Source organism: Columba livia, chromosome 2 (assembly GCF_036013475.1).
Source record: "Columba livia isolate bColLiv1 breed racing homer chromosome 2, bColLiv1.pat.W.v2, whole genome shotgun sequence".
Lineage (NCBI taxonomy): Eukaryota > Metazoa > Chordata > Aves > Columbiformes > Columbidae > Columba > Columba livia.
In genome coordinates this window covers 117,950,063-118,213,394 of record NC_088603.1, presented here as the reverse complement: position 1 = coordinate 118,213,394, position 263,332 = coordinate 117,950,063, and the positions used below count along the sequence as shown (strand labels likewise).

Genomic DNA, 263,332 nt, shown 5'->3' with positions numbered 1-263,332 from the left:
TTGTGGTGGAAGAGAGATGACAGTGCCGTGCCACTGGCACCTTTCTGCACTGCTGATGTGATGGCGCTAAAACTGTAAAACCAGGCCTGCAGGTCAAGTATGCTCCTGAGCCCTGCTGCTTTCCACAGGTCACAGACACCTCTTGAGGGGGAAAAGATCCCAAATATAAGTGCTCTTTGGTAATGCAGAGTGGATAGCCCCTCAAAAACCTGCCACTCAAAGCCAAAGGAATTTTCTGGCTTTTTTGGTAGTCTGAAAACTGCTGAATTTCTTCCTCACCCTTGTGTGTCATAGTGACAAGAAAACTATTTTTGTGACCACAGAACAATTTGAGGATTTCACTGCATCTGCAGGCTGCATTTAACCGAGTTTGAAGATCAAAAGATATGCTATTTTTGTATGGCCTTCTCTGGAACTCCGCACAGCAGTGTTTGAGGTGCTGGTGGATGATTTTGTCATCAGCGTCTGCCTGAGTGTTGCAGGAATTGTTATCTTCGTTGTACAGAAGGAAGGCTGCAGAGCAAAGAGACGGAATCAAGCTAAAAAACATCCCTTCATTTTCAGGCACGTCCAGTCTAAATGTCCACCAGGAGACCTACTGACTCAGGAGACCTGTGGTCTGGAGATTTAGTTGCAGGTCACAACTGGCTGGTCTCTGACTCCTGCTTGAGGCTGCCAGCATTGCAGGTGAGAGCTGTGTTGGGTCTCAGCTATGGTCAGGTGCTCCCGTGTCCCGTCTCCACCAGTCACGATGGTCAGCGTGGGTCACCCTCCACATCTGTGATTTCCTAAGCTGAAACAGCCCAATCTGACGGCCATCATCTCCCAGAGCCTTCAGGTACTGAATGTCCAGAAATAAGGACTCCTAAAACTGGAGAGACTCACACTGAGCTCCATGGAAGGTCTGGGCTGGGGATTTATCAATCATCCACATGAACATGGAAGCTGTCCTCTCTGTAGATATCCTGACATGTATTTCCCTCCCTCAAATGCTTCCCATGGTTCCATTCTACCCCAAGGCCAGCACTGTCATAAGGATCACTGCTGCAGAAAGAGACACATTTTGCTAATTGTCCCCCTGCAGTAGATTTTGTTTCCCCTAGCGGAGAGGACTTGGGTCATGCACATTCCTTTGCATCACGAGGTGCCTCGATCAGGCTAATGAAACATTTGCGGCCAGTTTGGTTTTGTGTAGCTGATTTACTACCAACAATGCTGGAAGTGGCAGCTAGTGGTGGGGTGGGCTGGCAAACTGGCTTTACCCACCAAAAATGTTTTAAAAATGAACATTTGTCTCATCTCTAAAACTAGATGCTTGCTGGTAATTTCTTAACAAAACTCACTCTGCAGCTCGTGTACAGAATCCTGTTTAGCAGGTGAAAAACAGAAGATGACTCCAAGTTGACAAAGGGAAGGGCGAAGCAACATACTTGGGTCCTAAGTTTCCCTCATCACAGTAAGAGAAGCACCTACAGATCCAGCTGTGACCTAGTCAGGGCTGATGTGGTACAGAAAAGGCTGTTAAATAATCAGCCTTGCAGAGCCTTGGGGAAGCACATCCATCTTCAGCCACACTTTCTTCAACTTTTGTTTTTTTAAGAGCTCTTTACGCATGATCTTTAGTTGCTGATGGAAGAGTTGCAGTTAGATTACAAGACATAATCTCAGTATAATTTATTACCAAAGGCTTTTTCCTGAACTTCTTTGACCCCACAACCTGCTTGATATTAATCCAGCGCGGAGTCATGGTTGAGGAGTGAGTGTGGTCCTTTTGCTTTCATTCTTCTTAGCCATAATTAATTATCTGCATCATCTTCATCAGTGAGTCCAGTTAAAGAAAGGAGGAACAAAAGAGACATCAATCTCTCTAATGCATAACTGATTTAGATGCTCTTCTGTCAGCATTTGGATCTTATCCATTACACAGACCCACAGGAAAAGCAAACGTGTGGCTGATTCTTCTAGCAAAGACATACATTAAAGCTTCCTTGTAAATACAACTATCTGAAGAGAAAACGTAGCATTCCCTTGTGCAGATGCTTCCCTATTTCTTCATTTATTACTTCATTAACTACAAGAGGGGATTCCTGACTAGTGACTTCTCTTTATATTTACCAAAATTGTGCAATGTATTTCCCATTAAAACAAATGGAAAGATCTTATTATAATATATAGCAGCAGCCTTTGTTTACAGAACATATAAATCCCAAATTTTTCTCAAAGTAACAGCAATTCCTAAATGTCACAATTAGCCTGGTTAAATTGTTGTTTTGTAGAACCTGTTGGAATAAAGTGATTTTTTTATTTTTTTTTTGTTTTTTGTTTTTTTTTTCTGCCTCTGACAAACGTCATCCCAAAACCACAGATTCTCCACAAAATATTACATTTGGTCAAAACTTACAATCCAGAAACATCTGAGGAAATCCTCAGGAAATCATACTCTCTTACTATTATTAATTTTTCTACCTGCTTTGTTGATACATTTCTTTATTTTTAGCTTTTAATCTAAGTCCCCCAATGTGCCTGGAGCTTCATCCTCAGATCCCTTCTGACCCAGGAGCCACTATGCAGTCAACAGGAGGTGAGTATGCCCTGCACCTGCAAAAGTTACTCTAGAACCAAATAATAAAGTAAATTACCACCTCCAGCTTAACACAGAGCCCACCATCACGCTATGATAGTGCAGCCTTATACGTTGCAGGACACAGTATGTTGAAGCCCATGTGGTCTCATTTGCAGACAGTGCCTCTGTCGCCTCTCTCATACACGAGCTGCAGCGAGCAGAGCAGAGTGTGGGGGGGAAGGAGGCTGAGAAAGCTGGACTTTGTACAGTGTTAACATGATAATCTGATAAATACATTGTATGGTATTTTTACAGAAGGACACTTCCCCGCTGAAACCTTGAGAAAACAACCCCCAAATACATTAGTAGTACATTAAACTGTTTGGATGGATACACACAGGCTACTTTACATTATGTGTGTGGAACAGAAGTGATATAATATATCAGCTGTCACTCTTAATATTTTATAGTGAAGTATATAAATCATCAGGAGGGTAAGTCTGAAAAGTCTTACTCAAGGGCATCACCTTCTGTGTTCTGTTGCTCAGAGGCAGGCTCAAATAGAACAATTCCTGCCTCATACAGGATATAACCATTTACATCTTTCACTGTCCTACAGCACTATTTCTGGTAGGCCAAGGCAAGACTTGTTGGCACAGTCCTCCCTTCGCTCATTTTAACTAACTTGCTTGCCTCAGGGAAGGACAGTGTTAAGTGGTAATTGCCTCAGCCCAGTCCCGGAATTAAAAATTAGGTTCTTAGCTCTATCTACATATTTGCCCACTCTATCAGCATCCCTGGAGAGCAATCCCTCTTCTCTAACCTCACTGTGGCCCTGATAAACCTATTACGGGAATGAATGAATGACTTTTAAGCGTGCATGTAATTTAAGGTGTACTATCGTGAGGTTAGACCCAAGTACGGCCTTTTAAAATGGTTCTCTCCAGGGAACGGAGTTTTTCAAACTCTGAAATGGTCAGATAGTGGTGGGAAATCTATTTGTTTAAAGGGAATCTGCACAATTTGAAAAAAAATAGATGCTACACCCAAGTTCTTCACCAGGGTTATGCAGTGTTACCCATTAACCACAATCCTTTTCAGAAAAGCTCCTAAGTGTGCACTTCATATCAGGCCCACATTGAAATATATTTTTTACTAGGATGCCTTACTGAATGTATGCCAAATCCCTCATTTCAAAAGGGATGCCCAAGTCCATCTTGGGCAGTCTCTTCTGATTCATCTTTGACTGTAAAATTTCAGGATTTGAGAGTATCCTCTTTCATTAGATTAAAGAAGTTCTCATCAGTGAAAGCCTGGCTAATTAAGTTGCTTTTCTGCTGAAATTGTGATATTAAGTCTTTCAGGATCTGTGAAGTGTGAAAGCTCTTTGTGAGGCCGGTGGCTGCTTTCCCCATGCCAGGGGGATTTCTGGATTGGATTGTCATTACACAAGTTGGGAAAGAAGAAACCCCCTCAAGATTAATTTAATCTCTGTCAGCAACAGCAGAAGAATATTAGCCAGCAGTCCAAATGGGCTGAAAACAGACTGTTGTTCAGAAGGTGGCTATAGTGTAAAAAGGAGGTATATCTGCTTTTTTTAGTGAAAGGAGACTACAGCCCCGCTGAAGATGGGGACAATCCCCAGCTGCTGGCACCTGCCAGATGATAATCAGGGGAAATACACTGAGAAAATGATGAGCAGTGAGGCTGAAGATCTTTCCCTGGAAACTTCACCTACCCGGAGGTGGGATTGTAGTGATGTCTGCGGGACAGAAGCAGACGGCTGAGCAGACACCATCTGTGACACCTAGCAAAGGAGACAGATAGTACCTAACCGAGTGTGAAGCTTGTCCCTGTACCCCTACGGCACCGTGGGAAGCATCGGTCCTGAATAGTCTCAGGGAAAGCAGCAGAGGTTTGACAAAATGGTTGCTAATGGCAATGTGCCGTCATACAAGATCTCCTCACCCTCTACAGGTGGCCCCCAAACTGTGTAAAATCCAGGAAATCTGCTTTGAAGGGCCAGACTTATCCTGATTACAACTGGAAGAAATTCTGCTCCCTGAGGGAATAATTAGGAAGCTGAGCTGAAACTCATGTGAAACACACTTTCCCTTTACAGTGGTTTTCCTTTGCAACTTGCAAGGTAGTTCTTTGAAAATATTGTTCACAACTCACTGTAGCAGATGCTGAAGAGATCTGTGCCATTCTTCCTGTGACTGTTAAGAATGGAAACAATGAAATGAGGGGTAAAGTGGGGAATCATCTCATCCGAATTAAAAAAAAAAACAGAAAAAGAAAACCAAACAATTTTTTAGTTCTTGTAAAGCCGAGGTCACCTCAGGTAATCATAGCCGCAAGAAGCATTGCCAGACTTTGATGCAAAGTAATGCACTTACTTACCTAGTGTCATTGGTTAAAATGGTTCAGTTTATGGCATCTGACTTTGTGTTTTTTTCTAAATAAGGAAGCATGAGTAATTAGAAATCTCCTGGTTTAGTATTACCATAGAAACAAGCCATGTAAGAAGCAAACCAACTGTGTGCACAGAGCTGGATCAGTTCTTTTCAAACCTATAGGAATAAAACTATCAATGGTGGAAGAGCCCAGGAATATCCCAGTCAGCAGAGCATTGAAAACCTCTATCATTGTTCACTCTGCCATCATGTGTTTCTTTGTTCTCGATTAAATTAATTCTGCACACTATTCATGTACGCACATTTGGCTTTGTCTCGTAATAGTGACTAACAGTAAGAGAACAAAAGCTAAAACATCTTTCCTGTCAGGCTGCAGATTTTCTATGAGTGGTTCACAAATTATTTTGCTGTATAAAAGGTGAGTTTTTACTACATATTGCTTTTGAAAATATATATATATTAAAACCAGTAACTGTTCATCCATTACAGTGGGTAATAAGGAAACTAATGACAAGTGACTAAACCTTCTCCCAGAGGATGGAACAATTTACATAAGCAATGCCTACCTCCACAAGCCACTTTCTCCCCCACAAAGACAGTAAATTTTTAAGTTAAATGTCATATATGAGGAACATTCATAAGAGAAAACAAAGAAGTACCAGACCCCTGAGCAAATACAGTCATTGTTGAACTTAAAAAGCTCCCTGGTTGTCATTTACACAAAAATATAAATATTCATACCAGCTTCATAGTACAAGAAATAAGTGAAATAGGGGTCTATATCATGACTGCTAATCAGAGTTACAGCTTCAGTGTTTGATTGAAAACCCAGGCATGCTGCTAATACAGGGTGAAAACTTGTATAGAAGTAAGGACAACACACCAGTGTAGTTAAAGTCTTTTCAGATAGGAAGCAATCGTATTTAACCAGGTAATAGAGAGCTTTGAAGAAAGATGGATTAGTATAAGCTGGTAAATACAGTTCAGCTTTTATGGGATGTAAAGGATTTATTTTGAAATGCAGTCACAAATGCAGAAAAGTGCAAGTCTGGACAGGTAAAAAGGATGTATTCTAGTGGTTCTGGCCTTGTGGTGCCCCACTGGTGCTAAAAGACCAGCTTCTCCTATCAGCCACGATTGGAAAATCTATCCTGTATCCTTGCCTTGCCCCACTGCCTCCTTTCTTTTCTGCACACCATGTGCACTTCGCTCTAAGTGCTGAGGGTAGCACAGCACTTCAGTAACTCTGGCAACAACATATTTAAATTGTCATGGACTGTATTTTGCAATGAGCTGAATATTTTGGCAGCAGTTTAGCAAAGGACGTTATCCTTGGTGTGGGGCTGGCTCTGCTTACAGGAGCAGCCAGTGGCTCTGCAGAGGGGAGTGCTGGTGAACCTGAGGGCCATGTTTTGTGTGTGCCAAAGAGGGGTCACACTGGATGAGCTTTGGGCTGCTCCTGTGGACTGAAGGGCTTCAGCACCTGATATTCGTTAAATGCATTTGTGTTTGTAGATGCACTGCATCGGTCTGGTTTGGCTTCTTCCACAATTAATCTATTTTATGACTTCTGCACCTGCTGCACAGTGTGAAACAAAGCCTAGTGGGAACAACCAGGTGAATCCCTGTAAAAAAACCTCTTCTGTTGTGAACTAAAACCTTCATGTCAACATGTATTGTACTGACTGGGGCTGGAGTTCCCAGCTTCTATTGACAGCGAAAGATGAGCAGAGGTTTTCAAATGAGATGAGGTGAATCACCATGCCTCACACCTGTAGAGCTGCTATAAGAACCAGTTTCCCAGAACTAAGAACTCAATTCTCAAAATCTTGCTTAAGATTACTTCAAAAATAATTGGTTGTCTACCATCCTGAAATAAAAAAAACTCACCTAAATAACTCCAGAATTTTGTTAGCATTTGGCACACAGAAAGATATTGGCCTGTGTTCTCAAACAGCTTCCAATTTCTGATGATGATAATAAGGAAAGGCAGATTATTCTTGTCTCTTAGTACAATCATTCTGGTTTTAATTATTTATTCACAGGCAAAGAAATATGACTCTTTTTGAGGTATTGCTTGTTGGGCTGGAAGTTTGAAAGCAAGCATTGCTGTAGCAGGCACAAAATATACATCGTAGACTCAAACTAAGAAGGAACAACAAAAACCCCATAGCAAACATTTTTAAAATATTGGGATATGTTGCTTTTAACTTGTAATAAGGGACATTTTCTGCATTGAAAAGTAGAGTTGCCTGGGAGCAAAGCCAGAAGTAGCAGTGGTAGGAGGAAGAAAGAAAATAACTTCAGAGATATTTTTGTTACAATTTGTCCAGAAAGTGGCTACTTGTAACGATTTACTTAAACAAGTAGTATTCACAATTCTTTGCACTTCAGGTGCCTTGATACTAACGTGGCTCTATGGAAAGATACGCAATAACTATAGCTATTTACTGTTCCATGTGCTTTGGGAGAAGTAAATATATATATAGAAAACAAAACCAAAACCAATTAAAACCAAACACCAAGGTAAAATTCTCTTAAATACTACTCCCTGTCCAACACTATAATGTTTTAAAAATTAGCTGTCCACTAAAGTAAGCTTCTTTCAGCCTCATGAGTTGCAGAGTGAATATTGTGAAGAAGATAAGATTTGTCCTGGCTGTAGTCCCTGTGCTTGGGCAGGGGCAGGATATCTCTCCTTCGCACACACACAGTCATGCTCCCTTTGCCCTCCAGCTCTCTACATGTTTCAAACAGACAACAACCAAAGAGAGAAGTGTATTGGTCATGTCTATGCTTGTCATTGTCAGGCTGCTTAGTGCACCTTGTGATTAGGAGGTGTCGCTCACACAGCAGCAAGGGTCCGAAGGCAAACGTGGGCTGGGATTGCATTGCAGGGCTGGGGTCCTCCCCTCTGCACCCCCAATGGCCCCATGTCCTAAAGACAGTCACTTGCCAGTCTTGCCAGTGCCCTGACTTGCTGCCTTTGTGGTCCAATGGGGACATACAGGAGCAATGTGAGCTTGCAGCACATCACACTCTGCAACACTGAGCTCTGGGTGAATGCAACACCGTTCTCCATCCACCCCATGAATGCCCAGGAGAACTGGAAACCAGCCAAAGGGAAGCTGGCACCTATTCCAACATGAGCTGATGAGGAAGAAGAAGGAAATATTGTGTGCAATTTCAGGGGTTTGCAGCTTGCTTTCCATGGGGACCACCTCTGGCATAGTGACCTGGGGACTGATTGCTGCTACTGAGTACGTGAAGCAAAACTCATGGAGTGTGTGTCCCACACCAGTCATGAGTTACAAAGCAGGTAGTGACTCTGGATAACACCTGCATGCATTTGACCTGTGGGCACCCAAACAACGATTTCTGCAGGGATCTCTCCTGCATAGCTTCAATAGATGGGGAATTAGCTCAAATGGTAGAGCGCTCGCTTAGCATGCGAGAGGTAGCGGGATCGATGCCCGCATTCTCCAGTGTTTTGAGGGAGGCAGTAATGGCCCCAAGCCTGACAGTGTTCAAGAAGAGACTGGACAAATGCCCTCAGACACATGGTGTGAACTGTGGGGTTGTCATATGCAGGAACAGGAGTTGGAGTCGATGATCTTTGTGGGTCCCTTCCATTTCAGCATATTTTACGATTCTGTGGCTCCTCTGTGGTGCTAAACTGGCCCTGACTTTGCCACCACTTGTACAAAATGAGAACTCTTGTGCAGTGATAGGTCTCTAGGTTGGTTTAAATCACTCATACAATCAATTCCACCAAAACACTCAAAGCCGTTTTCAGTAACTGGAGCTATTCTGTATTAAATTTCAGTCTTTGGCATGGAAGATCTTCAGCTTTACAGATATACTGAAAAGTTATTAAAAACAAAAAAAAGGTGTCTATATTTATCCATTTTCCCTAGTTCTTACATTTGAATTGAAATGATCTACACCAAGGCAGAACCAGAAATACTTCATTTAGAAGCCTGAAAGTATTGCCAGAGTTTGAAGAGTTGAAAGCAAAAATTGAGCCTGAAACCCTAGCTGAGTGATGAGTACAGGTTGACCTAAAACTGACATGTCAGATTAGATTTTATAACATTTTCATCATTGCCATAAGACTTGAAATTTCTAAAACAGGTGTAACAATTCAATAACAAGGGAAACGTTTTTAATTCGTGAAAGTGAAGTTGAAAATGTGATTAAAATGCTTGTACAGCACCAGCTAAACTAGATTTTATGTGGTTTTCTCTATTGCTAAGGGGTCAGCAGTGCTACTTTCACTATCAATGTTGCTGACTCTTGCAATTTTATTGTGTTTCACATTATTATGTTATTTATCATTATGCCATAATATGTATACGGTGTGTCTGGATCTGGCTTCTCTCCCCCACTAGCAGAGGAAGAGCTACACAGAAAGGCAACCAGCCAGACCAAACATGTGGCACCACTCTTGTTCAAGCAACAAATAGATGCTATACAGACAGGAGAAAGGGCGAGTGGGGAGATGTGATAGAGACCTCTGTGGAGTCCTGAGCAGACCTGAAAAAGTCACTTGTGAGTAACTGTTTAGTCTTTCTTTGAACAAAAGAATTTGCGGTAAAACATACAGGTTCAAGGCGTCAGATTGAGAAGAGATGTTCTTCACACAACAGGTATCTAAGTTGCGGATCCCATTGCCATAGGATGTTCTGGATCTAAAAGGTCTAATAGGGTTAAAATTTCTTGAATACATTAATGAAAGAAAAATCCTCAGGGGCTGTTGAACACCAAGATGCCATCTCTGGTGCGGACATTCCTCAGCTGCAGGCACAGAAGGCTGGTAACTATATTAAGAGAATGTCACTGCATTACTGCCTATTTTTATATTATTCCCAAAGTAGGTAATATTTGTTACTGTCAGAGACAGGATCCTGTGCTAGCTGGACCTTGAATCTGATCCAATGTGTCTGTTCTTGTGATCCTATATTAATTTTCAGTAAGAGAAAAAAAGAGGGACATTTTAGTACTCAGGACTTTTAAAGTTTGGATCCTCTATGTTCAGTTCCCAGAGTTGAGTAAAAAGAACTTACATCTTAAGGATATCAAATCAATATAATGCTTTTTGAGTGATTTGGGATTCATGAGTATATGGGCTATACAGCACAGTAAACCAGAACTTCGATATGCCAGAAGAGTCCAAAATAGAGCATAAATATTAAACATATTCACAGCTGTTTTCTGATAATCTTGAACTACAATAGACTGCACCATTGTTTTGGAGCGATCTCTGATTTTGAGATAAGCCTCTGGCAGGATTATAAAACAGTAGTTCTTTCTCCACACTTTTTTTTTTTAAATGCCAAGAATTAACTGAAGATCCCTGGCAGTTTTTTAGAAATTGTTCAGGACCTCCCCCTGCTAAGTGTCACATTTGTGGTTTTATATTATCAAGTGTAACTTCACATGACTCAAATTAAAAAATTCTAATTAAAAGATTAAGACCGTGGTTTGTTCTACTGCAATCCTGAAGAGAGAATCACTGAATGAAGTTGTTAATTTGAGCTGCAGTATGGTACTGTATGTAGTTTTATTATTCCCCTCCTCTTTCATTTGAAGCTCTGATTAATATGCCATATTCACACGGGTCAGAAGGAAGAGAAAGAGAGAGAAAAAATAGATTATTGCTCAGAATTATCAGACTGTATAGGAAGCAGATTTAACCATCTCTTTGATTATCTCCCCTGGCCAGGATGAGATATGGTCTGTAGTTCATGGCTCATTCCTCACAACCAGTGAGGCAGAAATGCAATGTAATGAAAATTGATCTATAGAACATATTCAATTAGTGAAATATGAGCAAAGAAATTACTTCTGAAAGAAGTGAAAATTAAGAGCGTGTACCAGCTCAAGCAGACATATAGTCAGACAGACACATGGGCATAATTTTTTTCCTCCAGGAAAGAAGATGGGGCAAGCACTGGATGCATTTACCAGGCAAAGAATTCATTGCTTTGCCTCCCTCTAAATCTCACTGTAGAGATTCAACTATAGAAATACAGAAATGAAAATGAAAATCCATAGTTTATGATTGTGCCCTTTCACTGTTTGTCAGAAGACACATTTAGGAAAAACAAAGAGTGGTTTCACTCCTAAAAAAGAACTTGTTGCAGCATAATGTGTCTTCAGTTCTTTGGTTTTCCTTCAACTTCTGTCTGTGTAAGGCAAGGCACATCACTGATGTCCTCTTTCCTCCATGTTTTTTATTTGTAAAATGTGGGTAGCAGTACCCTACAACTCTGAGAGAACTAACTCAATACAGGGAGTGCTTTGATTTCCTTGGGCAACAGGTTTATAACAGCATGAAAATATGTTGGGGAAATAAATGCATTCCCTCTTATCTGACATGTGGATCTCTTACGTGGTCACTTGTGTGTTCTCAGCGAAGTAATAACAAACGATCTTCCCATCTGTGCAGGCTCACTGGTATAGTACAGAAGAAAAATAACTTCTGTTGTTTAGATGAGCAATGAGAGAGCATGGAACAAATCGGGATAAGCAAACCCTCAAGGCTAAAGCCATCATGAGCGTTCATAAACTGAAACATGTTCATATAAAACATTTATGGGCTACTTTAAGAAGGGAAATCATAAACAATTGAGTCTAGTTGTAGAGAAATTATGGAGAGAAAAGGGGTTAAATGTTTCAAATAAATTTTTCATTGCAAATACCTCAAGGTATTCCTATACTTTATTTTATAAGGAAAATATTGTTCCCTTTGGGTCTGCTAAGCCATCTCCAAAGACTTCTGTTTTCCATGCCACCCCCTGTTTCAGCACCTACATATACTTACAGATTTTTGCTACAGTTGTTTTCTATGACTGTATTTTTCTGACAGACTTCTAATTGAAAGCAGCATGATAAACTGTAGGAATCCTTATCTTCATAGATCTTCTATTGCTGCTGCAGAAGGTCAGTCTGTTTGCACAGCCTATTTTTGTGCTGTCCCTGGGCCGCAAATGTGTCCTGCACAATCGTAAATCATAGAATGGTTTGGGTTGGAAAGGACCTTCGAAAGTCATCTAGTCCAACCCCCTGCAATGAGCAGGGACATCTTCAACTAGATCAGGTTGCTCAAAGACCCCTCCAGCCTGGCCTGGAATGTCTCCAGGAATGGGGCATCACCCGCCTCTCTGGGCAACCTGTGCCAGTGTTTCACCACCCTCAGTGTAAAATTTTCTTCCTCATGTCTAGTCTCAATCTTCTCTCTTTTAGTTCAAAACCATCACCCCTTGTCCTATTTTAACAGGCCCTGCCAAATAGTCTGTCCCCATCTTTCTTATAGTCCCCTTTTAAGTACCGGAAGGCCTCAATAAGGTCTCCTCAGAGCCTTCTCTTCGCCAGGCTGAACAACCCCAACTCCCTCAGCCTGTCCTCGTAGGAGAGATGTTCCAGCCATCTGATCATCTTGGTGGCCTCCTATGGCCCCTCTCCAACAGGTCCATGTCTGCCAAGAAGAAACTGGCAGTGTCTCTGCCATCCACACCACGCAGCATCGGTACCATGGCTGCTCCCCCATGGCATGGTCTGTGGCACAGCTCCACCAGCCTCAGCACTGGAGACTGCTGGGCATAAGAGACACTGCCCAGAGGAGACACAGACATAGGGAAGGTGATACCATCTTCACCCCTTCCTGTGGCTTGCAGGCATACATCTGTTCATTTTGCTCCTTTGTACTGAAGATCAGAAGATTTCATGTTCCATGATCCCAAAAGTGGTGCCAAAAGAGCAGAAAAGCGGCACACAACAAAACGTGTGAACTAATTCTCCAGGACAAGAACGTTCCAGACAAGGAGTAGGCAGGTACAGCTCCTGAAGGGAGCTGCTCCTGCTTTGTGCCAAGGTGAATTTGGTCCAAAGATCTCAGCCTTGGGCTGATCCTTCCCTTTGTTTTCATGTTCATGTCCAATGAAAGTCAGCTAGCAGCCAGAAGACTCTAAAAAGCAGCTTTAGCCTCTTCATTTTTGTGTTGTGTTTCTCCCCCTCTCTCTAAAGAACAGAAATGCCTGCCAACAGCACACAGCAAGCATGATTGTCTGTAGCCGTGCCTGTGCTGGGATGGACTCACACATGATCTTGCGGTCACTTTGCACCTATAAGACCAGGCAACCGGTGATTTCTGTTTTCTGGCAGCGAGATGACAGTTTCTCTTGATGTGCAATTTGGTGGGAGACAGTAAAGAGCTAAAAGTGCTGCAGTGGAAGAGATCCACTCAAAACCAGGTGTAAAATTGTGCACATTTTTAGTTCCAGGATGCTGCAGGAGCATCTAAGGACATATTTTTTAAACCAAAGCACAGACTTGGGTTAATCCAACACCTGCCTGTACAGAGCTAATGAAATCTGGTTGACACTTCTGTTACCTCTCTGCTTTTGAGGTGACAGATGCTTGTTGTTTCATGGCCACGTGCCTATAGGTCTTGAGCTAACGTTTATGGAAGTCAGTGGAGGACCTTCCTCTGTCTTCAGTCATCCATGAACCAGATCTGGAGAGACACTAGGGCTGAAATTACCTCATGGCATCTCGCCTGGGAAACATATGTATCTCAGGGAGGCTGTAATTTCTCCTTGCTGAAACAGCAATGTCTGTAAGTATGCCAATATATTAACATACTTTATTATTTACAGACTTGCATGCTGGGCCAAGGTAAACACTCAGCAACTGAGTCACCTCCATCTGAACTTTTCTCTCTTGCTTGGAAATTTCACTTTACTTTCTCACGGTATCTACCACCACTGCTGTGTTTATTCAGTTTGCTGTGTGCCTCAGATTAACCTACAGTTCTGATTTTTCACAGTCAATGCAGCCTTACTGACAAATGGGAGCTTCCACACCCAGCATTACTCATGCTGGGAAGAATGACTAGAAGAGCGCTTCGAGGCCAAAGGAAGAGATGCCAGGCCTATTTTCTGATCTGCTTTTATTCAAAGCACTTCCATTGATTCTCTTCTGCTTACAGAGCTATTGTTGTCTGGAAATTTTGCATGAACTAAAAATAAAAGCAGCAGAAGCATCTCGAGTTTCTGAAGGAAAGATGCTCTAGGTAAGATCTTAGCACAAAGCCATATTCAAAGTGCAGTGATATGTTCTCCTTTGCCACCAGTGGGGTGTGGAGGGCAAGTGGGCACAGCCTGGCTTTCTCATCAAATTCCCCAAATTCACATTGTGATTCAAACCCAATTTTCATTCAGGCTTAGATTCCCACTGTAACAGATACCTTGGAAGTATGCATGCAGGGATCTTCTGTTTTACCCACTCCCTGTTGGAGTTATTTAGCTGTATTTCTGTTGCAGAACCTAGAACCACTCTTAAAAGTGTGCAAACAGATGTCAGAGTGGCCAAGTGCAAAAATCATGTCTGTTTTGAGTTAGTTTCTAAAACCCAGTCTGAGCACCATGACATAAAGAATAAAGTATAGGATGATTGCCAAAGGGACAGGGAACAAGAGATTAAAAGATGAAAGGAGGAAAAGAAAGATGTCAGAGGCTCTTTAGATATTACACTGTATTCATTATACTTGAATTACATTGTATAAGGAGAAAACAAAGCAAAATGCTCCGTCCCATTGATGCGCAGTTAGTGCAAACGGAGATTTGCTGACATACCCATAGCCACGCAGACACCCTGCAGAAAATGTAGAAATAAACGTTGCCTGTAAGTATCTTGACTGTTCAAATGCTTTTAACTTGCTTAATACACCTTTTCAATCCTCCAGGTATATGACTGTGGGTGAGAACCCACCCTGCCATGGCTGTAAAGTCCATTGGGATGGCTGAGCCTCTGAAAACTGTAATATTAAAAAGAGGATATCGTTGAGGATCTTGGCTAACTTAGTGGTGGAAGGGAGAGTAAGCAAAGAGGACTGGCTGTGCTAGTCTATGTGTTAAGTGTTTGAGCCTAAATGTCCTTGCAGACGTCTGACAAGGCAGAGCTAAATACTTAGGCAGCCCCTATGACCTGGCCCATGTCTCCTGACCAGTTTGTCTCAGGGTGCCCTGTCACCAGCAGCAGGACCAGTAGCGCAGCCTTGGGCAAGCTGGCAAATGCCTTGTCTTGTGCAAGTTGATAGCAAAACTCATTTGGCAGAGCTAAAATTTTTCCCAGGATGTTTTCTCAATGCTTTTCTTGAGTACATTACTTTCACAGGTGTATGTTTCTTCTGCCTTCAGTCTGGTACACAACTGGGGTAGAAGAGTAAAGTTTTAGCTTCAAAGACTTTTACCTATTTCTATCACCAGTAGATCTCTGTCACCAAGTAGAAGGAATACTCTGTACTGTATGACCTGGATATATTTTTCCTTACTGCTTATGTTCTAATGTAGTACTTGGAAAAAAAGAAGCATTCCAAAACTAGCACACTGTTTTTTAAAAGTACAGAAAAAGAAAATGGCATTAGCAAGATCTTTCAAAAGAAGATATATATTTGTCTGTCAACCTTATGTACCAAAATTTCATTTTTTTAACCAAAACCTTACACCTCCTACAAGCTCATAATGTTGTCAGACCTAGAAATGTGTAATGAAGCCTTCCTCCTCACCACAGATGACTTTGTTCTCTGCATCATATGCAACTCTCAGGCCTGTCTATTGAAGACCAGTACAGTAACCTGAAAAAAAAAATAATTGAAGTTGAAATGAGTAAAAGTGAGAAGTTGAGGATCAGAGAGATAATACCGTCTCTGAAAATCAGGGCCACAATTCTCTTGAACTGAATAGCTAGAATCAATGAGAGTTTTGCATCTCTACTTCTTCACCTGTGGGAAAGAGCTAAAGCTGTTGACTCATTCACCTCCATAGAACACACAGTGCAATAACAAGTGCCAAGGATTAGCTCAGATATAACAACTCTTAAAGACCGATCTACGCATTCATTTAAGGACATACGAGCCTTTCCAGAGGCATCTGCTGGTGTGAGAAGTGCTTTTACTAGGAAACTAAACTAATAATGAAAACAACCACAAAAACCACCCCCCAAAAAGGGAAAACCTTTCTTAGTTTATGAATTAATAGTGTTTTGTTGAATCATTTGAGTGTAAAGCTGCCAATGCTCAGGGAACATGATGTCAAAAACAAAAGGAAGAAGTAACTCCCACATTTTGCCAAACCCACTTCTCACAAAAGGCAGGATACGAGGGCCAGGAGAAAATATCTTTAAAAAAAAAAATCACTATTCCCAAACATTATCCTCACTGATTTGCCTTTTGTTTCTCCAGGAATGTATCTAGAAAGTTAATGGCTGCCTGGCAGTAAGGAAAACCTCTGCTCTGTTTCCTTCTCCTGCTTGTTGAAAGTCCCATTTACACACAGTTCAGACTAACGCTGGGGGAGGGGGTGGCTGGTTTTCTTTGCTAATTTTGCTCCCTAGGGTGGGAAATGATTTCTCAGAGCTAATGCGTCCTGACAGATGCAGTCATACTGGTGCTCACACTCTGCATCTTTGTTGGCCAATTGGGGTCATGGTTTGGAAAGCTGATCTCTTAATCATTTTATCTGATGGATGTCATCTACTATAAATCGACAGTTGTTTGAGGTACCGATATTGACTTGTTCTCATTGACATGGGAGACAGACTTTCTGTGGGGCTCAGTCAGGGTGTATGAGGCAGCATCGCTGTTTGCCAGCTGTCTTATCGATATAAAACTGCATTTGAATTTTTTTGGTGCCTTTGTAATTGGCAGGCACTGAAGCTCTGCATAGCACAAGTGTCATGTAGTACTGTACGTCACACCTTTTGTAGGACTTTGAACTTGATGAACTGCAAATCATAGACAAGGGTTTACAATTCAATACTCTCAGCGAACATTGAATTGTGATAGATCAGAGTGGCTAACAAGCAGTAAAAAGTCAATATTTTCCCAGAATTCAAGTCTTCCCTTTAAGTGAAATTATTCCCTATAGTTATGAACTACATTAGTCTTTACATTTATTTACTAATGTTATTAAAAAAATCTAGAGCGTGTTCAAGGTGCAAGTCTAGGAAAAAAGCTAGAAAAATTATCTCTTCACTCTTGTCCTATTCCATACCATGTTTAGTTTGCAAATTGACTATTCAAAACTGATTATATTTGCTAACGAAAAGACAGAGGCAAAAGAAGGGGCATGACCAGAATGTAAAAGCACCTTTTCCTTCATGTCAGAAACCGGCAGATGTCAAAATGCCCTTTGTACTCTGCAGAAATCATATCTTGCCTTCTTTCCTCCTTGCCAGCTCAGTTTTACTACAAGATTCTTGTCCTGAACTAAGATTGGACAGGGTGACATACGTGTGGCCTTAAAGTTAGTTTGCCTGGTAGGTAGTGGAGCTGTGATAATGTGGTGTCACAGGGGGCTGTGCTCATCGGTCCCACCTCCAGGAGATGTTGCAGCAGGGTGCGTGGGGCAGCTTCAGAGTGTCTGGGTGATGCCTCCAGAAATGCCTTCACTCAGAGCATTGATAAAGCTTGTCCCCAGTGCTCCCTCCATCTGGGAGGTCCTTCCTGCTGCTGAGGGCACAGTGGAGCTCCCTTGTTCTCTGGGATGCTGGCGTGTGGCAGGGCCAGGAGCTATTCAATAGCTTCGAAAGTAAAATTGTCCTGGTGGAGGATGTGCAACAGGGCTGCGCTTGTTTTCTTCATTATCTCACTGTGGCACAAGTAGCCATAGAAAAAAGATCCACTGAGAAGGAGGATCTAAAAAGATGTTGTAGATGTGACAGGATTTTTATTACATATTAGCCTGAACGGCTCCACGATGTGGAATTTTACCTGGTATTAGTGGAGTTTTATATAAAAATTAAAGTAGTATTTAGTGAAGATAGAAAAGAATAAGAGCCCAGCTTTGAGCTGTACCAGTGAGATCAATGATGTAGCAGGAGCTCATAGCCTAAACCCGGACTGTTTGTTGCACTGTAGGCTCCCTTTTTAGAAGTGTGAAAATACTGGAAACAGTGAGAAGACAAGCCAGAAATACATAATTTACATTACTGAAGCAAATTAATACCAGGAAGTATTTTCCCCTTACAAATAGGCCTCAAGAGATAGATCTAATTAATTAGCTTTTTGTTGTACAAACCTGACCCTTCTGCCTTCAAGTCACCACAGCAGAGAGACGACTGAGTGCAAAGGGCGAAATAAATAGAGCTGTATCAAGAGACCAAAGCTGGAGTATGCTCCAAGCCTGGGATTCGGGCCCAGGGCATCTCCTAGGACCCATAATGATGGGTTGCAGGTGGCAGCCAGGCTCCCTTGGGAGTCCTTGGGGGAATGAAGCCTTAAAATTGTCCTAAGAGCAGCTGATACAGCAAGGTGGGGCATGGTGCTCTTGTTTGATGAGAATTACTGTTCAAAGCACGCAAGTGGCTACGGCATTTCTACCATAATTCTACAAGAAACATAGAAATCATTGCTTTGAATAGTTATAATTGTAGGGTATTTGAGGAAACAACTAACCCTTAAAACAGTCAAAAGTGAGTGGCTGCCCTTTGCTGCAATGGCTTAGTCTGTTACTCCTTATTCTGGGGAAAGATCTGAGGATCTGAGGTGGTGACAAATGGCTAGTAGGTGCAGGGTGACCACATTACTCTTGTTAAAAATACACTGGGAGCACGACTCAAGAGACTGTAGAGAGGACAGAAACATCAGACTTTGGGGTTGTTTGGCTAAACTCAATTTGATGTGAGATTTGAAGGGGAAAAAATGTGGCTTTTCTGCTCGTCTTATCCGCAGAAAGCCCTGGGACTGCAGTGGCAAAGGGAGAGGTCTCGCAGCAGGGCTGGTGCGTGCCTGGCTACGGATACCCTAAGCAGTGATGTTTGACCCTGTAGATGAATGAAGTATCTCTTAATCATTCTACTAAAGAGTAAGGATGAACTTAGTTTGTGTATTATGAAAGATTATCATGACCCCCCAGGAAAAGGGCTGTGCACAGTGGGGCAGAAGTCTGGTTTCATGGTATGGGGATAATGCATGTTAATTTTGATATTACTGGATACTCCATGAATTTACACCTATTACTAAGCAATTTCAATATTTTCCATCATTGGTACAAAGCACGATCTAACTGCTATAAAAAACAATTACTTATACTAGACATGTCACCATCTTTGTTTCATTCATCAAGCCTCAGTGAGAGCAGTATTATCTATGGTTCCTGGGGCTCTTAATCCACTAATGAACAAGAAATTTCCTTAATATGGCCTTCCCACCCCATTAATCAAGTTTTGCTTGTTGTTATGAATTGTTGTTATTAAAAAGCTTCTTTATTCCTCCTGGAGGTATCAGGGCCAGAGTCCTTAATTCATCAACAAGTTTTATGGCTCTTTCTGCTAGGAAACATTGCACAAGGATGTTGCACAGGGGAGGGGATGAGGAATGGCTTTGGCAAAGGACTAAGCAAAGAGTGCAACGGGATTTAGCTGTTGGGGCTGTGAAGTATCCTGGCTTCTGACTGCACAGGCAGAGCCAGGAGGTACATGGATAATTTGGGCATGTTCTCTGCAGCAGAGAAGAATACAGACGTTATCGACTGAACCAATTTTGGGAAACTGAATTTGGATTCAAGAGAGATTTATTGGGATTTCTTTATGAGCTAAGCAAGGAGAAATGTGACCAGAGCAGATGTGTAAGAGCAGTTTTTCCTGGTAAGTCAGAGGATGGCATAGCTGCCCAGGAAGTTGCACTGTGATCTTTGGCTCAGCATTGCAAAGGGTGACGGCAGCACATTACACCCTGCTCAGACGAACCACGGCAGAAATGAAACTATTTCCTTATGCATAACTTAAGGTTTTGCCCGCTTACTCACCAACTACTATGCTATTCCAAAGCAGTAGGTAACTTTGAAAGTCCCGAACAAAATAAGCAGGTTTAGCAAGTACACTGCAACAGCTTACCCAGTGCTAGTATAACTACTAACAGGCTGGAAGAATGCTGTCAGCATGTTACCTCACATCTGTTAACATCCTCCAGCACTGCTCAGTCTCTTGAAATCCCTCTCTCAATCCAGCAGCGACCTATTTGTACAACAACACTGAACAGTTCAGCATTTGCTTGGCTTGGGCAGACCCCTGGGGATTAGGAAATCCCTGCAACAACTTTGCTCCATGTCACAGTGCACAGAATGTGTGCAGCTCCACACCTCGCTTTCCAGGCCATGGAAAGCCAGAGGAGGATGGATGTAAGTGCAGAGGGAGGAGGCATCTGCCTTCTGACATGGCTTCTTCAGTGCAGCAACCAGAGCTGCTGGAGTCAATGTATTTTGACGGTTATATTGTGCAATCTGTGTTTCAGCTTAATTTCTGTCCTGTGGTAATTATAAATAGAAACTGACAGAAAATAACACATTTGATGGCAACTCGATTCTGTTAATTAGAGTTTCCTCTTTAAAACTGAAATAAATCTGGAATGCGGAAGGCACATGAGTGTCCCTTCGTTGTTCCCCCAGCCATGTGCGCACATGTACATGCACCCTCTCCCCCTCCCCTGTCTGAGTTTGACGCTTGTGGAGTTTTGGACTGATTGCACGTATACAAGTGGCGTTTATCAAAAAAATGTAATATATATTGTAATTGTAAAGCTCTCACTTCAGAACTAGTTAATGCTACTTCCTTCAACATTGTGCGTGTTCTTTCCTATTTATCCATGTCAATGTCTTTCTGAAAAGGAAATTTTCTCTTACAACTGTTTTTCATCTGAACCCACTTTTAATATATAAAGTAATTAAATATTTTTTTCTTTTAAAGCTATGTTATTTTCCTACTAAAACGATATACAAAATCGGACAGTGTTGACATATGTGTCATTCAAATAGATTTTAGTGATGACCATCCAGGACAAATATTTTGAAGTTGTGTTGTGGCTCTTCGTAATCCTTCCTTCTGGTGCATCTTAGAAGCTCAAATGTGATTTTTTTAAGAAGAAAAATCTGTCTGCCATTTTTTTTTCCTGTGACCTCAAACAGTGGTGAAGCCAGATTTGTTCTCCTCTGCTTTTGCAGATTCTGGTTGGCTGGGAACTTCAGTTTTCACACATGATAATAAGTGCTGTTGTCTATAAACTTACACAGAGGCGCCATGAAACATCAATTTATCCCTGCATTAAATCAGACATTTGAGAAAATAAATGAACAAATGACTTTTTCACATTTGCACCTATGCTCTTCTACTCCCGATTCGTGCTGGAGGGGACTGTAAGCTTGGACAAGTTTACATTCTCAGCCCCAAGAATTTACAGGCTGCCTGGAAGCTCCTTTCCTTCTTCATTGCTCAGTCTTGAGGCTCCTCTGAAGCTATAATTTCTCCAGCTTTCCAGACACTCAAATTTTCGAGACTCAACAAGAGGTTAACATCTCATGCAGAAAACAAAGACACTCCTGAGGAAGAAAAGTTTCAAAGCCATGGAAGTCAATGCCTTCACTGAACCACAGAAAGAGCAAAAGGCATGGGGAAAAAACAATTAATCTTTTGTCTTTCAGAGGTCACAGCCTATGTCTTGTGAGTCCTGCTGAACTTCACCATCAAGTTATACTTGGGGATGGAGAAGGCAGTAGACATGGCTGTGTGGAGGAAGGTTGTGATTCAGGATGAGATTTCCTGCAGCTATGGTGGAGAATGTCCTCCTGGGGAGCTCATCAGGGTGCACTTAAGGCAGATATTTAGCCTCAAGCTGAAGACAGCACATGGATATGAGTACATCAAGCCTCCTGGTTCCTGAAAGGAAGCAGGATCAGCCACACAGGACCAGGGTTGCTGTCCCAGGGGTGTGAGAAGGCAGTTCTGACCCTACCATGTCCCACCGGTGAGGTGAGACAGGTCAAAATGCAAGTGGTGTGGATTAAGTGGGACCTGGAGGAGGACATAATGGAGAAAGAATGGACCTGTACTTGGAGATGTTCGAAAGAAAAAGCTCACTAGGTTAGGAAGATGAAGGAGAAGAAATGCAGCAATGACAGCAATAATGATACTTTTTGGCCATAGACTGAAAAGATAAGCCAACAGTCAGGTTTTAGGTATGATTTCGTGCTTAAGGACAATGCTTTAAATATCCCTGATGTCTTCGTTTTCACTTTGCCAACAAAAAACTCAGGGAAATGCTTCAAAATAATTCCAAAGTGATTTTATTCTTTCCTGCTCTCATTCACCACTGCTCATTAGTTCCCCTGTTTCCACCAAAGACCTGGAAGGACACAGAGCAAATCACGGGACCAAGATTTCACACCAAGCTGCACAGTAGCTGGGGCTGCAGGGTGGAAGGAGAGGACGGCTGAAAATGGTGCTGCGTGCCAGGGGCTTGGCTCACATCGCACCAGGATTATTGTCTCTACATGCAGTGAAAAGGGCTGTTCAAAAATTTCAAGCCTAATGTCATGCCAAGAATCTGTGCTTGCTGGGTTTTTGTTTGTCACGAAAAATGCGACGCAACTCTTCCATTCCTAAAATTATTTTCTATGGGAAAGCCCTTATCTGCAATAAATAAACCCCAGTCTTTTGAGTTTACTTCACTGCATGTTTGTTTTTTTTCTTGAATTCTTCCAGTTTTACAACTTTGCTACTTAATTTCTGCTTTACTAGGTGAAAAAGCCAGGATACAGCTGTTAGTGGAAATGCAACAGGCTTTTTTTGAAGACAGATGGGCTGATGGCTACTGTAAAGAAAGACATACAAGATCACGTCTTTCTGCATTTTCTATTGTTATTTGAATGGGGTTTGCATTTGCCCTCTCTAACTTCCATAGCTGCAGATTTCACCTTTTAAAAATCAATTATTTTTTTTTTCCTTTTTCACTTCTGTTGGATGCTACTTTTTAGATTCTCTAGAAAAGTAAGGAAAAGCTGAAAATTTCCCCATACTCTATGGCCCAACAGCCTATCATATTTGGTTTGATCCCATGCTTCCAAAAATAAGAGCTTTATCTTTTAGATCAGTGGATAATGGATCAGACCAATATTCTTCTATGAAGACTGGACTTGTATTGATTAATTTTTCCAAGACATGTTATGTCACATGTAAATAAGTATAAATAATATCAGTAGGGTATAGATAGTGTTAATTTCAACTAAGACAGAAAGTTTAAACCCTGTTGATACACACAACAACTAATATAAAGAAGACTTAGATCTTCAGTAGGTCCTTGCCCTGGTTTCTACAACATGTATCTATCCTCCTATAGTTTGAAAATGTGAAAGATACGCACACAAATTAAGTCTCAGCTATGAGAGAGATTACTTCTTGCATGGCAGGTTGTAGCACCCCTATTTAGTAGCAGATCTTCATGGATTGTAGATTTTATGAGATTTCAGACCTTGCCTGACTTTGAGTTCAGGCAGCAAATATAAAAGGAACTTCACTGAAGGGAGAAAGATACGGGCTATGACTGGCCAGGGTGGGTATCTTTAATTTTCACAGTGTGACTTCATTTATGAACATTGCCAACTTTCTGCTGAAAACAAGTGCTTCCAGAACAACAATTTTGCAGCTTTACAGAGGGGAAAAAAAATCACACTTTCAAACAAGACCAGATTTTTAAGAATATTTAAGACCTCTTTCAGGATTGCATTGTATGAGAAAGACCTAATCTTCAAAAACATGTGTACTCTACCAAAAATACTTAATATACCTGCAATGTACTTATGCTAATGTAACCAGAAACATATTGTAATTATAAAAAGGTGGAATCCCTTTAAAAAATAAAAGGATTCTGCTCTATGGCATTGCTCTTGCTAATCATTTCCAAATTAAATTTACATAACAATATTTCTTTTCAGACTGCTGGTCCAACAAATCAAGCTGCAACATTTCTGGTTAAGCTTTGATCTGCAAGTATTCTGGCACAGTAATTTAGCTGTCAGTTTTGGGGCTGTGGGAGCATAATTAGGTTTATGCAGCTAAAGACACGTCCACATGCTTCTGTGGGAAATTTAGATGAAGGGAAGTGCTGGGTTGGGCTAAACTTGCCGGAATTCAGCCCAGAAATTCTGGAGCAGGCTTGGATATCTCCGTAGCCATACAGTACATTGAAAATAGGTTTTCCTGGAGTTACAGATTTGGTAGTGCTAAATGGTAATGAAATATATTCATAGGTCATAAAGAATCAACATTTTCATTGCTGCCGCGACCTTCAGGAAAAGTTCTTTCTCAATCAGTGGATCTGTACTAGTGCTACTTCAGTCAAGAAAGCATATCTTGCTGATACTCCAAATCTGTTTACATCTTAGAAGTAAACTGGCCTGAAGAACCACCAGTTATGTTTACTGATACTTCATGTCAGCAGGTGAATATCCCTGTCACTTTGTCTTTTTATGTGTTATTTATGTGTTTTTCCTCTTAGTCTGGAGCATTCCACATCCACAGGAGGAGAGATACCCACTCATGTTTGGTGTGGCGGGGACCTGACTTCCACTGCAGCAGCTATGCACTCTGGAGATGCAAAACCAAGGCCAGAAGGTTTGGTGGCCACTGCGTGGTAAAATCAGGACCCTCAAACCAGTGGGATATTACAGCTACCGTGCCACAAAAGCAGCGCTGGTGCCTGAGCTGTGAACCAAGGAAAGGCAATTCCTGGGGTGCAGAGGGCTTCCACCTCAGGGGGTACAGCTGGCGTTGTCTTGTGGGGCTGGCAGGAGGCATGTGCAGCGCAGCTCTCACCTTTGCCTGGTGAGGAAGCGTTCATCCCCTTGTATGGTGAACATGAGAAAAATCCAACACGCACAAGCTGGATAGGATAACCTTTTACTGTGTCTGACTCACCCTGTGCAGTCTGGAATGTCGCGGTTTATTTAACATAAAAAGAACAAACTCATTGGTGTACCTGTGCCCTCTGTCCGTGCTAGGGATTGTGCAGAACCAGGCACGTAAAGCTGGCTGAAGTGAGTAGGGGAAATGCATCCGCAGGGGATCTGTGTTTCTAGGCCATTGTTAGACAATGAATGTCCAAATCAGCACAATGGTGTAAATACAACAAACCAAATTTGAGTCGTCTTCACTCCTCCATCCTTAAACAGGCTTGTTTATTTCTCTAGCTCATAACTCTTGGAAACAAGACCCTGAATTTTAAATGCAGATACCTAGGCAACAGGCATGATGCAGATGCTCAACAAAATTCAAGCCTTTCTTTTCCCAGCTTTGTTTCAAGCATGTTGGCTTAAGTTTCATTGGTCAAGTTCTACATTCAGAAGTGAGAGAATAAGTATTATCACTGTACAGACAGTCTATGGTAAAGGACGTGGAAAGGAACTGCTATAAGGGTTCTTCCTCTTTGAATTATCACACAGCCTGTTGTGAAACCTCACCCCAGACTAAGGCTGGCTCATGCTTTCTGGAGAAGGCCAGTAGCTTTTTTCTGTCTCATCTGTTAGGTGGCTGAAGACATGAACACCATTTCCATCTTGGAGAAGGTTTCAGCTGCCAGCGAAAACATGCTGTATTTATTCATCAGGTTTTATTAACTGATTGACCAGATACGGTCCTGCTATCACCTGGAGAGAGCTATTGGGGCAAACTTCTGCCTGCTGTCCCTCAGCAGTACCCCATGGCCCAGCCATGGCAGCAGCACCTGCTGCTCAGCAACACTCACCGAGGAGATGAGATGTGTCGCCACTGGCAGTGCAACATGTAAGGAATAACAAATTGCTTCCCAAGCAAGCAGTAGCTGGCCACTAAATAGCTACGAAACCAGGGAACTGGTTTTCATTTTATTTTAGTCCTCTGGTTTTGCTCCTGTTAGGTTAAGTGATAGATCCCCAGCTAAACATAAGACGGTTTAAGTTTTCTGCTTCCAGATGCCATCAGTCTTGGTAAACCCCACTTGCAGCCAAACCCAGTTAGTTTTTCTGTTGATGATCACTTTGCCAGACAAATAACCATTGCTAGAGCTGTGCGGACTTTGTATAACCTCTATAAAACCAGTTTTTAATTGGCTAACAGATGTCTTTCTGCACACTTTTCTCACAATTGCGACCTTAGGAGGGTGTTCTGCATTCCTCCTTCTTGCATTTATACATGAACTCAATTAATTTGTGAGAGCTTAGATTCAAAACATAGCAGAAAATGTGTTTCTGGTGAAGTGTTCTCCAATAAGCGTGTGACTCAAAGCGAGTGATGAGAGGATTCCCTGGAAGCAGTGCTCCCTCGAGTACTAATTACCATCTGCAGTAGCTCCAATATCGGCCTTTCAGCTGAAACAAACAGGGCTCGAGCCCTCCGTCTGCTGGGCCACTCAGAACTGCGAGGGGCTCTGGGCAAATGAGCTGAGAGCAAGTGTACATTGATGGATAGCAAACGTAAAATCGGCATGTAATGACATTTAAAAATACTAGAGTACTACTTTGCTATTTTGTAGAGAAGGCAATAGGGTGGCTTTTCAGAGCTGAGGTCTGTCAGCAGAGTTCTGAGTTTAGTTGTGCCTACATCATATATAATAGATGGTGATGAAAGCTGCTTCTTACAGCGCAAGTGCCTGCCTTTTCACATGGAGATAGACCTAAAGAAGTGCGGAGAAAAAAGTGTAGATCTTCAAGGCTTTTTAAGTACCTGATTCCTACTGATAGCAGCAGTGTTATGTGCATAACATCGCTGGGGATTTAAGGCTACTGTCAGTGGCATTAAAAACAACAAAGCAAAAAACGAAAAAACTTGAGTGTAATTGGACTAGGAAACAGTGAGGGGTTCAGGGGAGAGGTAAATCTGTGGGGCAGGGGAGGAACAAACACTTTCAGTGAAACTGGTGAAGAGATATGGATTGACAAAAGAAACTTTGTGACCTGAGCGAGGGATCCCACCCATGAGACACTCCAGTCTGGGCCCTATGGCGGCCCTGGTGGGAATTGGGACAGGAGGGCAGAGAGAGATGCTCGCTGAGGGTGAGAAACCTGCTTCCCAGGGAGCTGCTCTGTGAGGAGGTACCTAATGGCTCCCTGCTTTTGGGGAGGTTTCAGGCAAACCTTGTTTCACGCTGGAATGAGCCTGGAATGACAACAGAAGCATGAGGACAGGTGTTTGCGCAGGTGAGGTCCTGCAGTCACACTGAGGTTCCCATGGCGGAGGGAGAAGGAGAAGGGGGAAGAAAAGGAGAAGGAGAAAGAGGAGGAGAAGGAGTAGAGAGGCTCTGTGCCGCAGGCTGGGGTGAGGGGAGACTTTCAGGGATCTGGGGGATGCGAAGACCAGAGGCTGAGAAACGTAGGTACGCACGCTTACACCCCTCAGATTGGGAAAAGCTTTGACCGATATTTTTTTTACACAGGAGTACAACGAGAGGGGGCAAAAACAAACTCAGCAGTAGTAAGAAAACCCCTCAAAACACGTACACACAGGGTGTACCAGCCTCTTTTCCTAGAGGCCACGTGAGCTGCATGCAGTGCTGGGCTGTAACAAGAAGATGAGAGAAAGTTAAGGGAGGCCTTTATGGCTGACAATTTGCATAACAAGCAGCAGGCCTCACACATCTGCCATCTGGCCGCTGCTGAGCATTATGTAAAAAACATTAAGTCATAAGGAAATTAATTGGCTGGTGGTAAATTATGTTGTATGAAACAGCAAACTACACTCTGCAGTGTCGCACACTGATGACAAAATGCGCCGTGGCCTCCTGCATTTCCTTCCAAGTCATAGAAAAGCAACTACTCTTTCACATTGCCTGTGGTTTTAGTCTTTATTATCTTCAAGCTGCATTAACCATCCTGTCTCAAAGCTCGTGTGATGTGACCACACAATTCCTCTGCTACCCTGTGCACATCCCCCAGCCTTATCCTGGGAGGTTGCTCCCCCAAAACAGCCATTTCTAGGAACCTCCAGACTTGTGGGCCATCAGGAAAGCCTATTCCAGTCTGGGACCTGTTCACCATGGGCTTGTACCTCTCTCAGGGGAACTGGAAGGTAGTGGGAGCCACAGCCTAATTCTGCTGCTTTGCCTTTTGCAGCCCAAGGCATGTTATTGCTGTGCTGGCCATGTGAGACGGCTATCCTAATCCTCAGACAACTCAACTGGTGGCAATCACCCAGGAGAAAGCAAAGGGGAATCCTTAATCTGCGGATTATCTGCGGTATTAGACAGGATGATCCCGAAGCATATGAAATTCTTCAGTGCATTTTTTTCTTTGTGGAACAATAGAGGAGATTTCTCTTCCCACACCACTTCGCCTATTTCTGCAATAGACTCGGCTTCGTATTCCTGTGATGTTCTCTTAAAAGGTTTCAACTGAAACTAAGGGCTGCGTGAAAGGGAATGCGCAGCTGTTGAGCAACAGGCCTGCCACACAAACATTGGAAGAGCAGCCATAGATCCACGTGCTGCTGCATGAAACTCCCAGGCGCTTTTAGAAAGTTCCGGATGTTTTCAGTCACCCAGTTCGGCACTGATGCAGCCAAGGTGACAACTTCCCAGATCCACTTACTTTTTTCATTATTATTTTTATATTTAATTTTATTATTATTTTTGTTTCTTTTGCAAATGAAACTGACTTGGTTCTTCCCATATACGTTTATTTGCCTTCTAGGGAGCAAAAGGTACCTACATAACCAAGAGTTAAAGAGGAAAACAGCCTTTGCCTACGAATTAGCTTTCACTGGCTCCTTTGTTCCCCAAAGGCCATAGGTTGACTGTGGGTTAGGAGGAAACACAGCAATTTGGGATTATGCATGGATAAAACAGAGTTATCCTCAGGAGCTGATGACATGTCATCATATATTACAAGCCTCTGGATATGAATTTGGACTGGGATTGTGGAGGCAAAGTTCAGCAGATCCAGCAAATAATTTACAGTGAAAAATCATCATCTTTATTGAAGAATGTCAGCATGCAGACAGGGGAATTAGGGCAAATAAACCCTGGTGATTTATAGGTTACCACAGCAGCCAGCGTTGAAGGAGGAGGCAGTAGACTGGGTTTTATCTGCTTCCCAAGATCCTGGGATATGTGGTAAGTAGACAGAGGATATTTTTGGTGTGTCACTACTGCTTTCCCTCGAAGTGACCCCATGCTTGGGATCCATGGAACAGGACTTCCGAAGCCAAAATAAGCCACAAACACGATGCTCCATAGATTACTTTTAAAAATCTTTTTAATGAAGAAATAATTCCATTCCAAAATATAGACACACAATTAAATAGTTTAATCACTTCAAAATATAACATGTCCCCAGTAGGTTCCAACACACACACACAAAACAATACTTAACAGCAATACAAAAACCCCATACAATAGCAGTTCTGTTACAATACCAATGAATATCGTGACATCTTTAGTGTCTCTGTATCTGTCTCAAGTGGTGTCAAGTACAGTAGTTTTAAAAATGTCTTACAGTTAGTAGCCTCAGGATGTAACTCTTCATACAGGTTTTTTTTTGGTTCAAAGGTAAAAATGCCCTTTTGTCTTCAGGACACAGTGGAGTGCTTGTTGTTCACAGCTCCGTCTGCTGAATTGAACCAACGTGATTACAGCAACCCAAGGTTGCAATATTTACAAGGTCTATCTACAATAATTGCCAAGAACCAATAAGGATGGGAGAAGATGACTAAAAGTAAAGGTGGACACACTTATGATAAATTATGATGCAACAATTTGGCTCATGCATATAAGAAAATACATATTATATCACAACAAAGGCCACACACCTTTTTATGCAATTTAGTTAACATTACTACTTACAGACAACCCATTCTCCACCTTCGCTTTGGACATTCGAGGACCCTATACATCTTCACATCCCTGTCTCCTGATTCCAAACCACTGGTTTCCCTCCAGTGACAGTAAAACCACCCAGAGTTTTGACTGCTGTGGTGGGTCATTGGCAGCTAAGAAAAGGCCCACGCCAGGGACCTCTTCTGTAACTCATTTAATGACCACAAACCACAACCAAAATAATATTCGACAAGCAGACAAAGACCAGCTGGGCAAAAATGCAGCCAGCTTAACAGTTGGAAAATGCTTAAAACAGATATTTGGAGAACCAAGTAAGAGGTGCTTCAACTCAGAGCTCCAGGGTGTAGGGGACCCAGAGCTCTGCTGGGGATCACCTTATTGACACCAGCCTGAGAGAAAGGCGCTTGATCCATCAATTTTTTTCCCTACTCCTAGTCTGGGAGCCCTTCCGATGGATGTATTCTATTGCATCTATTTTAAGCACAGCGATAACGAGCACGCAGACACTGAGGTGATGGGAGGGATCTATTACTCTGGGTACAGTTAAACATGACATGGGTTGGATTAGTCAGCCATTGCATGTAGCTGTGTTCTAGCTTGTTTTCTCTCTGTTCAGGAAATGCTTGCCTGGAATCCTGAGCTGACAGCAACATCTACAGCTTCACTGGAGTAGCTTTAAACATGGAGTGCTAGGCACTAGTGGAGGCTCACCCATTCCTGAGAGGAGGCTGGAGGAGGGGGCATGGGAGGGTACGGTGCCTGCCTTGCCAGGTTGGCACATACCCCAGGAGCAAAGACCAGTGATTGCAAAAATGAAAAGCTTACACAGAGATATCTAGATGCCTTACTATGCATTTAGATCTCTGAGACCAAGCCCAGATATACAAGGAGATGCGGATGAAAGATCTATTATTATATTATACAATATGTAAGTGAAAAATGGCAGCAGCTCTTTCATACAGATACTCATACCCTGACACACAGCGCCCAGGGAAACAGCCACGAGCTGAGAGCGTGCATGCAAACAAGTGGACTTACTGGGTCAATCTCATGTCAATACGGCAGTGCACATCCACGTCACCACAAAAGCAAGGACAGCAAAACCATGTTAACCTGCTTCAGATGGGTATCTCATCACTTGCTGTAGGTGTACTGTGCTGGTGTGAAATATCTGTATGAAACACTGCTGTTTTCAGGGCTGTTAGACAGTGTCACTTCAGGTCAGCCAGATACTGGAAGCTGTAAAATTAGGGCAGTAAAATGACATTAGCGCAGAGGTGGCCCCGAGCTATCACACTGCGCTTCTCAGGGGGGATGTGCGGCCAGCACGTAACGTTGCCCCTGCTCCTGCCCAGCTTCTGGTCTGGCTGCTCCTGACCCAGCTCTGATGTCTCTGCATGGCAGGGCTTTGTGCCAGACAGGTGTCACCTTTATTTCCAAGCAATATGCTGTGGGGAGGACATTCCAGCTGGTTAGTGTCAATCCCTGCTTATGAGTATCTGTGGGTTTGCAGTCACAGCCGAGCAAATGCTCTTTAGCTAGCAGTGCCACTGCCTCGTCCAAAACAGCCAGGTAAGTCCCCATTCTCCCGAAATAACGTTATACTTGAGAAGTACTAAACTAGACAAAACTCCAATTGCCTGTCCTTTTGAAAAAATCCACTGCTTCTCTTGTGCTTTTCCCTGACGGCTATTTCTCCATCCAGCTCCGCAAGAGTCTCACTACACATTTCCAAGAGTGCATGCAGAACATCTGGTGGCTGGCTAAGGCAATACACATTCGGAAAGAAAAAGAAAACAGTCGCAAGCGCACTTTAAGCCTGTACATTTAAAGCTGAAGGCCTCGAAAATAACATAATGGGGGGGAAAGGGAGGAGGAGAAGGGGCAGAGAGATGGAAAGAGTCAGTTTGTTGAACACATGCTTACCAAAGCTAAAACATCGATGAAACAATACCATGGAGGATTATACATAACATCAGTCAGTTCAGGGATCTTATGGCACCTGTGGTTTATAAACAGCTTTAGCAACGAGTATTTCAAAACATAGTTCACAGTTTTAAGAAGATCTGTGCTGATTTAAAAACTAGATTCTATATCATTTGAATGTCACCTTTTGTATATGATATCTATTTGGAAAAAAAAATATTTACACTAACTTCTATGGCTGATTTGTTAGATTATTTTGAAAGAAACATTCCTAAGTTACACATTAGCCCTAAATTAGAGACGTTTTAAATTATTATTATTATTAATTATATTATCATTATTATTTTAGTACATTTTGTATAAGTCTTAATTTAAAGACTTGCAAACAAATTGCAAATATAGTCTGGTAGTTTGTTTTTTGGGCTACTAGATATATACACTCAGGAGTATAATCATTCAGTGTTAAATGCATAATTGTAGCTTTTTATTTCTTCTGTGGAAAAAATGTACAGTGTATAGTAAACTGATCTACTCAAATCTCAAAGTATTCAGAAATCAAATTTCTATCTATAAACAGTATTGTCATTGTAAACTGAACAGCTTCAATATCATGTGCAAAGGGTTTACGTGTGTTATTAACACTGCCATCCTTTGTAATAGCAGTAGGTACGTACGTCAGTCTGTTTTCTTCACTGGTGATGAGCCATGTTACAGAAGATGTAGCTAATATAAGTTAGCTTTAAACAAAAGTCTTGTTGTCAAAAACACACATCTACAAACTACAACTCTTAGAACAAAAGTACTGTGCTACAGTCCTCAGAACTTAGTTATGTGATTTTTTTGTCAAGAGACGCTGCACCTCTTGGTTCCACTCTTCCGTGAAGTTTGCAGCTGAGTTTTCTTCGTCGTCCGTCCGAAAGCAGCTCTCCTCATCATCAGTTCTCACGTAGCTCTCGTTGTCTGTCTGACTGCAGCTTGCCTGCCGAGAAATGTTTAGGGAGAGGTTTTAAAGAGTGCTGGTTTCAGATGCTGCACCCACGCAGGCAGAGCAAGTAAAGCCTCTCTGCCAGCTGCTTTACTGAGAGAAAAAAGGAGGAGCCGGCCAATTCCTGTGGTTATCTCTGAAAAAGTTAAAACTGTGAAAAAGCCATTGCACCCAGGGGAGCCACAGGTACTGGAGCTGTAAACAGAGACTGATGGGGCACATGGAAGTTGGAAACTCTTCTTACCCTGGGTGAGAAGGCAGCTGCCAGCTCTGCTGTGGGACCCTGGGCTAACTCTGCACTGACACAGATGTGCAGATGTTCCCATTTTCCCCTTACATGTTGCTCCATAAACAGGTTATTGGTAGCAAGCCCATGAATTATTCCCCTTGTGCACAGTGTTCAGCCACTCAGTGAAGAGTCACCATCATGAGCCTCCCCTCACGTTTAAATGTCTCACCCTTGATTTACCTGCCTGGGTATGTTTTACTGTGACTAAAAAGAAATGTAGTTACTTAAAAGGATGATTCTGGGTGCTACAGCACATAAACAGCCTAATCTGCTGATGCACCACTTTCTCCTTGGTTCTCCTCTGTACCCTGAAGCATCAGTCAGTATCTTAAGTTCTTACACCAGAGGCATCAAAGTTTTAGTTGGCAATGGAAAATGCTTGATAGGTGGCTGCTGCTCTTTCTCAGAACTATGTCAGGATCTACAGCCGGGTAATATTGTAAACTTCTGCTTTGGGCATATTTATCGTAAAGGCACTGTTGACAAACTTGATTCTTTCAAAGTTAAGGAGCTCATCCTTTTTCTCTTGAACTACCTCCGACAGAAAACCAATTGGCATTGCATGTGATGTGATAATAACTGCATAAAAGATCAAACCCTAATGACAAGAATTCTTCTGTACTCATTTCAGGCATAAAGCTGGTCTACAAGATGAGAGATGAAATGCAAATTACTTCACTAAAAAAGAGTTAAATTAAAGTTGATGAATGAAGAAAGGTCAGGTAGTTTAGCGTGCTTCTTCTCCTTCCTGACACCATCTGATTGTATTAATTATTCAAACACAAATGCTTCCATCTGATTCCTTAATACCTAAGTATGTCAAATGGTATGATGATCTTAATTTAGTATCTCCTTCTATCAAGCAGTTACAAAAGACCTGGCATTAACATTTTATTGATAAATGGAAACGAAACCCACACTGCAAGGCTAATGAGAGGTTCAAGAAAAAAAATCTGAGGTACATTTTAAATGAGTATTTTTAAAAAATCAGCCATGCATCTTCACCACTTAAGTCTGCAAACTAATTTGAAAATCTTAGTAAAGGAACATTTTGCTCTTCACTGTTCAGCCAAAAAATGCAAAGAAAAGGTGTGCAAGAGGTCAGTTCTCAGCCCTCTGATTTTTATTGAACCAGTTTCAGGGTTATGTAAATATAGGTACATCTTGCATTTCTTGATGGTATCATTATAAACCACGAGAGCAACATAAGAGTGGCTTGCGAAATACTGGATGCATTAAGATGCATTTACAGTTCTGCTAAGTACTTGCGTTTGTTTCAAATTTTTTGGATAAATCACTTCTCTTTGGTGGAGTGTGGAGAGGTTATTCTACATTTTCTCAAGGCTTCTCATTGCTCCTCAGCCAGCACTGGGATAGAGAGATTTTCATGCAAGAAATAATGAGTTCTAATGAACCTCAGAGCTATAAATTCATTGCAGCATTTTGGAAATGCCAGAACTAATTCCAAGTTAAGACTCATATGTTTTGTCATGCTACAACACTTTTTCTTGACCTTTTACATAACTTAATCCATGGGTTATTTTCTGCTACTTATCATTCAGTGATTTTCAAAAACCATCCCTATCACTTATGTAATTTGAGAATTAAATTCACAAAACTAAAGCTGCTTCTTCCCAGTTAGCTCAGTCACAGTTCTTTTACAGCTTTTTTTACGCCTACATGCTAAGAAGAGGAGGACTTAAGGAGAAAAATAAAGATGAAACCCAAAATAGAGCTGAGTGAATGTAGCAGACATTTTTGAAAATTACTGTGCTGTCAGTCTGCTGTTATTTTCAAACAGAATAGTCCACATCATGCTGGTTTTCATGTATTTGTTCAGAAGAAAAACCAAACCAAACCAAACCAACCAACCAAAAACACAAAACCAAAAACAAACCAAAAAGAGATGCTGAATCATTTGATTGTGCTATGGATGTAAGCAGCTCATCTAGTGCCTCCATCCTCCTGGTTCACCACCACATCACGGACTTAGGAGGAAGAGGCTGAAGAACTGGGCTTGCTGAGGCAGAGGTGGCAAGGGAGGGTCACTTAGTGGTTATGTGGGGGGTAGTTACAATGGTAACAAAGCCAAAATCTTCTTGGTAGTGCTGGAGCACAAAAAAAGGACAAAAAAGACGAGCTTCTTTTTGGGAGGTTCAGGATGGACATTAAGAAAAAAAACCCACATGAGAAGGGTGGCACTGCAGAAGAGGGGGATGCCCAAAGAGGTGGTGAAATCTCCATCCGTGGAGGTTTTCAGCCTTTGCTAGACAAAGCCATGGCTGACATGGTCCTGTGTTGGAGCTAGACCTGCGTCAGGTGGGAGAATGGACCAGATGACCAACCCATGCACCTACACCTCCGTGACCTCCCCATCTCCTGGCATGAAACCCCACGCTAGGAATGAACCATGGTATACGAGCTTTAAATGCAGCCAGTCAACTCTGACTAGCAGTTTGGGGTCCTACGGCTGAAGGGAGGCCAGGGCATGGCTGGAAAGGGGACCTCAGGCAGCGGGCACAGCAAACCTGAAACCCAGACACGCACTCACTGTGGGCTCATAACCTGACTTGGACCCTGGGCTACAGACACTGCACCCCATCTTTCCCAAATGGTAAATGGTCAGGTTCATGTCACAAAGGGCTGAGAATGTCAAGTGGCCAGTGAAGCGCGCACTAGCTCTAAAATCTTATTTTCTTCCCAGAAAAAACAGCGATGCAGGACAGATGCATCTTCACAGCACTCAAAGGAAGCATCTGTGCCCTTCGGCTTAACCAACAGCCCTTCACACAGCGGCACACCAGCCAGACTGGGCTGGTCACACCATCTCTGGCCCACAGGTTTTACCACCTGACATTTAGCTGGTAAATATGAAATATCTCTGCTGGTAAATATGAAAACAGAATTTGGAGAAAAAGGAAAAAGGTGAGAAAAACATGAAAGTTTGCTGGAAAAACAGCAAAGTTGAATAAATAATAATTTAAGAATGCATTCATGTAAAAAAGTTGAAGGAATTTGTGGTTTCTGTGTTTGCAAAATTTCCACTTGTTTCAATACAAAGCATTCAGTCACTTTTGCAATGGAAATGTCACCCCTGGCCACCCAAAGCTCCCAACCCCACAATTTGTGTGTTAAGGTTTAGAGCAAGTGAAAGGGTTTGAAGTGGGAATGGAACTGAGTCTTCAATTTAAATTATTACATATTTTTGTCAACACAGAGAAAACATGATCACAGTTAAAAAACAGAGAACGAATCCTCTAATAAAGATTCCTCCCTGTACTCCCTCTCAAGTGGATGTTTCAGGTCTGATTTCTACCAGCTTTTCACACCCCCTTTTCTGTTATAATAATGTATATAAATGAATTAGACATGATCAGCTAAGATGTTGCTGTGCCAGCACTGAGAAAACATTGCTTTAGAAAATCTAGGATATTGTAGGTGTCATGGGAACAAGTTCACTGCACAAGTCAACCGCTCTTCACTGAAAAGGACAACTTTTAAACCACTTTCAGAGATGGAGGCTTTCTGCTCCCACTGGCCATCCTTGGCAAGAAAGCAGCTGCATCAGGGGGATAAAGGTAAAATAACATCCAAGTTGCACACTCACCAAATTTCAAGATCTGTCTAGAGCCTGCTGAAAACAAGCTCAGACTCACTCTGTTACTCTATTAAAAGTGAAACAAGTGGTATTTAAATACATTTAATATAAAAACTGAAAACATGACTATATGATTTTTTTATACCAGTAGAATCACTCGGTGTCTTGGGAATTTGTTATACTAGATGTTATTTCAAGATCAATTCTAGAGAATTGTACATAGCACTTTTAAAAATACAAGTGCAAATAGAATGCAAAACGCCTTACCCAAATGACATCAACACCACCTGTCCATAACTGATAAATGAGGAAATAAACAAAACCCTGTGGCTAGCCCTCAGTGGCAATATCACTCATAAGAAGCTATAATAAACTGATTCTACTTTTCCCACCTTTTTTTAAACAAGCACAAATATAATACTGTTGTGAGATAAGAATGTCTGTTGGCTTTCTACCTCATATGGCCACCTAGACAATATAATACTGACTGTATTTGTATCATCATTGATTGAATAATATTATCTTCGATGCAGAAGTCTTGATGCAACTACCAAGCTTCAAGCAAGAACCCAACGTAAACAGCAAAACCATTTTAGACATTGCGACTGGAATGATTGATTTTGGATTTAATTTTCCAAGGCTATGAAATATTAGTACCAAATAAAATGCACAAGATACTTTAATCTTCCATATTCACAAAAAAGTGAATCTTAAGAAGACTAAGCCACGCTTATCATGTGCAGAGGTATTTATCACAATGTACCATAACGGAGTTTGTTCTTGTTGATATAGGTGAAGTGTCAAGTTCACTGATTTATGCTGCTAATTTTTATAGGGCTGGTCTTTTACAACTGGTGGGAATGTTTCAGTATTTGGTACTGGCTGAAGGGCTCCCCTGGGAGCTAAAAAGAGTTCCACTATGGAATTAACCAGAGCACAGTGCTTAAAAAATTTATCTTTGACAGGGTTTTAAAATGTTTCAAAGGTGTCTAGGAGATCAGGTAGCAGCTCAGTCTCAGATCTCTGCTAATTTGAGACAGGATATGTATTTTCTAGAAAGTCAGGCTGTATAGCAGTATGCCTTTCCCCACATCACTAGGTTAAAGCTGCTTCCTTAAATAAGATTGACTGAGCTCTATAATTCCAATGAATAGGATTTTTTCCCACTTAATATTGGAAATGGTTTGTCTGAATGCTACTATCCTTTGAAGTCATAGTTATCCATAACTGTAATTAAATTCAGTTACTTATAACATTTCCACTATATACATAGTTATACACACATACATTATTGTTGAAAGAACTTTTTTTTTCATGTGACCTTATCTATAAGTGACAACTGCAACTAAAAAGAAGAACACTTGTTTTTCTGGCTGTCAGTGTTTAAGAATCTCTTTATGGCTCAAGTTTTTAACAAGGCTATTGAGAAAACGAATGTAACCTGAGGGGCAATGTTAGGAGAATTTTTATGAGCAGCTATTTGGTGTTTATAGTACTCTGGGTATTGCTGTTTATTTGCTTTTCACATCCATTTATTCTGCTTTAGCTGCTAGAGACACTGGGACAGATGCTTCAGAAACACCTAACAGCTTTTAACCCTGAACACTGGCAGCTGCTTTCACAAGGTCCACACTTTTAACATCCAAATTCTACTGTCATTACAAGTTGCAAAGCCCTTCAATCAGGGTCAAATTTCACCATTAAAACTGACATATAAATAAGGCGGTCTAGCATAAAACATGGCATACAAAATTCAGCAACACCAGTTCCCGCTAAAGCTGGCGCAGGCTAGTTCACTGGTTTTGCTTATGTGACCAGGACCCTGCTCCCAGCTTGAAGTGCCCATTTGATAGTAGACCTCTGGCTGCCTTTAGTTCTGGCTTTGAGGAAGAGACTCAGTTTGCAGAGAAGAGTCAGACCCCTATTTTGATTTCTTCTCCCTGGCCCTGTTGCCCCACGGTTCAGTGTCACTGTGGGACAGACAGTATGGTCTCCCTGCCGCCTTCGCAGCAGGGCACTGCACTCTCCCAGAAGTCAGAAATGTAGATTCTGCAGCTTCAGATGAGAAAGAAGGGAGAAGGAAACCTGTGGTCTGTCATTTCCTGGGCAAATGTTCAGAATAACAGGCTACTTCATAAAAATAGCTGCTGTCTGTGCTCCTGAAGAAAAACACAATTGCTGAACTTGGCATTAAACTCACTGCTGCAACTGTGAGGTTGGCATGTGTGAGGAACAACCTGAACACAGGCCAGCAGGGAGTTTACAGACCTTCTTGCCTTATCTCTGAATTGCCAGATTCCAGCTAGCGGCTGAGTACCTTCCATTTCGGATTGGGGCATTTTAAACTTCCATGACACATCTGAGGACACCTCTCTGGTTAAGCAGCTGGTGGATTGCTTTCTTTGATGTTTGCCTGATTCCCGCTTCACACACTAGAGTACATGTTCCAGTCTCAGCAGGAATGATTGACTTCTGTTATCCTCAGAAGACTCAAGCATTCTCAGGAATTGAACTCAAGTCTCCTGAAATGTAATCTGATTCCTTATCTACTGGATAAGGTTTCTCTGTACTGGCTAATACATTTGTCATCATCTCCAGGGATGTAAAGCCAATATCCTCACTCTTACGGTCAACAAAGGAAGAAGATAAAAAGAGGTGGTGGCTTAATAGGAACCGTCAGGACTAGGACCATATTTGAAACAGAGTATTAGAAATGATTTAGAGACATTCCTAGGCATCCTAACACAGGTTAAAAGAAGAAACAGCATCTTGACATACAGTCAGGCAGCACAAGGTGCACTGCAACTGAAATACACATTGTAAGGATTTATTCCCAAATGCTTCTAAATTATAATGATACTTACTTGAGAGGAGAGAGAGAAGGATATTGCACTCAACTTTGCAAACTGACCTGTAGATAACAAAGGATAGAAAACAAGAAGATGACAAATTAAGCCAGTGAGCAGCCAGTGGATTATTCTGAAGAAAGCCATGCATGAGCCTAGAAACAAAGGGAGCAATTAGAGACTCAGAAAACAAACCCAGTGAAAAGTGCCTTACACAACACATCTAGAAAAGGACTGTAACAAGAACACAACCAGTAGCAGATGTGGGAGGACAAGCACTGTTAGCATTTACACTTGTGTATTAGGTGTGTTTTTTTTCTGGTACAGATATTTGTTATTTACAACATGCTGGCAAAAAAAAAAAAAAAGGAGAGAGAGAGAAAGAAGCCTCCTTTGAGTTCCCTGTCCCACATTTCCTTGTGTATCTTGCGTTTTCTGCTCATAGTTTAATACTAATTTAGAATTTAGTTTCAAAATCTCGCTTGGAGACAAGGTGACACAAAATAACGAGAGTGGGTTTTGACCAACCGTCTTCCATGCTACACTATATCTACATGTTTTTCTAGATGTGCTGCTTTTACACAAAGTGAGACATTTATTAACAGAAAAATGATTACCATACTGTGACTGAGGTTACCATTCTGTAACTTCAGTAGGAGTTCCTCCTCGCGGATTTTTTCAGCTGACAATTGCATTATGATAGCTGCAGCCACCAGATTTTTTTTTGGCTATCCAGATGAATGCAGCGTACGTGTGAGTACAAATAGTAAAATAGCCTGTAATAAATCCCAGTGGTTGGGTGGAAAATTATAATAGCTGATCTGGCCACTGTTCAGTTGGATATCCTAAACAGAAATTTCCCTATTTCCCTCTGTTGTTGCAGGTAGAAAGTTGTATCTTTATCTTTTGAGACTAGTCAGTGATACTAGTAGAAGAAGGAATAGAATAGCAAACCACCAAAAATTAACTACAAAGCGCAGAGAACCAGCCACAGCCAAAGCATATGTCTCAGGATCAATATGTGACACTATCCAACCAACTCCTAATTATCCTAGTGGTGTCTTCTAACTTATACCTACTCTTGGTTGCTTTAAACCCATTCCATAATAGAAAGGGCATCAGCCATACTGGGAAGGACTTATCACACGTTGCATGCCTTGGGTATGTGGTTATCAGCTAAAAATAGTTTCCACTTACAAGTCACTACTGTAAAATCATTCCCTGATAGGAGCTGACAATCTCAGAGACAGTGAAGTACATAAGGAAATTTCTTCTGGAAAAATGCTAATGCTGATAAACAAAATTTGTCTAGAATGTGGACTTTCTGTTTCCTCAGTGAATACATTTTTGAAAGAAAAAAGCCTTTCTCTCTTTCTGGTGTGTTTTTGTTTTTTTTCCCAATGGAAACCAGTCACGTAAAACAATGGGGAACAAAGTTCACCTGGGTGTCATCTTGGCTGACCTAAATTCAAAGGAGTTTTACTCTGACATCAATAGGGAGATTTCCTCCCCTTCCTCTGGGAATGCTGTCAGAAGACAGTAGAAAAGCTCTATTTTGACTGAAGCAAGAGTAAAACTCAGTTCTACTGAGCGACTTGCACAACTTCTACTGCATGAATGCCCTCATTTTGCAGTGCACACACATACTCAGTTCTGTGCATGTAAAAAATCCTATTGTAACTTGTGAAACTCATGTAACACTGTTGCCACATATTGTACTTCCATAGTGTAAACAAAGTACAGTCAAATTTGTCTATCATTCTTTCTGGACAAAATGGAATTCTTACTAGCAATAATAACAAATATTATTTGATGCTTGACAGCTGTCACTATTGAGGTACTTCTTCTTTATATCTGACAATTACTCTCCATTACCTCAGCAGTAGCTGCTCATCCTGTTCAAAAGTTTAAAGGCTGTCATTTTTGCCATCTCCTATCTTGGATGAAAAATTGTGACCAAGAAACCCTTGTCGCCCACTGTTGCCTTAGTAGACAGCCCAGAACAATTCTGTTCCTGCCATCATATCCTTAAAGACCTTTGCAATGTAATGACTTTTGGCAGGCTACCAGGGGCATGAAGCAGACATAGGTAAACAAGAAAAAAAGATACATCAACCTCAAAACCACCTGCAATTTTTATATGAGTCAATTAACTTTCACAAGACTAATTTATCTTAGCAGCTTTACAGAAAAGAAGACCAAAAGAGCAGCCATTCTTCATTAGATCACAAGCCTGTCAGTCCCAGATTCTTGGCTCCAAAGTGACTGGCAGCGAACACACAGGAAAACTATCAGAAAAAAAGGCCAGATTTTGTTAGCTCCCAGCAATCAGCAGTTTAAAGAATTCCTGCCCAGAAGGTGCTTTTAAACCTTATTTCCATACACCTGACCTCTCGGTACATGTGTAATCCTTCTTTTTTAGCCCATTCACACTTTTGGTCTCTGTTATATTCTGTAGCGATGAGTTCCAAATTTTATTTGATCACCATGTGAGAAAATAGTTATTTTTGCTTGCTTCAGCTCTGCTCCCAAATAACTGAACTGGTTGTGCCCTCCTATTGACATTACTACCAACATCGTAAGAAGTAATTAATTTTATACGAGGATGATCCAAGTCAGAATAACTTAAAATACTGGTGATAGTCCATTACACCAGATAGAAGTGGAGACCGTTACATAGACAGGACAGGGTATCTACAGAATTCCAGCTTTACTAAGGCTCTTAAACAAATGCCCTTTGAAAGCTTCTGAGGGTGTTTAATGACATCTCCTATACCAGGTGCTTGTTGAATACTTAGTCTTCTGGGACACAATTCATTTCAGACCTTTTCCTCCCCTTCCAGATTCCGATAATGACAATAACACACAGACTGCACCTGAGCTTCAGTTCACACTGGAAAAAACATTCTGAATGTTTTTCACTACTGGAGGAAAAAAAAAAATTCTAAATATTGCAGGAACTCAGCTTGACACCCCCAGCCAGTCTCTGTGGTGTGGGGGAATGAGGTCTGAGTGACTTGTTAGGCTCTGGCAGAGGACAAGAAACTCAGGGCCAATTCTGTCCCACCTCCTGCCCTGGTAAAATTATGTGTTGTGTGCCTCAGGCAGTGTGGTCTTTCTGGATACACACAAAGGCATGAGTGTCTGTGGAAGAGAACAACAGCAGGTTTTGGAATGTGGCTGCTCTAGTAACTGAGAAGAGATCACACCCCAGAGCTCAGCAGAGGTTAAGAAGGGCACTGGGCAGCAATGGTGCATTATTGTTTCTCACTCATGGAGATTTATGGGCAGCTGGTGTCCTTCTCCCACCTGGTATGCCTCATCCTGCAGCTTCTGCTTCAGGTACTCCTCCATTTTCAGTTCGTTCTCCAGCTGTCGGACAGAGTCGTTCTCATAATTTTCATCATCTGCTCTGACATAGGGGTCTCCATCTTCTGTAACCCTAAAGACAATTATTAATAAATAGCCTCCTGAGATGAATGACATTCAGAGTCAATAAAACTTCTCTTCTTTGTAAGCTATGAGGAGAGTGGGATACTTTTAGTCACACCACATGCTCCATTGGTTAGTGTTTTCCTGGCAGTGGAAAACACTTCTGCTATTTCCCCTCTCCACTGGTCTGGTATTCACGATGTAGACCAAAGAGCATATTCTGCTGAAGGCATTTTGGGAGTACAGTCCTAAAGAAATGAGTAAGAAAAGTTCTCAACAGCTTGATACAAAGGGGTTGAACTAAAAATAACTGTAAATATGCCTACTGTCTTTGATAGGAAGATTCAGGTTCTAAAAATAAATTAGTTTGTTGATCAACTGAGTTGATCAATAAAAAGCATTGTCTTTTCCATTTAAAAACCTCTCTTTTTCCAGCGGCCTTCGACAGGCCCCTCTGTCTGGATAAGCAGGGAACAGGACTGCAGGGCACATGAGGGAGCACAGCTGTCCCACAGCCTCCTGCTGCCCGAGTGTGCCAGGCTGGATGTGACACCTGGTTCCTGAGGGCAACGCTAGTTCTGGCCATTATTGTTTACAGTGCTCACTACCATCTAACCATGACGCTGTCCTCGCTTGGATTTACACATTTTCTTTGGTAATCAAATATAGTTGAGAGGAAGAAAAAATACTACACGCTGCATATTGTTTTCAATGAAAATAATGAGGTTAAGGCGGCGAATTGAGCAGGTACCCACATGTCACTGCGGAGGGAGCCGGTGGCAGCAGCGCTGTGGACATACCCTGGCTTCCGGGCATGGATCTGTGCCAGGAAAGCCTTCTCAGACGTGGGGGATGGAACGAGGTCATCAAAGTGAGTCCGACCAAATTCAGAATCCACATTGCTTTCTGTCTCGCTGCCCACTTCTGTGAAACAAAAGGAAACACATGGTTCCATTTAACTTTCACGAGAGTAAGTATACTTGCCTATTTGCCGCCTCCTCATAGTGAGTAACTGTACGTTATTCTACATATATGTGCAGAGCTGACAGTTTTCTTCTTGTGCTAAGCCAGAATAGCGAAGTTTTTGCTTGTCTGGGCTACTAGGTAGGATGTTTTTATGAGAAGACTACAGACTGCACGTTACAATAGGTCCTATATGTTCTATACTGAACAAAATTTCTAAAGAGTGAAATCTCACTCCACGTAGAATCACAAGCTTCTCAAAGCTTTTCAATGTATCCCACTGCACCTCTACATCCATGGCTTTCAGAACTGCTGTATTCCTGAAGCTGTTATTTAGGCTTTTTTTTTTTTTTCTTCTAAAAGGATAAAAAGCTTTGAAGATACATTACACTATTTTTTTGTTGGTTCGTATTTTCCTACCTCCCATTTTTCAAATATGTGGGAAATGTCAATGTGGTGACTACCCACCCTCATTAGCCATACTCACCAGAATTGAGTTCTTTTACCAAAGAAGACATGGTGTTGGTGATTGAATCTGCTGCCACCAGCAAATCATTTCTCAAGTTTCGTCTTGCACCTGAAGCAAGAGACAGACAAAACACAGTGTTAATATTCTTCACCAGACACATGTTCTCCTGTTGAAAACAGTTCTAACCCTGCTGAAAGCTGCCATTGTGATACTTCAGGGTATCAAAGTCCTCACGAGGGACACGTGCAGAGGAGTCCTCTGCAGAATGGCCTCATTTACTTTTGCTGCATGCAGGAGCAGAAGCCTACTCTCATGCTTCATTTAATCACAATGCCAGATATGTGGAGATTATTCATTGCCATCCAGCTTGCATTTGTGTGGTGACACCAGCAGACCAGGCCTGGAAGATTAAATCCAGCGTGAACTCATTTAATATGCCTGTGGGGGAGGAGAGGAGAAATGAAGTGTTTTCTCTAAGTTCCCACAGCTCTGTTTAATGACACCATTATTGCCAGGTATTTGCCAGATAATTATGGCAAGTGTTGAAGAAACATACTTGACCTCAGCAAGAATGATATGGATTTTTCTTCTCTACTCCCTCTCAGCCTCTCCTGTAGATCAAGGACTTTCTTGTATATTCCGTAATTCACTTTCTCTTTTTTTTTGTTGTTGTTGTTAATAAAAGAAACACTATTGCCTCTCTAAACAGCCCCAGGCAGCTTTTAGACTCTTTCTAATAATGGATATAGAAGTGCTTCCCTGCTGAACGTGGCAATATTCCCTTAACCATCAATCATGAAATATTCTTGGGAGCTGCATGAAACACTCCTTCCCCAGGAGCAGGCTGTGGGCAACGTGCTTAACTCCTCCAAATCCCAAACATAGCTCCTATTGTAGCTGAATAATCAATATATCCCACAGAATCTCTGATCTTCCAGACTGGATTATTCAGAGGATTTGGCAGGATTTGACTGCTGTAGATTCTTTAAAACTACCTGAATGTAAAACAATATATTTAAAAACATTTCTCAAGTTTAACAGTTTTGTGTTTTGTTTTTTTTTTTTTAATACATCCATTAGCAAATTGTTACTGGAATGCAAATTGAAGTAGTTAATCTCTCTCTTACATACACACACAAAGACTCAGACAACCACTCCCTCTCTAAAGTTGTCTCAATTTTGTATCTCTGAACTATTGCAAACATTATGAAAGATGAAAAAAAACCCAAACCAAAGACATGAGAAACAGTGCTTTAACCACAACTTGTCTGCATTAGGCAGATCTCTGTTGGTGCAGCACAGAACTGAGACACAACCTCTCAGCCCACCCCGCCTCACAAATTTGTATGTCACGATGTGACAGAGCGTCTGGCTTCAAGTTCTTTGGGTTTGACCTTCCCATCTAGAGAATATGGTAAATAATGACATAAAGCTAGATATTTATCAAATGCATCCATTTTAAAATGTGATCACTTGCCCTTTTATATTGCTTTTTCTTTTGAATAGAACACATTTATATACTTAAAAAGCATTTGCCTGAGGCAGCCTGAGTATTATTTATGGTTATTTTATTGTAGTCACTACATTATTTCTTATTCTTAGCTCTGGAAGAAACTGTCTTGTAACAGCATAGGGTTTAGTGGTCAATATTTTTTGCCTGTCTCAATTTTTTTCATGGTATAAAGGAAAAGATATCTGGTTTGTTTGCCACAGAAAATGAGCAGCAACCTGGTATGTTTGGACTAGGAATTATGCCTTACTAAGACATGTTCAATACATGAATTAACTAGCATTTTAGTAGAAAGTTCTTGATTGCATTATAGATACAACCTCCCCATGCAAATCAAGGGGAAGGGTGCATGAGATTGAACTGGGCTTTTGAGAACAAACACTTCCACTGTGGCAGAGGAGCTTCAGAGCTCCACTTACATTTGGTTTATACTTCTGAAGCAGGCAAACATTTATTAAAATGAAAGAATTGCAGTGATGTTAATACTTTAGGACAGAGCAGATTAGAAAAAGGAGGAGTATTTTTTCATTCAGATCACAGAGACTATTTACTGAGTATTCAACATAATTGTTTAATCTGTGGCCTTAGAAATTCAAAACAGTCTAAAATTTGTTGTTACTTGAGAAGACAGTGGAAAGAGGAATGCGCAACACGGTGCAGCCGACGGCAGTTTTCTGGCAAAGCAAAGGAAGGGTTCACCTAGACTTCTTGCCTCAATTCCTGTCTAGCCTAGCTGGATCCTTCCCAGAGGCCCAAAGCAAAAGGACAATGGACAACAGTTGCAAGATGCATCAAGGGATGTTCCAGTCAGATACACGGACAAAAAATTTACACAATACGCATGGTCAAACACTGGAACAGAGGCTGTGGAAATTGCACACTGGGAGCCAACCACAGCTCAACTGGCTAATGTCCTGAATGTTCTGATCTCACCTTGAAGCTGGCTTTCTTGGAGCAGGAGGACATGATGACTCACAAGAGCCCTTTCCACCCGAACTAATTCTGTGATTGTATCATCTATTCCTAGCGAAGTCTTTATTTAAAACCAAACACACTGACAACGTCTTGCTGAAGCAATAGCAATTCTTCTTCTCAGTAACAGAGTACTGATAACTGGTCTGACCATCTTGCATCAAAATTCCCTCTTATCACAACATCCATTAATTGGCATAATGGTCCAGTTTCTGCTTACCTGCTCACTTTGACAGCAAAATCTGGTGGCTAACAAAGTTGATTTTCAACAGTCAAACACATTTTCGCAGGTTTTTTTTTGGTTTGTTTTGTTTCATTGCACGCAGCTCAGAAGGCTCAAGGTCATTTAGTCATTAACCACAAGAAATAACGATTCTTCAAACAGTTTCCGAGTACCTCAGACAAGCTACTAATGAGACTTACTCTGTGCAAAGGCTTCCTGCACATCTCCTCCAACCCCAGTCAGGGAGTCCTGGGGTGCGTGGGTTGGGGTGGAGCAGGCAGAGGCAGACCTGATGGGCATTGGAATCGGTCGACTGATAGTGTGGCTGGGTGAGGAACGTGGAGAACCTGCTCCTTGGGTCTGCAAAACAATCACAAAGAGTTAAACAGGTCTTTGCAAAAGCCCTTGCCTGCAGTCCTTGTTGCCCATCCCTCAGCTTAAAGGCATCATGCTGTTTGTAGATCAGTTGGGTAATGTTAATTTTGCTAAAAGAAATATACTGAAGTCGGTTGTTAGTGGACAGCAAGGCTTCTGTGTAACAAAGTAGTAAGTAGGAAAATATGAGTCAAGATCTGACTTCCTTTAAGCATGGGAAAATGTCAGGCAGCTAAATTAAAAAAAAAAAAAAGTCCAAGTTAATAAGCATCAAAGTATAGACCTTCTCTCTTCCCTCTTTTCTCTCGTACCCCCCCCCCTCCCCGCCTAGTTCGCATGCATGTTTGATAAAACATAACCCATTCAGGCTGCGAGAAGGGGAAAGATACTGGCACTGAGGTTGCTTTTGGTGGGGGCACAGGACTAAAACAGCCCCTTTCATCCGAGCGCTGCTGTGACAGCCGGTCACAGCCCTGCCCTCCGCCTCCCTGCAGGAGAAGTTCACAGCACATGCAACCTCTCAGTCACATAAAGGCTGACACTCGCAATAAATAAAATAGCTTTACGCTTTTTTATTCAGAGCTGGAGAACTATTTTGAGCCGCTATTAAATCACACGCTATAAAATTGTTCGTTCTACAGGATACACTCGGGCACTCCCAAAACATGGTGGGGACAGGGCAATATAAATTCCTGCTACGGGTTCAGCTGTTGGAAGTGAAAATGTTTTAACACCAGTCATATAAAATGTCATGCTGTTAGCACCTCACAGTTAGTATCACTTAGCTGAAAATTCAAGCAGACTTTACAAAATAGTAATTTTTACAAAAGCAGCTGGGTGAGCAACACCAAAAGACACGGGGCACTTTTCCTTGACTATTTCAAACCCTCTGGAATGTGCATTCACATAAGGAAAAACGAATGCTGGAGCCCACACTAAACTGCATGGGGCTTTTGACTGAAAACCTGTGTTTGGTAGATGCCAAGGATGGATGGAGCTGGCTTGAGTGCTGTTAAAGGGGAACAGCAACACACACACCTGGTTTTTTATAGTGAAAAGTAACCTGAAGATTGGTGTTTCCCTCATCCTGTCTTTATATCGAGAATTCAGGAGGATTTCTTAACTCACCCTATGGTATTTATTTTGATTCCTGCAGTGGCTGCCACTGAAGCCCTGATACAGTTTGGCAAATATGCACTAAAAAAGACAATAGCAGACCACTGCAGGAGGAGTGCAGCATTGCCCTTGAGATTTTTATACATTCCTGCTCTGAACCACAAATACAGCTTAGAATACTAAGCTATTTGTTCTTCTCTCCTATCACCCCTTTCTAAGAGACATTATCACCAGAGAGACATCAAGGGCAAATTAAGTTTATGAGGAACAAGCACATTACTGATGGGAGAATGGAGGATTTAATACTCATCATTTCTTTAATGATTGGGTTTAGAACATTTAAATGATGGATGAAAGGGAAGTCGAATATGTAAAGGGCAGATGCTCTCCTGTTTCTGGAATTGTCTATCTATACTCCAGCAGAAATGCAGATCTCTGGTCCTCTAGAGGCACAGAGCAACCTGGAGATGCTCCAAGGTCCTTGGAGGTCACACCTCCGCACATGAGGCAGAGAATCTGGGATCTACAGCTATCTCCTTTCACACCCTGATGGAGCAAGTTTCATCCTCTGTGAAAAAAATTTGCAAAAGAACTTCTGGTTCCCAGCTCCTTTTTTCACTTGCCCTTTTTCCTCAGCTCCCCTTCACCTCTGATCTTGGTTTGGGGGAACACCAACAACAGTGGGAACTTCCAGAGAAGATGAGAACAAAATGGACAAAATTTGCTTCCTATAGTCAAGTCACATTCAAGGAATGAACTTCAGAATAGACATTCGATTTACTAAAAATAACAGATGCCTGCCAGTACTCCTTTGCTGAATTTTCCCACAGAGAAATGTAAAAGCCGCTGTGCACCAGCGCTTAACCTTGTGTCTGCTTTGTAGCTATGACTGAGATCTTGTGTTTATGACAAATAGTGCTCTCTTATCTGTAGCTTTCAGTGCTAGAAGAAACTGTTTGGGAAGCACAAGGAGATGAAGCATTTGGAGACTTCGGTCCAGCAAGAACTCCTCTCTTTTTCATACTATCAGAGCAATATCAGACAGAACTAATGAAAGAGCAAGTTGAAATAGGAGGATATTAGAGAATGACTGATCTCAGAGAGGCGAACACTTCATTATACAGGGTGTTTCAAAAAGATGGACCCAATTTCAATTCCAATTTTGTTGAAATTGGGTCCATCTTTTTGAAAGACTCTGTATTTTATTCATCCAGATCCACCTCAGCCCAAGTTTGTGGGAATGGAGTGCTATTAGGATTGCATTCCTGCTTGGTGGTTATCAGGAGGAATGTGGTTTTCACAGGCTAGTGCTAATGGCCTGAAACCTGCTAAGATTATCAGTAGCGACTTCTTGGTAATCTCAGCAAAGAAATGGAGCACCGAACTGCTCCCAAACTTTGGCAGCCCCACTGGTTGAGGACAGGGGAGCTACAGCAACCACCATGGACACGTGCGGGGCTTCGGCTTTTATACTGTATTTGGTTGCAGCTACCAATGTTCTCATGCCTCTTAGGAAAACTTCCATGTATTTTCTTTCATGCACTGTCCCTAGCCAACCCGTTATGAGTTTTAAGTTAACCCTTTCTAGGCAAGAAAAAACTTCCCACTGTCAACGGTCATGCATACTTAAAATAAAATGCTTGAAATGAACGCTGGCTTTAGAAGAGCTTTAGCCCGCTGCTCCCTCTGCCGAACTCAGCTGGGATGGCAATACAGGAAAGTCTCAGCCTCATCAAACCACACGGATGTGAAGAACTCATTATCTTTTCCCAAGCAAGGGCAGGAGAGAAATAGAGAGTTCATAAGCATTAAATGAATTGCCAGGCTGCTCATTCCAACTGAATTCGTCCAGAAATTAATTTAACCCTGTTTCTCTCAACAGATGATGAAATGGCACAGCGTAATGGAGATCATTTCATGGAAATTGTGAGAGTAATTCCTGAGCGTCACCACCTGGTATTCAGCGAGGCTACTACTCTCAGAAGAAAAAAATAATATCTCGTAATAACCTGAAAATGTGCTTTCACTTACACTGTCCAGTTAACATTTTATACGGTAGGGAAACCCTTTATCACATTGGAAACTTCTCTATTGTGAATGGAAGATCTTTTAATACAGTGATGCAGAATCATAAAGATGGCCCTTATACAGAGGCAATGTTTGGTCAGATTTTTTTTTTTTTTTTTGGTACAACAGATTGATTACACTGAAATTAGCCAGAATGTTAGTTTTATGAAGGTGAGCATTACCCACAAACTCTGCATGCTCTACCATAGACAGAACACATCAGACTTGTGGTGGTACTTCTGCCGAGGAAAGCAAGATGAAGTGTATTTTGTTAAAATGAAACATTTTTATTGGACTCATAAATCAGACTGCTGTGTGAAAAGCGCTTTTTTTTAGCCCAATATCTTTCAAAGATCCATTTCAATCCTAAAAAGCTCTAAGCCAATTAAACCTTCTAAAATTAATCATTAGTAATATAAACACTTGCCCTTTAATTCTAGGTTGCAGAAAGCATTTAGAAACGACATTATTTTCCTGAAGATTCATGGGACAGTTAGTATCAGTGCCAACTTTAGAAGATGTGCACAATGCCCTGACTTTTTCTGGATAAAGTGGGCTTTCAAACTCATTGTTCTGGTCTGACTAAAACTCAGTTATATTTTTCTTAAAGTTTTCCAAAATTCTCATTACATTTTCAAAATGTTATCTATGGTAGAAATGTTATTTAATTCTTATTCTAGGTTGGTTTCACTGCATTTGGGTGGTGGTTTCCATATCTTACGTGTTCTTATTTAGAGGAGTACGAAAAAAGATAAAGACTCCCTGTAGACAGGACTCACTTTCTAGAGGGCTAAGATGTTTAGTTTAGAAAATTACCCCAAGATACTTCAAAACAATGTGTGAAAGAATTGAAAAATGTTATTTTGGTCAAAAGAAAATGCATACATTTCAAGCAAGGGAATTAAAATAAATCACAGGAATACAATCACATTCAGGAGTTAGTGAGGCCTCCAATAGGACATAACTTACTACCTGTTTCAATTCTTCTTCCTAAAGAAAGAGAGGATCAGCACAAGAGATTAGCCAGGATGTAAGTGAAGAACAGAAAACAAAGCCACATTTGGACTACAAGGTTAAAGCTATAGTTGAGATAGTTGAAGATATGTGAATATGTTATGCACCCTTTGAAACACCAGAACAGCACAAAGAGTGCAGAAAGCTACCGTCATTTCCTACCCTAAATTCTCTTTGTCCAGCCAGTGCAATGCGAGCAGGCTGCCCTGACTGCTACTTGTAGCACTGCAGCACTTCATAGGTAGAGTGAAAAGTATCCTGTCTACTCCCTGCCCCCCAAAATCTGCTGGCTACTCCCTGGGCTCTGCTCCTCAAATGCCACCAATTCCTGCACTGTGGCTGCAGAAGCCTATGCCTCAGAAGTTGCAAATGACATAAGGGGTCAAACTCATCCTTTGATGCAAATACATGTTGCTAAACGGATTTCAGCAAAATTCTTTCTGCTTTTATCAGAGCCAGATTTGACTCAAGTTGTGCTGAATTTCCATGCACTCATTTTATCTGGCATGGCCAACAAAAAACCAAACTCTTATGCTATTCAGAGCACTTTCTCCCAATGTGAATTTCTGGCATCACCTGTCCTGAGGCACATCAGGTTGAAACAGGGCTGGATTCTGCAAATAAAACACATTTTCCATCTTACCCTAGTCTGTCTTAAAAATGCACATGATACCTTCATTTTTGACCGAGATCCTTTGTTGAGGCATATTTCCTCTGTTTAAAAAGGGATTATTTATGTATTTTTGAAAATGACCACGTGCTGTTGGGAAAGCATCTCGAAGATCACAGAGTTAGACGTGGTTGTCAAATGGCACGTATGACAGAACTAGCAACTGAACAGGCAAAGTTAAAGGAACTAGTAAAAACAATTTTGTATACTGTCAGCTACAGCAGATAACAGTATACAGTGCTGAGTTCTTTTTCTCACAGTTATTAGTTATCCGGTTTTACATGTCATCTTGCTTCTTTTCTTGTTCTTTTGTTCTGTATTTGATGTTCTCAACAGAGAAAACTCCAAAACCAGCTGAAACTGGACTACAAAAATGTTTTCTGTTTGGACATTGTTGAATGGCCAATGCAGAGATTGCTAGCTTGAAATCCAGAGATGTGGCCGAATCCTTCTGCAAGAGCAAAGCAGGACTGTACTGCATCATGCTGCAATATTATTGAAAGGATTGTATTAATTCTTCAGTAGTTAAAATCATAGAATGGTTTGGGTTGGAAGGGACCTTCAAAGGTCAGCTAGTCCAACCCCCTGCAATGAGCAGGGACATCTGCAACTAGATCAGGTTGCTCAGAGCCCCGTCCAGCCCGGCCTGGAATGTCTTCAGGGATGGCGCATCTACCACTTCTCTGGGCAAACTATCTTTGGCCAACGTGTTACAAGCCTGCCTCTAACATTCCATCCACTTAGCAGTAGGTGGCAATGATGATGCAGTGTCACTGCAGGAACAACATCATCTGAGCAACACTTGAAACCCCCGAATCAAAAGACCAAGGCAAAAAAATAGAAAGGGAACGAAACAACGTCAAATTTTATGGGTGGAAGTAGTCAAGTTCTGAAGAATTCTCTGGTCATATCTCCTTCCTCTCCTCTCTTGCTTCACTCTGCCTGTTCTCCTCTGTAGTATCAGGTGGAGCTCCTTACCTTCAGCAGTTTCATGAGGCCTTCTAACTGAACCATAAGCTCCCTCCGGCTTTCCTGGAGAGCAGACATTCTCTGTTCCAGCTCATCCTTCCGCTGTCTGAGAAACAAGCAGATCTGATCAGAGCTTACCCCTCACAGCATCATCAGCTTTTAACTGCATCATTTCCCCAGCCCAGCTATGAGGTGTATGACTCTAGAGTGCAGGAAAGCAAACACACAGTATGAATTCAGTATAGTGCTTAGAAACGGGTATATGAAAGCCAGGGAGCTCCCTGTGAGAATATTCACGGGGTTGAATACAGTGATTAGGAAAAAGACAGACCCTGACACAGACCCTCCTCCAAAGAGCAAATGAGGTTTAAACAAATTTGTGTTATATTCCCTTGTGGGAATGCCTGGCAGTTTTTTTCTTTGGATCTCTCTCATCAATAACCTCCCTAGCTGTCAGGAGAAATTAAAGCCACGGCCTAAAGGACAGGAAATTACAGTAGAGGCACTGAACAGAGCAAGATATGAGAGGAGCTAAGAGAGTTCAGAAATTCAGCCAGAAAACCACAGCGATCTGCTTTTGCTTCTATTTTTTTGTCTGAAGGCAAGAGTGAGACTATCCCATAGTGGAGACAAAATTGCTTGAAAATAGCTCTTTGGATCTGGAGTCCAGTGCTGGTCCTATGACAGTGTGAATACTGAGCCACCCCAAGTGTGACAGCCAGTGTGTGCCCACATAAATGGGAACAGCTTTGATTCTGCACAGCTCCACTGTGCACTTGCACATGTTCAATCACTAAATTGTTGCATCCTGGAAGCTATGATGTAATTAACAACATTATTGTTGAAAAATACACATATTAGGTATATTTTACATATTCCTATGTTGCAAATAACATAAAACCATTATGTTGTTAGACTTGTACTACCTGTAAAACATAACAATTTAATCCTAAACGAAAAAGCACCACTGTCAACAAGACTAAATGCATTTCCCATATTTAGGAAATATGAAACCCCAATTTTGAGCCCTCTCTGTAAGTGGCCAGTTACTAATAAAAAAACCAGTGATTTATACAGGATTGCTCATGTGTGCTATCTCTCACCTCTATCTCTCAATAGGATCATATAGTAACACTGCTGGGTTGTATTTACTCTTCTGGAGGATTTCTCTATTTTCTGCTACAAATTGCCTGTCCTAGCTTTTCTTTTCCAGGCATGTAATGGCTGGAAATGCCATGAACTGTACAAAGGCAACTGAGTTTAAGAAAACTGCTAATAAAAACAAGATACCCTATCCATGTAATTCAATATGGCAGGTCCTAGCACAGACCTCTGCTGGGGTTTAGATTAATTTTACCAGGAGAGAGGACCTAAGCAGTGTGCAATGTACAGACAGCTCTCCTGACTTGTTTCTCCAGTTACACTCCAGAGTAAGTTATTGGAAATAATGGGCTTTCCAACCTGTCTCCAAGACAGCACTGGTAATGTAAAGGAAGGTTGTGGTCAGAACCTCATTTCAGTGAGTCTGCACTGCTACAGTAGCTAGTGAGAGATGCTCGGACAGGCACCCACAACATAAAGATTCCAGCATTTCTTATACAAACTAAACTGCTCTAGTACCCTAAATGCTCCAGGCTCCAAGAATCTATGGGGTAACAGCTGTAAATCAGTTGCTGTTCTGAGTCCTGTGGAGTCCTGCTGTTCTACACATGATAAGAATAGCTTCATGTCACCTTAAGTGTTCAGGAATTTGAGGTGGTGTCAAAATTCTGCAGTAAATCAAAAGCCAATCTTTTGCCTTTTAAATGGTGAATGTTTTAGAAGCTATGCAAAGCAGTACAGAACCACATATTTGAAGTTATTTGCTGACTCTGACACTGCATATTAAATCAGAAAAGATATCATAATTGAGGAACTCAGCATCACTGCCCTGAGGACATCCCATGTCAGGAAATTCAAATAAGGTTATTATGCTTTTAATATGTGTAGCGAAATTGAAAAGAGCAAAAAATTAAGTACTCAGTCCTCTAACACTGTCCATTAATTGGAGTTTTTAAAAGTTTTTCAACTACGTACAAACCTAATCTCCTAAACCTGCTTAAAATAGACTTCAGGGTTGATGCACAGGAGCTACATTATTGGTATATTTTATGTAGTGTACACATCTTCATCACAGCCAGTGGCACTCTCACAGAATGCCACTTGCCTGTAGATATCTAGGAGTAATTACATACTAAAATCACTTATAGAACTGAAGAGGCTGATTTGTCTTCAGATTGGAAAGCAAATGTAATTATTTGCGAAACAGAAAGGTATTTTAGTGTGGAAAATTCAATAATAAATCTACACAGCGATTGTAAAAAAAAACTTACCACAATTTCTTATGGTAATTTCCTTTGGTTATGAGTCACATCACTAAAACATTACTTGTGTGAGGAGTGGCTAAGTGGTCAAAAATGTTCTTTCGTCTTCTTGTGAGAGAACTGCTCTATGGTAGGGGGATAAAAGTGAATCTAGCATTGTTTCACTAGAAAGAAAGTGCTTACACTCTGTTCTCTATTCACATGAAGTGTTTTGAATAGTTCTTATTGGATTCTCTGTCTGGCTCTCACAAGATGAACTTCAGGAGTTGCAGGGAGCCTACGGATCTGGGCCAATGATAATTGTTCTTCTTCAATGTGATATACATGGCAATTAGTATATCCATGCAGAGTACCCTAATTAACATGCAGACACATCCATATTAATGTTTTTAACTTGGTGGGATAATTGGAGAAATGATCCTCTAAATCTTCAGCTGCTGCAGATGACATTACTCCTCGCTTCCCACGTGACAAGGAGGATCATTCTGCAGCCTGGTGTTGCACCATGAAGAGAACTGACCTCTCCTTAGAGTTCAACACATGGGGGAAATTTCCAAAAATTAGCTTCTAATTCTGGCTGTATTTTCACATAGCTCTGTATTTACTTTAGCATAAACGAGATGTCTTTGTAGAAGCATTTGTTCCGACAGAACATTTTTCTCCATATAATTAATGGTATTTGGACTGGGCTGTGGGAACCTATTCCAAATGACCTAAGGGCCTAACTGCAAACACTAATGCACTTATTTAATTTAATGCAAGTGACTAATATGTGAGATTCCTCATGCATGCTGTTTAAAGCATAACCTTAATTACTTTTAAGACTACAGTCTGCACTGAAATGGAGAAAAAAAATTCACATTGTGTTATTTACTTTTACAAAGCCCCCAAAGCCATAAGCTAGGCTCATCTCTTATTTCTTCTCTTATTGAGAACAACTGGCTGTCCCCAGTCATGGCTGGAGGTTTCACTACTGTGGACTTACCTCAGGAGACGGAGCTCTGCAAGGAGAGTGGGGTTTTGTTGTGCCTTCTCTGGTGTGGGCTGAGATGCTTGCTCATGTTCAAGTCGCAGCCTCTGGATCTCCTGTAGGATTTCTCTTAGGGAGGAGAACAGGGAGAAGACTACAAGTCAGTAATTTTCCACAAAACCAGCTCAACGGACATCGCAAGAGGAGAAAAAGTATGACTGTATGTAGCTCTTCATCAACACGGATTTAATGACTGGGCTCCAACAAACAAAAGAAGCCCTTGGCACTGGGACAGGTCTCTGTAGACTTTTAAAATAAACTTCTAGGATTTCACCATGAGATGAAATATTTCTTCAAGACCCCTAAAAATCAGAGGTAGAAGCGAAGCAGCAACATGCTTAAATTGCTCCCTCTACTTCTTCCCCATGAACATTTCAAGGATCACATGAACTTCACAAAAACTAAAATAATATCTGGCACCTCTTGATTATCGGAGAAAATATTCTGCACTTAAAAATATACTTTTAGTGTATCCAGAGAACTGAGAGCAGTCAACAATTCACAGAGGAGCCCTTTAACAGGACTTGTCTGACGACTGGCTTGCCAGCCCAGCAGTGCTGTCAAAAGGCTAATAAAAAGCTTTGCAGCAGCAGGTTTCAACCTTTGTGTATTTTTTCTCTTCTTCAGAGCGTGCCGGATAGCAGACGGCCAGGAGGCAGCCTCGAACTATGAAAGACAAATGGAGGCTGGAGCTGGTGGCTCATTACACGGTGACAGAAGGCAGAGCAGAGTTTGGAGCGGGAAACCATCTGGTCTGGGCTGGCCTCTGTTTCACAGTCCGGCAGTAAAAGCAGAGCTCTGCTGCCACACGTTTCATGGCATCAGGCAGTCTGATACCCTGGGCAGATCCTCTGCTGCTGACAAACAAGCGTCACTCCTTTTTGGGGCAGGCTGGCCTATTTTCCTGGACACTCTCCCTCAGTCTCGGTCACATTTATACCTAGTGTATCATTTGATCAGCAGCCTAACTTGCTGCTAACCTTTCTGCAAACCCTTCCCAGACAGACTGTGTTCTGGAGAGCTTTAATCATCTTTTTCACAAATAAAAGCAGGGCAGCATAACATTACCAGTGTGACTGATCCTTTTATCATTTAATGTTATAGAGCTACAGAGGCTTTAATTCAAAGTTAATCTGGTTTTTGAAACAGGACAGGGTTTTTTTTTTTAACTCTTAACAAGCAGCTGCAAACAGTAAAGTATCAATGGTTGTATCACACCATTGAGCAGTACACTCATTAAAACACCGGGTGGCTGTGGATTTCAAAGCCTTTGTCATATTCTGTGGGCCTTTTTGTGCCCTGTGCTTTTTGCAGCAGGAAGTATATGTACATGCATTAGCACATAGCACAGAAGTAGGTGGTAAAAATGTAGGTGGTAAAACAAATATATACAATAGATGGGACTGAACAAAACCAGGTGCTTTACGGATGCTTACCGGTTTTTATTTTCAAGCTCCGCAATCAGCTGCCTCTGTTGCTTGTTTGCATCAATGGTGAAGGAGATATCTGACGCCCCTCTCTGCTGACCCTGCTGCTGTTGTAAAAGAAAAGGCTGCATTGAAGGAGGAAAAGCCAATGTGCACCCATGAGTTCAACACAGATCTGGTCTGTGAAACCTCCTTACATGCAGAAAACACAGTACCAGGCTTGCCCACGCTAAAAAAAGAGCACCCATGTTGTGCTCATATAAGTACGGCTCCATTGCTAGTAAAAGCAGGGTAAGTGCGAGAGTAAACACGACTCAGTGTTTACCATCCTGTCATTCATTGCTTCAAGGAGCTTCCTCTGAACCAACTGTAAAAGGCAATGCCACTGCTGCAGGCAGCTGCTGTAATATGGCTCTTCATTTTGATTGTACAGTCAAGAGGAATATCATGAAGCAAAAAACAGTGTTCCTCTCCAAAAAGAAGAGGATGTGTTTCCAGTGCAGTGATGCTTCCTTCTCTTGAAAGTTCTACTTTCCATCTGAAAGCTGGACTCAGTTTTGAGTCTGGCTGGGTGGCCCATTAGGCCAAGTTTTCCTACACGCTCTGGTGATACCTCAGGAAAGCTCGTTCCCCAGTCCTCCAGGTAGAGCAGAACCCTTTTCCTCACAATAAAATTCAGTGTTAATCAAACTATTACCAAACTAGGTAGTGTTTACTACATTTTCATTGGACTATGCTCTTTTTTCATGTTCATCAGCAACAACCAAATATTGGTTGGTTTGTTCACACTCCTGTATTTCAGTATTGTATCAATGACAATGCAGAGCAAGACATTTACATTTTCACAGCTATCAAAGATATCCATTTATTTCTAACTCCAATCTGAAAGAATCAGACATTGAAAAGTACTTTGCTGAGTTACTGCTGTGATTGATCCCAGTGTTTCTCACCATAATTGCCCTGTGAAGTGTAACTCTGGAGCCCAATTTTATGTGATGCCAGGGACCTCCTCCTCCAGGAGGTGGGACCTTGCAAGAAGGAACCCTGAGAAAGGATGAAGATACATCTCAGTGCTAACCTGTGTTACCACTGTCTGTGGGGAAAGGACAGCACATTACGCCTGTAACCACTGACTATTTTTTCTGCTACAGGTACATCTTCCCATTAGCACTCCAACCCTAGGGAAGCAAAGCAGTGCATAACGAAAAACTGATACACTCTGGTGGATGTAATGACCGATAACAGAGGGAATCGGGACCTTTATCCTGAATGGTCAGGGTTATTAGTACATTTTGTTCCTTAAAAAACAGAATGACCATCAGAGAAGCTTTACAAATTTCCACTGTGCTCCTAATGTAGTGTCACTCGTGATCTGAAAGATTCTGTATACAGAAACATTCTCTTTACCTTCTGTCTCCTTTGCTTAAATAGTACAGATGGATGGCAATGAGAAATTCAGTATATTCCTTCAAACCAGCTCTAATTAAAAGTTACTTAAATGTTGTTTCCTAAGTTTTCCCCCATATTACAGACACGTTATATACAACTGTTTTCTACTAGTTTCTACCCAGAGACATTATTAATGGGATAACTTGTTCCCATAACGAATTATTGCCCTTCAGAAACGGGACTTTCACCTGCAGGTTGCCTTAAATTTGAGCCACTGTGTCACACCTCTGGAAAGGACTGATTTGGGCTGGGCTGGCCCCTCTCTTCCCCTGCAGCCACAGGCAATGTGAAATCCTCCACAGCCGATGGATGCATGGGGCCACAGATTTATCCTCGCCACCTTCCCTTGGGATGAACGTGACTCAGTGCTTTTACACGAAGAGCAGTGCCTGATTTTGCCCTTTCAACTGACCCTGCAGTGTAAATCTCAGTGTGAAAATATGCTTCTTGGCACTCTGGACCTGCTGCTTTTCACTTAACCATCATTTATGGTCCCTTGTTCTACCAAATCTGCTGAGACAGGAAAAAAGTAACTAGGCTGACCTTATTTATGCCATTTAAGATTTTATATACTTCGATTGGGTCCCTGCTTCATTCTCTCTTATTCCTGAATATAGTTAGTGAGGTTTTAGTCTGTCATCACCTTTTATCTTGGGATACATAGAGTAGAATAATCATTGCTCTGAAATAAAAATGGGAGCCAGGGCTAATGCAGGGGGTCATTACAGTCATCTTGCTGGAGATCATTCTTCAAAATCCTCAGCACTTAGGGCCCCAGCGGCCGTGATATTTGAACTAAAGAGTAAAATGGATTCACCACCCCATTTTTCCACTCCAGTAAATCATTAATTTTTAACCAAAGCTAGTCCAGACAATATTTTCTAGTCTTTCCTGAGTTCAAGATGTCAGATTCCCTTTGCTGTAATTGTTTAAATACTATTGCATTAGCACATAGATTATATGCATTAGTAAGTGGATGCTTTGGTTTAAATGGACTGCATAAAAGTATTACTACTAAAGCATAACAGCATCTGTTGAAAAGGATAGGGAAAAATAATCCATTAATCATTAAGACTGTCAGATGTAATTTCCCAGATCTTGCCAAGCCCCTGGAACACGACAGAAGGAAAGTTCCTTCCTTTAATTAAAACACTTACTGATGAAGAAGTTTCTGCTGCCAGCCTTGCTGCATACCTGGCGATCAGCTTATGTTCTTCATCCAGGCGACTTGCGCTGTCAAGCACACTGCTCAGGGTTGGAGGGGAAGGAGGGAAGACGTTAACATGACATAAAAATGACCATTGCTCTGTCACACTGCCTGCTCACACTCCCCCCCATTACAGAATTCTCTAGCAAAATTTCACCAAATTAACAATGGCAGGTGTTAATTGAGCAAAGGGGAGAAGTGAGATGGCAATTTCCCTGGATGGGGCCAGGCGGCACCTGCCCTTGGAGGCAACAGCTGTGGCCTGCAATACCTGGCCAAGGCCATGCAAGAGGCAACTCGCAGACTACTCTGTCCAAAGAGGGGTGGTAGGTGGTGAGGAACACCAGTCGGCATCTGGTTTTACTTCTTATATCATCTAGAAGAATGATTACTTTTTGGATAGCAGATTAGCAGGAACCTCAGCATTTGTTGAAAAACAACTTCAGAAACTTTGTCAGATTTGCAACAGAAAATAATATTTAGGACAGTTTTGCAGTGCGCTTACCAAGGCCTCATAGACCATAGTTCGGAACCACTGATCTAGGAACTTACAATCAGACTTTCTCTTTTATTCTCGGTTTCTTGATATTTGGGAGTAAGATTTCAGAGAATCACATAATGTTGATCAGAAAGTGTAAGAACTAAACAGCAAATATGCCAAATTCCTTTAAAATATTGCAGCTTATTACTTATACATCACCACTGATCCCGGGCTTGGACTCACTTTAACTTGGAGCCAAGTCCTGCTGCCAGGATGCAGGAGTCCACTAGCACCAACTATGAAGAGCTTTAGTCACATGCACAGAATCTCCATAAAAATTACTAAGAAACTACAAGAACAGCAAATACACTAAATTCCTTTAAAATATTGAATCTTATTATGTTGTTTTCCCCCTCAGAATATCAAAGGCAAGTATTTCTCTCAGGTTAATTCCTTGCCAGCTGTCCTTATTTTAAATGGAGGCTATTATTTAGTCAGATGAGCAGTAAAAAGGTAATACAGTGAGAATCTTTACTATTTCTAAACATTTAGAAGTTTGCAGAGAACCATCAAAACTGATAGACCGACAAAAAATAAAATTTGATGAGGACTCTGTTGACCCTGGATGATCTGGGGATTTAGAATCCTATATTGCATTGCTTTCAGTATATATAAGAGAAAAAAAAAAAGAAGATCCTAAGAAGAAGTGAGAAGAATGCTTTGCTGTGTGGAATACAAGGCAGCCTGCAGACCACCCCAGACTGAGGGAAGTCTGGCCTCTTTTCTTATCCCTTGGCAATGTCCTGTGTTTTGGCTGAAGGGAGACAGGGACACACCTGCCCCTGTCCCTTCCCCATCCCTGTCTCTGCCCATGGGCTCTTCAGGGCACACAACTGGCTGCTGGAGAATGAGCTTCACATTTCAAAAGAATGCACAAAACAAGGTTTATTTTGGTCATGGGCATGTCATTCTGATGTTTGTCAGAAATTGTGTCTTGAACTTGAAAAGCCTTCTAGACAAAAATGGCACTTGTGGTAAAAAGTTCTGCTTTTGAAGAATCGGCATCTTTCTCATTGAGTTCATATCCCCAGATACCTCAGGGAATTACAACGTGCATCTTGCGGCTGGGTTGATGAAGTCCACTGGGGCTTAGAAGTTATGATGTTTGAAAGATGAGTAGTGGTTGATATTCATTGATCATTAAACTAAAGCTGGGAGTCATGTGGATTTGTTATGCCTTGCTGAGGTAAGGGAAAAGAGACAAACACCATCTTTCATTCTGACAATAACCTGTAAGCCCACAAACATGTAGTTTAGAGAAATAGTAAAACCATGAAAACTTAGGCCCAGGGGGGTTGTGTATAAGCTGGGCTTGTGCGGCAGACCGAACATAAGACTTCTGGTTGCAGATGAATACTGACTTTTTGGTTTTGGCTATGTTTAATTTATTTTGCCACATATTTTCTATGTTACATACATTCTATGCTTACTCAGATTCTTGTGGGATAACTGATTTACTTTCTGAAAAGACCCAAGCTAAAGGTATTTTTCTAAATTTATGCAGTTCTGCTTCTTACATATTCATGCTTACTGTCCTGATATGTCATTCAGAGAAAGAAAGGGGCAAGCAGCTCTTGCAGACACATAAAATATGCAAACCAGGTAATAAGGGTTACTTTCATGACAATACAATTAATTTTTAATTTTGCCATGACTAGAACATCACATCCTAACAGATGGTTGTGAAAACAGCAAGGATTCAGCATCAATTCTCCTTTTTGCAGCAATGTGCAACCATATCATCCATCCTGGAAAAATAATAACTATGGTTCAACTTGTTGGCATAACATAATCTGCAACATAGTTCTGAGATGTGAGTTAACCCCCGAGACAATGACTTTACTGAATGACCTAAATCACTGCAGCTTTTTGATTTTTACTTGCTATTTAATGTCTTTCATATATATACTTACGTGTAGGTGCATGTCATAAAAGAGATGTAGCAGCATGTCAAATTTGGTCTATGAATGCCACAAATCACTGGCCCCAAAGCTTTGTAAATTAAATTTCAGTGTCTGAGATAAATTTAGTTCTGGAATGTACCTATGCTATGTGATCATTAAGCAGAGAGCTATGCACAGCAGCATTAGCCTCGACTGCCAAGACTTTTATGTCTCAGAGTTCTGATTTGTCATAATTCACTTCTGTTTTACTTCAGCAACTTTGTGAACAATGATACGGTGAAATACACACACGCATTAAAATATAATGAATATGTGTGCAGAATTTGGGGCCCTCAAGAGAATGATTCAGGCATCCATTTCAAAGAAAATGAAGATTTTGCATACAAATATCCTGCTGCTGATCCTTCTTTTCTAAAAAAGTTAAACAACACTTTTAATACTGCTTTTCCATTAGTGAGGATTTTTGTAAAGACTTTAAAATTATGAGCAATAATTGGCAGAATTATTATAATCATTCAGATGTAGAGCGAACATCCAGTCTTACTGTCTGCACAATATGACTTCTTCTTCAGGCTTTAGTTGATCTGTATAATATTCCACAGTCTACAGGGGATCCATAAGAAAAGGGTCTCAAACCTCCAGGCAAAGGATGAAAAATATGATAGCCTGTGAGCAGAGGAAAGATACTCAAGGATCTCTGCAATTTCTCAGGCTTCTGCAGCAGGCACCCTGCAATAGGTGATACAGATGTCCCCCGATGGCCTTAAATTTGTGTCACCAGTGGTTAGAGAAGTCTTGGAAATGCCAGTCTCCCATGAAATTTTTGCAATAGAGACATCAGTGTGGTCTTCATGACATGCTTATTCTACAAACCTTCACTTCGTAAGTAATTTACTAGAGAAAATACTGACAAGTTAAGGGCTAGGTTTCTAAGCCTTAGGGCTTATCAGAACAATGTCCTAACAGTAAACCACCAAATGTATTCTGAGGATGGTTTATCTGTGACTCTTTCAAAATTATCCTGGTTTTAAGGCACTTTAAACTGAGACACATCACCTGAGCCCTCTGCTATTGTTAATTTGCCATTTACTTTAGGATCACCAAGATTTTACCACCAAAATGTTAATAACACTCAGGTATATGAGTATAATCATAAAAACTAACTCCGTTCAAGTGAGTGAGTGTTTCCTCTACAATCAGTGGGTCTCTAAATGCTTTTCCTCTTTCCAGGGAAGATTAGACCAGCCTTCCTAGCTAGTTAGTTGTTGTGCACACCCCCTTGATAAACATTTTTCAAAATACCATAGAATAGCATGGCACTTTTACAGTACAGAAGTATGACTCATCACTACTACATGGCATAGCATAAAAAAAAATCAGCAAATAACTTTATTTGGAACAAAAATAACCTACTTCTTATAATATATTTTATCTTATTTTTTTCTGTACCTGAAAGGAAAAAGACTGAAATATGTGGAATTAATATTAAAAATTACGTAAAGTTTCTAACTTCTAAGAACAAAAAGGAAAACTATTCGCAGTTAAAAGTTCGTTTTTAGAATCAGACACTATGGATGAATTAAATTAAATATCAAGTATTGGTTTTACATGCTAAAGTACCCATTACAATTAAACTAACTAAAACACCTGGCTAAGGGATACTTTTTCTACTCATACAGTTACTATAAATAATGAATTAAGTACTTCTCTTGTTTCTTAAATTGCCCTGGAGCACTGGATTCTAAAAAAACCCCAAATAGCTTATTAGCCTGTGAGAGCTGGAAAGGACAACTTGTACTTCTACTTGCAGTATCAAATAACTGCAGATGAAAAATAAACAGTGAAAATTAATTAAAAAAAACCCAAATAGAAATACTAGCTATGCTTCAAACAAAAAAAAAAAAGTATACTGGGCTATACTGGACTGATCATTAGCCAGTATAAATCAGCCTGACTCCATATCTAAAAAAAACCCCCAATTTGTTTTGTTTTGAGATGCTACTATATAGCTCTTAAGATAATTTTATGCATTATGCTCACACAGTATTTCTGTAGGTTTTTCTTGCAGATGAAGATCCAGCTACAATCATTCCTCTTTTCATCTTTGGCTGCCAGTAGCACTCGAAACAATGTGATGGCACATATGGGTATGTGCCACATGGTATTTTGCAGGCAGATCCAACAGTTGAGCTGGCTACCTGCAGCCTCCTCTAAATCAGAAGCCACCCAGTTATGCGTTAACTACACGCTTTAGTCAAGTTACTGAATCTCGTTAAGCTGCAGGGTGGAACAGCTTGAACTTGGCACCATCCTAACACAGCTGCGTGGGGCGTGAGCAAACTGCATCTGGCTGCTTTGGGGCACGGGCAGAAGGAGTTCACCTTTGCCTGAAGATGCCACCCCAGCCAATATGAGATGCAGCGGCTGAGCCTCCTGCAGAGGCCTCACCTACCTCTCCTGAAATCGGGCTTCACACAGGAGCTTCAGGATGGCAACACTTTCTTCTTCTTGTCTTTACCAAAATACCCATTCTCAGCTTGCAGTCTCATTGCAACGAAGCGGAAAATGGCAATGCAGCGCCTCTCAGTTATGTTCCTGTCAAAACCTAATTGGTATCATACAAATAACTGAGATCGTTCCTCATTGAGGACGCTGTGACTGCACTGATTTAACATCAGTAACCAGATGTTATGTACTACGCTTTGCATTGGTTATTTAAATAATTAAGGCCATTATCAGCCACTCTCCATTCATCCCTCAAAAACATTAAATCTGAAGGATGTTATGGTTCATACGTGTGTATTTGGATACAAATGTACTACGACTTGGTGAGGCTAGCTCAAAAGCTTGAAGGAACAGCTTGGAATGAAATTTAGAGGATGAAGATAGTAAAGATAAGGCTAGGCACTCACAAGGAGATCTCAGTGGTGGTTTTCTGTTCTGGGCCACATTTTCTAGAGCTACCTACTACACCGCTAACCACCTGGCTGGTACAGGGCTGCAAAGTCTCGAGTATTGTTGCACTTGGAGAGGTGAGCCAGTGTTCACCCTCCCCGGGATGGCCAGCTGCGATGTCACCATCTGCAAGTGCTGGGACAGCGGACGGGTTTAGTAGATAAAGCTCCGTATTCCTTCCAGCAGAAATAATGTACTGTGCTCAAGACACGCACTTAAAAACCTGTCATACTTGAGTCTAAATGAAAGATAAGGGAAAATTCATATACAAGATGCAAACAAAGCAGAAATCAGGCAGATTTTAAAACAATGCCTAATGTAAGTAAAAGCTGAAATGAACTATTTCCTTCACTAGGCTAATAAGCAAATTCCTATTATTATCATTGTTTACATACTATTACCACTTCATACTTTCAAGATAATGTGAAGCTACAAATTATATATCACCTCAAAAATTATTACTTTGAAAACATGGACTCGTTAGTCACCATTGTGTGAAGATTTCTGTACCACCACCAAGTCCTGCACTGACTAGAGCTCAGTATCTCAAATCAACTTGTACAGCCGTTCTTAACTAAGCAACTATTTGCAATACCTTGCTCCTTAATATTGCTAGAGAGAACAACAGCAATCGCCACAATCCACCAACTTTGGGAGGACATACCCCATGTTCATACACACTCCCTCTAGGTTAGCGCTCAATAAAGAGCTGCTTCAGCTTGTAGCCAGGAGGAAACAGTGAGAGCATTTGGCCGACCAACGTCCCTTTCCTGGGTTCCCCAAAGGTGCCAAACCTGCACTAACCGTGCGGGGTTGCTCTGCAGCATGTTGACATACAACCCGATGAGTACATGTTCATCGGCCAGCCTGTCTGCAACATCGAGGCTGTACTGTAACCTGGAACGGGGACGGGGGGAGAGAGGGGGCAGTCCGGACAGACAGAGGGAAATAAACAGAGAAAGCAGGAGCAAGTGAGATTGTGAAATGGGAATTTAGGAACGAATACTTAAGTGTTCTTAGAAAAAAAAAAGAAGAAAAAAAGTGCAGAAATTATTTTCTTATTACTGTAATTTATATGTTAAGTATTTAGTGGCTTAGGATGATAGAATCTCACTTGATTACAGAGCCAGCCTCAGAAATCAGCGACATGCCAGATCAGGCCAGGGACTGGAGCTGTACAGAACCATTTATTTCAAAATACAGCATATTGTGAGGTCAGCACTCTTCATTTTAATATACTATATATTGTATATATAAATTAAATACACATTTGTTACACACATAACTAACACATTGAATTCACAAGTTAGATTTGTTTGGAAGTGTCTGCTCAAGACCTCACTCATCCAGGCACAGACAAATGTATTTAAACATGCCCTGCTTAGCTCACTGTGTTAATTGGTTATAATTTTCTCGGGAAATATGTTTACAGAACACACTAAAAGTGGGAGGAATGGAGGAAAAGGTTTTGGTTTAGCTGTGTTAGTGCAAGCTACGAACATACTCTCTCTTCAACTTACCCTTTGCCTTTCAAGAAAGCTGGAGCAGCCCTAGCCAGCAGTTTGCTCTGCTCTACTTCAGTATTCTTGGAAGGAGAGCTAGTTAATAAGACAGGAAAACTAAGAAGAGGGTAAACAGTGATGCCTGATATTCATTACAGAACAGTGTGTGGAGAAACTCATTCAAGTGCCCTGAACTGGATAAAAATAACAAAAGAATCTTCAAAGAAATTTTAGAAAACTTTGGGACATGCAGAGTCAGGAATCAGAGTTTTCCTTCCTATTCTCCAAAAGCAAACTATAAAGCCTTCACTACAGAAAAGACCAACAAAACGTGCTTCTCTTACAAGCTGAGGACTTGTGTAGCTTCCAGGTGGAGTCTGAGGTAAACATCTTCTGAAATACAGCTTTCAAGCTGGGAAAGCTTCACCATAACACATAAATTGCCTTTGTCCACATTTGCTATAAAATAGTTTCAATAATCTACAAAAATGTTCTTTACTTACATCCAGTAATGGGGGACACACTAATTTAATTTTCAGAAGTACTGTTGTTCTGATGATTTTTAAAAAGATACAGTTCATTGAACCCACTTCTTTGTCTAATTACAGTATTTGATGGATTGCAGTAACCGCAACTTTTCCAATGCTAAAATATCCGTTAATCATTTCTTAAGATAACACTGGCTCAAAATGGAGAGATTTAAATGTTAGTTTTTCTTTCATGCTGCAGCACTTCTGTTTAAGAAACAACAAATCAAAGCAAAAATGTATTTTACTGTCTTCTTTTAAAAAAATTATTCACCTTTATTTTTTGGTTTGGCTATTGATATTGTAAACGTCTGTTCAAAAGACCAGTGTGTGAGCTTGCGGGCACCTCTGCATTCGTGTGTGTGTGTGTGTGTACAGGCACATGATGTAACACAAATGTGTAACATCTGAGCAGATGCGGCTCTGCTGGACTGAAGATCAAAAACTTTACTATTAGGACAAAGAAGGAATTCAGTAAGATGAGGTGTGTGCCATTCCTCTTCCTTTGGGAGGTCGAGGCTGGCAGTGGGATTCTGAAAAGGATGGTATCGCAGTGTGTCCCAAGAACCCAAGCCCTATTGATTTATAATAAATCTGGAAGATAGCTGAATGAAATGCAGTACAGCACAGCGAGAAAAAAATGCTTGCTTCACATTCCTATGCCCAGCAGCATGCTGTTTTGTGTTTCCACAGAAGCGATTTCCACACAGATAAACATGCTCCATGCCGTCTATAAGGATAGGTATTTCACCATGTTTTTTTCCCAGATGCAGAAGGAAAATGCATTTGAAGGTTACAGGGTGTGCCATATCAGACAAAAATACAGTGATTTCTTCTTAAATAAAGATAAATATTAATATGTTGCCACAAAGGGAGACCAGAGACCCCAGGGCAGATTTTGTGCTTTCCTTTCTAACAGTGCAGTGTGACATGGCCCCCAGCAACCATAAATTCTCCCCTCCCATGCTCCAGAAGCAACACAGTTCGGGTGGAGGGACAGGCAAGCAAAATTCCCTCACTGAGCAATTGATATCATGACTATCAACATTCATTTCCTTCTTAGCTGATTAAGTAAACTTTTATCTTCCAACATCTTGTTATGAGTTAAGTTTTCTAAGCTTGTTTGATTTTTAGGTGTCTCTGGACTGTCTCATGCTGGTTGGCAAATCTGTCCCTGTGCTGTTGCCCTACACTGAGTGCAAACCGCCAGGCAGATGTCTCCTCTTCCAGGGAATGAGTTTTAATGGCTTTCCACATGATGTCCCAGGGTCAGATGCAATCTAACAATCGTATTGCTGACTCCAGTCAGTCTGTGGTTCACTGCAACTGCTAGGTCCTCTGTTAAAATATTTCTGTCCATCCAGTTATGCTCCATCTTTTATTTGATTATTTGCTTCCTTGCTACAGCATTTTTCCCTTATAATTACTGAGTTTCATCTGATTTCAGATCATTTGGACATCAATTACTACCATTGCAACTGAGCTAATATTTTAATTTAGAAACTGCTCTCCAAGCACTCCTTCCCGGAACTGTTTCAACCTTTGTAACACCTACAAATTGTATACACTCACTCTATTGCTCACGTTATTACAAGAAATAGTCCAGAGTGCCTCACTTAGGATAGTTTTCAAGAATGCCAGCTGATATGTCCCCCTCCACTCTTACACTAATTTTCCCTAGTCCATATTTCCTTTAGGTACTTCTGTGTCACATGGGTCTGTGTCAAAAGTACTTTTAAGGACTTGTATCATCAGCTTGTATCATATCTGCTGCTTCTTTTTTACCCACTGGAGCAGTTATTCTGTCAATGAAATAAATTAGTTTGGTTTGACATAATTTCTTCTTGACAAATGCATACTGGCTGTTTCTCATTGGTTTATTATCCTCCTGGTGCTCACTAATTCTTTCGTAATTTCAGTATCTTTGGATACCAAGGTTAGGCTGTCTCTCACATAATGCCTTCAATCTCTATCCCTGTTATGGCCTTGAACCTTCCTTCTTTTAGAAGAGCTGACATTTGTCCTTCTTCTACATCTTTCTGCATCCTCCACGTATTCCCCAAAACACAGCTAATACCTCAGAGATTGTTTTGGTCACAGTGAATTTCTCTGGGTCCTACCAACTCAAACATACATTCTAAAGATACATCCCTGTTACCACGAAACATTTTTTAAGATGCCAAAGAACACTTCCCCATGTAAACTGAGAGGCAAAACCTCCAACTCTGAGCAGATCTAACAGTACTGGTGTAAATATTATATCCTCTTTAGTGTTTACCTGGCTACCAAAACAATCAGACATATAAACCTTTCCTTTAGCAGGTAGAATATTGCTAATGAAATAAGGAGGATTTTCATCGTGTTCTGAAAACATAAGCAGGCAACATGCAGTTTAAGTCTATCACACTCCTTAGAGAGAGAAACATGGACAGGAGCAGCAACCAGTATGTTTTGCCCAAAGTTAGCTGTTGTGGAGAAACTGGCCCAACTGCTCGCTATGCCCACATAGAATATCCAATTCTTTTCAGCTTTTATGTGGAGATCAAAAAAAGGCATCAGCTACTCTGACTCAACATTAAGTAAGACTCAGTTTCTCCTTGGCTATGGGAATTTGGTACCATAGTGCATTCTTTCCATCTACCACAGAATTGCCAAGTAATTTCAAGTTCATCAGAATGTGCTGCATCACTCCATTTATTCCAATTTATTACTCCTTTAGAAGAACTAAATGTATTAGCTGTGAGGGGGGAGGCTGAGAAAAAATGAGAGAAAAACCATTCTGTTTCACCTTATCCCACCATAGCCCTATAATTCAATAGCTTAAAGAAGACTTTTATTAAGAAAGAGATCGCATCCATTACTATGGTAGCTATGTTCCTTAAGGCAGCACTGACAGACTGCAGCTGGGGAACAACAGAATCCAAATAAGGAAGAAAACATTAATTCAGGGTATAGAGCTATTCCTCTTGCCTGGACAGAACTTTCCATAATGCTCAATTTACCTGCTTTGATATAACATATCCAATTCATTGGGTTTGCAAGGGTATTACCTCCTCTGCAACAACATTCCCTTGTTCTGCTGCCCTCTAGGCAATCGGTGATGACCAAAAAAAAAAAGTGAGATTAAAAACTGAATATTAGCTACAGTAAAAAATTACAGACCTTGCAGTTTTAATCACATATTAGCTGGTAGTACCGCAAATGACTGATTTGGTATTTAGGAGAAGATAATGGATTTTTTGTCTCATCTTTTCTAATATAAGTGCTTTAAAGTTGTTCTTGGGCTGTACAGAGAATCTTGTTGATATCAATTTGCATGCTACCTATACTTAGAAGAAAGGTGCTTGTAATTTTTATGCCAAACTCCTCATGACAGCTCTCTTGTGGATATAGTGGCTCAAACTAAGCAAGGCAAGCAGAGAAATTTTAAAGGGATTTTGATTCTGAAGTGGATTGAAGAAACTAAGAAGCTCCTCAGGGAAAGTGCGAATCCAACCTCCTTTGAGCTTTGGAGTAATCATGCAGCCACCCAAAATCGGTGCTTCAGATGCAATTAAATGGCAAAGAACATATAATGTTGTATTTTCAGCTGTTCCCCACAATTTGTCATTGTATTTACTAGTTAGCAAAGATCATTTTTCTAATAAAATTCTTCTTCTTGCCAGTTCATTTCCCCTTTTCACCCATGAATCCAGAAATGAAGATGATTTTGTGCCAAACATATGATACCCATTTCCAGCAGTACAATGAGTCGGTGTGCTGAATTCAGCATTTGCTGTTACAAGGAGAAATTGTTTGTGAATCGTTATGTTCTTATGTGAACACAAGTAGCCAAAACAAATACCATGGGAATGCTACAAATGACAGTCTGTGCATACACATTCTAATTACATAAAAACTTTTTTTTTAAAAGCTATCTAAAACCTCTGGACTAGATTGCAACACAAATTGAAGTAACCATAAGTTGTCTGCAGTGGCAACCCAGCTAGCCGAGCTTTTAGCTTTGATTATGTTCAGCTAGAAATTTTACCCTGAGTATGTACAATTTTTATTACAATATGAATCATGGAGCATTTAATATAAAATCAGCACAACTGCAAACACAGCTGTCAAAGTCTGTTTCTCTGATGTATGAGAGGATGAGCTTCCACTAATGAGGCCAGATTTTCCCAGGGCAATAATAATAGTAAAACCTAAAAGAATGAATGAAGATACTGTTATTAGTCTAATGCAGACCGAAGGACTCGGCATTTAGCAGAAAAATACCTTGGGTCTCAGTACTTTCTTCCTGAATTATAACTAATGGTCATGGACTAATCAAAAACGAAAAAAATGAAAGGTCATTACACTCCACAGTAAAAAAAATGAGGAAACTGTTCTTATCTAACTGCATATTTCTTTTATGCAGAATGAAATAGGCTCTTCCTTTAGGCCACTAACATGAGAGAGAATGCTAGAAAACAGGTGCAGCAGCCAGAGGCATCCATCCAAATCCAGCGCTTGCTACATAAATGGGAAATCTTCATTAGCTTCAGTAGGATTTAGATTGGCATTTTCTGTGGTCGTTTTGAAACGCAAAGCAAAGGGCTCTGGGCAGGTTATTGCAGGACAGTAACCCCAGCAGTGAGAGCCACGGCGGAAGAAGAGGAGGCTAGATGTGAGACCTGGAGTAGTTTCCAGGCTCCCGTGCAAGCCTCTTCTGTTCTTCAGTCAAGAACACAACAGGCAAGCCTGATGATGAAACCATAAAGGTGTAGTTTTTTCAGTCTTCAAAACCAATGTTTCAGATTTCCCCTAGATACATTAATATTAATCCCGTGTGAACGGGTAAAATGGAAGATTTGTGCTGTGCAGAAGCGAGAGAAGTTGGCAAAGCCCAGAGCCAGCAGGAAGTCTGTTCAAAAGACTAATTAGAGCCACAGAAACCCTCTAGCCCATCACAGCCTTCCTTAAAGAATATCTTTAGTAGTTTAGCAGAATCACTAATGATTTAGTGCATGAGCTACAGAACTATGGCAATTAGTGGGTTAGTGCTCTCATACTGACCGTGAGTTGTTGTGAAGCTGATTTACATACAGCTTTATAAGAGAATGCTCATCAGCCACAGGACTGGCTGCATTTATACCCCCAAGTAACCTGAATGATTCAAACAATGAAACTTTGTTAATACCCCCCAAAATATACACAGAAAGCAGTGTGTTCAGAGTGGGTTCATTACAATCAATGCAATTTGCAACCATTTAGAAATAATACTGACTTGACAGTTTGCAGCGTGCTGTGTCTTTTGAATAAAAAGACACGAGTTAAATTTATAAGATATGAAAATAAAAATAATAAGTTATCAAGCACTCAAAATCCTGCCAGGTCAATGAAACAAAAGTAACAAAACTTTTAATATACAAGCAATAGAATTGCTTTATATATCATGGTACTGTTAACCCTAAAAAAGCCAGAACTGACTGCTGCATCATGGAGACTTTTTGCTGCATAAGGTTGTCATACCATCCACTTATAAGGAAGTACCTATGGTAGGGTGGGTTTTATTGTCTCCTGCTTTTGGGGGATTCTCCATCAAGGAGTTCTTCTGCTGGGAGACAAGGAATTCTAATGGCTCAGGAATCATGTACGTTTAATCCTGACAGTTAAAGACAGACAGTTGAATAAATAAAGAACATGGAAGTAAAATAATCAGGAGTTTTTCATACATAAAGAAAAACAAGCAGCACAGTGATAGTGCTGTGATTATTACTGCAGGTCCCTGGTCTAAATGGCAAAGCATACTTTTGTTGAATGAACACAGGGACTTCTTGGGGATAAACAAAAGCAACAGCTACATTCTTAAACACATTGCTCTTAATGGCCTGCCCTATAGAGGCCAAAATAGATTATCCTGCCTTGCCTTGGCACATAAAATCCCATATACCCTAACAACAGAAATCAATTTGCATTTGCAGGCTCACTGTCTGTACAGGCAGCAGATCTGGTCATGGGGGCTGCTTTGGGACTGGCTTTCAAAAAGCATTTCAGTCGCATCCAGCAGCTACTTGCACTAAGATAACAATAAACTGAAGTAATAGTAAAACCTCCTGACTCTGACATTGCAGTGTGGTACACTGCAGGTTTGAACCTGGTGTTAAAGAATGCAGCCATGCATACCCCAAGATTGTGTTTGGTTATTTGGGAAGGTTGAAGCACTGACATGTGCAGCAGGAACCAAGCAATAAAATGCACTCAAGGAAAACTTATCGCTCGTCTTCCCCAATACAGCAGGATGTTATTTTTCTGCCACCTTCTCATCTATATGCATTAGTAGGTTTACATAGATGGGGTGAAACAGCTAGTAAATGTTACACAAATATTTTGGCCGTATAACCCAAAATACTGAGCCAAAATGTACACACTCAGTTGCAAGCACCTTTTATTTGGGATTAATGTTTTTGACCACTCCTCTTTGGTTTGTTTGTCAAAGGGTCACCAAATGGCAAAATCAGCTCCTTCTCTCTTGTAATCTTTAATGAAAATCTGAGTGGTTTAACAGGAGTAAGGGTGTCTTGCTCTATTTTGAAAGGATGAAGGCATTTTTCCCTGTATTCCTATCATATCTTGCAGTACGATGCAGGCATTCCCAGTAGGCAACGGCGCGTCCCAGTTTCTGTTCCCACAGTGCTGCTACAAAACGGCTTCTCATCAACAGCCCATTCTCAGCCCCTAGGGGAGGCTGCCTGGGTTGCATGTGAACACATCTAGTGGGATGTAATGGATCAATGAGAACTGAAATTCAGTTCTCTGTTGTGAGGAGTCTGGGGTGCCCTCATGCCAGTTCTCCTTCTACATATCATTAGTCCAAACTAACCAAGGCATTTTCTGCTCATGTCATTCAATTTTATTTTGGTTGTGTGCTGTTTGATTTTTTTTTTCCTGGGGGGTTGGAATTGAAAACTGAAACCTCCATCACCCTCATATAATGGTTTAATTTAAATTACAGTAAGAACTCACCTTCTGTTTGCAAAAGGGCTTCCTGAGGGAACGGAGTGGGAGAAGAGTGTGTCGTTCATGCTGGTTACAGGTCGGGGGGGCCTAGAAGAAGGCAAAATATCCAGTTGCATTCATGTTGAACAAAAGAAAACTCATCAGCAACATTTACAGAGAATGAAATCAGCTTCTTGCTTAAAGTAGAACTACTACTGGCATCTTCTGCTTTAAGTAGCAATAGCTCTGAATTAAAGATGCTGTGTTTCTAAGCAGAAGTTAATAAAAACACGCTGAAAGGAAAAAACACTTTTGTGTGTTTTGAGGGGAGTTTTAAGCATTTTGATTCATTTTTTCCCCTGCTTTAGCAAAACAACCACGATGCCATTTTTCCTTTCCAGTGCCTGTAGTCCAGGGTGTAGCTGCTGCTTCCAGCCAGCGAGGCTGAGTGCTGCGGCAGCAAGGAGTTCTGCAGGGGGTCACCGCCTATAAGTTACACAGCTTTTCATGAGGTTATCCCCAGTGGGAGCTCCAGGCTACCACATCCACATAGTGACCAAAGTGTCCCATAAAATACACGTACTACTAAACTGGTTTAACCGCAAAGCTTTTCAACCCCCAAATCAAAATTTAAAGTAAGTATCTAGTTTAAGAGGACCCATTAATAATGATGGTTTTATTATTACATTCTTTATTTCCTGCTCTTAGTAAAAATGAAACGAGATGGAATATTTCCTCTGCTTTTTTCTATTGTCTACTCCTAAAAAATATTTCGTGCATAATTTTTTCTTCTGTATCCATTAAGTAGACATTTCCCCTTCTTAATGGACGTCTTATGCAACATTGGGCAAAAGATATAGACGCTCTGGAAAAACTAAAAAATATGTTATTAAAAATCACAGGGTTTTCAATCAGATAAGAGCAGAACCTGAAGCCATATATAATTCACATTTCAAATTGCCTAGATTTCAAGTTGGCTAATATCCCTTTTAAGGTCTGTGAAAGATCTGTGTTGCCTTCTGAATTCTGCAAATGTGCAAATCAAAATACAGTAGTCATCTGCAAAATATTCAGTGGGCTCTAATTGTGCAAGACAACCGGTCATTCAAACCATTTGTAACAAATGAAGAAAGCCGGTTCTGCACAGAAGTGAACAATTAAGATAAGTTTTCTTTATTTTGTAACTGTAAGAAAACAACATAAATGTGGTCTTTGACAAGTCCAAATAGATTCCTCAGCATGAAAATACACCAGTTATAAGAAGTTTAAAACTTGGAATGGAAAGATCTAGGATTTGGCATGTTATTTCTTTATATGAAAATATGGTTTTAGCCTAACAATGTGCCTGTAGACCACATGAAAAACTTCATTTCTGGTCAGTCACAAATCTGAGAAGCAGCACCTTGTGCTCTATGTACTTATGGAGAAGTGTTTAATATTATTTTTCATTGACTCCTTCATCAGAGGCAGGAAGAGCCTGGATGAGGCCGTGATCAGAGCCAATCCTCTGGAAAGGTCAGTGTGGCATGAGTCTTGAAATATAAAGATTTGAAAATAAACTTCCAGAGAATACTTAGAAACTAGTTTTATTTCATGGGTAAGCAACTGGTATTTTGTTGCCTGGGAACTGTAAGCTGGTAATTGATGCAGGAGAAACAGTTCATACCAACTACATGTGACTACTGTATTTTTCCTTTTCTCAATGCAATCACTGGCCCGTGAACACATTCAAAAACAAACCGGGCACATGCCGTGGTTTCTGAAAGATGGGTCCAACCCTGGGCTGTGGAGTCCTAAACAAAGGAGGCAAAGGGAGGAGCGGCTGGTTCTCAACGCTGTCCCAGGGAAGGAGGCAGGAGGAGCGATCCCGTGGCAGAGCTCGGGCTCTGCTCTGCCTTGCAGCCATCCCACCTCTGCTGAGGGAGGAGGAAGTGGGTACGTGGCACTCACGGATTTCAGCAGATCACCACAGACACACTGCAGGTTGTCTTCTCTAAGCTTTACCTCATAATAAGGGTGTGAGGGAAAGTCTGTAACCCCCAAAAGAGGTCTTCCCTTTCACCATCTCTGTACACAAAGACAATTATTTATTTGGTTCTGGACTCTGATAAAAAGTCGAGGATTGGTAATATTAAGATTAACACATTTTTTTTCCAAGCTATTTTCTTCCAATAAGTGTACTAAAGAAGAAAAATACTCACCAAGTATCTCTTATGCAGCCAAAATGAAATGGAAAAGAGATCATTAATTAAATTGTCAGTTTAATATGTATATGGTCTAAGTAGTGCACTGGCCATACTCCATTCTTATGACCCTGATTCTGCAAAAAGCCTGAGAGCCTGTATGTATAAAAGGTGATTGATGCTGTTTAAATATGCAAAGTTACTCTTGTGTACAAACGTCTGCAAACTCCAAGGCTTTGCGAAGGTTTGTGATTAGCATTAGTTCGCCAATTCTTCTTATATGAAGAAAGCTACTATTAAACTAATCTGAGCTTTCCCAAGGTAACTTCCTTAAAGGCTGATGCCCATGGTCATATTTCTCAGGTTCAGCTTGAATATCAAAGAGATGTCCAAACATACATATACAGTTGTGTGATAAGACAAGAACAGCAGATTTGATGGTAAAGCAAAGGAAAACTTAGCTATTGACTATAAATGTATATTTTCTGAGGTTATTTCTAAACTTCAGAGCTGATGATACTCAAATCAACTTTTGTGAAGGAGGCAGAAAACATTCAATACTATTGAAATACGCTACATAATAAATGCACGTTATGGCATAACACATACCCACAGTAATAAACCAAATTACACAAGGGGAATTTTCCAAAGTGCTCCATGCTGGTCTAACCTCTTCACACTTCAAAAATAATGGTCCCATAGGCTTAGAAGGAAATGAAGTCAGACCAGTGCAGAACGCCTCTAAAAATCCCTCCATGATGTACTGGCCATGGCATTTGTCATCTCTGCAGTCTGGTGTTTCTTTTTTTTGATAATCTTAAGTGTAGAAAGGAAAAATGACTTCTTCATTGGGGGAGGGGAGGAGTTCCTCCATCAGGTTAATGACACCTTGATAACTACTTCACTAGATGACCCTTAGATGTGTTTCTGACTTAGGTGAAAAAACAAGGCAGTCTTTCTGTCTGGTACTACTCAGAGGTGGAAGAATGATGAAAAGGAAAGGCTGTATAATAATGCAGAGAATACTTGTTCCCACTTAAGCTGGAAGCTAATAAAAGGATATTGTTTTGTTGCCAAAATTCTTCCCTTAAATGCACATATAAACCCCCTTTTGCCTGGATTCCTGCCCATAGCTGTTTCCCTCAACTTCTATTATGTTTAAAAATAAAAATCAGATCAGTGAGAAGACATTCCCGAGGAGGTACTGTAGCATACCTCTCCCCTCAGTTAATTTATGTGAATTATGCTTTAGATCATGCTACCTCCACAACTTCCAGGTTTTTCACTCACGTATCATTATAGCCAATGTACATTGCCAAGTTATATTGCCTTTAATCTATTAATAAAGAGAAACTGTATCATAACACAAAATAGATGGTCGGTCATTCTCACATCCAATCACTCTAAATTCTGCCTGTACAGTTAGGAAGAAGGGAAGGTGTTAATTTCACAAAGCTTTGGAACAGATCCTACTCAATTACGATACCTTCCCCTTGCCTTGCCTAAATGCATTTAATCCATACACAGTAGCCCAGTTTTTAACTACCCGTTATCCTCTGCCATACCCCCAGGCCTTCGAGGGCCTCCAGCCAACAGGGAACAGAGGCTTCTCTTTCAGTTTCATGCTCTCTGTCTCTTCCCATTTCTCTTAAGGATGGCCAAACTCTGCCCTGGGAAATGATGGCTGCCTCACCAGCAGAGCCAGGCTTTTACCCCACACACTGCAGCAGGGCAGCTCAGCAGATCCAACTCTGGATGATTCATTCCAAAGAACATCATCCTTCCCATGACACCTCCACAAAGAGGTTTTAACTGACAGTCAAGCGTAACAGGGATTTGGCTCTATATATCTGTCAGAGACACCACGTGTCTGAAGAGCAAAGCACTCTTTTATGCCTTGAAAAAGTTTTCTGCTGTATTTGTACTTGTGATGCATTGAGCTTGATATGCCACAGCTGCCTCTCGTTTTGTTCAGAGATATAGCATCTACACTCGGTGTAAGCAACTCCTACAATGAAGCTTACTTTTGCTACAGCACACAGATACTTACACAATATGAGCCAGGTTTAGAGGTTTTTCAGGCTGGTCAGGGAACATTGGGTGCAAAGGTTCACGGCTGGAAGCACAGCTTAAAGACTTGCTAAGTGCATTAGTTAGCTTCTTAGCAGGTGATTTCTGGGAGGAACAAGGAAGGTAGAGGTCATCTGGACAAAGTAAGGTGCATACTGTTTCTGCTATAGGAAGCACAAAACAACAGGAAGCTCTACAGCTTACATACGTATTGACTGACACGCCCCTTACCCCCCTCCCACCCTGAGAGTCTGGTAAGGCAAAGACAGCTCAGTTTGGAGGAAAGATTACCCTCATCTTTGGAGGCCTTTAGACTGGGCTCGGGGGGTACACATACATGGACAGATGCAGTTGGCAGCGTATATCTATATGGACAGGTGCAGTTGTCACGGCTAGGATCCTGGCAATGCTGCACTTGGGCAGTATGGAATGAAGGACAGCACAAAATCAGCGTGGCCTCGACTGGAGCTGGCTTGTACCTCTCCAGCTGGGAGTGCAAGCAGAACAAATCTGTGTATGCCTGTTCGTATAGATATACCATATGGGACACCATCTCCTTCCTAAGTTGTGGGCAAGACAGAAGATTGCTGTATTCTTTCTCCTTGCTAGAATTTCCTTCCTCAGCATCAGCACCCTGCACTGCTTAGCTGCTGTTACAAAGCTTCTCTTCCACCTCCCAAGGCCGCTGCAGCCCCTGACGCACCAGGGAGCAGGAAATTTCAGAAACACGCATGGTAGGAATTGCCCCATCATGGTGACAGTGCACCAGAAGAGGTTGACACCAAAAGATGTCACTGTCACCAAAAGATGGAGAGGCTCTGTGAAAGAAGCACGCTTTTCACTCTGAGATCCCATCAATAAGTCTAAAAAAAAAAAAAAGATCAGCATTTTCTGCTTCTGTTTGGACACTTTTTGTAGTTGAACACTTTTCTAAGGAGAGGCTCAGAGATCCTGGGTGTCTTTTAGGCGGTGTGAGAGATTCTAAGGGAATCCAACCCACCGCTCTGTGATTCAGCTTCTCTGCCAGTTAACAGGGGTAGTGATCCTTACACTTGTCTCCTCCTCTGAAACACAGCTCAACACGCTGAAATTTAAAAATCTTTTTGGAACTTAACAGGAGTAGCAGTATATATGTGCACAAACATCGAATTATGACTGTAATCAAGATAATAATGAAATATTTATATTACAGAATTGCAGCCTAAATATGTAAAGTTCAGGCTTTTTCTCTTTCATTATGAATGCGATTTCACTCTGAATTCAGATGAGTTGAGTTCCGCTGTGCCCATGAACAACTTTAATCTGCATGTGGAGCTCAATACAGATGCATAATAGAGAGTGCTAACCTGGTTTGAACAAATGCTAATGAATGCTACTGAAAGGCAATTGCAAACTTGAAAGAAAACGTTTGTTTCTGACAAGGAAACATTTAAAACCACCAGGCATGTAGTCACGTTTTGTCTTCTGCTAAGCAGAATTCTTAAATTTTCCAATTACTTCCTACCTACAATTACAGCTCACTGGCTACAGCAAAAAAATTATTTTATAGCACAAATTGCTATTAGGAATGGAGTCAGAGCTACATAGTGGGCACTCTCCTATTCAGAGACTAAACTCAAGCCGTTTCTGTCTAAGCAACAAGCAGCAATTAGGACCCACAAAAACAATTACAGACCCAGATCTGCTGGGAGGCACGGCAGGGCCCTGTGACTGGCATACAGAGCAAACTACATCAAATTTAACCCTTGCCTGCTCCATCCATAGAAAACCAGATATTTAAAAAGTGTTAAGCTTCAGAACTTTGTTAAAAATACACACAAAGTGCTGTACAAACACGAGCCATTGCTATAAGAATAATTCTGTTTTCTTTTATTTTTATAGTAATATGCTTTTGCAATATTTGAGAGCAGTTAGCATTTTTCTGCTGATGTCTGGATTTGACCCCTGGAAGATGGGGATGCTCTGTGACCAAGCACTTCAGTTGGGGCTTTGCTCCAGTTCACGGAGAGCCTAGTCCCCAGGTCTGATGCCCTTTAGAGAAGGTTCATGTAGCTGTTGATACTTCTCTTCCAGCTTAGAAAAGGCATCGAATCATTTTGCTTAACAATTAAAAGGGTGAAGTGTGTTTTTCTCTACAGTAAACGCTACTGTGGATCTAAGCCTGTGACCACGCTCAAACTTACAGTGCCAGGACCATCCCAAATGCTACACATATGCTGCAGCCACTCGACTGAATATACTGATGAATGAGCATTAAGTATTCTCCATTTCATTTGCACGTAGTCAACAGTGTGTCAAACAGAGCAAGCCCATGACAATTTTACCATGAGTCCTGTGGGGATGGGAGAAGCTGCCCTGTGCCTGGCGCCCTGCTGCCAGCCTCCGGCACTGCCCCCCACCCCGGCACGCACTGCCACAGGCACCCCAGAACCTCACCCCGAAAAGACCATTCCCACCTCTGCGCTGTCCTGATGGCTCCCAGGGCTTGAGACCCCCTGACAGAGTCGCTGATCCGAACCAGCAGCCCGGCTTCCCGGCCTCCCCACGCCAGACGGCTGCACGGAGCCGTGGCCAGGGGCTTCTCCCTCGGCTGGAGGGTGAAGCAGTCTGCAGAGAGGCACAAGCCTTCCCTTACCCATGACGTGTACTCTTTCATTTGGTGCTGGTTGCTGTGGGAACCGCTGGCATGGCCCCTCCAGAAGCAGTCCTGACAGAGCTGGTAATTGTGACACTGCTGGCAGCGGTAGCGAAACCCCATCATGCTCTCGCTGTGGCAGTAGGAACACTCGACGGGGTGGAAGACTGTGCAAGAGAGAGAAACGCCGAACGGTAAACCAAAGCAGAGAAACCCCCAGCAAAAGTTTAAGGACAAAGACTCAAACTGAAGGGCAAGTCCCTTCCTTGTTTCTGGCGATCTGCAGCATTTGATGCTGCCCACAGCTTTGGCCCATGAAAAGTTGAGTTTCAACCTGCGCGAAGTCACGGGCAACGCTTCCTATGCTGGGCCCCAAAGCCTTCATCACCGCTGAGCTGACGCCTGCACCTCCTGCTCGTGTTCAGTGTCTAACAGAACACCTGGCAGAGGAAATTCATGTGTGGGCAAATCCACGGCACCCTTCAGCTGCGTTACTGGGGGAAGCTGGATGTTCTGCTGTGCTATGAGGAGCTAAAGCTGTGTGCCTCAGAGGAAAAGTCAAACTCGGCTGTCTGATTACTGGAAGCACAAAAATGTCCTTAGGCATGTCGTTGTCGCTTAATTACTGCTGTCACATCTGTACAACCGGCATCATTTAAGCATCTATATGTGGAATTGAACACTTAGCTTTGGATGCCCGGATTTGGAAAGCTGGCCATTGAAGGCCTCTGTGTGGTCCTGTTCTCCGTTCCATGCAGAAGCAGGTAGTAACGAGGATTCAAGTCACCGAGCACACATTTTGAAGCCCCTTCCTGGCAACAGCGTTATTTCTGTTCTTTTTTCCTCTCTACAGCACGTATCCAGTTTACCACGGGGTACTGAACATCTCCTTGTTCCCAGACACCTTCTGCTTTTCTGTCACAAGGTTCAGTCTGGGAGGATTTGGATCAGTGCTAAATGCATCAAGGCTTTAATCCTTGCCAGAACTTCACAGCAGGAAGGCTTAGTGCTCTAGGCTGGGAAACGATGTGAAGCTCATAAGGAATGGGGATGGATGACAAGAGCTTGAGAAAGGTGGGGCAGATACGTGGTTCTGTAGCCAAGAAGGACTTGGGAACATCACCTTACCCATCTTGGTGCCTTTCAGTGGAAGAGGGATTTATTAGTTACAAGAACACATACAACATCCTTCTCCTTTTATCACCAAAATGGCTACATACCTTCCCTTCCGCCAGCCCCATTTTCTTGTTGGATATATGGTATAAATACATTTATTGCCCAACAGGGTGAGTATATATGATCTTTTCTTCCTGTCCCCCTCAATTCTTTTTCTGTGCAGTGTCCCAAAGCTTCAGTTATGCTAAAGGCAAACCTTCAAGGCAGCAACAACACAGGAATGTTCAACAAGCCTCTTACACAACAATCTCTGAGGCAAAATACTGGGCTGGAAAACTGTTTACAAAAATCTATTTATCTCGCTAAATTAATTTTTTTTTTTTTTGGTATAAACTTCCTCCCTTTTTAAATCTTCCTTTTTTCTAGATTTAAAGTGTTGGAATAACGACTGTCAGCATCATTGCCTCCTGATGATCATGAACAAAAAATGCCCCATTAGGAACAAGTACATGCAGATAAACAAGGCAGTAAAAAGGCCTTTCTTGTCTCATGGTTTTTTTTTTTATTTTTTTTATTTCTGTTTAATACTGGTAGTGCTGAATCTTCTGGATCGCAGAAGCTGGCTGCATTGGAGCTGAAGAACTCCTCCAGAACTACATGAGAAACTGTACAGAGTTTGTAGGCCACAATTTGGTGGTGCTCACAGTGAGATGATGATGCACAAGCCACTGCACTTTCAGTGTGGCAGCACCTTCTACAAAAAGAGAACATGAAGAGTTTGGCTGGAGGACTACATCTGTGAGTCTGTGAACTCTCCCCCAGGTGCTCAAGAAGTTTGGAAAGCTGAGGAAGATGTTACTGTTCAGGGACAGGCAACATGCACTGTGTGACAATCAAATGAGTTGATCTTCATGATTTCTTCCTGTCTTAAAATATGTGATCTGATAATTTTGGGGAAAGGCAACCCTTGAAGAGAAAGAAGCATCTCACAGTTAAATCCTCATCTTCCACACAAGCAAAGGATAAGGATGAACCTGGAACTTCGTTTTCAGAGTATATTGTCTGGCAGTGTAGGCTTAGGAGGACATCCTCCATAAGGACCTTTTGGCTGGTATTTTGCACTGCACAGGACATCTTATGCCAAGAATATTGCATGAACAGAAACTGCCAAGCTGTTCCTTCTCTGATGCCGTATGTCATACCTAATAAAAGTTGTGGCCTCAATAGTTTACCAAATATAAGTGTGTGAATGGATCAAGTCCTGTCACTCTTTGCTTATTCGAAGCACAGGAGGAGAGGACATGATCAGGATAATTTCCTGAGCATAGCAAAAATTAAGCTACATTCCTGGCCGAATCACCAACAGTATTCTTTAAATATTCTACCAGCAACTGTAAAAATAGCACATGTAGTCAATGAACCCAGAACAATAGCTCCTACAAAACCATCCACAGAGTGAGAAAATCACCAGGCAAAAGTTTACTCTTGTAACTCTTTTTGTAACATCTCTTACTTACCATTTTCAACATTCGCCAGTCGATGCAGAAGTGGCAACCACACTAGACACTGTGGTGGTGGATCAGACATAAGAGTATCCAAGAAAGTGTTTAATGTGACTTTCTTCTGCTCAAACAAGCAAACAAACATGCACAAAGAATCAGTAATTAGACATATCAAAATCATTTTTATCTTGCCCTTATAGAAACACTTGGAAAAAGTTTCAGACACTGTCTACTCGTACCCCTGGTTTACTAAAAAGAACAAGCACTACTAGCAAAGATTTTTCCAGACTATTTTTAGTGTTACAGTGTAAACTCTGGATGACTAGCAGTCCTTTTCACAAGGCTGGGTTGGAGACACCCATCTCCTGTTCACTTCAAGACTCTCTTCTAAAGTCTCTGCCTGAAGATGCTTTGTGAGTAAGACTGGCATTCAACTCTTCACGTTCTCATGTGTTTTGAGTACCCTGTAACAAGGATGAATGCATGCAGGGTATCGCTATGTCTTACGAATTTTCACATGAAAAGTCACTGAAAGTACCCCAACAAAGAAACTGAAAGAAAATAATGACAAGGGAGTATAATTTCAAAACAAATACAGGGTAAGAAGAGACCATCACAGGCAACTGTGTTACTATAATCTAAGAAATTATGCTTGTCTGTTGTTGAGTGATGGCAACTAGTTATGGGTGAGCTCTGACTGTGGGATGTTGTGTCTGCACACACTCAGGGACTGTTACTGTTCCTAAACTCTCCACACATGTAAGAACTTAAAGATCTACGCTCCCTTATCTTTCAAAGAGATTTAAACTCTAAAATATCCCTGTTGATTTTAAAACAGTAATACAGGGCCTTAAGTTTCTTAGGTGTTTGGAAAAAGTCACCACAAATCTTAGTTCATTTATTTTTTTCAGACCTATAGGTGACATGTCAGTTTGAGATATCTCCACCATAAATACTTGTTCTTTCCTATGTCATATACTGGCTATATAGCGTGTATCAGAGTACGCACCTACTGGGTAGTCAAGGACAGAATCAGAGAATGTTTAGGGTTGGAAGAGACCTGTGGAGATCATCTAGTCCAACCCACGAGACAGACAGTACTTAAGAAATCAGCAAATTAAGATGCAATAATATTGAGCCCTGTTGAGAATGTATGCAGACTTAATTCATAGACATACATATTTAAGTAGCATCCCCATATCCAAAGGGATTGCTAAATTTTCATATCTGATTGCATAAGCTACTGCTTTAACTTGCTAAAGAACTGTGGTTACCCCATGAGGAGGCAGAACAGCAGCTATGCAATGACGTGAATCATCTCTGCATGTTGTGGAGTGCTTTTAACAGTTGAGGTTTCCAAATGGAGTGCTTGCGCTGCATGTACATACAATTGCCACCAAATGTAAAGAAACCCATTATTTCTCTTCTACATTGAGTGATCAGTGGAAAATAGCTCAGTCTTTAACAGTCTCAGGGGTGAAATATTGCCAGATATTGGGAAATATATAAAAGCATTTGTCCCTAGGAGAAAAGACTTTAAGCTAGTTGTGAAAATGGTCTTGATTCTCTAACAAATGGAAACAGACGGAATATGAGCTCTAAATCTCACTGAAATACCACCTTTTCCCACAATATCTACAGTATGAAGGTCCAATCAAACAGCTGCCACCTACTAGTTGTACGAATGATCTTCCCAGCCATGGAGAGTGCATAACCGCTTCCCAAACAGGCATCCTATGCTACAAGCATCAGCTCATAGAACAGCATCTTTCTTTTGGAGACCTGCTGTGGATGTTTGGTGTGGCTTTGCTGACCAGCACTGCCAGCAAATGTCTGTGCTGTCTGCAGCAGAACCGAGGGGAAAAGGCAGAACTCAGTCTAGGAAAAGAAGGGTCCTCCAGTGCCCTGTACTGCAAAGCTGAGCAGCCTTAAGTCTTCCCTCTGATCTCAAAGCAGATAAGTTGGCAGCATACACACAACCCCTCTAAGGCAGCAAACAGACGGGGAGACAAGAAGCTCTTCCAAAAAGGAACAGGCTCTTGAATGCAGCTATAATTTAAAACCTGAGTTGCACAAACTAAAGCAACTTAGCTTCACTGACAGCTTTATGGCTGAACTCTGCCAGGGGTCACTGATTTTATGGATTAGAGAGAGCGGTGTCCCTTAAAAGGACACCTGCAGAACAATTTCCATACATTTTAAAATGCACATTTTCCTCCTGCAGGTCTTTTTTTTTTTTTTTTTCAGCTACTGGGAAAGTTGAAACTGAAATCTGCTTTCTAAATATATGCTACATGCATATGGAGTCTAGGTTTGTGGAGTAACACTTAGAAAAGTGCTAAGAAAACGAAGTTACTGTCTGTCTTTTTAGTTTGGGATAAAAAAAAGAGAAATAAAAGGTGTTTTTTATAATAATAACAACACTTTTTAGTACAAATACAGAATAACTTCACATTAATCCTACCTATGGTGGAAAGCAGTGGCGATAAAACTCCTTTCTGATCCACAGATTTGTATTCTGAAACAGTAAGTCATTTGTTCTGGCATTTCTGTCCATAAATTTGCTGATGAGGAAGCACTGTTGTTTCTATTTTGAATAGCTATTCAATCTACCACTGGTTCACAGATGGAGGAAAATACATGGTTTGATCAAGGAAACCAATACAATGGGGAATAATATAACATTTCTGCAATAGGAGAAATCCTTTCAGATGCAAACTGAAACAGATTTGACACTGTGAGCAGAAGATGATTCCCAGAAATTTTTCTTTCCATGAAATTGAAGAATCCATGTATCGGGAAGGAATGGCTTCTGGTAAGCAAAAGTGATCCACAGTCAGAACAACAGAGAGAGTGCCAAACTTATCCCAAAGCAGCAACTTTTGATAACACTAAGAGTAATATGAGAGAGTGAAAGAATGACCAACGGTGTAACTAAGACTGTAAACACCATTTATCATAGTGTCACAGGGATATGTTGTTTTGAGTCTCATTACAAAACTTCGGTTCATCCCTAGTGAGGACGTAATGGGAACGACATAGAGTAAATTTAAGTGAAATATCAGACTAGACTTACAAGAGCACTTGGCTGCCTACAGATGCAAAACAGCAGCTTTGTAAATCTGCTGTGCACCTACACCAGCCAGACACCAAACTCTTGACCAGTTTTAATTGGCTGTGAACTAAACGATCCAATGCCTGTTTGGAGACTTTGTTTCTTAAAGCACCTTGGTCCACTGATTTGGATGCAAAGTCAATGGAAGTGCCATTTTTGATGGCTGCTTAGATAGAAAATGAGGCCTGAATGACATTTTTTCAATACGTTTGTTTTTTTTTTTAAAAAATCTTTAATATAGCACGTCCAACATGCAAAGCTTGAATGCTCTGTTGCCATACAAGAGCACTCTTTTATTATTTTAACACAAAACTACAAAAAGTCACTTTACTATGTAAATTCTTCAATAGAAGATGAAGTGCTGTCTTAAGTCTCCCTGTGTGAAACAAGACTAGTTTCACATACTGCACACATGACGATTTAAAATTATTTGGGAGATGACTCCATAAATGAATTTTAAATATGCCTTTCAACTGACTGGAGTGACCATTGATTAGTGATCAAAGTGAGGGAAAACAAAAAATAAGACTCTGTTTTTCATGCAAATAACACTATTCCTGCTCCATTCAGCATTATTTGTTGAACAATATTCAGTTAGTGAATGGAAGGATAAAGAGAAGGAAAATACTATTTTATTTCTAACATTTTCCCAGTTTCAGCATCTTCCCTTACTTTATATTTATGGAATTATACAGTGTGATGTGCAGCAAGAGTTAGAGGGATTCTCTCATTCCCCACTGGAGATGTGGACAACCAGCCCTGATTACAAGAACTTTGGAAGTGCAGGTATTATCTGCAGGCAACGTAACTGAACTCAGTGCACCATTAGAGCCTAGTGAGTTGAGAAAAAATCTCATATTTTCTTCAGGATAAATTCATTGCCTTCCTGACCCTATCTCACTGATGTTATCTGTAAGAGACTAGGGATTTTCTAATATGTACTGACTCCCATTTTCAATAAAGGTGTAAGGCAATTTTCTCCTCACTCGTAATCTTCTTGGGTGTGTATGTCAACACTCGGAAAACATGTAGTTTGATTTTTTCAGTGGGACTTGAGCTTTGTGTAGAAAAGCTGAAGTCTCACATACACTTATAGTAACAACTAACTGGAGTGGAGAATTGCATGTCTTGGATATTTATATTACCTAAATGTAAGAATCTAACTTAGATGTTTAAATTAGGATGTTGGTCTCCTCAGGATCCCTAATTTAGGAACATGTAGGCTAAGATCCTGCTCTGAATTACTTTTTGAGTAATTACTCTTCTCTGTGGCTAGATGGGGAAGCTATAGAGACTCGCTTCCTAATGAAGTCACTTAACCTATATGCCCGAAATCAGCAAAGTGGACCTTCCTTCCATCCAGCCAGGTGTTTTCTGGGCAAATATGCACAGATGCGTAAGAATGGAATAATGTCTTGGCCTGCTCTGAAGGGTGATTGAGATCCCATGTCTAGGATGCTCACTCTTCAGTTACCTGTTGCGAGAAGCAGGATTTTGCTGACTGTTCAGTATAACCAAACGAAGGCCCTTCGAAAACAGCTGTGGGCAGCTTGAGAACCTCCCGCAGAAACATGTCATATCTGCCATAAACCATCACGCCACTGGAGTCGGAAATCATTGAGAAAATATCTGAAGGGGGAAAAGACAAGGACACAGCAACTTCAGAGAGAGCTACAGGTGTGCTCTGAATTCAGTATCATCTGACTTCAATGAGAAGTGCTAAACAAGATGTTCTGCTTATGGAATCCCCCACTACTACTGCATCTTTAATTATAATCCCTCTCAATAGAAAACAAAGAGAATGATTTACATATGTAAAAAGTAGCTGATTTTGACATTAAAATATTCCTGCTCTTTTTTTTCATTGCGTGTGGTCGTTTTTTATGCAAAGTCTGATGCATGGCATGAGGCAGTAATTTAATCAGATAAGAAGGATCTAATTTGACAAGATGCACAACATCAGCTTTTTGCTTACTGCCAGCCTACCATGTCAAATTGAAATCTCGACAATGAGTTCATTAAGTCAGTTATTATTATTTTGGACACACAAAGAACTGAAAGTCTTTCAAACGCATTGCTTTTCACTCTCCTACATTTTTTTCTTTTTCTGTTCATGTATAAAAATATCATAGTTTTATTATTCCAGAGATGCATTTTTCTCAGCCTTTACTTTTCCCCTTGTTTAAAATGATCCAAAGCTTATCAGGGGATCACAGACTAAGGAACATTTATCAATTTTCAGGCTGTCATGTCAGCTGCTTCATTTCCATGAACCTAGAGGGGAAATTCTGACAACAGGACTCTGGGACTGCTGATCCAAAAAAACAGCATCATTCTCCAGCCTTCCGCTGGATGGCCCCTGCTCCTATTCTTAAAGCAGACTAAGGAACAAACAGTGTTCAATTTATTATTTATGATTTATAATTTAATTCAGTCTGTATGTGAGTTTCTATGTAGAAAAAAATATATTAAAAATGGCACTAAATTTAGAAGACTGAGTTAGCACCTGGGATTTCTACATATCTACTCTAATCAACAACAATTTGTAAACTCAGTTATCTTTGGCTGTGGTAGAAGGCTCAGAGGAAACTGAAGGCTGACATTAATCCTTTGGTCAAAAAGTCTGAAAAGGTGTGCTCTGGACCTGAGCTGCAGACATCATAGCACTGAACAGAAAGTTTTTCACTACAGCTACAAGTAAACTATGCTTTGGCTATTGGGGAACTGCGAATAGATCCTGTGAAATGGGAATCAGTTCTCTAAAGCAGATGAAATTAGTATATGGCCTATGGGAAGAAATATAAATAGTGCATAAATATATTGTACTTCTAAGTGTGAAATGAGAGAGATGTTATTAAAAACAGTCTAATGAAATTGCTAAGTGATACCTCATGATGTTGAACATTTGAGGCACTTACCTATACTCTGAATTCAACCATCCCATCCCACCAAGAAAATAAAATCCATCAATCAGAACCTCAACATATGCAATTTGGCCTAAAAAGTATGAAGTCAGCTGTGAAGTTCAGCTAAGCATTTAGTGGGATTTACTTGGAGATATAGACAGAGCAAATCCCAAACCCAGCCACAAAACTATAACTTATCCTACTTCTGTCTTTTCCTACCAGTACTGTTATCTCTCCAAGTACAAAAATGATTAACAGGTAAGAAATGTCACACAAGAGACTTACATCTTAATTTGTCCATGATCTTTCCTCCACAAAGAGTTGCCAAGGCCATTTTGACAGCAAAAACGGAAATTTTACCATGTCCTTCCCTGTTCAGGAGTAGAAAGTAGACATATGATATACTATGAACCTCTTTCCATTTCAAATTTGTATCATTGACATGACATACTATAATGTACACTGTAAGTGGATTCCCATACAAAGAAATAAGACTTTTAAAATCAAAGTTTATTTTGTGGGAAGACACACCAGTACATTGTTCTGTAAAGATCTTGGAACAGATTTATTATGTATAAGAAGCTCAGTATTAAACTGTTTATCTCATAATACACTAAGGTGATGATTATTACTGCTATTAGTGCTACAGCAGCACTGGAGGCATCTATCACACGCAGGGTCTCCCTGTCCTAAGTGCACTATGTATCTTCTGTCTCTAGAAGAGTGCAAATAAATGCAAAAATCAACACTGGGAATTAAAAGTGAAAAAACACAAAAGGCTCACACAATTGCACAGGCTGCGTATTGTACCTGTTAATAAGTTCCAACAATTGCCTTTTAAGTGATACACCTGACCGCCATGAACCTTTAAGAAGGACTTTGCTGAAAAATGGGGAATATACCTTCATCCAGAATGAACAAAGGAGATTTGCTGTGATATATAGAAAAGTCTTGTCCCCTGGTTTGTTCAAGCTGAGGCTATGCCTGGCTCTCTATTTCCAACTTACAATGCATAATACTATTAAATCTCAAATGCACACAGGAATATGCCTTGGGGCAAAAAGACATATTTTTTTCTGTAAATCCAGCCACTTTCAGGTAAAAATAAAAGACTTTTTTTTTTCTTTTTTTTTTTTTTTTTTCTCCCTGGAAGGATCAGACCATACACTGCACTCTCAGGATGCTGTGTTCACCTTTGGTATGTTGCCAACTCTTCCTTCTACTGTCTTGAAGCACGGGATGCCTTAACTGTAATGCTCCTCGTGCTGTCCCCTTTATCCCTCTGCAGTCTTGATGGTCCCTACTGATTACCCACCACTATGGAAACCTTGCTGTATTCGAGCTGCATGAGTACCACACAGCTTCACACACTGCAACACACTCTGAGCTCCTAAAAGACTAATCTAAGTCCAATGTTGACAGGAATGGCAGCACAAATATGCTGTGATGTTCGGTCCCTTTCCTACGATGAGAATGACCACGCTCTCTTAAGTTCATTTGCTTTTTAATGGGGTTTTTTGGAATCCAAACAGTGACATGTGGTTTTTCTTGGAATTCTCAGAGTCTTACTGTAAGGCATTAAGAGTCCACAATTGTACTGAAGCAACTTTTATCTGTCATCCAAAATCCTTAGCATTACTTAACAGTAATACTGTTTAATGACATCAGTGAGAACATGCTGCCATTATGCTTCAAAAAGAGACAGTCAGCCAATATTTATGAGATTAGCAAAGTGGTACCCACATCTCCTGCTAAATTCTACTGATAGGACTAATGATGAAACCAGATAATAAAGTTTTGAGTCATTTTTTGGAGGTGGAGCTTCTGTGACCTTCAGTCTTTATCAGGGAACATTACATTTAGAAGAGATTTCCTGTTAAAATATATAAAATTATGTCTTGCATAAGATAGTCTAACCACATTGGCAATAGCAATATATAGAAATTCAGGTCTTCATGAATATTTCTGAAATTGCTGATTGTCACTCATAATTCTACTGAAGAAGATTGTGTCTCATCAGAACTAAAAGATAAACTGATTCTGGAAAGACACAGAGTCTGTGACTGTGTCTGTCTTTCTGCTAACTCCAAACCAGACTAATAACATATTTGTAACATATACAAATGTAGTAGACACGAATGGTATACTCATGTCAGTACATTAACACGTGCTACGTGCTTCACTGCTATGTTCATTAAGTCAGTCAGGTTTTAGAAAATGAGTCAGTTCCCTAAGTTTGGCTGGCTAATAATCTTTAAAGTTTGATGAACTGGATTTAGTTTATATCAGTGTAACCCATGATTCTAAATATTAATTCTAAATATTCTTTAGACTCATTTAAAATTATACTTTTTGTCAGAAAATCAACCAGATATTCAGACAAAAAGAACTAAAATCACTGCTTCAATAATTAAGAAATAAATCTTTACTATATTCTTTAATGCTGGCTTTCATGCACATTTTCATTACATTGTGTTCTCTTTCACTGGCTTCATAAGATTAAAATAATAGTATAGGAATTTCCAGACTTTTGTATTTCCATCCTTTGTTGACTGGATTCCAATTTGTGTAAACCAGGACCTAGCACTGTTATGGCTGAGAAATTGGTAATTTCATATTCTTTTTGTGTTTTGTCTTTAGACCTTTCAGACTTTTTCTACACTGTTTCATCATGAGGTTTTCACCTGCCTTTAAAAGACTTGTTATACTTAAGAAAAAAAATGCTAAGTGGAAGCAGTTGTGTTATTAAGAAGCAATGGAAGAATTGGAGGAAAAAATAAAACCCATGTGGAGGTGCTTCAGATTTAGATTATTTTTCCTGGTAGGTTTAGTTACATTTACTAATAGGATTATATTCTTGAATGGCAGACACATATCAACTTGCCTTCAGTTTTCCATCCCAGAGCCATCGGCTTTTCCCCTACTCAAATGGTTATGAAACAGAGGAACAGAAAAAGAAAATATTTCATTTATCTCTTAAATCTCTCGTTTGAGTTGATTAGTTTTGACACTGTATTTTGCATCAGTCATTTTTATTCATAAAAGCAGCACTAGAGCCAGTATAAATTCAATTTACCCTCCAAATATATATGTGTGTGTGTGTGTGTGCATAAATATACGCACATGCATGTATAAATAAATATGACTGAATAATGGACAGGATAATTGGCCTAAGACTCGCCAATATCATTTGGATCCAGAAGTGCCCTAAGCTATGTCTAAGCACTACAGACACCCTTGACGGGCAGCGCTGGGGCTTCAGTGTTCACTGTGTAAAAGCAAATGCTGAAGCAGTCTCTCACAGGAGCACAGAGATCTCTACTGAAATTGGGGCTCCCTGAAAGAAGCTTTAGGCTGGCTAATGCAAAGAGATATAAATTTTACTAGCAGAAATAGGAGAGGATAGAGAATATTTTTATTTTATATAGCATCTCTCTTACTGAGGTTATTCTTCAGGTCCCTAAAGAAAAGCACTAGAAGCATAAATGATGGCAAAGGCAAACCTTAAAGCTGATGTGGACTTGATAACAACACAGGATGGAGTATTTAGGAAAGGGAATGATGGCAAGGGCTTAAGGTTGTCTCCTGCTGCTTGGGGAAAAAAGGGCAAAAAATCATAGAATCATAGAATGGTTTGGGTTGGAAGGGATGTTCAAAGGTCATTTAGTCCAACCCCCTGCAATGAGCAGGGACATCTTCAGTTAGATCACGTTGCTCAGAACCCCGTCCTGGAATGTCTTCAGGAATGGGGCATCTACCACCTCTCTGGGCAACCTGTGCCAGGTGTTTCACCACCCTCACTGTAAAACATTTCTTCCTTGAATCTAGTCTGAATCTCCTCTCCTTTAGTTTAAAAACATTACCTCTTGTCCTACTGCAACAGGACCTGCTAAAAATTCTGTTCCCATCTTTCCTATAAGGCCCTTTTAAGTACTGAAAGGCTGCAATAAGGTCTCCCTGGAGCCTCCTCTTCTCCAGGTTGAACAACCCTAACTCTCTCAGCCTGTCCTCACAGGAGAGGTGTTCCAGCCCTCTGATCATCTTGGTGGCCTCCTCTGGATCCTCTCAAACAGGTCCATGTCTTCCCTGTGCTGAGAACTCCAGAGCTGGACGTAGGGGTGGGGTCTCACCAGAGCAGAACAGACGGGCAGAATCACCTCACTTGCAGGTGACATGCTTTTAGACACCAGAGCAGAAGGTTTCTTCTTCAAACATGTGGCTGCACAGAGAGAGAGCCTCTCCCCAGTGCAAGGGCCGCCTGACAACACCCACAGACCATACAAGGCCAAGTCCAGCTCCAGGGCCTGAATTTGCCTTTTGCGTCAGCAAGGAGCATGGTACCAATTGGATGACAGTGACATTTGTCAGGATGTCTCTAGCAATATTCCTACTGAGATAGCCATATGCTGGTGAAAGCTGTGAAGAAGTAACACCACATCTTTAGAAACAGCGAATGTGTCCCGTGAAATGGACACTGAGAAAATACAATTATGTTCATTAACTAGGCATGAAGTGATGCCTCCCCAAAGCTTTAACATTTCTTTTTAAAATGTAACAAAATTTCTTTTTTTTTTTTTTTTTACTTGTAACCACTTTAATCAGGGCAGCCAATGTCAGAGATTACAATAACGAATTCCCATTTTCACAAACAGGTTTCAGAGAAGAAATTTTCTTGGAATCAAGCTAAATTATTTCATTTAAGAGGGCAAAATTCATAACGACCAAATCTATGAAATGCATTTTTTGCTGGACTTCCCTCATACATGCTAGCTGGCCTGTACAGCTTTCAGTGATTAGCAAAGAGGGAAAAGAGAAGGAATTAAACACTTCACAGCTCTGAATAGATGGATGAGCAAGAATTTATACTTTCAAAAAAGATACTGAACATCTTTATGTATTGAACTCAGTATGATTCAAATGTGCATTTGATTAAGCAAGGGCATGAATATTTCAAGCTCCTCTGGGTAGACTGGGTCTGTTCCAATAGCCCAGAGCTCACAGCTCCATTCGTAGGACAGGTACGTCAAGGGACAGAGGAAAATCATCTATGATCTTGTCAGTTAAGCTCTGCAGCCGGAATATCTGCATTGCAATCCTGAATCAGTGCTGAAGATGATCTAGCACAGAATATTTTACAGTCTGTTTAAAAGGAGTCTTTTTGGGAACGGCTCGATTGAATGAGGCTGACGTTCCACCTGGCTGCCTGCGCAGGCTTTGGTGCTGGCCTGGGATGAATTTTTCAGAGAGGTTTGAATTTGTCATCTTTTTATAAAGCACTGTGTGCCAGTGTAGGAAGTATGCTTTTATTTCATAAAGCCAGTTAATCACTGTAGACCTTGAAGTAAAAGCTATTGCCCAATTTTCATGTGCGCTTAAAAACACAAATTAGGCATGTTTTTGTCTTAGTTCTTTAAGGTCCAACTGCCCCATTCTGCTCACTGGTTTTGGTCTGCTGGGGTCCACTACCACACGATGCTGACTTTCACACACTAACAGCCAATTAAACTGAATTCTATTTCTACTCATGAATTCTGAATTTGTTAACTTGTAGTTTTATAAGTTTGCACTTTGGTTTTGGCTTAGCATGAAGAAGCACTGGAGTCAGTGTCACATGAAATCTTACACATGATAATTTTTCCCCACTTTTTTTCCATTCAGGGTTGAGCAGTAGGAAAATATAATTATCTGTAGGCCTAACAAATCCCCAAGGGAGTGAAAAAATCATCAAAAAATTGGGATGAATGTTCAGCACAGGCAGTGGGCAAGCTGGCCCACATGCCACAGCATTGCACCATGGTTCCTTTTAAGTTTCTAGCTCCCAAGAAGACATCTGTATTGCAGGTCTAGAGAAATACTCCCTGCCAGAAGGCAGAGAAACATGCCAGGTTTTCAACAACTATAAACGAAAGAAGCAGCTCCGTTTAAAGCTTGCAGGATCTTCAGGCAGCACAGCAGACACAGGGCAGTATATATTAACTAGAACTAAATAAATGAGACAGTGGTAGGCCTACTAGATTTTAAATCACACATTAACTTGTCCCTTGTGGTCCTTGCATATATGTTGAATTGCAGAGTCCACTTCTGCACTCTCTTTCTTTGCATTTCAAATGGGGCCTGAGAAACTGCACAACCTTTTCTGCATCCACAATACAGCAGGAGTAGCCATTGCCTTCTGTAGCCACAAATACCAAAATTATCTACGATCAGTTAAAACAGCCTACTCATTTATACCAAAGAGCTATTTGGTCTTGGTCTACTGTTGTGGTCTTAGAAAGCTATTGTGGGGTTTTTAGGGTTTGGGGGGGTTTTTTGGTTGTTGTCTGTGTTCATAGAATCAAATGTGATCACATTAACATTAATCAATGAACATAAAAAAACAATTTATCACTAGCCATCTACAAGTCTGGACAGCATTTCTGCAGGTCAACTGTTTCCTTAAAACAAGGCTAAGAAACAGAGGAGTAAACCCAGCTCAAAGATAACAGGATTATTTTATGGGTGACTGTTGTGAGTTCAGTACGATTCATGCACCTAGTGAGACTCATTTTTTTCATTGGAGAAGACTGCAGGCAATTCAGTTTAATAGTCCAGTTTCTACAAATGCGGAGAGAGTGAGATAAATACCTCCTCTTGCCTCACGGTTCCCCTCCTGTTCCCCCTACATGCAGTGTATTGCATCTCTGTGACCATGAGACCATGAACAAAGACTTTGCTCCTCCTTCCACGAACCTGTAGCCTTCAGCAGAGAAGGACCTTTCCACTGCCCAAAACTTCAATAATCTGAACCACACTAAAGGGTAGGGCACATTTTGAGAATCAAACGCTTAACTTGTATGTCTGTATCTGTGACAGGCGACCAAACTTCCACCACAGTAAAGAGAGATCTAGTTGACACACATCCCCATGAAGCCTGAACTTCAATAATGCAGACTGCACCTGAACATCATCCCTGATATGTGATGCATTTAAAACGGGGTTATAGGCAGCCAGTCCCTATCTCAGACCCTAGAGCTGGAAGCCTCATCCTGCGGGCCCTTTGGGTGTCTCTGTCCTTCTGGGAAGCACATCCTGGGCAACCTGCTTGGAGGCAGCATGACAGACTGAGTTGCTGCTTGGCAAAGGGAATGTGGGTCACAGCCTCCTCACCCCTGGGAGGTCCTCACAGGAGCCCAGAAACAGGTCGTGATCCACAGCCTGTGGGATGTTTTCAGGGAAAGCGAAACCTTGCCCCTTTAAGCACATTCCGTTTCCCTACTGGGGAGTAAAATCCTCTCCTCGTGTATTCCTGAAGGCTATGGTTTCACAATGGATTGGCTTCTGTTTCTTCCTCTCGGAGGGACCAGAGAAGAGGTTGTGTGCAGCCTTGTCATGTGGAACATCTACTTTTTCCTCCCTGTCGCCATGGTGACTGAGCCGCTGGCTGGTCTGGCTCCAAAAGGTGCACGGTACCCAACACCAGGACCTTCAAGCAGGAGGATGAGAAAGAGGGAGGGAGATGGAAGCAGCATCCTTATTTTAATGTGCCACGGCCAGTGTTTTCAACTGGTGAATTTTCAAAATATAATGCATAAAGAGGCAATAGATTATCTGCATCTGACAGACTTAACCACTGTTCTTGAATAATCCAGGTTTGAGTATTGCAAATATTGTGGTATAGGTTGACAACTATGTATTCAGAAACCGTAATATGTATACACAGTATACTCATTAAGGTAAGTGGCTCGCTCTGTCTCCAACTTGTCCTTTTTGTAAATCAGGCTCCATGCAGCAATAAGCAACACGAATTTCAGCATCACTTCCAGGTCTTTATCCTATTTCTGTCATGGTCGCAAAATCATACTGCGCTGGCATAAGCCAGAGAAAAAAAATTGCTTACAGCTGCAAGAACTTGCAGGAAAATGAGCTCTTTCAAAATAATGAGCTATTAACCCATGTCACTGCTGCAGAGGCATTGCAGTGGTGACAGCCACTGGCGTGTCAATAAATAACAAGGCAAATTAAAAGTGGATGTAAATTTGTTTCAGTAGATAATTCTTCTTTGATATAAACTGGAACGAGTCTGAGTATGGGATGAAAACATAGCTGTGCTGATTTTGGCTCGACAGAAACAAAAGCAGAAGTGCTTAATTTAGGTTCTTTCCCTAGTTAGCACTATTCAAATGCTCATTATTTGAGTCAGAATTTAGCTTGTTCGATTGTTTTCCGAAGATATTTCCGGACCAAGCAAAGCCCTTTCACCAGTCGGGATGGGCGGAAGAAAGGCAGACTTACGGATCAAAGGCTGCTAGCAAGAAGTTGAGCAGCAAGCTGATGGATTGCTCCACGTTGATCTGGTGGGTCGTCGGCATCCGTTTGTTGAGCTGGTAGAAGATGGTGGAGATCACAGCTTCCAGGCGAGCCACGTTCAGTTCGATGTTGGGGTCCAGGTTGTTCAGTGCATTTTCCCGCAAGGCTTCTATCACGTTCCAGATGTCCACCAGGTGCACTAGGGCACAGGACAGAAAGAGTTAATGAGGACACGCGCTCCTGAAAGCAACTGAGAATGAAACGTCACCTCATCCCACGGGGTGGGGAATACCACAATCACACGGGACACGCGTCACGAATAATTAAACAAATGTATTTTCCATCACTGAGAAACGAACTTGGTAGCGGAAAGAGCAAATAAAATTCAAATCTGTTAATAAGCAAGCAGTATATTGATATTATTAGTTGTAATGAGTACAACCTCAGCTCTGGAAATCATTCCTCATTGTATAAAGTATTCGAGTCAAAATCTGTATTTTATGGAAATCACTGGAAGGTAAACATATGCTAAGTGTTTTTCTGAACCATTCCTCTATGAATCCCCATTCAGAAATTACTCTTAGATATTAATTTGCATAGCAGATGGGCTTTTCAGAAGATCCTGTGAGTACTAAGTGCTTAACACATAGTGACATTTTGAAAAGTCTTTTCAGCAATTTGTATGGAAAGCAAAATATTTTACAAAAACAGAATTGCAATTGAGTCAGGGTAGACAAGTTACATTTAAACACAGAACATGTAATGAAGTGATCCCAAAGTTGTATTTTGCGTCTTTTAAATATATTTGCCTAATGATGTGATAAATCTCCCTCTTTGCTAAAGTCCCAGTCTAAGCTGAATTTCATGGGGGCTGTTTTTACCTACAAGGACAGCTTAACGGACAACCTCTGCTCACCCTCCGTATTATACCCAGACAGAAATTTTGTTTGCATAGCACTGTTACTGTGGCAGTATGATCAGCTTGCAGCAGATTGGCATATCCAGAAGTGGTGGACCATGCCAAAAATTTAAACCCCCCCTACATTCCTTCAAAATTTGGCTTTAGTTCAGACCTGAACTCAAAGAATCATCCTTTTTTTAATCTTAGGCATTACCTACTGTCTTATTAAACCATCAGTAAGGTATAAATAATGAGGTTCACAGTACAAATGATCTTTTTTTTTTTTTAACCAGAGAAACTACTGTATAGTTCTCATTACTTAGCATGGCGATATCTCTTACGACATATCAAGAGCCATCTGTATATGGAAGGAAATGCTTTTTTTTTTTTTGTGGATAGAGAAATGTAATTCTAAACCTCATCATTATATTTTTACTTGCTTGGTTTGCAGGTGCTGTCTCAGATTGCAATGTGACATGATGGTCTGATGGCAGGGAAACGTAAACTAATACTAGATAGATAAATGAAACCAGATATACTGTCATTTTACTTAGTCTAGAATTTTTCCCTAGGATTGAGTTTCTTTTCCTTCTGCCTCAGGAAAAAAATAATCTCTAATGCCCTGCTACTGCATCTGTAAACCCAAGCAGGTGAGCAGCCACAGCAGCGACTACTTCAGGCACCAGGTAAGACACTTTTCCACTTCTTGCTGTTTCATAGCAAATAATTGGGAAAAACTGAAAAATGCAGTTCCATTGCAACACCTAAATATTTATTTGGCCTTTGTATTAAAAGGAAACATCTACAGGTGAACTTGTATGCTGGCAGGTTGTTCTCACACTGTCATTCTGAATTAAGGCAGATGGGTGGAGCACACAACCTCTCTGAGCTCTTCCTTTTTGTCTTCTAGCTGAGCAAAGAGCATCTTGCCCATAAAGATCTGGTTTAGAGGCCAGACCAAGCAGAGAAAGGAAGAAGTCACAGGAAAGCAAGCCATGTCTGGTTCAGGACAGAAGGGTTAATGAGCATTTCCCACTCTGGCTCATCACTGTCAGGCAGCTAAGGAAGAAATACAGAGCAATACACCAGAAGATGCAGCAACAGCCTGGACCATGTGCATGTATTATGTGGCATTATTAAGAAGGGAAGGGCAGGCAGAAAGCAGAACGTTAAGTGTGATGGCTGTCACCGGCCATGAGGTCTGTCCCTAGTAATTCAAACTGAGTAGATGAAGGAGAAGGTGCTTCCACCAGCAGTTTCACCAGTCTGGTTTCTAGGTGAGAGGGCATGTGTGCACACTGATGAACCTGAACTGCAGCTACACTAATAAGGTAAAAACATGAGAAATCACCGTGATAACAAACAGCAGAAAGGGAGTTGTGCATACGCAGATTGCTAACCTTAACTTGAGGCTACACTAACAACTAGCAACCCAAGGAACAGCACAAAAACGGGTACTGGCTTGACAGCACTGCTGGCCAAGGCAGAAGTTACTAGGGCGACTGAATAAGGATGTAAAATCAGCCATATGGAAGCTAGTGGGAAAAGAATAAACAGGGGAAGGCTGATTATTTGGGAGTGCATGGGCATGGTGGGGGAAAAAGCATGGGGGTGGAAAAGGGAATATAAGGGGCAACAGATCCTGTCAGCTGTGTGTGGCTACCGCTGAAGCAGTCTGTACCTGATAAGCACAGAGGAACGAACACAGCAATAAGCCCTTTGTTTTGACCATACATCTATCTAGTGTACTTCTGCAGTTGTGGGGAACCACAAAGGTTTCCCTAGCATTGAGAAAAGGACGTCCAAAGAGGATGAACCAGACATCTGGACTCCCTAACAGTGCAAATTTCACACAGCAATTTAACTTCAATTGCTATAGGCTAGTAGTGGAAAACTCTTGAGAAAGAGAGCACGGAGGAAAACAGCTGGCACAAGGAATGAGGCTGAAATGGGGCCTGGTCTCTCTATTTACCACATGATCCAGTACTGATACTATAATATGTAGTTGTCAGATTTTCATGGTGGGTTCCCCCCCAAACCACACTATATTTTCCATAACATAGTCATATCCAGAGTTAGTTTTGATTATGGTTCTGGGAAAGGAAATATCCAGAGGCTAGCAGACTTAGGACTAATAATATCAGTACACTAAGACGTGTGAGAGAAAAGTATTTGGTTTAGTGTTAATTCTAACCTGAAGGCCTCATAAGCTATCCTGATATTCATTGATATGCCAGAAACATAGGGCACAAGACTAAGAAAATGACTTACTAGAAATTACACAGCAGTAACAGTCTCCCACCCACCATAAAATATTAGTCTTAAGGAACTGCTGTGCATTTGTACTATAAATAATTTTACTTGGGCTTTTTTTTTCCAGAGACGCTTTGGTTCCACTTGAAGCTGAATAAACAGCAATCCTACTGCACCATTTTATTTTGCATTTTATTCATGAATTTCAAAGCTCTCTACAGAGGCTGGAAAGTAATACTTCCTGGAGGAGGAAATGGAAGATGGACAAGAGCCAGTCTTTTTAACAAGATCTGCTAATTTTGAAAATATTTGTCGAAATGTCTGGCTCAAAATCACAAGGAGAGTTTGCTAGAGTGTTGTACAGAGGACTGAAGCCTCTGGCCATTACTCAAGTCAGTTGTTATGGACAACAATTCACCCACCTAAATTTCAATGTCAAAAATTAGGTGTCTACTGTCAGCTGGTGATCGAAGCTCCCTCTAACGTCAGTGGAAGAAAAAGGCACCTCAAAGTAGCCGTCTGGAGGCAGGTGGGATGAACAGTGCTTTGAAGGTGCAGTCGGAAAAGTCACAGCGCAAACTGTCGCCATTCACAACAGGTCTCCCTCCAACGCTGATGGAGTAGCAGTATTAAACACCAGCCAGGCAGGCTGGTAGCAGTGTCTTGTGGCTTTTTTCTTTCTTTTTTTTAAATTAGTTGGAAACAAGTGCTGAGGTACTAACAGACTGAACTCCTGTTCTCACCTCTACCGTCAGAGTGGTTACAAACAGTGTTTAGCGATAGGCGCTAGGCGCTTTATAAACATAAACACAAACATAAACATAAATATATGTACATATGTGTATATACATATATACATACATATATATATTCTTCACTGACTACAGACAAAGTCTAAAGCAGCAAGTTTACATGAGATATGTAACCTCAGAATGGGTAACGTTAACTGAGATGAATCCCACACCTTGCTCTTTAAACATTAAGATATATTCTCTGTTCTGACTACTACATGGCCTAGATTAATTCAGGTTTTATATAAAATATGAACAATATATATTTTAATCTGTATGAACAGCTACCAGACCCTGACATAGTCACAGCCTCTTACACTGCATTGCTTAACATTGCGCAATTAGATCTGTGTGTACTGCCCTCTGATCACTTTGAATCCTGTTTTTTTTTAAGCTTACTCACATAGTAAGCAGACTCTCACATATTATATCATGCTGCTAACTCAACCTATCAATACTGGGAAACAGCAGAGAAAAACACAGGCCTCTGCAAGCTCCATTCTATTCATTTGTACTATTAGAAATTACTTTTCAATGTAATAACAGAAGGTCAACCTTGCAAACTGCATAAACTTAGATTTCTCTCATTTTCATTTTAATTCTCTCTGCTACCCATTTTCTATAATACCTGCTATGCCCATTTATTTATTTATCCATCCATGAGATCGTTTTAATCTCACTGAAGAAAGCATGTCTCCTTACTTTGTACAACACGTCAGTGCCATAAAACCTGAATCTGATTTCTACATACTACAGTGATGCTAACAAGAAGAGTTCACAGTGTAACGAACCAGTTACAGATGCAGGACAGCTTTCTCTCTCCTAAAATCTGCCTTAAATTCGCTCAACAAAGTCAAACTCCGCAAGCTTGCTTTTAACGTCTTATTGCCGTTGCTGCTTTTGTTGCCTTAGCCATGTTTCCCTCTGAAAACAGAATTATCCCTCAACATGAGAAAGATGCCCTTTCTGAAACGGACCTTTAAAGCTACAGAAATCTGCCAGTTGTTTCTTCAGTGTCAGCAGATGATCACCAGGCAGGAGTAAAAGCTGCTTGTATCTAGCACCTGTGTGGTATTAAGCAATCCAAACTCGTGCAGCCCAGCCAACCTTCACAGACCCTTCAAATGCCTCGCAGTCTGTAAACAGGACAGCTATCCAGGTGCAGAACCTCTCCCTCATTTGCCTGATGTCTGAAAAAAATGTAACGATGTCCAAGAGCAATTGTTAAACTATACATTTCCCCTCAGATTTCCTGTTAAGTGATTTCTGAAGTCGCAGGTAAGCTAAACATCTGCATTATTAGACCTTCTACAGCAAACAATGTCTGCTAATTTAACTTTCATGAGAACAAGTAATATTTACACACTGTCATAAAGGGTTTAATATTTGAGCATGTTCTCTAATGGATAGCAATTAGTCACTGTAAATAACGTTCAGTACTTGGACAGAAGAGGGAGGACGCAGATGAGCAGCATTACAGATGGCTGCCATTCACTCCCCAGCAAATGCACACTTTGAGGAGACCCTGGCTGAACTGCAGAGACATAAGATTAATGCACAAAAACATACTCCAAATAACAGATGTTATTTCCTTCAGTGGACTCCTCTACCTGTTAAAACAACATTTGGAGACTGCCTGTTGCCAGCACACTGTAACTGAACTGATCAGTCCCTCCCCACAGAGCGTGAGGGTGAATGAAAGGCGGCTGCCTCCGTTTGAAAGGAGTTTTTCATTTTCCTCAAACTAAAAAGTTTTCAGACACCCTTGAAGTTTTACATCCTGCCCTTCTGCCTTTATCTGTGTTCAGAACATCTTTTCCTACTTTGATGATCAAAAAGAGTAATTAGTAGTTACAGTGCAGAATTCCATCACCTACAATGTTGTCAACAGGTTGATCTGTGGAAGAGGTGTACTCTGGATACACTTGGAGAATACAGAATTTAGGATAAAATTATTTTGCTTTCTATAAATGCATATGTCAATTTTATTGATCTTGATCCTCCTTCTTTTCTTCAATTGTTTTCTAGTCTCTTCATCACCAGGCAATCAGTGTATTTTTTATTTATTGTAATTAGTAACTTTACTTGCAAATAGTAATTTTCTGTTCAGTACATAAAGGTATTTTAACAGCCAAAATGGAAGAGATGTACTACACTTATTTTTTTTCAACTCAAAGCAAATAAATTAACATTTATTTATGCAGTGAAAAATGAAATATTCTTTTTATCATGCAGTTTATTTAGAATTAGGGAAAGGCTGTGAGATACAGATAATCTTGGATATATCACTAATCTCAAAGGAGGCAGATTGCTTCAAATATCAGTTGTCAAGAAATGATGTTGCCCTAAGCAAGTATAAAAAAAGAAAACTGTAGTGCAAGTTTATCTTCTAAGTAGTAAAAAAAATAAATTAAAATGTCTGTGTCGTTAAGCTTTCTTACCATTAAACAGATCTACTTATGCAAAAATCCTTATCTGTTCTACTGCATTTTTTGTATTCCACCTGAACCATGAACTCTACAATGTTATCTTTCCATTTATTACTAAATGAACATGGAAGGGGAGATCACAATTAATCAAACAAGGAAAGCGACTAAACTAGGGCTTTAATCATCGATGCAAATTTACTTAACATACAGTAGGTCTAACTAAATCTAGGTTAAATATGTCCAGTTGATAGTTAGGACAGACTTCCTCCTTGAAAGATTTTCCTTTGTTGGTGAATACAGGAAAAACTCTTAAAGAAGTATTCATTTAAATTATTTCCAAACTTTTAGTATACACTTGATGGGCCTGGACGCCTTCCTGTGTAACCTAGAGTGTTCCTGTTCTGGCGGGGGGATTGGACTAGAGGATCTTTCCAGGTCCCTTCCAAACCCGAATGTTCTGTGATTCTATGAAGCGTTTAGTCCAGCAAAGTTCTTACAGACGCGCTTGAGTTTAAACATACTAGTACCATCATCAGAAATCAATGGCACTTGAATGTATGTCAGGTATGTCAGGTGGATTTCATTAAAAGGGAAAGATTTATGCTTGTCTAACAAATCCTAAAAATATCATAAAATATGTTAGACGATTCTTTTTTCATTGGAATGAACCCATCACACATCAGGGTATTGGAGCAATCTGTCATCATCCTTGCTAGGAAGCCCTGGGAAGTCACTCACTCTTTCTGTTTGGCTCCCTCTCACCTGCTGCCAGGAGGGTAAGGGAGGACTCAGGGAAGCATTTTCCTGCTAAACTACATCAGCTTGGGGCCAAGCTGCCCCTCAAATCAGCCAGCTGTAGCATGATCACCAAAAGCTTTACCTGCGCGTCTGGTACTATGCAGAGCGATGTGTCAGCTATGATTTGCAATCTTTTACACTGTCTGATGCCAAATTACATGACAGAGAAAATGTACCAGGGTGTTGCTTCTGCTCAGGGCTCAAATGAGGTATTTGGCTGAGGGGAGACCTTATCGCTGTCTACAGCTACCTGATAGGAGGTTGTAGCATGGAGGGGGTTGGTCTCTTCTACCAAGTAGCAAGTGATAGGACAAGAGGAAATGGCCTCAAGTTGCGCCAGGGGAGGTTCAGATTGGATACTAGGAAAAAATTCTTCACAGAAAGAGTTCTCAAGCACTGGAACAGGCTGCCCAGGGAAGTGGTGGAGTCACTATCCCTGGAGGGGTTTAGAAGGTGTTTTAGATGAGGTTCTTAGGGACATGGCTTAGTGCCAGAGTTAGGTTAGGTTAGGTTATGGTTGGACTTGATGATCCTGAGAGTCTCTTTCAACTGAAATGATTCTATGATTCTAATGCCTCTTTGGCTGGGTATATCTGGTGACAGCTGTCACCCTACATGGCCTGGCACACCCAGGCTATGCATTGCCCAGATATCTGAACCTCCACTCAGACTGTACTTGGACATGTCCTGTATATTCCTATTCCTGCTCCCAGGTGTCTCAGGCTTCTTATCTACCTCCCCACCTAACCGCTGCTCATACAGCCCATTGATCTCCAGCACAGCTGGGCACCTGCTAGCCAGCTGATCCAATAAGCCTGGTGTGTGTTGGGCCACTCCCGAATGCTCTGCAGGCCATCAACAGCTCTTGGGCTGGTCATCACTGTTTTCCGAAAGTGAGAGTAATGGACTTCTAGCTTGTCAGCACACATTTGAATGTGTTGATGTCAAAATGTATTTTGTTGCATCTTCTTGTTATTTCACTTGATTCCTAGGTTTTGTAGATGCAGTGGTTGGTGAGTAAATACTACTGGCTTCAAGAAAAAATTAATGAAGTATTCAGAATATTTACTGCCATGTTATTCTTACCCCAAATGCTTTAATTTTCAGAGATGTGTGTATTAGACCCATACAATAGCATGCAAACTTGTAAGAGAACGATATATTGATAACCAAGAGTAACCATAAACAACATTTACTTCTTTCTTCAGAAAAACTGGAGTCTTGCCAAAGCCTGCCCACCGGGGATGGAATTTGATAAGGCTTACCAGTAAGCCCCTGAAACAAGTGGAACAGTCTGGAGCAAGGAAGACAACATAGGTGGGGGAAGATCCAGTTAGGGGATGTGTAAACAGACTGCCACAATCAACTCCACAGGACCTGGTGGGGAAGCACCCACAAGTGCTGAGGGAGCTGGCTGGTGTCAATGTGAGGCCACTCGACTGTCTTAAAATGCTTGTGGTAATCAGGGGAGGTTCCTGAGGGCTGTGAGAAAGCCACTGTCACTGCTATTTCCAAGAAGAGCAAGAAGAAGGTTCCAATGAACTAAAACCTCACCTCAGTCCCTGGAAAGGGCAAGGAGTGAATCCTCCTGGAATTTCCAAGCACATTAAAGAAAAGAAGGTGACTGGGAGCAGTCAGCATGGAATTATGACAGGAAAATCATGCTTGATCAACCTCTTTGCCATCCACAATGAAATGACTAGCTTACGAGACAAGAAAGTGTGGTGGATATTCCTTATTCTGACTTTAGCAAGGCTTTCAACACTGTGACATATAATATCATCACTGGCAAACTAGTAAGTACGGGTTGGATAAGTGGCCAGTGAGGTGGACTAAAAGAGATGAGCTGAAGAACTTGTGATCAGTGGCACTGAGTCCAGCTGGAGGCCAGTCACTAGTGGTGTACAACCAAGCTTGATACTGGGGCCAGCACTGTTAAACATATTCATTAATGGCCTGGATGACGGGACAGAGCGCACCCTCAGCAAGTTTTCAGCTGATACAAAATGAGAAACAGTGGCTGATACACCAGAGGGCCATGCTGCCATTCAGAGGAACCTCAACAGACTGGAGAAACGGGCTGACAGGAACCTCATAAAGTGCAACTAAGGGAAACGCGAAGTCTTGAACATTAAAAGAAACAACCTCATGTACCAGCACAGGCTGGTTGCTGACCAGCGATGAGCTTTTTCGGCAAAAGTAGCTGGCATCCTGCTGGGCTGCATTGGGCAGTGTGTTGCCAGCAGGAGGAGGGAGGTGACCTTTCCCCTCTACGCAGCCCTGGTGACACATCTGGAGTGCTGGGTCCAAAGTCCAGCAAAAGGTCACAAAGATGACAAAGGGACTGGAGCAACTGTCATAAGTGTGGATAAACATCTGATTCGAGGGAGTAAAGAAGATGGAGCCAGACTCTTCGCAGGGAAAGGATAGTGAAAGGACAGAAGGAAATGGGCACAATTTAAAATACAGAAAAGCATTTAAACATAAGAAAAATAATTTCGCTTTGAGGGCTGTCGAACACTGTGACAGGTTGCCCAGAGAGGCTGTGGAGTCTCCATCCTTGAAGGTATGCAGACCTGAACTGGACACAGCCCTGAGCAATCTGCTCTAGCTGACCCTATTCTCTCCAGAGGTCCCTGCTAACCTCAGTGGTTCTGTGATTCTGTGATGTCCTTGTCGAATCACAAATTTATACTGCAAGAACATATAATAATTCTTACTGGAGAGGAATCAGTGTTGCCCCACTGATTTTTCTCTAAAGCCATTGCTCAGGTAAGCTGTGCTCCAAGTGCCTTCTTTGACATACACAATAAAAAAAAGACACAGAGCCCGCCCTGAGGCCCCTTGAATGCCTGGGAGAGTCTTCCACATCCTCAAGAGGTTTTGTGTGAGGTGTACAAAAGGCCTTTACAGCACCCTGAGTGCTCCAACATTCCCTCAAGCTTTCCCTTGAATGCCCAGGTATCTCGGAGGGAGGTCATGGTTTCATTTAACCCCCTCTCAGCCGCACGCATCCCTGCTCCTCCTCCTCCTCACCTCTTTGCCTGTGCTGTGAGAGTGCGCAGGTGTGCGGTACGCATTGGCTCAGCTGAAAGCTGGAGTGAGGTTGCATGCTTCTACCTGCCCACCCCAAGGATGGACACCCAGAGTGAAGAATGCCTGGACATGACACTAAATGTTCAGACCAGCAAGCATCTTTGTTCTGAATTGCTGTGTGCATGGAGTCAGTCGGCTGCATTTGGACTCACTGAATTCATGCAGATCACCTGTCCGTGTGGTACCCCATGGGACAAGCGATGTCCCAGCCATCAGGAGCTGGGTTCTCTGGGCACATGCCGGCCAGCTGCACGTTGTGTGCACAGGAGACATTTCTGAGCGGCTGTCAAACCTGTCTGCTGGTTGTCTGGAAATCTTCAGGATGTGAAGTGTACGACTGAGGCACTGAAAATTTTGGGGAAAAGTTTTAAAGGTCCTCCTGTCTGTGCACCCAGGCATGCATCCTTGTATCCTCACCTACTGTTCTGCTCAGAAGGAAAAATGAATTATTCTAAAACCTTCTGAGATTTGGATCACTACAGCACATTAAACAAATGTGGCCTGTTGGGATTGTCTGTCAACTTGGTCAAGTGCTACTAATGAGGAATAACAATAAGGATAATGATACATGGTCTTTTTATTTTTGATATGGTACCTGACAAATCCACCAAGGTGTAAGAGTATGTAAAGATCTCCAGTAAAATTCTTCTCTTTCATATTAATTTAATTTATAATAAAGGTTCCTTCTCCTCCTGTTGTCAGTTCCTGCCCATTTAGTCTCACCTATATTTAACTGAAGCCTGAAGGGCTCTCTGTGGGTGGCAGAAGAGGCCATCAGGCTCCCCAAGGAGCAGCACTAATGACAGTCAATCCTGCAACAGGGAACGGTGGGTGATGCACCCTGCAGTGCTGGGCTGGGAAACTGTTGTCATCTACTTGTCACTCAGATGCTGGGAAAGTGTTTCCTTTTCTTAAACATGCTTTGCAATCATTTATCTGAAATGTCAAATGAAGTATGACATGTATAAAATAAAATAATGAAAAAATCTTACTCTAAGCTTCTTAATATTTTGATGATAACCAGGAAAGACCACTCAATTAAATCTCTGCACTGTTGCTAACAAGTTACATAGCTTAAATCCACTGATTATACACATTATTCCTGTTTTAAGACCTAAATATATTTATTAATTAAAGATCCAGATTTAAATAGCAGACCCTTTGCTATATGTATTCTATAGCCAGAAACTTTACAAATCTCGCCCTCCCCCAAACAGGCAATGGTACTCCTAGATTACGCATCTCTACTATTCTTGCTATCCCACCATAATAATATTTTAATGAGAAAGGCTTTATTCGAGGTACTATGTGATCAGGCCTCCGTCTCACTAAATAGTTCCTTCAAAGGGGTTTTGCAAGTGTCAGCTCTAAATTAGCCAAAGAATACATGGGGTAACAAAACTTGACGAGTGAATATGTATGATCCACAACAAATTTTCTTAAAATAAGGTTAATTTACCATACATCTGAGTGCCTATTTCAATTGGTAAAAATACAGCATTTCAAGATTTTAATCAAATATAACACTTCTGTACTATACTACAGCAAACAATATAGTAGGAAAAAGCTCCTGCACTCCCAATAGGTGGCAAAAAAGTCTCCAAGGTTGTATATGGAGTTGATTTTCAAAGTGCCATCTCTGCTGTAAACCTGGTGACAGAAACTGAATTATGGAGACTTACAAAAAAAAACTTGCAGAGAAAATAAAAAGCCACTTTCCAGCCCTTCCATGTAGGAGATTAAACCAGAAGTTCAGAAATGACTGAACATATGAGAAGAAAACCATAGTTTTAGAGCCTGGCACAACTCGGATTGTGTGTAGCAATCCAAGAGAAAACAGGTTTTAGGCAACAGGCAGGACACGGTGCACAAGCTTTCTGGTAGCTGTGATCCTGACCACAGGATGGCACTACTGGGTGTATTTTAGTCAAGGCAGCACACGTTCGCTGTTGTATTTTAACTCTCTACTGGCACAATGTCAGGCGAGCTAATACAAATCAAAGGGTGTGCATCCCCACCACTGTCTCCAGAAAGGGGCCATGGTTAATGTATTTGATGTAATAAAGATTATCTGCTGGGAGATGTGATGTCCTATACAGGTGATCACACATGACAGGCAAATGATAATAAAGCCATGAGTAGGAAACAGCAGAACATTTTCCTGTTGCATGTCATTATTTCAGTGATAAAATCTCCGCTAGAAGTGTGTTTCTTTGAATGCCAAGTCTAATACTACATACTTTTCTTAAATAACTTCATTTTTTTTTTTCCTTTGATGCAACCACTGCCAGTTCCCCTAATCCCCACTGAAAACTTGCTGTGCCACAAAAGGACTATGGCTTGCTTTGGCACTGTTTCCAGCAAAAAGCAAGCATAAAGTTAATGTAAATGTTAACAAATGGGGTTATTTATATTTTAAATTCATGTGAAGTAGTTAGCATGTGTTACCAGCTCAAAAGATATAGGGTGTTATCCCCATTCTCACGTTAACTGCTGTGTTCTTTGAAATCCCTGATACTGGAGGCTTGTGACGATGCGAATATAGAATTTAACCGTTCTTTGTAACAATTTCTTCCTTCATGGCTATAGAAAAAAGGTTGAGATTGCAACCTCAGCCTTTAAGGTTCAGTCATATCACAAAGGTCAATGAAAAAGAATGATCACCTATTTCAAACTGCTTGAAGACAAAACGCTCCTTGGCCCATCTCCTGTTTTTCACAGTCTGACCCATGGTTATTTTTTCTACTGTGATTTTTAAAAATCATTTAGGGTTGGCAAGACTGTAATCAGCAACACAAGGTACAGAATACTAATGAAATAGGAACTGTGTATTTCCTTTTACATAAAAATTAATATTTTACATATATGCATATTCTTAAGCCGATCTTTATTCTATTAACTTAAATAATTTCTTAAGCAATGTGGATTGAATTTGGCCCATAACATTTTCATCTATTAAAAATAATTAGAAAAATACTTAAGCTTAACTTAACACTTGGGTAAACTGCCTGATACCAGTATTCCACTTCTCAGTCCCAGAACCCAAGAGAGACGCTAAAGAGTGATGACATATGCTCCTCCCTTCTGAAGAGTTTGGGTCAATCCAGAGCATTTCTGGGACAAAATCTTAATATCAACTTCAGCTGTTGAGAGAGTGACAGCATTACCATGAAGTAAGACATTCATGTGACACCTAGGACTTTGGTGAAAAAGCATCTTATGCCTGAAGTCATAAGGACAGTTCAGAGTCTAATATTACTTAACATTTTGCTGAGATTGGTAATGGAGGAGCTAATTACTGCCAGATTCAAACTTTCACACAGGTATTTAAACACCTATTACATTTGAAAACAACAGGATTTATTTGCCAAAAAATCTTTTGGGATCTGAACTACAATCAGCTTTGAGATAGGAAGAGATGGATCCTGGCACCTGGAAGATCCATTTTTTTTTTCATACCAAATTCATTTGAGTAGAGAGTATCTCACTGTGGCAGGATGCAAACCCCCCTCTCTCCCCCTCCCTCCTTCGATATGGAAGGAGTAGACACATCTCCCCCTTTCTCTCTGCTACTTGAGGCCAACAGCTTCTTTTGTTTGGCCCCAGAGCACCCTGGCCAGGGCCTAGGAGAAGGGAGTGCTGAGGCTCCAGGGAGTGTGGGGGATGTCTGGAAGCTTCAGGGGCACCCCACAGTCAGTGTGAGGGTGCAGAGAAGATTCTAGAATGCCTACAGTCAGATCTGATCAGCCAATAAAAAAACGGGACTCTCGTCGAGACTCAGCCCATTATCGCGGGTCTCTCGGAGCACGAGGTTACCCACTGCCGCCAGGGGCCATGGCTCCCGTCCCGCTCCCCGGGACTGAGACTCCGCTTGCCTTGCCGCCACATGTGTAAGTAAAATAACCCTCGCAGGATTGCGAGTGCATCTACTTTCCGTGCACATTTTGCACGTGTATTTATACTTTCCATGCACATTTGCAGGTGTATTTTCCGTGCTCAATACGAGCATGTGTATAAATTAATCCTCGCAGAATCGCGAGTGTATTTTCCTCCCGTGCTTCCACATAAGCATGTGTACTATTCCGTGCTCATTTGCACGTGTATTTCTCCTTGCAGGACTGCGAGTGTATTATAAATCTACCCTCACAGAATCACGAGTGTACACTTCCTGTACTCAATACCAGTACATGTATCCCTTTAAAAAATAATCCCACACCGTGTTTAGGCAAGTGTGTACTCCTCCCAGACTCAGGGGTGGCTCCAGCATTGTTTCGGGTGAAGCCACGTGCATGCACACTGTGGACCTCCTGTTGTATTTGTTGCTGCCCCTTAATAATTTACTCAACTGATATCCGAACCTGTATTCAAGTCACTTTGGAGTGCTAAAACCCTGTTTCTCATCGGTTTACCTTCTTGTCCCTTAAACTAACCTCGGGGCGCCTCCGTGACACTCACTCAGACAAACTGTAGAAAATATTTGACTAAAGTCTGGCTTTGTGTTGACACAATCGTTCCACATGCGCCCTCCTGCCATGACTCACATTCAAAGCAATGTCTTGTGCAAGAGCTGCTCAGGGCTTCAGTTCCCGGCTGATTTGCCCAGTACCCAGAACACCAGTACCAGGAGGCAGCTGGAGTGGCTCCCATGGCAGCAACCTGCAATACCACGCACTAAAACATCACCTCTCCTGAGGAAACAGGTACGAGGAACAGGTCAAGAAAAGGAGAAAAGCTCCAGCTGACACAAACATAGCTCGACAATCAGCAACAATGAGAAAGGAAACAAGAGTGAAGAATGTGAAATGACAGATAAATGGGATTTAGGTGAAGTCCCACACATCTGTCCTTCCTCTGTGCGACAGAAGCTCTTTAATGATGTTGTCAGGGTCCCTAGATGGAGTAAGAGTCTCAATATACACGGCCACTTATCTGTCATCCTTTATTTTACACATACAATCCTTAGAGATATCCTGCAAATCCAAGACAAAATAAGAGTTTCAGGGCAAAATATAGATGAATGAAAGGTGGAAAATTAAACTCAGGGAAGATCAGCACCTTTACAAGAGATGTGGCATGATACTAGTGTCGGCTTCATTTGTCAGAAATTGAGTTCAACCTCCTCAAACAATATACATTGACACTGATTCATTCCTTCCTCCATGCCATAGTAATGTCACTGAGTTCAACAGAGTTACTTTCAATTTACTTTCTGTCAGGAAAGGAGACATCCATCTATCCATCCATGTGGACTGAAGAAAAGGCTGAGCATACACAGAACTTCTCCTGGAATTACCCCACACTTTGTACAATAAAGGGCCAAACACTGCTTGCAAATATCCTGCTAGAAATCCATTGCAGCCAACAACCATATCACAGATATAATTCAGCTTGAATTCAGCCTACCAATTCCTTAATTCAGCACACAGAAAACTGCATCTGTAAAGCCACTGTATATCACAAACATTAACACCAAGAAGCTGAATGTTCCTTGTATAGAGTCCCAGAACTATATTAATAACAATGCACACTGAGGACATTATATTGTGCAGTTTCTTCACACTCATAAAAGCAGGAAATTATTTTTATGGCCAATGTCTTCTGTTCTCACAATTTGTCCTAGCACACCAGATACAAACCTTATGATATCTTTCACCAAGACTTACAGAAAATGACCCCGGGTGCAGCTGGTGGGTAAAAATATGACACAACAGTTAAGCTTCTCTTTGAATATTCGGGGTGTTATGAAGTTCACCTGTACTGTTAGAGGTACACAGACTGACTTTTGATATAAAACTGAAAACAAATGAACATGGGAAAAAAACCCCACTCTTTGGAAATTACAGGAGGAGAGAATTATAGAAGGAGAGAATTACAGTAAAAATTATGTCTGACTGTCCTTCTGTGGACTACTTGCTGTCTTCAACCTGAAGAAGCCCACCCTTGCTGGGAACGTGGACAGCCAGCACCCTTGCAGTTTTATTTGTAAAAGTTACTGGAAATGGATACTGAAAGGGGACAAGGAAAGGCTGAGAGAGCTGGGATCATCTGTCTCTGGGAGGCTCCAGCAGAGATCACTGTTTCAGCAGGAAGATGCTGCAGACTGGGCAGTTACGGTGGAGGAAATCTGCATCATGCCTGCTCGTTGTCCAGAGCTGAGTGACAGCATCAAAACCAGGAAAAAGGAAAAAATCCTCAGCAAAAATTCCAACTCAGCAGATGCACTGGAGAAGGACGTTTTGAATGCATGCTGCAGCACACAGATAGGGCAAAATGCTGCAGCTTATCTTCTCAGGAAAACAATTTTCTGCAAGGACATCAAAACAGTCCTTTACTTTCTACAGAAATCACGTATGGACTGAACTTATGTATAACTCCTCAAGATTTATTGCATTGAGTCCAAGATAGAGGCCGGGTTGGTTCAAGACAATTGACTAAAGCTCCCTAGGAACAAAGGACCATGATCACCAAGCTCACTGACACGTGCTCCAAGGATGACTTCTTGATTTTTTTTTTCCCTCATTTTCACATAAATACATTGCTATACGGCCAAAAACTAGAGAATGACCAACATGGGACAGGCATGCAAGTGTTGTCATTTATGTGAGTGCAACATGCTTAATGCTCTGGCGTATTATGGTGGTGCTTACGTGACACCCAGCAAAACACCTGAACGGGACAGACCAGAACAGCCCAGGGAAAGGGAAGAAAGACTCAAATGTAAGAGAGGGTTTGCCTGAAGAAAGGTGCTTGGAGCCAAGAGGATAACAGGAGACAGCAGCCAAGAGAATGAGGGTTGCAGAGAAGTCAACGATAATGCAAATGCTACAGATGATGACATGAAGCTGAAGAAGGGAGAGGGAAATGATGAAAGAGGCTTAAAAACACAGCTATAGTTTGTGGGGAAAAACAAGAGGGTAAAAGAAGAAAAAGCTCCCATGTGAAGCAGCAGCATCTCTCAGAAGATATGGTGATCCTGTTATCACCGAGGTATCAGTTTGTTTGTATGAGACTGCATATATTTTGCAATTTTTAGACAGTCTAGAAGAGTACTGAGCTAGTAATGATTTATTTTATTTTGTCTGAAGTGTTCATTAGGAGGACCAACGTGAAATAAGATGCACAAATCATGACAGTTTTGGGTAACTAATCAAAAGCATGCCAGACCAAAGGTGACTGATGCATGTTACCCATAGCAGATGTTCAGAGACATCAGTGGGGAACTTAACAGACTGTCCAACCTTAAACCTGCATCAGAAAAGCCATCAGAAATAGTGCAGTGAATGGCAGTTACAGCAGAGTTCAGGAAGTCAGTAAGAAGAGATTTTCAGCGATGATCCAATTACAAAAGCTGTCTGCATCAAGGCAGGGCTGAGCCACCTGCGTAGCAGAGGGCAGCATGCTGGTGTACTTGGGACGTGGCCTAGTCTACATGGCTGTCAACTTCTGACTCAAAGGAAGTCCATTGAGTTTCCTCTGTAAAAGCCAAAATAACACTAGCTGACAAATTTCTGCAACTCATTTTTTATCAGGAGCCACTTGGAATCATGGGTGTGTTTGAAAAATCAATCTCTAAGTAAAATGAAAATTGATAGTTTAAGATACATAGCCTTGTTTGGTTCACTCTTTTTGACAGTAAAAGGAATTCCAAATGCCCACTGATAGTTCTTGTATCAATCTTGTAGGAGACAGACTTGCAGCGGTGGCCTTTACGAGCAAATACTCAGGGACTCTGAGATACCACAACCCCTTTATGTAGTAACAATCCACCTCGTGCTAACATTGAAGAAAACTCCCTCAATGAATACGGCCAACATACAGGCTATATGTCAGCTCTCAAACAGCTGTGATGATTTGTCAAGCATATTAATAAACTTTCACAGTTAAAAGGAAAAAATCTGAACCCATTTCCAGCATATTGTGCTGTGAGTGAACACTTACAGACTAAAATCCTTATGAAGGATTTGTCTGCAGGGAATATGCTAAATCAAGCCCTTTTGAACTTTTGATTAAATAATTGATGCATAATGCAGAATGTATAATATATGCATCCTTTCCCCATAGTTGCCTGGAAACCCATATGGAACAGTACTAGCAGTTCCAGGGGCATTTCGTCTCTAAGTCACTGGTAAAGACAAAGGAACCGAAAAGTTTTAAAAACCATTAACTCACCTGTCTTTCCATTATTCAAGTACTGCAGGATACCAGAATTAGTAACTTACACAATGGTATCACGACTCCTATAATATAGAGTGCTTTTGCTTTTTTTAAAGCTATGTCTCTTGAAGCCATGTGAATAATATAATTCACTGTAAGTGAGCTATAAGACTCAGCTTCAGTTAAAATACTAAACAAAGAACACAACTAATATTTCCAGCCTCTATCTTTATGTAACAATAGTAAGTAGATCATAGAGTATCCAAGACGGTCAACAGAGAATAAGTCAAAATGTTTTTTTTTTTTCAAAATTAAAGGATTTTTAAGCAAATCTCAGAGGATTGAGAAGAACACAAGAATGCCATGATCACAAATTCAAGAGGCAGATTGTTTCAAATTGCAGCCAAGCAGACCTTTTGCACTTCTCGAGTAGGCAACATGGCTTGTCATTCAGTTTGATTGCTCTGCGACCCAGCCTGAATCTACCCTGCGCTTTCTTGCTTCCAAGATGGAACAAAAAACATGATAAAAACCAACAATAAGAACAGAGCACCAACCATGGAGACCTATAGTGATGACAGATTAAGTTTTTTATTCTAAACAATTCTGTAATCACAATAATTTGGTGGCTCTGTTTCTGATGGTCATCCTGAGAACAAAAGAATGAGGGGCAAGCACAAAATTGCACAGGCTATACATTCCTTGAGATGTAAAAGGCTAGATTGAGAATGAATGCTTCCTCCCCTGGCAGGGACCTTAATGGGACTCTTGCGCACTGAGGATCCTGCCATCAAGCACTTCTTGTGCATTCTGCTTCACTTTAGAGAAAATAAACACTCAAAGAAAGAATGGCTTTATACTGTGGTGGCAAGAGGTCTCACTGAAGTAAAGAGAAGCAGTTGTCAGTTCCTAAATCAATTAACTTATAAAGATGAAAGACTTGGTGCTTAAGCATCAACAGGACAGACTTCGACACTTTTGAATATCCTCTAGCTTTGTGTTTAGGGAACTGTTTTGGGTATTTAAGATCAGCACAGACTTTGTCATGGAGAAAGCTGCACCTGTATCTGTTGACTTCCTCAGGCACTGCATAACACAAAGGTCACAGCACCATTTCCCGTGTGGAATCAAGACTTTCATATCCTTTCCTTTTAATACAAGTGCCAGACACTGGGACTTATCATTTTGTGGTGAATGGCATGTTGAACAGCATGGGATAAAATGATATTTTAAGTGTCAGCCCAGTATAGAAAAAAAACAAACCAAAGCAAACCAAAAACCAAAAATCCAACAACTAACCCCCAAACTCAAATCCTACTAATTTTATTCAGGTCTAATAAAATAACTTTTAACACGTGCTTGACATGCCGACAGAGGTCAGTAGCCCATATGGGCTGACCTCATCATTTGATACCCAAATTGTCAGCTTCTAGGACAAGACCAGTTTCAGCAGCTTGCTATAGCTTTACAGGAGGTATACGAGCACAGACAGGAAAAAGCTTTAAGAAAATAACCTAAAAATAGTGTGTTTACAATAACTGTCATTCATTCTCAGCAGGAAATTATTCTCTTTCAGGAGGGTGAGAAATTTTTCTAACTTAAAACAAATGTAGAAAGGCAGATCAGATCAGGGAGGCACCCAAAAGCATGTATGGAAATTAAGCTGACATGCCTACATGCCTCAGCTGTGACTACTGAAGCCCAGAGGAGGCAGCAGGAGGAGGAGGAAAAGTAGGAGGAGAAGGAGGCTGCCTCGGACATTCACAAGGTCTTCATCACAGCCATGGCAGCTGTGCTCCCTATGTGGAAACAGCTGCGCTACAACTCGGATAAGACAAAACAACACAAAAAAAACCCCAAACAACCAAATCACTCACACAGAAGAATATCGAAGGGAGAAACAAAGACTCTGAAACCCTAAGGTGCTAGGATTAAACTGCCAGAGAAACAAGTTCCCTTTTTGCCTGTAGTAATTAAGCCCCATATTGCTATCACCAGCATGGCTTTAGATTCAAGCTGTCAACTGCCCATGATATATTCTGATCTAGGGAAATCAAGCAAATCTGCTTTTTGCAGCCAGAGTCATAGCATATAATCTCACAACACATTTAGCAAAAGTTCATCAAGGACAGCAGTAGTTTTCCAGCTGTACAGTTCTATATTAGTGAGTGATGTTTAATTGTATAATGGTTTTGATTACGATATGTTGTTATGTTCTACTCCTGCTGCCACCATAGCCCAGAGGGAATTTGCATGTGAACATGATATTTCATCTTGGTTTTCTGTATAAACAGTTTGGGTTTAATAAATTCACTGAAGACCAAATATGAAAATAAACCAATCACACACTGATCACTGGGGATAACTATAAATAGTGCTTTTTGGTAGTTTCTGAATACTGGTGAATGTTGAGAGACATGTGCAACTGCTGTCATCAGTCCTTCATGCCTTGTTTTACGAAAGCCTATTATGCTTCTGTGTTTGAATGCTACACATAAACAGCTGTAAATCAACCTTGTCAAGATGGCATTTTCCTGGCAGTAAGGGGAGCTGAGCAGGAGTCTGTATGGTGAGAATGTATATTCCAAAACTTGCTCCAGTTGGCACTGGAGGTAAAGGGCAATACCCTAATGTTTGACTTTGTCAGAGCAACACCGGTTCGTAGGGTTTTCAAGTTCTAGGACTGATGTGGACATCATGGTGCTCACGTGTAGTTTTACCATCTCCCTCCTTGATTCTTGCAGTGTGCACTATTTAGGGCCACCTTTAGAGCACATTTAGAAAATTCAGATGATGAACAAGTCAGCTACTTGCATTTTGCACAGTTTGTACAGTACAGACGGGAATAAACATGTCACGTGTTTGATCAGGTTTCTGCACCTGCTTCCTATCTGCTTTTATTATCCCAAATAATGAAGTTTAACCTTGAATGATTAGGGTGCTGCTATTTCCGAGACTATATCCAACACCATGATCCAGTAGAGCAGCCACAGTCAGCTCATACACTCCTGCTTTACATTCTGAAGATGATGTAACCACCAGCAGTGTTTTCTCTTTGGTCTGTCTGTCTAGGACTCTTGGCATTCATTCAGAATTATTTGTGCCCAAATCTCAACATCTTCTCAAGACTTCTTTAGGGTTTTTTGTTTGTTTGTTTTTACAGAAAAGGTATCTACATCTTGTATTAGCATTTATGACTAAGAGAAGACTGCTATTGCAGCAGGTCTATTGCTACAGTTCTGTAACACAAGAAAGCAGCCTGCAATCATCTCTTTCTAAAACCATCACATCCTCAAAGGTACCTACACTACCTACAGAGTTTCTCTTTTCATTACTTCCAATTTTAGAAATTGTCAGCAGAAACAGAGAAGCATAAAACGAGTTTATATTCATGGTATGCTAACAAAGCTTCCCAGCATTTAGGATTCCTGAATGTAGAATTTTGTGCATCTCTTGCTTTTGGGATTTTTGTCACATATTGCATCCCACATTTGGCCACTTAGCAGATTCACAGGTGTGCCAACAATAATTTGTAAATGTTAGTTTCATTTATTTGTAGCATTAACAGAGGCAAAGGGAAATGCTTAAATTTGAAGGAATTTGTCTTTCAAAAATAACATGACAGCCTTTCCAAATTTATCTACTTATCATTTTCTGAGTTTTTAAGAAGAATTTCTTGCTTTTCTGAAGAATGAAGCTGGACTGGATTAAATTCTATCCTGTTTGACAAATAATTGATTCTTCTCCCTTTGCTGATTTTATTTAAATTGCCTGTTGGTTTAAAAGCCTAGAGAGATTTTTATATACAAAATACTTTCCACATGCATAGTAGCTTTCCTAAAGTTTCACAGAATTATCAGAAAGACATATATTTGCAATTTTGAAGCCTCCCTCTTCTGAAAATGAAATAATCCCATGGAGCAATTAATTTGACTGATTGCATTAGCACTTGAAGTGCAACACATACGTAGTAGTATTCTGGCAAATGGTGGTAAACTGTCGCCTCCTCTGTAATCTTTGGTCAGATAGTTTAACCAGGTTAAGGAGATATGCTGCAAGAGAGAATGGCTCTTAGAATAAGAAAGCACCTTTGCCCACTGCACACTGCTTGTCTTCACCAGTAAAACCCAGCCAGCTGCTGAAGGTTCCAGCAAAACACCCTTTTGTAGCAAGAGAAGAATTCACAAAGGGAGGCGAGGAGATTAACCTGTGTGTCTGCATTCACAACAGCAGAAACAGTGCCCTGCTTGTGATAAGCACAGTGGCCTGTTAAATGATATCCCATGACCGTCTATGCTAACGGACACCTTTGGGTAAAAAAGATGGTGTTAATAAAACCCCTGCTCTGCTTTTCTTGGAACAGCCACTCTCTCTGCTTCCACCCTCATGCACCTTCAGCCTGGAGCCAAGAGCAGCTCCCTGAAATTTATTAAATCAGCTCCTCAAAAGAAGACCTTAAACACACTCTTTGCAAGCAATTTTCTCCTAGTAAGTCTGGGCCCGTGTGCCAGGGCAGGGCAGGAGAGCACAGCTGAAAGAAGACAAGTATGGCCTGAGTGACAGCAGGTGCTATGCACTGGGAGTGGAGCAGAACTGCCTTTGAGCTTTTTCTTTTTAGACTATCCCCTAAATGAAACAGCTCAGATGCAGCAGAAAGTTGTGGGTTTTTTTTTTCTCCATGTCTTTTTTTGTTTTTTTCCTCCTGAACTTACTCTTGGGTGATGAATAATGGAAATTTCTGTAGAAAAAAAAAAGTCATTGACATGAGCTGGACATCTGATATTAACCATTTTGGGGCAGTGTGCAGTTCAGTGGCTCTATGTTTAGAAGCTCTGCTTTGGACAGTCATTGCTTGAAAACACATCACATGAATGAATTACTTCTTTTCCCACTAATAAGAGAAAGCCACCTGGGAGAGCAGCAGTCTTCCAGAAAGAACCAAAAGAAAACTGTACTTGACAGTGAAAAGACTCGCAATTCAGCCCGCTCCAGATCAACACAAATTGTTTATTACATTGTACAGAACCTAATTCTTTGGAGGACATTTTTCTTTAAGTACCCTCCATTTTTTCCTTCGGAAGAGACTGATATAGTGTAACTCTTGATCTAAGATCAGCAAATCACTTCTCCAAGCAGAAGGCAAGCGCTGTTCTTGAGTGACTTGGCACAACCTGGCAAACTGAAAACTGAAGGGTACCTGTTTTGGTTCTCTGTGAAGAGAACCGATAGGTCCACAAAAGCAGATCACAGCTGATAAATAACAGGAATAAAGTTAGGATTAAAAAGCAGTATTTTTAGCCAGCCAGTCTCTCCCAACAATGAGGCTCCTGCACCCTTAGGCTTTTTCATTTGCTTTGTAAACGGTTATCAAAGCAATTAGTGTTATGACTTTGCTATCACTGTCAGCTTAATTGGATACTTTTGTCACCTCGAAGTATTCTATTCAGCTACCAGGAAAAAATGAAGCGAACATTTTAGCTTCTTAAACATAAAATTAAAAACAAACAGCTGAATGCAACATAATAGTGTCTTTCAACGCATTTTCTACTGAATGGGAGAAGCCGGCTGCTGGGCAGGTACTAAACCCCTCTTGGGCTTTGTGTCTGGCAGCCTGCTTATAATGTGATACTAATCTCTCCATTCATACTTCATATTTAAAAACATGACAAAAGTGCTGCAGAAGTGACTGAAAGGCTAGCTCCACAGCTAACAACCCCATAAATACTCTCCAAAGTCTTTTCCGCCACAGCTTGGCCTCTCCACTACGTTTGGAAAGCATAAGCTAAACATTTATGTAAGGTAGATACATATAGCCGCAAAACTAGGAACTCTCTCCCCGGCAGTTAATCTCTATCTGCAGTGAGCATTTTGCAAAGTACTTATCACTGTGCATTGCAAAAGTGTAGCCACACTGTCGTGCTAGTTTAGATGTGACGACTAAAACACTTGTTTTCTCTGCATTAGTTCTCTCCATACTGCTACTGCTGGCAAGGCTTCTCCTGGTTAGTTTTGGATTTTTTAACATGGTTTGGGAAGGTCTAGTAAAACACATAAATCAAACCCCGTCATTCTAAGTATTTTGGTTGGAGAAGAAAGGATACAATCCATTACAGATTTTATATGTATTTCCCTTTTAAAGTTCACAGCTTTTTTCATGCATGTGCTAACAGATACTGCAGCTGTAAAGGAAGAAAGACTGAATCTCAAAAGAAATGTTAAGAAAGTCACTAATCAAGAGGGAAACATTTTAAGAATGAAGCCTAGACAGAGGAAGACAGCCATGCAGAGATTATGAGCAAGATCACCCTCTTAGAAGAGACGTCTCTAGCCAGCCTGGCACAAAGGGGGGTGACTGACATTGCACGCACTTTGCTGCACCCCAAACAGACAAGGACTGGAACCACCACTTCTTCTCCATGGAGCTGCAATGAAAGCATTTCATTTGCAGGATCCTGCTGGAACTCCCAAATGTTATTTTATAAGAAAATCCAGTAATGTAGTTAACATACATATTAAATAAAGCTGTGGCCTGCATCATGACTCACCTTTATATGACTGAATCACTGGCATGTTTGAGACAAGTTCCTCATATAAAGAGGTTAATATTTAAAATCTGCCCAGGCACTCTGATTAGTGCCCTTTGCAATGTCGAATCAAACAGTCCCCATTTGTGAAGGGCAGACCAGGGAGTGCAGTGGAAAGGTAATAACAACAAGATGCGACAGAATCGCTGACATACTTACAGTTGCATTTCTTCTGAACAAATCTAAGCTTGCATGCTGTTCGGTAGGTGGACAAACGAATACGATCCAGATCCTGAGCCCCTAGTGGAAGAGAATAACAGCGATATTTGTATGGAATATGACCTGTGCGTGTCTTTGCTAGCGGGGGAGCCAGAGAACAGAGGACACATGAGCTGACTCTGTTTAATAATTTTCAAGGCTCTCTCCTTTGCAGGGAGAGTAGAGAAGGGTGAGGAGAAAAAAAGGGAATGGCAGGAGCTACAGTGTTAAAAGACTTTTATGAAGGAAGGCAAGGAATAGTCAGCCCACTGTGTCTGTCACTTTGAAGAGCAATCTGGTCAAGCTGCAGGCTAAAAGACACTCTGGCCAGGCTCCAACAGCAGGGAAAAGCCTCCATCTAATTTTAATGTTTAACAGCAAAGCTCATAACAAATATCTGTGGCTGACATGCCAGATCAGAACAAGGTATTGCCAGCAAACCAAATTAGAAACAATATCATGCCATAATGAAAAGACCGATAGCAGTCTGCAGAAGGGGACAAAAATACCGCAAAGTCTGTGAGGCCTTTCTCCATTTTGTGGAGGTACGTCCTCTGCAATGGAGACCTCAAAGGGTCAGGTCTCTGCTTCACACATGGCTTGGCCCCGGCTGCCCCAACTTAGCGATCTGGCAACATTTCCAAAGCAGCTGCCCAGGAGATGGCGATAAACCGACTGGTGATGACTCCACATCAAGTGCAGCAGAGAGGGACTGGGATGGGGGCAGAACCTGACACAGGGTCTTAGGCCTCCTGCTGCTGTGTGCTACTCATAACACCTCCCAAAACCTCTCAACATAGATGAGGAGGTTGTGATTTAAATCGTTCTCCTTGGCTGGTATGTCTTATATAAAGAAGTGTTGCCTCATAGCTACAATATGGCCTATGCAAGACTGCTTATTAATTTCACCACACATTTCATGGAAATATACTCAATTAAGTTTTTGCGCATTTGCTTTTGCACTGTAACAGGAGTAAAATCTGTTCTATTCACTTGGGCAAGGTACCAAGTTACAAAAAACAGAGTTTCTGAAGGAACTGTCTGCATGAAACATACCCAAAGAAGGCACAATCAGGCTGTAAGAGAAGCGTAGCGGAACATGGCCCTTTTCTGCTTTTACACATGCTTCCCAAATGCTTTAAGATTCACGTTAATAGGTTGGCCACTCAGCTGCCCTGTTGTCCATATGGCCATGTCAGCGCCATTCACCCTTAAGTAATCTGCCATGCTTTGGACCCAAATTTTTTGAATGTGCTCTGACCTCCCCTCTCCCCACACTCTGCTCTTTTTCTGACCGGACTCTCCCACACCATCTTCCCAGGGATTCCAGTTACTCCCTTTTGCCAGCTGGCTCTCTTAACAGAAAATGTTCCTGGGAGAAGCCACCCATAACTATGTAACACCATGTCTGGAAAGTTATTTTTTTATTTTTTTCATCATATGCTTTATTGTTAGATTACAGAGGTTTTTCTCTTGTCCATTAGTATCTCATTGACAGCTTTGGGAAAACTTCTTTACTGGTAAAAGGGAGGATAATGCTTGTAACACTAAGTCTTTTTTAATTGAATCAATGAGTAAAATGAATTTAGCTTTTTCCCCTCTTAGCTTTAGTGAAAGCTACTAATAAAAGCTTTCAGAGCTCCTTAATAAAACTTCAGCCTTTTAACAAGGTGTAAAGATCCAAAAACAAAGCGAGAGTCTGGCTCATTGAGCTTCCTAGGTTGCAGTATTAATCCTAAATAAGCAAATACGTAGGCCTTTTTTTTTCCCCTTTACTATTTACACACAAAGTGGATGGTATTAATTTGGTAGGATTTTGGGAGAAGGTGTTTTTGCCGATGAATCCCAATTTACTTTTACCACGATTCACATTTTGCTGCAGTCAGAGATCTATTTGTTAAATAACTTCTGTAGAAAAGTGACTTCACGTACATAGAGAGTCCTGATAAACAAGTGGAAAGATGTGCAGGAATGAGCACGGCAAACGAGACTGTGAATTTATAATCTGCCTACAGAATGGCCAGTGGCCTCTCCTTCCTTCTGCCCACTGGCAGCTTCACTCTGTTTCCTGTGCATATGCTCACCTCATGTAACACGCTGGCAGTCTGCAAAAACAACGAGATACATGGCACACTTTGGCTGCTGTTTTCTTGCTGGATAATACATGCTGGGAACACAACAGTGATGTACGTTTTGAACTCTCTTAATCCGTCTGGATTTACCTGAGCACGTCAGGTCAGACTAAGGGTAGTCTTGTGACAGGACATCCAGCAGTGCATTTTGAGGTATAAGACACAATTTAAGCTTTAAGTACAGGGGTCTATGGAAGATTATATTTATTAAAATGCTAATTCACAAAGGTTTGTAATTTGGAACTAGAAAGATGCCTGTTCTGAAGGAAAGGAAATTAAAAAGTCAAACTAAACTTCTTCAAATACAGGGAAAATCACATAGGGGCTCAAATCTAAAGTCAAGTCCATTTATGCTTCTTTTCAGAACAAGTTTCCTATTTAAAAAGGCAGGAAAACTTGGTTTTGTTTCGTTTTTTTGCTGTCTTGTGTAGTCTGGAACGTGACCCACTTTCTAAAAGTATTGTGGAGTTTCAATCACAGACTCGCAGATGTGAGTGCAAGAACCCAGAACACTGGCAAAGCCTCCATATTATGAATTTCTTTCCTCTAACATAAGCATATTGTGGAGTTTTTTTACAAGAAGCTTAACTTTGTTATAATGTTAAGAAGTTTCGCATGGCCCACAGTATGTAGGGTGTGTGGGGCAGGTTTTTTATTAAACATGGACTGTGTGGGCTTGCACACAGCTGAGGGCACCTGAATGCAAGGACAGAAGGACGAGCTTCTGTTTCAGTGAAGCATCACCCTTTATACACACAGGAATCCAAGGGACTCTCCAAATGCAAAATCGAGCGCTTTATATCAATCTGGACATTTCTTTGCCTAAAACATATATAGTTCTTCACAAAAGTTCAGTATTTTTGTCTCTTTTTACCTTGGTGGAACTCAGTTCTCTGTGTGCATGTGTAGTAGGAAGGGAAAGGGAAGCAGGCAAACAGAAAAGGGAAGCAAATGTGAGATAAATCAGCCACAAGTAAATATGGCAAAAATACTAAAATGTGAAAGAAAAAAAGAGTAGACAAAAACTATTTGTGTACAATATGGGAAAATAATCCCTCCTCCACCTCAACTGATGATTGTAAACTTTCCCAACACCCACTTAACTCCTCCAAAACAACCCAACAGCAAAACGGCCTTCAAAACTGCGGGAACAGACCGTAAATCCTCACAGCAAAGTTTTAAGGAATTATGTTCCGTTTTTTGAATATTTCAAACTAACTGAAGTTATTGGAAGTTGTGCTAATGACTTTAGCTGATAGAAGCTCAATAATTCTAATAATTCTAATAGTAATTATTAGAATTATATTATAAATATTATAATAGTAATTATTATTATAAGTATTATTATAATTGTAATAATTCTCTCAAGCCTTGTTTGATATTGAAATAGTTACAGGGCACAACAAACTACTGAACACAAGACCATTCTCCATAGGCCATGTGAACGAGAAGTCCTTAATTTGGAGAGCTCAGGAGTGCAGCCGTAGGGCATCTGGTCAGCCCTGGGCTCATCTCTGGGCAACAGTCCCCAGTGCATTTAATTTACCAGCACTGGCCTGACCTTTCAGTGTGCACAGCTGCTCAAGTCCCAGCAATGCCCATCTTAGTCTCCTCCAGAAGACAGCGGAGATGTTCTGTCACTTTTTACTATGTTGCAGGGGACAAATAATAGGAAGCTGAGTAATTACAGACAGAACTTAGGTGAACCTATTAACTGGGTGACAGTCTCAAACTTCATACCTAATAGAACTTCCTTGAGAAATGGTGGTTTGTTTCTAAGAGAAATAAGAGATGACAGTCAATAGAACTGCAGGAACAGTGCTAGTATAGTACATCCCTGCCATACTACTCTGCAGGGAACATAAAGCTTCACAACAAAGTGGGGTATGTAGTATATGAGTCCCTGCACTGTGTCTGGCTGGGATGGAGTTAATTTTCTTTATAGCAGCCTGCATGGTGATGTGTTTTGATTTGTGGCTCCAGAAGTGTTGATAACACACCGATGTTTTAGCTGTTGTTGAACAGCACTGGCACAGCATCCAGGCCTTTGTTTCCTACTCTGTGCCCCTCCAGAGAACTGGCTGAGGGACAGCAAGAGGGTGGGAGGGGGTACAGCTGGGACAGACGACCCCACCTGGCCAAAAGGGTAGTCCATTCCCTATAATGTCATGCCCAGCAATAAAACTGGGGTAGGGAAAGAAGGGGATGGGAAATTTTGTCTTCCAAGGTGGACATTGCTCAGAGACCGGCCGGGCATGGGTCTGCTTTTGGGAGGTGGTGAGTGACCATCTTTGCATTACTCGTTGTTTTTTGTTGTCGTTCGTGTCTTTTTCTTTGCTCTTTCCTTCACTTATTCAACTGTCTTTATAACGACTCATGAGTTTTATTGCTTTTGCTTTCCCTGTATTCTCTCCCATCCCACTGGGGGCTGGTTGGTTCTGTGAGTGCTCCGCAGGTGGATGGGGTAAACCCACTACAGACACCCCTCCTAAAAGATGTAGTCTTTTGGAGACCTCTATTCCTCGTCATTCCACCTGTGTATTGCAGCATTTGTGTCTCAAGAAGCTATTGATTAAAATAGTACAATCACAACATAGTACAATCTCTCCTGCCATTTGGTCAAATCAGCCCATTTTCCTGTACTCTTGGTCTCACAACATTAAACCACTTGTGAAATGGAGATATCAGTTACTTGAGGTGGAAAGCTTGCATAAATTCTCCTGACGCTGCATTGCAACTGGCTCAGTCTATCACAGCAAAACATTTCTAGGAAGTACTTACGCATTTCTGCAAACAGCTGCCTTCTTTCTGCCATGGTATTTCCTCTTTTCCCACAATCTTCAATCATTCTGGAAGACAAAATCGTGTGAAAATATTGAGTGTTGTTCCTAGACTGAACATACGTACATAAGCATCCATAATCGGTCCCTGAGAACCTTTGAGGCTGACTGGTGTTCCACATATACCCAACGCCTTTTGCCAGCCTCTCTGTGGGGCGGTTTGCGGAGAAGCTGGTCCCCAAATTGTCCTCCATTCCCCAGACTCTGCTTTCAAGCATTTATTTTCTCCCTCTCTCTCTCCCCCAAAGGCAATGTTCAGCTTTTCTGCTTGATGTAACTAACTGACTTACATAACACAAGCTCTGAAATTCATTTTAGGTTTTCTTAAATAAGGAATCTTCAGTTCGAATTATGTAAGCGAGAAGAAATCATAAAAGATTCGGATATTATTTTATGGTTTAGCAAATGTCTTTCTAGTCAATTTTGGGTGGAAGGAAACAGAAAAAAAATAACACAACAGCAACTAAATCTCCACAACATAATACCTTCTATTTACTCAAGCAAATACACTCCAAAAATTCATTCAAATTCAGGACAGTACATCTCCGATTAAATGAGTTCCAGTAAAAGGCTGAGAAGTTAGAATACATTTTCCTTCAGTTTTCAGATACAAAAATCTTCAGAATATTTTGAAGAGTGCTACTGCAGGATAGAGCATGGAGAAAAGCCACAGCTTCCTTCACAGCCAGCATTCAAACCATATAGCACTCAAACCACTAGAGCCTTCAGAGTAAAGATTAACATCTTTAGCAGCACTCAGAAAGTGAAACCAGCGGCAGCATCACCACTTCCTATGGGTTACTGCTCTGGCAAACCAATATCCTTTTCTCCCTGCCAGTCTGGCTAGGGCATCTGACCTGCATTGTAATCTACATTCTTATCTCAACTAGACTGCATAAAATAACATTGGACCACCTGGGATATAAAGGACATGCTTTGTAGAGGCCCGCAATTCAAAATATTCCACCGTATCCCATAGCAAACCCACATATGTATATAACAGGAAGCATAACAGTATTGGATGCTGAAGTCTATAATCACTGAAGGATTCAGCACAGAAAATCGGTTTCCTTTTATTTCTCACAGAATCACAGAATGTCAGGGATTGGAAGGGACCTCAAAAGATCATCCAGTCCAATCCCCCTGCTGGAGCAGGAACACCTAGAAGAGGCTACACAGGAATGTGTCCAGGCGGGTTTGAATGTCTCCAGAGGAGACTCTACAACCTCCCTGGGCAGCCTGTTCCAGTGTTCTGTCACCCTCACTGTGAAGAAGTTTCTTCTCATATTTAAGTGGAACCTCCTGTGTTCCAGTTTGCACCCCTTGCCCCTTGTCCTATCATTGGTTGTCACTGAGAAGAGTCGGGCTCCATTCTCGTGACACTCACCCTTTACATATTTATAAACATTAACGATGTCACCCCTCAGTCTCCTCTTCTCCAAGCCAAAGAGACCCAGCTCCCTCAGCTTTTCCTTATAAGGGAGATGCTCCACTCCCTTAATCATCTTTGTGACTCAGACAAAGAAAGGCAAGCACATAAAAGATGTTTTGTTGTGGTTTTGTTTGTAGTTTTTTTTTTTTTTTCTCCTTCAAAAATGCACTGTTCAAATGAAGCGCTGGTACATTATAACTGCCTTTTCCAAAGAGCATATTCAATCCTCAGGATATTGACAAAGGCTCCACTAAAGTGCTAGCTATGGTGTACACTTAATGATGTGAGCAGGAGTCCTACTAGGGAGCGGACAAAGGGTGAGGCTGCAGCCTGTTTGCAGGGGTACTCCAGTTCACCCTTATGCTCTCATTTGGCCAGGCCTGACACACATGTGTGTAGCACGGCATTAACCCCGAGCTAACACATTCCACCTCTCTGCAGAGATACCAGCTTTTAGTGTAGCGCCCCACAGAAGTGGCCACACTGCCGCTGATCTGGGGGTAGCTGGTGTTTTGCCTGCTTAGAGGTGTCAGGGAAGGCTCACACCCACCTGCAAAACAGGATACACCAACCTGCACCCTAACTGGACAGTAAGTAGTATTGTAATATCTGTTGTACCTGGATCAGCCTTAAATCTCTGTCCATAAAAGATGAAAAAACTACGTAAGCCCACTAACCTCAGCTTGAGTTCCCCACTCCGTTCTGTTTCTAACCAAACTGGAGACAAATTTGCCAGGGTAAACGACCAGATCATGTAAGACATGTGTGTTAATAAAGCCCTTTGAAAAGATAGTGTCTTTTGCCTAATAGAGCGGTTGAGTGAATATTTCAGAGCAAATACAAATTTAGATTAACTTTTATTATTTGTGGTTCACAGGCCATCATAATTTTCTCTGACTTCTGCATTCAGAATTATCCTACAAACAATGTGCAACTGGTTTTCAGACTACATACTGTTCACATTAATAGACTGAGATTGGGTTACTTTGATTTTGGCACATAGATTACATCATCCTCTCTAAGTTTCTTGATATTAATACAATTTACACTTAAATCTTACAGATTTTTCTCCGTTTATTAATTGGCTGTTTTCATTCCACCAATGCTCTCTAACATATGTGAAATAACCATTTGTCTCACAGTGATCGCTGCAAACTTAATCAAAAACAAAAGAGGTGCAAGTTTATTCTCCCTTCTCATACCGCCTCTTGGATAAAAATATTCCTTAGCTACTGCTTTTAAATATCTACAGCACATCCACTGGAACATGGCTCACCTGTGACCTTATTCATCACGTTGAAGAACTTTCCCAGTCAAAATTAATTTTAAAAAGGTATTTTTCAAATAATGCAAATTGTGGAGCAAGTTCTCTGCTTCCTTCAGAAGCCCATTTCTAAAGTGTCTTTCATTAACGGGTTTTCCCTTTTGTGCAATTCATCTTCCCCTTACTTTTATTGATGTTTATATCTCTTTATATAAAATGTTCCCTGGACCTGATCATCATTTTTCAGAATGTCCCATTATCTACTGAAAGTCAATCACCCTCTTCACTGCTTGGGCTTATGGGGATTACCAGGCCTGACAAATAACTTTATATTTATACACACACAACTCAGACTTCCTTGGAGATGGAAGAAACTTTGTATTTATATATTTAAGACTCTCACTGCACTAGATATTTTGCAGATTTTACAATAGCCTTCATCCCAAATGACAATCCTAAAATCTTCTGCAATGGGATATATTCCATTAAGCTAATGAGAACACCAGCAGTGGCAGTATTTTCAGAGAGGTATCTTCTATCCCTCCTTCACATCTTTTCCTGATACAAGAAAAATGGCACATGGTGCTCATCAATATTGCTATTTTTGAGTTGCCATTGATAAGAATTCACTCAACTGCGTCTTCCAAGCTTCTTGTATGCATTTTTAATTCTAGCATGTGCTACAGCCCAGGCTCAACTAATGCCATGGGTCATGGGTGTTGGGCATCTCCCTTTTCAGCCTTGTTCACCTTGATCCAGCTCACAGGTACAGAGCTCAGCTCTTTAACTCAGATTACAGAGACTCAAGCTTTGAGCCTGGGATGCTCTTGTTCAGTCCCTGGGGCTGCCCATGAGCAGAACTGACTACACTCATGTTCCAGTATTTCTCATTTTGCTTACAACACGTGTCAAGTCACAAAAAAGAAAAAGTACAATTTGTTCTACAGGGGAACAGCAGAAATCACAAAGTGAACTTTAATGTACTTTACAAACAGAATAAATTATCAGAGACATCATTTTGAAAAATATTAATTGATGTACACTCTTCACATAGTAGGGTTTAGATTACATTTGTCTTCTATTGATTCCTTCAGCTATCTTTTTCCCTTCACTTTTCTCCCCAGGAATTAGCTCCTCCACTGCAGGGGGCGAGAACACTTACTGTGCATCTAATTAAAATTCTTGTCACGGGCTAATTAGTAAGGTACTAATTAGCAAGGTATTAAGGCTTCAATCCATTACAGACATTCCAGAGCAGAAATCATTCCAAGCATAAGGTTTCCAGCCTCTGAAAAACATACCATTAATGCTTCATTTCTACAAGTGTTTCAAGCTGAAAACTTTTATGATATTAGTAGTCCTTGCAGAAAAATAATAAAGAAATAATTTAGTTTGATTTGAACTCTTTTGATTACAATTTCATCTTCATGCTTACCATGCATCAGAAGCATAGTTGGTCTATTTTTTAATATATTTGTTTATAAAATCTAGGAGGGTATATCATATAATATACATAGGGCAAGAACTAAATGTCTCATTTTTCTTTCCTTTCCTGTTGTGCTGCTTTGACTTATGAGCTCTATGCACGGTAAAAGCACTGCCTGCCACAATTAAATCATTAGCTTCCAAAAAACCATCAAAAGAAGTAATTGCCTCTATACCTGGAGAAGTAGCTCCCCTCTGGAGAGTTCCATACACTCCCCCAGAGACTGTAAAAGATTCCCAACCTGGCACACACACATACACACAGTTTGACGGCTCTGAGAAAAGCCATCCCATTAACACTTCCACAAATCCCCATCCCGTTCATGTGTGATGGATGAAGTGTCTCAGGGAGGTGGGAAGTGCACCAGCGAGGAAAATTGTTTGCTAAAATCCATTAACTGTGGCACAAAAAATTTCACAGAATCACAGAATCATTTTGGTTGGAAAAGACCTTTCAGATTATTGAGTCTAACCGTTAACCTAGCACCGCCAAGTCCACCACTAAACCATGTCCCTAAGAACATCAACTATATGTCTTTTAAACCCCTCTAGAGATGGTGACTCTATCACTTTCCTGGGCAGCCTGTTCCACTGCTTCACAACCCTTTCTGTGAAGAATTTTTTCCTAATATCCAATCTGAACCTCCCCTGGTGCAACTTGAGGCCATTTCCTCTCATCCTATCACTTGTTAGCTGGCAGAAGAGACCAACCCCCTCCATGCTACAACCTGCTTTCAGGCAGTTGCAGACAGTGATAAGGTCTCCCCTCAGCCTCCTTTTCTCCAGGCTGAACAGCCCCTGCTCCTTCAGCCGCTGAAAAAAGAGGCTCTGAATCCTGACCGGTGACACTTCTGATGGTCTTTCAGGCTGGAAAAAAGTTGTTCTTTTCCACTGCAGCATGCAGAGAGGAAAAAGAGAAACGCTTGTCTCTGCCTGAGTCTTATCCAGTCATGCTTGTTTTGACTCTGAAGCGCTTGGGAGCATTCTGGGATGCAACCTCTAGCTGGAAGGTCTGCTCCAGAAGAGTAGTGAAACCCATAGTGAGCACCTCGAGATCACTTTTGGAAAGAGCACCGTTGTTTGGTAGAAAATATCGACCAGGCTCAAGCATCCTTCATTCTGAGCAGTCTCTATTTCCCTAGTGAGGAAATCTTCAACTTCCATGAAATGTCAAATGTTAGATATACGCTTTGGTGTCTTTGGGAATTGGAAGCATCAGGATGCAGAAAAAATGTGCTGGTTTCTCAGTGGCCCTTTTTCATGCTGTTGACAAATCAGATGCTATTTTCTATGCAACTGGTCAATAGTTAGAGCCAGCTTTGAGCAGACAACAGTAACATTTTTCAGCTGCACAGGCTTCTTGTCTGCCATTGCTCGGTGCACTTTTATCAAAATGCCCTCCGTACATAACAAACTGCTATTCCTTTTCAGGGTTTACCTGCATCGGAAATTTTGATTTATGAAAATGAAAGAGCCTGCTGAGGTCTAAGCTTACAGTGACTTCATGAAGAATTCAAAAGCTGTATTAACAGGTAGGTTTGGAGTGCTGTGCAAGCAGGATTCACTGCAATATGAGAGAGATTTTCCACAGATTTTTAACTCGCATCACATTTTCTCAAAATTCAGCTGTGGTAGGTGGATGCTGCTCAGTTAACTAGAGCAGAGTTACAGCTGCTTATTTCAAAGTGAATTTAGACTGGAGAACAGAGAGTTAAAAGTGACTGCCAACTAAAACCGTATTTGCAAAGTCACCAACCTCAGCAATCCTTGAAGTTAGTAACGAGAATCACGAAAGGCCATTTCAGAGCCCTCTTCCCCTTAATGGATTTATTGGTGCCTTATGAATGGCTTGTTCCACATCTTTTAATGAAGCAGGTCCATAATAGGTCTCCCTCTGCTTTACATTCCAGGACTAATCTTTAGCACTATCATAAAATTGTTCAATGCTCTTTCCTGAGGCAAGGTATAATTGCATTGCACTTACAGTGCTTGTTTGCATTTTATCTAGATGAGCATTTACAGTAAAGGAAGAAAATAAAAGCTGTTGCTAAGCTCACCTCCAACATGTATGTCTGCCTCTTATGTTTGTTATATTTTGCAATTTTAATATTACAAAAAAATTGAAATTCTCACTTGATTTATTTCTTTAGTGAAATTTGTCTCTTGTTTTTAGGAAAGAATTTTCCAGCAGATTTTTCATCAGTTGCCCTTTTGTGAGCTTCGTATCCTTAGTAGAAAACTGTCAAAAATGCCTAAAAAGGCACTCACTGCAACTCATTTTCATAATGCTCAGCCTTCAAGGAAGTCTGAATGCTATGCAAATCTCATCTGTGAGGTCTGAAAAACAAACTGCGAAGAGGTTCATCACTGAAGAAAGAAAGGGCAATTTGAAGACAGAAAACATGAGAGTCAACATAGACTAATTTCATATTTAATACTGTACAGAACCAGAACTTTGACAGAGGATGCTGTGACTGTTTGGCTTCAGGGAACAAAGGAACCGTCAGTCATCTTCCACGTGCACTGGGCATTATCAAGTTTAGGAATTTAAACTGCTAGTAAACTGGGCCAAAATATATCCCAAAACCATTGTTTTCCTGCTTTTTTATGGGTGCTTATAGAGTACAATTTTCAGCTTTTCTGTGCGACACAAAGGAGGACTTCTCTTGTATCACACAGAATTCAAATATGAAAGACATTTTAAAGAAATAGTACTTGAGACTGACAATATATATGTGAAACTTTAAGAACTGTCTTAAAAGAGTAGCTTAGATATCTTTTTCCAACCACACTGTTTAAGAATCAGCCTTCCTGGCACTACAAGAAACTAGTCTACTGAATGAAACACGGAAAGAAAACGAACGTTCAGTGCTTCAGATATGTTTTCACCCTTTGAGAGTACAAAATTATCCAATAAAGTCATTTAGGTCAGCTCCAAAAAACTTATCTCCCATGCATCATTGCCATCACTACTGATAAGCAGTACTGATAAAGGGTAGGGATTGATTTTAGCTAACTGGTACAGATTTAAATACAGCTTTTCAAAGTCCTATTCAAATGCTATCTTAAAATAATATTTCATCTAAATTTTATTAAATATTTTGTAACAAATAAAGCAGATATTGATTTCCTTTACACTCACGCATGATGTTTCAGAGCATTAGATCAGCTGAGGGGTAATTAGAAACAACCTCCGCTAACAATCCTTCTTTTGTGTTACATTCAAAACACATTCCAGAAACAGAAGAAAACCCCAAAACTCAGACACAAAAGCTGATGATACAGAATCTGCTTGTCTGACGTATTAATTTTTTTAATGGAGTTTTTCCACTCCCTCATCATGGAGCTGGATTTCACCCAAACGCTAGTTTTTCCTTAGTTTTTTTAAAAACTATTTTTCTGAAAAGCAGGATCAATAAAGCATTGATCACCTTTAAACACTCAAATTTGCAACTCTACTTCTTTCAGTTGGTTAAGCAAGGCATAATTCATAGGGAAAACTGTAATGAAACTCAAGGGATAAGGATTTATCACAGGAAGCACGTAATTGATACTCTGATACTTTGGTACCCTGGTCTTCTCTGAGGTCTTTTTATTTGCCATTGTAGAGACACAAAGGAGGCTGCAGGATTTCACACATAATTAAACTCTTACTTAGTCAAAGGGACTTTTCAGTTCTTCTTGTGCTGCCATAATTAAACCCAAATTCATTTGAGTAAGCTGTCAGTGATACAACTGTGTTGGGAAGCATTGCCTGGATTCTGCCAATTTTAATAATACAAGTTGTCAGTTTCTGTAAATAGGGATTTGATGATTATTTTCTGTAGGGCAGTAGGTACTTTCATCTCCTCAGAATTATAAAAACATCTAAATAAACCAAATGGTAGCTGTGGGAGAAGATACATTCCTAGGCAGTTGAAATTATTGAGCTCCTTTGCGTGTACCGTGAAAATCTTTCACTAAAATTAAGTATTGTTGGGTAGTCAAGCAAATCAGTTAATAGATAGGCTGCCGGCTTTTGTCACCTTACCTGATCAAAAGTTTTGGAATCCAAACAATTAACTGAATAGCGACTGATTCAGAGAAGTTTTAAAAACCCTTATCAATTAAGAAGACTTTTCCATTATTCAACTGACAACCAAGAAGATTTTTTTTTCATCTTTATGCCTGAAATGGGCCCCTTTGGCCTTTTTCCTCTTCTTAATTTTCTGAAATATTACAACAAATAGATTCATGGAAAAGTGGTCTAAATTATATATAAACAACACAGCTAAAAGAAGAACCTTTAAGAACCTTTCCATGAAAATCCAAGCCTCTCCAGATCAAAATGAGGAAAAGGTGGGGAAGAAATTCCAAAGGAAAGAATGATGAGGCACTGATGAAATTGTTCACATATATTCTTTCATAGTGGTAGCTGTAAGTTTGTCTTGAAGTTCAGGGAAAGTGGGCACTAGGACAGAAGAAAGGCACTAGGATGGGAATTAACAAATTCATGAGCAGATTTGGATTAAGTATACATTCTGAGACAAAAAAAAGCTTTGATTACCGAGTCTGTACAAATCTCATGCAGAGAGAAATCAGATTCTTAATGCAAGTATGAGCAGCCTACAGGCTGATCTAATTAATATCCGAAGAACGCACTTTTAGCAATTAACCATTGTCAGGGAAAAAGGAAATGTGAGATTTTCTCTTTTTGACTTGGCCATATTCCTTCTATGAGTGTCCTGATGACTTGGGTAAAAGTGATACAAGTTGATCATTTCAGTGGCTCCATTCAGCTGAAGATTCCTTTAAAGCAGACACCAACCTGTCCTTTTACTTCTCTTTTCAAGTACCAGGTCACACTGAAGGATACACATCTAAGTCTCTAAGTTTGTGGTGGGAAAACAAGTTTCAAGTGCATTGTTAACATGATTTCACTTGGCTGCCTTGGCCATAATAGTTTAGTCCTCAAGATACCCAGTTAAGATACTAACTATCCCAAAGCAGAATGATTAAAAGCACTCTCATTCCATAACTGCCTACCTGCATACCCATGAATAACCACACAAGCAGTACAGCAATACAGTCGCTACATCCAACAGAAATGGAACAGGTAGGCTGGCCCTACCATGTGATATCAGAAGAAACAGCAGGAAAAAAAATAAATCTAAGCAATGAGATGTCCAGATTTGTAAAAATTTAAGTGACATTACAGGCCAATACAAACATTTTTGAGTCTTCTAATGGTGAATGCATAGGAAAAGCAAACTCAGATGGGCTCCAGTTCAACAAAAGCTTTCGTTTATCTGTCCTTATTCTGCAAAGCCTTTACACGCACACACCGAACTCCAAGCGTATGCTCGAATTCCATTGTGCTGACTGAGTACTTAGCTGAAGAGCAATGGACTTCTGAACCAAGCTCAAAGGGCTTTCTGTTTAGTCCCTAATAAATGTCAAAGAAAAAGGACAGCCTACAAGCAGTAGTATATAAAAGGGAATGTACTTGGAAATGGCACTTCAAGGAGGAGCCAGAATATCTCCCAACACAATATAAGCTTTAGTCATGTGCAGAGATGTATCTAATAGAGAACACACCTCCTCTGCATGTGATGTGGAAGTTTATAGAGTATTGAGGTCACCTGGAAAACAAAAGGAATTAAAGAATTGAAGAGAAGGGTGTAAGAAACACAAGAATCTTCCCCCCTTTCATCCTTCTCCTCTTCATTATTTGGATGGATGCTGAGATGCTACTCAGGTCACTTTTCTAAAAGTAAACTGTGAAGACAACTACATTTTATGTCCGTTCATACATCACTGGTTATTCCTGAAGTATCCCTCCTCAGGAGGTTAGTCTGTTACAAAAACATCTTCGATGCAAATGCATTCTGTCTTTGCCTCCCATTGCTGGACTATTCTCATATGATATTACCATACTCTTTCGCGTTAGTCTAGTTAATTAACTAGAGTGATTAATAATGTGCAACTGTTTTTTTAGGAGCAGGAATTTTTGCAAAATTATCTATTTAATAAATACTAAGTTAGGCATCTTGTGGTCTCACTAAAACATCAACATGTCAGACACAAGGCTGTGGAGGGCTGTAATAACTTAAAACAATTCAGGAAAAAACAGACACTTGTTTCAACAGGTAAAGGACGACAGGAAATGAAAGAAAATGCAAACAAACAAAAATGGACAGCTTGATAAGCTCTATTGGCTAGTTTATTTTCTCAAATAAAAACCCTAATATAACAAATTACTTTAAACCTAATTAAAATCTGACATTATTTTATCAGGCATAACCATTATTACAATAGCATACAGAAGAAAATGAAATACAATATAATTACGTAGCAAATAGTCTCATACACTAAACCAGAACAGCAAACTAATGCCTGAAATATTGAATGCAAAGATAATGGCTGGTGATGCTTGTAAATGGACTCGGTAGAAAGAGGGTGCACATGATTCACTGATCCTGTTCCTTCCTCTTGGACACACACGTTACCTCTAACACTGGTTGGACCCTGCTAAACTTGAGTTACTGTTATACACACAAAATATACTTGAAGAGGAACATTTTTAATAAAACAATATTAATTATAATGGGAAAGAACATTTAGGTTATAAAAATCTCTCCAATGCAGCATAAACTTTTCAGCTGTTAGAAATATGCTTGTAAGCAGACATTCATCTGGAGAAGTTTCAGTGTCCTGAATTCACCTTTCCCACGGCAAGGAGGGAGTGTGAAGAAAGCCAAGGGGAGCAGGGGAAAGCCCAGAAGCAGCTCAGCTAATCAGACCGGCACCTATGGCTGCAAAATTTCCTGATGTGCTTTGAAATCCCCAAGTGATTGTTAGAAGAGATTCTTCTTCATGTAAAATGAAGTACATAGCTTCTTAGACAAACTCATCTAAGGGTAGTCAAGACGGAAGACAGGCTCCTACCAAGAATTGCTCTACAATGTACAGAATGCATCAACTTTTGCAGAAAAATGGCTTTTGTAACATTAATGACAGGTTACAAGAGGTGCCAAAACAGTCAACGCACACTCACACAGCACTTTATGTCTGCATGTGTTTCTGTCATGTTCCACCAAAGACTAAACTTTCTCAAATTAATTTTTCAATACTTCCTTTCTTTGCAAAGATCTCATTTTCCTTCTATTTCTGCTATTATTCTACATACATTTAGTACAAAACCAACATTTTACATTTAAATGCAGGTGTAGACTGTAAGAGAAGATGAATGTTTTACATGCTGTATGTCCCCCATTGCCAGGAGCCTTACCTGCACAGGATAGTTTTTTATCCTGGGAGAACTAATGTGGACTTCAGTGAGGCTATTCAATGAATAAATAAGAACTTACACATCCTTACATCATATATGCATTTAGCTTTTTGCATAAACCACACAACAGAGCAGTTCTAGGAGAACTGCCCCAAATCCCGCTCCATGCAGCAACCCCAACCACTGAACTCCCAGCTGTAAAGGGGCCGTTTTCAAGATCCAACACACTTACACATGCATTTCACAAAGACCAGTTGCCAAAAATGCGTGTCCATCAACCACGAGAAAGGCTCACTGCCAACAGAAGGGGAGCGGACAGTCAGTATGAAAACAAAGAGACACTCTACAGAAATGCATGGGGCATCAGGGCCTCCAGCAGCTTGCAAGGCACAACATACTCTGTGAGGGAGAACAGCAATGCGAACTCTTACAAAACAATTTTTATGTGAAATACTTTGGTTTTGAGCAGATAAAACATTGTACAGACACTTTAAGCATCAGGTACCAATCACCTGTAACCATTTACAGCATAGATGAGGTTCTTAGGGACATGGTTAATGACAGTGTTAGGTTATGGTTGGACTCAATGAACCTGAGGGTCTCTTCCAACCAACATGATTTTATGATTCTATGATTCTGTGTACCACAGCAGCACAGAAGCTGCACCCAGCCAGAGCTGCTGAGGAATTAGTGGCCACCGCAGGGACACTGGAAATTGGGCCACATGAGCGAGAGTACTACACGGATCCTCTGAGAGAGCTGTAACCTCACTAGGCTTGGACTTAGACAAGAAAATGTGCTTGAACTGACTGTCACAGGTGAGAGGCACATTTACCAGAGTACTTAGGACCAGCAGGTAGCTACAGACCAGTTCCACTCTTGGGGGCACGGTGCATAACCAGCGCCCCCAGCCAGCAGCCAGCTCGTCGGTGGGATGCTCCACACAGCCGCTTTCACTCCAGCGACCAGTTAACTTCAGAAAGCAACACAAACTGGAACTGACAAGTCCATGTTAAAAGTGCCACACCACTGCTCGAACAAAGCCATGTCCACTTTGAGCCCTGCTGGTAGACCGAGACAATCCTTAAATTGGTCCAGAGGCATCTAAATTGAAATAGTTGATGATAAGCAGATTTGAGTTAAGCTGCTTAATGATATTTGCAAACAAGAACAAGTGCATTTGCACCTCAGGTGTCATTTGCTTAATTCTGAGACCATGTCTGCCATTTTTCTGAGTATTCTGGCAAAAAAAAACAAACAGTTGTGCATTTTCGGTCTGCCTTATCAAATATATCACATCAGAGCAGGAGACCTTCTTCCTTCGTTTGGCTCTGGTTCAACCACACTTAATATCACATTCAGGTTTAGGCACCAAGTTGTCTGGGAGCTATTGACAGAGTGGAAGGAGCAAGGAGGAGAGATGGGGAGATACTCAGAGGGTGGAGACAGGCAGGTTTGATTTCTGGGAAGAGAAAAATGACAAAACTATACAGTTTTTTTAAAAGCTGATGTACTGGGAATAAAATAGGTATCTGTTGTTCATGTTGAGGAGATAATTATTAGGTATGATACACAGGGTTTAATTAGGAATAAAAGGAATTATATTTAAAAATGGAAAATGTCCGATCTCAACAGTACAACTCTGAAGTGAAAGATGTATGAGGTTGTGGACAGTCTCTCAAGAGATGTGGTGAATGCCCTACAGACTGTGGCTTTTAAAATCTCCAAAATATATATTGTAGGTCCAACACTGTATTTTCAACAAGAAGAAATGGAGACCCCAGAAGTGTTTCTGGGCCAAACTCCCAGATGGTATAAAATAGCAGGTAATAGAGTTTTATCAGCAAAGGATCATCTCCCATTCCCCAGTTGCACATATTTTTTTTCCTCCTACATATTTCATAGTCTAGTTTCTTAGACACGCAGCCTTTAAAACAGACTAGCTCAGCAGCCACATCCTATTTCCTCATTGCTTTCTGCCTGCACTATTACCTTTCTTTCGTCCCTTCTTTCCCAAACCATTCACCTCCACTGACTTCTGATTCCTCAGACTTCCCCCTGTGTTGTACCAAGGAGCTGCGATGTCGTACAGCAGACTGCTGAGTGACAGCTTATCACTTTGCTTCTTGCCCCAGCCTCCAGTGTGAACAGAGCAAAGGAAGAGAGTGAACCGCACAGCTGGATGTTGGGCACTGGGCTCTGGTCTCTCTCTTGTGTTGAACAGACGTCAAAGGCTAAAACACGAAAGACAAAAGAATTGCCGAACTCCCTTTTCACCTCTGAGAAAGATGACAATAACACAACACCCTATACATCAGTGAAGTGTATCAAAGACAGAAGGTGACGAGGAGCGGTGCTAGTGTTGTGAAGAAGCTGCCCCTCCCTTAGAAAAGGGAGCAGATAAAGCCTTTTGGCACAAGTGCCTCCTCAGATGTTCTTCACCTTCTACTAAAAGAAGTTCTGGCAGGATCCTGGGCGAGAGCGAGTTGCAGCAAAGTCAGTGGGAAGAACAAAAGCATTTCAGCAGCGGAGAACCAGGTGTATGCAGAAAAGGGGCAGGACTAAAAAGTGAGATGCATTAACACAGCATAATCATAGAATCATATAATAGTTTGGGTTGGAAGGAACCTTCAAAGGTCATTTAGTCCAACCCCCTGCAATGAGCAGGGACATCTTCAACTAGATCAGGTTGCTCAAAGCCCCATCCATCCTGGCCTGGAATGTCTCCAGGGATGGGGCATCTACCACCTCTCTGGGCAGCCTATGCCAGTGTTTCTCCACCCTAAGTTTAAAAAATTTCTTCCTCATGTCTAGCCTGAATCTCCCCTTCTTTCATTTAAAACCATTACGCCTTGTCCTATTGTAACAGGCCCTGCCAAAAAGACTGTCCACATCTTTCTTATAGTTCCCTTTTAAGCATTGAAAGGCTGCAATAAGGTCTCCCTGGAGCCTTCTCTTCTCCAGGCTGAACAACCCCAACTCTCTCAGCCTGTCCTCATAGAAGAGGTGTTCCATCCCTCTGATCATATTCACCAAGCAGCCAAGAAAAACTGGTGCGATTACCTCCTATAGCTTTTTTATAGGTGGGGAGAGTGGCCAATCTTTAGCTCCTGTGTCTGGCCTGTTCTGCTAAGGAGACTGAATACAACCTGTTGCAGGGCTGAGGGTCTTGGAGAGGCTCTGTCTCAGCTGACCAGGGCTTTTTGTTGTCCCTTGACCAAGGCACTTCCAGGAAGACAGTGTCCTTCCAGCTGTAGGCCCAGCCGTGCAGGCCATCACAATGCAGGCCATCACCATGCAGGCCGTCGCCATGCAGGCTGTCACCATGCAGGCTGTCGCCATGCTTTCCCCCAGAAAAGCTTGTCCTTCCCCTTCCCCTCTCCCACCGGTGCAGGGGGTGGCGGCACCTCTCCATGTGCTTTGCCAGGAGACCCAACTTGAGAAGGGCTGGAGCTGGCCTGGAGGGTGCAGGAAGCTGGACAACACAATTGAAAATCCTTCTCAAGCATCATCTGAAGGACTTGAAATATCTCAGTCTAGTTCAGCTTTTCAGCTCAAAAATTTCCATTTCCAAACCCTGGAGAGACAAAGGATCATTCTGCCTTCTCAATCCACTGCTTATTGACTCAGGTTATCAGTTATCTCTACTTCAGCTGTTCTAACACCTGCATTTCACTACAGATGCCCAGAGGCAAAGGGTACTTAGGTATTAGAGGTGCAAATTCATTTCCAGAGGCACTGAAACAGATTTAACAAAATCTATTGGGTAAATATTTAGCTGTAGGCCTGGTTCTAAGCAAGCCTGTGGAAGCGTGATTTTACAACACAAATAAGTTGAAAAAGGGACTTGAAAATGCCAGAGAGGCTTTTTTTCCAGTTGCACACAATTTTATTTTACTTATTTATTTTATTTTCAGTTTTGCCACTCAATCTTATTTGTATAGCAGCCAGAGAGGACAAATATCTTTGCTTGGAACAAACTTACATGTTGTAAAGCGTTGAAATATTTGGCAAAGAAAGGAGTTTTGCTGGTGTTCCTTGCACACACCTCATTTTTCTGCAGCTGAGGAGAAGGACTGAAAGGATTTCCACTGGCCATCTCTGACGTCCGGTTGGGTTGTATCAAGTGCCAGTCATTCCTCACTATCTCAGCAACAGGCTGCTTCAGCTTGTATCATCTAACGCACAACATCACGAAGATTTGGGTGAGGTAGAAAAATACTGCAGGGTAGCACTTCTGGGGGCAGCATTTGTACATGAGCCACATGAGCTGGCTCCATCAGCAGGGCTTCCCAGAGCAGAAGCCCCAAAGGATCCACAAGAGGCCAGGTGGAGCAGATCCCACCCCGAAGTAGCAGCAACCCTGGAAGTCTTTCAAACGTGCAGTTTCTGACAAGAGTCAGTCTGTTTGTGAAGGTTTACACATTGCAATCATAAAGCTGTAAATAACCTGCATCATTAATAAATTCAAAATAATGAGGGGGAATCATCTGCTAAAATTGTACTGACTGAAATGGTGTCACTATCTTGAGGGGGAGACTAGAAATAATTTAAAAGCTTTAGAATTTTGTAAGATAATATATTTATAAAACTGTAAAAATACATGCACATAAAAATGATAAACTAATGCACTTAAAAAAAAAAAGAATTGGAGAATCAACACTTTTTAGCCCCTGGAAGTTGCTGCATCTGCCAGCAACAGTTCATGACATCAGCTGAATTCTTGAACAGTGCCAAAAACTCAGATCTTGGAACAGTTTCAGGTGAGCTACTCTGAACAGGAAGAATGCTGAGCACCAAATCCCGTGCTTCATATGTGAATGCTTTCTGTTCACCTCTGAAATTGCAACAGAAAAGCTAGGTACAAACATTTCAAACAAAGGGCACCTTATCAGACCTGAATAATGTATTTGCTGGGATCAAAAAGACCCATCACATAATCTTTGTCCTGACCGCTTGGTTTTTTATATGGCAAAGGATTAGGAAAAAAACAAATACAGTGCTCTCTCAAATGTCCAAATAAAAGATGTTCCCATTCTCCTCATGCATACCAAACAAACAGAGATCACATCTGCACACATTTGGTTACATCAGGATAAAGGCGAGTTTGTTTTATATTTGTTTCCCTAGCATTGCAAACACTGACTGCAAAACAGGTAAAACCTGAATATATATGGGATAGAAAACCTTTTAAAAATGAACTTCTAAAGCTTCCCACGGGCAACAGCTATTCAGAACAATCTTTTCTGCTATATCCCTATGCACAAAAGAGATTCCTGCACAGATTTCCTGCCCTTTCAGGCAAGATACAGCATCTGGACCATCTCTGTCCTGGTACAAAGGTGTTTTACTTGTTCTTGGAAGTCATGGATCTGTCTGCAACAAATGCAGACTTCAGTATATGCATTAGTTTATGCTGTTATTTATGAAGAAAAATACAGACTTGGAAAGAATGGGACCGTAGCTTACACTTCTCATCCTTTTTACAGGGTGACTTTAAAAAAGAAAAATGTCTTCTTTTTTTTTTAAATTACTTTTTCTCAGCAGGTAATAATGTGGGAAAGTGAATGCTTGCCCTTTAAAATAAAGGTTTCAAGATTTTTCAGGGTCTGGGCCAAAGTTTTACCCTCAATGATGAAGAGCAGACACTTAGGGAGATTTACATTTGAAGGCTCCTGGCCAGAGTTACCATGACCACTGGAGCAAAATATTGTGGTGAATTTCTCTTGGCTGGAACAAACACTGCCAATTTTATTTTGAAAACATGGCATCCTAGTACAAGCCCTGCTTCTTCCTTAAGGACGTCCACCGTAAAATACAACAGTACTCGCTCCATCGCTTGCAGGCTCCCAGGCAATCTCCCTCAGCATTGACAGCTGGAACAAGACAGACCTGCCACTGGTCCCTGCTCCCCAGATTTCTGCCACATACAGAAAGGGCAAAGCCAACATGTGCCTGCCAGGATCTTACCTATGTTTAATTTTATCCATAGTGGCTTGTGTTTTCAAATGTAGCCTGTGATTTAGGATACCTCTATTTCCAGATACACTCTTAGATGTCCATTAGGTGTCTGCCTTTCACAAAGCAAGAGTTCTCACTCTCCCCACAAAAATGAAGCAGGGCAACGAAAATAAGCATCATCATTGAAAAACAGAGTCTAGTCTGTGTGTTTATCTATTTTGTAGTGTTGTGGTGTTAAAATTAGAATGCTGCAAGGTTAAATTGTAATGTGAATAGATTCACAATCAAGGGGGAGCCAAGACAACAGAACAGCAAAATCAGAAATAAAAACTGATAAGGAATGACTGACAGCAACACGTGGAGCAACAGTCACCTCTGTTCTTTAATTACTGCAAAATTCTCAAAGAAAAAGGTGGAATTTGTTATAAACTACACAATTTTTTCATCCTTAAGTGGCAGATATGAAATACCCGCTGATGGGAGGTTTTATGCATCATTATATCAGCTCATTTCTCCCACATCTTTATCCACTTTAGATAATTTTGGATCTAAAATTATATGCTGTTTTATAAAGACAGGAGATTAACCTGATGACCTTGATGTAATAATTTCAGTCACTGATTCCAATGAAAGTAATCTATCCCTCAGCTGTCCAGAATTTTAATAGGAAAAGTGTAAATACCAAACAGAAAAGAGAGGATGCAAATGCACAGAGATCACATGGGACACTCCTGGAAGAGAGAGGTTTGAAATATTGGCTATTTTTATGCAATAAATCCTGGTGGAGGGAAAAATAGTTATTTTAAAATGCAGGCATAAGCACTCAAACTCTTCTTCCCAGCCTGCAGGTGTTTTCACATATCAATTTTTCATGGCATACAACAGGAATTTAAAGGGACAGGACTCTAATTAGCAGTCGTGCCCTTTGCAAGGTGCTGCAAAAGCCAGATGGAGTGTGTTGCAGACGGCAGAGTCACGGTTTCTTCTGTCCCCAGCACACCCATGGGACCTTTCTGTTCACGTCTGACCAGCCATGGTGGAAGGGAAGATGGATTAGCATTTTCCCAGGTACAATTGCACAATATTAATGTCTTGGGTCGACAGTTAACTTAAGATGAGAAATTTCATTATGAAGACACATTCTCTCAAGTGGTAGCACTCAATTTAAAATACACTGTGTAGGGTATTTCATTTCTACTAGAAATTAAAATTTGCACATAAAACTTCAGTTTTATGGACAAGGACAGGACATTGCAGGTAAATAGATTTTTTTTTTTTTTTTTTAATTTTTTTTTTTACAAACTGTTGAGGCCATTGCAACATTGTCTTTATTCTGTTTACAACTTTATGTTACCTTGGGTTTTGGCCAGAATTCAAAATGTAGAGATGTGAGCTTAGTAAAAGGGAGCAAAAGCACTTTCTGCTCTTTGTCTCAGTATTTTCAGATCTGTTCTCTACATTGCCAAGTCGTACCCCAAACAGAGGAACATTTTCTGAGCTAATACTAATTGTGCTGGTGGACTGCTGAATAAACTCCTTATTTCCTAGGCTTTAGAGAGACAAATGGGAACAGAATGGCCTGGCTAAATTCTGAACTGGCTTTCTGGAAGGATTCCTTTGAACTTCATCCAAAACTTAAGGGCCTGGGATATTCTGCTAATCAAAACTTATTTCTGAACTGCAAGATCTATTTCTGCAACTACCTGATATATTTGCTGCCTTACAAAAAATATTACTCCTACAATTTCGGTAGTTTAAAATCACTTCTCTTTCTCCATGCAGCTCAGTCAAATGTGCTGAGATGTGCCACTTGTTTAACTGAGATGGAGCAGAGAGCAGGCTGGAAGAAAAGCCCCACACTGTTGGCCACACATGGTTCAAGTGTGTCGAGCCACAGTTTCTCCTGAAAGGAATATCCCCCTCCTCAAGCTTAAAACTCTTACTTCTGTTGTAACACATGGTGATTCAGAGTGTATTCATCATAAGTCCAGGCAATTAAGGAAAAGGGAGGCAAATAATCTTTTTTCCCTGATAGCTGTTACACTTCATGGAATCACAGAATGGTTGGGTTGGAAGGGGCCTCTGGAGATCATCTAGTCCAGCCCACCTGCTAAAGCAGGTTCACCAGAGCAGATCACACAGGAATGTGTCCAGGTGGGGTTTGAATGTCTCCAGAGAAGGAGACTCCACAGTCTCTCTGTGCAGCCTGTTCCAGTGCTCTGGCACCCCCACAGTAAAGAAGTTTCTCCTCATATTCAGATGGAACCTCATATGTTTCAGCCTGTGCCCACTGCCCATCATCATATTGTTGAGCATCACTGAAAGAAGTCTGGTCCCATCCTTTTGACACCCACCCTTGAGATATTTATAAACATTTATGAGATCCCCTCTCAGCCTTCTCTTCTCCAGGCTGAACAGACCAAGCTCTCTGTTTCTCCTCATAAGAAGCTCCCAGCTTACCCAAGCTTGCAATCACTCAGCCCCAGCACAAGTCTAAGCTGGTGATGCTCCAGCTGATGGGACTCTGTCTCACTGCTTTGCCCAGCCCAGTGTGCTCACTGCTTCGAAGGCACAAGGTTTCCTGTTGCAGCCAGCTCTTTTTGCTTTAAAACCATTAGAAGCTCCCTTGTGCCAGAATAATTACACTTAGGCTCTTAAAAAGCAAAGCCTGACCCAAAATGAATAATTATTTCATTTTGCTTTTAGTCTTTTAGCTTATTTATATGATTTACAGATTTTTACATTGCCAACTGGGAGAAAAATCCGCTATACTAATGGCTAGCTTAAAACATCCGCCTTCTTCAGCTTCTAATCACAGCTCAGGATTATGCTATCTTCCTGCATTTAATATATCACTATAATAAAATCACTCTGAAAAGGAGACTCAGCAGTGAGGTGCAGCAACAACATGAAAAGGAAAGGCACAGCAGGAGCTGGTTTCATGTCCTTACAATGGTGCAGCTGTAATGGATTTCCTCATCTGCAGGCACAGAGGCCCCTGTCTCTTTGCTTGCCATCCCCCACCATCACCTTCTCTCATTCCCCCACAGAATTTCCTTTCCAAAGGTCATTGTTGAGTCATCAACATGCAGAACCCAGATCTGTGTCTCTATTGCACGTTATCTCAGCAGTTAGGGAAGGAGTTTCCAAGTCTTTATCACGCGAGCATATAGGGGTACTTCAGAAAGAAGTATTATGCATTTTTAGGGTATGGCTCTACCACCCTTTGACAGCCTCACTGAGGCTGCCCCCTAGACAAGACTCTGACCAGAGCCCAGACCTGGTGCCACAGCTCCCAGCAGCTCCAAAGATCACCTTCCAGACCAGAATGGGAGGCCAGCAATGGTGACAGCTCAAAACTCGCTTGGTGCCCGGTGGGACACCTGGAGAAGCTGTTACCCAGCTGCGCACACAAGGCAACCTTGTAAACTAGAAGTAGGTGGATCAGGGAGCACACTTTGCTCTCACAGCCTCTCCTGAGGGCAGCATCTCTTCAGGAGTGGCATGGGCTTCATTATGGGAAAGGTCTACCAGAGGGAAAGGTCTACCAGAGGGAAAGGAAGATGTGTGGAAACAATTAAAAGCAATGAAAAGGAGTGAGGATTATCAGCAATGAGAGCTAGGAAAAGAGACTCCTTGCATAAGGCCAGAGTTGAAGGAAGAGAATGTGGTTGTTTGAAAACATGAGTCTGCTCTAAGGAATAGTACAACAGAGGCAAAGAGGCACATATATATAGTGAGGATGGAGGAGGAATAGAACAGATGGGAGAAAAGGGAATGGCGATCGCAACAGTGGAAGGCAGTGAGAATACCAGAGGAGAAGGGAAACACAATGAACGTATGGCCTGGAAGCTACAGGGAGCCTATTAGTGTCCCTCACACCAAGGTGTTGGAAGTATTTTCAATGCCTGCTGAAGACACTGAATTGTATCTTTTCACAGAGTTTTCAGAGATCAATGGTTAGATTTCTAACACGGAATAAACACACTAGGCTCATGGAATAAAACCTGAACAACAGGTGGTTTTGCTCAGTGTATATTTGGGCACCTCGCATGTGCTGGGTGACCACTGAGGTGGGAGCTGTGTGTGCCCCACATGAGGAAAACAAAGAATGACTGACAAAAAAATGATCCAAATCTTCTGATTAGAGGTCAAAGGACTCTCAAGCCACACAAGGCAGCACATTTAAGTTGCTCAGAACTGACACAGTTTGTTATGGAGTGGGATAATACTCTTTGAAGAGAGCTACGCCCACACTCCCAAGTGAAACAGGAGGCACCCTGGCCTTCATGTCTACCTCACTGCCCAAGGCCACCTTGTCTCCTTCAAAGGGCCGAATGTCATTTCAGGACTGTGTAAATGTAACTAGTCCTACATTTATACAGTCCTAAAATGACATTCGGCCCTTTGAAGGCAACAGCGAGGCTGATGTGGCCCCTGGGGAAAATGACTTTGACACCCCTGCTATAATGGGCAAAACACCTAGTGAAATCTGAAGAGAGGTTTGAATGCCATAAAGCCAACGAGGTCTAACTGGCTACTTGCTAAAGATTAAAAATGACCACAGTTTCAAAATATCAGTGCTTAAGTGTATTCCCTAAAGCCTGAGGATGGAAATCCTGTCAGAAAATTCATATAGAGCATAAAGTAGAATTTAAAATACTCCATCTATTAGATATTAAAAAAAATCCATTTGTGTTGTTTTTTACGGGCATAACATTTATCTGAATAGGAAATTACAAATATCATTTTTATTAAAATTAGATGTTTTCAAACATAAACTTCTTTAAAATAACCCAATTAAAGCACATTTTTCTTGGTTAAACATATTCCAAATAGCATGTGTTACTCCTCATTTTGGCACATACTGTGAGCGCTTGTTCTGTCTAAAAAAACATTTGGGTTCATCCAGACATAATCTGATTAGTTTAATTTTGATGTTACTATTGCTGTTGAATTTGCCCCGTAGATTGGGAACACAGTCCTTTCAAAGGAAAAAAAAATATCTTCATTTGACTGTTGTGTTAAATTAGGCACCCTAGAAAAGCCAACTAACTGAAATCTATTTTCTTCCAGGAAAACGAGAAGGAATCACTTTTTCCTTTTCCTGCCACCAGCAGAGCCTGAGCCCTCTCCAATTAGGGGCAAGAAAAGCAGACAGATTTCTCTAAGAGCTCTTCTTCATGAGGATCTTGCTGGCCAGTCTCAAAAAGTCCACAAAGAAGACAAGAGAATCATATATTTAGTCACCTTCTGCCAGGCAGAAGACCTTGCCAGTGTTTGCTGCCTCAAGCATTTGTACAACACAACCTCTTTCTCCTGATAATTTTGAAGATTTCAGTGTGCTCATAAATCCTAAAGTATCATAAAAGAAACCGGTGACTGATAGGAAACCATAAGAAATTTGGCCCCTGGCTTCAGAAAAAAAACATTTCTTGTTTTGGAAATATACTCTTATAGGCTATTGGTTTTAAGAGTTATTAGTGGCTATTTACCTTTTGAATACAAGTACCTTTACTTTCGTTGTGTGGAAACACACGCACAACTTTTTTTTACTTGGTTCTGTAAATATTCAATCAAGCTAATAAACATTTTAACTGGAACAAATTAACTGTGCCAGTGCAATATTTCAGTTTCAATTAACCTTTAAATTTAAATGTTCATCTGCCTACTTTCAATATCATTTAAAGCTGGCAAAAATCCAAGAAATCTTCAATTTAGGTGAAAGATAGCCTGACTGGAATGACAATAAATTCTTAGGTGAGATGTCAGCAGTGATTTCCCGAGCAAATTGACAATAAGGAAGTGTGATGCATTTATGAAGCCTAAGGGTTATGAAAAGGAAAAAAAAAACTTTTTACCCTTTTTTTCTTTTGCTTTGCTCGGCTAACTTCAGCGGAATTAACAATCAAGATGTTTCTAGTTTCCAGTATTAGCATTCTTCAGTGCGCTCTCAGCTCTGTTGCCGTTGTCAAAAGGTGCTTGAAAGTCTGATCTGCCACTTTTCATTCTAAGCAGCACTCCACACAAAAATACCCAGAACTGAAGACAGCTAAGGGCTTTTAGTCTTCACCTCATGACATAAATGTGTGAGAAATAACATTCTTAGCTACAGATAGTAGGTAGGTGGCACTGTGCCTCTCAGCCCTGCAAAATCCAGTTGCTTTCATCACAATGTTCGGTGTCAACACAATAATCAGTGTGGGACGGTCAGCCCCAGAGGCAGCCGGCGTTGCTTCAGTATCTCAGGAGATCAGGACACCAATTTGGCACAATTAGTAGCCTACCTGCTCAGAAAAAGGAAGGGGAGACTTGCACTTCATGCCCATTTTACTCTCTTTGACCCAATGTTATAGCACTTCTGTCACTTATTGTTATTAAAATACCTTGTGGCTTTTAATCTTTTCTTCAATTTTTTTTTTCTTTTTGGAAATAATGAAAAACAAAGGAACTCAATAACTTAAGTGCCTGTGTATGCATCTGTGTGTTACGCACAAACAAAAGCATGTGTATGCGGGTTACATTACATGGGACAGACAGGGGAAAGGAGTCTTGAAGTAGATGAAATAATTAGTATAGCCTGAAGCTGACAGACACAGTAGAAGAATCACGGAAAGGAGCTCTTCCTTAGCACAGATCTGGATAGAAGTTTTAGTCTTTGATATTCAGAGCCAGGAACTATCTCAGCACAGGTTTATTGGGGGACAAATTTGTAGGAAGAAGCTATGCTCCCTTTCCACTCAAAGATGTAACTTCTTCAAGAGCCACCAGGTGCCCTGGGCTGTTGGTTAAAGAAGCTGTTTTCTCCTTCTTTCACAGGATGTTAATTCCTCACTGAAAACAATTACCTGCACATACTCTCAAATGAATCTCTAAGTTTCAGGGTCCCCGCACTACACATCCACCTTACCCACCCCAGAGAGTTTTTCTTTTGGCTGTATCTCTATTGATCAATCAGGAAAAGAGGATCTCTCCTCAGCGTATCACAGCATTTGGCATTTTTTCCTTAAGAGACTATGCTACTGGGAACAGGAGGCTGAACAGACTCTTTTGCTCTGCAGTGAACATAAAAAGTTCTCCACGGTTCATGGCTGCAGAAAAGAACATGCAACGAGGCAGAAAGCAGAGCAGCTCTAACATCTCATGACTGTTCTGCAGTGCAGACTCGTGATCTGTGAGCACTTAGGACTTGGCAATATTGACTGCAAGTTCCTTGGAGGAAGAACTGTAGATAGTCTGACCACAGGCAAACAAGACCAGGTAGCAGCTTTACATCTCTCCCTGAGGCATCCGTATACAACACGCCCTTCCTCGCTCAGTGGTCTTAGCACACCCGTAAAACCAAAATGGGTACTGGAGCTAGCCCTATACACATCCAAGACAAACATCCTATTGCCACAACTTCTTGTGCTCTACAAAGAACTGAATAAACTTCTCCTGGGATGCTTTCATAGCAGATTTCCTTCCAAAGAGAACAGATTTCCTTAATGTCCATGTGGAAAGCTTTAAGTGGCTGGACCTTCTAGAAATAACTGGCACTGAGAGCATATTTCCTTCTTGTAAAGAAGACACCATGGACGGCTGTCAATACACCTACTCTTGATCTGAGATGTGGCCCTGGAGGTGTTAGCTCTCCCTTTGGAAATGCCTTTGCCCATTCTGATTTGAGCCAGATGAACACTCGGATGTGAGGCCCAAGCTCCTCACGTTAGCATCTGCTACTCTAATCATCCTTGTGCATATTCATCCCTAGGAAAACATATCAGCTGTCTGATGGCTGAGTGAGGGACTGGCCTGTTCCTATTGTTTTTTTTCCTACATTGATTAGTCACTGCAAGTTGTTCCATACTGGAATTTTGCCCATGTTATTATTTGCATACAAGGTATATACACATCATATTATGTAGTCTTAATATTTTGTGTCTGTTTTGCTTCCTAGTTAGTCATCAAGATCCCAGATTTCTTTTTTCTCAGCGAAGCCATGTCAGTCTAATGGATTAATTATTTTCTTTCTACCGGAGTCAGTTTGTTTTTTCTGATGTTTTCCATGAATCCAAATACTAGTAAAAAAAATTATTATATCAATACATTTTGTGATTTTAATCTGTAGGAGCAGGCAGATGACATCTCTTACAAATTTATTGATGTGATTAGTGAGTTATAGTTTTAATGGTGAGTAAAATCTGAATAGCACAACTGTGCAGTGAAATTATTCTGATGGTACAATAGTACATTTTAGCAGTAATTCTTGACTTTCCCAGCTGGTCCATATACAAGAGGCACTCGTATGTTATAAGGAATAATTATTTGTTTTGCTGCACCTTTAAGAGGTTTCAGTTAGCAGCGGGTATTAATACATTGTGCAGTCTATAGACATATAAGACACTGTCCTTTGTTTTCAAGGTTTCATTAAAGAGTCAACGCGATTAATGAAACAGTAGAAAGTAAGTAGAACAAAAATCCAACAGGGACGGTTCGTATGTACTCACAGATCGTAAAAATGGACAAAATCTATACTTGAAAAATACAGTATTCTTCACCAAATTATGACCAGGACTGTCACCTTTAACAACATTTGTAGACACCAACATGATTCTAGAGAAACCATGCAAATGAACGCCCTTCGGTGAAGGCAAATACCTCTGGTGACAGTGCTCATGTTCCTCCTGTTCACCAGGCTTCACCAAGAACAGATTTTCTGTACCCATATTTCCATAATCTCTTGCCTTTTTGCTACTCTAGCAAAGATGACTAGCTAGACACTATTTTCTATTTTGTTTTGCTGTTGGCGCTTAATAATGAAAGTCCTAAGACTCTCACCTCCTTTTCTCCCTTCCTTGCAACAAACTTTCGCAGCTGTGATTCCAACGACAAATGAAACTCATGGAGATGTAAGTACTTATTAGAGGATGCTTTTGTCTCTTTTTATCTAGATTCCTTAATATTTTAACTCCCTGGACCAACTCACCTCTACTGCACCTCCGTGACAGTCCGTTAGATGAGTGTCTTAGTGATCCTGTGCTTTGAGTCACTTGCATCCCTGCTGCCTTTTCCTTTGGGCTACAATGGATGTGCTGTATTAGTGATAAAGACCTCTTGGGTGTTTGAATTAGATTCCTCATTCACCCAACTGAATAAGGTCCCTAAATTTAGACAGATTAAGCTTCTTTGATTGCCTAGATAATTTGATCTGGATTTTCCTTGCTCTGCTTCAACTGGTGGACTCAGAGGTAAATCACGGTTCTACTTCACTTGACTTTTTCCTTGTACAGCTAATCTGCCCCTTCGAAGATTTCCGCCCTTTGCAAATCCTCATTTTCAAGAATCCCAAACAAATTCCTTGCAAACGTGTCTCATTCTGGGATCATAAACAGGCTGCTTGTTTATGCATTTCTTTATTTCACAAATTCTCTCCTGGGAGCTGACGGGCAGGACACCTGCTTCGTTCTTCACTTCTGTTAAAGTCGCCTCATTACAGGTAGAGGAGCTTCGTTTAAATCCGAGCTCTGATCAGGCAGCACCTACAGCGTAAAGCACACTTGCTCTTTGCTTGTGGCACAGTCACCTACTGCTCAGACTGGTTTTAGTTGCACCGTAACTCAGGTTGTTGCTTCTTGCCACTAACAGGGGTGATGGGGGAAGGCTGACCTTCACATCAGCCCCCATGTTCTACAGGAATGACTCCTGTTTGCCTGCAGTGGCAACGAGGGCTTTTAAACATTGTCAGGGACATAAATATATCTGGAGAAGCAGAAAGGTTGCTTGAAATCTTTTACTTAGAGCAGTGCAGAAAGACGGCGCATTTGCATACCCTTGCAACGCCCTAAGGGAAAGCAGTGGGCCAGGCCACTTTTTCCTTATATTTTATACCTGTCTACCACGAAACACATTGGAGCCTTTCCCATGGACTGGCTTTGCACACACAGCCACACTGTGTCTTGTGCTTTCTGACAGAACCAGGGAGTGGATGAGTCTTTAGCCTCACCACCATTCCTAAATGGGTCCAAACAGCACTTGGATTTTTGCTTCTGAGTCTTGCTGTCTGCATAAGCACAACCATCTATGGAGCAAAGGTGTGAGGCTCTCAATCACCTCTTACACTGTGAGGAGAGAAAGGCAACTATTTGGTGAAACAAGCAGGAACCCAGTGGTAAGGAAGAAATATGTTCTGAGTTGCAGATCATACAAAGTCTTAAAAATGTTGGAGATGTCGCACAGGAAGCAGGAAAAGTACTGAACCATCTAACTTGTATTCCAAGCATGCCCTCCACCCCTCCATTACTGTTTTGGTCCCGTAGCCTTCCCTTTCTCAAGTAGTTGTCTTCCTCCACCTAATGGATGCTGCCTGAAATCCCGTCACATTTAACCTAGTGATGTGTAAAAGAAAAAAAAGATCGTGCAGAGAGAATGTGGCAGAATAAATAGCTTTTTGAATTTGATATGGGTCTGAATAAACAGATAAATTCAAGGCTGACATTAATTATTTCTGTTTACCTGTACGTGGATGAATGGCTAACAGAGTAAAACTGTAATATCCTGTGGCACTATTTCCACTTTCACATCCTTACAGGTGCACTGAAGTTTGCTTAACTGCATTAACAAACTGCCAGACTTAAAGAGGCAGCACAAAATCTGAAGGAGGAAATGACAGGAAAATTAATTACCGAGAAGACTCGGGCACACTGATGCAGCTGATCAGGAGGAAGGCAGGAACAAATGTTACTATACGCTCAAGACAGCAGATCATCAAAAAGTACTGATAATAAAAATCAGTAAGTAGGTAAAGTCCGGGATTCTGACTGACAAAAGAGATGTTCTGCACCACTGTGCACACAGTAACAAAACCAAAACTTGTTCAACACCTTGAAGTAAAGTTGAAATAACATCAAAAACATACATACACTTTTGCATTCGAGGGCAAACTCCTCCTAATCTGTAAGACTGGTCCCTCTGCAGTAAGAGTCTCTCTAAAAGTTTAAACCCCTGTCAATGTTTTCACATTGTCACATTAGCAAAGTAACTTTAAAAAACAAAACCAACCAAACAAAAAAACCCACACACTTGGAAAAGCTAAGGGAAAACTCTCTGGGAAGTTGTGCTGCCACACAAGGAGGGTAAATCTCATGTGAATCAATGCAGTTGTGCCTTACCTGGTTCTGCAGTTTAATGCCACCATGCGCCCCTACTCCTTTGCTCGGAGCACAACATGTGCTGGGAACTGGAGCATTTGACCTTCCTCAGCTCTCCGGCAGAAACTCCAGCGTAACCTTTACTTTCAGCAAGGAGCTGTGCCCGTGTTCCCCCTCGTGTTCCGCTCAGAGCAATCTAATACACCTCATCATGTGGTGTGTTGCCATAGCACCAATGAATCCAGCTGCTGCAACACAAAAGACTGACAAGAAGTTTTTGGGTTTTGTTTTTTTTTTTTTTTGCTGTCCACCCACCTGGTAAAAGTCAGGGTGGTTTTCTTATGCTGCAAATGAAGCCAGCTAGAGTCATGCCACCTGTGAGAGCTAAGTTGTGGCAATGTCTAAAAAGAAAGACATAATTAAACTACAAGTTTTGCTTTAGGGAACTTGGGGTTTATTTTTAAGAAAACTAATGAGTTAATAGTATGAAATCACCACTGATCCCTTTAACAGCTGATCGTTATTTTTCTCCTCCTGCCATTCACCGGTTTCAAAGTTTAGGTCCCTATCTCCATAGCAATTGCAACCACATAATCACACTCAGCAGACAGAAATGCAATGGCATAGCTGTAGAGCCAGTACAGGTGACAAACACCAGATTTATACCTTCAGAAACAAACCAGCCATGCACTTCCACCCTCCTGGCCTGGCAAACAGTTTTACAAAACCGTCTGCTTGTGAACAGAATTGTATTTATCTGGAAAATGCTAAATAATCATTATTAACACTGCCCTACTAGATTAAGCATGAGTGCTAACCATAGCAGAGCCTTTTGAGTTAAACATTGATGCTTTACTGCTTCAAATGAATTCTTGCACTGCTGAAACATCTTACTAATAATCCCATTCAAGTCTGTACTGGGAAGTGTACTAGAATACACAAAGTATCACCTCTAGGGTCCCAGACTTCCAACTCCATCTTTGAGAACAAGTGATTCCTGCAAAGTAGGGCCACAGTCTTCCTCCAACAGCTTCAGCAGCCAGAAAAGGACTGAACATGCAGTGGAGCCTTTCACCTGTAGGAAGCTTTTTCAGGACCAGGAACTGAACTGGCAGCAACCTGATACCTGCCATACAAACTGCGCCAGGCTTTTCTGAAGTGGTGTTAAATGGGATTTCCCAGCAACCAGCCTTCCCCAAAACCTGCTAAGCATTATGAGTTGGAATAACTGCTTCTTGTTTCCAAGATAAAAAGTCTGTTCAAGGTGTGAAAGATAGCATTGTTCCGGAAATGTTTCAAGTAAGACTAGTCCTACAACTGTATCACGGAAAGGTTAATTTTCCACTCAGTTTCCCATTTTTCTGAGTGTGATGGAAGATGCAGAAAAAACAGCCTCTACTATCATGGATCTAGAGCCACCCTGTTAGAGAGTTTCAAAATAAAATTATAACTACGAATTCATTTGCTGTTACTGCTTTATGAGTAGAGTTAATCTCTGTCCAAGTCAATTCATAATATTTTTACCCTATTTTCATAAGGGACCTGCCAAAGCTGTTTTTGGAATCTGTATCTTACCGTAAGTGCCACAAAGCCTGGCTTTGGAGTTCACAGATCTCCAGTTTTGTAGATGTTCAGAGCTGCAGCTGCTCAAAGAGACCTCTGAGCATGGAAAGCAGCGATGCAGCCTTCTGGACAAGTCACCTTACTTTGCCTTGAAGTAGGTATGTATTTATTTATTTATTCCCTTCCACAGTTCTGTCTGACATTCTAAATACACAGTGCAAGAGGATTCCCCTCAGAACATTTTCTACAATTATTCAACACCTATCTTCTTAATTGTTACTACATGGCTAATTTTCTTCCCCAAATGCTGGCAACCAGGAGAACAGATAGGCCATAAAGCACATCCTGAAGTTGTGTAATGTGATTTTCAGTTGTTACAGTCATTTGCAAACTCTGTGATAAGTACTTTACACACAATTGCAAAAAACCCAAAAGCTGAAAGGCAAGTGAACTTTCCATGCACATCTGTTAATGTTACTGTCTGTCTTGTATACTTTTAGTGACTTCACTCTAACTGTAAACAACAAAGAAAAGAAAACCTATTGAGGGAGCTTAATGGACTATTGAAGAACACCACCTGTTTCTAATGAAAGGAACACAGGCTTTGGCAAAGAGGAGTATCCCCTTGGTCTGAACCAACAAATGATGCAGGTCAGGCAGCTGAAGGTACAGGCTGGAGCCCCAGAAGTCTCCCCGCTCCCCAGCGAGAGGACCTTCCCCCTCAGCAGGACTTGTGGATGTACAGCACCTGCTCACTGTTTGTAGAAGGGCTGACAACACAAAGAGTTACAGAGCCATTATTTCAATAATTCATGTTTGCTCTGGTGTCCTAAGGCTAAAAGCAGCCTCCTGTGTCACTCATGATTTCACACTTCCGCAGTCTGTCTCTCTTCTGCCGTGTTCCCCGCCAAACCCAGTTCTCCTTCACTCCTATGGGTTTGCAGCAAACTTCAGGGGACATGAAGGAAAAGCAAGCCAGTTTTAGAGATTGTGCTTGTCAGTAACGGGGGATAGCCCTGGACTCTTCGAGTTTTTTAACATAGGTAGGCATCTGGACCATGCCTCTAAGGAAGGTGGAACCAGCTTCCAGGTGGCTCTTACTTTTGGTGGAACCAGCTTCCAGGTGGCTCTTACTTTTGTATGGAAAGAGTCGGGCATGGCTTGAAGCATCATCCTGTGCTTACTGTTCTGGAACAGAGTCAGTTAATACACTACCTGGAAAATGCAGCAGGAGATTGAGCCAATGTCAAATGCACTCAAAGAAAGGTTACTCTGCCTTTCTTCAAACACCTGTTGGCCAGGGGCTGCTTACACAGATAGCATCAAGCCCATTTGGACTTGTAAGATGAATGGCCACTTTCACATCAAAATATTTTCTTATCAGAAATGCTACTGAGCCTTCTAGAGGCCTCTGTTGCTACTGCCGAGATCTTTCTGATCCTCTCACACAATACCCATGGCATGCAAAACAGATAAAGCCTGGCTCCTATGAGCACTTGGCCTGCAGCAGCCATCAAGACTTGACTCTCCCTTTAAAATGCAGTATGAGCACAAGGGACAGAGCGGCAGCACTGCTACGGCACTGCTCCAGCACTTCCAAAGCCCAGCAGAGACCAGCACAGGGAATCATGTCTCTTCTCACCAGCTCCACTTGCCTGACAGTGTGACCTCCTGTGCCCTGTCTCAGCAGCACCCCAGCCCTGGAGCCGGCAGCTGCTCCTCAGAGATCTGAGTCCTGCAAGCCCCAGCTGCATGGGTCCAGCTCACGGGTTTGGAGAAGCCAGGAGCTCCCCACAAGCTGGAGCACGGGAGGGCAGAGGCAGCCAGAGACTCTAACAAGCCCTTCTGGACACAAGCTGGCTCGGGTGCCCTTCTCAAATTAGCAATGCTTCTGGCCAGGGTAGTGGGAATACAACGTGGAAACATCCCCGTGGCTGAGCCACTTCACGGCATTGCAAGTGATTTGTTCTGGCAGTGCTGGAGAGGTGGTATGGAGAGATGGAAGTGACCAGCTGTGGCTTGGCATTCGGGAAGACCTTGCACTGAGGTGGGTGGTCAGAGAGTTAGTTACAAAACTGCAGCCTTAATTTCCTAATAGCCAAAAAAGGGGGTTGTGAGAACTGAAATCTTTACAGCGCCTTCTTCCCCCCATTCCCTCCTCCCTGGTAATCCGACTGTCCCACAGCCAGCAGTGCACACCACTGGCAGCCAAAAGCCCATTCAAGCCCTACGGTGCAAGAACCCACAGTGCCCCAAAAGATATTTTGATTACTTGATGAGCGGGTGCATGCTTGGTGCATGCCTCTGGTTGGGATTAGACTCTGAATGCAAAATAAAATACTTTAACCACAACAGGTCCAAATGAACGAACAGTCTGCCATCTGGAGACTGAGCTCAGCCTTGCATTTCTCCTATCAGTCGCGAGCCCATGGGGTGGCCGGAGGACAGGTGAGACACCTGGGTATGCCCTCACACCAAGCCACACGGGGAACTGCACCTTGGCAGAGAGCAGATACAGAGACCGTGCCTGTGCACACCACTGTGGATGCAGAGAGGCAGAAAGAAAGCAAGCGAGAAGGATATACAACATTTCCAGCCCCTTTGCCATCATTTCTACTTCCTCCACAAGGTTAATGCGGTGGCTGTAAATCACCTAGGAAATGGAAGATTTGGCCCATATTCCCCTTGCTGCCACCAGCATCCTATTCCACACAGGATTGGTCTGTGCAATCCTGGTGAGCTGCTCATAATGCTTTGCTTGCTATTCGGCGTTGCTTATTTACCTCTCTTTCGTTAAGGAGAGCTCACCGGCTGCCACAAAGCATTGTCAAATATTTGCCATCCATGTCAAGACTTTGTCAGGTCTGGCTTCACATTTTCTCTCTCTCTCGGGTGCTTGATATGCTCCTCGCCTTGTCCTGCTGCCCTTCCAGGGAGCGGTTACTATGGCACTGAATGCAAGGCCAGGGATCGCCATATGAATCAGAACCACAATGCGGGGAGAACAAATGTTTGAATACTGGACCATGATTACGCAGCAGAGTGACTGCTCAAGCACTTCCAAAGTATGGGAACAACCATGCAAACACAAGAGGCCAGAGAGCAGTTTGATGAAACGGGCTTTTTCTAATGTTTTGCAAAAGGATGCATTTAAAAAAACATCCCCAAATAAATTAGCAATTAGGTTCCCCACCACTATGGTCACTCCTACACACCTGTAGAGAGCATTTTATTTGAAACATATTTCTCCATCTGTATTTTAACATGTTTCTACAAAGGTGATAGCTCAAATCACCTCAAAAACCTTCCGTGCTGGTTGAGCCTCTCACCACTCACCCAAAAGCCGAGTAGCTGTCGCTGGTCCTGCCCCACAACTTCCTACTCCCTCGCTCCCCACCAGCTACCCCACAATCCTGCTGTACCACCTCCCAGGCAATTCGGGCGTGAGGTGTGTGCTGGGGGAACACGTCTTGTAATGGACACACAGTCATGATCTCATGCAGATGTTTTTTTTTTCCTTACATTGGGCAGGCAATTTTAAAAGTGCAAGTTTTCTTTCAGAGGCTCAATGATAAATCCCATTTAAGACATAAATAGATGTAAGCAATGGACTATGTGAAGAGAGCAGATGATCTGCGTTTGCATATCTTCTATTTTAAGCATCTAACATGAATGACCTGAATTGCCCACCTAGAGACACCTGCCTCTCCACAATGAAGTTACAGGGAATTGCTGCTCCTAACGCTGTCCTCTGAATTGCATCCAAGTTGGATGCTTAGAGCAGATGGTATCAGTACATCTCCTAAGGCTCTGCTTCAAGTAGACAAACCCTCATCTCTTTAAAAACGAGCAAAAGCAGTTACAGGAGTGTGGACCTAAATCCAGGTGATCTGGGGAGTGGAGAGACCCTCTACAGAATTCCCTTATGGTCCAAACAGCTGCTGAGAGAAGAGCGATGAAGGCTTCTGCCAAGAGCTCTAGATTACTCCATCCATTTATTTCCCCTTACCTCAGGTAACCAGCATAAACTAGAGAGGGTCAGGCAAGCACAGAAAAACAAACCTCAGGGGGAAAACAGAGGCCAGCGGAGGAGGAGCTGGGCACCTTCCCTCTGAGTTGGTGCCCGCGGTGGATGGGGAGCGCTAGGGGATGCTCTCAAAACCGGGGCTTTTAGGCAAGAAGCCAAACAACATTTCTGATCACCTATCATTACGGATCAAGCAATTCTTCTTCATAACATTCTGGCCTGCAGCACTGGCCAGATTATGTTATCAGTGGGTAATTGGTTGCTGCAGTTTCCTCGGTGGTTTTGGTCAGACACAGGAGTCTTCCTCGCTTTCCGACTCTAGATCCAGGTTCCTCCAATGGGAATGGGTATTAAGATTCCTGTAAATACAAAGCTTTATACAATCTCCCTGAAGGTTTAATCCCATTGATTATTAGGGATATATTTACATATCATTGTTATAAAATTTCGTGTGGTTTTGTTCTTTTTGGGTTTTTTTTTTTTTGCTACATCTGTCACAAAATATAAAAATTCTTTTTTTGCAAGAGATCTAAGGATTTTCTGTCCTCAGCTTTAGCATAAACTATACATGGTGATTTTTGCCTCTGTAGATATGTGGTAGGAATCCTGCTTGCATTTATGTATGCGTCCCTAGATATTTCTTCCATGCTTTAATTAACCCTAGGATTTGAGTCTTTCATGAGAAAATTATCAAGCAGGGCCACTGTAGTGTGATTTAACCACTCAGCCAGAGGGAGACAAGGATATTTTATTTTCAAAATTACGAAGGATATGCCAACAACCTTTCAACTACAGCAGTTCACTGGCAGTAATAGCACCATGATAAAAGCAAAGTCACTGAAAATAGTACCATGACATTAGTAGTTGAAAAGCTAAAACTGATATGTATGTCTGGTCTGTTTTGTTGTGGTTAGTTTAAGTGTATCAAGGAAAGTGTACCGTATATATCAGACAGAGTGCTTTTATAACCAGAACCTGGCATTTTATATTCAGAGCTTGGTACAAACTACAAGGGAAACTGATGTGGAGAGCTCATCCCACCCCTTATCTTAGATAACCATTAAGCTGCCACATATTTTAGAACAGCTAAGCATCTCCATTTGAGAGCAATCCTGAGGGCAGGCAGATAGAGCCAGATGGGGGCAAAGATGCCACCAGCCAGGTGAGACCCCAGGAGCATCCCTGATCTCTTTCTGCTCTCTTTCTACCGACCTGCAGGAGCAGAGAATCTCATTATGGGATGGAGCAGCTCGCTGGAGACAGAGGCGGCAAAAGCGGTGTCACCGACCCTGGGGGATGCCAGGATGGGGCAGGGAGCAGCACCCATCCCTGCGGGGCTCCTGCTGCCAAACTGGGGCTGCGAGCCCCAAAGCTTGGCTGGCAGTGTGCTTAGGGGGGGCTTAGGCTACCTGGAGCAACACTGAACATATAATGCACACTCCACTGTCCGGCGTTTTCCTCCACAATTGCTACAAAACTTATTTAAAACAACAAAAAAATCAATAAAATTGATGTGCATATGCTACTGGGACCCGAGTGCCCATGTGGGCCCATCTGGCTAGAGGTCAGGGCTGCAGGTTACAGAAGTGAGGGAAAGTACTGTACTTGGCTGATAGGTGAAGTAAACTGCGTCCAAACACCATGGCAACGAGAACACATTCCTACCTATGTGCTTTTGTACATGTCCTCTCAAGCTTGCTGCTGCGTTACCCTGCTGCCAGGCAGCACGTGTGTTCTGCTATAGGGCCGCAACAGCCTCCCTGAATGCTATGGAAGTTATTTTGCCCTCAGGCAACAGTAATCTGCACAGGGTTTTGTTTGTTTGCTTCTCACTATAAAGAACCACTATATTTATATGAACAGTCCTTAAAAGATACAATCAAGCTTTTTTTTTTTTCCTCCTCTGACTTTCAAATATGCTATTATTAGGTGATACTTAAAATGATTTCAAATAAAACAACTCTATAGAGAAGTATTTTTTTATGTCTTTTGTTTGCTTTGCCGTTTGAACAGCACTTTGTACTTCTGTTTGTGCAGCTTTTCAACATAATAGCAGAGGTGAGAGAAAGTAGTAATAGAATAAAAGTTACCTTGAAATAAAAACATGGCCAAGAGATTAAGGGAAGTACACTAAGTGAAACTGTTTTTAACTCTTACTTTAATATTTGTTTACACTTCATTTTTGAAGGAAGAAAAAGTGCAAGATTTTCCTGCAGTTTTACATATTTCTTTATTATCTTACCCCAGGTGCTTTTACATTTAGTGCTTTGCCAATAGGCATTTTCTGCCCTTTTTAGCAACTTGCCTTACTAAGTTCGCAAAATCAGTAGAAAGCAGCTACTTCTCGGAGATCCTTCCGTCTGCTCACTGCTTTCGCAGAGCCAACCGCTTCCCTCCGTGTTTGTTCCAACACAGGGAGAACAAGCCAAGAGCACATGAGGCCACGTGTATCTGCCCAGATCTTCTGCCATTTAACACATCATGTTTTGCAGAGCACACCTCCATCACCTGGCTGACTTCAAGCAGGCAAATCAGATGTAAACTCCCTCTTTAAGAGGCCCAGCATCACGTCTAGCAAAGCAAGCACTTCTGAAGAGACACGCTGCTAGAGGCCACTGTGGGAAGCCAAAGCTGGTGCTGTGAACACCAGTGAGGCTCTCAGGATGTGCTGAAACAGCCAACTCCTGCACCCCCGCTCCACAGCGCGGAACAAACCCTGCTTTTGAGCCCAATGAGTCCAATTAAGCACATTCCTAAGCCTCAGGAGGATGGGAAACCAATAAATCTTGCACTGACAGAGACGCAACTATCGAATAAAAATAACTCTTGATTTACATTTATGGGCCTATTTGCGTTTGTTTGTTTGTTTTTAATGCACTGGGATGTAGTGGTTTCCCTCTCTCTGAAATCTCTTCTAAACTTGTCTTTGTTAATGTGTTAATGTGTCTTTTTATTTAGTTTAACAAAAGTAAAAACGGACAGATTCACCCAATATAATACTACGCAGAAAGAAGTGACATTAACTAAATAGGGCACCATCAGCAATAATTACAATAATGTGTAAGTATAACCACATCTGTCTGCTATTAGCATGAAAGGTAAGTATGTGGAATAGCAGTGTGATGAATGTGAAAGCCTTTCTAGAGAAGCCTTTAAGGAAAATGTGACTGCAAACAGTGGGTAAACCACAGTGCTGGTTTTCACATGACTTTAACCAAAACAAGCCCGACTTTCCTGTTGGGAGTATGGTAAAGTACAAAGTTATATATGGAACAAAAGAAAAATTGGAAGAAAGAAGAATGACACAGGTGATCTGAAATCATTAACTGTTAAACTAATTATCATGTTTCAGTGACCTTTATCATTGTGCAGTGCAAGAAACACTCCAGGGTCCAACTTAGGGCACTGCAACAGGACCTCTGAATCCCTTCATCTGGCCATATGATTAATTGCTACACATACCAATGTCCAAACAGCTCCAAGTTTGCAAGTTGAGACCTCGTTCATAATATCCACAACTTCTCTCACAAGGATGCGCTTATGTGTAAAACTTTGCATGAGGAATGGAAGTGCATCCTGGCTGAAATCAGCTCAGAAGGTTGAACGGGCTCCCAGCTTCCATGGGGAACCAGTTTGCTGCAACCTTCAGGCACAAAGCCTGAAACGGAGTTCAGAATTACTGCAGCAATCCCGTTCCCAAACCTAAAATGGGCAAGTGTTTTCACAGGTGTGTCTTCAACCAGCATGTGGTGGGCACGCCTGGCAGACCCTTCCTTGTGCCCACCCTGTGGATCTGCAGGGGCAGGAGGTCCCTGGAAAGGCTGCAAGGGCAGCGCCCACAGATACCCCCTTGTCACTGCATGGAAATACACACAACCCCAGCTAAAGGCAGCTGGAAAAGAGAGGGGCAAGAGGGTGAGAGGAGGAACTGAAGCCCCCAGGAGAGGTATCACCCATGAGCTGGGTCACTGTGGAATCTGTCTGGGCTCCTAGGATGGAGTCAGGGCTGTGAGGAATGCAAATACTGCTGAAGCCATCTGGTTTGCCTTCTCCTGACATTTATCCAACCGATTTCCCTTGAAAACATCCCAGGAGGAGTTTTGGCGTAAGGTGTTCTGGCAGGGAAGTCTGTAAAGAGTTAATACATTCTGTTTCTAGCTCTGGCAGGCTGGATTAGTTTCCTCCTTATATCACAAACGAAAATAAATTCAACCTTCTCCCCATTCTTTTCCACAATAAAAAGAAGTTCCCACTCCATTTGAGTAGATAAGCAGCCTTTTGCTCTGGAGAGGCCAATGCAGGAAAGCAAAGGAGTGATGTTGATGAGAAAAGAGGCAAAACAGTCTCTGCCTTCCTGCCTAGACCATCACAATCCTGCACAATCCTCACACCAACCACACTGAGCCCCCCTGCTGCTTCAGACAGGGGTGGCTCTCAGGTGGGAAGCCTCTGGATTGTGTTCCTGAGCATGTTAAAAATATAGTATCAAACCAGACTGCATTCGTGCTAAGTGAAACAGCAGTTTTAACTAATTTTCACTGAATAAGGACATTTCTTCATTAAATTTTAAAGGATGTGCTCAAATAACTTTCAGCTATTTCACTGTTGTTAATTTAAGCTCTACTCTCAATAACAGCTGGAAAATTGAAAAGCATTTTCTTAAAATCAGTTTATCATCTTTGTTTTGGCAATGATGTTTTATTTCTTTTGCTTTTACCTAAATTTAACTACAGCTGTTTTTCTTTCAATAGCAGTATTTGGTATTTGTACCAGACAATCACCATAGCAAGGAGCATCTGTAACTACAAACTCAACAGAACTGAGTGTTAGCAAAATAGTTCTAGAAACAATATTTGACAATTTATAAAATGCCTCATATACCAACACTCAGGCCCATCCTTTCCACTGAAAGAAAAACAACTGAAAATTAATTTCTTGCTTAAGTTATGGATAAGGTTCAAAACATAGCTGACCAACCGGCCTCACCCCTTCTCTCAAGACCCCCCAAACCACGCTAAAACTCAGCATTTCACATGGGAGTGTGCTCCCTCCGCCTTCACATTTTGAGCTAAGAAAAACAGACAGGACTGCCATCCATACTACAAAGGTGACACAGCACAGAAATGATAAAATAGATTTTGATTTAACTGCTTATGATAGATGAGCAGAGACATCTGAGAAGCTGGATCTTCGGTGACATGATGCTTTTCACCTATAGCTGTCCTAAAACACACCACTGTACGCCACTATCTTCTTTCACTGACTGTCAATCATCTGGTAAAAGAGCTATATCTAATCACGTCTCACTTCATCTGCATCCTCAAATTTCGCACTCCAGTTTTACCAAAAGACACATGCCAGTGTGAACCCCTGGAAAAGAACTCCACGACATTGCACGCACTACCAAAACCCATGAAACATCTCCCTTTCTGCCTCTGCTCTGAGAAATCACCTTTTCATTTCATGTGTGCCTTGCATGTGGGATGAGATGCCAGCAGCCAGCAGCTCAACTCCTGCTTCCCAGGCACATAGATGTACAAGGCACAGTGAGATTTCTGCCCATGGGGCATCGCCGAAATATGGAATTCCTCCCTCTGTTCATGCTAGAACCCCTAATCTTGCCTTTCTTCCAGATGTAAACCAACAGAACATCACACACGATAGGAAGGATTTCTCTCTGCTATTATTCACCCGCAATGGAAGCTTTAAAGTGCCCCTGAAATACACCCTAAATCTCATACTTATCCCAAGCTTTGTGGGATCGATTTCTCCTTAGCCAGCTTTGAACATCTTAAAAGCAGCCTCTGTCTTCATCCCACTGTGGAACAGCACCTCCTTCTTCTGCCTAAAGCATCTCTTCAGCAATTTTGGACAGAAGAAAACCTGTGTCACTGGATGTTTGTATAAGGGGGAGAGGATGTTCATGATGCGCAGGAATCCTGTTGTATCTCGACCTGCAAGCGGAAAGGACGGAGCCTTTCAGCTGACTAACAGCTACCCATTCTCAGGGATGATTCTGCACATCAAGCAATGCCATAGAAAATCCTCTACAAGCTGATGAGTTAAGTGCACTGTGGACCAGGAGACGGAGGTGACGCTGCCCTCTTAGGATCCAAGCACATAGAAATGACTGATGAATTACACCGTGGACCTCCAAATGAAGCACTTGCGTAAATACAGATAATCTTGACATTATCTTCATCTATCTTTCTTTACGGGTATTATTAATGTATCTGAAGATAAATGTTGGGGGAAGATAGCTAGGAATTTGCCTTCAAAGCAATCAAGTTGAATACAGCTGCAGCTGATTAAAAGAGTTTTAATTTAACTAGTACTGAGAGAGGCAGTCAGCACCTGGGAGCAAGAATGCAAACTAAAAGTGTTTGCTTATCTGAGAGACTGAAGAGCTAGAACTCCTGTGCATGGTGGGACACCTGGGCATCCCTGGTCTCCTGGGCATCCCACCTGTGCAGCCAGGGCGTCAGTCACAACAGCACCCGCAGCCCTGCTGAAACACACGCAGATCGTAAAGCAACCACAGCTAACGTGAGTCTGACAGGCCTTTCAACTGCGGTAAAAAGATGCTTAACAAAACAGATACAGACTCCTGCATTTTAGAATGAAAGCTTTGCGGGGTGGGGGGAGCAGTGCCCAAAATGCAGATGATATAGAGCAATATATTTACTTCATTATACTGTACGAGAGGGGACAAATATAAAGGGCACCAAGTTGCTCCTGCCCCATTGTGTAAGTTACATCAACCTATATCCCTCCTGACTGTCCTCAGGTAGCATCAGCCCAACACACACGTTTACGTTGCCTACAACATATTCTTACTATGGCAAACTTTTCAGAGATGCAATAATCTAAAATTAGTTTTCAAAGGATCTGTATGTGAGCCGGGCCCACATTTACCTTGAAAATAACATATTCACCTAGTTAGTTAAAAAATCAAAGCTACTGATGTTCAGGCAAAGCTGTGGATTTCTCTTTTTCACCTTCTCTTTTGAACACTCCTCCTGAACTTGCCCCATCTGACACCAAGCCTGTTGTTTGTCTTCAGTTTAGTAGCAACGGGGTTGGTCTCAGTAAGGAAATTATTTTAATAGTAAAACATATCAGATGCTTTGCATAAATACTTCAAAATGAAATGTGGCTTTTACATTAAAACTAATTATTATTTATATTTTAATATCACTGAAAACATTTTACTTTAAAAACTGTTCCGGAGAGGGATGAGAGGCAAGCTGTCTTAAGGAACAAAATAAAAGCTACATAGTTCATAACTCCGCACATTACTTTTAGCTTAGAGCAGGAAATTGGTTTTGGAAAAAAAAATTGCACAAGGACACTTATGTTAGAAATAATTTGTATTCAACAGTATTTGCAATAAATACTTAAAACTAGTAGCTGAGTCTGGGGGAAACTTTACAGGTTTGGTGCTGTTCTTCATCCGTGCTGGCCTACAATTTCACCAGATAAACAGGGGGATCCTGGGCTCAAACTCTCTTGAGGCTGAGCAGTGAGCGGGGAGGTGCACCTGGGACTTGTTTCCAGCCTCCAGATTCTCACCTCATAGACACAAAACAAGGGAGAGTTTCAGAGCAAACACCAGGCACCTTACCTGGTCTGCAGAGATTAAATGCCTCACAGAGCATGCATCAGAAAGCCCACGCAGGTCTGGTTTTCCAAATGGGAAACTCTACTATATGTTCTTTTTGGTCCATGTTTCTTGCTTAGTGTAGTTGGGAGGAAGGAGGATGGATCAAATGAAAGAAGGGGAACCAGGACTACTCTCCCCGTTGCATAGTCAGCCCATTCCTGCCACTATCTAGATCTCAGTACTGCAACCTCTGTTTCCCTTGAAAGCACCTAAAAATCTTTGTTCAATCCCTAATTTATTGTCTAATGAGGTCAGAATTTAGACCCGTATTCTCCTCAGCATTAACTTCACTTACCTTTGCTACAGCTAAATTCAGTACTGGTACCTTAAATAAATGTTGGTCTAGTGACAACACTGAGCTGAAGACAAAATAGAAAGCAATCAAATGAAAGATAATTGGAATCAGCTTATCTGCTCAGACACTGCAGCAAGCATTGCTCACAGAGTTCAAAACTTGCAACAAAATATGTGAACATTTTTTACAACATAGTGTGAAAAGCCAAGCTGGCTGGGATTTTTTCCAACAGGAATTTGTAAAAAGAAAACGCTGATTTATCAAACACAACACCTATCTTCTGCATGCCGTAGTTTTGATAAGAGTTTTGCTGGGAAGGTTGCTCAGGTCTAAGGTAGAATTTGTATTCAAAGCCAAAAAGAGGCTCATCTGTATCCAGCAGTTAGGGCTCCACTGATGACTGAGAAGACAGATGCTTGGGTCCCTAGCTCTGTCACTGTAGCTCAGGAGCCTTGAAACTGGAGTGCCACCACGAAAAGCCATCCTCCTAACTTCTGGGCTGTTACAATGGATGCGTGTAAGAACCCATCTCTGTACAATATTTTAAAAATAGCTTTACACCAATGGTTAATGGAAAAAGAAACAAAAGAAACAAACAAACAAAACCCCCAATACTATCAACACTGACAGACTCCAACACGAGGACAATACTGTGTACACTTCTGGTAATACTGTAATTCCCTAACTCCTTCCTACCCCCTACTGTAGTCATCCTCTCCAAACTTGAACAGCCTTGTAACTATGCTGGTTAACCTCCACTTTTCACATTCTTTTGCAATCATACTTCAAAATTGTCCAGGAAATTGAAACAAAGAGCATATTCATAAAGATGGCATCATCATACTAATTTGTAGTTCTGGAGACTCTGGCTTAGTTCCCTACTTGTTCTGATCTCAGTCCCCTGTCTATAAAACAGGATTAATAGCACATCCTATCTCACAGCATTTTTCTGCGGACTCAGATGTTTACAAGCCTGATGTGATAAGACAATCACATCAACAAGTAGCTTAGAAATATCAGAGACGGACCTTTGCCAGATCACTCCTGCTGGCACTCTCTGGACTATAACCAAACAGGCGCAGCATCAGCCTTATACTGAAGAGAAGGACTAAATACTTGTCTCCCTGAGCCCCAGGTCCGTGTTTGTCACAATGGGGAGGAGAGCGAGTGAGCCAGACCAGAGTAGGAGACTCCACAACGTTTCTGGGCAGCCTGTTCCACTGTTCTGGCACCCTCAGAGTAAAGACATGAAGAAAGACAGGATCAGAGCAGGAGAAAGGGGACACAGCGGATGCAAATGATGGTGAATATAGAGAGGCAAAGGTGTAAGCAGCTAAAAAGGAAACTTTCTCGCTCAAGGCATGTGTGCCTCACCTATGAATCATAAAAGGATTAACTATCATATACTGATGCTCATATGAACCCGTCAGTTGTTTCTGGAGTTGCTTGGGAAACCCAGCTGGAGTCGGTTCCAGTTTCAATGCAGGTTTTCTCAGAAATTTCATTTCATATGTTCCTTGTGTCTTGTAACAACATCTGCAGCGTCAGCTCTGAGCAGCCCGAGTATTTCACATTTCTCACACCATGCAAACATGCAAAAGGACAACGAATTTATCCCACACAAGACACACGCTACGTCTCCCTGCAGCGTAGCTGCACAGTGCCAAATACCTTTACTTCTTAACCAAGGGCATCACTCCTTCCACCAAGATCAACATGAAGATCGGCTGTGAAGGGTGTGAGGGAAAACAACTGAGCAGTTGATTTTCACCCATCACTTCTGTGATACACCAGATGTCCTAAACACTCAGTCCTTAACATTTCATCAGTTACATGCCTGTTAGCTTCTCTCTAAACTACCACATAAACAAGGAGACAAGAAAATTGCAACCAGTAATGCAACATGCCTTGGATTTCACTGCTCTTTGTGAAAACATGAATGACTGGACGTAAGGGCCAAGCTGGAGACGAGGGCACTTTCTTTCTCTCCCTAACTCACTCAGACAGTGTAAAAGCTTTCAAACACTTCTTCCCTGGACCTGAAAAGGAAAAAGCAGCTGCTCACACAGGCTGTTATTTGGGAGTCTGTTAATAGAAATCAGGCAGAAACGTATAGCTCTCCCTGCCCCTCACACACCATTGTTACAATGCAGTCTAATAATTAAGTAATAAATCAGGTGAGCCAAAAGACTAAACATCCCTCCGGCTCCCTAAAGCAACTGCACCAGCTTTCATCCTTCTGGATGAAATAGCGCTTAACGCTCACTCAAGCGACATTTAAGGCATGATCTTCTGATGAAGGCAAGGATTTCCCAAGGAATTCACCCAGGTACATGCTATCGCCACTAGTTACACATGCACAGTTACAGATACTCTTTCTTGTTTACCTTGACAGATTGAAAATATTATTTACTCAATACAGCACTGACATTGTTGTACAGGACCTTTGAACAGTACAGGGTCTGGTAGTAATTTCCAGTGTCTTATCACAATTTCCAGTCCACCCACCTTGAAAATGAAATGGTAAGACACAAATTGGCAGCCATTTCACCCATCAGAGCCCTTCAGGTCAAACTTCTAAACGGAGCAGCTGAAAAAGCCATTAGGATAATCTTTGCGTATTGTCAATAGTTTTATTTGGTTCTTCAAGGATGGTGAGTTTTTCACCAACTACTGAATATCTCAGTACTTCAAATGTACAGCAAGTAGCACTCATCGACATTTTTACAGACCAGGCTTCCCCTTTGCCCAGCCCCCTGAGTTGCAAAGAGGTACTCTTCAGAGACCTGTTATTATGTTCTTGTTATTTCCACTAAGGCCTCACAATTATACTAATCTCTGTCCACAGAGTGAAACCAAAACTACAATTCTCCAAAATTCAGACGGTGCTTGGCTGCAGGACCTACCGAGCACACCGAGAGGCAAGCGGACCTGGCTCTTTATTCACAGCAATGTAAACACAGTGATTTAACTGATTTTGCTGCTGGATGCTTCTGGACCAGCAGGACTGAGCCAACTGGCTGCCACCTTCCAAAGTGAGGTTTTTCTCAAGATAAAGAAAGTCAGATTAAAAATATCTATATTGATTAGAATGGGCAATTAACTTTATGGGGAAAAGCCTTACAGATGAGGAATGGAGAGAGAAAAAAACCCCACTGATATACTGTAAAATTGTGTATCATTATGACAGTGGTACTGAGACACATTGAATTATGCGTAATGCTGAAGATTAGGATTCCTATATCAGACTAATAAAATCTTTAACTAGAGTTTATGCATTTCTGTGATGGCTGAAAGAACCAGGACAAGAAGAAGGTTTTCACTTGGTGTTTTTTTTTCCCCTCAATCCATTTGATACTCTCATGTGTACACACAGCGCTGAAAACCACTCCCCCAAGCTGAAGCCAGGATGCTGCTACGACCATTAAAGCAGCCCTGACTGACAGGTCACTCAGCAACACAAACGTGACCTGCAGCCAGGACTGTCACACAAGCACATTGGTGTCAGACCTGCCTCAGCATACGATGTGCAGCCCATGTTGGTTTTGACACCATGCACAGGAGGTCACCCCCCCAGTGCTTCTCCAGCAGATTTGAGCCTGCAGAGCGCGGATGGGTGTTTTGTCACCTCGTCCCCTGGTGCTGGTGTCAGGCACCCCGAGGCTGGCTCTGGGAGCCAAGCGCCTGATGCGCTGTGTGGTCAGACTGTAGCTGGGGAGAAGGCGGCCAACACCCAAAGGATGCCACTGATGCCACTTGCTTTCTTCGGCACACCACAGCTGTGGCTTTTTGCTTTTTCCTCTTGATCCAATACATGTTTTCTGGCAACAGAAATTGTCTGCGGCCAGTGACAGGAAGAGGCTTTTCTGTTCCTTGTTTCCTGATCACTGGAAATGGCAGAAGACAAGTCTTGGTGATGGAGGTGCTCCCTCCCAAGTCCATGTTTGCACAGCTGTAGCCTGCTCTGGTGCCACCTGGCTGCAGCCTGGGCAACATTACAGGTACAGGTATATCCAACAAGCATTTTAAGGTCCAAATTTGCTCAGCCAGGCCTAGGCAGTCCTGGGTGCAGTGTGACTAGAAGGTTGGTATCAAACTCCAGCCGCATCTTTGCATTTTGCTGGGGAGAGAAAATGGAGAGCAAAAGTGACAGAGCACAGACCAGCAGGGCTGGCTCGGGGCACAAAGCCTAGGGATGTTCTCAATGCTACCTGATCATACCCTCAAGCTGCTAAACATGGAGACCTCACCTCTGGCTCTGGAAGTCTTCCAGCCACAGACGTCTCTATGCTGGGAAAATATTTTGGATGGCCATCAGTGTATTTTCCCTGCCTCTGATGGATGCAGGTGTGAAACCTCAGGGCTGTTTGCAAGGTCACATCTACAAAGGGCACAGCTGTACCTTACTGTTCCTCTGGCAGCAGATCGGGTGTGGGAGCAACCTGGCTGCTGGATGGGTAAAGGAGGTGACACAGCTTTGAGGATGATGACCCTGTCACGACAAGGAAGGACGACGAGCATGGGGTGGAGAAGGCATCTGTCACCGACAGTGCCTTGACACACACCTAGTGCCTCCAAAGATGTCCTGCCAGGGCAGGGAAGCTTCTCTCCCTGCTTACCAAATGGAGAATATGACACTTGTCTCTGGATGCTCCCTCCACTCTTAGCAACCATCACACCGTGAGCAGACATTTCAGCCTGTGCAGCCCAACAAATTTCCCCATGGACTAGAAAAACAAATCCTTTTACGCCCCCATGCCAAGTCACTTCTTGTTTTCTTAAAGAAGAAGGAAAAAAAAAAAAAAGAATTCTTGTTCTTCTGCTGAACAAGATACCTGCTATTCAGCAACCACTTGTTTGTTCTGGGGGAAGTGGAAAGGGCTCAGGATGAGCTTTGTACATTTTAGCACAGTTCAAAATACAAAGGATGCCTCTTCAAAAGCTGTGTACGACCTCTCTTAGAGAGTGGAGCCAATGCTTTTACATATTGCTGCATGTTTTCTAGGGAGGTTGCGTCTATTGTGGCTGCTAGGAGGTCCATCGGCTAAGGTATGAAATCAGGATTATTTTTAGAAAAATAGAGGCTGATGGAGGAGGCAGCATGCAATCTGAGATGCAAAAGCCTTTCTTGGCAATGGATCTTGTCTCCTCGGGGCTTAAAGGATATGGCTGTAACAAGACTGTTTTGTGCACAAAAACAGGAAAAAATCTGGCTCAGCCTACAGCTTTATTTTCCATGGCACTCTCCTCTTCTCCTTCTATGGTCCAGTTCGATACTCTGCTCAGTAAGCAGCTAATTCACGGCTCCCTTGGTTTCAAAAGCAAAGACTCAAGTAATATGCATTTTTAAAAACAATTTGCATTTTTTTTAGGCACCAGTCGGTGAACATCCTAACAGGTCTGCCTTGGACAGTGTCAAATCACCTTTTCACAAGGAACACTTTCTCGTGTGTCCTTTGACAGAACAATCTCCCTTACCTACTATTAAAAAGTTGCACACTGAGAAGGTCTCAGCTGTGTGATCACACTCACACAAACAGGAAAAAACTACAAGAAGCTAATAAATCCATTAGCTAAAATTATGTATTACCAGTAAAAGCTCACAGACCCCTGGAAAGTAATTCTGGAAGAGCTTCTTGCCATCTATCCAGAAGAAGCCAAGCCTGTAAGAAGCAGGCTTCTGCTGCACAGGGGGTTAACATTTTACTGGAAAAAAAGGCACCAAAGCTGTATAGTATAAAGCTGAATGAATTATAAACCATGAGGCTTGTGAACTAATTTCAGGCACTAAAAGACTGAATTTTCTCACTGTCAGAAAAAATGCATATTTCCATTGCATGGAAAGTTGAGCTTTCAGGAATATCTCAGGAGGTAAATTTGCACCAAATTTCTGTTACAAGCTTGGTTTGGGCAAACATTTTAGACATGGCCCACCCAACTAGGTCCTAAAACTTCCCAAATCTGAACCTCTGTTGTGGCCAGATTTAAAAAGATTTGGTTACTGCCTGTCCACCACAGCTTGGAGAACATTCAGATTTCCATTCCTAGCTATGCCACTGGTTAAGGCAATAAAAACTCTTTTTATTTCAGGCACAAATGCTCCTTTCAAAGCAAAACCTGAATATCCTACCTAGACAACATACACAGGCCCAGCAACTTCAAGCAACACTCTTTGCAGCTGGGGATGCTGCATCATTCAGATGTCCTGAAGAGTAACAGACTCAGCCTTCCTCATTGCAAAGGGCCTACAGGTTTGAAAATAGGTCCCATGGCAAGTTATTTCATATCAAAAATCCCATTTTCAGCCTTTTCCTGCTTATCAGCTTGGCCCAACGATTCAAGTGCTAGCAACACAGGGAAAACACGGTCCCCAAAGAAAATACAGCCCAAACAGAAACTTGCAGGTTAAAATCCAGCACTGAATTCCAAAAAGGAACAAGCTGGAAAAGAATGACAAGTTCAATATAATTTGCTTGCTGTTTCTCTCAAATACGTTTTTCTGCAGCAGCCGAAGTTTTGCTGGCCATATACAAACTATACATGAAGGCAGAGTAATGCATTGATCCATGCTAGCCAAATTTCATTTAAGCTTAAAGGTCCTCCAAGTGTCAGAAGGAGCTGAAGTCAGAGTGCTTTATCTGACAGATGCTTTTGAAGTAGGTAAGTTAGAAAGGGGGCAAACAATGCAATTTTTATCCTCAACTACGCAAAATCAAGAATACCTTTTACTTCTACATGGAGAAGGAAAAGTGGAACTTCAGGTATATAAAATAATTCACCTGAATTTAATAAATCTGAAAGATTGCACTTTAAGAAGGATCCAAGAGAAATGTCTTGGTATAAATCAGTGTTCTCCTTTCTGGCAACACCTGAAAATAGATCTCTGAGGGGGAGTGAAAACGGGTGTCTCATGAAGATGTTGCCTCCAGACTTTGTTAGCTACGTCTTTCATTCTAGTCTTAACCTACAGAGTCCTAAGTGTAACCTAACTGCATTTTCCAACCCCATATCTAAAATTAAAATTGCTGGTGCTTAACCATATGTACGTATTCTGTGCACTGCGTGGCAGTTTTTAAGGAAAGCCTGTCACGTATCCATCATACAGACTCCAATAATGTCATTTAGGGCACCAGTAACTGCCATATTCATTAAGTTTAGAAATGATAGCAAGAAGAAAAAAATCAGTAACACTGGTCCCCATCATCAAAGTGGTAGCAAGTGTACAGTGAGTCCCATGTTGGGTTTGTTCTGCTTCCTTTGCAAGTTGGGTCCTGGCAAACAAACTGGACATGTAGAGGACATGTAAAGTTTGGAACGTGTATGCAGACAGTGGGAATACAAAGTGCTCAGGCAATCCTCTACGACTGGAGAACACCTGAATGTGTCAGGTCACCCAGTAGAGAGTAGCCTAACCTTGGGCCAACATGACTGATAACACTCAGATACCGATAATGCTTCCACTGCACCTGCTAAACCAAGTCTCTTACAATTTCTCAGTAACAAATGGAAAGTATGAATTGGTATTTTAGATGGTGATACTTTCCTGTCTGCATGAAGAAAGATATACAACAGTGTGCAGCAAGAGGTTCCCTTGCTTTTGGCCCATGTGTTCTTCATGTTGTTTGTAGAGCTCTGCTCACTTGTCCTTGGTTTGGTCGTGACTTTCAGAAACAATTTGGTGTACGATGGAACAGCACAAGGAGTCGATAAGTTGCCACTTTACTGCTAACTTCTCATTTTGTGAAGGTTACCTTTGACTCCCATCGTTCCAGTGCAGCGAGAGCCTCTCACTGTATTTGAAGAGCCACGTCCGCCTTACCTGTTCCCTTGCTTTGCCCTTTGGCAGGCAAGACACCCTAAAATAATCTGATGGACTGAAACACAATTGCTTTTACAAGCACAATACTTCATTATACATTTGTTTTGAAAACAGTTTCCAGAGCCTAGAATATGGCAGCAAAAGCCAAAGAAAGAGTGTTGATGTTGTTACAAGGTTGGCTCTCAGAGAGGGTAGGCAGCACGGTTGGCACGCTGTCACATTATCACCATGGCAGAGATGGCAGCTCATAGGCAGTGATTCAGCTGCTTTGACAATACCAAGGCTCCAGCTAAATGTGAAGATAAATTACTCATACTCCTTCGCGCGCACACACACACACACACTTGCATGCAGTCTTCTTAATGTTTGTTTTGTTTGTTTGTTTGTTTGAATTAAGTTGGGGTTTCAGAAGAAATAGAAGTAAATGTGCTTATGGCTGACAGACCACAGTGAAAGCTCCCTCTCCTCAAATGCGTATGTTGTGTGCATATATACACACCCCTATACAGACGCACACCTCCCATGGGCAGTATATTATTATAAACAAGAGTTTTTCCTTAAGCAGGTGAAACAGTGAACCCTGATTATCAAAAGACTTCCTTCTTTTGTTTAGTATTTCCAGCTTCCTCTCTCGTCAATGTGATGACTCTTGCACTTGCGGTTGTGTGGAGAGGGGCTGCAACAGCTTTCCCAGGCACGAGCCACCCCAAGTAGGGGCTTCTCGGAGGCTACACACATGGGGACAGCTCAGCTCCCACGACCAACAACATGCACCTGCTCAGTCCTGCTCCCCTTCTGCTCTCCAAGGCACATATTCTGGCTTCTCCTCACTGCTCAGTGGCAAACATTTTTATGACAGTAATCGGAGTTTAACAATTCTGGAAATCTCTTTTAGGCCTACTTTGCCCTCTTGGTTGTGTACAATGAGTGTTTGCATCTGTAATGTTAACAATTCTATTTACTACACCTTGGATATATCCCTGGACTCTTATTGATGGAGGGAGATGCTTGGATGCAATGCATAAATTGCAAGTCCTCTTAAAACTGCAATGACTGGCAGGCTTTTGGGAGCTGCTCTTTAAAAATGTATGAATTCCAGTTCATTTTTTATTGAGATATTTCATTATGAAGTCACTGCTTTTGTTTAATTTCAAGGGTCTGGGAGGACAGTTTAAAATATGCAGGAATGAAAAACCAGTTTGAGATAAACTACCTCCAGTAAACACTGCAGGGTTGTTAGGAGACAATGCCAGTGCTATTTGCTCTGAGAAGTCTTTTTCCAGGCTGAAGCAAGCTATAAAATTCACTTTGCTATACAAGGTGCTTTGTTCTTAGTTTTGATATATATATATATAAAAAAAAAAAGCAGCTTTTGTATCTGTGTGTGCCCTGAAGCCATGTCCTCGCTCCATGTTAGGGCAAGAATGGGTTCTGCATCAGCTGTCTCCTCTCTCTGCCTTGGCCTGTACCCAGTAGCCTGTAGCTTTTCCAGAGGAAAGGAAACCTGGCACGGGGAGCCCCCGTACACCCTCACCAGGCCCCAGCTGGGACCATGTGGGAGGACCCAAGGCCGTATTTGCAATCCAAGATGTGCTCCTGCTGGGAAAATAATCCAGCATTCCTGCATGAGCAGGTTTTTCCCCAGGAAAGGCACAGAGGTGGCTGCTCACCTGTACGGTGGTGCACGTGCAAGGGCCAGGACCAGAACAGCCCCCAGTTATCAGGGTGACAAACAAGCCCGCTCCAGCCCAGCAGAGAGTGTGCAGTGGAGGCTGTGCTGCCTCCTCACCCAGAGGACTCTACCAAAGGAAAGATTTTTCTCTTTGAAGCAGAATCATGACCCACCTGATCAGCCCCTGCGGGGCAGTGCAGGTGCCCCCTGCTCTCTCCCCACTTGTGGCCCTTAGACTCTGCAGAGGGTACATGGTGCAAAGCAGGAGGATGCAGACATCTGGCTGTTTATAAAGCAGGAGCGTTAATAGGGCCTTCCTAGCAGGTGCCAATTCCACAAAGTCTCCTCGTTTTCCTAAGAAGGGCTGTTAAGAGGGGAACATTAAAAAATAACTCACAGTCTTCTGAAACATAAGGATTTCTTTGTGGAAATTCTGGGGTCTCTGAATGCTTCAGAGCTCTGGGGAACAGATCACCACCTAATGATGATCAGCATCTCTGTGTGCTATCCAACTGACAGGCCACAGAAAGCTGAAATTTGGCACAAAGTCCTCCTGCACCAACCATTTTGCATGGCTCACTGCAAGTCTCCATCCTTTGCAATCAGAGGTCATGCAGCCATGCCCTCTCTGTCTTCTTGCTTCTTTATCCTTGGGTGGTTTTGGTGCTTGTGAACACAAAAGGCTGCAGACAGGCACATGGTAGCCAAGGGCTGTGCTGGTCTGCCTTCCTTCTCCCCTTTCTCCTGGGACACATTTCCAGACAGACCTGGACCTCTCTGGATGAGCGAGTGCGGGTTGCAGGAAGGTCTCGGTTTGCTCAGGCAGAAGCAGCACAGAAGGAGAGGCAGAAAGCCAAGTCCATTTCCACATATGGCTCTTATTCCAAAGGAGAGATTACCACTTTTTTTCCCTTTCAAAAAGATACTCGTCAAGGGAATACTAGTGGAAAATGAAAGACAGAAGCTGTGCTCCTATGTGTGTGATCAGGTATGATTACGGAGAGGAAAGATAAACGTACTTTCAGCGAGCATAAGGGCCACTGTCAGAGCTACAGGAAAGGGGGAAGCATTAGCCCATTAAGGGACTACATAAAAGGCAGGAGAGAAAAGAAGTAAGCCAGTCAGTGTTTTTAAAATGAGAACGTACATATGGATGCAGGAGTCTAATTTTAATCATCCACGTATGAAATGTTTGGCCCAGCTCCCAATCTCTTCTGAGCGGGAGCAGTTGTTTAGGATTCCCTTTCCTGGCAGGTGTGTAGGCTGTTCCTTCTCCTCCGCAGCGGGGCCCAAATAAACACTCCTGGTTCTTCTCCAGGGGAAAAGAGACGCAGAAAGGAGAAGTTCAGCGTGCAGCAGAGCGGCGTTGGTTCCCCTCCGGCAGTGAAAACAGGCATCAATCAACACTCTCGGCTCGCTGGCGGGTGGATTTCCCTCCCACCGCCATCGCCGCTCCTCAAGCAGGTGGCCAGGTCTGGAGGAAGCTTTATTTCCCGTCACCCACACGCACGCCGCTTGGCACAGGGATGCCAGTAATTCTCTTTTATGAGGGTGGGAAGCAATTACTAACTCCTTAAGCAAGGCAAGAGTCTCTGAGAGGCATGACTTCTTCCTTGCTAGTGTTGCCATATGCTGCCTTTTACTTCAGCTAACTGTAAATGCACAAAAAAGGCCACTCCTTTTTTATTTTAACCTGATACCTATTTATCCCAGCCATGCTGATCAACATGCACTGTTAACAAGCAATGACATTAGGCCTCCATTATTATTCTTGCAGGTCTTGGACCTTAAAATAAAAACAGCTCATGCCATAATGAGGGGAAAAGATCCTACTAATAACTAGAAATTACATTGCCCAGATACAGAGCTTCTCCCTTTGTTATAATTAGGCAGCAGAGTCTGAAGATCAGTAGAAAGGTGTTTGCTAAAAATTGATAATCACTGACTTCCTGTTTTATTTTTAATACATGCTTTGCAGACTGTCTTACCCATTTGGGAAGGTGATAGCTCTCATTTTATTGCTGCTGTCACTGTTCTGCTACCTCACGGGGATGAAAAGCAAGATAAATAAGAGCAGCCTCCCAAGGAGGTTAAAGATGCATCAGAGATGTTTGTTGATCCAAGAGTGCTGGGCAAGAGGTGTGAGTATTGACCAGTGACATCTTGCATCACCATTCATTACCCAACTGCTGGAAAATGAAGTATTATAAATATTCCATTGATTTTCAGGAAGCTAAAGAATGAGCCATGGTACAGAGACCAAGGAGGGGGGGAGAGGGAAATGTAAGAGATGTTTTCTCAGCACTAGCTATAAATGAGTAGCTTATCCCACCTCTCCTTAGAAATTTAAGGTCCAGTCACAGCAATATTATTAAAATCCTGGATGAAAATACTACTTTAAAAAAATTAAGTAAACAAACTACATATAATTTAATGGCAGCCAAAATCAAAGCAAATGGCAACAAAAGCAACCCTGCAATAAAAAACTGAAAATGCTTATGACTTCCTGAAAGTAAAATGCACCCGTCTGTATACCGTGAATCACAAATCACTGCCAGCAGCAGAAAGTATTTTAACACTTCACTGATTTTGGAGTTTGCAATCAGTTCTACTTAAAATTTTATAGGTGAAAAACAATTTCAGTAATTCCCTTTTGTAAAAATAAACTTTCAGACGCAGGCAAGTCTTGGGTCAACTAGCTCTAAGACTGCAGATCCTGCCTCAGTGAGAACGTTTTCAGAGATGAGATATAAAGGAACATTAAATAACTCTTCCCTTGCAAGCTAAAAATAAAACACATGAATTCCTTCTTCCTTTCAAGATGCTAAAACAAGCCTTCAAAGAGTTACTTGAGACAGTGTTTCACTGCTTCGTGCTACAACCCATCATTCCCTCCAATTTATCTTCTGTCTGTCCTTGGCAATTGTTGCAGAAAGTTAAAAAAGACTGGCTTGGGTACTGGTCTCCTACGGAAAATATGATCCCTCTCAAATCAACAAATAAGTTTTGCTACATGTTATATTACTGGACACAGAAAGGACACCCAGCTCCAGGACTCAGGAGCACACTTTGCTTGTGCCCCAGCACCTTTCTTATGATGAGAGGCTGAGAGAGCTGGGTCTGTTCAGTCTGGAGAAGACAAGGCTGAGAGGGGATCTCATCAATGTTCATAAATATCTCAAGGGTGGGTGTCAAGAGGATGGGATCAGACTCCTTTCAGTGGTGCTCAGCGACAGGATGAGAGGCAATGTGCACAGACAGAAGCAAAGGAGGTTCCATCTAAACATGAGGAGAAACTTCTTTACTTTGAGGGCGCCAGAGCACTGGAACAGGCTGCCCAGAGAGGCTGTGGAGTCTCCTTCTCTGGAGACATTCAAAACTCACCCGGACACGATCCTATGGAACCTGCTCTGGTGAACCTGCTTTAGCAGGCGGGTTGGACTAGATGATCTCCAGAGGTCCCTTCCAATCCCAACCATTCTGTGATTCTGTGATCTTGCACAGGCAAGGCTTCCTTCTCTTCACACCATGCCCACCCTGCTCTTCGCACACATCCAGGAGGGGAGATGCTATATGATCCAACACAGCCCTCATCCAAAAAGGCAGGGGGCAGGTCCCCACAATACATTTTGCAGTGGCTAATGCTGGACAATGCACTGGGCAACCAGTCCCAGCAACTCAGCCCGGCAATCAGTGTATACCAGATGTGTCCTTCCCCATCAGTAAAGTCTCATTTGTATGCAAAATGGTGTTTTAAAGCTGTTTCCAGCACGGCAATGTGGCTGAGGTTGGATTCTTTGTGCTGAAATACTGCAGGGGAGTCTCCTGATGATCGATTCAAGAAGAATCTGCCTTCCCACCTGCAGGGCCCAGGGCAGTGAGGGGAGCTTGGGTCAGCTGTGGGCTTGCCCTGGCTTATTCCAGGATCTGGCCCAAAAGGAAGGGAATTAACCCAGCCATGATCGAAGCATCTTAAAATCCCAGCTAGGAGATCTCCACCATTCCCTTTCACAGTGGGAGGGGAGGACGGGTGAAGGCAGGACACAAGCTGTGAGGAGGGACGGCCAGGCCACCATTGCCACCACGCAGCGCTGCTGGCCCCACGAGGGAATCAGGCTCCCCGGGGCTGCTCGGGGGGCTGACGGACGGGCAGCAGATTTATGAGGAGGTGGAGGCGGCACCATGCATATGGCCCCAGCAGATAAACCCTGTTGCACTCCCAATTCACAGGCAAGGGAGTAAGAAGCTTTCTGAGCCGAACACCAGCCTATTTTGTCTTTTAAAATTACTCTGTCAAGAGAAAAGGCTGAATTACAAAAAAACCTTATCTATGTTTTTCAAATACATCAGACTGCTTAAGGGAGTGGTGAATTTAGCTTTACATCCTGAATATGCAACTAACCATTGCATCCCTAAAACCACCTAAGCACATCTAAGGCTGTGCTAGAGCCCCAAACCTAAAGCTTGTGTACTAGCCTACGAAAATCCTTTTAACTTGATGTTAAAAATGAACAAATAAATTATTTTTATTCCAACTAGTTAAGAATTAAAGAAAATATATTTATTGAACTCTGACAGTAAGCTTTACTGCATAACAGTAATAATAATAGTAATAATAATAAATGAAACAATAAACCTCTGGGCTTACTTGCCATAGCTTGAAAGCTACTTGCAAGTATTTAGAAAACGAAACTGTACCAAGAGTCAAACTCATGACAGGAGGTACAGGATATTCATCTCTTCTGTCTTCTTAGTAACTACTTACTTTGTAGCCCACCTTTGGCTTTTTTTCTGGTGCATTAGAACAACTATGAATTTAATCACCTACAAAAGTAGTATTCCATCAAAATTCATCATTAACAACTACAGTTAAATGAAAATGATAGTTCTAGCATTCTTTAGTTATTGTGTACTGCATCTTTCCACTGTGACACAGTGAAGGCTGGCATCTGCGGATAAATACTTTTTATCATTTGCTTTGTTATCTTGCAAGACGAATAAGTGACCGTGTACTGAGGTATTAGTAAATGAAGGTACCTAATACGTATCTTCTAATTCAAAGAATCTGTGAAGGAAACACGATGTTTATGAAATGCCTTTACACACCACTTTACCAGGCAGAGTTAATTACCTGAACAGAGTGAAGCACATGCCTACATGTTTAATAAGACTGTCGGTGAGAACACAAGAAAAATGAAATACTCACCTACAACACTCTGGGTACCCCTGGTGCTACAGAATGGTCGGTAATGGTTGGACAAAAAGAGTAACTACATTGCTGTTTTCAAGGACTATACAGACAAATTTTACCATCTTTTTTTAAAAACAAAAACCTCTTCCCCCCTGCTCCATCTTTTTCCTGCTAGTTTTCTGTAGTGTCTCACAATCTTCACAGTAAACTAGGTCCCACTCCAAAGTATTTATCTACTAGTAATGCAGTATGTTCACCCGTGTCCAGACTGGAGGTGAAGGTACACCAGAAACAGAATGAAATTATGACAGAAGCAGTCTAAGATTTAAGTTAGATCCATCTAAGTTCCATTAAGTTTCACAAAAATCCTAAATGCAGTGCATTCCCCCAAATCATTTACTCTTCAAGGGTTAATTAACTACTTTCTTATAGAAGATTATGAAGTTTCATATAAAAAAGTTGCATTCCCACATCTCCAAAACAATTAACTTTGGGAATTCTGTTGGGGATAGAAGCAGAAATAACACATTTTCTCTCTCAATCATAACAATTGTATGTACATTTTTCCAGTTTGAGCTCTTATGCTCAGGGGAACGGGTGGGTGAGTAGATGTCTCCCTCCCTGCCCCCCATATTTGGCCTTCCTAGCAATTAGGCAGATTAAGTAATGACCCCCATGCCATTACAAATGAAATGCTGAGGACACCAACAGGGTTTAGTGGTCAATAATTCCATGACATGGGACCACAGTGGGAAGCAACTACAATGCTTAAACACATGCTTAATGGCAGAGATCACCCACATGAAGCTATGGAAGAGTTTCTTACTACCTGGGAGGGTCTGGTAATTCTCTAGAGGTAATTAAGCCCTCCAGAAAATCGCACCTTGTGTAATTCTCTGGTGACTCTCATGTTCAATGAGCTGGAGCAGAGCAGGGGAGACCCGGTGAGCTGGTTACTAGCTCTGGTCATCAGAGACAAAACTTAGAAAGAGAATCCCTTCTGTTGAAGGGCATTGGGTGAAACAGAGAAACCAGACTCTTCCCTCTAGACCTGCCATTTAAAACAAACAAACAAACAAACAAGGGCCAGAAATAACATTCCAGAGGGAACGCCTTTTTTTTTTTTCCTTCCTGAACTATATATTTATAGCAAGCAGAAAGCACTGCTTCATTTCCTAGGGACCGCTGGACTTTTCCTACAGATGTTACTACTTGTCTAAACCACTGAGGTGGGTTGGTGTGTAATGTCCAGATCTCCAGCTACCAGCTAACCCATATGGCCACATGCCGTGGTCAGACAATGCAGACCTAAGGCTTCCTAAGGAGACAGTGTCACCATGCATGTCTGGAGTGACACTGAGGAGAGACTTTGATTTTTAATCAACTTTCTTGCCAACAATAAACAAAGGAAAAATGAAATAGTTTGATTCTGGCGGTTAATATCCATGTTCAGGTGGCTGTTCTCAAGGAGATGGCAAATGAACTGCGTCACAGACTCACAGGGTGGTTGGGGATGGAAGGGACACCTGGAGGTCACCGGCTCCAACCCCCTCCTCAAGCAGGGCCACCCGGAGCTGCTCACCCAGGACCACAGGTGTCCTACCCAGGAACTGCTCAGCTCTTTCTAGCATGGTAGAACTACATCTATGAAATCATTCTCAGGGTAGACTTTAAAGGCAGGGAATTTGTAAATGCCGAGACAGACAGCAACATTAAAAAAAGAGTTAAACTGATCTTCAAAGCTTAGTTTTTAAGCAAAACAGCCATTTCACATTGTTACAGTTCTGTTACATGGCTATGTATGGATGAAACAAAAAACTGAAATGTGAATTGCCTGTTTTGAAAAAAAAACTTGTTATTGAAGTTAAATAACAGTTGAACCACAGAGAACCCAGGAAATGGGGCAGTCTATTTAGAGCATTAACCACATTTTGTTTACTGCTTAGGATGAATTCATCATGCAAATGGTCCAAAGTGAGATCCTGGCAGGCTCTGAACGTGCTCAGAGAGGCTGAGGCCAGAGACATTCTACATCCATATTAGGCTGCGGATCAAGTCCTGAGCTGGATTTATCAGTCCTGCTCTGCCTGAGACTTCAAAAACCCAACAATGGCAATTTACACACAGAATCGCCACTACGAGAACACGTTAAGATGCATTTGATGACACTATGGGAGTACTAGCTACAGAAGCATGATGCCATGAACGCTGAACTGGAAACCAAAGCGCCCATATGACAAGACCGAAGGAGGATGAGCAGAAAAACTCTTGTCTCTAAGGAAAATGAAAATATTCATAAATTAAACTAGAAGCTTTAGCCCTAAGCATGAATCTCATATATATATATACATCAAATCATTTTTTTAATTTATACTAAGGAAACTAGAGAACCAGCCTGCTTACTCAGCACAGAACTTATTTCTAAGAAGATAAATAAACCTACCTCCCTAAAAATGTCAGTATGTTTATTTTTATTATTAAACTGCAGAGTGCTCAGCAGTTTCAGCTGGCCTATGCAGCAGTGTTGGGGATTTTTCCAGCCATGCCTCTGTATATTGTGGATAGTGTTAGTGAATCAGGTAGAAACAGAACACTGAGCAGTTCTACTTCATTTAAGCTTTCCCATAATGCCCATTATTATGGTATTTGAATATACCTACTTGAACAAGTTGGGCAACCAGCAAACAGATCTTCACATAACTGTTAGAAATGGACACGAACTTTATGCACTTAAGAGTTTGTGTGGAATTAATCATCTACTTAGTATTATGCACATGAACAAATGTTTCCTTTATAGCCACGACTCCGGAAAAGTTTCCTCTGACAAGGAATCAGAGTTGTTTAACTCCTTTAGTTCACCTCCTCACTGTGATTCCTCTCGCCCCTACAGACAACCACATCCCGACACAATTTGGATCAGTCTGGACTGACACTGACAAACTCTGGAAGCTCAGTATCATTCTGAAAACAAATGTTCCCATCCAGATCGTTCAGCTATTTGCACACATGCACCCATGATACCTGGCATCTCCGGGACAGCAGAGCTACGTTGCTACTTAAATCACAGTAACATCACCATGCTATGTGCAGTGAGGTACCAATCAAAGGTGCCTTTACAAATACTTATTTGTAAACAGAAGAAAACACAATGCCAGATACAGAGGAATTAAAAAAAAATTGCAGAAATTGGGGCATCAGCGATTTACTGCAGCACACTGCCTACAGTGCTGGACCCAGGAGACAAACTTCTTTGTATCCAATGGCAATATTTCCCCACAAATATTTTCATCGCTTTTGAAAGCAAATGTGCAATGTCTCTTGAAAAACCCTGCTGATAGCAAGATCCTGCCCAGCAAAAGACAAGCAGTCAAGCTGAGCCCTGGCATTTCCCAGGGCAGATTTCTTCCAACTTAACTCGGGAGCTGTTAGGGAGGCAGCTTGCCCAGAGTTTATTCAATAATCTATTACAGCGTGCAACGGGGTTTATAACTGATGTCTTGCAAGATGATGGCGAATGATGGCAACCAAACTGCTACTTCTTCTTTATTTGGTTTCGCCTCTGCGATAAGACTGTGTCTATATTAGTAAGAGAAGCTGGGCAAGGGATGTTCCTGGGAGCTGGAGCTGGTGCCTACACCACTACAGCACTGCAGTGGTCCCTGGCACGGTTTTGGCCCTGAGCAGCTCCCATTCCTCCACAGGGCTTCTGGCAGGGGCCAGGGACATTTCCAGCAGGCTGTTTGCTTGTGGCCACCCCGTTCTGGAGACTGAGTTTGGTGCTATGGACATGTGCTGTGCTGTGGGAGTTTGTCTCGGTGCCAGAGGCATCTCTGCGGTATTCACTAGAACCAACGTAGCCTCAGTGTCTCGGTCAGTGAGCTATTTAGTACGGTGAGGTTTCTACCTCTTCAGCTAGATATATGAATCGGATGCCAGAGCTCTTTCCAAAATCATGTTAAAACTCACACATTGCTTAGAAAAGCTCGCATTTCAAAATCAGTCTTTTCCGTATAAAAGAACAGTATTAACAGTAATCAGACCAGCTGATACAGCAATTTTCCTTGCGGTCTTAAATACATAGCCATAAGAAAGAATTCTGACAGAGGTTGTTCAGACCTAAAGCTACTTTGATAAAGATCATATCCTTTATACTCACTGTTCCTGTGGGGTTTTTTTTGGTTGGTATAGTTTTGTTTTTCAAATGAAATGCACACTAAGGTGCTCTCAGCAGCCAAAATCTGACTCTATTAGAGTCTGGCCCTCTTGCCTAGCAATGACCATACATTGGAAGCACAAAATAAAGATAAAAACCATCCCTTTCTAAGAAACTGCCATCCTCTGGGTTATATACAAACAAAACTCTTTGGCAAGCCTAGACTGTGCATAAACAGAACTCAAAAAGCTGCTGTACCTCATAAAAGAGGTTTAACAGTTTCAGGTTTAACAGTTTCTCTAAGAATCAATATTTTATGTTCAAGTATCCTTAGTTCTACATAGAGGTCATTAAATGAATAGAGGTGGCACTCTGGTAGGAAAAATCCTAGGTGAGTATGAAAACAGAGATGCTCTCAAAAGTTTTAGCATCTGTTCCAGAGCACAGAAGGACTGACAGCACTGCATCCTTCTAGCTAGAAAGAAAAACCTCAAACAACATGGTATTTTTCAATGTAGCAGTTTTGGTGTATGTTGTGCTGCCTATTAACTGATTACATTAGCAATGGTGCTTTTTGTGAATGAGCCGCATCTATTCCTTCGTGCAGTGCCTACAATGTTTTTCCTGTTCTGCTGCATAAGGTGTGAATTCCCAGGATGAGCAGAACATCTCATGGTATCGTGTAACCTGTGAACTACATATTTTATCTGAGAGCAGGAGTTAACTTCCTTTAGCATGCAGCCAGCGGCAGTTTCATCTCCAACGCTATGTTTAATGTCCATAGAGTGAGCCCACTTGAGCTGACATCCTAAATCCTCTTCCAAGCTGATCATCCAAACAGTTTTGTTCTTTAATGGCCATTTGATTCATATGACTGGAGAGCAGCTGTCACACATCTTTACTTGCAATTACGCAGCAAAGACTTTAAATCTTTTTGGCTTTTTCTTTTTTTCTTTCTTTTAAGCCTTTGTTTCTAACCCTACCTGTACACAGAAACGTGAATTTTGTTTGCAAACAAAATGCTGTGGTAGGGCTGTGGTCAGAGCACCTGGTACATAGCAGGAGAGGCACAGGGAAGCTGTGCTTGTGCTCTGCACTTCGCTTGCCCATCTGTTCCTTCTCATCACGGACACAGAGGGATTCGCATCTCTGCTGCTCTTTTTTGTAAAGAACTCGCCTATACGCTGTATCATATTCCAGACATCAAAGCCATCACTGCTAGTCCAGGCTTATGCCAACAGCTACGTCAGTTTTGGGGTAAGCGCTGGCAACCTCGGCACCACACGAGCAGAGAAGACGACTCTGGCAGCCAGCCTGGCCTCCGCAGCAGTTATTTCCGTACGCACAAAACCACTTGCAACAGCAATACAAGCTCATAACTGCTTGTATCTGCACATCAGCTCGTTTCGTTCAGCATCTTTCCCTTCTGTAACATGAAGTTCCCGATTTTCTTGCATTATCTAAAACCTGGGAAATACGTTTGTCCATGGAACTCACCGGTTACTCCCGTCTTAATTATTTTTGTCTGAGCAGGTGGTAATCCATTTATCCAGGTGGGAAAGCACAGAGTGTATTTAAATAATGACTGAGTTCATTGTAGCTTTATGAACCCCTTGATACATTGGTACACCAAGGCTTGTGGTTTAACACACAAATTACAGCACATGAAACAGATTTTTTCCATGAAGAAGTCAGGAAGGCCACCTTTGTCTGGAGTAAATCGCTGGGATGTGGGATTTCTTCTTTTTCTTTGTCTCCAAACATATATTTCCTCACAGTGGGATAATCTGCCTTGCATTAATAGAAGGCCATGCCTTTAATAAACCACTTAACAATGGATTGTTATAGACCTGTCCAGCTGATGAGTTATTTTACAATTCTGGAAACTGTTTGTAGGGGTGGAGTCACTGAGATGTATTCATACCCTCTCCATGTTCTTTATGCCTTGGCCAGAGTATTTCCCATCGAACAGTCAAGAAACATGAGGTTCAGTGAGGTGAAAGGCAGGAAAAGCAAGCACAGAAAATCATGAGAAAGCGATCAGAAAAAATCCCAAAGCTGTTTTATTACAGAAAACTGGGGGGAGGACTTGGTGACTTGTGTATCTCTTTAGGATGCCACTACTCTCATCTACCAGAATTTTGATCATGTTTTCAACAGGTACAAGTTGAATATTTCTTGCAAACTTTGCCTATGATTTATCCTTAAACCATTACTACCAGAGAGGAAACTGGAGCAGAAGCAGTAAGTCTGAAAGCAAGAAAGGACTATATATATATAAGATCTTTTAAGGGGAAAGTGATCTCACAGTGTTATAAATTGCAAAGTTATTTTCCATGATAAAGAATGTATTTAGGAGGACATAAGAGGATTGGGGGATCAATAGAGAAATGTATCCAAAAGTATTATGTAGCTCAGTAAAATATATTAATGTTTTGCTCCCCCCATCACGCAACTTCCACATGGCTCTCAAGCAAACCTATTCACTCGGATAAAAACCAGTAAGCACGGGGAATTTAATAAGCGGGAAATAACACTCATCTGACCACAATGAATAAAACAGAAATTGAATCAAAAGGCTCTTCCTGAAGAAAAGGGAGATTGCTAGAAGACAACAGCAACAACAAAAGCTGCAGAGCCGAAGAGAGGTGTAATCCTAACATCAGACAGACTGATGATAGCAGGATTATTTTCTACTCAATACTGGCCAATGCTCCATAACCAAGGTTTCAAACTGTTCACGTATTTATTTTCCTTCTGTTTGTGGTTTGTTGTTTTGTTTTTGGTTTCTTTCCTCCGAGATCTGTTTAGCTAATGGTTGGACATATGGTAGAATCCTGGAAGATTTGAAAAGCATTTATTCGTAAACCAAAATGGAAGTTAACTTTGAATGAAAGCCACTTTCTGTGCTCTGAGATGGTGCTGCTTGCGAACAAGAAGCGTCCCTCTCCCTTCCCCAGCCTGTCCTGCTGGAGAACAGCCACAGTGCATGTGCCACGTGTCCCCATGTGGGTGATACATGGAAGCCCCAAAGTACTTTGGGATCCTCGATCAAGGTTGTTTAGAATGCTAAGCAGTGTAACTACTACAAAGCACTGGAGGTTCTGGCACATCCATTCCACAAAATGAGGAGCGAAGGTACATTATATGCAGAATTACTCCAGAGGAATTAGGTAACCAGAATGGTACGTTGTTTGTTTGCTTTAGCAGCCTTAGCATTTAAGAGACAGGAGATGCCAAAGTTCAGGCTGCCCTTGAGACCACAGCACCACCCCTGTGTGTAACACTCAGGGGTACAGTCCGTGACTCCTCACTTATACATTTCTTTCCACAACCACCTCCTTACTCCATCAAAGACCTCAGCTCTCAGCTCTGGATTTATTTTCCCCTAAGGTATAACATATAGGCCAAATGTGCAGGCATGTTTGCACAGAGACAAATAATAGAAGCGCTCCTCATGCAAAGGGCACATGCTCTGCTTAAGTTTATATCCTCACTCCAAAGTACGAGAACACTAAAGCACACGGAAGAAATTATCAGAGGTTCTCTTCTAAGGTGAAGAAAACAACTTATTTTTATGCTAGTCTTGTTCTCAGTCTTACCGAATCACTTGAGCTGAAATATTCCAAAAATACTCAGGCTGAGGAAAACAGCTGGCCTGAAAAACTACAGCTCAAACGTCAAAAGTTTCACAAATACCCTGAAAACCAGGGTACTATAATGGCAACTACTGGGCAGTGTTCCTAAACGGCAGTGCTACCAAACTATTACACAGTCAGGACTTCATGTGTTTTGTTTATCACAGACTACATTAGCAATTAGCCTCCAGTGAGTTGATAATAAGCAGAAAGATAGAGGAGGGACAGAGAAAGGAGGCACCGCTGCTGGATGAACCTGGATGAGCCCAGGAAAAAAAGTTCCATGGATGGCTTGGCAGCGCAAGACACCGAAGGCCAGTTTCTTGTGTCTGCAAGTGGCCTTACAAAGCTACCCCAGACACAGGCACATCGCTCTGACGGAGCAGGCTCTCACCACCTGAATGCTCTGTATTGCTCCCAAGGTCGTGTGCCTGGAGCCCAGAGCCAGTCAGGCTGCCGCTTAAAGGCGAGTGGAGCCGCGCAGGCTGCCGAGATAAAATTATCACAGCCATATTCCAGCAGATGAAAAAGAAACCCGAGACGCCTGCTCGGATTAGATGCAAGAAAGAGAATACCTGGACACGCAACAGGCGATCCTATACGTGTGCCGAAAGGAAAACTGGAGTAGCTTTCATGCAAAACAACCTTTAAAGAAAGAGGAGCAAAACAATTCCTTCTTCCCAGGCAATAAACTAGTATTTCCAGAGCCACGTGAAGAGACTGGGAATAAGGGAGCACTTAGGGAATGAGAGAGCACTTTTTTGTGGGAATAAGAGAGCGCTTAGGGAGGGGCAGGTTTCAAGATGTGTTGACATGTGTCAGGATGCAAGGTCACTGTTTATGGATGGGGCAAATTCCATGGAAGCTTGCTGGGCCTTGTCTCAGTTTCCTCTGTCTGAAAAGGAAAAGGGATTGAGGTTCAGTCTCTCTGCCTATCACTCTCTCTTACATACACTGTGGCACAGGGACAGCACACCTTTTCAGATCACGGTGTCCCAAGCTCTTTATACCATTTACACCCAGGTTGATTTGACTATCATCTGCAGACACCATAAAGCCGCAGGTACTTTAAGCGCTGATTGCAATGTTTTATGCACGTTATTGTGACAGTGCTCCGAGGGGATCTGAGTCAGTCGGGATTCTCGACGAGCCAAATGAACTAACTCCTGTCTGTACAGCCAGCCCAAAGAAAACTGTATTATAGCACAGCTGGCTTACTTGGTACCGTCAGAACTATACCTCAGACCTATCTGTGGCACTACAAGGGGCTCTCGGCACTCAAGTCGCCGTCTCTAATTCACCAGATGAATTTAAAATGTTTCTGCCATGACACATGTAGGGCACAAAAGATCACGCCTAGAAGCCAGTCTCTGAATGCATGGATTGCAGTTCTCAAAACAACTCCAATGAAGTGAAAACTGGTGAAGGTTTAACAGCTTGACTTTTTATTTTCCGCTAACTCCAAAATTAAAAACAACAAACAAATAGTGAGGAACATGTTCTTAGCCGCTTCAGTGCAGTTGTGTGTGTGCGAGCTATACAGTTTTAGAATTTTGAAGTGTCCATTGTGTAATAAATAGTGTGTAATGCAGAAATTTTAGCATCTTCAGGCAGGAAAGACGAGATTTAGAATTGCAATAATATATTTAATTTCCTGGGGTCATAAACTTAAGCTATAAAGTTCTCGCATCAGGTCAAGAGAACTCCTGGTACACCAGGAACTCTTTACTTCATGATGAATTACAGTCCAAGCTGTCATTTGGAAGATTATAATACAAATGTTCTACTCAATAATAATACTTGTAGAGGATGTTGCTTTTAAGTTTGTAAGTGGGTTTTCGCACCTCTTACCTTTAGTAATCTGTGACCGTATCTTTGGACTGCCTGTTACCTTAATATGAAGTGACACTTCTTTACCGAGGGTTCAGGTTTTAGTTGACCTTCCACTCTGCACTGGGCAGGTGAATGAATCGGACTGTCAATTTTGTAATATCTAGTTGAATTTTACTTTTAATAAGATTTCCAGTGGAGATTATTTCCCAAGCAGTTCTACCCATCAATTTTCTATAGGGTCAGAAGGACTGTTGTTCTGGATCATGAATTGTATATGACAGCATAAAAAAGGACAAATTACAAGTACAACATTTGATAAATAGGAGTCAAAAGACAAGGAGTTCACTGAATTGCACATACTAAGATCTGGCGTTGAAAGCAAAACAGGAGAAACTTGGTGCAGAGTGCTACATTTTAACAGTGAGATTCCCATGTACGCTTTCCATGGACTTCATTCTGAGTTACAGCTGCTCCGTGCCTCGAATATCAGACACAAATGGGAATATTGCATTTAAAGCTATAGAAAGTATACGTGTGCAATGCACTGCCCACCACCACCAATATTTCTAGAGCATGAAACAGGGTTATTTTATGGATGAAAAATGAATGAATTTATGAATGAATGGATGTCCTTTCCCAAAAAGCCATTAGGGCAGAGGGCAGTAGGGTATCAGAAAGGTGGGGGTTTCTTTTTCTCACTCTCTGACAGTCTGATCTCCTTTGAGGTTCCTTTAAGGAAGGCTAAAGCACAATGCAGTCCTGGGTTACTTTCACTTTGGTCTCCATCAGAGACCATCGCCCCCTCCTGCCCCACAACCACATGCATCCAGTTAATTCAAAATTGCTGCTGGCCGCAAGAAAAGAGAGGGAATGCCGCTCCTGTCATCACTCCTCGACCAGAGAGGCTGTGAAGGGCACATACATGCACAGCACCTCAGTCTACAGAGGGGGCCATGGAAAAGGGAAAACCAGGTTGATCTGGAAGCACAGAGCATGAACCACCTGGGATTTTCACCACAGTGGGGCTCAGGATGGCATCAGAGCCAAAAGAAGATTTGGTTTAAATCGTAAAGCTCTCATGGTATCATCAAGCTGCTGTGATAGTTTTAGCAAAGTTCCACTAGATGAACTCAAATTTAAATATGCCTCTCATCTTAAATACTGCTGTAGGAATCACAACTGCTGTATCTTCCAGTATGAAGAGTGGAAGGGATTTAGGTGGGAACTAACGATTCATGACACAGACTTTTCTTCCTAAGAGAACTGCAATCTCTTTTGCCCAAATTTTAGCATTTTAAAAATAAGATAATTTATTAATACAAGAGTTAAATCTGTTCTCTCCTGCTGCTTTTGTCACTTCCTGCAATATCTGGAAAATCCTGTTCTTTATTTAAAAGCTAAGTTATCAGGCGTGGCTATTAAAGCCTCAAACCACCTCTTCCTTCCAATTTGTTGCCTACATCAGCAAGGGAATTTAAAGTGATCCAGTCTGTACCTCCATTCTACTAAGGAGGTGCAAAGTCCCTGCAAAACAACTGTGGTTCACCAATAGGTCCTTTCCCTCAGCCAGTTATCACCCCAAAGCAAGGGAGCTGAGGGAGAGATGCCCAGGGAAGCAGAACAGTGCTCTGCATCACTGCCCCATGGTCAGAGGCCTCTTAATAATAATAATCCTGCTCCAAAAGCAGGAGTGAGACTCAGATTCCAAGAAGTGCTTCAAAGGTCTTCTGTCCTGTCACCTCCAACGAGCCACATCCAGAGGCCACTAAGGACAGACCCCAACTTCTCCGCTTCATCCCTGAGCTGCCCAGGTAGAAGGCAGCTCTGAGCTGGTCCCATGTCACTGAGCACAGCGCGGTGACAAGTGAGCTCTGCAGCTCATGGTGGGTGCTGGAGCCCATCCCACAGCCTGGGGAAGGGACTGAGGGGGCCTCGTCCTGCCATCTACAGGCACGTGTCCTATGTCCAAATGGGGAGTGGGGACACTACACCTTCACACAGGCAATTCGGAACAAGACTGCCTGAAGCTTTCTTTATTCCTTTCTTTTTCTGTTAGCAGTGACACTTACGAACACGTAAGTCTGAAGCCAACCCAGGGATAAAGCCTTGTAAAGAAACAATAGCTCAGCCAGATTTATCAGTTTTGTTCATTTGAGAAACCTGCTTACAATGACCACAGATCCTGCCTGTGAAAGTATCTAAGCAGGCAAAAACCTTGCTCACGAGAAGTTCTGTTGAAATGAAGAAGCACCAAACACACTGTGGACTTCCCTTAAAGACAAAAGCTTGCAGAAATGAGGCCAAAATATACACTCCTATATGTGTACAGATACACATCCATATATGTATGTATGGGTATACACACATGCATACATATATAGAATCACAGAGTCATTTCGGTTGGAAGAGACCCTCAGGATCGAGCCCAACCATAACCAACCTAACTCTGGCACTAAACCATATCCCTAAGAACCTCATCTGAACGCCTTTTAAACACCTCCAGGGATGGTGACTCCACCACTTCCCTGGGCAGCCTATTCTAATTCCTGACAACCGTTTCTGTGAAGAATTTTTTCCTAATATTCAATCTAAACCTCCCCTGGCACCACTTGAGGCCATTTCCTTGTGTCCTATCACTTGCTACTTGGGAGAAGAGACCAACCCCCTCCACGCTACAACCTCCTTTCAGGTAGTTGTAGACAGTGATAAGGTCTCCCCTCAGCCTCCTTTTCTCCAGGCTAAACAGCCCCAGTTCCCTCAGCTGCTCCTCATCAGACTTGTGCTCTTATACTCACACTCTAGAGGTACCTTAACCTGGAGTCACCCAAACTAGCTTAATTTGAGCTTTTCCCTTTCAAACCTCTGGAAGATCACGATGATGGAAACATAAGAAATTTTCAAAAGCCCACAAACATCTTCAGTGAAAAGGCTTTTCACATCATCTTTGTACTCAATGTACAGTATTAAAAAAAAATCATTTTAATAGCTGAGTCCTTATAAATGATTAATGTATTGTATTGCACGTAAGTGCTCTCCTGTTTCTAGGAACATCTAGTTGGGTAATATTCTCACTGGTGATTCATATACAAGTTCTTTTATAATTACAGTGAAATAACATTTTCTGGGGAAGTGATTTTTAAAAGTATGTCGGGTGCTACAGGAGAAGATCGAAGTATAATAAAACTTAGATGGAAGCAAAAATCATGCATGAATAACAGCACCAGCTTTAACAATGGACTGAATAAACACACGTAATTCTAAACAGGATGGACTGAATTTTCTGTCCTAGCAATTAATTGTGGAAGGCTTCATTCAAATGAACAGGCTCAGCAGATAAGCTATAACCTACCACCACAACCATTTGCTTCACAAACATACAGATATATGTGCCTGGGTTCCCATCAGCAGGAAGACTCTCACTACAAGATGTCAATGCAGATCTTTACATGTAGTATTTGGGATCCTATAAACAGAGTGAACACACGGGTAAAGGCAGCCTCAGCAAATAGTAGTGACTAAACCAATCTTTACTTCAGTGAGCAGAGGGGCAGCCAGAGCAGCTGGGATGACCTCAAGTTCACGTCCCAGCACTATCAAGAAGCAGAAAACAACTGCAAAATGTGCCAGATACGGCACATCAGGATCCAGCCACCTGTTGTTTTGCTTTGGTGAGGGAAGACGTGGAGGCAGTGGCTGGGAATGACATTTTGCTTGGCTGTTTGAAATAAAAGGCAAACACTTTGTGCAAGCATGCGGTGAGCAGAGCGCTCAACAACTCCAAGAGCAGCGCACACGCAAGTTCAAGCAAAATTCCTCAGAGTGACTTCTGCTGCCTGCACAGCCCTGACCGGGACCGTGAATTTCACCTGGCAGTGCTAAAAACTACCAAATAAATGGGATTCCAGCTTAGCCATCTGCATTCCAAACCAAATTGTTCAGCTGTCAGGCTTTCGCATTTATCTTAGTCAAAGTAAATTGCAAGTGCAGTGATCAGCGGGTGAGCAGTACTCTTTGTGGAGTTACTCAGTCATCCAGGCTGATCACAGAACACACAAGTTAGCTTACTGCTTCCCAAATATCAAATAAAACATGAAGAGGACAGCCTAAGTCTGACTTAAACAACTGAGGCAATGAACAAAGAATGAACACGTCAAAAGGGTTTTTTCTCTAGAAAATTATACAGCTAGAATAAAAATTGTAGATTTGTTCAGAATAAAAGAAATGCAGCAAACAACATACTTAACCTATACAAAGTTTATTTTTGAGTAAATATATTAAAATGCAATGCTTTGATAGCCATATCCAAATATCACAATAGTCCTTTAATCCAGAGATATATGGATCTTATTTTGCCAAAATAAACTGAGAACAGGGAAATCTTTGTGGCTTTAATTGCTCTGAGACTTCTGTACAGCATCTCAGCAGAAATACTAACCTGTAATGTAATGTGAGAGAAGTAACAACTAAGGAGATTCAGACTGAATGTCTGTCTTCATTCCCATGTGAGCAGAAAGCTCCATGACTTGTGTCCTAATATTTCGAAAGCGTTAGTGCAAGGGAGTGACAGGTATTAAAGACACCCCCTACCTTCCCCAATTACATGAATTATCAGATTGACAAAAGAAAACTTGTTTTTTCTCCCTGCTATGATACTTATTTTTGTTCCTCCCAGCAGCAATCTAGTCTTCTATGGGATGCAATGGCACTTCAAAATCTGAAGTGTGAAGGTCATGAACTGAATTAACTGAAAGGCTAAAAAATTAATTTAAAAAATCTAGTACCAATATTAATACAGTAGTTTAAAAGGATGTCATCATTATGAAGTCTGTGTAATTGTGTATACGAAGGGCTTCAGGGGAATGGAAAACATGAAAGATTTTCTCTGAAGTTGATGGCAGTAAAATTAATCCTTGGACATCCTGCAAGGCCCTACCTGGGGGACCAGCTCCCACACTAGGAAGTGCTGCTCTGTCACTGGGAGAGATACATCGGTGAGACCATCCAGCTACATCTCAGCTGTGGGTGCCAGGAGCCCTGTCTCTGGGTGTGTGCCAGGGCTGAACCACATGGGACAATGCCCACACCCTGCCCTTGGGCTGCACTGCGGGAAAATCCAGAAACACCAGCAAAAAGAGAAGGACGGTGCCATCCAACAGGCTCCCCAGTCTGGACAGTGGAGGGACCAGGATTGTTGGCAGCACTGCAAAAGTACCTGCTGTGCTGCTCGCACCCGGGCTGGGGGATGCGGGGCCTGTTCTCCCCACTGCTGTGGGACTGCAGGTAAAGGGCAGCATGTCCCTGTATTTCTGCCTGCCCGCTCGGACGGCTGCTCTCACCCACCCGAGCGCAGTCAGCAGCATTGCTCTCTCACCGTGTCTGCATGCTGTGTGACTCCAGTGTTGCCTGGGCTTTCGTGCTCTGCTGTTGAACAGTAAAAACAGTGAAGGTTTTCTGCTGAGACAACAGTCAGCACAAAGCGCTACCAGAAAACCCCCAAGCAAAAGCCACCCCCAACAACAAAAGAGAATTCAGAGTGCACAAAGCAGATTTAGCTGTTAACAGTGTTGTGTGAGTAACTTCATAGCCCTTTTCTACATGTACCCTTTGGACAGTAATACCAAAAGGTTTTAAGAAGCACTCCAGGCCTGAGCCTGACCCTAAGAGGCTAAAAATCTGAGCAGAAATTGCACATGGAATTCCTTTTCTTTCACAAGCTTCAGAAACACATTCTTCAAAATCCCCAGTGCTCTTCCATCAAACAATGTGGAGGTGAATAAACGTAGCAAAGAGCAAAAGCATTATGCAGCAGATTCTTCTCTGCCTTTCATTGCATTGTACAGCCACACACAAGTTGGAAGTTTGAACAGAAAGTCTGCCACTGTCTGACAAAGACTTTGCACTCTATCAAAAAGCACTCATTCACATTTACAACAGTATCTTTTTCTCTCCAAGAACAAAGTTTTCAAACATAAATCATATCTCTCAAAGCCACTGTGAGTGCCCAAGCGCTCCCCATGAAGACAGTTAACCACACCCTACCCGTAGCAATGATGCTCCTCCGACCGCTTGCTCTGTTCCCTGCTTCTTCTGCCTCAGAGTGCTCAGATCAGATCCTGCCCCAGAGAAAAAGCAGAGTCAAAGGCTTGGGATACTCAGAGCGGAGTCCTGGAGTCAGGCTGACAGAGAACCAAGGAGTACTGGGCTGAAGCAGCTTGGAAGGGAGACATAGCAAAGCGCACTATTGCTCAACCATCACACACAGGTAACTGAGAGCATCTTAATTTGAAACCGCTGGTCACCATCTGGTGATGAAATAAGGAGACAACAAGTGAGTTAAAGCAAGCTTGTGCATAGCAGGGGATCTTACTTACACTGACAGAGTGAAACCTATTGTCATCTCCTTTCACAGTTGTGTCTTTCCCACTTTTCCAGTTCAATACAGTTTGTGTCAGCTTTGTCTTTCCTTTGCCTCAATCACAAGCTGACTTCATGTTTCCAACAGATTGCATTGTATATGCACGTGCACACAACCTTCCACTTGAAGACACTTCTAACATGAAAGGAAGTTATTAACAAGTGCAAAATCGCAGCTGAGACCCACAAAGTTGTGCCACTCCTAAAAACAGGCACAGAAGACAGCATTGGGATGAATATGAAAAACTAGGCGGAATTAAAGGGTTAAAAAACCCACAAGACTCTGGCTCTTCCCTGCTTCACAACTCTTACATGCGTATTTACCAATCCTGGGATAGCGGCAAAATTGGGCCTAGCTGACCTTTAAAAGAATGAATAATTTCCTAACACAGCGAGGTGTTTTAAATATATATGACAGCTTTAAACACCCAAAGTGCTCTGCTTCTAATTATTTTTTCTACATATGAAATATTTGAGGAAAATGTTTATGATATCTTTAATTTGTTAATTACCAGCTGGCTCTTACCGCACATTATTAAGCTACTATGGCAGTGACTAATGCCTCAGACAATACTAAATTACCAACAACACCTTGTGGATGAATGTGAACTAAGCAGCCTAGAAATGACTAGCTGCAGGTGTTTATTTTCAGATAAAGATGATTTATTAACCCAGGCATAAGACAACAAACATAAAATACCACAAGTGCAGGTCTGGCGAAGGAGGAGGGCTGCACCACATGCCCCATGTGCTGCCAACACCATGGGCACCGCTGTGCCCCATGGCCAGAGTAACCTGGACACCTGCGTCCCACGATGTTTGCTCATCAGACAGATGTGGAAAGTGAGAGCACCTGGGATTTCTGTCTGGCGGTATTTAAGGTGCTGTGGGCTCTGCAGCTGTGTCCCCCCTACTCAGTGACTTTGCACGTCACCGGATGCGCGGAGGCAGTGCTGTACCACATACCCCACATTCAGGACTCCTCTGCAGCAATGGGCCCTGCGGCCAAGAAGGTCAACAGTATCCTGGGGTGCATTAGGAAAAGTGTGAGCAGCAGGTCAAGGGGGGCTATCCTCACTCTCTCCTCTGCCTGGTGAGGCCACATCTGAGTACTGTGTCTGGTTCTGGGCTCCCCAGTTTAAGAAGGAAAAGGAATTACTGGAGGGAGTCCAGCAGCAGGCTATGAAGATGATCTGAGGTCTGGAGCATCTTGCTTATAAGGAGAGACTGAAAGAGCTGGGTCTGTTCAGTCTGGAGAAGACAAGGCTGAGAGGGGATCCCATCAATGTTTATAAATATCTCAAGGGTGGGTGTCAAGAGGTTGGGATCAGACTCCTTTCGGTGGTGCCCGGCAACAGGGTGGGAGACAATGGGCACAGACTGAAGCAAAGGAGGTTCCATCTAAACATGACGAGAAGCTTCTTTATTGTGAGGGTGCCAGAACACTGGAACAGGCTGCCTAGAGAGGTTGTGGAGTCTCCTTCTCTGGAGACATTCAAACCCCACCTGGACACCTTCCTGTGCGATCTACTCTAGGTGAAACTGCTTTAGCAGGTGGGTTGAACTAGATGATCTCCAGAGGCCCCTTCCAACCCCAACCATTCTGTGACTCTGTGCCTTGAGCCCAGCAGTCCCGAGGGCTGCGCGCCCACACTTGTGCAGTGTCAGAGGCTCGGTGTCAGTGCTGGTTTGCGCAGCTCAATGGGGCCAGGCCCTTTGCCATCCGTTCAAGCACCTCAGTAAGTGTCTGATGAGAAGCACGCCAGGAACTCCTGCTGAAGCGAAAGCAGGCTGCGGCCATTCCCCTCAGCGTGCCAACAGCCAGGCTGCTCAGATGCAGGGGATGCCAGGCAGGGGGCCCAGCAGTCTCGGGGGCAGCAGGGACTTTGCATCAGGGAAGATGAAGATGCTTCCTCTGCACGGCTGCAGCCCACGCACAGCCCTCTTCCTCTCACCTCTGAATACAAGTCTCATTTTTCCATCTTTTCTTTTTTTTTTTTTTTTCCAGTCATAGCACTTTCTGCCAAATCGATTGATAACATTATACCTTGGACAGGAACTTACACATCTTAGTACTAAGTGTGTGAAATAACATCACTCTCCTTTCCAAATCCTCCTGGAGTGGCTAGGAAAGCCAGTTTTCCCTTGCGCAGTTGCATTATAAAATTGCTGAACAAACCTATTCCACTCTAACGGGAAGGGACACATTTTCTCCCCTACTGTAAGTAGGTCAATGAAAACATGATGTTGTGAGGATGAATCTGTTTTTCTCCACCCTCTTCCCCCTAATGGCAGTTTCAAATAATTCCAATTTAATTATGTTTCTAGTGTTAGATATAATAAACTTGTAAGGTTATTAACAACTGATATATTGGTGATCCTCAAGTCTGAGCTTCGTGCTTCCTTGTGGGTTTATTCTAGCCTTGGGTACATGCATGCAGTTCCCACACAGGGCATGTCACTGCACAGTTAAGACAAGCCTGCAAAGCAATCTGCATGTGAAATGCAACAACACGTTACGAGGCACAAAATTTTAACTCTCAGCTCTGAGATTGACATCAAGCTTTTACAACAACGTGATCTCTTTTTTGAGGGCGAAATTCTGACTATCGTCTACTCTAAATCTAAAGTAGCTACACTATGAACAGTGAACTTGCTTTGAATTAATACCGGGATAAACAAAGCCAGTATTTTCAGTGGAACTATTACAGTTCACAGCACCTGGAGACTTCTCTGCCTGCATTTCACCGATATGGATTAACCAGCAGCTAGAGAAACATTTAACTTGTAGTTCTAGCTATCTGAACACTAAATGCAAATTAAAGACCATTGGCAACAAAAAATACATTTCATAGGAGAACTGCCTTCCCCAAAACAGAAAAAAGGGAATAAAATGACACTACACAAAAGAAAATACACAATGCCTAAAGTCTTAGAAAATGAAATTTTAAAACCAAAATTGGTGTTGCTTTTTTACTGACCACCTCCCTCCTCTCTATTTTAGAACAGATGGTGTAAATTAGTTTTGCTGACATCTGAAAAAAGGAAAAAATAATTAATTCACCTCACGTAATGCCCATTGTAAACTCTCACTCACCCACACAAGCACTCCAAAGGCCCCTTCTGCAAGCGTTTGCCATAGCAAAGGTTACACACTCTTAGAACCCACTCCTCATATCCTCATCCCGAAAACAACAGGCCTGCCTAGGACAGTAAAGCTAAGCATGTTCAAGTGCGCACCACTCTTGTCCTCCGTGTGAAATTTTTACCCTATAAAACCCCATGACTTCAAAAGGGACTCAGATTTCATCCTGAGAATCCAATTACACGTTTCAAATTTAGGATGGACTGTCAAATGCCAGCTGACAGAGTGATGTCCCCAAGTATTTCAGGACAACGATATCAGAGCTGAAATGCAAAGCCAGCTGTTTATGTTTTAACCACTTACCTAAGGAACATTTCAAAATGAGGAAATTACATGATCATTAAGTGCTTCTGCACCTCAGCAAAATGTATCCCACGCTGCAGAGAGATCTTTCCAACCAGAATTTAGACAACACATCTTTTATTAAGAAAAATAATTCCATGTGCAGCACTATCACCAGTATCACCAAATGCTAAGGATGGCAGAAAAGACATGCAATCCACCTCCCACGGTGAGATAGTCAGATACCCTTCACTCGTGTTTATTAAAGCCATTCCTAACACCCACAGTGATGGAGACTCCACAAGATCCATTGGCAGTGTATTTCAGGGATAACATTTTCCCAGGGTTTACCTCATCTTTCTTGCTTCACTTGAGACCCATTTCTCTTTGTCTGTTGCACAGAAGAGAGATTACTGACCTCCTCTTCACAACAGCCTGTTCAGTGCTACCTGTGCTTGAAAATCTGCCTGTCTCCCACCAGCTCCCCAGCAGGCTGCTCTTCTGCAGGCAAAGCAACCTTCAAGTTTTATCCCTGGGGGCATGTCCTCTGGATCTCTTGTCATTTTGACTTCCCTCCTCTCCACTTCCAAAGTGGATGGGGCTTTCTTGAAGAGCAGCACTTCAAATCGAACACAGGGCTCCAGCTGAGCGCTCACCAGCATGGAGGTTACTCCCCGAAGGCTGTACTCCCAGAAGCATCCCAGTACCGTGCTTTGCTTTGTTTCCTTTCTGTTATGCAACAGCTCAACATCACGAACTCATGTTCAACTGGAGGATCCACGCAGCCCCCACTCCTTCCTGAAGGGTTGCTGTCCCACCAGTTGTTCCCACAGCTCGGTGAACCCTCTGGAGCTCCACACCACTACTGCTCACCTCACCACTCACACCAGGTGTGCCCTGGCAACGCCGCCTCACGAAAGGCATCGTGTTGTGTGTAGTTCTTAATTAGCACACAGTGAAAAATACCGCAAATCCCGCAAGGACCGGGCCAATATTTACACAACCTTCCCCTCTTTTTATTTGCCTGCTCTATCTGACAGGGGCAGAGTGGAAAAACAATTATTTATTCCAAGGCTGAGATATCTAATTTTATTTCCTTGCTCAATATTGAGTCTGTCAGTAGATGTAGTCAGGCCTAATACAAGCCCAAGCAGCCATCTACGGTGGTGTACAACAGAGAAAGGACAGGACTAATGACCTGTGAAATAGATATGGCCAGACCTGACTAGTCTGAGGCTGCTTCCTGGCAAAGCTCAGTTTCTCTTGGACGTAACACAGGGATGACTTATTTAGTACTTCACGTGCACAGTTACAAAAGCCGAGGCTTTGTACACAAGGCATTTATTTCTACTTTCACAAAAAGTGAGTGGCTTGAAAAATAATCAGTCTATCTACTTTATGCCTTTTTTGTAGAGAATACACTGTTTCAATGTGAATGGTGTAATAGCAAAGATTAGTCCCATTCAGCCCAAGTTACCACCAAGTTATGAGTAACTGTGTGACTCTCAGCAGACACCTCTTCACTTTTCAGTGAAAACGCACTGTCTTGCCAAGAGCTCACCTAAGCCTGAAAACTATTTTTAAAAAAGGTTTAAACTCTAACACTTTTAATTCTATTTAGGAATACATCAACAGATTTAATATAGATGAAGAACTTACATTTGCTTGGATTCTTTTCAACCATCAGCTATCTAGTTTATTTATTTAGCTGTATGATTTCTGAAATTGTATTTACTATCTCCTAGACTCACACAATTCCTTCTTGCCATCATCATCTTAGCAAGTTTCCTCCACTTACACCCACTTCCTACTATAAAACTTTTTTCAGTTGTTCTGCTAAATTTCACGCTTGACCTGAAATTTTACATACCAGACATTAGAGCCAAGCTGAATGTATTATTTAAACATTTTCAGCAATTTTCAAAGCTAAAGTTATTGAAAAGAAACAGTTTTACCTGTGCTAAAAAAAATCCTTTATCATTCTTTCATTGAAAAGCATTCATTTTCCCATGCTTTCACACAAAAACTTGAAATCTGGCAAGCAAGTACAAGTGATATCTTTCTGCTGCTATCAGCAAACAGCCATTGAACTTATTAATAAAAGGTGTACTTCATCCCCCTCCACTGCTGGTTCACAGGGAGCTTCAGAGCTTATGAGTGGAAGCCACTGCTCTGGCAGGCAAAGGACAGAAAGGTCTCCGCCTCGCTGATGACTTCTGCTTTGACCTGACATGGGTCTATGGGAGATGTGCTGAGGGGGCTGCATGCAAACCACACGCAACTGCTTGTAATTGAACATGTGTCTCCTCCAGAAATTTCCTCCCCGGCTGAGACTCTGTGGGCGAATGCAGGAGATGGAGCAAGCGCTTCTGCAGAATCACCACCTCTGGGTGAGCTGCCAGCCTGCCCTGGTCGCTGTGACCGTGTGCTCCATGGGTCAGCCAAAAATTCACCCAACTCTATGGCTGGATTTAGAGGGAAGACAACTTGGAGGTTGGGGTAAAGAGCAATACCAAGAGCATGGCAGGTGGCAGAGAGAGGTGGGAAGCCAAGATACAGAATCGGTTGTACGGGAAGTAATGTGATAGTTGGCTTTACCAGAAGTGGGTTTTTTTAAAAGAAACCCATGCATGACATCCACTGCTTTGCCATTATCTATCTACCTGGTTATAAAAGGCTATGAGGTTGGTTAAGCATTACTTCTCCTTGGTGAAGCCATGTTGACTAGATGATTAAGGGAGTGGAGCATCTCCCTTATGAGGAAAGACTGAGGGAGCTGGGGCTCTTTAGCTTGGAGGAGACTGAGGGGTGACCTCATTCATGTTTATAAATATGTAAAGAGTGAGTGTCACAAGGAGGGAGCCAGGCTCTTCTCGGTGACAAGGGGCAATGGGTATAAACTGGAACGCAGGAGGTTCCACTTCAATATGAGAAGAAACTTCTTCTCAGTGAGGGTGACAGAGCACTGGAACAGGCTGCCCAGGGAGGCTGTGGAGTCTCCTTCTCTGGAGACATTCAAAACCCGCCTGGACGCCTTCCTGTGTAACCTCATCTAGGTGTTCCTGCTCCAGCAGGGGGATTGGACTAGATGATCTTTCGAGGTCCCTTCCAATCCCTGACATTCTGTGATTCTGTGACCTGTTTACAGAATAGCCTGGCAGAGTACATGGCTTGACTCTCAGCTCTGTTAAGGTCTCCTTGCATTCCTGTACCAGCATAATACAATTTGTACCTGCATTAAACTGATGTGATTTATTTTCCCTAATAAGACATGCAAATTGAACAAACTTTTAAGGACAAAAATAAAACTATAAAACACTTTGCATTTTGTTTGATCTTTTTGGAAATCTGTTTGATCTGTTTGGAAAAACATTTTGTTTGTGTATATTCAAAGAAAAGTGAAATATTTGTAATTGTAATTAAAAATACACATCAAATACCATGATCAACACTTTCAAACTTGGATCTATGATGTGCCTTTTTTCCTACATTCTATTCTGTAAGAGTCTGTCCAGCTCTCCAAGATGAAATTTAATTTGTCAAGCAGGTGAAGAAGCTTTCAGTTACACAAATTAGTCAAGACTCCATGTTAAAACAGTGCTAGGATTTCAAAAGTATCAACTCAAAAGTTAAAAATGTTTCAACCATTGTATAGTCCTTGTAATTTAAAGCATTTTTTAGATGTAAAGTTAGTGATTCTGAACTCAATTTACGAGGAAAAAAGAATAATCTAAAACCAGGGAATGGATTACATTTCCGTATCACTAAAATGATACAGTGGCTCTCTTAATCCAATATAAATGAGCTGTGTACAAAACAAAGGGGGAAGGCAGAAACATATGATAGTCAAACTATCATTGCTTTATAAATCTGGAAAGAATCAAAAGCATTTCCTGATCTTCTTCCAAGAAGAATGTCACATTACAAATGCACATAGACTGAAAAGGGAGTAATTATTAGAAAGCATATATTCTTGTTGAATGGTGTATTTTAAAAATGCAGCAGGAAAGCCTAAGATTACTAATTCTATCCACAACTGTAATGAGTACTCAAGGACAACTTCACTCCAAGCATGTTATTCTGTGCTTTGCCTGTACTTACTTTCATTATGTTTAAAAGAACTAGTCACAAGTTGTCAATAAATTGTTTTTAAAGCCTACTTGCTCACACACTTTTCCATCTCTGCTTCATTTCTCTCTTTTTTTTTTCCTTTAGGTTCTACCACGTACAAATGTTCTTACAAATTTACAAGGAGGTTATTTCAAACCAGAGTAGTCTTATCCTTAGAGAAGATATAAAAGAAAATCAGAATGCAGCACTTAAGCACCTCTTTTCATCCCTTGATCTCAAAGTACTTCACAGAACTGGGCAAGTATCACCGTCCCTGTTCTCAAAAAAGGACACCAGAGCCCCCTGCACGGCTTGTCAAAGATCATGGGCACAGACACCGACCTGCTCCCCCCATCGCCCAAGGGAAGGTTATGTTCAGCAAACAGCTACCGCCATGACAAGAAATAGATTAATAAATAAAGATTCATTATTTGCGCTGCCTTCCGATCTCTTCTTTATTACTCAGAGTACAATTCCCAATTCAGGTTTTGTAGCCAAATGCAGCAAGAGGCCACACAATTGGTTCAGACACAGGAAAGATATCCTAAAACTTGGCTTCCTGTTATGCCCCCTGGGCAGGGAGGATGGTTTTTCCGAGGCTATGAGGTATCAGGCATTCTCTCATCCACCGCAGCTGCAATTAGATGCATTTTTAAGCATCCTATTAGTGGGAAGTACCCTTGTGTTTCCAGGTAAAGTCGCTTCATACAGTAATAATTAGCTCAGGAAGTACTTTGTTCCCTGCTGCACCAGGAGCCAGAATCAATAATAAGTACAGGAGGTTGGACACTGCTCCGACTGGCAACTTCCCTGGGTTTCCAATCATGGACTCAGGGGTGATAACACAACTGCATAGGACATCTTAATTGTGTTAGTTTTAGTTGTGGGTGTTTTGGAGGGTTCTTTTATTATAGAATTACAAAATTACAGACTTGAGGCTTTCTACAGCATGCTGTATTGTATAAGGCACTGACTGTCATACTCTGCCAAAACAAATCAGCTGTTGTCGCTGGGAGCAGATTCATTAGGACCCAAAGGAAATCATGTCACCGTGAGCTGTTTCTAGGTACTTCTGAGCTCAGAAAAAACGCCAGCACATTGTCAGGGAACCATGGGGAAACAGTCCTTAAACTCTTTACCAACTGGTTCCTGATGAAACCCCTGTTTTCTTATTTTTGGCAGAATGCTCACTGCAAAAAGCTTGAAAATGAGGCTAGAAACAGAGATTTGCAAAGGAAAAAATGATCATGACAGAAAGGAAGGGAGAGAGAGAAGGAGAGAGAGGGAAAGAGGGAACTACATTCAATAACTATAAAGGATTTTAACATCCATATGTGTATCCCCACCACTGGTTTTAGCAGGGTTTACAGAGAAAGAAGCGTGAGGTTTATTAAAGGAAAAAATTTGCAAACGTATTTTCACCTTGAAAATCACGATTTTTCTGAGCTCTTGTGACTAAGTCACTTACAGCTTAACGGTAATGGAAAGGGAGGGACTGTGACCTGCCTGATCCAGAAGCAGACGTGTTACTAGCCATGATGAAGCAGGGCTTGTCCCTAAGTGACACCCAACAGTCAGCTCCTTGGGGCAGGAAAGCGTGGCACACATTGGTGATGGACACAGCTCCAGCAGCAGAGCAGCACCTCAAACATTCAAACAGCACCCAAAACCAGGGGGCACCAATGCTTCAGCTGTAGGACTGTGCTCCCCTCATCAGTGATCTGTCCCCTGCTTGATCTCCCTGAAGACCAGGGCTTCCTTATCTCTCCTCTCTCTGCAGCAGCAAGAGGCAGGAGCTGGGGGTAGGTGTTTTTTCACCCTTCCATCCCTTCTGTCCCAGCAGCACTTCTCCATCTCCCCCCAGTGTGGGTTTAGTGGGGGTCCTGGGAAATGGGAGAGAGGGAAGGGAAGGCTGCAGTGAGCCAAGAAGTCCAGGAGATCAAGGAGAAAAGGGTGTCACCACCTCCAGGAACACCTTCTTACAAGAGGAGAGAGAGGAGAGAGAGAGAGGGGAGAGAGAGAGGAGAGAGAGGAGAGAGAGGAGAGAGAGGAGAGAGAGAGAGAGGAGAGAGAGAGAGAGAGAGGAGAGAGAGAGAGGAGAGAGAGAGAGAGGAGAGAGAGAGAGGAGAGAGAGAGAGAGAGAGAGAGAGAGAGAGGAGAGAGAGAGAGGAGAGAGAGAGAGGAGAGAGAGAGAGAGGAGAGAGAGAGAGGAGAGAGAGAGAGGAGAGAGAGGAGAGAGAGTCTCCTGCCTTGACAAAGCTACCACACCTTTACCCAAAGCAGTATTGCGCTGCTGTGTGGTACCTTCATCACTGAACCTATGTGGTACCATATTCACGCCAACAGTGCAAAATTCACCCTAACAGCTGGACAAGGATTTTTTTGTTTCAGAAAATATGGCAACATTATAATAATATACAAACTGCGTCAACCACAGCAATGTCTTCTGCATGAAAATATCAGTTTGCTAAGATTTTCCATTTACTGCTAGGACAGTTGGAAGATGTTCCTTCAGGTGGATTAGATACACCGGAATACGTATTTTTTTAAAGTCAATCCAATACCACAGTGTAGTTCCTTACCCTGGGAACTCCATGTTCCTGGGTCAGATGCTTATTCCCCTCCAGGAACAAGGTTTTTCAGGCAGCTTCACTTCCCAGAATATAAAGCAGGTTTCCTTCTGACGAAGCTCTTCAGTGCCTCTTGGACATTTAATTATGGGAGAAGGTCTCAGATAATGAAATGGGAACATCATGCTCCTGAACTATAACTTCTGAAAAGCAAGACACTGTGGTAGGGAAATGCAATTTAACTTTGAACTGACTCAGGAATTTCCCATGGAACATTAATTCTATTTTCTGCTCACCTCTGAACATCAGTGTATTTTTCTCTTTCAGTTTAGGAAGCTTATAAAAGGTGTAGCAAACCTCTGCTTCCAAGTCTGTGGATTCTTCCTCCTGCCTTTTGCCATAGTCCTGGGGAGGGTGAGTGTCATCTGAAAACAGAAGCCTATTGTACCAAGTCTTATCAAGTTGATGCCTAGCCGGAGGAACTGCTATCTAGCTAACGCAGAAAAGTAATAAAGGTATTTCCACCCCCTTCATGTTTGCGGGGCCCCCGAGAGCTCACACGACTTGCCTGAAGCTGCACAGGATCCTTTGTGAGAGCCAGAAACTAATCCCAGCTCTGCTAAAACCCTCTGCAATTTTTTGTTCATCGTGACACATTTCATCCTCTAAGCTCTTCCACTTCAACATCAAAACAAATTCTACAGTGATACCTTAACGTAAGTAACTGTTGGCCTGGAAATCTAGCATGGGGAGAAGTGCTTAGCTAGTCTGAGCTTGTTAAAATAACACCTGACTAGTACTAACTATAAGAGAATTGGCTTTAATGTCATTTCTCACCCCTGCAGTTTTCTCCAGATTCACCTTAAAGGGTATATATTTCCTTCTTCTCCACCCCTGATGTTTAAACACACAGAAAACACTTCACAGTAGATTTGCACACCCAAATTTAACCAGATGTTTTGCACAATTTGAGTATGCTGATCAACAGGGATGAGCTCAAACAAACGGAAGAAAGATAACAAAATACCTGATGCACCATCTTCCCTTCAAACAGAGGACACATTTCTATTTTAGTTCACCCAGTTCCACATACTTTGCAACACACAGACTGACATTACGCGAGTCTCTTCGGCACTGATATCTATAACCAAAAATGTTAGGCGTTTTAGTTGTCCACAGACAGCACCTACTTCCTCTGGTTATTACAGGCAGTACTAACACGTCAGGAATTCTGAGCATGTCTGGGTGAACTGTCACCAAATCCAAAATAAGGAGCTCCTCTACTATGAGCGTAAAACACGTGTGCCCAGAATAAATTGTAAAAACGATGCTGGCATTTAGGCAATTCTCATTCAAAGCACAGATTTAGATGAAACTCTAAGAATACAAGTTCTCTCTATATCACAAATATTACAGCTAACTTTCCACTCAGTTTCTGATACTTTAAAATCCTTTTGGTCACAGGAACACCACGACTTCACCAGCAATAACAAAGAGTCTGAAAATACCATTGATCAATGACGTGATATATCTTCTAGATGTTGAAATTACTTCCGATAAGTTGTAGGAAGAACATGACAGCCTGAATCTTCTTTTTACTCACAAACTCACTGTTTAAAAGTGAACACTACACAGGGGAATGTGCACATGTTTTAATTACTGCTAAAAAGACTTTGTTCAGAGAAAAAAAAAGTGTTAAAAGGTTTAAATAAAATCAAACCCAAATACCAAGTAACAGCACCATTTGGGAACAAACAAATAAAAAGGTTAAATTTAATTAACCCTGTGCTGTAATCAAATTCACACATGAGGAAACAGCAGGTGAGTGAAACCATGGCCAAAGAAGCAAGCAAAAACATTGACTACATCCTCTCCAATGTGAAAAACAACTCGCTTTTCAACTTTGTAATATCCCACTAATGAAGAGCAACGGTATACAACAAAATTCAGCTGCCAGGAAAACAGTACTCAAAACTGCAATGGTACGATCAGTAAAACTCAAGACTCCCTAGGTACACCAAGACAAGTAAACTTGTGAGTTAACACTTCACTGAGGAATAAGGTTAAAATAATCCGTATGGGAAAAAGAGGGGGGAATAAATCACAAGGGGAAAGCACTATGTGAACATCTACCCGATCCTACAGGAACTGCCGAGTGCTCCGAAAGCAGAATCAAAGCCCAGAGGAACCAGCCTAGCAAATGTCTGCAAAAGCAAGCTTCCTACTTACCCTATAGTCTGCACCATGATCTCTTTTGCCACTTTAGTAATTCCAAAGAATCCAGAACGGTGTTATTTTTAAGGGAATATTAAAGCCGCTAAGAGGAGACAGAGGCAAGCTGACAAGCAGAGCTTTGCGAGAAGCCAAGCGGAGAGGGACGAATTTAAACCCTGGCTCAAGACGCTGCGTGTTCTATCTTTAACTTGTAAATGATTTGGTTTCACATTCCTCTGAAGTCCCGCTGGCAGATGCCTTTGCGGAGCTTTACCAATCGCAGGCAACCGGGCACCCTCCCCTTCTACTTCCCTCCCTCTCTCCCTCTTTCCCTCCCTCTCCCCCAAGCCTGCCACTCCGCCCCCATCTCCCCCATCCCCACCTCCCCTCTCTGCCAGGCACAGCCACAGACACGCACACAGAGGCTTTGGCAGGCGCGATTTCACCGACTTCCCACCGCGGCTTCCCGGCAGCCCCCCGTCCCCGCCGGAGCCCCCTGTCCCCGCCAGCAGCTCCCTGTCCCCACCAGACCCCTTGTCCCCGCCGGAGCCCCCTATCCCCGCCAGCAGCCCCCCCAGTCCCCGCCGGAGTCCTGCGGGAGGCTCGGCGCGGTCGCCTTGGCCAAACGGCTCCGGCAGGGACTGCTGATGGTCGGTGCGGAGGCACCCGAAATTATTGCTTGTGCCCAAGTAGGCAAAGTGCTGTGGGTCTGAATCCCGGAGTCACCGACTGAGTCACCTTGGGAACAGGGGGAGTCCAAACGCAACCAGCCTGAGGGGAGTGAGGGCTGCGGGGGGAAGGAGCAAAGAAGCATTTCACCTGTCCTATCAGGCTTCCACAGAGACTCATATTTGGATGTTTACAGCACTTGTGCAGAGGGCTTTACTGAGGAATGGCATATAAAAGAAAAAAAAAAAAAAAAGGGAAGAAGATTTTACCAGATCTTAAACACAAAGCTTCTTAGCATCCACTCTTAATAAATCTGTGGCTCCCTACAATAACAATGCATTGTTGCTCAGAAGTCAGAGTCTGAAATAACTAGACTACTGATTAAATGGCAGCATTTGAGGTGATTGGAGAAAAAATAAAAGTCCTTCCATGTAACCCAGAAAGTCAGTATTACTGCCAGAGACTTCAGGAGTCTTTTTAGTGTTGACACAAACCCCTGGCTCTTAATATGAGCCTTTTGAAGCAACCCTGTTTGTTATTTGTAAATGCACATTCAGTTGAAAGCTGCTCGCCATCAAGACTGCCTCATCTCAGGCATGGGTGGGAATGGGACAAGCCACAAGACCGTATGTAAAACATATGAATTATTGAACACTTTCAATTGAAACCGTAAAGTATCAATTGACAGTCACACCAATTCAAAGAGAATAACATGGTAAATGTCTCTGGTCTACAGTCTTCAGTCTTTGAGCTGCTGCTGAGAGGGGTTTGTACCCAGGGATGGAGGCAGGGGAAGGGAGACAGGTCCAGCTGTGCCCAAAATCCCTTACCTAAAAACATGGTTTATAAATGCCTTGCCAATGCCCTGTTTGATGAGGCATTACACTTTTTAGAGCTCCAGTGTTGAGGGGCTGGACTGGTTTAGTAGTAAAAGTAATCATGCATTTAATTCAGGCTAACGTAGGAAACAGCTTAAACTTGAAACGGCCTAAAGGAGGGTACAAGAATGATCCAAAGGCCTGTGTCTCAGTGCACATGGAGCAATCCTTCATTTCACTGCCTGCCAGCTACTCTTCATGATGCTATTTGATAGCATACATATAAATACGTGTTTGGGAACACAGATATAAAATATAGATATAAACTTTGATAAAAACAGTAACTCCACAGCCATTTTCATGGTCAGTCCCACAGGCAGGAAGGCAAGAGCTCCCCTTAACCTGAAGTTAGCTCAGGTTCGTGGACCTGGAAAAGTTGCCAGCAACATACAAATATTAAAGATACAAATATTAAAGAATAAACCAGCTGACAACTCCTGAAAAGTCAAAACATTTCTTTTGAATCACTAACCTTTGCTACTATTAGCAGAGCCAGACCTCAGTATATTTAATGTCTGCCTTCCAGAACACTTTAAAAACTCCAGCAAGAGAAAAACATGCTATGGATTTCCTACCAGATAGGGAAGAAGTCACTTCACTTCTCCTTTGCCTCAGGTCATAAAACTGTGTATTGCTGATACAAACACACTCCTTGAACCAGTGTAACTCGGTTTTAGGGGCTGCAGTGAATTGCAAGAAGGCTGCCTGGAACTGCTTCCCAATAGAGCCACCTCCAACACTTGTAGCTTACAGATCTCTCGGAGCAGAGAAAGTCACTGAGCCACAGTGTCTCCCATTCAAATACAGAAACTTCATATAATGCAATGAGAATATTATGCCTCAGATCAGGTTGTTGTTTTGTGGGGTTTTTTTCAGTTGTTTTGTAACGATGTCAGACTTGAAGGGCAGATAATCACTACAAACAGAGACCCAGTGTTAACATTAGGTCTTAAAAAGCACAGTGTTTCAGTTGCTCAGAGAACAAAAGGGAAAGAACAAAGAAAAGTTGTGCTTTTGTGGCTGAGGGCTCCTTTTTAATTAGGGCAACAAGGAAGGAAGGAAGGAAGAAGCTCCCCGTGGAAGAAGGTGTGATGGACAAATGTGGTGATTCAGAAGTGAAGTCATGAACAGGAAGGATTAAGACTGAGCTGTTTCTAGGACTCCAGCCTACCTCTAGAGAGTGCTTAAGTGTGGGGGAAAACAAAGGCAGGGAAATGCACAGAAGCACCTCCACAATTTTATGTAAACGTGTGTATTTCCCTTACTAGATATGGGGGAAAAAAAGACTGGGGTTTGGATCCTCTAAAAGAACACTTAAAGTGTTTACTTCCCATGTCTCTTAAGAGGTTATTTATAAATTTAACAGTCAGTGGGGGGTGGAGCTTTGGAGAACAGGATTCTGGAAATTACTGGGAAACTTTTCATGTCAACATGGGCAGCATGATCCCATTCCCATGAATGGGACAGTCAGAGGTCGTATGTCCAAAAACTGGATCACACAAGCCAAAAGAGAAGAGAGGTGTCCAGTTTCCTCAGATGAAGAGATGTGCTATAATATCAGTGTCTAACATGCAATGCAAAGTGTACAGCCGGGAGACATTTACTACAGCTGTGAGAGGGAATACTATTCTTTCTCAGCAGGGTCTGTCGTTCAACACCGATCACCAAATGTAATAGATCAGGGACCTGTGTGGCATTACATTAGAGATCTATGAATAAGTATTAACAGCAAGTTGTTGTGGAAGAGGTGGAGCTGGCATGAGAGTGGAGAGGTGAAGGGAGCAGGGGGGAGGGGAGAGTAATTTGGTACCAGTGACAAGTGTAAATATGTAACATGTTTGAGGACATGTGACTTCCTACCCATTCCCAATTTAGCCCAGTGCCTAAAAGGCATGGTGCGTCCCTTCACGTTCAGCTATTTTTAAAGCACACAGAATTTGCTCTTTGTTCTCCCTTGTCTGTCAGTGTCTTGAACTCACCTGTTTTGGCAGTCTCAACATTTGGGCTTACTGGGACAGGCAATGTCTTCTACCCTATGGGCTCAGTCCTTCTAGCTCTTACTCAGAATATTTCACAGAATCACAGAATGCCAGGGATTGGAAGGGACCTTGAAAGATCATCCAGTCCAATCCCCCTGCCGGAGCAGGAACACCTAGACGAGGTTACACAGGAATGTGTCCAGGCGGGTTTTCAATGTCTGCAGAGAAGGAGACTCCACAACCCCTCTGGGCAGCCTGTTCCAGTGTTCTGTCACCCACACTGAGAATAAGTTTGAAGTTTAAGTGGAACCTCCTCTGTTCCAGCTTGTACCCACTGCCTCTTTTCCTATCATTGGTTGTCACCGAGAAGAGCCTGGCTCCATCCTCATGACACTCACCCTTTACATATTTATAAACATTAATGAGGTCACCCCTCAGTCTCCTCTTCTCCAGGCTAAAGAGCCCCAGCTCCCTCAGCCTTTCCTCATAAGGGAGATGCTCCACACCCTTAATCATCTTTGTTGCCCTGTGCTGGACTCTCTCCAGCAGTTCCCTGTCCTTCTGGAACTGAGGGGCCCAGAACTGAACACAATATTCCAGGTGTGGTTTCACACTGCACAGCACACTGACTTTATTCAGCATTACTCCATCTACACACCCGTAATTCCCCTGGCCTTTCTCCAGCCACGGCTCCTCAGCTGCATGGTTACACCACGAGCCCTCTCCAGCGTGGTCCAACAGACAGGGATTGGCCAAGCGTTGACCCAGGATTTGCTTCTCTCCCATTTACTACTTTTTTTTCCCTGGGAGAGACTGGGAAGAGCTGCTGTAGCTGACAGGTTTGGGGGCTCTCGGTTACAGTCCCCAGCATCCCCTGCCCTGCTGTCCCCACAGTGCAGCCTCCAGCACGTGGAGTGGGGTACGTTTGCTCTGGAAGGAAACCCAGGGGGCTGAGATGGGCTCACGTAGAGCAAACACTGCCCTGGCCCCCCAACACTGAGCCCGACTGAGCTCCCGAGACATTTATTCCAACACCCTCCTCACCAAGTCTAATCCTCCTACTCTTTTCAAGGAGGCTGGCTGGATAATGGCAGGAAGCTCAGTCACTAAAAGCGTTCAGATGGGTTAGCTCCACTATTTGCAAAATACATTCAAATTGCTTGAATTCTTGTCAAGCATTAAGTAAATGTGGAATGCATTTGGTACATACTCGGTGAGCAGTTTTGCAGCAACAGAGGATTTTCTGTGCTGTCTTTTCTGGTTTTATTTTCTATGTTTCTGTGATCCAAGCTATATAGGAAAAAGGGAGAATGTCCATGGTCATGCACCTAAGCTTCAGAAACAAACTGTATTTTCAGTCAACCCATTTAACTGAATAAAGAAAATAAACATTTATTTCCTTTTTTGTATGTCTTGTATTTATAGTTTGCTAGAGTTTTGTGGATAAACCCGTAGTCTGAACAGGTGTTTATCCCTATATATATGCACATGACATCTACAAGATCCGGGATATAAAGACTTTGGATTTATTTTTCTACATACAAAGTATGAACACTAATTATCAGCAATTAAGCAACTTATGAAGAACTCTGTGCACTTGCCTTGTTCTCTGTAAAATCAAATCATTATCTACCAGATGCATTTTCAAGTTTACTTGAAAAATACGTTAGAAGAGAATTAGAACAATTCTGCTTCAATTTATCTTTAACACAAACACTAAATACAGGAAAAAGACTACTCTTTTTGTTAGATGTCCAAATTGATCAGCAAAATTAAGTTTTGTAGGTAAATGGTTTAATTTTACTACATTGAAAGGAAAAATATTTTTTCTAAAGATAATTAAAAAAAAAATAAAGACTGGTAAACCTAATCCCACATAGTGCTGAAAACGGGAAGATTTTCCTTGCCTGATGGCACTCACAGATAAATAAAAAGGCTGTACGATTCACTATTAGTTCCTTATCTGAAAACAGGCTGAACTTGAAAGGTTTGAAATGACAGCTACAGTTCATTAAAGTTGCCTGGTGAGCAGTACATCTAATGAAGATTGTTTTCCTAAGGATTTACTATTCTTTGTTATTTACTGTTCCAAATGACAGTAATCCCCCTTTCCTCTCAACTTGCACGACAGGACATGAGCCTTGCCCACCTGCACTTTCAGCTTCCTTTCATGTACCACACAACCAACCTGCACCACCATCTCCACAATAATCCTTTTAATTTCCCCAGCCCCCCATGGCTGTCCTTCTTCCAGGTGTTGTGCTAACCAGCACTCCCGCTCCCTTCCACACGCCTGTTTGTACTTTCTCCCTGCCTGGGGAAAAAGCAGCGAGCAGGTGGCGCAGCTGGTCCAGACTGACCAGCCAGCACATGTGGGAGCTGCTGTAAGGTGGGAATGTGGCCTGTCCCGTCCTTATTGGGGTGCTACCTGGAATCCCACTTCCCCAGAGTCAAAGAGAATTGGTATAGCTGAGATTTCTTTCCCTATGTTAAATTTAGCAAAAGTTGTTTGATGAGTCCAAAACTATTGGCTGTGGCCAGAAGCGTGAGAGACAAACAAACATAATATCATTGTTCCTTACAAAGCCAAACTCAGAGAGAAAAGAAAACAAACACCCCACATGCCAGCTACAAAGGTTCCCAACACTACCTTTGCTCCAGCATGAGATGCTCTTTGTCTTCTCAGTGGTAAGAACCCCCTACTGCAGGGGTGTCCAACTCATTTTCACCAGGACCCGCATCAGCCTCACAGTTGCCTTCAAAGGGCCGAATGTATAAATGTAGGAGTAGTTACATCTATACAGTCCTAAAATTACATTTGGCCCTTTGAAGGCAACCGTGAGGCTGATGCAGCTCCTGGTGAAAATGAGTTGGACACCCCTGGTCTACTGCTTTAAAGGCTTCACTGAGAATACAAAAGGTAGCAAAGACTGCTAATTAAGAGAGCTCATTGCAGCCTGTTCCCAAAAAGAATAACTGAAATGTTTGTGAAAATAAAGACTGCAACATCAAAATTTGTCTTGTCACAATTTTCTCCTGAAATTAATGTCCTTATTTCTGAAATTATGACATTAATTGTTATGGAAATGGCTCTGTTATCCTGTCTCATTCCAACACCATGGTTTCATTGCAGCATTATATTTTGCACCAAAGAAGGTTTACAGTAAGTTATTTCATAAATATGCCACGAACATTATGTATTTATATTTGCCTAGACAGAGAACCACTGGCCTCTCGTGGAAATTTGGCCAGTGCCAGAAGTTTGCGTGCTGGCAGACATGAATGTGGCTGGAGTGACACACAAACTTTTGTCAGAACTGGAAAAGGATAATCTATAAGATAGATTCTCTGCTCAGTTGAGCCAAAGGTAGGAACAGTCCCCTTTCATTCATCGCACATCCCACCAAAAAACCCTTCTGCTCTAAAATAAAACTCACTTTATTCAATTCAACCCTCCAGATGAAAACCTTGGTGAAAAAAACAGGAATTCCTTTTTTCTTTAAGAAAAAAATAAACAGCAAGAACGCAGAAGGAGGCCCAGAAGTCTCAGAAACTGCTAATGAGAGCTGGAACATTAGCATATAGGCCAACACCACAAATCCCATCAGGTCAGTTATGTAAAAGCAAGCAGCGTCTGACTTGCTCTCTCAAATGCATCAGTGCTCTGCAGGGGCTGGGGGCTCAGCCACACAGCCCCTGTCCTTCCCCCTCTGTCCTGACCCCACGGGCACACAGACCCCTCAGGCTTGGGGGTCTCAGTGCTGCTGGGGGCACGGGTAGGGACAGAAGGGGAGGTTAGATCAGGCGGGTGAGAGTACACATGGTGAGAGAGCCTGGGAGAAGCTTGTCCTACTGCTCCCTCTGCTGTACCCATCCTGTGGAGAAATCCCAAATGTCTGTGCAAGAAGCTGGGATAAGGGATGGCTGGCAGCTTTCTGCAAGTGATCTGCAGGTAACACAGACCCAGACAGACCTGGGAAAGGGATGAAGTCGAGGCTGGTGAGGGATAAACCACCACCACACTGAGGAGATGGCACGACATGGGCCTTTGTGCATTTAACATATCAAATCTCTTGTGCTCTGTACCCATCGGTGTTATCCTTATGCTTCCGGAACGGTACAGGAAAATAACGCCTGATCATCTCGCTTCGTAACACATATTTAGATAATGATCTCATCTCATGAGATGGATGAGTGTCAGGATGAGCCACAGAGGAAGGCCCAAGGAGCTCCCCAAGCAGGGCTGCAGGCAATGCAGGCAGCACCGGGGAGGGAAAACACCCTTGGAAAACACACTCAACTTCAAGAACATAACACACAGGCAAAAGAAGGGGAAAGGGGAAAAATAGCTTATGAAGTCAATTAATCATGTGGGAATTAATAATCTGATTGTCGGAGAGAATGAGGATTTTTTAAGCCATGACCACTCAAACACAACTCCACTTAATAATCACACTATGTATGCTGTTTCTGAGGGCTGAGAAATTGGCAGCACTGGGTACCACCTACAAGAGACATTCACAGCTGCCATGAAAACATTTATTTGAACATAAGGAAAACTTGTACCTCAAGAAAAATGCATATTTTTCAAATGCTCAAACATTACAATGTGCATTTTGTGACCTTCAGAGCAATATTTCAGTTACTCCACATTTTGCTTTTAGCACTGATTTATGGACATTCAAACTAGAGTACAAAACATCTCGAAGGAAGAAATCCCTCTCAAGCACTTACCCTGAGAAAGTGCACACTCATCAGAATAAGGAGGAATGATGAGGAAAATCAGCACCTTCAAGAGAAGCGGACACTTTCCATAATAAAAGAGATTATGAAAGTCTGAAAAGCTGGAATGCAACATGAGGTCTTTGAAGGACTAGTCATATACTCATCTTAAACCTTCTGGAGAATTTCAGGAAGCTTAGATAATTTTCACTAGGAAAACAAACAAACAAAAAACCCCAACACCTTCCTAATACAATATAAAATTAAAAAAATTAATCAGTCAATTCCAGAAAGACAATGTTAACAGAGTAACCGTATTCCCTGTTTTCTCTATGCCCCAAGTATAATTTCATCCTATATTACAGAACATCTACCAGCTAATTAAAATACCGGAAACCGGAATTTATGATATAACATGGTGATAAAGTGAATTACATTTAAATGTCAATGGGATCTATGGAACAGAGCAAACTTGGAAGAAACTAATTCAGTAATTTTCAAGTTGTGAATAATTAGCATGGCATTTTCAAATGTACTTGGTCATGACCTAATTCTGCTCTAAATTGTTCGATTTTAGTTTCTGCAAAGCTACATGGGCCATGCAATACTACAGTAGTATCAGAATGAATGCTAGAGCAGTACTGAGTCCTGCTGAAACATCCCACCCCTAAATTGCTCCAGCAATACAATGGGACCTGATGATTTAGGGCATCTTTTCAAAGGCACTATTGTAGATTTACATAAATGCAAACAAATATAGTTGGGCCTCAGGACTGACACAATGTACCTAATTCATACTTGCTCAGTTTACCTGGAAGAAGCTGGAATGGAGTTGAAAATATAAACTAAACTAACAACTTCCACAGGAAAGCTGAGATATTCAATATTCAATTTTTTTATCTGTAGTAATCCAATAACATTATGAATTATTTTGACATTGTCCTGTGAAGTGTCATGACAAACAGGCCACAACTACAGAATGCGTGGGGCACAGAGACTGAGCACAAGCCTGGGCATAATCTACTTGCTGTCAGATATCACAAAGCTGCTTTGAATAAACATGTTCCTTACAACAGCACTTCCTCCCATCCCTCTGAATTCATCATGTTTATCCCCAAATAAAAGAAATTATTTCCTTGCTTTGTTAGGAGCAGCGTATGCTGCATATACAGTGCAGCATATGCACATTACAGTGCAAATTATTTGTATTTCTTGCTACTAAAAGTCTTGTTCCGGGACCTTGTTACTAAACACTGACTACCTGAGGGAAATCAAATTAACAGCAGCTGAGACAGAACTATTAAAGGCATGTTTTCCCCTATGTACGGTAGTCTGGTAATGTATCCACAGGCACTGAGAGGGTGAGGATAAAGCAAGGACATTTCTCTGAACCACCACTATCTTTCACATTACTGTCTATGTCTGTGAAGGAGCCATGGATGCAGTGATATTGATAGGTGCTGGGGTTCCTCATGCTTCAACTCAAGCATGTAGATCTCCCAGCCACACACACTATGAAGACACTGCCTTCCAAAATAAATCAAGCAGGCTTTTTGCTTAAGACTACAGAGGTAACTGCAAGGTTTTTTCTGGTTGCAAGCGCAATGATGTGAGGAAGCAGCACACTAAAAGCCCGTCTGCGCTGCCCTCCTCATGCCCTTGGGAGGCACAATCCAGCCTCCTGAAAAAGGGAATGGTTTGGGATGGCACCTGGTGTCCCTCTGCACCACCTGCCAGGGCACAAGGCTCACCAAGGAGCTGTACTCACCCCTGCATTAACTCCTCCTGTGCAATGATGGAGGTGACACCTCTGGTGTTTCCAGAGAAGGGCAAAGATACATTATCAAAATGTTCAGAATGATGGGGAAGCGACTGTGTAGCTGGGAGCCACAAAGATGATTAAGGGATTGGAGCATCTCCCTTATGAGGAAAGGCTGAGGGAGCTGGGGCTCTTTAGCCTGGAGGAGACTGTGGGGAGCATTAAACTCTTTAATGTTTATAAATATGTAAAGGGTGAGTGTCACGAGGATGGAGCCAGGCTCTTCTCAGTGACAACCAATGACTGGACAAGGGGCAATGGATACAAGCTGGAACACAGGAGGTTCCACTTCAATATGAGAAGAAACTTCTCCACAGTGAGGGTGACAGAACACTGGAACAGGCTGCCCAAGGAGGTTGTGGAGTCTCCTTCTCTGCAGACATTCAAAACCCACCTGGACGCCTTCCTGTGTAACCTCATCTAGGTGTTCCTGCTCCAGCGGGGGGATTGGACTAGATGATCTTTCAAGGTCCCTTCCAATCCCTGACATTCTGTGAGTCTCTGAATACCGGCCCAAAATGCAGAGAGTGGCGGTACCCAAGGGCGTGAACACGCCGGGGGAGCGTGGGCTCATGGTTAAACACCACACTAGTAGTGGCAGGAGACCTGATCAGGTCTCAGCTCTGCCCCAGATTTGTGTGGGGAATTTGGGAATTTACAAATTTACTTCCTCCTTCTCACTTCTCATCTGTTTTGTTTACCCAGCCTTCAGGGGCTTTATCATGGGTGTCACGTCACAAGGTGCTTAGAGCAACTAACACTTTGAGCTGGGACCTCCTAGCACTACTGCGGCTAAAATTTTGAAAAGAGTTTAGGCAACATTTTTATTCCATTTACTAAATGGAAAAACGGAAAAAAATAACTAAGTCAAAGAAAAAACACATCTTCCTTCAAAAGCCTCTTGAATCAGACCCATAATCTGAATGGAGGCTGAGCACAAAGATTTAAATTTGGTTTAATGAAAACTGAATAGACCAGAAAACAACAAAAGAAGTCTCTTTACAAAAGGTATGGATTCAACCTAGCCAGTAAATAATTAAAGCTCCTCTCTGTTCCCTTCCACTTTCTATTTTAAGGCTTTTCATTATATGGGATCAAAGTCAGCCTGAGTTGGAGAGAGTTAGACAAATCCATCACGGCGACAGAATGGATGTATGATCTCATCCCCTGTGACAGCAGCACGACGCTGCCACCTGTTTGAAATCCGGCTCATACCACTTCTGATGACACTGGCAATGTCAAGCCTATCGCTTGAAATTCAAGGGGGTACGCGGAAACTCTCTCCACCCAAGCAAACAAAATGAAAGAGCTGTGAATCAGGACGGCTACAGGCAGTGCTGGCCACGTGGCTGCGTCAAAAAGCAGCCGCAGAAATGGTTCAGACCCTGGGAGCATAAACAACCAGGAGACTCGGGATATCAGCTGTACGAAGAAAGACCCATTTTTGTTTGGGGTGGAGGCAAATGCGAAGATGATTTATGTACAACAGGTGTATGAAAATTATAAATAGTAAAAAGAAGGGAAATGAAACATTTTTACTTATTTTCTCGTAACAGAAGAAAAAGAATACATCGCAGCCAAAAGACAAAATAATTAATGAGATATGGAAGAAAAGTTAAACGGGGAGTTTAACACCGACAGGCAAATTTAAAAGAGATTAAGCAAATTCTGTTCTACCTTTTTAAACTTAAAGCATAGTTTACCCTGTGGAGCTGTCTGCAGCATAATATAATTGGGACCAAAAATGACCACAAAAAAATATTCATTAGATTGTTAATGAATTCCTGCATGTTCCATTAGAAGCTCATTTGTTTTAAAAAGAACGAATATAATCCTTAATGAACCTTGCTTTTTTTAAGCAATAGAAGACAAACATTTATACTTCCTGACACAAGCAATGATTAAATGTCAAGGATTAAGACATTCCCCTTAAGGGGAATCCCCAAGGATTAAGAAAATCCCCCTTTTGTCACATTATTCCACAACTGTCGACTGGCCAGTTCCTGAGCGCTGTCAGGAACAATGTGCTGGGTCAGATCCCACACACCAATGTTTGGTTAGCACTGAAGTTCAATCAAGAGATCTCTGTCTGACACTTTTGTTTAAGGAAAAAAGATTACAGCCATGGGAGTGCACCACAAAACTCTGCTTTCTAAACCATTTTTTGCTCTGACTGCCAGTAGCTAGCAGCACTTGAAGATGAAAGCAGCAAGCATACATCAAACTCTACTTGCTTTGGTGTGTAAAACCACTTTGGCCTAGATTCGGGCCAAGATACATCATTTCGGTTCTTTGAGTTGCTTGACACGTTCAATACAAACTGGATTTCTAGTGTGCGGTTCTGGGAGTTGCAGGGGTCTTCTGGCTGATGAAACTTGTCGCTACAGTGTGATATAACAGTCAAATTATAAAATCATTACAGATATCAAAAAAACCTCACTGCTGTGAAATTTATGCAGTTCATTTCTCAGAGTCTACTAAGACGAAAACAAAGAAGCAGTTTAGCACATCTCTAGCTCAAAGAGCTATTTCAAAACATGCTCTAGATTGAGATTGCATAGCAGGACCTTTTCCCAGTGAGAAAATGCGCCCCAAGGACAAGCAGAGGCCCCAAACAGCAACATTCTCCTGGGTGACCTCAGCATCTGACGTGTGGGAACATCTTCTTTAAATGTGTGATTCTCCTGCTTACTTTGAGATGGTTCTTTAAATTCATAGAATACTTCAATTTGGTACCAGACAGATAAAAAAATCTACATTATTCAGGCCCAACAGCTCTTCAAATTTAAAAAGAAAAAAAAGAAAAAGAAAGGAAAAAAAAACACCTGCAATAAAAAATGAGATTGGAAAGGTTTTGATGCTTTATGTGGGAGTTAGCTGTATGCAGAATTGAACTGTATTTCCTTGGTTTAGCTGAACTAAGCTGTACTGACAAGCGCATGCTGAATTAGATCCGGTTGTAACCTGAGGTGAACCTGCAGGATAAACCTTACGTCATTGTATTGCTGCAGTTCGTTCTTTTTACCACGAGCAAATGTGGCTCGCTTCCCTCCATCTCCGAAATGCCGTATCGGCTGTGCTGGCCATGGGGTAGAACTCTAAATAGAGCATGTTTGGATTTATTCATTTCACGCCTCTGGGAATGGAACTGAGCTACCAGGAGAGACTGAAGTAAGACTACAAAGGCACAAGGGAGGCAAAAGTGAAGATCTTTTAAAGATAACAGGGGGTATTAAAATGTACCCCGTGTTGAAAGACATTCACCTGCGCTTCTAATTTGGACTTTTGGATTTTTGCCTATCCAGGGCAAAACTAGCCCCATGTTTCTCCCCCACAGGCATGCAGGGACATCTTGCCTTGTGTCGTGAGGTAACCAAAACTAATTGGTGACGATGCCAAGCCCCTTCTAGCTACAGTATGTTAAAAATACTTCATTTCTACAGCACCATTCACGCAACTTTGTAGAATAAGATACAACCCTTCTAAGAAACTGAGGATTCCTCAGCATGAAGGACCATGAGGACATGGGGTACCTGGCATAGTAACCCCCTCTGCCAAATTTTCACTACTGTATCATTGCTTCAGAGACACATCTGAGCAGGCAATACTGCTTCTTACCTTATGCCTTACGGCTAGACATACAAAACGTACTCAGGGTTCCTCCCTAAGACATGTTTCTGAGCACGAATCTACTTAGTCAGAGTCAGCTGGAAGCCTCAGTGGCACAAGGTAAATGAGCACGTAACCCTCAGAACCTGAAGGTTCCTGTTTCAGGATTATCACCGAGTTCTTGTGCCATGACTGACCACAGAGGAGCCTTCCCTGGATTAATCTGTATAGTTACATGAAAAGCAACTTTATTTGTAGTTCCCCTGGCTAGGTAATAGATCCATTGCACAAGCTATTTGCCCACAGAGCCCTGGCACGAGCCCTCTCCCTGCTCACTGGGAATGGCAGGAAACTATAAAACTGATTCAGTCCATAGGTTTAGAAAGGAGAGGAAGACAATCGTTCACTGTTGTCTGCTGCTGACTGCAAAACCTGGATCGCAGGCTGATACACTTTCTGCCTTCCCCATGAAACCAAGAGTCGGGTAGTGAGCAGGACTGGTGCAGCAGGACAGGGATGCAGCCACAAAGCACAGTTACAAATAATGACCATCCCACAGAATTAGAAATTCTGTCGCTCCAGATTCTTAAGGATGATATCCCAGGTGTTACCTTTACTTGAAAAATGCTTCTCCTTTCCGTTTACACTGGCAGTGGACAACATACAGTCTGCTTTAAGGACCTTCCACATGGTCAGGTATTACCTTTCTACTATAGGTTCCTCCAGCTATAGTGCTAAATGTTATTTTCCAATCCTGTATAATCATTTTTTTAAAAGAAATTCAGGTACGTAATCTTGATAATTATTTTTTTCATATATACTCAAGCTCGTATGCAATGGAGATGTTCTTGAGACACCATGATTTTGCTTAATAAAAATATAAATCTCTATATAATTTCATCACTTCGGGCCTTGAAAAACTGGAAATCCTCCTCCTACATTATTTGTCATTATTTCCTCTGTATGAATTGAATGTAAGAAGTGCATAGCTAAATTATGCAGAACTTACATAACTTACATAACTGTTCGTAACACAGAAGAATATACAAAATTAAGCAGCTTTAATAGTTAGGAATATAGAGAAGTCCAACACAGACCTGAGGAAAAGTTGATTTATAATTTGTCCTTCGGGTAAACAGGTTTACTTGTATTGAATTAGTATAAACAGAAGTAAATCTGAGAATACACTGTCATTCCTCAAGACATATGGAAACCAAGATCTGGCAGAACTAATTACGAAGCGGCTATATGAACAAACATAAACATAATATGTAGAAAGGTCAATTTACATTAAGAGATCACATATCTCCTGCCTTAGTTTCCTCTCTTGGAATAGCAGTGGAGGACCCACGTGGCTCATTGATACCACTTGCACACAATCTTGAGTACAATATTAGGCATTCATAGCAAGCATAGGTAATTTCTTTCATTGCCTATCAGGAGGTTCAGCTACTTTTGGCAGTTTGGTAGTCTGCCTTCTCCTTCAGCTCTTGCAGCAAAGTCTCACATCACCCAGGCCTCCTTCTCCTACTCTCAATGCAAAAATCAGAAGGGAAATAGAATCCACCAGTCCTCTGCTTGGCTTATTAAATCTCTCTCACACTGTTGATCACTCCCCGTGGCCCTGCAACTCAAGTTCTTAGCTCTCAACTTGCAGAGCTCTTTAATCCCTTAGGTTTCTATCTGGATGGCCACAGGCAGACTGCACCACAATTTGCACAACCCCGCGTCTCTCTTTCTAGTCCCTGATAGGAATCTTTCCTCTCACTGGTGGTCTTTCTTACCTCTGCTGAAACAGCAAAAAGCCTTTTACAAGGTCACACATATACCCTTAGTCAGGTGTTCTTTGACTTACAATGAAAACCACGGGACAGCATAAATGAACCTGGGATTCAAGATGTAAGGCGTTGTTGTAAATTATAATTAGATACAATAAGAAATGGGGATGAAAGTGGCTTCATTAGCAAATGTCAGCTTTTCAGCATACTCCAAGCATGTGCATTTGGAAATTCTTGTTGCTGTACCTCATGCAAATTACAGTTTGCAGCTCCCTTGCACTGTTCTCCCATTAGGTGTGTGAATGAAGCATAGAAACAATTTGTTTTATCGCCTCCACTCTCACAAAAGCATTGAATTAAAAATAGCAATAAGGCATCACATTTAACAGGGCAGTAAAATAGAACCGCCATGACTGCAGGCTCGCTCCTTCCCTCCTATATTGAGGCCGCAGCTCCGCCTGGGAACCTTCTACCAGATTTTGCCCTGAGAAAAGGTTTATCAAGAGGCAAGTCACTGTGGGGTAAGTGCCAAAACCCGCACCCGTCCTTTCAGTCCTCAGGCCATTCGGTTGCAGGAGCTGATAATCTGCTTTGAAGTTCCATCTTGCTGGCAGCCCTTTTCCATGGTGATGCTCTTATAGAGACACTTGACAGCCAAGCATCATTTCGGTCCATGTTGTTGAGAAGGCTCCTCAATTAATAGGAGATTTACTGTAAACCTAATACAGGTTGTTATTTTTGAATTTTGACTCTCCCGTGAGTTGAGAGTAGTAGCAATATCCACAGCTGCCCGCTCCTTTCCCATCATACAAGATGCTGGAAGTCTGCACCTCAGGACACACAGAAACTAGAAAAAGAACAGGACGTGACCTGTACCGCTGACATCTATTTGATAAAACTAATTCTTTTTCAAAACCAATGGATGTGAATCAGGTCTCCACAAAACAGGAAACATTAATCTGAGCTTTAAAAACCCAAGAGACTAAAGGTGTCATAATAACATCTTCAGCATCATACTAACATTTTACTCTGTGCAATAATTCCTTTTAAGCAAATAGTGCAGTAATACTAGCAGAAGGAAAAAAAATTGTCTGCAAGTAATACTCAGCTAACAAGACTACTCAGCTGGTCCCTAAGATGCGTGAGCCTGCGCCCACTGTTCAGTTTCCAAAATGCACAATAATATTTATCTACATGTCTTAAATCATTGTCAGATCTAAGGTGCAGGCAACTGGGGATTAAAAAAAGGGGGGGGGGATGGTGACAATCTGGATAGGAATTTGGTGGTTTAGCTTATTTAATTTGAATGCTTTATATTCAAGAATATCTTTGGTCCCTGATATTTAAGAGTTTTCTCTATAGAACACTCATATAACAATGACAGTAAATCCTACACGAAATGTATGTGTACCATTTCCATCAATGTTACTGGATCAATAGGTGAAGTGAGATTCCGCCCTGGCTCCCAGCTCCAGCACAAAGGCCCTTCGCTTCACAGAAGACGAATGTGCAAAGGAAGAGTATTGAAGGACAGAGGAGATACGCAGGGGGACTTCTCTGCAGTCTTTCACACAGCATTTGAAGATGTTTGCCAGCTGCAAAGAGCCTCTTGTATAGGAAGATTTAGGAGCAGGTGAGGGGAAAGGATCACAGCAGTTCACGGGCCTGAACACACAGCATTCCCAACAGCACCTGACTCCATTGTGAAAAGCAGCAGTGGAAGAGCCAACCTGAAGTGATAAATCTCTTCTAGCCCTTGGTCAGTGATGTGCTCAGTCTTACCGTGCACACATCTGTCACACAGCAGTGGTGACCCTCTCTGAAAATTTCATGCTGAGGGTAGGAGGAACGGTTAACATACTTCCTATAGTCTTATGCACAAGTGCCTGGAATTTTTTCACCTAATCTATACATAAATTAAACTTCAGTAACTGTGAATTTTGTTACTGGAAAAAAAAAAACAACCACCAAACCATGAAACAAGACAAGTTTTCCTAATGCTTCTGCCACATGCAGAGTAAGCACTGTTGTGAACACTGTGTGCTCAGGAGGTGTTAATTGCCAGGTCCCAGGAGCATCCTCTTTAGCCTACTGCACATCTTCCTCTGTGACAGCCTTTACTACAGTGTGATAAGAGTCACTGACCCGTCTTTTGAAAGTAGATTATTGCAGTTCAAGTTTATGACATAATCATTAAGTATAAGGTCATTTCTTAATAAAATTCTGCTCCGGCTTACTACGATTCTTCACCAGTAATAAATATTTACTTATCCTTAAATGACTCTGAAAATATTTTTTATACGATTAAACCAGGTCTTTGTCACTAGAACACAAGTATTTTTCACTTGAAAGATAATGAAGATGGCAATTAGAGGTTTATCTGTATCCTATATCCTAAAACCTTCTTAGCTGCCATTTTTTAAAAAATGTTTTGAACAAGCCAAAGAACACTGCAAATCCAGCCCTTTAGTGCTGTGATTTACATCTCTGTTGGACAAACAGCATCGGGACACAAAAGCCATTAACCTCATTTGTTGAAGGTCACTACATTTATGACATGACAGAAGTATGCGCGGAAGGAGTCACATACACTTACTGGTATAGGCTATTTGCACATAAAACAACCAAATGGTCAAACTAAAATAGCTTGCCAAATTCTGTATCTGTAGTCTATACACTGCCATACAACTATCAAGAACTTGCACGTTAACTTGCTACTAAGAGTTCAGAATAGTTTAGAAAAGACAGACGAGTAGGTAATGAAATTGTATTTTCTGTCTGAAAATCTGGCACTTCATTAGTATGTGACAGAATTAATTTCTACCTTTGCTAAAAAAGGCTTGCTTTTCTGTATACACTCAGGATAGCAATTGCTTTTATTGTTCTACTAAGCTGTTCTACAATATCTTTAGAAGAATTTTCCTGTGGTAAACTAAGAGAGCAAATTCCTTCATAAGCAGTTTTTCTTTGAAACATTTTGCACTTCAGTTTGTAGATAAACATGTCTTCACAATTGCTGTTCTCAACAGGAACCTTTCCCATACACCTCCAGTGATGTCAATTGTCCTGTAGCTTAATTTCTTACTGCAGTGAGGTCACAAATTTTTTATCATCTGACTTCACCACCAGATCTACCCGAGGATCAAGACATGATATCAGAACACGACAGCTACATTACCTGGTGAGACATCACAGCTCTGTACACTCTTACAGACATATTTCTGCTGCCCTTGTTGACTTCTTGCTGTTTTCTCTGCGCTATTAAATCATTCATCTCTCGACATAAACGCAGAGTTCATCATATAAATCTGCAAAGTCACCATTTTCAGATAGAAAATTATATAGATGAGTAAACCTGAATAGCAAAATACACAATATACCACAACAGTGGTAGTATGTGGCAGGACTTAAGTTGAATGCAAATGCTGAGTAGAGCAGGATTCCCGCCTGCTCTCTGCCAAGTTACTTTTTAAGGTAAGGCTTCCATTTGGATTTGCAAAGGCAATTCCTGCTTCTTGCCTCAGCTGATAAAATTCCAAAAGGGTTCACTTCGACAAACGTATGTATAGCAGGGTCTTAGAAAACTTACTTCCTCTGTACTAATATTTGCTTTCCATACAGAGCAGCTACTTCATACCTGCTATTTTCAACAACATTTAACCTGGACCTACCTCTTGATAAGAAGTCTACAGATCCAAGTGAGACAACTAAATACACCCCAAAATACCCCATGAGTATTTTTACCTTTTCAGCATCAATCCTGTAAAGACTGTTAAATATATGGAGTTTCCATATGTTCTGCCCACCCAGACTTCAATGAAAATAAAGGGACAAAAAACTAATTTGTCAGGGCTTAATTTACTACATTAATTTTATGCATGGTCAGTTATACTACATAAAATAACCCCAATGCCGTTTCAGGCATGTTGCACAGTCAGCTTTATCAGATAAAATCTACGGATCAAATTAAAATTTAAAAACTACCTTTTAAAAAAGTTTGAGTTAACAAAAGGGACAGTCTGATCATTCAGTGACAATAAGATCATATTCTAGGTAAAAAAAGCCTGAGCAGCTAAGCTATGGAAAAGCCTGTTCAAACACTCAACTTTTGATTGTAGTGTTTGCAATATGTTCACAGTAGCCTTAGCAATGCCAATTAGAGCAAATATTGGGACAAAACCCAAAAGACCAGTTCAGTTTTGACTTTCGTTTTATTCCATTTTACAGAATAAAACAGCACACTGGCTCTTGAAAATGAGCTTAAAAAAAGTACGTTAAGATGTGTTATCTGAGAAGCCGGTGTCTCCCTTCTATGACCCAGCTTTTGCGAGTAACCTGGCAAAGACTGAAGGAGCTCGGATGCTTGGTTTTTCTTAACTGTATGATCTTCTCTTGTTGCTCTGGTACGGCTTCCTTGGATATTTAGACAGGAACGCTAAATACACCAAAACAACATGAGATGTCATTTGCAGTCTTCTCATTGACTTCAAATGACTGATAAGCTGGCCATTTAGGATTCAAATATTTCAAGAAGTGGGAGATATTGTTGAGCAAAGGGCAGAGTCATGTCTGCTGTCTTATTCTCTGCATTGCAGATATTTATTTCATCCTCCATAAAGCAGATGCTATGACTATAGAATAGATTCTGTAAAATCAAGTTTTCTTTATGCTCATGCTCACATTTAACCTCAGTTAGAAAACATTTCCTTTTCAAAATCCTTGAATTCTACTGTAAGCATTGTCTAAGGAAATGTTATCCTACAAAACATAGTCACTTCCTGTGAAAAGAATGGTATATCCTTAATAAAACAGATGAACTTTACAGCTTTTGGAACAACGTCTCTGTTCTAACCTGCTATACCAGCTCACATCCAGGCTACGGCATCATGGCTTAACCTTTGTTCAAAGCAGAAGAGCAATTGTTGTGACCTGGAATTTCATAGGAAATTCAGCAGAAAAAAGGGCTGGCAGTTAGGGCAAGACCAGTGTGAAATTAGCTTGTCCAAGACCAGGACAGAGGGAAAACAAATGGATGCTAAAAGCACGTAAGCCACCTGGAAGTCATTCATGCGAACTAAAGATTGCAAAAGAAATTCATGATGGCAAATTTCAAAGCAGCAGGAGGGAAAGGAGACTTGCTCAGCATTCTGTTGAGTCGAGCCACTGAAGTATATATGCATTTACAAGACGTCATAAGGTTGCACTGTTTAAGTCAGATTTTATTCTTGCACACAGAATCCAGCTAATGCAAACCTGATGCGTTATTTCCACTTAAGATTTTTTTTTTTGTTCAACTGATACCCATTCAAAATAGGTTTAATGTGTAGTCAGGTGAGTGTCTGATGAATTTTGACATATCTTGTGCTAAGCTACTGCCTCTTATCTGAGGTAACAAAGTTCATTTGAATGCAAAGCAGAAAGGCAAATCTTAAAGAAACACCTTGTGCCATGGATTTGTGATGAATAGTAAGCGCTCTTCATTCAGTTCAGGGCAGAAGTAACAGCTACCACCAGCCAACACTGACTTTGGTTTTAAGGGAAGTGGTGGAGTCACCATCCCTGGAAGTGTTTAAAAGGCGTTTAGACGAGGTTCCTAGGGACATGATTTACTGCCAGAGTTCAGTTAGGTTATGGTTGGACTTTATGATCCCGAGGATCTCTTCCAACTGAAACAATTCTATGATTCTATGGAAGTTTGCACTGAAACAGCCTGGGGAAGCTCACACAGGAGTGTACGTCTGCTGGGAAACTATAAATTCTTCAGCTCTCTGAAGTATCCTACCACTCCTCTAGATAACACTGCAAAACTCAAATCAAAATCAACACCCACACAGGGTTTTACCTTAATTTAACTCTGCCTGCTTACATCAGATACTGCAACCAGCCTTTGTAAAAAGTGGCCTAGGAGATCAACTTTCAGATCACATGAATTTTTTACCTATTGTTTGTAATTACTTCTGAAGCTGTTACAAAGATGTGTTGCTCTAAAACGAACCAATTAGTTTTAGCAATTTTATTGGCTTACATCTACTAAACACAGGCCAAATTTCTAAGCTTGTGGAGGTCAATTTGTACCCCTTCATACGCACATGTAGTAGGTGAAAATAAACAAGACATATCTGAAGGGTGCAAAGCCTAAGTTTCGAAGTGAGCTCACAGGAAAATGCACAGAAGGCAGTAACTGGTGCAAAGAAATTTTGTTAATAAAGGAAATATTAATATCAGGAAATTAATCTATTTCTTGACAGTAGATCTGTTATGCTCTGGAACATTTTTCTTGAGGGAAGTGGTGGGAGCTCCATTACTTTGATAATTTAAAATCAGACCAACAAAAAAAAAAGTAGTAAATGTACAGCACAATACAGAATAATTCTATATAGGAAGGGCAGTGCAGTAGATGACTAATAAGTCTATCTTTCTAGCAACTATGAATCATACAAGCACGCAGTGGCTTGACACTGGATTTCCTGTGCACGGCTGGTGAAGCAGACAGAATCGCACATGCTACTAGTTGGTAATGGCTGGAGGAACCAATTCTTCATATGCAAAAAGCAATTAATACACATGTTACTAGAGCATCTGCCTAAACCCTACAGAGACTTCATGTAGTGAAGCTTTACTTACAGTCCCCTCTCCCCTAAACAATAAAATCAATGCCAGTTTCATTATCACATGCACACTCTTTTTGCTTGGACAGAACATTCTTAGCTGAAAGAACACATTGGAGTTCATTTATGAGTGCAGTGTTTTATGTGTAACCAGAGGTAAAAATTTTTGGTCACAGGTTACACGATGTTTTAACTTGAGTTTAACTCATTCTCTACTCAAAGGCATATTTAAGACAAACATTTGATTTTTTTGAGTATGACTTAAATATTTTTTCACATCAACGTTGACGGAAAGACACACAGACTTTTTATTTGATTCTTCTGTTTCCAGTATTTTCTCTAGTACGGTAGACAAGCGAGTGTTATTTGAACTAATCTGCCCAAGCCAAGCTGTTTGACCCAAGCACTTCGCTGCAGCTACATGACATCTGGCCATTGGCAGAGTTGTGCCATAACCATGACGTGCTGCTCAGACTACAGACCAGGGCTTCAACACTGACCCCCACAGCAGTACTTATAAATCAAAAGAGCGTAGAAGTAACACTTTAAACTACATACGGGATGGTAAGTCGGATAAAGCTGAACACGATGTGACTTAATTTTGTTGAAAAGCAAGATTGGCCAAAACAAAGGCACTTTTTGTCAATGACCATAGAAAGTGAAACTTACTGTGCTGTATATTCTGCGTTTTTCTGAAACGATCACCCCCAACTACAAATTTGCAAACAACATATCAAAGAAAAAAGTAATTTTCCTCAAACTGTCTAGAAATTAGGGAGAGTAGGACGATACATTCAAAAACTTCTAAGCTTTGCATTTCACCATTTTTGGGAAAAAAAAATCCACGTTTCTTGAAAGATGTTGTCATTGGAGTAGGCTGAGGATGGTCCATCATACCTGATGTCATCATAGAAAGTAGCTTAACACTCAGGAGAAGAAGAGCAACAAGTGATGCTTGTTGTGCTTTGGAAACAATATGTTTTCCTTGCCAGCAGGCTATTTTGTATTTCAAGTTTCTTCCCAAAGTGTCTAAGGTCTCTATGGGATATTATTTTTCAACCACCTTGACAGGCTATTTCTGGGTGTCACTGTTCAAACAATTTCATGATCAGAAGATGATACATTCAAGCCTGGTACTGAATTCAGCTAGATAGTGCTGCACAGACATTGCTGTGGATGCAATATAGGATAAACCACAAAATTGTTTGTTTTCTTTCTCACAGGAAAACACATACAAGCACATAATAACTAAATAATAGTCTTTCCCTTGTTGTACTCTCGCAGTAACACAAGAAAACTGAAAAAAAAACACATTAAAATCACCACTACACCAAGGATATTTACCCACATTTTCTTTCTTACAACTTTGGTGGAAATGAACCTCAATGCAAAGGGGGACAAAAGTTTAGGCAGGCAGATGTGAAAAAGTAATTCACATTGATCTGGATCCCATCTGGCTCTTTATTTATATAGTTGGTTTTTGTTGCTGTTTGTTTGTTTTTTTAATCAATCAATATTGTCCCCAGGAAAACAAAAAGAAAATAGAATAGCTATTAATTTACTTTGAGATTAACAGAGAACAGACACATCATTAGAGTTGGGATAGCACTGCCATGGGACTGTATTTATATGTCTTAAAAAATTCAAGTTTATTAACATTTCAAAATGAAATCCGTTAGAGGACCTTCAAACCATTTTGGTCAGTGGACACAGATTCATAATTCAAACACTTCCAGAACACAATGAGTTCTCACCCAGGGCACTGGCCAAAGTGGATCTGGGTCTTCATCCAATTAAAACAAAACTGTCATGGCATGGAGAATTTAGGTTTGATGCAACTACTTACTTTGGGAGATAATCATTTGAAGGACCATTTTAACATGTGTGCATAGCACGGTCAACGAAGCTATAAATATTACTACTCTCTGAAAATACTTCTATTTTTAGTGAAAACTGTATGAATTGTTCTTATTTTTTCCAGTTTTCAAAATATTTGCCTTCAAAACATACCTTGTATATTTTTCCTCTTTTTAACTATTGTGACTGAAGAAGAGGTAGAATTAAAATAAAGGAAGACAGAGGGGGAAAAAAAAAAGGAAAAAGTCCAGAAAGACACAAACTTAAAAAAACAAACTCATTTTTAAATGTGCTATCCCTGCAAACAAGGAGTGCTAAACTCTCTGAAAAACCTTAATCACAGAAGATAAGCGATGGCTGACTGGCAGTAAGTGCTGAAGAGAGTGTTTTGTTGTTTTCCTGCAGCACAGGGAGCCAGTGCCCTGGGTTGCTGGGCTGGTGACCAAATCCATAGGGCATTTCTGAAGGGGAAATGAGGAGGAAGGCAGAGCGAGGAAGGATGGGTGAAAAGGAAGGTGAGGATGAGGAGGTGGGATTATTAGAGGCTCTCACACCACCTGGTGAGTCCTTACAGGCCCATCTCCAACTGAGCTGTGGAATTCTGCTGCACAAACAAGTGTTTCAGGACAACTTCACCTATGCAAGATGCCAGGTGCCTCTACAAGATCTAAATACCCCTTTAATTCCTTTGCCATAGCAGGACCTGAAGATGTCTCGGCATTTCCTAATAGTGTGTCTGATGTCATTATTGTGCTAAAGATAAGGAAATGCCACATGTACCAGCAATGTGGCTTAAAAACCACGGTGCCTGCACAAAGCAAAGGCAAAGTACAGAATAGTGAAAATGAGTGAAAGCTCAGCCTCACCTGAGTGGCAGAACCCACTGACTTCAGCCACCTGCATAAGCTGGTCACAAAAGTGGCAGAACAATTCTTATCAATTAACACCACAAACCGTATTATTTCTACATTATTAACCTTGCATATTTTGCTGTTGTGAGTGGAGGGCACAGGGAAACTTTTAGCATCACGAGCACTGGCACCTTTCTCATACTTGCATTTCTGATGTTGATTATCTGATCATAGCTTTTTTCCTCCATGAACAGCTTCCCACAGGTGCTGAATCCAGGATCCCTCAAACTCACTTGGTTTTATCGACGTGAGTAATCCCATGACATTCAGTGCAGTTCCCACTTCAATAAGGACTCACAATTCCTAAGTGATTGTAGGATCAAGGCCTTCGGGTTGTGAACAGTCATTGGCTTCTCTGCCATTAACAGGTCATTGATAAACCGCAGTTTCGTTCACATCTGACAGAGGGCTTCTGAGGTGCACATATATCACTGTCATTTTTCTGTTACAACTTTTTAAAATGCAGAATCAGATTTAAAACCCAATCAATAGCAATTCAGTTGCAAGCACCTCTAATGAAGCACAGCAGAAACAATTTGGTATTAGATTTTCTCCTACAGGGCGTCACAAAAACGATTTCTTAGTGCCACTTTATGTGCCCAAAAGAGAAGATCAAGGTATTTATCCCAGGCTCTAAGCCAGGGAGACACACACACGCACTGAACCTCACACACTACAAGAAACTCCATTGGGTTGCACAGCACAGCTCTTGGCATAAAGTTACTGCTGCCATAGGTTGTTTGTCCTGCTCACATTTATTCCTCAAGTATATATTTCTGCTATCTTAATGATTATAATTAATTACAGTTGATAGGACAATGATAACCATCAACTCTTAAAAGTATTTCCAAAAGAAAACCTCTGCTAGGATACCTTGTCAATATATGGTATATTTTTAACTCATCCATCCTCAGCAAAGTCTGGAAGGCACAGTAGATTCATATTGTGTCAAATACTGAAGAATGTCATTAATTAGAAATTACACTTTCTTCTGCTGTGGGAGCTAAGGGTAAAGGCAGAATGAAACGTAGCACGTCAGTTGACTGAGCCTGTTTTCAGCTTTTCTTCCTTGAATAAATTTTCCAAACACACTTTATGATAATTCTCTGCAATGCAAACTATCCTATTCTCAACACAACTCACAATGAAGAATTAGAAGTCATTTTCACTTGCCTTCTAAAATAGAATTATTACTTTCTTGGTTTTAGATGCTCAGCAAACATCCAGTGATCCTTGAAAACCAACATGATTCCCATTTTCAGACACACAAGCTAGAAGAAGAGGAAGGAATAAAATAATGCAATAATTTCCTCAACAAAAGTATGAAAAATACCAATAAGTGTATGCTGATGTAAATCACTCCTACACTCCACCTGAAAATCTATTATCTTTGCTCATAAAGTAGATTTGTGCACTTGACTTTCACTTCCTAGAATCAATTAATTCAGATTAAGGGATACTGCTACATCTGCAACTCTAATCCAAACTGCTATTCCTAACTTCTAAAAATTACTTTATTAAGCCCTAAACTTCAAATAGGTCTGTGGTATAGCAGTACTTAAATGGTCTACGTTAGCTACTTGCTTCATGCTTGATCTAATTCCAGATAAAAAATGTATTTGATACTAGTTCTATTTTCAAAAGAAAATGGAGAATATCAATACAAATCACCCTGAAATCATAGTGCTATCTCAAAAATGGTGGTTTTCAATTTTTTATGGTTTTTTACTTTATTTCCAAGGTTCTGTAATACCATAAAGGATAACATTGTTCTAGTTGAACACCTTGTACCATCTAGAAGTCCCCTGCTAAAAAAAAGCCGAGTATTGTGAGGGTTGGTAGCGTTGCAACATGGCCTGAGAACTCCAGCTCCCTTGTGGAGAAGTCAGCAAGATACTAAAGCCTAAACTTTATGAATTCGTAGCCCAAATTCATCACTAAAACATTCACAGAGACTGTTTATTCACATGGCAGCAATGCAACAAAGGACCACTTTTATTCCAGCTGGTCTCCCTAGAACCTGAAAAGCCTCACATCCCCTCCCAAACCACATCTCAGCAGGCTGGGAACTGTTACCAGCACTGCCACGGAGCCTCTCTCCTTGATTTTAAGGTCAAAAGCTTTTGGATCCGGCCACTCAAGAGAACAGACTTCACCAGCAACTCACATGCCTCCGGTACCAGGAACATCAAGTGAGATGTGTGGCTGCTCTCTCATTCTGGACATTCCTCTGAGGTGACAGTCTAGGACAGTGATGTCAAACTCATCTGTACCGGGGCCCACATCAGCCTGGAGGTTGCCTTCAAAGGGCTGAATGTAATTTTAGGACAGTATAAATGTAACTACTCCTATGTTTATACTGTGCTAAAATTATATCCAGTCCTTTGAAGGCAACCGTGAGGCTGATGGCACCCCCAGTGAAAATGAGTTTGACACCCCTGGTCTAAGACCAAGAGCCAGTGAAGGTCCTTCTTTAAAGCACACAAAGCGGTAGGTTTTCTTACAGCTGACACTGAGAATGGAAAGGGAAACAGAGCCATGCATAAAAACAGCCCATCTGCTTGGCAACACTTGTGTTGGAGTCAGGATCACTGTTCTTCTTACAACTTGAGATCAGCAACAGCACCTGGGATCACAGAAACCGTAAGAGAGTAGGAATGGCTGTTAGTCAGAAAGGCCTGCTAAAGCCTGCAAACACAAAGGAGTTTTGTCAAAAAAACAAAACACGTTTCCAAATACACAGTAGCACACTGAGTGACTCTTAAGAAGCATCTGTCAGGTCAAGTATCCACAAGAAGAACCATGGAGAGGCAACTTTTGGGAAGGTTCACATACCTCTCGTTTAGAGAGATGAGTAGCTCGTAACACTGAGAGTGGGAGCAATCCAGCAGCAAGCTCCTACCCTGGCTCCACTGCAAGACATCACACAGCTTAAGAAGACAGCAGGACTCATGAACATGTTTCCAAATGTGAAGTGATAGGGAACTGCTGGAGAGAGTCCAGTTCAGAGCCACAAAGATGATTAAGGGAGTGGAGCATCTCCTTTATGAGGAAAGGCTGAGGGAGCTGGGGCTCTTTAGCCTGGAGGAGACTTATGGGTGATTGCACTAATGTTTATAAGGGTGAGTGTCACGAGGAGGGAGCCAGGCTCTTCTCAGTGACAACCAATGACCGGACAAGCGGCAATGGGTTCAAACTGGAACACAAGAGGCTCCACTTAAATATGAGAAGAAACTTCTTCTCAGTGAGGGTAACAGAACACTGGAACAGGCTGCCCAGTGGGGTTGTGGAGTCTCCTTCTCTGGAGACATTCAAAACCCACCTGGACGCCTTCCTGTGTAACCCCATCTAGGTGTTCCTGCTCCGGCAGGGGGATTGGACTAGATCATCTTTCAAGGTCCCTTCCAATCCTGAACATTCTGTGATTCTTATGAAAACGGCTTATTTTCAATACACGGGCTTGCACTGGTCCAGAAGAAGACAAAACAATAGCAAATCAGAAAAGCAAAATGCAAAGGAGAAAAAAGCATGATAGATCTCAACTCAAAAAGAAAAACCAATTAAATCTAGGTTTAATGAAAACACTGAGAGAACGCACCTTCATACTGCAAATCTTTCAAATTTATTTTGCAGATCACACTCAGGAACAGAAGAAATGCCATTCTGCAAAATGTTCTTTAGAATGAATACAAAAACTCAGTTGTAGTAAACTGACAGTTAAAAGCAGAATCCAAAATGAAATGAGCTGCCATTCCATATATTTTGCAGCCATCAAAAGCTTTCAATATATTTATCAGTCTTTTCTTCTTCAGCTGAAATTTCGCTTTTCAGCTTGCATTAATCCTAGCCTTCTACATGCCCTTTCTTGGATCTTAATTGTTCTCATCCCACTTTCAACTCATATTTTGTGTTGCCCTGGAAGAAACTTTGCTTGCTTAACAAGAAGAATCACAAAAGGATTTTTAGTCCATTCTGAAACAACACTGCACTATTTCTACCCCTTTTTCATGAATTGCCATTACAAAGGTCATTAAAAAAATAAATGACGTCCTATGTCAAAGGAAAGCTAGTCCATCAAAGAAAATGCTAATATGCATATAGCCAGAATATTAAGATTGCAGAAATTACCACATTCTCTGGGGTTTACATTTATTTGCATGCATTCACTCATCCAGTGTGATTCTTTGCGGCAGCTTCACGGCTTAAAGGTAAATTCAGCGCTACGACAACTACCAGGGGCAGGGAGATTCCATCCCGCAGGAGGTGAGCCCATGGAAGGGATGTGGGAAGGTCACCTCACACACGGGGCAGGGAACAGATCTTTTTTCTGGGATTCTCTGCACAGGCTCCTAAGCTAAAAGGTGGGTGCCAGGTTTGAAAGCCTGTCAGAGACCATCAGCTCCAGGGAGTACTGATGAGATGTTCCTGGCATCTGGGGGAGGTCTGTAGCTCATTCTTCCTTGCAGGAAGGTTCAGCAGCTGTGGTGTGGGTAGGGTCATTACTAATGCTGCATTCATGACTCATCTGTGGGTTATTTCCTTAAATACACACACAGAGGCAGGAATTTTGTGTTTCTCTGGGCTCCAAGTTGGTCGGGACCTTCAACATAAATGTGTCTATGAGTCTGAAAGAAAATTTATCATCTGACCTTGACGTCTCTCTCCCACTTTCAGAGAGAGCACTGGTTCCATAGTTCCCTACTTGGAACAACAGGAAATGCATCTCAGGAGAAGGCTTCACAACAACGATATTTCCCAGTTACAACCCACACAAACAAAGAATAAGAGAATCTCAGAAAAGCGCTGGTCAGCAGAACAAAACCAAACAGCGGGCGTTTCAGCATGGAAGTGCTTTAACTTGAGCTGAAAACTGAAATCTTTCATCAGCAAAACCCAAATGAAGTACTTCATTAAAAGCCAAGTTTAAGTCACAAAGGAAAAAAAAAAAACCACTTCCAAAGCAGACTGAATGCTTTGTTCTGGGACTAAACTGCATCTCCCTGGAATGCTGGGGTGCCTCACTGGTCTCCTAATTTTGGTGCTTGTGGACTGGTCTATGGGGCTGCTTTTGGGCAAAGCGTCACCTCGGCGGTAAATGCAACCTCCCCAGCGGACACAGAAGCTGCACACTGGTGACACACCATAATATCTCTGGGCTGGACAGCGTGACCGACTGGAGACATGAGGGAAGGGACAAACTGCCACAGTAGCTTAAGAAGAAAAAAATTAAAGTTCAGGCTGAGGTGAAAGAAAACTACTGATTTGGAGATGCTGAAATGCTCCATTTCAATAATGAATTTTTAAACGAAATGTTAAGAAATTTCTGAATGGGAAGTTTCAGTTACAGTTTCTATTGGTCAGTTGTTTCTACAGAGAGCAAATACTTTTTGCAAAACATTACACAGCACTGAAAAATTATTTTCTGCTTTTTGAATCAAATTCTATATAAGCTATGCTAGAATAAAGAGAAGCACAACAAAGTCCATCTTCGTACTCAGTGATAAGACAGAGTAAAATTTGGACTGGTTGGTTCTGATGCTTCTTACACTCAAAAAACTGTGTATTCATTTCAGTATCAATATTATATGCCTAAAATTCACTAGTACTGAATATAAAAGCATGTCTTCTTACACGAGGGAAAAATTCCCTGGTTTATTTTCTGTGAAGCCTCACAAAAGTAAGAAACACGAGTCAGGACTGAATTCAAATCCATATGTTCTTAGACTCACAAGTGTCACTGTTAATTGTCTAAAATATGGATAGTACCTTGAAAAGATCAGAAATAGAGTTATATTTTTAAAGATAAGACGTGGCAAATTGTTGGGTTTTTTTTTCCTACCCTAACAATGTGGGTTTGGTGCTTTAAAGCTCTGTGTTTTGTTCGTGTGAGGTTTTTTCTTCCTCTCTTTTCATAACAGCTGCTTTTTTCTTTGCTTTGCTTTTGAGAACACTCTACGCAATTTTTAGAAAAATAAGCACTGCAAATGAATCATCAAATGATACTAGTTAAACCCCAGCCATTGTGGATGATCCTGCTGAGGGGGAGCACGGGGGTTTACTCAGACACTGGTACCGCGTGGGTGGGCGACCCTTGTCAGGGGCTGTGCGCTCAGGAGGTGCCCATTCCGGTTCCTGCAGGTCAGGAGCAGGGACTGGAGGGCTGCACAAAGCGCAGGTGAGCACCACTCATCGAGTTCATGTCCTTTTAGTCAAGACAAGCCATCGCTGGAAATCCATCCAGCAAGACCTGGACAGGCTGGAGGGTTGGGCAGGGAAAAATTTAATGAAATATAACAAGGGAAAGTGTAGAGTCTTAAATCTGGGCAAGAACAACCCCAGGTTCCAGTATAAGTTGGGGAATGACCTGTTAGAGAGCAGTGTAGGGGAAAGGGACCTGGGGGTCCTGGTAGACAGCAGGATGACCATGAGCCAGCATGTGCCCTTGTGGCCAGGAAGGCCAATGGCATCCTGGGGTGTATTAGAACGGGGGTGGTTAGTAAATCGAGAGAGGTCCTCCTTCCCCTCTACTCTGCCCTGGTGAGACCCCATCTGGAGTACTGTGTCCAGTTCTGGGCCCCCTCAGTTCAAGAAGGACAGGGACTGCTGGAGAGAGTCCAACACAGGGCAACAAAGATGATTAAGGGAGTAGAGCATCTCCCTTATGAAGAAAGGCTGAGGGAACTAGGGCTCTTTAGCCTGGAGGAGACTGAGGGGTGACCTCATTCATGTTTATTAATATGTAAAGGGTGAGTGTCATGAGGATGGAGCCAGGCTCTTCTCAGTGACAACCAGAGATAGCACAAGGGGCAATGGGTTCAAACTGGTACACAGGAGGTTCCACTTAAATATGAGAAGAAACTTCTTCTCAGTGAGTGTGACAGAGCACTGGAACAGGCTGCCCAGGGGGGTTGTGGAGTCTCCTCTGGAGACAATCAAACCCGCCTGGACACCTTCCTGTGTAACCTCATCTAAGTGTTCTGCTCTGGTAGAAGGATTGGACTAGATGATCTTTCAAGGTCCTTTCCAATCCCTGACATTCTCGGATTCTGTGCAAGGGCCTTGTTATCTGGAAGAGGTCCACTGGCAGCCTGGCAGGGGTGTGAACAAGGGGGTCAACATGACTTTAGCTGGGATTGTGTGAAAGCACTACAGCAATGGAGGCCTTTCAACCCTGCTAATATCTTCTAATGGAAAGGGGATTGTAGAGACTTTCTGCAGCCACAAACCTCTCCTTGTATATTTTACAACCAAATCCCATATCTGGATTTAGCTCAGCATAAGCTAACGTAATCTTAAAGTCCTGGTGTGTGCAGCAAAGCAAAAAAATCTTATTATGACAGTAAAATCATGGCTGAGGTAAATATATTCAGCGTCTCTACTTTCAGACATTTGTAAACTACTGAAAAATGCTGTCCTTTGGTCTAAGGATTTCATGTCTTGTCAGTTCAAAAGCCTACTTAAAAACAAACAAGCTAAAAATGTTTGGCAGCTATTTTTCATCCTCCAAAGTGCTCAGATAGGAAAATAAAAGAGGAAATAAGTATATAAAACATGGAAGGTCATAACTTATTATCATTCAGCCTTGAGAAGCCTTTCTCCTGCAACCAGGGACTAGCATGGCACTTGGATCACACTAAACCAGCTGGGATTGCACACAGAGGTTGCCATGGGAAGTCAGCTCTTGTGTGAGCTCCAAAAATGTTTGTGATGCCATTTCTTCCTACTTATGTTGAAAAAGTTATAATGGAGATCTATTGACAGAAACATTTGTTATTTTACAGTGTTCTTAAATAGATCTAAATCTGACAAAACCAAGTCATTACTTTGAGCAGTGGCCAGTGTTATCAGGGGTGCAGTAGTTAAATACCGAAGGAGACAAAGTTACGTGATCGGTAATAAAAAAATCTATGAACTCCCACTTGTTTGGGACGTGAAGCCCCGAAGTGAGAAATGGGCTGACTTAATACTAATCTAATTACAAGTGTGGAATGTGTTCATCTTCAGTCAAGTCATTGAGAAGAACAGAACTACTGCTGGTGTTCAAAATATTCCTTCTTCCTGAAACAAGTCACTTTGGGATTAACACAGGCATGGACTCTACACCATCTGAAAGGGCCTCTGATCATTGCAATCCATGTTCTTCGGGACTTTGACCTTCTCTTTGTTGCTGTGGTTTTGTGATGCACTGTACAAATAATTTTTAAAAAGCTTCTTGGATATTGATTCCTTACCTTTTTTTTTTTTCATTATCATTGTCTCCTTCCTCGCCTTGCCCAGTAAGCTAAGAAATGCAGTCACCCCACCTTGCAGACATTGATGTATGTATATATTCGGGCATTTATTTCCCTTCCCTGATGCATGTGTAGTTTGATCCTGCTCCAGTGTACGTGCTAGGTGCTCCACCATCAATAGTTTCACAGGAAAGACACTCAGAGTCAGGGCAGATCTCCTCAGAAGTGGCTTCAGTGGAGTTACATGAATTTGTGGAGCTAGGAACCTACTGCTCTCATTGTGCATTACACACTTTTTGTGTACAAGAAGGCACAGATTAGCTGTACTGCTTTGTATTTTGCTGTAAAAGCTTCTGGATTGTGGTAGTTTTTTTGTTGTATTCCATGATAACCGTTCCATGTATTTGCTTTTCAAAGGGGAGATTTAAAAATATAATATTAAAAAAAAAAAAAACAAAAAAACAATGGTAACATTACAGTTATCAGTTACAAATGCTGCCGTTTCAGAAACAACTGCTGTAGGTACCTCTGCTGAGAATACTTGCCAAGTAGAAAAATGCAATAGTTAAGAAGCTAGTTAATACAGATGCATAGACAACATGGAGCAGGGCCTTATATATCAAAATTCAGCTAAGCACGTTAATACCTAATGACATTGATGACTCACAAATAGTATACAAGTGGGTGCTACCACTTTCCAAAACAAAGCCACATCAAACCCACAGCTTTTGCAAGGTAGGGGAGGATTGTCTTATTGAAAAAAAAAAAAGGAGAGAGAGAGAGAAGAGAAAAGGAATCAATTGTGAAAAATAAGCTGTGAAAAAAGGCCCTCTCAAGGTCTGAGCTTCCGGCCTAACTGTTCACTCAAGGACTGTGTATGAGAGTACGCTGGAGCTTCAATTTAAACGTATTAACAACATCTAACAACATTTCATAACTAATGTTCCAGTCGCTGATACGTTCTACCCAAATACTAGCAGAAGTATGAGGTAAAGCATAAAGAGCAAATATATTCTTACTGAATCTTTAACCCCGTGTTAACAGAAGATTCATTGGACTTAGCCACAGAGACAGCAAGAGGCCCAAGAAGTTGCACTGCTGGGAGTCTGCCAAAGCGATAAAAGAAAAGCCTCTCCTTTTGGTTTGGGGCTTTGCGAACAAAGCAATAAATTGTTCTTAATTACTGCATTTGAAGACTGCTAGAAAAAATGTAGATTGGGCCGGTATCTTGTAGTCCTTACATGAAAATAGTTGCATGAAAAGCTAAGTACAACAACATGCAAGCTCTGCTGGTATTTCAGTAAAAAAGAAGCTGATAAAAAGAAAAGCAAAGAAAGGAAAAACATCACCATGAAAAAAACACTCACCCTTTTCCCCCCTCCCAAAGCCCCATGAGAGTCATCCACCTGAATGCTGGTTATTTTGGATAACTGGATCTCATGAAACAAGTTTGTTTGTAGCTTACCAAAGCGTGTTGGTATCAACAAACTGGGATGTAAATCACAATGCCAATGGGACGACCATCACTTATTTCTCTGTGTTAGGTAAGGCCACAAGAGAGTCCCCTAGAAAAAAACAGTATCAAATTCTAGTGGCCCAGACTTGCCTGGTTTCAAAAAGCTCACTCAGGAGTGTTAAAACCAGGCCCTGTATCCCCACTCTCTGCATTCTGAGCAAGGCAGCGTGCCACAGGGCCCCCTGCGCCAGTCCATACCTTCCCCTTTGCGGCACCAATGCAAACAGAAGCAAATTGACAGCCCACCTGCTGCTGTCAAAGGAACAGTTCACCCGCATCCTGCCCTCTGCGGTAAATCTGCATTTCCCCACCTGGCCCAAGGTGCAGCCACCACACGGCTTCCATCTGCAGTGCCCTAGTCGTGCACAGAACTAAAGCTTCTGGTCAGCTCCCGGTAACTGTGACCACCTCGTACATTTGGCAGCAGTTTCCAGCTCTCCTTCCATTGTGTAGTTTCAAAGTCTTGCAAAACACATGTCAGTATAAGGGAAATCTGGGTTTCAAGGACAAATCTTCTCGACAGCTGAGTAGTAAGATGAGATTGACTCACAGGCATAGAGTCTGCTGTGAAAGACAACTTAGTTTTAAAATATTTTTCCTCAGTTTTGAGCAGCAAATGGCATAGGGATATGGGACTACTAAGGTTTCTGCTAGTGTTATTTTATTCCTTTTTTTTTTTTTTTTGGTCCAAATTCCCATATTTCCTGAGCCATGTCCTTAATTGGATATTTAGACTAATGTGAGAGATGCATTAAAAATACATAAACATTAAAACAGAGTATATGCATCAAACAGAGCATATGCAAAATGGTAGATTTGAGAAATATTCCCTGCTAAAATTTCAACTGTTAAATGTGTTTTGGTAGGCAAAGAAGACTCTGCAGCTTTTTTAAACGTGAGGAAATCCAAAGGATTACATCAAATCATGTTACAGACACTGACAGATACGGGCGTTCAAGCAAAACAGCTGTCATTAAAGCTTCTGTGACTGCTTAGAATACATTGCTGCAGTCTCCTAAAAAAAGAAAAAAAAAAGGGGGGGGGAGAATAGCTTAAATCTATACTTTAGCTTCAAAACAGAGATGCAGCTCCATGTTTCTTCCTTTTTCTATATATAAAAGCCACACAAACCATTTCTATGCCTGTGGTCATCAGCAAGGGTCAAAAAGCCACAATATGGCCACCCACAAGCCGGGACCGCAGTCTCACATGTACCTTCCTAGGACTGCACTTACAGCTATGTGTCTGTATTCATTTTATTTAACATTCGGGCGTTCTGGATACAACATAACTTCCTACATTCCAGATGTTCACAGACTGCGATCACTGGTTAGGGCGCCTGAAACAGCATCCAGTGTCAGCACGGCTGCTAAAATGCTGTTGTGTCATTGCTTTCCTCCGGCGCTCGTAAAAGCTGTCCCTGCACATCTCCTACAGCAACAGCAGCCTGCCACAGCCACCAAGGTTTGCATTGTTCTTTGTGACAACTAGCGCAAATTATTTAGTGAGATAATTTGCATGCTCATACGCCATGCGTGGTCAACGAGCAGCAGTGGCTGAGATAAGACCGAGCTGCTTAAATCCAAGCGCCACTGGCAGAAAGGGAGAGGAGACGCTTGGGCTTGGAGGGGAGAGCACACACAAGAGCAGCTCTGTGCTGGGGAGAGAGGAAGGCCAGCATGAGGCACCACTGGGCTGACTGGTCCATGGAACATCCCTCTGGGGAGCTGGGAAGGTTAAGGGATGGCAAGACAAGCAAGCAGTTGGGTCCAGGGCACGTGTAGAGACGACTGAAGGTCACAGAGAACTACTTGCAAGGAAGCGTCACCTCTAAGCCAGCCTTTTTGCTGAACTTTTGATTACCCTCATGGCCTGAAGGTGATCAACTTTGATCCAGTGTTCATGTGATCACAGGTCATAGAAATTAGGATGGTTTTGTCCTAATGATTTTTGTAAGTCTCAGCTCCCAAAAGCATGGTTCAGGCCTGGTGTAACCTATCCCTCTGTTAGCATAACAAGGCTGCCAACTTGTGTAATTGCTGATTTTATTTATGGCATAATACTCACACAGTAATACTGATAAATACATATTAACGCCTTTAAAAGTAGTTTTCAAAGGAAACGCAAGACAGTTCTAGCTGTACACGTCTCAAACCTTCCCTGTTCATATCCTGCCCAGAGAATGAGAGTCATTTATTGGGAAGGAGATGCCTTTTGTCCCTGACCCCCCCCAAGGTCAGTATTCTCAAAGCCTTTCTTCTAGTCCTTCCATCTGGCTACTTGGTGAACTCCAGAGGCATTTGCATTGATGGCGCAGGACTTAGCACTAGATCTGTCATATATGGTTAAGCTGCTGCTGGGCTAAGCTCCCTTTTTTATCCTGAGTGGTATTTTCTCTTTGAACTTTAGGAATTTATACAGTGCTTTATCCTTTCAAGTATCGCTAGAAATTCTTCATAGGATCTACAGCACAGGCAGGGCCTTTTTATGACAGAAAGACACAGTAGGTTTCCATGCTTTGCAGTCACTGTAATATAGACCACTGCTTCACTAAGCCCACTAACATTACATTAATTTTTTGGAACAGAGCCTATGGTAAAGAAGTCATGGCCATTTGTTCTGATAGTCAAGCACACCACGAAAAGTCTGATGGCCTACAACAAATCAAGAGAGTTTTATAATGCCCAACTACACACTTTCATGCGTTGACAGAAAAAAAAAAAAAAAAAGAAAAAAAAAGCCACAAATTGCACAGTAATCATTATCTTTCTGTTAGCTTGTTTTTAAAAGTAAAATGGCAACATTTAAGTGTAAATGCAAATAACAATGACAATTTGGAGCTCTTAGTGTATAAAAAAAATGAAGCATTCCCTGTGGAAATACAAAAGAGCACTACAACGAGACAAACGAAATATACCCTTCACCAAGATGTGATGGTATTCTGCCTATTCTTCTACCTAAGAAGGATGACTGGCTATCCGTGGTGCAGAGAAATGTACTTAGTAGCTGCATTTTAAGTTACTAATCTTGTACAACAGTTATTGTTTATCTCTTCTGTGCAAACAAGTTCCATGCTGTTGTCCATACTAGTATCAGTCTTAATATGGTTAGATTAAACAGGAGTCAGGAAGGAAAAATTAGCAAAGTGCCTTGCAGGGTAAACTGATGCAGTGTTCACGAACACTGATTGCTTTTAAACCTTCAGTATCTGTCTAGAGAAACAGGGACTACAAAAGTAATACCTCTAATATTACAGTATGTATCACCTTACTTTGCAGAAGGTTGTACAGAGCACAGTGTGATTTGGTTCAACATCCATCTGCAGGCTTAAAACACACAGCAACCTACTTTCCCCTCTTCAGTGCCAGTACTTAGTTGAGAACAAATATATTCCTACCTCAGCAGACTCACTAATAAAAAGGAAATCAGTGCCTTGTCTGCTGGCATAAACAGATCCAGCATGACCCTGCTACTGCTAACATTGGTCTTCACCCCATAAAGGCCTCCTGGGGCGAGCTCCTCGTGTTAAGTAGTCCCATAAGGTCATATGAGATCCTTTTCCCAAAGACACTTTCGCAAGATGAGTCCAGCTCTGTCATGTTAGGAGAAAAAGAACTTAGCTGGAGCACATACTAATTTTCATTAACACAGTCTTCATCTGATAACCTGGTGGGTTTTTTTCTCTTTTCCTCTCACTCTTTCTTTTCTACTGGCTCCAGGTTTTTTCTTTCTAGCCTTCCCTTTAGCCTTGCTTTACTTCTCCTTTTCCAGCTTATTTTTCTCCATCACACTTTCCCCTCTTAACAACCCTTCTCCCTCCATCCTGTTTTTCTTTCACTTTGCCCTCTCCCAGTCCTTTGGAGGACAGCACCAGTGTTTTTCTAATAGTCCCACCAGAAGCAGCTGAATGCAGGTGATAAGAAAACTGATAAAAATCACTTAAGGGCTGTGTTCCCTCTAGCCTGCACAAAGGGGAGTTGTAGATGTGGGCTAAGGAAATGGGGATTAAATTGGGGATTAAATGAGTCGAAACTTGCAGAATTCCCACACAGGGGATTTAAATTTCTGTAGTTCACATTAACTAATGCATGCCACCATTAAACTGTTTGCTCTGATTATTATTTAAGAAGGGAAAAAATTAACAGATTCACATGGTAAACACATCTGAAAGACTAAAATAAGAATAAAAAGTTAATAAAAGCGTGTGCACATCAGACATTATACTGAGACCAGAACACATTCTTCCATTCAATATTCAGAATGCACCAAGCATACTCCTGTCATTTCCATTACAGGAGCAAATACTTGACTCTGAAACCTACAGGAGTCTTTAAATGTCTTCTGAAATCTAGGCTCCAAGAAATTACTTAATTATTTCCCCTCTCCAAAACAGTCCCTTTGTCATACTCATTTTGGACACCTTGCCAGGTAAGTCAGCCCCCCAAAAAAGCCTGGTCTCATCCTTTTAAGACAAAACGTACTCCCTAGAAACATACTCCCTTGGCCTGCCAGCCCATTCAGTGCCAGTTTACAAAATTTCCCCATGCACTGTGCGCGCTTAGGAAGGCAGTGACCGCAGCGCTTGACTCAGGAGTCATACAGATGCCATGTCTTCAGGTTAAGCGCAAAGAGATTACTTTAGATCGGGTAAATATAATTTATTTCCAGGATTTGAGAAGAGATTTTTCTTATCCCAGTAATTCCTGCTAATCTAAATTAAGGGTCCTAGAAACAGAAAGCTGAATCTCTGCTTTTATACTGAGGGTATCCAGAGGTCATTGCAAATTTTGCCAAAAATCACAGGTCGCTGGCTTGCCCTATCAGCACTAGGAAAACTGTGTCCACAGACCTTCCAGAATTTTAAGAGGAGCCCGAGGCAATTCCCAGCTGGGTGTGCGGTGTGAACCACTAGTGCGCTCTCCTTGTAAGGAGAGCTGGACCTTCAAGCAAGATACTTGTGTGCCCTGAGACAGCAAGGCCAGGCAATTCTCCATCACCACATTGATAAAATTAGGGAAATAGGCTCAAGGGAAATAGGCTTCTCTAATCAAATCCCTCTGCAGGCAAGTCACTTAGCTTTCCTGTGTCCCATCTGTAGAGATACAACTAACGTTTAGCTCTTTGAAAGACTTAAAGAGTGTTTAATTATCAGTTATTATACGGTCTACATGCATGTGTTAGCTGATTGCCACCCATGGAGCATTTACTCACTAGCTAACTGCACACAAAGACTTTGGAAACTACGACCTGTAGAGAAAGTTTTATGTTCTGTACTGGTAAATGACTTCTATGCAACTCTTGCTTAGTGAAGTATTTCATACTTCAAAATGTAATTCAAAGTGAAAAGTGTGGCATGCAGGTATTTCCACTGAGAAACTTGAGATTCAAGCTGTACTATTAAACATGTTGGTAGAATCTGAGTTGGTAGCAAGCTTCAAGCAGTTTTTAAGGGGATTCACTGCAGTAAAGTGTCATTTTCCACCTTCCCAGTAGTAGTAACAAGAGTGCCTGAATTCAAAAGACTAAATAGCCTCCTTTGTTTATTATATAATCTGCAAAACAGCCAGCAGAGAGAGCAACAAGGAAAGCAGAGATCCTTCTTCCGAGCACACTGACATGCCCTTGCCCCAAAAGAAGCCCCTCTTCAGGCTCCTTGCTTTAGTACTCAGCCTTTTGCTTTAGCAACATTTTTTTTTCAAATCACGAAGATCCCTATTTATTATGCCCATACATATAATTATCTACATCTACACGTATGTGTGTGCTTTGCTGGCTGCCCACATTCAGGCCCATCTGTGAGGCTGGCGCTCTGCCCACCGAGAAGTTGGTCGGTCCGTTTCACCAAAGTGTAACTGTCAAGCCGTGATGGGCTCTGGTGGGCAGCCAAGAGCCCTTCTCGTTCCAGGGAGGCAAACCTCCCAGCGCAAACTCCAGTTTGTGCTGCACACCACATGGCCACGCTCATTGACAGGCATGCCAAAGCAAAGGAGGAAAGAAAAGAGGGGAGCTGACTGGTACTTCAGACTGTGATCAAGACCTACTTTGTGGCGGTGATTACCGTGGACAATGCTGCTGTGGCTAAGCACAGGCCAACCATCATTTAACTTTAACTCTGGCACCAACCAAATACAACAGCACAACTGTGAGAAGGCTCAATAGATGTAAATAGCCACTATACAGGGCAATTCCACGAGGCATAAGGGCATGCACAAATGGCCAACAAAAGGCAGCTCCTTTCACACGTGTGCAGACTTGCTGAAGAACTAGAGTTGCCCAGGAACCAGGGGCAAGGTCAGAACAACAGGCATCAGAACTTCAGCTCAAATTCTTCCAGAAGATCACGCTATATTACCATGTTGCTCACACAGGTCCCTCTTACATTTCTGATTAAAGCTGCTCTTTCCTTTTCTCCTTGCATTGGATTTCATCTCTATCACTTGAAGACAGAGCTAGGTCATGGTTTACTTTTAGGTTTTAATCTTTTAATGGTAATAATTACATTCCAGGAAATGCTGTATTGTCTTCTACTTTTCCTCCAGTAGCCACAAGAAGTCTGCTTTGGGGCCACTCAACTTGGTTCTTCCTCCTGGATGGAACCAGCTCAGCCATCCTGCCTAGTACAAAGCGTGGTACCAACACAGTTCCACTTCCCGCACAACCAGAGATGAACAGTTCCACGTGCTCTCGCTGCTCAGTGGATCTATTCACCCATCAGTATCACGAGCAAATTCTGGCACTAAACCACCAGCTCCTCTGTTTCCCAGGAAGGCCGGGGGACAAAATTATAGCAGACTTTCACTTAAACCAAGGTGGTCAAACTTAACTATAGAGGAGTTTTAGCAGTTAAAGGAGCCTCCACTCACACCCACTTGCGAGGAGCTGGAGATCAGGAGGAAGTTCGAGCCGAATTTTTGAAAAGCCGCGGGTAACACTGAAGGATTTCCTTTCCCCTGCTAATTTTCATCATGTCAGATAAACCCTACGTTATGAGTCTTACATCACAAAGCAGTTTATAGAAGTCACTGTCACATCACATTTTAATTGCTGTTACCACTTGAGACAACAAAGCCAAGGCAGAGCTTGTCGGCACTAAGAGAAAAGAAAGTCAAGTGTGCTTCTGAAATTTGCATTTCATTTTAAGCAAAATAAGCAGAGGCATCCAGACCACCACATGAGGAAATTCCACATGAATCTTCTACTTTATTTTTTTTAGAGCTCCACCCGTGGCACTTCTGACATCTCTTCCAGCTAAGAAGATTAAAAAAGCCCAAATCATTGGAGATATTGCATTGCTTCTTGGCATCAATCTGGTAGAGGATTTAACTGAAAAGCGCCTTTATTTCTGTACTTTGTACATTATAGTATGGAATTCTGTTAAGTTGTAATCTCTTTTGAAAAATTACAAAAATCTCTGTATTTCCCTTTACAGGCTGTTCTGGTTATACAGAGCATCCTTTATACAAATGCAGCCTCTGTGCAAGAAAAGATACAGCTCAGGATTTCCCTCTGGGTCCTTATGGCACACGCACGGGTCCAAACTGTCAGTGGTACTTCTCACATAATCAGTATAAATATAGTGGATACAGGAGCAGAAGATGACATCACACAGTTAACGGTAAAGGTTTTGCATAGCACACAGGAAGAGCACAAAATAATTATATTCCCTAGCAGCAGTTGTGGATATGCCACGGATAGGCAGTACAGTTGTGATCTCTTTCTCTCTTTGCTGGGAGGAAGAAAATACACCAGGACTGGATTTATGTCGTTGTAAATGAGAACAGGATTTAGCTTCATACATTTCAGTCCTGGCTATCTTAAGAAGCAAGGCAAAACCGTGGCTCTGCTGAAGTCAATAAAAAAATGCTATTGATTTCCAGGGGCATTGATATTAACTTGTGACTTCATGGTGTTCCAATTCCACGGTACCTAAACCCAAAGAGGTATTTGAAGGTTCTTCTTAGATCTCCATCTGCCTAGAGTTAAGATGGGTTTCTTTGGAGATTTTTAGTTCTGTTATCACTTTCTTTATCAGTGCAATGGGTCTGAGATTTGTTGATTTCCACACCAGGGCACAAAGACCATTGAAATTTCCAAGTTCTTGCAAGTGGCTTGACATTTCATCTCAGCTGCTGAGATTGCTAAACCCTCCCTGCGTTGATTTCTCCATGTGACATTCTAGATATCTATACATCTAGAGAATACAACAGGTGTATCTAACTTAGAAATAAATAAAGCATTTACGCTTCAATTGGAATTGTTATTATTTACAGGTAAATTGGCACATCTTTCCTGCACGTGTGCCAATGTGTCTTCATTGTAACAGTTTCCCAATTTAAGGCAATGTGAGAGGACAAAAGTTTTTTTTGCAAGACCATTAACACACACACACACACACACATTCCACCCCAAAACCAGTATTAATGTCTTGTGATCACAAAATGGTGACTAGTTACATTCATGAGATTTAGAAATATACAGATCAATAATGTTCTGCTACAACTTTAAAATAAAAACCTCATGTATCTTTTTCTAAACAGTCCCTCTAGTAGCTTTTGTAATGAATTAGGAGAAGGAGCCATTGCATTACAGTCTTCCAGGCTATTCTGATTGCCCCACACACAACTTCTCCCCCGCCTATCCCACCCTGCTATTTTCAAAAACGTGTCATTCTTGTGCTGTTTGTGAAAGTGGACAGAATTTCGAGCATCTGCTCCCAAATGGTTATAAATCAAGGAACTTTCATGCTCTATTAGCTTGAGAAGATTGTGTTATTAATGATTGCTATTTGAAGAAGTTCAGAGCAAGTGTCTAAGTGAAGACATCTCTGATGTAAGGCTTTGTTTTCTTTCTGAAAACAGCTGAGTGAGCAGTCTTCACTCTCACTGCTTAACATATTTCTGAGGCTACCACCTCTAAGAAATTTCAATTATTTTCATTAGCTTAGCAATAACATTAGCACCACCTGGAATCAGAAACAACGCTGCCATTCCACGGCAACACTCGTAATTCAGCTTAGACAAATAAAGACGCAACACTGCTCTTACTCTTCTACTATGTATCTGATTTCAGCAGCCTGAAAAAGCTGGTGCAATCTACAACGCAGAAAATGAAAATGTATTAGGTCATACTACTATTGGATTTGAAACAATGTAAGAAATGAACAGCCTGGCAGACCTGATTTGCTTGGCAAGTTAATATACCGTGATTTCCCACATGATCCCAACCAACAGCTTTTCATTTCGACAGAAGCCGGACCAACTCTGCAAAGAAAAGGCATCCCAGAGTCAGAGGACTGATTCAGTGAGTTTTTTGCCTGCTAGTTACTTGCCTAGCTGCACAATGAACGCAGTGCACCCCGTGCATGAATACCACATAATACCCAATTCAAAGATAAGAGGTCTGACTCATCACTCCATTGCACCAGTTTTGTGCCTTCGGGGCTCCATGTTCTTCCATGGTGACTCAGTCCCAAGACTCCCCTCTCTCCAGGAAAAACATGACAAGTCATGCAGTACATGTCAGACTTACCCATCAACTATAATACCCGTTTGCACGGCGAAACTAATTGGAATGGAACATTCCATACCACTTACATTCTGCTGTTATGCCTAGACATAGAAACATATATAATTAATGTAAAGAACAGCAGTTTGAAACACAAGTCATTCGAATTAACCTTGTGACACCTGGCAACACACTTAAGGAGCCCTCTTTAAGAAAACAGTCCTTGACCAACATTAATAGTGTGAATATGTGCAAGCTGAGATTAACAGCTGAGAATTAAGGAGGAGATTAGTCACTGGAACAAAAAGTTTCTCCAGAATAGTTCTCATTCCAAGATTGCTGCCTTCACTTTCCTAACCCAAAGCTGCTAAAGCAAAAGAAAGAAACTTTTTGGACAACTGTAAGATAGGCATTGACTATTTCTTCTGAAAGGACACACTGTGTTTATGACAGCTATTTTTGGCTTTCAGCTATACAAATATAAAACATCATGAGGCAAATTTTCTTCTCACAGCTTCATGTCGGTATATATTCATTGATTTCAGCACAATTATATCTGATTATTTGCCTGGCATGGAAGTTAGACAGATCAGTGCTGACCCTTATAGGCAATTCTGAATAGACTTATGCTAGGCAAAATTGATAGGAGGAGATAATCTATTCTACAGTCTCTGAGAGCATACAACAGCATACAACTGTAGAAATCAAGGAAGTCGTTAAAAAAGGACTAAATCTTCAAAAGCCAAACAAAACAAACAAACAACAAAAAAATCCATCCTTCGCCTTCCTCTAAACCTTAATAGATTGCTATCCAGCAGCTTACCATAATGTACTTTGCTTTCTTTTTTTTTCCGCATTGTGGAATCGGTAGGTTCCCCTCACATGCAGAGATCACAGCCACACATTTGTTTTCATGATTGAGACCTGAGGGACTTCCCAATAAGAGCTGAATCCACCATGGCTGAGCTTGCACAGTTTAGCCATCCTGGGAACTAGTGCACACAACCAGTAACACAGCAAAAACTGCTTGTGGAAATGATCACACACCATTGGGGAGCCACATATCCTGGGCAATACACACATGAATTATCCACTTGCCCATGATCACAGTGTGCACACATGTAATTTTGTATTTACTACTACCACTGCAAGGCTATAGCACGTCATTCTGACTACAGTTATACCTCATTGAGAGGTCTGGTCAGGTGTTGATATTCCATGTGTGAATTCTTAAAGGAAGGAAAGATTTATCTTGAGGCATTCAGTTATTCGAATTTTAACTTGTGATAAATAAAAAATCCACAGAAGACCACAAAAACCCCTAGTACATTAAATACCAACTTCGAATACATACAGGAACTTGGCTTGTGACTGCAACAGGAGGGTGAAAACTAAAAATGTGTCAGAAGGATAATTCCCTTTTGAGGAGCAATATAAAGACACAAACTTAAAATAGACATTGCATTGGCTTTTATCTCATGCTCACTTACCCTTTGACAACCAGAAACCAGCATGACTTAAACATCTAGCACTCACTACCGACTAGTTGCCATCGTTTATTAGTGAGTAGGTGCCCACTGATGTGTGCATTTATAGGTGTAAGAGACAACCTGGCGTTGGGTAAAAGTTAAGGAAACAGCTCCATAGCTATGATAGGATTAAACCCCAGAATCCATGCCTTTACCTCCCAGTATTATACAACTACTTCTCTATCCCAACAACAAGGGGAGGAGCAGAGGTACAGCATTCAGAAGTGAACAGTAACTCACAAAACTTCGAACACAAACCAATACATTTAAAGCCTACAAGCACCAAGTTTGTGATTTTGCTTCTTCCTTGGTGAACCTCTCCTTTCAATACCTTCTGAGTCACCAGTAACTATCAAGGATTATCAGATAACACTGATTACCACCAATGTGTTTAAAATACTACCTCAAACATCGCCCATGCTGGCAAGTGGATCCAGTGAACATGAGATTCAGTGCACAAGGATGAGATTGATCATAGTCACCAGCAAAACCCCATTTTAGGTGGTAGTTATTGCACAGCATAGGGCTGTAGGACAACCTAGCTTGGCCACAATGACTAAGATTTCCACCACCAGTCACCAAAGTTTCCAATGAGTCAGTGAACACACAGGTAAAGGTAGGGCTGCCGTGTTACAGGGTGCTATCCTTTCACCCCTTTTACCTCAGCCTGCCACAAGACCTGACAGCAACCCAGCAGAAACAGCCAAGAAGCCACCGAGTCCCCTCTCCAGGCCAGGGGACCCAAGGACCTGCTGCATGGAGTGGCTGGGTGGGTCACTGGGAGCCAGCCCGGCCGTGCCGTATGCCCGAGCACACTCACCTGCCAGGGCGGGACCACCTCGGCAGGTAGCGCCAACCCGCCCTGAGGACAACCAGGAGCGCGGTGCGACCCCACCGGGGGCGGCCTCGGCGGGATGGCCCGGCCCGGCACCCCCCGCCCTCCCCGCCTCGCCGAGGCCGCCCCCGGACACCGCGGCGCTGAGGGGGGAAACCCCGGGCACCCGCTGCCCCACACAGATAGACGGCAACAGGCGGCGCGCCCCCCACCCCGCTCCGCTCCGCTCCGCCCGGCACCACGCAGCCGCTGCCCCAGCCGGCATCGCTACCTCCGGACGGCTCGGTGCGCTCCCGCCGCCACCGCCGCTGGTGGGGCGGATCAGCTGATATTTACCTGTGAGGTAATGCACGCTCCGTAAGGTCACCGTGCACCCGCCGGCACACGGTGCCAGGCAGGAGGGACGCCGGGAGCGGGAGTTGCTGCTGCTTCTCCGCTGCCACCACCGCCGCCGCCGCGCACGGCGCCGGAGCGGGGCGGCCGCGCCGCGCAGAGGCAGAGGCGGCCGCTGCCGCTGCAGCTCCTGGCACATGCTGCAGGTGTCAGCGCAGGAGCTGCCCCGCCGCCCGGCCGCCGCGCCCGCCCCCCGCCCGCTGCGCATGCGCGGCCGCCCCACAGCGCCGGCGCGGTGCTTCTGCGCCGGCGCCCTGCGGTGGCTGAAGCCGCCGCGAAGCCGCTGCCCGGCCCCGGCGCTCCCCTCGGGGGACGCTTCCCCGCCAGCACCGCCGCGCGCGCGGGGGGGAGGGGGCGGCGGGAGGGATGACGTAGTGGGGTGTGGGGCAGGGGCGAAGCCAGGCGGGGGCCCGGGGCGGCGGGGCGGCAGCTCCCCTGCAGCCCCCCTGCAGACCCCGCTGGGGTGCGGCGCCGTGGGGGTGGCGGCTGTGACCCCCTCCTCCCTCCCAGGGTTTCGGGGCGGCCGGGGGAGCAGCGAGGCGGGCGAGGGAGAGGGATGATGTCATCCTCTTTTCCCCGGGAGAGGCGGGGCGGGCGGGAGAAGGGGGGCGCGACGCGGCGGCCCCCGGGACCGGCACGATTTAAACCTCGCACGGTGCGGACCTGGCGCGCTTTGAGACGCGCTGCCCGGGCCGGGGGGCGCCGCCGTGCCCGCTGCGGGGGGCGATCGCTCCGGCCGTGCCGCAGCAGCGGGGCGCGACGGGCGCGTTCGGGCCGGGCAGCCGCTGGCGGAAAGGATCCCGAAGCCGGGGGTACTCTCCCGAGCCGGGTGCCCTTAGGCGGGGGGGAGCCCCCCACGCTCGGTGTCCGCCAGCCCGGCGCCTGGGCGGCAGGACGCAGAGTGGTCCGCAACTTTCGCAGCATCTCAACAGAGCGCAGTGACGTATTGGGGAAAGAACACGTTATCTAAGCCGCGCTTAAAGCCTTTCCTTTGGGTTTGGGCTGTGCAGGTGTCGGACGCTGTGTGTACAGGCTCAGCTTTAACATGGCTCGCCGCTGAAGAGCAGAGGTTTAGCGTGCGGGTCTGCAAGAAGCCTTCCGTGCGCAAGAGGTAGCCCGGCTGTAGAAAGTGATAGACAACAAAAGCTTCTGCTGATCCTGCAGTTCTCAAGATCAACAAATTTAGATTGGGTGAAGGAACTGAATTGTATCTAATGCTAAAGTTCTGTGACCCACTTTTTTTTTTTTTTTTTTTCCTAACTGTGGTCTGGGAAACCAGGGGGATTAACCATGTAGGTTTAACACACTGGTGCCAGAGAAGAAAATCCAGCCCCTTCCAGAGAAGTAGCCTCGTGTTTCCTTTCATCCATCATGTATTACCCTAAAATAAGCCACAGCTATCTGCATTAGAAATGCAATGTACAGTCTTTAAAGCAACACAATTTGGAAATTGGGTGGGGTTTATTCTGTTCAGCTTTCATAGATTTTCCTGTATGCTTATGAAAATAATTAGCAGTACTTATAAGGTTTTAGCTACAGTACTTAACCTTGAGCTCAGATAATGCTTAGAGGTCTACAGACCCACTCATCATCATGGTGTCAGGACGGCTGAAGGCTTTTGGGGTGCTGCTACATTTGTCCCTTGTTAGTGCTGATGCTTTGACGAATCCGCAAACAATACAAGGAGACCCCAGCTCTGACTGGAGGAAAGAAGCAGAAAAGTGAAAAAGTAGGAGGTTTGATCATGCTGGAAGCTAAAATGTGCCTTGATAGCTAGAGCATTACACTATCCAACTGCATGCAAATATTTAGGAATTTAATAATCCTTGTTAAAAAGCTGTCTGAGGAGTTGAGCACAAGAGAAGGGCATTGCACAGACGGCACTGGATTCTCACATAGATGCTCTGTTACACCACTTTGCAGTTATTTGCTGAAGCAGTGGGAAGGAAAGGTGGGAGGAGGACAGGAATGTGACTCAAGCATAGTAGATACTAGAGAGAGTGGCCCAATAGTACCCTCTGGCTTGGTAAGAAGCGCTGGGAATGTGGGAAAGATGGAGTGCAAAGAGGTGACATAACAGCTGAAGTAAGGTGTGAGATTGTGGACGATACGGAGGTTGAAATGGGAGCTCGAAATGAAGTGTAGTAGGTGATGGAGAGCCAGCAGGGAAGGCTGTGTGTATGAACATGAGTTATGGAAGTTTTTTATTATTATTACTAGAATACAGTAGAAAAAATGCTGGGAATAGACAGCGTCACGGAGGATGAAATGAGTGAGCCTGCAACAAGGGTTTCTGCCACTGTAATGACAAGGTAAGGGAAGGCTTGCGTCTCAACAGGGACATTTAAGTGACAGTAACCTTACTGAAGGACGCATAATGGAGATCAGACCACAGGAGAACTTGTCCTTAAAATCTCCATTTCCAGCTCACAAGAGAATATACCAGAAGACTTTCATGCG

The 263,332-nt window shown here is 42.0% G+C and overlaps 1 protein-coding gene and 1 non-coding gene across 34 annotated transcripts; one reads left to right on the top strand and one right to left on the bottom strand.

The window, feature by feature from the left end:
- The first annotated feature begins 8,392 nt into the window (after nt 1-8,392).
- TRNAA-AGC (transfer RNA alanine (anticodon AGC)) lies at nt 8,393-8,465 on the top strand. Its single transcript has one exon. It is a non-coding gene; the product is annotated as a tRNA-Ala (tRNA).
- A 20,553-nt stretch (nt 8,466-29,018) lies between these two features.
- On the bottom strand, nt 29,019-260,997 carry DTNA (dystrobrevin alpha). Of its 33 annotated transcripts, none has more exons than XM_065053464.1 (24): nt 260,816-260,980; nt 201,339-201,412; nt 128,846-128,913; nt 123,894-123,974; nt 98,714-98,927; nt 90,728-90,813; nt 89,011-89,165; nt 84,437-84,542; nt 81,804-81,970; nt 79,149-79,273; nt 74,943-75,023; nt 72,993-73,082; nt 67,438-67,515; nt 66,722-66,814; nt 60,468-60,555; nt 57,871-57,968; nt 56,390-56,503; nt 53,051-53,147; nt 51,361-51,378; nt 47,031-47,190; nt 44,144-44,233; nt 43,449-43,617; nt 42,571-42,703; nt 29,019-32,522 (listed from the first exon to the last, which is right to left on the bottom strand). In XM_065053464.1, exons 3-24 carry the CDS (start codon nt 128,910-128,912, stop codon nt 32,367-32,369), a joined length of 2,466 nt encoding a protein of 821 aa, XP_064909536.1. In that variant the 5' UTR covers nt 128,913; nt 201,339-201,412; nt 260,816-260,980; the 3' UTR covers nt 29,019-32,366. The 33 variants fall into 33 exon arrangements, 32 of the variants coding, with proteins under 32 accessions (XP_064909536.1, XP_064909533.1, XP_064909535.1 ...); XM_065053461.1 differs by lacking the exon at nt 260,816-260,980 and adding an exon at nt 214,050-214,252; XM_065053463.1 differs by lacking the exon at nt 201,339-201,412 and having other exon boundaries at nt 260,816-260,997.
- Nucleotides 260,998-263,332: the final 2,335 nt, after the last annotated feature.

Coding starts and splice junctions, on each gene's coding strand:
- DTNA (XM_065053459.1), bottom strand. CDS start 157,492: ATGGTGGCATTAAACTGCAGAACCAG. Junction 123,975..128,845: donor GCAGCTGTTTGCAGAAATGC/GTAAGTACTTCC, acceptor CTCTTCCACTAG/GGGCTCAGGATCTGGATCGT. Junction 60,556..66,721: donor CTGCAGAGCAACCCCGCACG/GTTAGTGCAGGT, acceptor AACCCTGAGCAG/TGTGCTTGACAGCGCAAGTC.